General features: G+C 38.9%; 4 protein-coding genes across 6 annotated transcripts; 3 read left to right on the top strand and 1 right to left on the bottom strand.

Moving 5' to 3' along the window:
* Nucleotides 1-18,046: 18,046 nt before the first annotated feature.
* elfn1b (extracellular leucine-rich repeat and fibronectin type III domain containing 1b) lies at nucleotides 18,047-124,475 on the bottom strand. The gene is made up of 3 exons (XM_036557449.1): nucleotides 124,386-124,475; nucleotides 39,353-39,480; nucleotides 18,047-21,191 (listed from the first exon to the last, which is right to left on the bottom strand). The coding sequence occupies exon 3, from the start codon at nucleotides 20,856-20,858 to the stop codon at nucleotides 18,420-18,422; it is 2,439 nt and encodes an 812-aa protein (XP_036413342.1). The 5' UTR covers nucleotides 20,859-21,191; nucleotides 39,353-39,480; nucleotides 124,386-124,475; the 3' UTR covers nucleotides 18,047-18,419.
* LOC118798107 (UDP-glucuronosyltransferase 2C1-like) lies at nucleotides 86,364-90,516 on the top strand. 2 transcript variants are annotated; one of them, XM_036557452.1, is made up of 2 exons: nucleotides 86,364-86,447; nucleotides 88,300-90,516. In XM_036557452.1, exons 1-2 carry the CDS (start codon nucleotides 86,384-86,386, stop codon nucleotides 89,892-89,894), a joined length of 1,659 nt encoding a protein of 552 aa, XP_036413345.1. In that variant the 5' UTR covers nucleotides 86,364-86,383; the 3' UTR covers nucleotides 89,895-90,516. The 2 variants fall into 2 exon arrangements, with proteins under 2 accessions (XP_036413345.1, XP_036413346.1); XM_036557453.1 differs by having other exon boundaries at nucleotides 86,390-86,458.
* On the top strand, nucleotides 92,358-95,742 carry LOC118798106 (UDP-glucuronosyltransferase 2C1-like). Of its 2 annotated transcripts, none has more exons than XM_036557450.1 (2): nucleotides 92,358-92,484; nucleotides 93,498-95,742. In XM_036557450.1, the coding sequence occupies exons 1-2, from the start codon at nucleotides 92,421-92,423 to the stop codon at nucleotides 95,090-95,092; spliced, it is 1,659 nt and encodes a 552-aa protein (XP_036413343.1). In that variant the 5' UTR covers nucleotides 92,358-92,420; the 3' UTR covers nucleotides 95,093-95,742. The 2 variants fall into 2 exon arrangements, with proteins under 2 accessions (XP_036413343.1, XP_036413344.1); XM_036557451.1 differs by having other exon boundaries at nucleotides 92,367-92,495; nucleotides 93,498-95,714.
* Nucleotides 124,476-200,172: 75,697 nt separating the features above from the next.
* si:ch73-12o23.1 (lysosomal alpha-glucosidase) lies at nucleotides 200,173-227,563 on the top strand. The gene is made up of 20 exons (XM_036557216.1): nucleotides 200,173-200,302; nucleotides 204,214-204,858; nucleotides 205,651-205,796; nucleotides 206,526-206,691; nucleotides 207,233-207,329; nucleotides 209,958-210,077; nucleotides 210,182-210,300; nucleotides 211,370-211,501; nucleotides 212,521-212,631; nucleotides 214,086-214,199; nucleotides 214,315-214,399; nucleotides 217,951-218,068; nucleotides 220,115-220,248; nucleotides 220,794-220,945; nucleotides 221,277-221,425; nucleotides 223,370-223,511; nucleotides 223,645-223,743; nucleotides 224,349-224,513; nucleotides 225,694-225,840; nucleotides 225,946-227,563. Exons 2-20 carry the CDS (start codon nucleotides 204,223-204,225, stop codon nucleotides 226,006-226,008), a joined length of 2,895 nt encoding a protein of 964 aa, XP_036413109.1. The 5' UTR covers nucleotides 200,173-200,302; nucleotides 204,214-204,222; the 3' UTR covers nucleotides 226,009-227,563.
* The last annotated feature ends 5,778 nt before the right edge of the window (nucleotides 227,564-233,341 follow it).

Genomic DNA, 233,341 nt, shown 5'->3' with positions numbered 1-233,341 from the left:
GAGGTTAAGGATTATGGTTAGGGTTAGCCTCCCACCCCGCCTTGTATATTTTTAATTTGGTAAATTGCCCTATGTTTCCCCTATTACTCACAGGGGAAATATATGATATATGGTGTTTACCATATATTTTACCTATAGCTGATTGAAATAAGCAGAGAAATTCTGTCCAACACTTTCAATCAATACCAAATTTGTTTCCATAAGTAGAAGAGAAGATAGTCTTGTTTTGCAGAAAGAAAAAAACATTTTCTTTATATTTTGTTGTTTCATCTAGTCTCACACCTGTTACAGACTGTTAATCAAATGTAAAAGGAGTTCTTTATATACTAATTGTAATTATGCAGTTATCTAATTACATTTTAATAGTATAGCAAAACAACATAGAACTCGTGTAGCAGGTGTCACACAGATCAGTCATGCTCACTTACAACTACCTGCTATTAAGACAGTATAGGCCAGATTCATAAAACTCTGGTAACAACGCTACACAACGCAAAATGTGCAGCACTGTAAGTAAGGGCTATTCATAAAGTCACCGTGGTGGTGATTTGCTCACTGGTCTAAAGCTACTGTATTTTCATTGGTGTCTGAGCAAGAGCCAATCAAAATCAACATGTAAAGGAGGTCATACATATTAAAGACCTAAACCAAGTGGAGCTCTGTTTGGCAGCCAAAATGGATGAGGTGCATGAAAGTAAAACAATTTTTTCAGAAACAGAGCTATGAATTTGAAAGGAAAAAAATGCTGGCAAGTAATAGTAAATTGTTTGGTAAAGCTGCAGGTATAAACGCAGGTAGCAAACATAACGTGAAAGCGGGATGGAAAAAGGAATTGTGTAAGAAACAGCATTCAGATATTACTGGGAGTGCACATCATTATCATTCAGTACAATTGTAACAACAATTTACATTTAACATTTTTTTCACAAAATTAAAAATTCAATTGACGCTGAAATTTGAATTACTAAGACAAACTTTTAGTTTTAATTTCAGGAATTCTGTTCATGTAAAAATTTTCATAGACAAAACTGAATTTTTTACTAGTCAAAAATTAATATTCAATTTTACCTGAATTCCTGATATTAAGAATTAAATATTCACTAGTTGAAATTTTCGCAGGATTTTGCAAAGGAATTTGCAATTCCTTTTGCAAAATCTATTGTAGATTGAAAAATATGATTAAAAGCTAAAACTGCTGTGGTTCAAATCTCAACCAATTACTCTTCACTTATTTGGATTTACAGCAAGAGGGAATTTGCTTTGAGTGGGTTGAGAGACATTTTTGGTCATGCATTTATGGGGATGAGCTTGGTGACAATCCAGATCTAGTGTTTGTTAGCAATGGTAGCCTAGCATCTCCTGTTATAAACTAAATAAGCAAACTTCAGATAATGACAACTGCATCTGGGTGTTGTATCTATTGTTGTAATAAGACATGTTTTCAGTGGGAGACAAGTCTGGACTGCAGGAGGGCAAGTCTAGCTCCCATACACTCTGATGCACCTGCAGACTGTGGCTTAGAGTTGCCATGTTAAAGTAAGTATGGACGCCTCTGACAAAGACGTGCCTTAACAGATGTGCAGATTACACACCACTACCTCCATACCATGACAGATGCTGACTTTTGAACAATCTGGATGGCCCTTTCCTTCTTTGGTCCATTATGTGGTCCATTCTTGTCAAAAATAATCTGACAGGTTGACCACAATACACACTCCCACTGTGCATCAGGGCATTTCAGATGAGCTTTAGCCCAGAGAAGTCGGTGGTGTTTCTGGACATTGTTGGTATATAGTTTCTGCTGAGCATAGTACAGTCTTAACTTGCATTTGTGGATGCAGCAACAAACGTTGTTTAAGCCCATGTGCCGATATCTATCATATCTGAGGGGCCCATCTGAGAGGTTGGAGGTCACAGCCATTGGTTGTGGTTTTCAGCCTTGTCCTTTACACAGAAATTTATCCAGGTTTCCTGAATATTTTGATGATGTTATGCACTGTAGAGGGTGAAATATCTAAAATCTTTGCAATTCCTGACTAAGCAACATCATTTTTAAACAGTTTGATTTTTGCTGAGGCCTTTTTGACAAATTGGTGAGCCTTGACCCATTCTTGCTCATACGGAACACAAAGGGCCTTTCCTGGATGCTTCTTTTATACCCAAGCATGATTGCATCACTCATCAAAGATGTTTTTTGAACATTTCACAATGTTCCCAGTCTTAAATTTCCCTATCCTGACTTTTTTGGAATGTGTTGTAGGCATCAATTTCAGAATGAATGTATATTTACAAAAGAACAATGATGTTGATAAAACTTTGTCTTTTTTTAATTTTTTCTATTCAAATACAGGTCAAAGCAGATTTATAAATCACTGCTTTTTGTTTTTAAACACTGTAATTCAGCATGGTTTAATGTGAAACTTACAGAATCAGAATTGTTCACAGTGGTGGCGATGGGAACCAGATGTCTGAGGAGTTTAACGCCTCTAAAAACTACATCACAGAAAGCTATTCCTTGGTTATGAATACACTGCCTGATGTCTGGGACATTGCTTTGACCTAAAATGGATTTTTTTGAGTGCATTCATAGCAGAGAGGTACATCTAGGGTGTGGTAGGGTAATATAATACTTAAAGAAAACTTTCAGATTCACCACTATTTTACCATTATCAACATTATATATAAAAAAATAATCATGAAGTAAAAAAAGACAATATTTTGGTATTTAGACATTATGTAAAGAGTCTCTACAATGAGCCATTTCATGTTACACCACTCTACATAACATTGTTTGCATCTCAATTAATGGTTTACACATGAAATTATGAAAAAAGTGTAAAAATACCATTTAAATTATTATGTAAATCCATGTTCATTCAAAATGTAGTACCATGTACAACAAAGCTATTTGACAACCATATGAATAAATAAGTGTGGAGCTGTTTTATATAACTGACTTTGCTGAGTTCTGACAAGGCTGATGTAATAGATGCTGGCTCGAGAGTAACTTGAAACTGTTGACACATACACAAAACAAATGAGGGTGAGGACGGTTATACTTTTTTGAAATGCTAAATTTTTCAGCAAGCTGACTAACAGTATGCCTAAAAGCATCGCTGACTCCAGAAATATATACAAAGAAGTGTCATAATCACAGTGCCCCCCCGAACAAGTGCAGAAGGATGTCTAAACCACAACTCTACCCAATTAACCAGCCCTGCCTGACAGGTAACTGATAACTTCAAGCCATGAAAAGGAAGCGCAGCACCGCCAGATGTAGATTTAAAGAACATAAACTGTACTGCATCTGTACCATATGGGTAATTACCACAGACTCATCATTCGGACTTGTTTTCCTTTTTTAAGAAAACACTGAAAACACACTGACACAAAACCAGGGACGGGGACTCAACTCATACTCGAGACTTAGGACTTCAGCTTGAGAAACAACACAAACAAAACTGACTAAATCAGAACTGCTAATCTTAATATGGTTAATAAATTAAAGCTATTGAACCCTATGTTCGACCTGCCTGTCAGTTTAGCGATGGTCAGAAAAAAGCATATCAGCGTGACCACCAGCAAAACCAGCATATGTTGTGATTTGGATACTGGTATGCTGGTCAACCAGCATGATCATGTTGGGTGACTAGCTAAAGCAGCACCAGACAGCATGGAATTCATGTTCCCAGACAGCACAAATATGTTGTTGCTACATCGCTGCTCCATATTTAGAATGGTTGGCATTATGTAGCATTTAGGGCGTTTGCTCATTGGCACTATGTAGCTCCAATGAATAAGCACCGTCTAAAGGTTGTTCATCTGATGCTTCTCCGACGTGGTTTCCAACATACCGACTTTCATCCTCCCTTTCAGCGACGTAAATCCTATTCTTTTATTTCATGGTCATGTATGCATGGTGAACATTAACTGCAGTGCCATTCTCCCACAACTCTCAGTGGCATCAGGTTTGACATGGCTTATGTATAAAGGAAAGGGGCAAATCAACTAGAAACAGTAGGATAGCATTTATTTTGGATAGCAAGTTGCTAGCTAGCTCAGTAATTTAGCTGAACTTGGCAGAGGTTCCAGTAAGTTACAGATCACATAAAACTTCAGCTCCATTAGCTACGATCTAGCTAGCATACTAAATAAACTACAGACTAACCAATAGCTAGTTAATAGCTAATCCATCTGCAGTTGTAGTAAGTTACACATCGCATTTTTTTGAACTCATTAAAACTTCAGCTGGATTAGCTATAATGCTCCAACTAGCATATTAAACAAATGACCAACCACTAGCTAGCTAGTTAGCATAATAGCTCTTCCATCTGATGTTTTATTAAGTTACAGGTCACATAGAACTCACTAACTTCAGCTCGATTAGCTATGATCTAGCTAGCATACTAAATAAACTACAGACTAACCAATAGCTAGTTAATAGCTAATCCATCAGTTTTAGTAAATTACAGATCAAATTCCATTAAAACTCATTAAAACTTCGCCTGGACTAACTATTATGCTCTAGCTAGCATACTATACAAGCTACAGACTAACTGCTAGCTAGCGAGTTAGCATAATAGCTAATCCATCTGAAGTTTTAGTAAATTACAAATCACATTTTTTAAAACTCATTAAAATGTCAGCTCATTGAAATATTAGCTAGCTAGTTAGTATAATAGCTCATCTAGCTGACGTTTTAGTAAGTTGCAGATCAAATTCCATTAAAGCTCATTAAAACTTCAGCTGGATTAGCTACACATACTATACAAACTACAGACTAACCGCTAGCTAGCTAGTTAGCATAATAGCTAATCCATTTGCAGTTCTGCAGATCACATTTCTTTAAAACTCATTAAAACGTCAGCTAGATTAGCTTTTACACTCTAGCTAGAATACAAACTACAGACTAACTGCTAGCTAGTTAGTGTAATAGCTAATTTAGCTGAAGTTATCTAATAGTTCAAGCTAAATTAGCTATTGTGCTGGCTAGCATACTTCCAACTTGTTGACCATTTATTGGTGCTTATTATTAATTTATTTATTATTCTGACTGACTGAAGCTTTGTCTATAATGAAAAGCTTATGGGAAGCCATGTTAAACCTGACAGGTTTTTAGTTGCTGCTTATGCTTGTGTAATTCAGAGCCTCCAGCTGAAATTCTCCACCAAAGACTTGAGACTCTACTCGAGGTTTAACTTGCACTCAGATCAACTTGTAAACATCTCTGCTCAGAACACATTTATAATAGAAGCCAGTGGGCCATAAGCACCTGTTCAGTCTGTTTTAAGTCACTATGATAAAACATAAATATATCAGAAATAGGGGCTGTTAATACTTGAGGAGAAACAAACATCTATGGCAACGAGAGAGCACAAACTCCTGAGGCCCTGAAAGCCAGTCAACAATTCACATTCTAATTTTTCTTTCTTTTTAAGCTTGAATTGGATGAAAAGATTGTTTTGCGAAATTGGAGACCCGATTATCCTTAAATTGCCTTTGTAATTCAGCTGATATAAAGTAAATAAGAAAAGAGCAGCTTCAAGGGAAAGTAATTCAGCTGTGAAATAAGCCAAGAGCAACAGACATGGGCGTCTCAGTGGTTGCCAAATAAACAACAAAATGATGGGCATTGTTATCAGAATTTTTGTATCAGTACTGCTCAATAGCAATATAATATTGGCACTCTGCAATATTGTCATCCCTTCACTGGGTAAGGCAGGCCTCTGGCCTGCTCTGAGTCTGTTTAGTTCCATGAATATTTCAGCTCATCATGAAGCAAGAAGCATTAGTGCAGTACATGCCCTTATTTCGTTCTGGAGAAAAGCCAGTAGACAATCAGGTCCTGTTGCGGGGCAGGTTTTAGTAACAGGGCCAATCACACTACTTCTCCATAAGGCATCAGCATGTGCTGATCTTTTAGAATAGGTTGTTTACCTTTCAGTAGGTCTTGCATGTAGGCACTGCTGTAAATCTTGTATATCCCAAATGTCAACTTTATAGAAGATGTGATAAGATTTTATTTCAAGTCATTTTAGACTATTATTGGGCCATTCATCATGAAATGTTGACAGTTTAAAAATGCAGCTGATGTTTTCACATGGTATAAAAACACACAAATGAAACAAAAAAAGGTTATGACAGTGATATGTTATTTCATGTCTATTTAAAGATAAGAATTAGCAAGTAAGGTACACTAAATAGACAAAAATATTGGGACACCCACAGAAACCTTTATGACATCCCATTCTAAATCCATAGATATTAATATGGAGTTGGTCCCCCCCTTTGCAGCTATAACAGCTTCCACTCTTCTGGGAAGCTTTCTACAAGATTTCGGAGTGTCTGTGGGAATTTTAGTCCATTCATCCAGAAGAGCATTTATGAGGTCAGACACTGATGTTGGACGAGAGGGCCTGGCTCACAATCTCCGTTCTAGTTCACCCCAAAGGTGTTTGATGGGGTTGAGGTCAGGGTTCTGTGTGGGCCAGTCAAGTTCTTCCACACCAGACTCACCCAGCCACGACTTTATGGACCTCTGGACAAACAACGGCTGCTTACACAGTGAAGGTTTCTTGTGTTTAATGTTAGAAGGGAGCGAACAAATTACTAACTTGCCTCTCACTCTCCAGGCCTTCACTGCACTGTAACTTCACGCTCAGTGTGATGTCAGAGGGGCTTTCAGGGGAGGGGTCCTATGGGATCTTAGATTGTTGTGATGTCATTTATAAAGTGAGAGTGGTGGTTAAGAAAGCGCATTGTAGTAATAATTCCTGACTGGACAGCTTGTTTGGGGCGCCTCAATATTTAGGACTTAAGCTCTGAAGGTCCAGCCCCAACAATGCCTGTGGTAAAAAATCAATTATTGGACATGCCCTACTGTAAATAAACATAATTGTCTCACTTTACACTCTGCAAGCTGGGACTTCTTTGGCACGGACAGTGTAACATGTTATTAATACTACTTATGATGCATTATGTTAACAATTCATAATGCATAATAAACATGCCATAATAAACATGCCTAATTTTTGTAAATATTTATAGCCATGTTTATAATGCCTTATGAATGCATTATAACATAATTTGAATGTGTTTGGAGATGCTCATAGACATGATACTCATAGGAAGTGTTACCAAAAATCTTGTTGAAAGGAAATCTAAAATAAAATAAATAAATAAATAAAAATTATCTTTATAAATATTTGCCCACAGAAGAAGGAAATGGCTGTTGTGCTGTTGCACAGTCAGGGAATGGACAAGGACTCTGGCGGATGTTTCATGTTGAGCTTGGGTTTATGTTATTTGAACTGGACTCTTTCTGACCTGATATCTAGCCCTGTGGTCTGACCTGATATCTAGCCCTGTAGTCTCTGTTGAAATAAGCTGCTTCAGCTAAATCATTGATGTAAATGTATCTGATTGGCTAAACTCTACAACGAGACTGCTACAGAAGCTGCACTGGTTCATGTTCATGTATGACGCTGAAATGAGCTACATTATCCAGCCTTGCTACAGAATGTTTTTCCAAGCTTGAGTCAAACCACTGAAACACTTTGCTGGGTCAGCATCTGGACCGTGGTCTGTCAGTTGATAATGAGTGACCTCAGATAAACCGTTCCCAGAAGACTAGAGGCTGTTACTGCAGCAGAGGGGCCCAAACCTTATTACCACCCTTGATTTTAGAAAAAACATATGAACAGGTGTCTACAAACTTTTGGACATTTAGTATATTATTAATGCCAGTCAGAAAATTCTGTGTCCTTTACTGTTTATAAGATGCAACCAAATCGGAATTTCAAATAAAATAAAAGTGGTCTTCCAGCATAGAGAATTTGCATTATTCTTTAGGTAGAAGTTCTTATAATGCTTCTGTCAACTGCTGACACTGACCATTGATGTCATTATATATTTATGAAGTGCCATTGGTCCTTACATTAGTCCAACAGCTTCTTTGCCTGTATAGGCAACTGCTAAAATACCCAAACAATTCAACAAGAGCAACAGAAGTGCGGTTCCTAAATTAAATGTACATGGATAATCCAGCTTAAAAGCCTGTATTCAAATACTATAACACACTAAATAATACCTGCCCACTGGAAAAAAAGGAGGTGAGATATTTGACCCAGCACTTTTCAAAGCACTTGTGCCACCCCCACCACATTTTATTGAGCTTAGGCCACTTATTTTGAGAAAAGAAACCCTAACCACATGGACCACTGACCTACAGGCATGAACAGACAGACAGTGACAAATCAATAAAATCTCTGCTTTACCAGGGGAGCAGGGCATTTCCCAAAAAGTGAAACCAAGGCTACAGTTCACTAATCTGGTAAATGTTCTTTACTGCAATACACAAAATATTTAAACACTTTACCACATTTAATGTTCTTCATAGATGTTAGCTAGCATGTTAGTTCTAAGTTTGTTCAGAGTTGTAGTTAGATTGCTATCTCTTGTTGCCTCTCTTGCAGCTGTTTGGCTAACACGCTTTAGCCAAGTAGAACTTGTGGAAGTGTGATGCATTTTGGGGGCTGGAGCTCAAGGTAAAAGGGGCATTCAAATGTAGTGTTAAGGGTGTTTCCCAAGAAGCTAGCAAAATACTAGCACCATGCAGGGACCTGAACCCCTATCTCCAGCATGTAGGGCTGTAATGTCTTTGCTGTCTAATTTCTATGAAGTTTTGTATTAAAGATCCATAGAGTATGGCATGAACCCTTATTTAGCACATTAGCGGAAATGGAATGGAATAAAAGGCTGCAACACCGGCCCGTTGAGGATAGGATTGGACATCACTACTTCATAGTGTGTAGGAACCTACAACATAATGTTCTCACAACTTTTAAAGCTATTCAGAAAATAGGGACAGAACAGAAAGCTATTCTGAGAATGATGTCTTTAAATGATGTTAGCTGGGTTTCTGGTGACAGGCTACCAACCAGACACCACTATATATAACTCCTAAGTAAAATTTTCCAGACATTCTTGTGCAACTTTAAGTATACACTATGTAAGATTTGGAGACCTCTCTGATGGAAATGTGTAACTGCACAAAACATGTAGAGGAACATTTTGTAACATTCATTGTGCATCCCCTTCCCCAAGGGGATGAATATGACTGTTAGCATGTTAGAGGAGTATTCAAAGAGAACTCAGGTAAAACTTGGTGAAGGCCGTGCCTTCTGAGGATGTGAGCAAATGATCTACTATTTTCTACATATCTTCATCAGTATAATGTTGATTGATTTAGCATTTGAGACCAAAACATCAAGCTGGACCTTCTTTGTGAGCTTGTGTGTGTGACGTTAATATGTGTGGCATGGGCCGAAAAACTTTAGTGAAATACAACCAGACACCTCTGACTTTTAAATTATGTTCAGGCTTTACAGGGCGACTCACAGCAGTGCATGCACACCATATTTTAACGTCTTTTGACTCAGAAATGCTATTTCTTTCCATTTTAACAAAACAATCTTATATAATGCTGCTTTAAAGACATCATTAGTGTTTTCTCAGCAGGATTTCTAGTGCTGTGGTGGTCAGGTCGTACTTACTGAGGTGAAATCTCCATAGTTGCTGGTACTGCACCAAAAGGGGCGCCCAACAGCAGTGAAGCTTGTGGAGCCCAGGCTGACCCTCTTGTTCTATTCGTGTTGCGATGCTGAGCTCAGCCTCAATAAAAACAAATCTTGAAGAATGCCCATATAGCACAAATATTATAGCAGTTATTTTAACAATTATATATTCTGACAAGCAGGGCACATGTACAGTCTGGGGCAAAGCAACAGGGACTCCCCCTGGGGTCTGTCGGTACATGTGCCTCTGTGTCGCCATCCCTGAATATAACTTTATGTCATAGACTGACTAAGGCTCATACTAGTCACTACAAAATTGTCAGATTTTGGCATTTTTAGGGCAAAATTGTGTCAAAATGTACACAGTTGGGCGGAAAGAAAACATGGTCCCACTTTAAATTGATAGCCCCCAATTTATTATCTCTCTCTCTCTCTCTCTCTCTCTCTCTCTATATATATATATATATATATATATATATACATACATATACATGCTCTACTTATGAACAAACTATCTGATGAAACCCTAGTACCAAGGTTAGGTTTAGATTTTGGGGGTGAGGTTATTGTTAGAACCAGGGAAAAATTACAGTGAACTGAATAGATATTTAGTTAAATGTAAATTAATGCAAGATAAGTACAAAGTATCTACAGTGCGCTGTCCAAATAAAGTGTTACCAAAAATATATTTCAGACATCCATGGCAACTAGTTCAGTACCCATTAGGTACCTGGTCCTGTTCTTCATAGATGTTAGCTAGCAAGGTAGTTACTAGGTACTTCATTAGTTAGATAGCTATGCTATTTGGCTAGTACACTTTAACCAAGTCACCCTTCAGAGGTGTGATGCACAGACATTTTAGGGTCAGAGATTCAAGAGGAAAAAATGGCAACTAAAACATGGTGTCAAGACAGCTAAGAACATTAGCATTACTGCCCCAACAGGGATCTGAACCCAGATCTCTGTATAATAGACTATAATGTTATCCAGTGTGCTGTCGAATTTCTATGGAGAAGTGAGTTATAGCTTTGTTTAAGAGCTCATTTATATGGCCTCACCTGAACTTGAACTCACCCGAATCAACTCATCAGCTGATTATTAAGCTCTTCATGAGTTTTATATGTGCATGTTAGAGTAGAGAAGGCAGTAAGTTCTGCATTGTAGAGTTACTCCAGTACCAGGAATGGGAATTGAGTCTCTTAAGAACTACTATGACAGGATTAGTTTGCATGGGGAGGTACAGCAATGTACTCACAGGGTCTTTGTGATTTTAGTAGATCCAGTCAGGCTAGCTTTTCAGAGCAAAATTACATTCATGTGAGTGGATTTCCACCAATGAGCATTTTGCAGACTTACGAATAAAGTTCATGTGCCAAATTTTGCAGTGACCTGTGTTGACCTCCGAAAGGGCCCCTCATAGCACTGAACCACCAAAACAGATGCCATAGAAATGCCCAAAGGACCATGTTTGAAAAGCACTTTGTGAGTGTCAAGAACCTTTTAAAAGGTTTAAAGAAAATGTACATAATTTACATTTTATATTAATTTAAAAGTTCTTCTTAGAACAAAAATATTTTCCATGGATCTTGTGTGAATCGCTGATAAATATTACAGAAATCTAAAGGAAACATTACTTCATGGACAAACAGTACTATGCAAAAGTCAAAGACCACCCTCATTTATTTAATTTGTGGTCAAAACAGCCATTAATAAACAAGTTATTCATTTTTCAATGGACTGACCGCCCCAGAGTCCAGACCAGATTTCAGAAAATGCAACCAACTTCTAAGACTGAACTTTGGAGATGGGAAAATGTCCCTGCCAATTTGTCTGAAAAGAATGTAAGCTGTAATAAAGGTAAAGTGTGGCCACACTAAATACTGAAATATTCAGCTTTTGAAGCTTCTGAGTAATTTACTGTTGAATATGTTTTCTGCTTGTTTTCCCGACACTGAAAATGAATAACTTGTACTTAATGGCTCTTTTGACTAGAAATCAAAAAAATGAAGGGTGGTCTCTGACTTTTGTACAGTACTGTCTGTATAGTACATTCAACAGGAAAACAGAGGGGAAAAAAAGAGATTAATAACAACTTTATAACATTTTAGTTGAAAACACGGTCTATGTGGAACTACTAAATCTGATGCTTTTCTAATAGAAAATAACCTTTATTGACTAAGAAATAAACAGGTTTTTATTGTGCTCATTGAAATTTCCATCAGACCTCAAAGCCCTTTGGGATCCACCTATTGCACTTTACAAGCAATACATTACAACAAAGCCCAGGCTTTTTGAGATTCACGTCCAGCTCAAACATTTTCAACATCCTGTCAATGACCATGGAAAGTCAGTAGTGCTACAGTTTGCAAATTTTCGACTCCAAAGTTACAGAGCATGAAATTAACAACCACGTCTTAGAAATGTAAAGATGAGTGCATTAGAGGACATTGGTTTCCAGTTCAGAATGACCAAAGGTTTACATTGAGAAGCTACATCAACAGAAACACAAAAAAGGTTAAAATCTTTAAGGCTGTTTTAACAAAAGTCCATGATTTGAACCTTTTCACACGTCTCCATGCTGTAGTCTTTCCTGAAGACCTCTCTCAGAAGTACTCTACGGTACACTGGACACGTTGGAGAGTTTGAAATCAACCCCGACTGCAGCTGTAAAGCATAGAAATTTCCTTCGTATTCATAAGAAGGTCCGTAAAACAGAGGTCAGGGCCAGCGCGATATAGAAATAACTCTTGAATTCCAGAACTACAGATAAAAAAGCATCACAGTTATAAGGCCTGCCACCCACGGTATGATGACGACAATTATGTCTTCACAGAAAAGTTTTGAAGAGAAATGAACCTGATTAAACTGCAAGCTCTGGTCATCTTTCATAGTCAGCCTTGTAATAGAAGCGGCAATAACATTCCATCTCAGTCACAGATAAAGTATTATCAGGTTTCAGTGTCAAGGGGTTTACATAGATTAGAAAACAATGACATTCAGTTGAATCACCACTTGTATGCTCTAAACTAGTGACCATCAACCCTTCCTGGAGGTCCTGCAAGGCTCACGTTCAACTGCTGCCCAACATATATATCAGTTCACAAGATTGGTGGTCATGGTTTTACTGGTATTAGTGAAAATATCTTCAGTAATGCACTGAAAGTTTGACTTTTTGGCCTTTTTTACTATTTAACAACATGGGCTGCTTAAAGTGTCATGAAATGGTTCTTTAGACTAATGGAAAATGGGTTGTATATGGTTCTTTAAAGAACCTTTCTAAAAAGGATTCTGTATAGCATCAAAAAGAGTTCTGCTATTGTTATGATGTCAAGCTTAAAGCAACAGAAAAACCCTTTTTGATGCTATATAGAACCCTTTTTAAAAAGGTTCTGTGAAGAACCATGTACAACACTTTTTCCATCAGTCTGAAGTACCATCCTTGAAGAACCATCTTTTCTAAGAGTGTACCTAACAAGCTGGCCTACCCACAGTCTTAAAAAGATGGCTCTCCAAAGGTTGATTAGTAAAGAAAGGGGTTCTGTATAGAACCATGAATACTCAAAGGACTTTTTGCATTATTAAAAGGTTCTTTGTATCATGAAAGGGTTGTTCAGATTGACGGAGAATGTGCTATACATGGTTGTATGTAGAATCTTTTTTTGAAAAAGGGTTCTATACAGCTCCAAAGGGTTCCACTGTTGTTACAAGCCAAAGAACCCCTTTTTGATATTATATAGAACCATTTTTTTGCTAAGAGTGCACTTTTTCACAAGTCTCACAAGGTTCGAAATAACTAAGTAACTACTAAGGTTTACGTTCAACTGTGGCCCAACATATATATATATTGGTTGGCTGATATCAGCTGAAATTGGCGCCCATGGTTTTATTGGTGTTGGTGAAAATATCTCCACTAACGCACTGAAATTAGTGACTTTTTGACCTTTTTTCAGTATTTAACAACGTAATAGGCTGGACTGGTGATTCTTAATGCACATCACTGTCATGGTTAATAAAATAAAAATGTAAAATGTACCTAAACTCAACCTTTAGCATGAGAATAACATGATATAACACAAAACATATGAAGAGAACTATGAAAAACAGAAAAAATAGCAGGTAATAAGTAGAAACCAAATGGATTTTGAGTATCTCCGGTCAAATTGCTATAATGTGTATATTATTTAAGGGCTATTTGAGCCAAAATTTAGCAAGGTTTACTTTGTCATGCCTACTCACTTCTTACAGTGGTACCACAGTAATCTTTAGAGTGAGCTTTTCTGATTTAACTACTAGGAAAATCCTCCTATCATGATGTATCTGGAAGGTAGGAGGATTTTTTGAAATAGTACAAGGGTTTTGAAGCAGATACATGAGGGTGGGTATGGTATGCGCCCGTCCCCCGGGCCCTGATGGTGGCTGTGAGAGCCAACAGGACGTTTTTTGTTTACCCCGCTAGCTGGAAGCCAAATAGTTTACTTTACTGCTAGGAGGCCGAATGTGATATCTGTGTTTATTATACTCTAAATCATAGCTATGCTAGCAGTCAGGTTTGTTTTATCAGGTGGGTGGGAACCCCTTGGTTGCAAGATGTGCATAATGCATGCTGGATAATGTAGTGAGAAAATGCTGATGGATGAAAACATTAAAGGAAACAAAATTGTGAATTCTGCCAAAGTGAAGTGAAGCTGAGGGATGCAATGCTGTACAATGCACTGCAGGAGACTACATAATATTTTCAGGCTGGAAAGCCCCTTTAAGATTATTTAAGATTGTTTATTTGAGTTGAAGAATATCTATCAGTAAAGCAAGATTCAACTTCAACCGCTATAAAATGTGTAAAATGAAAATCTGAAGTAGAAATATATAGAACTATATTGGCCTATATTATTGGTAATGAGAATATTCAGCCATCAGAGTTTGGTGAAATCAGAATGGCCTTATTTTCAACCCAGATTTAACAGACCGTATCATCTAGGACTTCTGAAGACTATAATTAGATGGATCGGGGTGGTGGATAAGGGTTGGAGCTAAACTCTACAGGGTAGCAGATCTCCAGGAGCAGGTTGGTGACCACTTTTCTAAACCATTAGAAGACCTAAACACAAAGAGTTTCATGACCTACAGCTCTTTACTGCTGACTTGCACACATCAAACTTTAACTTCGCTTTACGAGGGCTCTGGTTTAATGATGGAAAACTTTATGAAAGCATTACCATTTTGGAAAAGCTTAGAGATAAACAATTTAGCTGTTATTAAAATGATAAAGTTTGCCAATTTATGTATGTAACATAATCTTTGTGAAGTAAGAAAGTACACATACTACTACATCGTACGCTACATCGGATCCCCACCTGGGTAAGCACCCTATACTATACCAATAAGAGTCCTTAAACAAGACTCCTCACTCTACCTTCGCCTACCTGTGTAAAAATGATTAAATTGTAAGTTGCTCTGGATAAGAGCGTCTGCCAAATGTCATAAATTGAATGTAAATGTACTACATACACAGAGTGTTGCCAGTTTATTAGGTACACCATAATTGGTGCACTCTCTAGAAGGAGCACAGGTAGGCTTGGTTATGACTGGGGCTACCCAGATAGATCAAAAGCCCACCCAATCAAATGAGGATAAAATGTTTAATTAGCTGCATTTTTAAAGATAATCTAATTTGGTTTGTTGTCTGTGAGTGCTGTCATTGCATTACAAAGTGCTCCTATGTTGAATATTGTAGGTCTGCCTGATAAACTGGCAACTCTTGAGTGTGTTGAGAAAACGTCCCAGATCTCCATCAGAAGGTCCATCTCCCATTTCTCCTGATCAACCACACAACACAAACTAGTCCTAACCACTGATATGCCTCACATTCTGTTGCTACCCCTATAAAACCCATCTGCATTTACACTAAACGTTACCCTGAACAACTGGGCCAAATCCACGACTGGGGTGCCATTCAACATTTTATCTAAGAAAAATACTGTAACTATTCAAAGATTATTAAATAAATTTCAATCAACAACTGCTTTAAAAGTAACAGGATTGAATTAATAGCAAGTACAATAAATGTGGTTACAGAGCATCCATAGTAGCGTCATTAAGGACTATAATTTAGGTAACAGGGTGGTACTTTCAAAGTGATCTCACTATGTCATTGAAAGAAAAGGAAGAAAAAAAGAGAAAACTCTCTTTTTGTTCTCCCATGATCTTCAGGAAATTTGTTTGATGCAAATTCCTGTTGAATTTGTGATGTAGAATATTCTGGACCCTTAATGGGATTGAATGTGTATGGGTAAGCCATAATGGATGACTCAGGAAGGAAAAGGAATGCTTCAAGCATGATATGTTAAATGGATTCACACATTAATTCAAAAATAAGGTTTTATTGTAACTTATTGCAATGTATGTATTGTAGGAATCATACGTTTTATTGTACTTACTGTGGCTGGGGCAGGCAAAAATACTGCTTTCTCAGAGCTGTAGATATGTAGGTATAATTAATGTTATTGGTTATTTATGTAAAAACATGCACATAGGTTGTTGTGAAGGAAACTGTACTTAAGTTTAAAATGTCCTTTAGCCTTACTTTAATGTGACATCAGTGGCACCCCAATCGTAGAATCAGCCAACTATGTTTTACTTGCTAGGTTACAATATTGCAAGAATTCAAGCTTCCAAAATGACATATAATTACTTCAACATACTGATTTTTAAAGCAACTAGATTAGCCAGCTTGTCACTTGGCTAGCTAACACTACAGTAAAAGTGACTGAGTGCATAAACAGACTTGACCTTTATTTGCTAGTTTTACACTAGCAAAAGAATATAACTTATAATAAGTATAAATTCCTGGAGTAATTATGCTGCGTTTGTCTGGGAAGTGGGTAGTTATGTCATTTTTGACCTATGCGTGTTACGTTAAAAACACATACAAAAAAATTAGCATTGTTAGCAACAAGCTAGCCAGCTAACGTTAGCGATCTGAATGATAAATCAAATTCATGGTGTATTTACCTTCTCGAAACAGCGAACTTAAAGGCCACTGTTTTAGATTTAACCAAGTAACATGTCTGTATGTTAGTTGATCAAAAGCAAATCTGTTTTAAAATGAAAGAAGTGGTTTTTATTACTACTGACAGTGTGAGCAGCCATGTTGAATTGCAACATAATCTGAACACCGTCTCAATTTTCCAAATATTTTCTGTGCTTTTCCCTAGCTGGAGTTTGCAAATTCCTAGGTACAAGCTTTAGTCAAACACAGTGTTAATGTCTGACGTACAAGCTAGCATGCTAACTAGCAGATCCTCACCATTACAACAGGTGAAATGATGCAATCATGCTGCGGCATTTTCCATCGCCAAACTAGAGCCCGTGGAGGCAAACCAAATCTAGTCCATAAACAAAGATTCCTCCGCCATGACAGAAGTGTGCAATGACAGTTGCCTCTTTGTAGTGAGCAGTTCTTCAGAATTTATAGCCCAGTTCCAGCAGTGGAGTCTAAATGGCCTATCAGCATTGCTGTCTGCGAGAAAAGATTTCTCAGGTCGAGAATCGCCAGGGTCAGCAGTTTAGAGCTGGCTCAATAGCCGAAGCAGAGGAGACGCATCTCCGTAAAACTTGTCGTTATACAGAGCTGATCTTGCATGAACTTGGTCTGAAGGTCAGTGGTTTAGAGCATTAGCGAGGAAGAGGTGGCCGGACATGACACTGGCACTTTCATCTCCATTACTCATAAAAATGAATCAGGGATTATAAAAACAAACATTTAACAACAGGGTTAGTCAAAGACACAAAAGAACGATGTGGTTACTGAGAAAGCTAGATTACTCTTTATACATTCATTCTCCTATGTATGATCTGTGTACACTGAGGTTGTGTGTGATCATATGTGTGTCTGAGAGAGAATGTGTGTGTGTGTTTCTGCTTGTGTAAAGTGAGCTTCCCCTGCGGCACTACTTGAAATTTCGAAATGACTTTTGAAACTTGACATGGGGAAGAAATCCAACAGCGTGCATGTGTCTTTGTTTCTGTATGTGTGGGGTTTTTTTTGTGTAATTGAACAGTGCAGATTTAATCCTTAAGGACTTGAGACATTCATTGCAGGTTTGAACATAAACTTTACAAAACGAGCCAAGAAAGCGCCAACTGAAGCTGTTTCCCAAAAGTCACTGTTTTAAAAGCCAACACAAATGTTTCTGTGGCAAATGTAGAACTTTTCTCTACTCAGGTCCCCTTTGAAGAGTTGGAGAACTCTGCAGTGGTCCTTTTGAACAGTCTTTAAAGGTGGGAAATAAAGTATTTAGAAAGTAGCACAGTTTGTTTTTGAAATCTTATATTGTGGCAAACAGTGTTCGGCAGACGTTTCGAGTTAAGTTCTTTGCTCCAAGTGCACAACAGTCAATATACTGTCACAGGACACGGCCATGCGATAACCAAAGATTAATTATAGAATCAATAAGAATAAGTTGATCTTAATAATAATAATACTTAGAAGGAACAATGATGATCATGGCAAGAATAATAATGATAATGATAGTAGTAATAATAATTAATACAATAATAGTCTATTGTTACTTTTCATATATAAAAAGTGTTCTGATTTGAGGTTAATATTGTTAAAAGTTATCTATAATCATTTGGCACATACACTCACTGCGAGATCTACCATATCTTATTTCTTTGTCAAATAGTAAAAATAGCTAGTTTAATGAAGTCAGAATTATAATCTAAGCTATACCTCTAAAAATGAGTGAGTTTTTTGAAATTTAATTATCAAGACTGGCTTCGTTTGGTCCAGAAAGCAAAGTGTAGTTGGTATGACCACACTTGAATCTACTATAAAATGAGTGATCATAATTTCTGTTGCGCAGACACACCCTTCCAGTAGTCAAGGATGTCATGTAGGTCCTCATCTTTGGCAAATTGTACTTTTCTCCTTAACGCGTGACCTGCAGCCATGTACTCCTCCTCATCCCTGTGGCGTTTACGGTGCAGTTTGAATCGTTCCCATAGGCTAAGGGATGGTCGGCAGCTGTACTCTGGGCTGGAGTAACCGCTGAGGTTGTGGTACTGGGGTGAAAGCTGTGAATATGAGAGTTCACGTGGTCGTGAGCGGGTTAGCGGCTCCAAGATGGAGGACTTCCTGCTTCCTGAAACCTCCAAAGATTCCTCTATATGGTGGGGGCCAGGGTACGAGTGCCTGTGCTCACTGTAGTGTCGTATCCTCTCTGCTTCTGCCCGAAGTATTGCTGCAGCAGGGGTGACCGTCAGGATTCCTGATTCATCCAAAGAAGACTTCTCGATGTACTTGGACTCAGATCGGTAAGCACCTTCAGAGCGAAAAGATCGGGGGCTGCGCATGGAGCCACTTGAAGATGTGCTGGCACGCTTCGGTTGAGCTTCCATACTGTGGTGCCTCTGTAAGGGGTGGTGGTAACCTCCTTTATACATTGGAGATAGAAGACCAGTCTTGCCTGGCGGGTGCTCAGAAATAAGAACCAGCTGAGGCTCAGCTGTGGACACAGCTCCAGACTTCACGGCCTGGAAGGACACTGACTCAGATTTGAGCGCATCAATGCAGTTGTTGATGATCTGATTCACTTTGTCGACTTCTTTCGCAATTGTTGATATCTCGGCAACTGATCCCTGGCTGTTGTCAGATGGGGGGACGTTGCATTCCATTCGATCGGATTGCTCCGACCTTACTTCCATGTAATTTCCTTTTGTCGTTTTTGGTGTGTCCGATATCTCCTGCACCTTATACTGGTCTGTTTCACTGGCAGCCGGTAGATACGGCATTCTCTGAACTGCCTCGCCAGTGGACATCATTTGTTTCTGTGACAGCTGTGAGATAGTCCCACCTTCCAGCTCAGCCCCATATTTCATCTCAATCAAATTCCTTTTCATCTTCTCAAGCTTCTTCATCTTTGCCTCATCTTGCTGCTTCCGTTTTCTCAGGCAGTGGTACACCATGCCCAATACTATGACCATTCCAAAGAAGCAGCCCAGTATTGTCATGATATAGTGAGTAGCAGTAGCGTCATTTGGCACACGCTCTCGCATTGTCCTTGGGCTGGTGGAGATGGTCAGGCAGGTATGGTTAAATCTCAAAGAGTTGCGTATGGATGCCACACAATATGTGTAGTCTGTGTGGGATTTAAGGTTCAGCAACTCTATGTCCTCCCTTTGGCTTCTGAGGTTCTGAATGTCTGTGAAGAAGCTGTTGTTGTAAAGGACAAGAATGTACATTTTGCGGAAAGGGTTTGGGATGTGGACTGTGATAACTGCACTTGTGTGTGTCATTTCTTTGAGCTTTATAGTTGGCCGGGCGTCTTGGTCGAAATATGTTGGGCTGATGCTGGTGGGTTCATCTGGAGGTGCTCCCGAAGGGCAGTCATCCAAACCGCAGGGACTCAAATCCGGCAGGATTGTGGGAGTGCCCCCGTCTGAAGATCCAAGGAGGTACGGAGTCACATTTTCATCTGTGCAGACAGTAGAGAGAGCATGGAAAGCATTCCGAAATGTTGGCATCCTGGGGTTCTGGCTTAAGAGGCTGTACCCAGAAAAGCCAGCTGGTGTATCGCATACCATCCTCTCACTTGTTCTGTTGGGGAATGCCGCTAACCAGCGCAAGAATCCCAGTAGCTCGCAGGAGCAACCAAATGGGTTTGAGTAGAGCTCGCATGTGGTTAGCTTTGTTAGACCTCGGAATGTACTTCCATCCAACTGCTGAATCCTGTTCATGGAGAGGTCAATGTTCTCAATGGCTGGACACTCCCAGAAGGCATTAGGTGAGACAGTCTCAATCAGGTTAGCCTGAAGGTACAGGTACTGCAGCCGTCCTAAGCCTCTCAGCATACCCTCAGTCAAGTTCCGTAGCTTGTTGAAACCAATCTGCAGCACCTGCAGATTAAACTGAGCAGAGAACGCCCCATCCTCTATATAGGAGATTTCGTTCTTAGTCAAGTTCAGGTACGTGAGGTTGCTGAAGCGGCTTAGAGCGGAAAAATGGATGCTTCGAATCTTGTTTTCGTTGAGTCGCAGGTCGACGATAGTGCTGTTAATATGTAATGGTATGGCTTCGTATGGTGGCTGGTTCTGGCTGCAGATTGCCAGCCATACAAAACCCTTCTCCCCTTCAATCAGCCAACAATCAGCCTGAGCAACCGGCACCCATGAAATGGAAAAAAATGCAACAGCCACAGCCCACCAGAGTAAGGCACTGGTCACCACCATACCTCCTCCCTTGCCACTTGACTGAGCAGAATGGGATTTCTGTGCTTCATTCATGGCTCACCTAGGTGGTAGCTCAGGTACAGAGGGTAATAACAAGGCTTTAACTGGTGTTGAATATAATGTGGAATTTACAGAGAGGCGTTCATTTGTCAAGCCTGTTGCAGATGGAATGTCCACTTGCAAACGCTATGTCTGATTGGTGCTTTTCAGTGACGACTTAATTTGGTGGAAGCTGGAAGTGACCGTTGGGCTGGACGTTTACACTTCAGGATTTGTTTGTGTGCAGCTTCTGTTGAGATTGAATGTCCCAGCCACTCCATGCAGTGCCCCATAAAGAGCTGGTGGTGAGTTTTCTGATCATTAGCCTCATTTCTGACCTTTTGGATCCTAAAAAGAAAGATGAGAATAATTATAAGACAAAATAAATTAGCATTATTTAATAAACATTATTAAAATAAGGCCATCATTTGTGTAATTTTCCATGCAAATGACCATTAGGTATAACATATTCATTTTTCAGCAGAAAAAAAGCAGAAAACAGAAAATTATATAGAAACCTCAACTAATAAATACAATATCACATTGTTAAGTATTTAGTGTCACTCCTTTATATGACCACATTTTAGGGCCACTGTTAAAAAAATTTAATAATACACTTTGAGAATAAAGTTGTATTTTCTAGAAAATATTATTTTCACAATAAAATCCTAGAATTACGACATTAAAGTGGGATATTACCAGGGAAAGTCTCAACATTTTGCAAAAGGAAGGTAGCACCTCCTTGTGTTAAAGTGAGGGACGTTGAGGAGTTGTTAAAGTTATGCTTTCGTGTCAGTTTCATCAATAAAGAAATACTCCCTGTCTCTCCTGCCACATCAGCAAAAGATTTTTATTAGTATAAGAAACGGTTGAAACGGCTGAGTAAGGAACTGTTTATTTAGAAGAAAGAACCAGACAGACTTGGAGGAAACTGTCTGTTTTGTTGAAGGAGAACTCAGGCAGGCAGTGGCTATCGGTGGTTACATTTCCGTGCAATCCGTGCATTCAAAAAGGGCATGTAGTTTCACGGGAGACAATGAGAACAATAATCAAAATGATCGATCGCGAAGGAGTCACCACTCCAGCAACCGAGGCCCCAACACGTTATGGTAGCCCCCCTATAATTAGCCCACTTTATCCTCCAAATTTTTGTAACTTCACAACTTTATTATCGAAATATATTTCAATTTTATTCTTGAAATTTCATGACTTCTTTCTCAAAATATTATGACTTTATTTCAAAAATATGATTTTATTCTTGAAATATTATGACTTTATTCACAAAGTCTATTTTTTTTAACAGTGTCCCTAAAACACCGTCATACATTTACCTTAATTACCATTATTTTCAAGAAGACTTGCTTTCAGTTTTTCAAGGAAATCAGCAGGGATATTCTTCCACACCATCAAAGGTCTTAGAAGTTGGTTGCATTTATCTGCAAGCCGAATTTCTGTCTAATCTACTTGGAAATTTTGACTGGAAATTAAAAAAATATTAAAATGGTCTCTAAATTTTGCACAGTACAGTAACTTTCCCTCATATTTTACCTGAAATATTGACAATCTCTACTTCGGGAATACATGGTTAACTTGCATGCATGCTTAACAACTTCCTATACAAAGGTGAAAAAGCTTTTTAAAGACAAATTTTGTTTAGCTGACTCTACGTTTCTTATGTACACAGTCATTATAGTTGCTTCCCTGCTCTGAACCAAAAATAGCCTAGATCAAGCACTACCACCCCCCCTTCCCAACACACACACAGGCCAATTACTGTCTGACAGCACACAGGAAACAGCTTAGCCACTCATCCTGATAACATGCACACACTTCACAGAAGACTCTGCACGTACATCTTGGCACCTTATTAGCTCTGAAGGCCTTTTTGAATCTGCTAATGAAGGCAAACGCTCAAATACTTTTATCTAATTAATTAATCGGTGACCCAAATCAAAACAGGGCTAGGAAAAAGCAGTCGTGAGTAGGTCCTCAACTAGCCATTTGGAACTGGGGCAGTGAACATAGTTTGACACTCTTTTTGTGTTTGTTTCATAGTATCCACCTTATTTGTATGCTCCATGATTTGGGTGACTTGTGGACAGAACTTCTGTCAAAGCTTAAACAAATAAAATGTGCTAATTTTTGCTGGAATACATAAATGCTTGTGTGCTGATGTTTGTATTTGATCTATCAACAGAGAAGCCTGAACCTGCATAAGAACACTAACTTCAGTTCTTGTATGCAGCTCAAACAAGGTCTAAGATCTAGCACAAACACATAAATTAAGCTCTGAAAAAAAAATATATATATTTATGGTTTGCTGTTTTTCTTGCCATTATTCTTCCCAGTAAAATGCAGAGGTCACATTAGCATATTAGCACATAAGCACCTTAGCACCTGTTTTTTTCATGTGAATTCTATATTATGACTGAAATATCTCTTTGGGTATAGATGTGCCGTTGTACTGTTTTCAGCAAAGTCAAAGAAACCTTGCTTATTTGTTCAAATTTAAAGAAGTAGCTTTACTGAGTCAAGAGAAAAAGAAACACTTTTAAATATGATGTCTTTGCCCTGCTGTAAGTCACTCTGTAAAGCCTGAAATAATACTTTGAAAGTCAGACGTGTCGGGTCGGTCCGGCTTGATGTTTAGGCCTCAAATGCACAATCAACGTTATATGAAGATATATCGGCAATTCATGTTCACTCAGGACTTGTCACCAACCAAGTTTTGAGTTCTTTTTGAATGCTCTTTCAACACGTGTGTCACCATCAGATTCATCCCCTGGGGGAAGGGGTCCAAAGCACAACTGACATTACAAAATGTTCTTCTGCAGTTGCGTGTGATTACACATTTCCACCAGAGAGGTCAGCAAATTTCCCAATTCTTATATAGTGTAGCTTTAAGTTATCACTTTATGTCTGAGGTGTTCTGGGACACTGCACAGTCACTACAGCCATGTAAAGCTGACAGTATGCAGTGAAAACCTCTCAAGAAAGCACACTGCTTTTAGAAGACATATGAATCTGGCATTGTAATCATGCCTAGAAAAAGCCTAGTTGTTATTGAAATCTGTAACCACATACAATGCAACCACATGAAAATGCTGCTAAAAGACTCTCTTTATCTGGTTATTGCTTTATATTCTTGGTAACAGGATATATTCTACTCTCACCAGAGAAAGCTGAGCAGGTTAGCACACAGCTAACCTGCAACTCCAGTAATAGAAGACTGAAAAGTTCAAGGCTTTTTAAAGGTAGGGACATTTTTAGTTGGTCTGACCTCTTATAAAGAGTGCATTTAACAAGGGCTTTGTAGACAGCATGGGGATACAGGGGGTGGGGGGTAAAGTATGTGAGGACTGTTTCTGTGTAAATCATTCATGATGTTCATCTGACAGTCTGTTTTCACTTCACAGCATGAATGAAGCACACACACATACACAAAGCACTGCCAAAGAGGGGTGTGTACACTCGTTCTACTTCCATGGCTGAACCTGGTAACCTATTAAAAGGCTTGTAACAGAAATACCTTATACTGTTGTGTTTTTGGTGATATTGACTGTAATCTGTAATTTTACTAAATGGCATATATGGCCTTTAAAATTACAGTGACATAACTACTGGGTGGGCGGGGGGGCAATCTCAATCCCAACTACTAAATCAACTAGTTTACCAAATTCAGTTGACTATTGGGTTCATTTTCACGAGCCACACCCAGAAGTGATTACTGCCAGACCTGTTGGATCTAAACATCCCTTAAATAGAACCTATCTGGCAATGTGAAGCAGCTAGATAATCTCAATAAGCAGCACATGATGCCACATTCTAAAGAGATTCAAATACAGATGCAAAACAAAGTCATTGAAATCCACCAGTGTGGAAAGGGTTACAAAGCCATTGCTAAGGCTCTGGGACTCCAGCCAACCACAGTGAGAGCCATTATCCACAAATGGAGAAAACCTGGAACAGTGGTGAACCTTCTCAGGGGTGGCCGGCCTACTAAAATTTCACCAAGAGCGCATCGATGATTTATTCAGGAGGTCACCAAAGAATCCAAACAAACATCTAAAGAACTGCAGGCCTCGCTTGCCTCAGTTAAGGTCAGTGTACTCGATTCCGCAATAAGAAAAACACTGGGCATCCATGGGACAGCTGTAAAGTGCAAATCCCCGCTGATCAAAAAGAGCACAAAGACTCGTCTCACATTTGCCAAAAACATCTAGATGATCCCTAAGACTTTTAGTGAGATGGTTCGGGGCTGCTTTGCCTCTGCAGGACCTGGATGACTTGTCATAATAGATGGAACCATTAATTCTGCTCTCTGTCAGAAAATCCTGAAGGAGAATATCTCTCCGTTGGTTTTTGACCTAAAGTTCAAGCGCGGTTGGGTTATGCAGCTGGACAATGATCCAAAGCTCACAAGCAAGTCCACCTCTGAATGGCCCAAAAGAAACAAAATTAAGGTTTTGGAATGTCCGAGTCAAAGTCTTGATTTGAATCCCACTGAGATACTGTGGAAAGAATTAAAACAATTCTGCAGAGAAAAGTGGGCCAAAGCGATGTAGACGACTCATCGCAAGTTATCGCAAACGTTTGATTGCAGTTATTACTGTTATTACCAGTTATTAGATTTAGGAACAGTTACTTTTTCACATGGGTGATGCAGGTTTTGAATAAATCTTTATTCTCAATAAATGGAATAAACATTTAAAATGCAATTTGTGTTTCCTCATGTCTTATACCAAATTAGTTGGATGATCTGAAACATTTAAATGTGGCAAATTAACAAAAACAGAAAAAATCTGTACTTTTTCACAGCACTGTACTCAGTCAATTGTATACCCATGACTGATCCAAATTATAAACAACATACCTCATCAGTTAGTAGTGATCAAAATTAAAATCTTTGACCAAAACTGAGAACAAAATTCAAGACACATTCAGCCAAAACCCAAAAGAAATTCCTAAAAGACATTGAGTTACGCAGTATTATTTTACCATTACCATTAAGTGTTAGATTTTGACAGTTTACTGTAGACCTATTTAATATTTTGCTTTTTTGGCCAGAGTTTTTGGCCTTCTTTTCTCTTTCAGTCAAAAACCTGAAAATTTACGGGGGCTAAAATTTCAGTGCATCCCTACCAGTTAGCTTTTATTAATCTCTCTCTTATTCATAATGCGTCTAATCTATGGTAACCAGTTTCAGACGGATCCTTCACAACCTGCAACACAATGTATTCATTATTTAAAATCTTGAACAGGTTGTCATTTAGTTTAATGTTATTTGCTAGTGGATGGAGTCGTACACCTTGAGAGCATTGGAGATATAACAATAGGAAGTAAGCAAGCAAATTACATTGCCAATTTTTTATTCATTGGAAGTCATTTTTGTGTAGGGGGCACATTAATTAATGTGGCCCACAAGGTCCTAGTTACACCACTGGAGGTGTAATTATTTGTGTAAAAGACAATACACAGTTTCCCTCTATGAATCACGACACACTCTTGCTGCCAACTTCTGCTTAGGACCCCTTTAAACATGAAACCCTTGTGCTGGCGCTAATATGAGACCATGTCTAAACCATGAAATCATTCATTAGTAAATCCTGAACTGAAGAAAGTGTGCACAGCCTGATGGCACTGTTACAAAAGCAAAGTCTAGGCTGGAAAAACGTTTATGTTTCCTGACATTTCAGAATGACACGCTTCATTTCTATGAATCACATAATAGTGGATTTGGCATGCATTAGTGAGGGACGACGCAACCCACTTGCAAAAGCTAGCAATTGCACTTGTTTCTAAGAATATTAAGTGTAACCTTGCTAGCAATGTGACGAAGCTTAGTGTGTCTTTGCTATGCTGGTACTTTTACAGTTCGTAGGAGTTTCAGAGTAGTTACTTGCCAGCTAGTAGTGTCATGGGGCCAGACGTGATCTTGTAATGAGAAGGTCTGGAGGCAACCATGAGAAATTTTGAGCTAAATGTGGCTGAGGATGTGGACTTATTGGGCTGAGAACAAACTGAGTCTGGAATTTCAAAGCTCATCTAATGCTTCTTGAAGACGAAGCTCACAGTAAGAGGCGGTGATGAGTGCAACAGACAACAATAGACTACCTGTTGTTAACCCGTGGATGTAGCATAAATTAGCATGGCTGAAAAGTCAAATCAAGCATGTTGTATGTGTGGTCAATGCTGGAGTGGGTAATCGAGAAAATTGGGCAATTTTCTTTTGGGTCCGTAGGTTTTGGGCTGGCTACTGTGAGCTAATGTATAAACTCAGGCTTAGAAACTTACTGTTACTTTCAAGTGTATGTCTGTAGTAATTAAGTCATTAAACCAGCTGCTAAAAACAAGGTAGTTAATTATATGATAACATTAGGTACAATATTAATGTATTTACAGTATTTATTAACCTTGACCGTTAACTAAAAATAGAATTACTGATGTAGCTCTTAGGTTAGTGAATAAACTAGCACAATGCTAACCAGCAAATTGAGATTATTTGTTTTGGCTTCCAATTTTATACCACTTTGTGATGGAAATTTGTTGGTCACTACCTTAATCTGGGTTAGTATGTGCTTCTCAGAAATGCTAATGTCAATAAACTGGACACATGGATATCAAGTGCACAATAGCCAGCTAGTTAACATCAGCTAACAACAGCTAGTTAGGAGTACAAAAGACGTTTGATGACTATTTATGTACCTGTTTTCTTGCTTATGTACTTTTGAAAGAATGATTAAAGCAGTTGCTTCATATTTACTCAATTTTCCACCATTTTAGTCATAGCCAGGCCTCATTCACAGACTAGGCCTCCCCCATCTAATGCTAACAAAGTGGGAGAGTGAATGCTAACATGTTTGCTCCAAAGCCCTTAAAGCTCCAATGCATGTTTTCAAATTGCTGCTAATGCAACACGCTTGGAGGAGAATGCTAACTGCCAGTTCTGTTATGTCAGCTAACAGATGCCCGTGTTAGCTAATTCATTCTCTTTTAATTTTATCTAAAAGATAATTAGTTTTGCTCACAATTTTGGCGAAACATTCAACCTTGCTGCCTAACTCCAGCTGCACCAAGGCCAAACATGATAACTGCCACTCAAGATTCAAGAATAACCTGAACAGTGAATGCTAAACCCCATATTTGGCAGTGTTTTCTTAGCTTTTTCTCTATAGTGTCTACTTGTGAGAGCAACTGGACAATTAGCGTGGCTGTGAAGGCAGCAGTAGCCACCGTGGGAGTTTCATACACACCCCATAAACAGTACACCCCCCCAAATGACTCAGTTAAACAGTCAAGTTCCATAATCCAACTCTATGTGGACTTAACCAGTTAGAAAACAAACCAAAGCGCTTTGAACGATGAAAAGGCTTTGAACAATAAGTCCCAAATAGTGTGTGTACAAGTTTGTGCGCAGAGATGATTGTGTAATTGCCATTGTGGAATGTGGGGGCGTTCAGTGACACATAATTGGACCAAGTTTGCCCAATCCAGCAAACTGAGACGCACATACACATAAACAGAGTAAATTTGTTCCTGGCAAGCATTAGAAACACCGAGGGGAAAATCTGTTTTAGTGCCAATCCATCTCACTCACTCCTCATCTGACTGAGGGAGACAGCAACAGAGGAATAATCACAATAATGTCTGTCACATGATGTTCTGCAGAAGCTAGAGAAGTGGCGAGATCTGTGCGAAGCACAAGCGGTTCAGAGGGACCTCCGAGTCCATAGAGACGGTCTCCATGGTGACTGTGGTGCCAACGATAGGCCGCGCTACCCAGAGCAGCCTTTCATTCACACACTTATGGTATTCAAGACCATCCACATTATAAGACACGCTGTTCTACCAGCAAGGCAAACAGCAGTTAGAAACTGGACCAGCAAATACTCTTAAACTAAAGGTACTTAGAATCTGAACCAGTCTTTCAATAATTAAATAATGTCTGATCACCCCTCATCCCTCGACTGGTCATCCCGGAATGGTACTATGCACTAGAACCTTTAGTCTATGTATCTCTCTATAATTAAACAATTTTAAATTCATCTTTAAGCACTCAAAAATTACAATTTTTCCAATATTTGTAGAAAAGGCTACTGAACTTTATTCATGGTGCACTACCCTGCCCACTCTTTCTTCAAAGCATTTCAGAATAAAAGTCCTTTGTTGTCGGTTGTGGCAGATGACATTTGAGGAAATCAGTATTTGTGGACAAATGTGTTTCAGTGATTTGAATACCTTTAAAGAGACCCCGTTTCTCAACGTTATTATTTTAGAGATTTCAAGTATAAAATCATCACAAACTGTTTTTTTTTTTTAATTTTATATGACTAAGTTATTGTTACCCTTGTTAAAAGTTGAATCTGGACCGTCACACCACCTGACATTTTTAGACTTTCACTTTTTTGGCGTATTTAGTCAAGTATTTAATAGACCCAAAAAATGCAGGTGATGTCATTGACCCATTTACATTTGTGTACGTAGTCATGCAGTCACCTGTGTTTGCTGTCATTATACACGTCATTATGTTTGTTGTTGTTTGTGTGTGGAAGAAAGTGTGTGTGTGTGAGAGAGAGAGAGAGAGAGAGAGAGAGAGAAAGAGTGAACATATTCTAGATGAGTTCTGAACACCGTCACAGAGAAAGTGTCAATTCTGTTTTCTTGCCAACGTTGCGAGAGCTGCATAAATTTGCACATCTTGCTTCTGCGTGGAGTTATTTTTGCACCTGGCAAGCAAAGTTGATCATGAAACGAGAGCAGGAGAAGATGCAAGCTTTACACTTTACTCAATGAGGAGATGATGTTTTAGAATGGCTCATAAAGACTTATGATATTTCTATGACATAGAATCGGGAAAGGTACAGCCGTACGTAAAAGTTTGAATGACGTTGAGTTTCTAAGTGGAAATAAGTTAACAAACCTTCTACAGAGAACAACTAAACTATGGCATTTTCCTGCAAATTTTAGAGCACAATTATTTATTTATTTGCTGATTTTACCATTCTGGAAAAATCAAGTATAAAATATGTTAGAATGTTTACATTTTGTTTTATTTTTTGCAAATATGTCAAATTCAGCAAATAAACAATAAGTCTGAATTAAAGTGCACTGTAGAGGATGTGTTATTTATTTTCAAGTAGAGAATTCATAAAACATTGAAGTTGACCAGGGTGCCAAAACTTTTGCACACAACTCTACATACTCTAATTTATCCTCTACAAAATTATTCTTGAGGAAGTATATCAATTCAGTGATATTGAGCCAAATATTTTTTCTGTTCTTTCAGCTTTGGCCATTAGGAATTGCTGACATTGTTAGAATTATATAATATGTTAATATTATATACTGATGCTATGAACATTCCTGCCCTACTGATGCTATAGTCTATAAACATTATATTACAGAGTTCTGTTAATCTGTGCTATGTCTCTATCAAGCTTGGGTTATGTTCATGAAAAATTCATAATGGCTAAAAATGCTTACAATGTTTTTTTCTTTTGGGTTGTTTTTTTGGTGCAAATAGGGTTTTTTCTTGTAATGTACAGATATACAGTTCACCACTAAGGTGGAATATGTAGGAAAATGCCATTTATTTTGTTATTCCTTTTCTCCCACAACACTAAAGAAGACTTCTACCATTTTTTATACAATATCTGCATAATTAAATGGTTAAATCTACAAACCCAATTCCAAAAATGTTGAGACAGTGTGTGAAAAACCAATAAAAAGCATTAAATAAATTCTGTTTGACCTGTATTCAACTGAAAACATAAAATAATTGGTGTTTTACTTTATGAACTGTGTTGTTTTTTGTTGAATATATGCACATCCAAATATGATGCCTGCAACACATTCTAAATAATTGGGATAGGAGCATGTTTACCACTGTGTTACATCACCTTTCCTTTTAAACAACACATAATTGTTTGGGCACTGAAGACACCAATTTACCCAGTTTGAAAGCAGAATATAAAGAATGGGGCCTTCGTTGGACGTCACTGAAAAAGACGGCGTCTAAAAGGCAGCATATCGCTGCTGTCGGACCAAAACCTTGTATCTCCATTTTTGTCAGTTTTTTTGTTTTTAACATAATTTGAAAATGCCTACTGTCCTTTATTTTGTGTGTAAGTTTCATGAAGAATAGATGAAAAGAAACAGCCCAAAATGACTTGGAAAAAAGTCTGGTTCCATTGACTTACAGTAAAAGTGAAGTCCTTTTTTTCTCCTGTAAAGTTACCATTTTGGAGATATGAGGTTTTCTTCTGACAGCAGCATATGTTGCTCCAAAATGTTTGTACATCTTTCAGCATCAATGGTGCTTTCACCATTTATTTATAGTGAGTTATAATACATCACTACACTACATTACTACACACTATTATCTCCACATGCCATGACAGACCCTGACAGAACTTTATGCTGGTAACACTTGGTCTTTTACTTATTTTGCCCAGATAACACAATGTTAATTGTTTTTCCATTAACAATCTGAAAGGTGGACTTATTATGATCACCCTTATCAAAAAGAATGAAGTTGATAAGACAAAGCATTAAATATATTGTTACTGCTTTTGGTTAAATACAGGTCAAAGTGGACAAATCATTGTGTTCTGATTTAATTTGCATGTTACATATTGTCCCAACTTTTTTGGAATGGGGTTTGTAAATAAAGTCACTCAGTGTGGTTTGATGTGACCCCTTCCTCAAGGGGATGAATCTGATTGCAAGTGCATTGTAAGAGTATTCAAAGAGAACTTAGTCAAGACTTGGTGAAGGACGTGCCTTCTGAGAAGTGAATTATCTGTTGCTATTGTCATCATATCTTCTTCAGTGTAATGTTGATTTTGCGTTTGAGGCCTAAACATCGAGCTGGGCCTTCGTTTTGAACCTGTGCACGTGATGTTAAAATAAAAGCGTATGATGTGGTCCTGCCAAATCTGACCCATCGCATGTGAATGCACACCATGTTTCAGCCTTAGTTTCGTTTTTTTCTCTCCTGATGCAACTTCTTTCAATTTGTGCTGCTCTTGATTACAAGAACTATTACGTTAAGAATTATAAACTTGACGTCTTGCAAAAGTCTAAAATGATGACAAGCAAAACAGCACAAATTGTCAGAAGGTATGTTTTCCGTTAATAAAATGGCAAAACTATTTATCATAATTTATTTTTCTTCCTTCTATGAACTGACAGTGTTGCAGTCTTCAGCAAGAGGATGCGTCCAAGCTCTAAATTCACAAAGGATTGCTTCATTACACAGTGAAATTGCAATGCTCCAGTAGTGTATGAATTTGCATTAATGTATGCTAAATAAATAAACAAATTAATAAGATTTATTATATCTCAGGTATGCATGAATGCCAGGAACATCCCACTGAAAATTCCCTTTTATACCCACACAGTTGCCTGCAGGTACTAGCAGAAAAGCAGTCAACTGGGCCCACATAGAGGTAGTTTCACATGTATTACTGGTCCAAAGGAAAAAGTGGATGGGGAATTAAAGAGTAATTCCGCCAATATTTCAAACCTTTCTGTATAATTCAATCTTTGAGATGGAAACAAAGTCATTCAGAGTGGTTTGATGTGAAATGGTTCATTGTAGTAAAACCTACTGAGTTCTTTACAGTGGTACTGATAGGAACCATATGTCACAATGTCTACAACACAAATGTAGCCATTTTATTTATTATCCAAAACCACCAGTGAACCTAGACGAGTCTTCTGAAATTTTCTATGATTTATATGATGGTAAAATAGTGGTATATCTGAAAAAATAAGTTTTATTTTGGGGACTATTTTGCCTCAGAACATCATACATGTACCATGAATAGTTTAAAAAATATATTTTAGGCCAAAACATGAATAAATAAAGTAAATACTCTGCAACATGTGATTACTGTGGTGTGCAAAAGTTACCATTTTTGTTAATTTTGTAATTTTGAGTGCAAATAAGTTAGTATATCCTCTATAAAGAACAAATTTAAATTTGCCATTTTTCTACACATTGTAATGTGTTTAACACACTGGAAAAAAACATAACACATAAAATGTGCCATAACTTTTGCTCAGGCCACATTTTACAAACAAAAAATTAGGTTCTTCAATGGTCCTTCTTTAAATATTCAGTGGTTCTATCTAGAACCATGAGTTTTATATAGAACCATTTTGTGCTTGAATGGTTCTTTGCAATGAAAATGTTCTTCTGATTGATGGAAAATGTGTTCTATATAGCACCAAAAATGGTTCTACTATTATAACAATGTCAAGCTTGTAACAATAGTTAATTTTCAAGGGGGGGTTTATATAGAACCATACCCAACACATTCTCCATCAATCTGAAGATCAATTTCACCATGAAAAGAACAGTTTAAGCATGCAAAGGGTTCTTTGAGTGTTCATGGTCTTATACAGAACCACTGTCTTTACTAAAGAACCTCTGAGGAACCACCCTTTTTTTAAGAGTTTATGTTTATTTTTTCCAGTATGCTAAAATCAGCATTTGACCAGGGGTGCCCAAACCTTTGCACACGGCTGTATATTACGTTTTGTGGTACAGTTGACTGTGGAGTTACAGTTGTTTTACTATTATTTCCTTCTAAGGTGGTACGGAAAAATTACCGTAAAACTAATGCACTTAGTAGCCAGTGATTTACTGCAGTTTCACAAATGTTTTCAAATATTTTGCTTCACTGTTTTGCAATGCAAGAGAACTCGCATGTTAGAAATGCCATCCATCCTCTTTAAGCTGCAGTGAAAGGCTCATGATTGCTTTGCAGCTTTGCAATAACATCTCCACTGACCCAAAAAAGGCACTGCAGACTCTATAGAGGTGGTCATGCTAAGACTTAAGTAAACTTTTAACTGGTATACTGCATACTACTGCTTATAGTCTTCTCTTCTTCTTCTTCTTCTTCTTTTTCTTCTTCTTCTTCTTCTTCTTCTTTTTCTTCTTCTTCTTCTTCTTTTTCTTCTTCTTCTTCTTCTTCTTATTATTATTATTATTAATAGTATTATTATTACTATTATTATTGTTATTATTAAAGCTTTCCTAAATATGTGCAGACACTTACAATCAGTTGCGAACCATTACTATAAGAGCTAGGCCTTCAGTTTGGGCTGTAAACATTGAAACTCCGTCAAAAAAGAGGAAAAACAACCACGGTAGTGCCACAACTCAGTAAGGTGTGGGAATGAGATAATCGAATCCAGACCACAGCTTAGTAAGCTGTGGGCATGGGATAAATAAGTTGTGGCCTCGACTTCATAACATGTGGGAACAACATAATTAAGCTGCGGTCAAAATTTAGTAAGATGTTGGAACAAAAAAATTAAATTGTGGCCATGACTTAGTAAGGTGTGGCAGCAAGATAGTTAAGTTGTGGTCATGACTTAGAAAGGTGTAGGAACAAGATAGTTAAGTTGCAATAATTAAGTCATAGCCACAAATTAGTAAGGCATGGGAACAAGCTAGCTAAGTTGTGATAATTAAGTCATGGCCACAAATTAGTAAGGCGTGGGATCAAGATGGTTAAGTTGTGATAGTTAAGTCATGGCCACAAAATAAAAGTAAGGCGTGGGAATGAGGTAGTTATGTTGTGACAGTTAAGTCATGGACATAACTTTAGTCAGACCCACAACTTAGTAAGGTGAGCGAATTAGATAATTAAATTGTGGCCACGACTTAGTAAGGTGTGGGCATGGTATAAATAAGTCGTGGCCTCCACTTTATAACATGCGTGAACAACATAATTAAGTCATGGCCAAAATTTTGTAAGGTGTTGGAACAAAATAATAAAGTACTGGCCATGACTTAGCAAGGTGTGGGAACAATATAATTGACTTGTGATATTTAAGTCATGACCATGACTTAGCAAGGCAAGGGAGCAAGATAATTAAGTTGCAGTAAAGTCATGGCCACAACTGAGTAAGGTGTGGGAACGAGACAGTTAAGTTGCAGTAAATAAGTCATGGACACAAATTAGTAAGTCATGGGAACAAGGTAGTTGTGATAAGTTGTGGCCACAAATTAGTAAGGTGTGGGAATGAGGTAGTTAGGTTGCAATGATTAAGTCATGGCCACAACTTTAGTCAGGGCCACAACTTAGCACAGTTTGGGAATGAGATCATTAAGTCATGGCCATGACTTAGTAAGGTGTGGGCATGGGATAAATAAGTTGTGGCCTCGACTTTATAATGTGGGAACAGCCTAATTAAGTCATGGCCAAAATTTAGTAAGGTGTTGGAACAAAATAATAAGAATTGGCCCTGACTTAGTAAAGTCAAAATCAAGAAAACACAACCTCCACGCTAAAGCTAATCTCTGCTACTGCCCCTAGTAGTAAGCGCTAAGCTAACAGTGATTCACATTAACATATTTTCCCTGTTCTCCATTAAACACAGACGTCTGAAGACATTTGCCAGGACGTTCCAGACGTTTATTTGAAGCTTGTAGAGACATATAAATAATAATCTATTACTTTGTAGTTGTACATTGGCGTCTTGAGGCCAAGAGCTCTGGCCTGCAGCTGCCACTGTTTTCCATTTCTAATAACTAACTAAAACCTGGTTCCCACTCATTCTCACGTATCTACAACTTCCAGATGGCCTACCATGATGTATAAATCTCAAAATTGATCTACCCATTAGAATTCAATACGTGATTGGTTGATTTCACTGTCCATTGGTTATTATGTTAGTGGTTATTCTGACTCATTAGGCCTTCTGTTCAGCTCCTGAAGTCCTAACCAGTGGTAAAACTAGCATTATCTTACTATCTTACCTAAGTATCAGTATTCTGATTGGATAACTGTTTGACACTTTTCCAACCAAAGGTTAACAATGAAATAAAAAAAATACTTGCAGAGATTACCTTAAACAATCATGCTGATTATATTAAATATAAAAACAAAAAATTAGAGACATGTTTTTAATGTTTTGCAGAAATCTCTAAAAGCCTAGAAGGCCCTAAGGGTTCACTCCTGCCTGGAATCTATTAATCCCGCTTGTGCACGTACTGTGGCTTTAGATTTCGTGCCGTAATAAACACGGTCTCGCGTGGTGACTGTCGTGATTTAATAACGCTGCGTAAAATGCAAAAGTTCCTTAGCAAGTGTTAATATTCTCCACTGATCCTTCCTCACTCTCTCTCACACCATTGCCATCTTTCCTCCAACCATGCTTTAATTAAAGCAGAATACATCAGTCCCACAAATGTGCGCGTGTGTGTGTGTGTGTTTGCCCGGGCCGATCCTCAGAGACTGCTGTTTTAGCACCAGAGATAAATAGAGCTTGTGTGTATGAGTCTGATTTAGGAAGGAAAATGATGATGTGATACAGTGAAATGATGTTTGTGTGGTAATGCTGAGGCACATTCTTGCTGAGATGTGAGAGCTTTAATTTTTGCATTTGAATAAGCTTAGACTGCGCTTAAAGGCTGAATGCTTCTTTCAGATACTGAGCCAGCTTCCTGTTTGGTTCGTCGTCAACACAAAATCGTTTTCCGCTCGTTAGTCAATATCACGCGGGCACGGTCTGCAGCCGTGATGTGCTGCTTGTGAACGAGTCGGCTCTTTATGTCTGAATATCTGATATCTGAAGACACATTTTTATTTGCTTATTTTTTTTGTACGGAGCCCCACTGCCGACGTCCATTAATAAAGAATAATGCATGGGAAAAGGACCCACAACTAACTGAGGTGTAAGTGACATGGTCAAATCAGGGGAACATGGTAGTTAAGTTGTGGTAATTAAGTCATGGCCACAACTTTAATCAGGGTCACAACTTAGTAAGGTGTGGGAATGAGATGATTAAGTCCTGGCCACAGCTTATTAAGGTGTGGGTATCGGATAAATATGTCAAGGCTTCAACATTGTAACATGTGGGAACAAAATAACTAAGTTGTGCCCAAAATTTAGTAAGGTGTTGGGAAAAAATAATTAAGTCGTGGCCATGAATTAGTGTAGAAACGAAGTAATTATGTTGTGATCGTTAAGTCATAGCCATGACTTAGCAATGTGTGGGAACAATATAGTTGAGTTGTGATATTTAAGTCATGGCCATGACTTAGTAAGGCAAGGGAACAAGGTAGTTAAGTTGCAATAATTAAGTCATGGCCACAAATTAGTAAGGCATGGGAACTGGGTAGTTAGGTTGCAATAATTAAGTCATGGCCACAATTTTAGTTGGAGCCACAGCTTAGTATAGTGTGGGAATGAGATAATTAAGTCATGGCCACAACTTAGTAAGGTGTTGGAACAAAATTAAGTTGTGGCCATGACTTAGTAAGGTGTTGAAATGAGATAAAGGTGTTGAGATGAGATAAAGATATGATATTTAAGTCATGACCATGACTTAGTAAGAAGTGGGGGTAAGATAGTTAAGTTGTGGTCATGACTTAGTTAAGTTGTGATAGTTAAGTTGAGGTCATGACTTAGTAAGGTGTGGGAATGGAATAATTAAGTTCTGGCCACGGCTTAGTAAGCTGTGGGCATGGGATAAATATGTTGTGGCCTCGACTTTATAACATGTGGGAACAAAATAATGAAGTTGTGGCCAAAATTTATTAAGATGTTGGAACAAAATAATTAAGATGTAGCCATGACTTAGTGTGGAAATGACATTAAGTTGTGATAGTTAAGCTGTGTTCACAACTTAGTAATGTGTGGGAATGAGATAGTTAAGTTGTGATAAAGACCCAGTAAGGTGTGGGAATGAGAAAGTTAAGTTGTGATAGTTAAGTTGTGGTCATGACATAGTAAGGTGTGGGAACATGAGTTAGTTGCAATATTTAAGTCATGACCACAATAGTAATGCGTGGGAACGAGATAGTTAAGTTGTGATGTCATGGCCACAACCTTAGTCGGGGCTGCAACTTAGTATGGTGTGGGAATGAGCTAATTAAGTTGTGGCCTCTACTGTATAACATGTGGGAACATTATAATTAAGTCATGGCCAACATTTTATAAGGTGTTGGAACGAAATAATAAAGTATTGGCCATGACTTAGTAATAGCAGGAACGAGATAGTTAAGTTATAATAGTTCAGTTGTGGTCACAACTTAGTAATGTGCGGGAACAAGATATTTAAGTTGTAATAGTTAAGTCATGACCACAATTTACTAATGCGTGGGAACAAGATAGATAAGTTGTGAAAGTTATTTCATTGCCACGACTTTGTAAGGTGTGTGAAAAAGATAATTAAGTAGCAATAGTTAAGTCATGGCCACAAATCAGTAAGCTGAGGGACTGAGGTAATTTAGTCGTGACAGAAGTCATGCCTACATGACTTCTCTCGCTCTTCTGTTTTACCATGCATTATTTTTACTGTTATTTATATATTTGTATAGTATTACTTTTTAATTAAGAAGGCATGTCATCAGAAACTCTGTAGTTTTGTGTTTTTTTGTAAACAAAGACTAAACCATAACATTCTCCATTCTTGCTGAAAATTCACTATTATTCTGTAGGTCTAAACAGGACTGCTTCTTGCTATAAGCCTTATAAATTGCTTAGGGCCTCTAAACCAGTGGTTGACCCTGAGAGCATGCAGGATCTGAAGAGTTCATCTGCAAAAACAGATCCATTTTAATGAATTTTCATAAATTATGTTTTTATTGTACATTCCAAATAATAGCATTCAAACTGCAGTTGTTTTGATTATGTGAAAATAACAAATTACAGGTAACTTACTAAATTAAACTTTATTGATTTTTTTTTTATTGAATTTTATTTGGCAGAAGCAGATAACTCCAGTGGTCATTTCTTGTTTCAGGGTTAAACAAAGCCATTTAATTGACACAAGTGCAATATTTAACATTGTTTACCATAAAACAAACAGGTAAAGTGCTGAAAATTGCAACTAAAACAGCCCATTAATGGTCAATATTAAACTTCTATGAGATCAGATCTCTGAAAATTCCTATTTTGGCTTTAACACCCAAATATTGACCGTTTCTGCTGTAAAATGTGAACTTGCAATGCCTTGAAAATGGACAACAACAGATTTCGTCACAAAACGTAACTAGGGTTCAGAATGTGTTACTGAAATAACAGTCAGCTGTTTTTTTTAAAGATGGCGTTTATCAGTTTTTGCAAATGAACTCTATTTATTTATTTATTAACCCCCATATACACTTTAATATGTTGTATTTCTCCTCTATATACACTACCGTTCAAAAAAGTTCAGAATCGCTGTATAAAATTAATATAGAAAATTATATTATTATAAAAATATATTTTATAATATATAAAATATATAAAAATGTATAACATTTGATTTTGTGGTCTCTACAGGTATAAAATAATTCTAATATGATGCTAATATTCTATAGAATGATCTATCGGAAATAAAAACGAGCAATAAATGACATGAAAAGTGGTGAGCAAATCTTGCTGATCAAATATTATAAATAATATTATCCATGGTTATTTTATGCCAAGAAATTGTTATTAACAAATAATTACGGTTTATAATTTAATAACATTTACTCTTTTCTGCTACATAGAAATACCTTGTGTAGAAGTCCACGAGTCATCACCATATACTGCTGCACTGCTGTTAGCATTAGCTCATAAGCTCATCTGAAGGGGCAGCCTCTGTTACTCAGCCTTATCCAGAATGAAAACCTCCCAGTTTAACCTGCAGTGAACAAAAGGCATGAAATATCAGGCATGAATGTTAACTGAACCTGTTTTATCTCAGTCTTTTTATCTCTGTGCCTAACAGAATCATTAAGATGTGAACAAAGTCATCAAGAGTGGTTTGATGTGAGTTCTACAGAAACCTACTGAAGAAATGTTCACAGTGGTAGTGATAGGAACCAGATGTCTGAGGCCTTGAATGCCTCTGAATGCTGTCTTAGAGAAAGCTATTACATGCAACGCTGCCTGATAATATACACTTACTTTCAATGCTTCTGCTCAAATTACCAGCCAAAAGTGGGTGTGGCTTATATCATAATTGAATGTGAGAACGAGATCCTAATGCGTGGCCATGACTTAGCAAGGCATTGGAACAGGATGATTAAGTCATGGCCGCGACTTATTAAGGCATAGGAACGAGATCCTAATGTGTGGCCATGACTTAGTAAGGCATGGGAATGAGATAATTAAGTAGTGGCCACGACTTAATAATGTGTAAGAACGGGATCCTAATGTGTGACCATGACTCAGTAAGGCATGGTAATGAGAAAATTAAGTCGTGGCCACAACTTAGTAAGGCATAGGAACAAGATCCAAATGCATGGCCATGACTTAGTAAGACATGGAAACGAGATAATTAATGGGAATGAGATAATTAAGTAATAGCCATAACTTAGTAAGGCATAGGAACGAGATCCTAATACATGGTCACAACTAAGTAAGGCGTGGGAACTAGATAATTAAGTTGTGGCCATGCCTTACTAAGTCATGGCCACGACTTAATTATCTCATTCCCATGCCTGACTAAGTCATGACCACGACTTAGTAAGGCATGGGAATGAGATAATTAAGTCATAGCCACGACTTAATAAGGTGTAGGAACGAGGTCCTAATGTGTGACCATGACTTAGTAAAGCATAGGAATGTGGCCACGACTTAGTAAGGCATAGGAACAAGATCCTAATGCGAAGCCATGATTTAGTAAGGCATGAAAATGAGATAATTAAGTCATGGTCATGATTTAGTAAGGCATGAGAATGAGATAATTAAGCTATAGCCATGACTTAGTAAGGCATAGGAACAAGATCCTAATGCGTGGCCATGACTTTGTAAGGCATTGGAACAGGATGATTAAGTCATGGCCACGACTTAGTAAGGCATTGGAATGAGATAATTAAGTCATGGCTGTGATTTACTAAGGCACGGGAACGAGATAATTAAGTCATGGCCATGACTTAGTAAGGTGTAGGAACGAGATCCTAATGTGTCACCATGACTTAGTAAGGCATTGGAATGGGATGATTAAGTTGTGGCCATGACTTAGTAAGTCATGGGAATGAGATAACTAAGTCGTGGCCGCGACTTAGTAAGGCATGGGAACGAGATAATCAAGTCATAGCCACGACTTAGTAAGGCGTAGGAACAAAATCCTAATGCGTGGCCATGACTTAGTAAGGTATGGGAACAAAATAATTAATCCTTGACCACAGCTTAATAAGGCATGATCTTGTTCTCAAGCCTTACTAAGTCGTGGCCACAACTTAATTATCTCATTCCCACATCTTACTAGCCACACCACACATGAGGATCTTGTTCCCATATGTTAATGTAGCCACACAATCTTTTTATTTATACGGGATGTCACCAGCAGGGCGAATTTTGACTTGTATTAAAACAGCTCTGAATTTCGCAAGTCAGTCTTAATTGCTGGTGGCACTCTTGATTTCCGAGCGATTACTTGACAGCACTATTCCCAACCACAGAACATCCTGCTTGCTTTTGCTGAATACAATATATTTCCCTCACACAAAACCAGTTTCACTCGCTTCCTCTGACATAAATACACCTTTTCATTCACCCCGACTCCGTCTCTCCGTCTCTCAGATGAGGCATGTGGGTGGGAGTGTGTAGGTGCATGAGACCGTTTCTTTTTATGAGCGAATGGATTTGTCTTTTGACGAAATTGTTATTCAGTTCTTCCCATTCTTTCAATGAAAAAAAAAGAACAAAGCTCAAGTCATTGCTTAACAGGCTCCTTCTCTTGAGTTACCATACATGCTCGAAAAACTCTAAAGCAAACAAAGCGAATAACAGACACCCACATAAACAGCTTGAATCATATTATATATAATCGTATATACAAAAGAACAGAGTCTGAAGTTGTCAGATCTATAAAGCTCAACTTAAACATAAGTAGGCTTGATAGAGACACAACTTAAGGTGTACTTTATAACTTTAGTGTATAATAGTGCCAGTATATCACTGCTGTCAGAGCAAAACCTCATATCTCCACTTTTGTTGTTTTTCAGTTTTTGACATAATTTGAAAATGCCTGTTGTCCTTTACGTTGTACGTAAATTTCACAACGAATGGACCAAAAGAAACGTCCCAAAATGACTTGGAAAAACGTCTGGTTCCATTGATTTACATTAAAAGTAGGGTAGGTTTTTTCCTTCTCCTGTAAAGTTACCATTTTGGAGATAGTTTGGTTGTATGTCGTTGCTTTTGGAACAAAACCTTATATCTCCAAATTTACAGGAGAAAGAAAAAATATTCGTAACTTGTTATGGAAGTTAATGTAATAAGACTTTCCAGGTAATGTTGGACCACTTCTGGCGGTCCCTTCATCATGATGTCTTAAAACAAGGCAAAGGGTAACTGGACTTTGCAAATTCTGCAAAACAAACCAAGAAAAATGACAAAAGTAGACATACATGTTTTTTGCAGTGGCGATATATTGTTTTGTTACACTTTCCTTCTTGTAATCTGCTTCGGTTTTGTGTACATTTTCATGTTTTCCCAGATGGAAATCTAATATATGGCCATATATGAATATATATGATAAGAGGCCAGGCTTATATCTCTGTTGTTGGAACAAAACCTTGTATCTCCATTTTTTGTCGTTTTTCAGTTTTTGACATAATTCGAAAATGCCTGTTGATCTTTACATTATGTGCAAATTTCATGATGAATGGACCAAAAGAAACGGCCCAAAATTACTAGTAAAAACATCTGGTTCCATTGACTTACATTAGAAGTAAAGCATGTTTTTTCCTTCTCCTGTGAAGTTACCATTTTGGAGGTTTTGTTCTAATGACAGCGATATATTAAGTATATGTGGTGTAGATCTATCAACAAATATTGAACATATATGCATCAGACATGGATCATACATCTATGCCTGATACAGTTGTTACTATATTATCTGTACTTTTACAATCAAATGGTTCTTTGAGTGTTAAATATATAACCAACTGCATAACTCAAAGATATGTTTTAAAGGGTGTAGCTTTATGTTGTAGTTTAATGTGAAAATATGTATCATGATGAATTATTTTCCTTTCTCTCAGAGCCCGTAATGCTGAAGTTGTCCTTCAGTGGGATGTATCCAGCTGCTAAATTCACCAAGCAGCGCTTCATTACACACATCTGAAGAACCGTTCACTCTTACTCTGCAGTACTTCACTCTTGAGGCTGCACATGCACAAAGACTTTGCCTTTCTTCCCTGATGCACTTTATATTTTTCCTGTGCGCTGGGTTCGTGACTGTGCTAGACCGTGAGATGACCCTGAAATTTATTTCAGTGCTTGGATAGTCTTAATGGTGGCCATGATTTAGCAAACAGTGGCCGCAAGTTAATTAACCAAACGGGTAAAATGTGTGTGCAACGTGGTGAAAGCAAAACAGATTCCATTTGGAAGTTTATAGAACACTGTTTCCCAAAAAAAAATCCAGCCAAGAGTGGTCAGAAACTGACCACTGATTAAAGATAGAGAGAATGGCCAATACTGGGCCTGACAACAGATGGGCTTCAGTCTCAAACTGTGCACTAGTAGGGTGAGCCTACAAAGTACATGGCCAAAAATATGTGGTCACCCATCCTACTTATTGAGTTCTAGGGTTTCAGCCACACTTATTGAAAACAGGTGTATGAAATCAAGTGCAAGATCACTAAGATGGCTATGTACAATGGCAAGTGTTGGCTGGAGTGGTGCAAAGCTTTCTGTAACTGCAGTGGAAATGTCTTCTTTGGAGTGATGAATCCCGCTAATCTGGCAGTCTGATGGATGAATCTGGTTTTGCTGAATGCAAGGAGAACTCTACCTACTACAATGCATAGTGGCAACAGTAAAGTTTGGTGGAGGAGGGATAATGGGCTGGGGCTGTTTAAGGGTGATATTAATGCCACACCATACAAAAACATTTGATATGCTTTCAACTTTGTGGCATCAGTTTGGGGAAGGGCTTTTCCTGTTCCAGGACTGTAACACTGAGCAAAGTCCTTAAAGACATGGTTTGGTTTGACCCCTGACCTCAACCCCACTAAATACCTTTGGGATGAACTGGAACATTGATTGTGAGCCAGGTCTTCTCGTCCAACGTTATTGCCTGAACTCACAAATGCTCTTTTAACTTATTAGGCACAAATTCCTACAGACACACTTCAGAATCTTGTAGAAAGCTTCCCAGAAAAGTTGAGGCTGTTATTAACCCAAAGGTGGGGCCAACTCCATATTAATGTCCATGGTTTTGGAATTGGGTGTCCAACCAGCTCTTATAAGTGCGATGGTCAAGTGCATACATACTTTTGGCCAAAAAGTGTACAATACGGCATGTGGTATTGTAGCATATTTTGATACAAAATCACTGTGAAGATGAGGAAGTGACTTCAGGAGAAATGGACGTGTTGTTTTTTGACTTATAGACTGTAGGTAGTTCTTTCCAGGTGAAAACAATGTCTTACCCTGCTAAATAAAGGCACTTCAAATGTGTAAACAATAGGAGTGCATGGTGTCAGAATCATGACAGTATCCACAGATAAATGCTTAAAAAACAGCATTCTCTATAATATTTTTTCTATAAGAGCAACAAAAAGAAGTGTATATATGTATTTTATAACTGGCTGTTTAGCTGAATGGTTAAGTCACTTGCTCTCCCAATAAGGGAGCATGGTTCAAGCACAAGAAGGCACTGGTGCTGCATCATTTTATCTGTTCTGGCATTGCAGCCCCTAATGATGTGTTTGTTGTGGAAACACATATGATGATAACAATAAAAAGATAATACTGCATATGCACCTGTACCACCATTGGCAGATTTATACATGAACAATATCAGATAACAGCCTCAGCCCACAATTCCCACAAGGGTGCATCCCAAATAAACAACTATTCCAAGCTTACTCATACTAATTTCAATGAGCTAAACATCCTGATAACCTATAGTCTTGCTGATAACATTCTATACGATCTTAAATTTTACAGAATCTCAGTTTGGCTAATCAATACTTAAACACCAACCGGATGGTGTACTACCCAGCTGAAGTTTTAGTAAGATTTAAAGCAAGGACAGAATCTTCAGACTGAAAAAAGTGCTACACAGTAAATGCGGTATTTAAAGGAAAGAAGGCAAAACAATTTGAAAGGATTGGTTAGGGTGTAGTTTATGTAGCTATTCTGTAGTCTGAGTTGGTCTATTCTGGTTTATGCTGGTCTAGTGCTGGTTAGCTAGTCACCCTGCATGGTTTCTAGTAGGGTAGCTAGCTAATCCAGCTGAAGTTTTAGCAAGTTCTTAAGGAATCTGTTCTGTTACTTACTAAAACTTCATCTAGATTAGCTGCCAACTTCAGATTAACTTTTGCACAGGCTAGAATTTTTGCTATCCAAACTACATGCCAATTTTTGGCCAATTTTTTCATGTTACAGAATCTCAGTAGGTTGCCTAAACAATACTTACACTGAAATGAAGAATGGAAACCATCTGGGAAAAGTCTTAAATAATGTAACTGTGGCCTAGTTGCAAATGGGCTTTTTTCTAATCAGCTTTCCTTTTTCTGATGTATCTTTGTGCTTGTGTGCAATGCAACATATCCTCTTTCTAAAGGTTAAGTCTGGATGCATTACATGCTTATAGCTCTGTAAGCTGGTACAGACATTAATATTTCTCATATCTTCTCTTGAGTCTCCTCAGATGCAAGCGTTCATTGTAACATAACAGCTTTTTATTACTGGTAGTGTGCTATCAGCAGGATGCTAATACTTCTGCAGAACCTTTGTACTGGTATAAATCATTCGGGCCTTAATAAACACACTTGATGTAGTGCCTAATGGTGCAACGTGGTTTGAATGGAAACGCATTTGTGCTTAAAACCAAACTGCAACCCCCCCCCCAGCAGAGGTGAATGAAGTCTGGCTAAGTTTCCATTAGCTGTGTTGAGGAGGGATTATGTTGTCTGAATGAATTCAAAACCTCCACAAATCCTATTAGCTGTATACAGGGGTGCGAGGGACCCACCAAGTCACAGCTTAACCTCAAGACTGACACACATACAATCGGATAGTTTTGCATCTCTCTCAGTCTCTCTCGTTCTTTCTGCCTCCCCGAGATATTTGTCGCTGTAGGCTGCCGCAGTGTGAGTTCTTGATAGATCTGTCCGTTGCTTCGTTTTCTGACAGAGTGACTATCTCTCTCTCTCTCTCTCTCGCGCTCACCCGTTTTACACATCTGCCTCTTCTGCGAGATTTATGAAAGTGCTCTTTCCCTGCAAGCATTAATGCGCTTTCATTTCTCCCTCTTGTCTCTCTGTCCAGTGAAACCCAGGGCGAAGCCTTAGACTTGATAGAAACATAGTAGTGTTATGGCTTAAGTGTGTTCCAGCCTTATTTGTTAGCCTCTTTCTTCTGGAGTGTGTGAACATGTGAGAAATTCTGAGAGAATGAGGTGGAGAAGAGAAGTAAGGCCATATCCACTATTAGGACTAACCACATATAAAGATTTGGGACTCGAGAAGTTGAGTCTTGAGTCTTTTGTAGCAAATTTGGTCTCACTTTATGTGGATAGTCCACTATAGCTCCCTATAGATTATCTACAGATGTTCAAACTGTTAACAAACTCGCTGTTAAAACGACATAGTTGATGCTAAACAGTGGTGGGGTTAGGGTTAGGATTTGGACCAGGGTTAGGGCGAAGACCAGGGTGAGGGTTGGGTTCAGGTTTTGGGCTGAGGTTAAGGGATGGGTTGGAGTTAAAGAAAAAGATGGTCAATTTAGTAGATATTTAGTAGAATGTAACTTAAAAGTAAATAATGTATCTGCAAAGCATCTCAAGTGGACTATCCAAGTAAAGTGTTACCACAAAGTTTAGTCTCATTATTAGCTGCAGGCTAATAATAAGTTTTTCCTTAATGAAAACCAGACAGGTTCGACAAATAACAAGCCTTTCATTTTAAAAAAAAACGTCAGGCTAAAGGACAGAACTAAAGCACTACATGCAAGAAATACTGTGTTTACACCAACCATTCCAAGTAAAACAACTTGGAATAGTTGGTGTACAAGTATGCTAGCTAGCTAAGCTAGCTGACGTTTTGGTAAGATTTAAAGCAATTTGATCTGTAAATTACTAAAACTTCAGCTAGATTAGCTGACAACCTTATCTTAATTAGCTATTGCGCTAACTACATGCTACTACAAGGACAGAATCTTCAGACTGAAGGAAGTGCTACACAGTAAATGCGGTATTTAAAGAAAAAAGACAAAACAATTTGAAAGGTTTGGTTAGTGTGTAGTTTATGTAGCTATTCTGTAGTTTAAATATGCTGAAAAAAAAAAACAGCACCAACCAGTCTAAACTGGCCTATGCCGTTCTAGTGCTGGTCTGGTGCTCGTTAGCTCATCCAGCATACCAGCATCCAAAACAGAACATATGCTGGTTTTGCTGATAACCAGCCATGGCTTTTCTAGCAGGGTAGCTAGCTAATCCATCTGAAGTTGTTAAGGAATCTGATCTGTAATTTACTAAAACTTTATTTAGATTAGCTGCCAATTTCAGATTAGCTATTGTGCAGGCTAGCGATCTTGCTATCCAAACTACATGCTAGCCTGCGCAATAGCTAATCTGAGGTGGGCAGCTAATCTAGATGAAGTTTTAGTAAGGTACAGATTAGATTAGCTATTGCACAGGGTAGCGTGTAGTTTGGATAATGAGAACACTAGCCTGTGCAACTTCAGATTAGCTATTGCGCCGGCTAGCGTTCTTGCTATCCAAACTACACGCCAGCCTGCACAATAGCTAATCTGAAGTTGCACAGGCTAACATTCTTGCTATCCAAACTACATGCTAGCCAATTTTATCAAGTTATTCGTCTGTTTTCTTTTAACACAGTTTGTACTGTTTGTAAGGTTGTATTCTGTCCAGCAGACTGAAGGTTTTTCACCAAAGAAAGGATTGTTATTGAAGCCATATTGAGCCTGACACCACTGTGAGTTGCTAGAGAACAGCATTTGTAGTAATAACTGCACATGACCAGCACATTCAACAAGCAAATTCACACATGTAAGGTTATAATTAATTAATTTAAATAATAATAATTAATTTTCCACCTTAAGGTTGTTGGTCCCTATTTAATTTTCAGGCTGAAATCTCACAAGTTGTAAGTTATTTAAGGGCGAGTGCAAGTGGAGTTGCAAGTTAGTCAGTCTACGCAGATGTATGCATGCCAGCCTAACAGGTGGCAGTAATACGTCATTTAGTGTCATGTTAAAGCTAATGTCGGAAGAAATCCAGTTTTTGACATAATTTGAAACCACCTGTTACCCTTTATATTGTATATAAAAATCACGAAGAAATGACCTAAAATGACTTGGAAAAAAAGTCTGGTTCCATTGACTTACATTAAAAGTAAAGTAGGTTTTGTCCTTCTCCTGTAAAGCTACCATTTTGGAGATACTAGGTGTTCTTCTGACAACAGTGATATATATATATATATATATATATATGTGTGTGTGTGTGTGTGTGTGTGTGTGTGTGTGTGTTTATATACAGTCACATGCAAAAATTTGGATGCCTTTGGTCAAAGTACTTTTTTGATTTTGATGTGATTTGTTGGAGTGTCCTCTACAGAGAACACATTCTAATGCACAATTACTGGTTATTTGCTGAATTTTACATATTGAAAACACAAATATAAAACATGAAATGTGGCCTCTTCTCAACACATAGCAAAAGTCATGACACATTTTATGTTTCAATTTTTTCCAAAATGTTAAACCTAGCAAATAATTGGTAATAAATACATTCTAATGAAACTTATTTTGTCCACTTATGTAGCTATTAACAAATGCACTGCTTTTGAATTGGAACATCTTTCTTTGGAATAAGCTTTGAGCAAATATGATTCATTGTGACTAGTTATTTTAATCATTAGACAGCCCAAAAAGCTAAACTAAGCAAACATGTAATTAAGCCGGTCATAAGCCAGGTCAGACACATAGAATCCTACCACCTGCTCAGTAGCAAAATAGAAATGACCATGTGCAGGTTGGTGCCTTGAAGTTGCTGTTTTCAATGTGATGCTCTATCAGTCAGAAAAAGTTTTGTTTTTATGGTAGACTAGAGGCCAAAACCTCCGTCTTTAAATGTAGCTGTAAATATGTGGTGTGGAAGAGGTCTAAGAGAGTAAATGCAGCATGTCTGCATCTGTGGTTCTAAATGCAATAGCTTTTTCATACACTCTGCACACTAAAATGTCAAAAGCATCAAGCGAAAGGACAACAGCACCTGCTCCACACAGCCTTGAATGCATTTGATTTTTTTTTTGACTCAATATTTTTTTTTCCCTCCAAATCTCAGGACAAATAATTCTGACAAGATGTCAAGGCACACTTTGTAGCACGCATAGTCCTTCCTGGCCTTGGGCCTTCGGTGACATTACCGGTTTCTCTAACCCCAGTGACCACATCTCCATCACGTTCAACTGAGTTATGCACACATATGACTACACACCTGTAATATGTGTGAAAAGACATTATGGTTGATAGGAATTCCAGCCCAAACCAGAGTTGAAGTCATTTGTGCAGTCAGAAAACCCAATACAGCATGTAGGTGTGAATAACTAGCATGAAGTTATGGTCCTGCTCTGATATGCGGTAAGAACCCATGAAAACAAATGGAGCTCATTTAGCAAGTTAATTAGCTGCAGCAATATCAGGCAGCCCACAGGCCGCCTAATGAAAACTACAACAATCACTGTATTATTCACTGTATTATTCGAAGACACAGTCCTGTTTTGGTCTTTCTAATGGAAGTGAGACGCAGTCAAAAGAAGATTCAGCTTTCACATGGACATTAGCACAAACTGAATGGACTATTGCTTCTTGTATTAATAGCTAGTCATGCTAATATTGGCTGGAATGAAAACCTGTGCAAAAACCGGAGACCATGCATTTTTATTTAATGTCCAGTCAAAACTGCCTTTAAGTACAAGTTTCAATAACTAAATATAAAACTATTTTTTAGTATATAGTGTGTCCACACTTGCCTTTATTATTGTTTCAATTCTTTTCAGGAGACTCTCTTTCAGTTTTCCAAAGAAATCTGTAGAGATATCTTCCACACCTCCAAAGTTCATAGAAGTTGATTGCATTTTCTGTGTTGAACAATCCAAGAGATTGTTGACAGTGACATTGAGGTCTGGACTCTGGGGTGGTCAGTCCATTGTTCTGAGATCAACAGCAGCTTCCCATTTTCTTCTGCATTTTAATAATCATAATCATTCTTAATGCCAGTTTTGAAAGTTTTTTCACTCATTTTAGTTCCATTTGTCCCTTTCTTAGGCAAATGGATTATTTTATATTCTAATCTCCTCAGAAATATCTCATGAAAAATGAATAACTTGTACAAAGCTAGTTTTGTAAAATTACTTAAAACACCTGTTTTGGAACTTTCCACAAGCAAATGGGCGACAGGTAACAAATGATGCTATCATTACTGGGTATAAATGGAGCATTCACGAAAGGCTGAGTCACCCCTTTGTGAAAAACTGCCTCAGTAAATAGTCCAACAGTTTAAGAGCTACATTTCTTGATGCATGATTGCATTTAGGGATTTCACCATCTACATTCTGTAACGTTATTAAAAGATTCAGAGAATCTAGAGAAAGCCCTGTGCATAAAGGAGAAGACCAAAAACTAATACTAAATGTCACTGACCTTTGATCCATCAGTTGGCACTGCATTAAAAACCAACATGCTTTTGTAATGCTTACAACCACATGGGCTTGGGAATACTTTGGAAAACATTTGCCAGTAAATAGTTCTATGCTGCATCTGAAAATGCAAGTTAAGACTCTACTATGCAAAGCGGAAGCCTCATGTCAGCAACATCCAGAAACGCTGCCTACTTCTCTGGGCTCATCTGAGATGGACTGATACATAGTGGGAAACATGCTGTGGTCTAACGAGTTCACCTTTCAAAATGTTTTAAAATAATAAAAATAACAGAACATTCTCTGGGCCAAAGAGGATTGAGTGCAGAAAGTGTAAGAGAGTGCAGGTGCTGGACTGACCTGCCTGCAGTCCACACCTGTCTCCCATTGACAAAATGTGCCACACTGTGAAGCACGATATACAGCAATGAAGTCTGTCAAGCAGCTGAAGTGCTGTATCAAGCAAGAATGGCAAAACAATTGGTGTCCTCAGTACCCAAACAATTACTAAACACTGTTAAAAGGAAAGGTGATGTAACACAGTGGTAAACATGCCCTGTCCCAGCTTTTTTTATTTTTAACATATTGTGGGCATCAATTAAGACAAGTGTATATATACAAAAAACAGCAATTTCAATTGAATACAGGTCAAAAGGGATTTGAGAGCTTGTTAACGTACAGGTTAGTCTTTTTCAACTGTCCAAACATTTTCTAATAAAGTTAGCCTTGACAAATGCTAGCAGAGTACCTGCTGTATCAGTTCTGATTACTATTTGTAGCTTTGCTAGCTGTAGAAGTAGCAGGCTGCAGACCCCTGGGGTAATTGCCATATTCAGAGCCGTAGCTTTTCAATCAAATGACGTTCCATCAAATTGTTCAACGACCTACATTCCAGCTCAAGTGGAGGCAAAATCATATACACATACATATGATGTGCTGCTGTATAGCGTATACGCATAAGTGAGTTGCACTGTTCTTATTTACCAGCAGAAGCCAATTCAGTCCTCTCAGTTTTTGGGCAGTTTAAAAGACAGAAATCTGATCTTTCTCCTCAAACTGCTCTCATATGTCACATCTACTGTTTTCACCCTGGCTTTGGAAAAAACAGAATCCGTTAAGCAAATTTTTGTGTTTGAATTGCATAAGGATAAACCAATTTTGGAGCAAAATGAAAGAAAATAACCCTTTCGAGCTTATAGGGTGAAACAGCTCTTTCTGTCTTCTTCCCCGCTTAAAACACTGCAGATTGAATGCGCCGGTTGGACAGGAAATCAGAGCAGCGGAGAAAAGGCTGCTTAGAGGGGTGGAGGAGAGAGGGGTGGATAAAGACATGCATTAGTCAGAGGATGAGAGTGAGAACGAGGACATGAATCTCAATCTAACTTTATTCAGCTGGGACCAGAAAAAGAGCAAGCCAGCAAGGTCGTTGGAACTACGGTGACGTAGCAGTTACGCCAAGCCCAGCTGTTCGCTTTTTATTGGTCATCTCTCTCCTTCAGCAGCTTCAAGGAGCCTTTTGTGTTCACATCCTGCACTCCGCAGTCTGTCTACTGTATTCATCCTCATCTGTCAAACCTCAACTGCGCCACACGCTCAAAGACAAATGGTTCTTGCTTTGGATGGTTGTAGGAAAAACCTTTAGTTGCTATAAAATCCTCACCTTTTTTTCTTTACATTCACAAATCACATTTACCAAAATGGTGCTTTCATGAACCACCCACTGGAAGGTTCTTTGGGGAACCAAAAGTGTTTTTTATGAGAACTCTTTTTGGTACCTTGGTGTAACCACTCCTTGTGACAACTAAAGCAGAGTGAGGGTTCAAAACACGGTAGCATTTACAGGAAAAATGCTCAAAACGTCTGTGGAAGTTAGACCAATTGCAGAAGGTGATCTTAACCATATGTTTTTATTGCTTTTAACTTAGGCAGGACTTTCCATCATACAGTACATCAAATTTAATCATCTAGTGTATTGCCAGAAAACACAGTAGTGGTGACTACCTTTGCCCAAATTTGCCTCATGACCACATATATGTATATTGGTATATACTGTATAAAATGTGGTGGTGGTCCTGTAGTGGTCCTGTAGTGGTCCTGTGAGGGTCCTGACCATTCAACAACAGGGAAAAAGGGGATAATATATAGTTCCCCGGACAAAATACATTAGTCACCTTGAGTGTTGAAGGTGGTAGTAACTTCAGGCTTCTGCAGATGCCGTTGCATGAGGATGAACGGGTTATAAATACCTGCAGGGTGTGCGACGGGATTCATAGATTGAGAAGAGGTGGTACAGTGCAGTGAATGTCTCAATGTTCAATGTGTGGAAAATGCACTGCAAAGCAGATGTTAATGATTGGCAGAAATGAGTAAATGCATTTTGTAGCTGAATTTGCCGGTTTATCAAAGCGTACGGTCGTATGGGTCAACCAAAAGTGGCAAAAATCCCAGTCTACCGGAAATTCTCATCAGAATTGTGGCCAAGAGATGAAACTTGTCAGTGGAATCTTGTTTCTGTCTGTATGTGAATGATGCTCGGCATCGTGTTCATCGTAGGCCTCAGGAAGCCTTCAATTAGGACTGCGTGAAGGGTGTGGTTCAAGCTGGAGGCTCTGTGATGTTCTGGGGGTGTTTTAATTACACAAAAATGGCTGAGTTGATAATAAATTTCAACCACAGTGCCTACATTGAGCTGCTGGACAACCAGGTTTTGCCTTTGCCTCAACAAAATGCTCTACTTTTTAAAAAAAAGAGCATATTTCTTTAGTGATGAATCACAATTAACTACACAAAACATAGTGATTCATTGAAATGATTTATTTTAATAATTTGGTACACTGCTTTTTAACTGGTATATTGCTTTACTGTTGTGGTATAATTACCGACTGTATGCAGAATTTATCAGCCACCCTCTACCTCATCCATCACGGAACCACCGCTGACCAGATATAGTTGTATGCAAAAGTTTGGGCACCCCTGATCAAATCATGTGTTTTGTTGAAGGTAAAATAAGTTTGCACATCCTCTACACAGTTGTGCACATTTTATTGCACAATTACTGTTTATTTGCTAAATTTAACATTGAAAACTGGAAAAATGATGCAACATTATGGCATACTTAATATTTTCTTTTCCAATATTTCCAACTCAGCACATAAATAGAAACTGCGGACTAAAATTTGCTGAACAATGTCACATTTAAGTGTGTTCCCTGTAGGGTGTGTTAACTTAGTTTCACGTAGAAAATCAACAAAACATGTTATTTGACCACTACCCAAAAATATCCAGCCAAGACCAGCTCTGTTGTCAGAAACTGACCATTGCTGAAGTGCTAGAGGATGGCTAACATGACTTATGCCTCAACAAATGAGCAACTGTTTCTAACTGTACTCCAGCAAGGTGAAGCCAAACAGTTGGTGAGTATAATAAAGTGGCCTGAAATTTACACAGCGTCCCATTGATGGATGGGGTTGAGGGGGGCTGACAAATGGTGCATAGCCACAGACGGGTGGATCTTCAGTCTTCATTTGCTCATTGAACATATTTAAATGCAGCTATCAGAAATAATTACTACAGGAGGGCTAATCAGTCTGCATTTGTTTTCTATCACTAGATTTACAGTTAGAAAATTTGGTTCCTTCCCGGGGGGGCTACTGCCTGTTGGAATGAGCCTTAAATAATTCAGTGATGAATTCTTAATACCTCCACTTGAACCACTTGTACTCTACTACAAAGGGCTGACCTAGTATCTGGCATCCAGAAGCTTATCTATGAAAGAGACAAGGCACGGGTTATTAGCATAGGTCCCCAAGCATTGCAGAGGCCTCAAACACTGATCACAAGTCTGTAGAAATGTGAGATGTCACAATAACTCCCTAAAACCTTTGATGGCAAATATACAACCCCATTGAAACACTGTGCAAAATCTAAATAAATCCAGAATTTAATTATATGAAAATCATGTAAACCCTATATTCAATTGAAAATAGTACAAAGACACTATATCAAATGTTGAAACTGAGAAATTTTATTGTTTATTGAAAAATATGTGCCCATTTTGAATTTGATGCCAGCAACACATTCCGAAAGAGTTGGGATGGGGGCATGTTTACCACTGTGTTGCATCACCTCGTCTTTTAACAGCACTGTAAGCGGAACTGAGGAGACCAACTGCTGTAGTTTTGAAAGTGAAATGTTTTCCCGTTCTTGCTCGATGTAGGATTTCAGCTGCTCAACAGTTCGGGGTGTCCTTTGTCGCATTTTTCATTTCCTGATGTGGCAAATGTTTTCAATGGGTGACAGGTCTGGACTGCAAGCAGGCCAGTTTAGGACCTGGACACTTTTACTATAGAACCATGCTGTTTTAATACATGCAGAATGTGGTTTGGCATTGTCTTGCTAAAATAAGCAAGACGTTCCCTGAAAAAGACGTCATCTGGATGGCAGCATATGGTGCCAAAACCTCTATATATTGTTCAGCACTTATGGTGCTTTCACAGATGTGGAAGTCACCCCTGCCATGTGCATTAATGCACCTCCATACCATCAACGGATGCTGGCTTTTGAACTGTGTGCTGATAACAAGCCGGATGGTCTTTAGCCTGTGGGACGCATGTCCATGATTTCCAAAAAGAATTTCAAATGTTTATTTTTTGGACCACAGGACACTTTTCCACTTTGCCTCTCAGTCCTTAAATGATCTTAAATGATCTCGGGCCCAGAGAAGGCAGCAGTGTTTCTGAATCCTGTTTATACGTTATATGGTTTCTTCTTTGCATGGTAGAGTTTTAACTTGCATTTGTTGATGCAGCAACGAACTGTGTTCATGGACAGGGTTTTCGGAAGTGTTCATGAGCCCAAGCAGTGATTTTCTCTGCAGAATGATGTATGTTTTTAATGCAGTGCTCACTGAGGACCCAAATATCACAGCCAGCTGATATTGGTTTTCAACTTTATCCCTTGCATACAGAGATTTCTCCAGATTCTCTAAATCTTTTAATGATATTATGTACCATTGACTATGTACCATTTACACTGAGAAATGTTATTCTTGATTTGTTGCACTATTTGATCATGCAGTCTTTCACAGAGTGGTGAACCCCTCCCCATCTTTCCTTCTAAAAGACTCAGCCTCTCTGAGATGCTCTTTTATACCCAAAAATGTTAGTGCCAATTAGTTGCCAATTAACCACCAGATGTTTTTTGAAATGTGTTGCTGGCATCAATTCAAAATTATATGTTTTTCAAAAAACAATAAAATTTGATTACAATTTGAAATTTGATTGAGTTTCAACATTTGATATGTTGTGTTTGTGCTATTTTCAATTAAATGTAGTGTTTAAATGATCTGCACATCACTGCATTCTGTTTTTATTTACATTTTCACAGCATCCAAACATTTTGGAAATGGGGTTGTACAGAAATATCTCAGGGACCCTCACTAAACAGGCCCTGCATGTCCGTGACTTGCAGGAGTTTGTTTAAATGAATGAGCAAACAAATGCAAGAGCAAAGGAAGATGCAGAACAGTGGGAAGTGGAGATAATGACGAATGAATTAAGGATGACAACTGCAAGCCATAACGTAATGCAGTGTTAACTTCATGTCTGGCAAGGAAGCAGTTTTAAACAAGTTTGGAACATTAATAATTAAGCTTTCTTGGTTTGTTCTTTGCCAGCAGGTTCCCAAATCTTCTCTGAAAGAGATTCAAATGAAAGTATTACCTTTTTTTTCCGTTCCACCTTAAATGGTGCAGCAGTTACATTCAAACTCCGCACAGAAAGGACCCTGGTCACCCGGCCGGGGAATCAAACCCAGACCCTTCTTGCTGTGAGTTAACACCGCCACCATGCTGCCCCTGTGTGATGCAGTTCTCGCTCATTCTAATTTGCTGTTTCACTATAAATGGTGCAGCTGTTACATTCTATTGCACTTACGATACGCCTAATGGCCAAATCGGTTGATCTTTGTTGGATCGTGTGAGTGCCTTTAATTTGATATGTGATTGGTCAGGATGCTCACAGCACGACATAAAACATCCAATTTCACTTCATTTGGATCCTCTCCACAGATACTCTATGTGTAAATAGTTCTGGTTAAGCTCAAGAGAATCAAGGTTAGCATTTGAACCAAGCTTAAGATTGCGATTGTATCCAGGGTTGGGTTGAGGTGAAGGTTAACAAACGATATATCATGCAGCCCTGCTGGTTAGCTAGCGAGAGCTGGAGAGATGAACAGTGCCTCCTGCTCTGCCAGCGGGGTTCTGTTTGGTGAAAGGCAGCTCCTGCAGCACTGTCAGTCTAGATTACACTACGTACGCGAGCGAATATTAAACCCATTCCCCCAGATATACTGGCGGGCTGCCAGGGGCGGACAAGGGACGGAGCCAAGGCATTTCCATGCCTAAATTGAGCTTTTCATTTAAAATGTAGCAAGTGATTTTGTTGATACCGGAGTGCTATTCAGCATGGAAATTACAGTGACTGGGCAGGACCTTTAAGAGAGAAATGGAAAAATCCCTCATTCTCACGCCGTGTTTATAATAGATGAGATATGATTTGAAAATGGCTAACCGTAACACAGCCAGGGGGGAATCTCAGGGAGAGATTTATTTATCCAAGGCTTACAGAGTCGTACTTCTGACTCCAGCATAACGCCTGAAACAGCTTCATGTTAGATTTTGTAGTGGGATCGCCTACAGTGCAGGAAAAGCACACTGTATGGATGGATTTCCAGAGGCCAGTCTCAAAGCATTGACAGCTGGGCGTCATTCAATTGACGTGTTTCACACAGACTAATGAGGTAGCAATACTACTGGTTGACACCTAGACTAGTCAATGTGGAGTGTCATTGAGCTGGAGGTAAAGGGCAGAAAAATAGCAAGCACTGCTTTGGACAGTCAATGTATTAACTGGTTATATACACTACTATTCAAAAGTTTCAGAGAATCACTTTTTATTAGTGGAGTCAAAGTTATAAACATGTCCTTAATGATAAATTATTTATGCCTGGTTTGACCCTTTGAGCCATCTATAGTTTAGCTAGTTTCCAAATTGTCAGCTTCTTGCTTGAATTGATTGTTCCAACTTAAATGGCCAATTCAGCATGACCAGTTGGCCTGACTACATGTCTATGGACTATGAGAGAAAACCCACACAGACCCAGGGAGAACATGCAAACTCCGCACAGAAAAGACCCTGGACGCCTACATTTAAGGTGGCACAGAATTTAAGGTGGAACTGAATTTAAGGTGGAACTACAATTAATATAGCACTAAATTTAAGGTGGCACAGAATTCAAGGTGGGACTACATTTCGGGTGGCAGAGAATTTAAGGTGGAACTCTATTTAAGGTGCCACAGAATTTAAGGAGGAATTTCATTTAAGGTGGCACAAAATTTAAGGTGGATTTATTTGTGGTTTTAAATACATTAATAACTTGATGTTAATAACAATGATGAGTTAAAAGTATTAGAATTTTTTTTCAGTAGCTCAAGGATTCAGAGCTATATACAGTCGTGTGCAAAAGGTTTAGCACGTCTGATCATTTGACAGGTAAGTGAAAATAAGTGCACATCCTCTATGGAGGACACACTGCACATATTAATTGTCAGTTAATCACTGTTTATATTCTGAATTCAACATATTGGGAAAAAATAAACATAACATAAAACGTGGCCTGTGCAAAAGTTATGGCACATTTTATATGTCATATTTTATTATTTTCTTCCAATATGTTCAACTCAAGAAAGGACTAAAATTTGCATACAAATACCATATTTAAGATTCTTCTCCCTAGAGGATGTGCTAACGTATTCTCACTTATAAACTCAACAAAAAAATGTAGTGTTTTAACTTTTGCAAATGCTGTAATGATGTGCTTACAAGTTGATCTGTTTACAAGACATTCTGATTATTACATTTATCTCTCTCTCTCTCTCTCTCTCTCTATATATATATATATATATATATATATATATATATATATATGTATATGTTATATACAGTTTTCTCTGCTATTCTCTACTTTATATCATTAAAACCACAACAGTGGTGTTTATATGCAGAGCTTGAAATTGATACCCAGACCTGACTATTCCAGTACAGATGGGTTTGGACATCATTTATCATTGGTCAAGATTGAGTCAGATTTCCAATTTAACAGACTTGGTCTGCATTAACTCCTGCTTTAGCTTTTAGCCCCACTGTATTCTTCTTCCCTGCATGGATTACCTTACCGTTTTTAATCAGGCACACTGAATCGATGCTAACAAGGTTAATGAGGTCAGCATGCGAACGATCCATTCTGCATTTCAAATTTGTTCAGACTAAATCCCATTGGAGGATTGTTTGAAGGCAGTGATTAAAGAATAAATTAGTTAAAGGCCAATGTAATTATGTATAGCTAATAATTAGCCTTCATTTTTTTAAGAAATTTGTTAAGGTTACTTGAAGTTGAATCCATTATTTTTCACAGCTTCTCCATGTCACTCATTGAGATGTAAACAAAGTCCTTCAGAGTGGTTTGATATCTAATAGTTCATTGTAGAGAAACGTACCAACTTTCTTTACAGTGGTGGTGATAGGAACCAGAGGTCGCAATGTCTACAACAAATATGGACATTTTATTTACTATTCAAAAAAACTCCAGCAGCACTGCTTTCTGATCCACTCGTACCAGTGCAACACACTATGCTATGTATGTAGAGAAACAGATGGACTACAGTCTGTGATTGTAGAACTACAAAGTGCACCTATATAGTAAGTGGAGCTGATGAAATGGACAATGAGTGTAGAAACAAGGAGGTGGTCTTAATGAAGTGACTGATTGATTGATTTTGACGTCATGCTGTCTGGGAAAAATAGATGCTCAAATACAATTTAAAAAAAGCTCATTGTCAATGGTCTGCCTCAGGGAGGCGCTGTAGCAGATTGGTTTACCTAATAGGTCCTTTATAGCCTAGCAACTATAACTATGCCTGGAGTACGTCTGAAGCACTTTACAGTACGCCATAGCATATTTGCAAATCTGCCACTGAAGCTGGCATCAGCACCGCTATGGAGAATGAGTTAGCAGCTGGGTGACACTGGAGTAGCCATAGACACCCCCCCCAATACTAATGGGTATTTTGACACATGAAACACTCAAAACCACAGATTTTAACTCACAACCAAAGAATTCTTCCATGATTTTCAGTGATTTCACAGTGTGGACAATTATTGTGACAATTATCGCAAAGTGTAAACCTGCCTTCAGACACATTAAATGCTTCACAACACTACATCTGAGTCTAATCACAACTGCTGTGAACAACTCTGACTCTAAGTTCCTCTAGAAAGGTGGATTCCACTCTGAATGACTTTGTTTACATCTTATCAATTTAATAGTGAATAAACTTCTGCAAATTTTCCTTTCAACAACGCTTTAATTACAAATGTGAAGTTTCATTTAGTCTCTGGTTGGTGGAATTTTATCAGACTACAGTCAGTCTTGGTACTGTGGCTCAGGACAGGTTTGGGCAGAATGGTTTCAGCCGTATTCAGCTTCAAATCAAAATCTCAGGGCCGATTAAAGCTCCATAGCCTGCCTTCGGCCTTGTAATTGTTTGGACCAGCGCTCGTCTTTCCTTTGATCTGTTTTGATCTTTTTTTCCAGCGTTCTGCAAGCGCACACAGATATGTTTAAAAAAAACGAGACACTTATTCCACACATCATGAATAATTTTTTAACTTTTCCAGTCCCTTGACAGCCGTCCTGATCTGTTTTATGTTGCTTGAACATTGCATGTCTTGAGGCTTTATGAATACTTCAGAAGCTGAACCATAATGCATATATACTGGATTAGAGGCTCTACATGACAGCACAGTTACACTGAAGCATGTAGCAATGAAGTAAACATGTTCATGTTCTAAATGCTCATTATAAAATGGATCGTTCCAGTTCTAAAATTTCAATGGACACTGTAAAAAAATGCTCATTATTAAACTGATAGTTCAGGTCCTGAAACCTGATTGGCTGTTTGAAACTGTGGTAGAATACCCAACATATGCACACCTATTACTGCTTTTGTATTATGTTGCCTGCATGGATATGGGAGCGTACTGACAGATGGTACCAGAAGTCAGGTATATAAATGTTCCCTACATAAGACCTTTTAAGATGTTTTATTTAAACATTTTCTTAACAACTAGAACTAAGCTGATTGGCACAGTAGATTGCTAACAGGCTAGCAGGCTCCTCTGGTAATATTCAACTGTTTACGTAATGATTCACTGTAAAATTGCGACATGCAATGTAAAGAATAAAGTACTAGGATATTTTACAAGCTTCAAAGGTGTGTATCATCCAGGCAACCTGCAAGGCCTCCTCTGGCTGCTAGGAGGGGACGAAGAGCCAGGACCAAGTAATTAGGACTGAGCAGTTGCAGCTGTTGGCATCCTATTTAAGGAATGCTCACACTCTGCTAGCTGCTCAGTCTTGAGTTCTCTCTGCCATGTGCAGGATGCTCTGACTCAGCTGGTAAATTCGGTATTTCTCTTGAGTTTCGAGCCCTTTGCCTTCACTAGTTGATCCCAGTGTAAGTATTTAACAAAAAATCTCTCGAGTGCTCTCTCACCCTCGCTGTTCAGGAAGAAGTAAAGAAGGGAGTTTTAAGTTCAGTTTTGGGGAGTCCTCAGTTTACTTTTTTCTTGTAAGCTTTTTGAGTTAGTGCAGCCATCTCCCCTTTGGTGGCACGGTGCATAGTGCATTAGTCTGGGATCATAGCGAGGGTTCAATCCCTGGTTTATCTCGTTTTCCCTCTTTCAGTTTCTTTACTTGTTCAACTCATTCCCCCGCCCTTAGCTTTTTTGTTCCTGGACCTCTAGCTGCTCTGTTCTTGAACCTGTCCATTGTCCACCAGGTGGTTCGTCCATTAATCCTCCCAACTACGAACATAAGGGTTGTGAGTTCAAGTCTCACTTAGGGTGAACCCTCTGGCATCTGAAAATGTGTTTTTTGCAGAGTTGACGCAAGTAATGTTAAAGCTAGTGTAGGAAAACAAAAGACAGTGTTAGCTTGTTGCACGCCACCACTAGGCTCTGAAGCAGTGGAAACATATTCTGTGGAGTGATGAATCACACTTTTCTATCTGGCAGTCTGATGGATGAGTCTGGGTTTGGTGAATGCCAGGAGAACATTACCTGCCTGACTGCATTGTGCCAGCTGTAAAGTTTGGTGGAGGAGGGATAATGTTATGGAGTTGTTTTAGAGAGGTTGGCCTAGAACCCTTAGTTCCAGTGAAGGGAAATCTTAATGCTTCAGCATAACAAGACATTTTGGACAGTTGTATACTTCCAACTTCTTGGAACAGTTTGGGGAAGAACCTTTTTCTGTTCCAGCAGCCCCAGTGCACAAAGCAAGCTCCATTAAGGCCTGGCTGGGTGAGTTTGGTGTGGAAGAACTTGACTGGCCCACACAGAGTCCTGACCTCAACCCCATCGAACAACTTTGGGATGAACTAGAACAAAGATTGTGAGCCAGACCCTCTCGTCCAACATCAGTGTCTGACCTCACAAATGCTCTTCCGGATAAATGGGCAAAAATTCCCACAGACGCTCTCCAAAATCTTGTAGAAAGCTTCCCAGAAGAGTGGAAGCTGGTACAGCTGCAAAGGGCGACCAACTCCATATTAATGCCTATGGATTTAGAGTGGGATTCATAAAAACTCCTGTGAGTGTAATGTGTAGGTGTCCCAATACTTTTGTCCATATAGTGTACAGCGCATGAGCAAGCTGGGTTTCAGGCTGGAACTGTGGATGGTCTCAAACTAGAAAAATGCATTAATGGTGTTCATTTTTATGCACCAACCAAACAGTCGATTTCCTGATCTTTATTTAGTTTAGTTTTTTACTGTGTCCTTCAGGAAGAATGCAAGTAAGCACTGTTCTGATTGGCTGCCCTGTACTTTGCCTTATTCAAAAGGCAGTCCAGGCTGAAACACTCCTTATAACTTTACACATTTTCATGTTTTCCTGAATCTGGGGACATTAGGTCCTCACAAATAGCCAAGGCTTCGCCTAAAGAGATTTGTTATTTATTCCTTATTGTTTATTTTTTTTGACAGTGCACATTAATCAATATAAAGTCAGTATGCCAGTGTTAGTTGACAGGCTAATTTTCAAATATTGTCCATGAGGCCTCATGTCATTAGCTTCAGCACAGTGAACTATATGAATGATTGGGGCTAAACTGTTGTAGGTTGAAAAAGCAGGTATTTTTAAACACACTGATTTTCATGACATTATTACAAAGAGTTTTCCATGATATGGGCCCTTTAATTAGAAAGCAGAGACTAGTTAAAATGCAGAGAAAAAAAAAAAAAAGAAAAAACCTGATGTCGGTTTACAGTATGTGTCACCTGGCCTACATACAGAGCCTACTGTTCCACTCATCTGCTACTGAAGTCACACTGACCCGTGTTTGAGAGCCCTCCAAGGAAAAAATCCCTTGCCAATCCTCATCCTCTTCTCTCCCTCGCTCTGTCTCTCCCACAAACACACACACAAACACAAATGTGTATTTCCGTCTCTGTGGGGTAATTCTGTACTGTTGCAGCTAAATACCGCTGTGCTCCACCTAACAAACCATAATCTCATACCAGCAACAAAAAAGAAAATGCAAAAAAATGAAATGAAAATGAAAAGGTGCAATCCATATATCCTGTCACACATTTTCATGTTTTCCATCATTCACAAACAGCTAAATATATGGTCACACACACACATAATAAAAGAAAAAAATATTTTCCTAAATGAGGACCAGCCAAATGTCCCCATAATGTCACACATTTGCATGTTTTCCATCGTTCTGGGGCTATTAGGTCCCCACAGGGAGCTAAATACATAGTCACACACATACACAATAAAAGCAAAAAAAATATTTTTCCACATGAGGACCAACCGAATGTCTGCACAATGTCACACATTTGTATGTTTTGTAAATGTTCACTATTTAATAATAAGCAACCACCTGGGATAACATAGCACTGGCCAAGCAGCACCTTAGCAACCACATGGGATACTATAGTAATGGCCCACACCTGGGATACTACAGCAATGCCTTAGCAGCAACTTAGCAACGTGGGACACCAAGGCATGGCCCAAAGGCACATTAGTAACCACCTGGAATAACATAGCAATGGCCTAGCAGCACATTACAGCTCCCTGGATGCCATAGCAGCAGCCAAGCAATACCTTAGCAACCAGTGGGATTACTCAGCAACAGCCTAGTAATTCCTAAGCAATCACCTAGGATTCTATAGCAATGGCCTAGCAGCATTCTAGCTACCTTATGGAGTAGCAATGGCCTAGCGATACTACGGAAGTCCGGAGAGGCCATGAGGTAGTTATAGTTTTCCTGGTTGTTATCTTGAGATAAAGAGTTAATTATCTTGTGATCTCAAGATAACTGGTTATCTCAAGGTAACAAATTTGTTAATTATCTTGTTATTTTGAGTTAACAAGTTTGTTATCTTGAAATAACAAGTTAATTATCTTATCTCAAAACAACAAAAGTTGTCTTGAGATAACGAGTTAATTGTGTTGTAGGCTGTGAGACAGAAATTCTGCAGTGTTTTATAAAACTATGATGATGAATTACGTCTCTAAACCAAGCTTACAACGTACAAGCAGCTACAGTTGCAACAGCAACAAAAATCCACTACACGGGGCAAGAAAAATAGGAGGGAGCCCTTTTTTCTTCTTTCTTTTTTTCTTTTATTAGATGAAGGCTCCAAATGACAGCTTGTTGAAATGTCAGATGTAGCTCAATCACTGTAAAATTTGATGTCAGGCTGTCAGGAAAGGATCACTCTGCCTCTCTCTCTCTCTCTCTCTCTCTCTCTCTCTCTCTCTCTCTCTCTCTCTCTCTCTCTCTTATCCCCATTTCTTTCCCCCCTATTCGGACCAAAATTCCATTTTGTTGTTGCTCTCTCCTCTTTATTTTCCTTTCACTCTTTCTGTCCTTTGTTAATTTTTTGCTTTGTTGAGTGTTTTTTGGATTTTGAAATGAGTTGTAACTCATTTGTTTGTAATTCAGTGGGTTTTTTTCAGTACAGTAATAGAAAATAGACCCATTCCTATTCAGTCAATCCATTCAATTTACATTTTCCCTCGGGGGGGAGACGGCAATCCTTGGTCTAAAAAGAGCAGCGGACGCAAGCAGAGACTACAGGCTCTGAGTTGAAGAATGGGAGTAAATGGAGGAAATGAAGGAAATACAAAGTACACTGGACAAACTGCTTTTTAGTGGACGTAGATCTTAATATAACAAACTGACCGTTCTGTCGTTTTTCATCACTATACTTTAAAACCATGGCTGAGTGTAATGCCATGTTACAACTAACCTTGCTTTACAGAGGCTGTACTTAGGCCTAACTAGCGCTTGCTGTGAGCTTCTCACCTGCTTGAAAATGGTGCTACATCATCGGCAACAAGACGGTGATTAAAGTAATATAAGGTTGGATTTGGTGATTAACACAAACAGCTCAGCAACCAAAATAAATTTGTGTTCAAAAAATGTACTTACACGCCTTGAAAACACTCTTTGGCACAGATCTCTTTAAAACGCTGACGAATCGCTCTGAATTTTGGTGGGAGACCGCAGCTAGGAAATGTGCTAATGTGGCCAGAAGCTCACGCTGCTTGACCTTCTTTAACAACGTAAAACGTCTGTGTTAATTTGTGCCCCACGGTTGTTCCCTGCGCTTGCCTATTAGATATAAAATCTTAAATACAGGGGGTCTTGGGGGGTCCAGGACTAGCTTAGACCAGCATGGAATTCATCAGTGCTGTTCTTTTCAGCTATTCACTTTGGATTTTCGCAATGCAAAATTGCTCATCACAGAGAATTCCACTGAAATGAAAAGCTAACAAGTCTTACAAAACTGAGTCCTTGTGAATTCAGGTTAGCCTGTTTTGAGTAGCCGTGTAGGTAAATACATGTGCGGCACAATGAATGTTAATAAAAACATATGTAAAGTTACAATAGTAGTAAATGAAACATCCAAGATTATATTTTAAGAGGAACTATATGATTGTAGTGTTAATAGCATGTGTTGTGCTGATTTATTTAGCTAGCTAAGTGTTTTATTTATGTTGCTGTGTGCTGGCTAGGCTAGTCTTGCTAACAGGTAGTCACAGTTTATGCGCTACCTCAGACCAGACTGCTTTCTGACAAAATGGCCAATGAATGTACCTTATAAACTGGCATATCTGTGCATAACATGTTGGTACTTCTTTCAAATGTGCTCTCAGGTGATGAATACTCGATTGGTTTTGCTCTACCAGGACAAAACACATTTTATGTGTGAAGAAATATGTTGGTATTAGCTTCAGTTCTATTAGCTTGAACTGTCGTTGATTAAAAGTCCAAATCTAATAACATGGTAAGGTGAAAGTGTCCGATCCTGTAAGAATGATAAACTACATCGGAGCTCCATTACACTGCAGATGTGTGGAAGCTGGTGTTGGTGTTGATAGTTTACACTCCTGAGAAAATGGCTTTAATGTATCTGTGTTGAACTGCTTGGGGGGATGACCTGAAGATAAGGAGTTAGCTGAAGCTCATGCTGCCTCAAGGACACGCGTGATAAGACAAAGTGACCACTGAACAGGTGTGCGAGCACGTGAACAGAGCTAAGCGGGCAAAATGTCACAATTAGCAAAAAAACAGATTCTCAGCGCAGCATGTAGCCTCTGAATAGCTGAGAGCCTCAGATTTGAGCTTTTAACTGTAATTACCCACAACGGGTCCGTGTGTGTGTGTGTGTGTGTGTGTGTGTGTGTGTGTGTGTCTGTGTGTGAGATCTGTGTGTTAACTGTTGAGATAATCTGTATATGCACAGTTTCACATTCTCCCTCTCTCTGTCTCTCTATCACTCTCTCACTCTGTCGTTCTCCCTGGCTCTGTCTCTCTTCCTCTGTTTTTCTCTTTCTGTCTGTCTGGTTCTTTCTCTCTTGCTCTCTGTCTCTCTCCCTTTCTCTCTCTCTCTCTCTCTCTGTCTCCTCCCTCTCTCACTCACTCACTTTGTATGTCTCTCTCACATGCTCTCTCTGTCTCTCTCCTTTTCTCTCTCTCTCTCTCTCTCTCTGTCATTCTCTCTTTCTGTGTCTCTCTCTTTGTCTCCTCCCCCTCTCTCACTCACTAACCCACTTTATGTCTCTCTCTCACATGCTCTGTCTCTTCTTTTCTCTCTCTCTCTCACGCTGTTGTTTTCTCTCTCACTCTCTCTCTATCACTCTCTCGCTCTCTCTCATTCTGTCGTTCTCTCTTGCTCTCTGTCTCTCTCCTTTTCTCTCTCTCTCTGTCTCCTGCATATCTCACTCAGCTCGCTCACTTTGTGTCTGTGTCTCTCTCTCACATGCTCTCCCTATCTTTCTTTCTTGTTCTTCATTCTCTCTCTCTCTCTCTCTCTATATATATATATATATATATATAGAGAGAGAGAGAGAGCGAGAGAGAGAGAGAGAGAGAGAGAGGTGTGTGTGTATGTCTTTCTCTCTCTCTCTCTCTCTATATATATATATATAATGTTTCTCTTTTTATCTTTGTATCTCTGTCTAATATGTATCTCTGTTTCTGTCTGTTTCTCTCTCTCTCTCTCTCTCTCTCTCTCTCTCTCTCTCTCTCTCTCTCTCTCTCTCGCTTGGATGTATTTCCCTCTCGGCCATAGTGCTGCCTGTGACCCAGAAAAGCAGAAAATTGCATCGTAAACCGTAAAAAACACAACAAAACAAACAGTGATTTTCAGTGACCGCTGCTGATGTGTGCAGTCAAGACAGACATGAGCAGACAAGCATGAACAAAGTCAGACATTACAGTAATAAGGCTGGATTTCCCTGTAATTACCCTGCACTTTTAAACAGACCAGCAATGCTTACTCCTTTCTCTGGTTTTCTCAGCCGTGTGTTCTGCATTAGCCTTGAACTGCAGGTCATACGATTTTCTACAAGGCTCATACATTGACTTGCTGGTTTATTAGAATCACCTACCTTATACCTTCCCACCACATACACTCTTAAAAAGATGGTTCTTCAATGGTACTTTAGAGAAGAAAATGGTGCTATATAGAACCTTTAGTATTCAAAGAACCCTTTGCATCATTAAAGGGTTCTCTGCATCATGAAAGCGTTCTTCAGAGTGATGGATAATGTGCTGTAGATGGTTCTATATAGCACCTTTTAGAAAAGGGTTCTACATAGCACCAAAAAGTGTTCAGCTTGTAAAGTCTGCTTTAATGTCAATATTATTTTACTTTAAAATTTTAAAAAAGCTAATTATTTTTCCCATAATACCTCCACTTTTAATTAACATTTTAACACAGTACTTTCACTTAAGTATAGTTTCTCTGTGTTTTTCCACATCAAGTGGTCAGCTTTGTATTTTTCCACCTCAAGTGGTCAGCTCATTATATATATAGACCTATATGGCCAAAAGTATGTGGACACCCCTCCTAACTACTGACTTCAGGTGTTTCAGCCACACTCATAGCTAACAGGGGTATGAAATCAAGCACATAGCCGTACAGTCTCTACAGATAAACTTTGGCAGTAGAATGGGCCATACTGATGAGCTTGGTGACTAAACGTACCACTGTCACAGGATGCCACAGGTCCGTTTGTGAAATTTCTGCCCTGCTAGATCTGCCCCAGTCAACTGTAAGTGCAATTATTGTATCTCAGCCATAAAGAGGTAGACCACGCAAACTCAGAGTTGTTGGCCGTCTCGTCCAACAACAGCTCTTGACCTGATTAAATAGGCACAAATTCCCACAGACACACTCCAAAATCTTGTGGAAAACCTTCCCAATAGAGTGGAGGCTATTATAATTGCAAAGAAGGGGTCACTTCCATTGTAATGCCCATGGTTTTGGAATAGGCAATCCAACAAGACCTATATACATCAGTATATCTGTATATCCCATATATCCCAGAGGTACTTTATTTATTTCTCTTGTGATATTCACCACTGCCTGTTTATATCATTTTTGAGTACAACTTGACTTGTAGAGGCCTGTTTTCCTGTCAGGATTGACCAGCCATTGGGACCACCAGAAGAATTCCCAGCAGGCCACACTATTTGTTGGCTAAGCTGTCAGTCCACGGACAGAGAGAAAGAGAGTGCACTGCATCCTAGAATGCACCTGTGCAACTTCTCTGTGCGTCTATAACTGTGGTTCATTTGTTGATTTATTTCATGCAAACCATAGCAAGACACTAGTATTCCCAAATACTGGTGTATGCAGAAAAGGATTATATTAGTGAGATTTTCAGGTGTCCGCATACTTATGGCCAGATAGTGTAACTAGTTGTTCATTATACAGCTAAACCACAGCAAAAATACAGGGGATCAAGGATGCTGTTCAGAAGCACAGGGCCAAAATCCCAGTCTGTCCTCAGTCACTCATATTTCTTGCGCTCGCCATTAATACAAGCATCTTCTACAGCTTCTCTGGATCAAACATCACAAGACTAGAGAAGTTTCAGCAAAGTACATTCCTGTCCAATCTTCGGCTTTATCTATATCTGGACAACCAGCCCACTTGTTTAGGGTTCAAGTCCAATGTTAAGAATCCAATGGTTGGGGTCAGGATTGCAGGATGGTCACTGAATGACCTTGCTTTGAGTTTTGAGTTCTGACTTCAAGATTGGAAATAAGATTAACAGCTCGTTCCTTGCTCCTGTTTTTAAATCTGTGTCTTTTTGCTCTCTCTTTTCTAGATGCATCACTCGGTTGAGTGTTAAATGGCTGAAAAACGGAAAGCTTATGAATGTTTATGAATTTGAATTCCATTCACTGTAGCATGAAGCAGATGTCGGCTCAGCAAACATAAACTGTGGAGATTAAGAATTAAACAGGAAAAAACAGAAAAGCAAGGCAGTGCAATGATAGACAGTTCAGCACTGTTGGCCTTATGCTTGTGTAGTTGTAGGATCAGGTCCCATTTCTTATTTTCACCCCTACCCCTTGTTTTTGTGTGTCACCTTGCCCCTGAGTTACTGAGTTACAAGGGGTAGAGGTTGAAATCTTCCTCTATGAAATGGGACCCTCAAATAAAAAGAACATTACTTCATTAACAGCTACTAGCAGTGCTCTATAGGCGACCCTCCCGGTCTGCGGTGATAGCAGAGGTGGGTAAAGTTCAGCTCCTCACTGCTGGACTTTAGTTACATTTAGGGAATCATATGCCTTCAAAGAGGGGGCAATAATGTATAATCACCCACCCCTAATTCTATCATGATATTTTCCTGTTCCACCTTTTAAGGTGGAGTGGCACATTTAGCCAGATAGCTACAGAGATGTCAGCATACAACTAGCAATTTTTAATACTTGTTATGAAGAAAAGGACCATAATACATTGAAAGGACATTAAACTAAGATAATACAATGATTATCGGAATTTGTAACCGAGAGAATTCTCACATTTGTGGGTTTCTTTGGTCTCTTGTTCAGCCATCTTGACTTTTTTTTTCTTCTTATAACACTCTGTTTGGAGTGAATCTCTGAAAAACCTCTGTTTGGAGGGCCATGTAGCCCTAACACTTCGCCCTACCCCTCTATCTCAACAAAATTGGGACACCCTACCCCTAGACATGAACACGCAAAACTGAGGGGGTAAGGTCTAAGTGGTAGGGGCAAGGGGTGAAATGGGATTGGGCCTTAGACTCCACAGAACACACACAACTCACCAAACAAGCATCAAGCATCTCTCTACATACAGTATGTAGTGGTTGAGAAGCTGTTACAGAGAAACAGAAAATTTGCACAGCAAAACTGGACTGATCTGAGATAGAATAACGTTTTATGGACGGATGAGTCTAAATTTGAGAACTGTGCAAGTAAGAAACACCATCAAACATGGTGGAATTTGTCTTTGATTGAAAGCATCATGAAAGCTAATAACCACAGACAAACCTTAACATATCATGCATTCCCTTGTGTTGGACTGGAAAGAAATTCACTCTACAGCAAGATAACAACTCTAAGCACACTGCTGAGATGATCAAGAGGTACTTATTAAACAAAGGTGTTCTCAGAACAATGTAATGACCACCCCAGAGTCCAGACCTCCAGCATAATTGAATGTGGTTGGGATTAATTGGATCAAGATAAGCAGAAAATGCAGAAAAAGCACATTGCAGGTATAGAAAAACATCCCCCGCTCATGTTTAATCCATATCAGTGTCCATGCAAAGTCAATTACTTTGTTTAAAGCAGCCAAGAAAAGTACAGATGAATAAACTTCATCACAAAATAAAGAATATATGCTGTGTGAATTATTCTTTTTTCATTCAGACAACCTTCAGCAGAGAAATGTACTCTTATAGACTGTCAGAAAAATGAAATAAGGAATGAAACTGTAAACACTGTTTTTCTTGCGCTAACATTAGATTATACATTAATCGTACTTTTATTATTGCCGTCTGTGTTTTGATTAAGATTTAACTACTACAGATGTGAGACAGAGTCTTCAGAGTGAGGCAGAGTGAGAGTGGGATATGGCTTTTATTCATTTTTCATTAAAATGCTCTCTGTATGATTATGATATTAGAATATTTTAAGTGTCTGCATTTTTGCTTATTTTCAAGCAGCCAGACAGGAGAGACTAATTATTACAGCTTTAAACTTTAAAGGAGACTTGAGTTATATACACTTTAACTATATACATTTACACTCAATCAATTACTCAGTCAACCAACCAATCAATCAACCAAGCAATTGACCGATCGATAGATCAACAAACCAACCGACCAACCAACTGACCAATCAATTGATAAACCAACCAACCAACCAAACAACTAACTGACCAATCAATCCATCAATCAACCAACCAGCCAACCAACTAACTGACCAAGCAATCAATCAATCAATCAACAATCAACCTATCAGCAGTCTTGACATGACTACATTTTTGTTTTTCCAAGCAACCAGACTAAATATACAATTTCTTATAATCAATCAACCAATTACTCAATTGATCAGTATTCTAGCACTTGCCATCAAGATTCTATGCAAGCACTATGATTATGATCTGCCATTCTTTCTGTTAGCCATTATTATCTTGAGGTACACTGTCCAAAACGATCCAGACAGCCCTTCCAATGAATGAAATTAGCTACTTTAATGTTCACCCATTGCCAACACAGCATCACACAGCCTGTATAATCCCCATAGAAAAGCTGACCAACAGCACGATATGCTCTGGAGAAGCCACACATGAGCCTAAGGTCACCATGCCCAGCGCTAAGCCTCAGCTAGAGGGGTATAAAGCCCCACAGCATTGGGCTGTGGAGCAGTGGAACTGTGTTCTCTGGAATGATGGAGCTCCATCAAGTACTTCTAGAATGAGTTGTCCAGAACTGATCACCCGACATCAGTATCTGACCTCACTAATGCTGAATCCTCACAGCAATGTTTCAGCATTTAGTCCAAAGCTTTTCCAGAAGAGTAGTGGCTGTGACTGCAGCAAAGCAGGACAGACACATTATTAATACCCTTGATTTCAGAAGAAATGCTGGGTGAGCAGGTGTCTACAAACTTTTGAACATATGTATCAACACCTAGGCTTCTTAGAACTTTCCAAAAATACGCAGGGCCATTGCATTCTTTTGGTAAACTGTTGGCAAACAAAAATCTTGTAAATTCCTTTTGGAAGAGGGTCTAGCCTGCATTAAATTAAACTGTGTCTATGGGAGATAATGAACAGCGAGTTCAGAAGGTTCATTGTATGTCTGAGTCTTGCTCAGAGTTGTAAGAGAAACTCGGTTAATATTTTATAGCAGATTTTATGAGGAACATGTTGTTCAAAGCCTAATAAGTTGTATTTGGGCTTACAGAGTGCACTCAGTGGGGGATTTGAGAACAATAAAATGATATTGAATTACATAAACACCAAAGGAAAAAGCCAGGAGCGCGTTCCCACTAAAACGCTGGCTGAAGAAAGGCCGGTGGCATAAGAAAGGTTCTAACTGACTTTACTGTAATCACTGGAGAGAAACTCCTACACAAGATAAATGTGATGCTCTTTTTATGAGTTTGTAAAAGTTTGCAACCATCCAGGTGATTGAATTGTCTAGGAGTAGTAAATCAAGTGGACTGGACTTGTAGTTTAAACGTGAAGGTGCAGTCATATCTTATGATTTAACTTAATCCAGAACCTCAAATGATATGAGTTTTATAGGAGAGGGTGGGTGATTGCTAGCTTACTATAGTTAGTGGTCATGACATCATGACATTCTTCATTACAATTATGAGTAATGGTAAAGTACTATGACAGCATATGTTCATAATAGCATATGATATCTGCCATGGCATGTTATTGTCAATGTTATGTAGCAGGATTCATGTAGTGTTGCCAAATGTTCTTTATTGTAATGAACAAACTAATATTTGTATAATTGGCCACCGTTGACTTATTTAGTACATGATAGTATTTGATGTTCTTCATGTTCTTGATGTTAGCTAGCAAGTTACTAGTTACTCCTCTATTTGGCTAGCAAGCTTTAGAGAAGTCGTTAGCAAAGTCGTCAGCCAAGTTATAGAACTGCTACATTTTGCCCCACCAAACTTTTGAGGTGTGGTGCCACCCATAGTTTCAAATGCATCAACTGGAACGTGTCTTTTTGCTCATGACGCTAATTCACCACCATTCGTGGTTCAAGAGTCACATACAATTAACCCTATCATCTTGCCAACGATCACTTCTGAGAATTTGGAGATGGCAACTTGTTTGAATCTGCCTCCAGAGGAGTTACAGTGCATGCATGTGCACATTGGCCATTGAAATGTGTCAGCATGTAGAATCTGAGCTTTCTAAGTCACGTTTTGGCTTACGGCAGGGGGAGGTTGATGTTGACTAATCGCTAATGAAGAATAAAATCACAGGAGATGGGAATGCTTGGCCGCAAGTAACTTTAAAGATCCGTGATGAAGCCACAGTCCACAGGTAAGTAGATTGTGGCGTACCCTTTTCAATGAGCCCTGGATTGCCTTGCTAGCCTTCAGAGAACCAGAGATTATGGACCCCAGAATCTCACAAATTTGTATCCAACTTAGGCGCACCTTAGGCAGCCTTGCCGAGAAGCTTGCTCACTGCAGAGGTCTGGAGAGCCAGAGAAATTCGGAGCACCATAACTTTTCAAACTTATTCAAACTCTTTAACAGGATTATAGTGTTACGCTCCTCTCCAACCACACATGACTTTTTATTGTAGTCTCCAAGAAACTATAGATAACAGCGTTCAATATCCTTGGAACACTGTAGATCGGTGGAGAAAATGTTAGAATGAATCCAACACAAGTCAGTAGAGTGTGACATGCCATTCCCAACAAGCCCTGGATCGCACGGTTGTTCTTTAGGAACCCAGAGATGTGGACCCCTGAATCCCCAGGCTCCTCACCAGTTGCCTTCTCTGAGGCGTCCATGTTGTTAGTATCATAATCACATGATCAGTGACTAGTCAACATCAACCCCTAATTCCAAGGAAACACTGGTGTGTTTGAAAAATCTCCAACATTTGCAGGAATCCTGGCCTCCAGGACCAGAGATCCCCACCATTGGCTTATGGGGTGCACTCAGTGTGGGACTTGAGAAGAATAAAGTGATTCTATGTTTTCTATCACTATATAAAAGATGCACAAGACTTCCTTTATTGTTGAATGCGATGGCTTTTTTATGAGCGCGTAAACTCATTCAGAGTGCTGTTCCGATTGGTAAGAGATTATTATTGTTTTTGTTTAATCGGAGTAACAATAAGCCTATCGTTCTTCCTTGCGGGGGGAGCTGGAGCCTATACCAGCAGTCATTGGGTAGAAGGTAGGATACACCCTGGACAGGTCACCAGTCCATCACAGGGCAGACAGAGAGACTCATACATTCACACCTACACTCACACCTAGGGGCAATTTAGCATGTCCAACCACCTGGCTGCATGTCTTTGGACTGTGGGAGGAAACCCACGCAGACACGGGGAGAACATGCAAACTCCACACAGAAAGGACCCTGGTCGTCAGGCCGGGGAATCGAACCCAGGACCTTCCTGCTGTGAGGCGACAGCGCCACCAAAGCATCACATATCGCTACTGTCGGAACAAAACCTTGTATCTCCATTTTTGTTTTTCAGTTTTTGGCCCAATTTGAAAATGCCTGTTGCCCTTTACATTGTGTGTAAATGTCATGATGAATGGACCAAAAGAAACGACCCAAAATTACTTGGAAAAATGTCTGGTTCCATTGACTTACACTAAAGGTGAAGTACGTTTCTTCCTTTTCCTGTAAAGATCATTTTGGAGATATAAGGTTTTGTTCAGACAACAGTGATATACTGGCATACATTGCACATATAAGGATGTAAAGAAACATAAGTACATATATTTTTGTTCCATCTGGGTGTAGTCCACCCTTCACCCTTGGAACCAGGAGGTTCTTAGTGTTCTACGTAATTAATATTAGCAAAATCAGAGGCGACTGAGTTCCCACTGTGCTTTGTTTAACTGAAAGAAAGTCAGGCAATTCTCTTTGCCTTAGTCATACAGAGAGAGATAGAGAGAGAGAGAGAGGGGTGGGGGGGGGGTAGGCTGTATCAGTCACCAAACAGCAGCCTCATTTTGAGAGCCCCTTTAATAATTGATACGATTTGAATAAAGAGCAGCGGAATGAATTATGAATTTAAATAATCTATAATAATAAGTTTCGGCTTCTGGTCTTCGCCTTTTTCTGTAGCGTGGACAGAGAGAATAGATGAGTGTGTGGGGGCGTATGTGTGCGTATGTGTGGATGTGTGTGGTCTGCTCCGCTGGGACTGAAAATGAGGCAGATTCTGAAGAAGAAAGGCTGTTTTGGTCAAAATCTGAAAGTTTAAACACTTTTCTTTCATTGAAACACTGTTTTTAGAAGAGCTAGGTTTCATTTTAGTCTGGCTAACGTGAAAATAGATCCAAACTGCATGCTTGAACTGAAGCTCAAAGGCATGGAGAGGCAGTGAAGTGATGGGAGATTCATTTCTTTAGCCGAACACACCAGATCACAGATCAAACAGATCTATGTGAAAGCCCCCTATTATGACTCTACATATAAACTAGCTAGCTCTGAGTCTTCAAAGGCAAACGCGGAGTGAATGAAGTTCAAGTTGACACGAAAATTTCAACAACTGCTGTGTGGATAATGCACTAAAGCCTGATTGAGAGACATCTGCGTGCGCTTGAAAGCTATTTTGCATGAACTCGCTCCAAGTGAACAGCTGAACTCAACAACATGACAATGACGAGTCGAGTCAGAATTTCAGGAGATGTTTGATGTTAACGAAATCCCAGCAACCCGAATTAAGACGGCTCTTTGTCGCTTGAGTTTAAGGCTGCTTTTGGGGATGAAATTAGGAAGCTGTGACCTACAGTAATTGTAATTGTCACACAGATGGTAACAAACAAAAGTCCAAAGAAAAACAAGTATTTCCCAAACGGTATCTTTACAGGAGAGGCTAAAAACGCCCTTAATTTTTAATGTAAGGTAATGTAAAGAGATTTTGTTCTATTTGATTTTGGGGCAGTTCTCTTGGTCATCATGAAATTTTCACACAATGTAAAGGAGAACTGTGTTCATATGACATAGAAAAATAAGTAAGGGGTAAAAAATAACATATTTTTCTATATCCCAAGCTTTATTCATAAGTTTCAAAGATGCCACATTGTTTACACAGGCCTTCTAGTTACGTACATTCTTATACCAAAGTTACAGTTGTATGAAAAGTATGGGCACCCCTGGTCAAATGACATGTTTTATTGGTTTTCTAAGTTAAAGTAAGTTAACACATCTTTTACAGGGAACAAACTTAAACATCTGCAAGTTTTAGTGCATGATTTCTATTTATTTGCTATGTTTAACATATTGGAAAAAAAATAAATATTCAATATGCCATAACTTTTGCTCAGGCCACATTTTATGTTTTATTGTTTTCCCAATATGTTAAATTCAATTAAAAAAAATGTTCCAAGGACCCAAAAATGCCACAGCGGCAGTGAAAACAATGGAAATGAATTGGTGGGCCAAGATGAGGGTACCCTAGACCCTCTTCTTCCTCCCTTTTGCAAAAGCAAGCAGTTTATTCATTAATGTCCTTCAGGTTTATGGGACCAAGAAGATAAAATATATCCACACTGGCATCTGTGTCCCCTAAAAAGTACAATTTTACCACTCTGAAAGTTGGCATGTTTGTTCAGGGGCATCTAGAGGACTGTTCTCATTCAAAAGCTTTTATCTGCCAATTTTGAAGCTTGGTAAAATAGGTTAGACAAGTTGTAAAAGCCTTTTAAGGTGATCTATTTAATTGCAAGTTGAAAGGGTTTTCACATATTTATAGGACAAAGGCTGTAAAACCATTTGGAGTTAAAATTATTTCACAATAACATTTTACTAAAAAGAGAAAGAGGTTGTGAACAGAGAGAGAGATAAAGCAGAAGGCCAAGAAAGTATCCCACTGGATTTACCTGCCTAAGAACCTCTACGCTTGAGTGAAAATGGTTCCTTCAAGCTTATTGTCACTGCTTAAATGTCCACTGCCCACTCACAAATGACCAAATGCCAGAAGCATCTCCCAACATGAAACCCCAATCTCATCTCCCTGGCACCCTAAGTACACATCAAAGCAGCAACTGCACTTGGAAGAGGCCTATGGGAAATTCTCCATGGTGCTGTTTGACCTGTCACAAGGCCAGCCTTCAAAAGACTCATGGAGAGAGTGCTGAATGAAGTGCCGCAGTCTGCCTGTCCTGACGACATCTTAATGCCGGATCCTGAGAGGAATACAGGGTGAAAACATCACGTTATGGCACCCCGTGAGACTCGGCATCTCTGGATGACGTCCAGGGACAGAATGCAGAGATCAGATCAGTCCTGCAGTGGCTTCCAGTGATTATAGATTGGGCATGCTTTGTAATAGAAGACTGCAAATCACTGAAGGTCCTCATCCTCAGAATGCAGAATGCATACCAAGCACATGCAGTTTTGAAAAAACGGGAAAAAAAAAAGAACTGAACTGTCACTGGCACTGTACTCCTCTTTAGTACCTTTAGTTAAGGAACATAATTGTACCATGTTTCACTGCAATTTTATGTTTTTAAGTTGACTCTACATGCCTTGCTTTGTCTCCAGGCCTTTTATTATTATATTAGGTTAAGAAAAGGTACAAATAAGGTACACATATTTAGCATACACATATATAACTTAAGCTACACAGTTGGACCTTGAACCATTGTTGTACCTTTGAGGGTACATTTGCATTGTTTGTGCCTCAATGAATGAAAAATGTACCTGCACAAAACCTTTTTTCTGACAGTGCAGGGTGCCATAAAGAGTTCTGGCCTGATACCATAGAAGAACCACTTTTAGTTTCCCTAAAGAATCTTGCAATGGATGGTTCCATATAGAAATGTATGCTGAAGCCAAGAACTTTATTTTTGGTGAGGCCAAATGACCTATCCATGCACTATTAATGTCAAAAGTCAGACTGTGATCAGGTATAGTTTTTCTGCTGTATAATATCACCCTTTATTGATAGTGACTTTGGGGTACAGAAGATAAATATACCAAATTGAGCCAAAGTGCAGTTCCTTCTTACTGTAGACATCTCGATGCTTCACTATCTGGCAGTCTGATGGACAAATCTGGGTTTGATGGAAGCCGAGAGAACGTAACCTACTGGAATGCATAATGCCAACAGTAAAGTTTGGTGGAGGAGGGATAATTGGCTGGGCCTCCATATTAACTCTTTAAAATCTCAGGCTTTTACATACTAAGCCTTATTATTTAGTAACTACAGGGACTCCAATGCAAACTGGTTGAGCTATTCTTAGGTTATAGAAGTGTATAATCAAACTTTGGTCATTTAAGGGGTTAAGGCCGATGCTTTTGGAGTGTGATGCCCAAAAAGTTAATATAAGTGTTATGGTCAGGAGTCCACATACTTTTGTCCATATAACGTACATTGTATACTCTACAAGTGGGCGAGTGCAAGGGAATGGTGCAGGCTTGACTGGTCTGGTAGACCTGTTACACTGTGGGGGGCATTTTGATGGCATGGTGTGGGTTCTCTTGTCTCTTTACAGGGGAGGATCACTGCAAATCAACACAAAATTATTCTGACTGACACCCTTTATGCTATAATGAAATATTTCTGTCTTGATTGGAGTGCTCTGCATTTGATTGGTGTTTCATGCCAATACAAACTAAATATAATTTGAAATTAACGCTGCAGTCTTAATTTACGTATTTCCACAAAACCGAATTGTGCAACAGTTTATCGCAGTTTATCTATAGAGTTTGTTAACTTGTCCAGAAATACACTCTATGGTCAAAAGTATTGGGACACACCTCTTAATCATTTAATTCAGGTGTTTCATTCAGTCCTATTGCCACAGGTGTATTGAGGTACAGGAGTATCAAGCACCTATCCATGCAGTCTGCCTTTACAAACATTTGTGAAAGAATGGGTCATTCTTAAGAGGTCACAAAATTTGAGCGTGGTACTGTAATAGGATGCCACCACTGCAACGTCAGTTTGCAAAATGTCTTCCCTCCTAGATATTCCACGATCAACTGTGCGTGGAAAAGAGGAAGCGTTTAGGAACTAAGTGCACAGTGCATAAAAGTCACCTCTTTGCTGACTCAATAACTGTAGAGTTCCAAACCTCCTCTAGCTTTAACATCAGCACAACACTGTGCGCCAAGAGCTTCATGGCATGAGTTTCCATGGCCAAACAGCTGCATGCAAGCTTCACGTCACCAAGAATAATGCTAAGTGTTGGATGGAGTGATGTCGCTACTGAACTCTGGAGTAGTGGAAACGTATTCTGTGGAGTGATGAATCACGCTTCTCTATCTGTCAGTCTGATGGACGAGTCTGGGTTTGGCGAATGCCAGGAGAACATTACCTGCCTGACTGCATTGTGCCAGCTGTAAAGTTTGGTGGAGGAGGGATAATGATATAGGGTTGTTTTTCAGGGGTTGGTCTAGAACCCTTAATTCCAGTGAAGGGATATCTTAATGCTTCAGCACCAAGACATGTTAGACAATTTTATGCTTCCAACTTTGTGGGAACAGTTTGGGAAAGAACCTTATCTGTTCCAGCATGTCTGTGCCCCAGTGCCCATAGCAAGGTCTATAAAGGCATGGTTGAGTGAGTCTGGTGTTGAAGAACTTGACTGGCCCCACAGAGTCCTGACCTCAACCCCATCAAACACCTTTGGGATGAACTAGAATGGAGATTGCGAGCCAGACCCTCTCATCCAACATCAGTGTCTGACCTCACACATGCTCTTCTGGATGAATGGGCAAAAATTCCCACAGACACTCCAAAATCTTGTAGAAAGCTTCCCAGAAGAGTGGAAGTGGTTATAGCTGCAAAGGGGGGGACCGACTCCATGTTAATGCCTATGGATTTAGAGTGGGATGTCATAAAAGCTCCTGTGAGTGTGATGTGTAGGTGTCCCAATACTTTCATCCATATAGCGTAGCTACAAAATAACATACGTTTGTGAGTGGAGCATGAATAGGTCTATTTAAGGAGAACGAGACACTTCAATGCTTCAGAAAATGGTTCTATGTACCAATGATGATGTGATGAAATGGAGCTCTTCTGCTTATGCTATGATGCACAGCTGCATAGACACAATTAGCAAAGACACAGGAAAGCACTACTTCATTACTTCCGACCCCTTTCACCGAAGAGCTCCTCTCTGATCCCCCTCCACCACAACCCCTGAAAACACCTCATCCTTTTAATAAATACATTTTAAGTGTACTAGTAAGAGTTGCTACACATTTCTTGGCTCAGACATATTGTTTTAGGTACACCTTTTAATTGGTATAGAAGCCATGCAATCATCCTGTGCACTGTTCTTTAGAGAACCACAAGTCTATCTTCGATGACAGCACACCAGAGAACCTTATTAGGGTGTATGCAGCAGATAGATTATCTCCAAGATTTAGTACAGAACATTTCTACCCTTCTACATGAAGCAAAGGTCAATAACGTTTTATTAAAATAATTCCAAAAGCATTTATATATGCTTCTTTTTTTCCTAGATCTATGAGACTCTCTGTCACTCACTGACTGACTGACTGACTAACTGATATCCATTCTTGAAATGCACATGTGAATATAGAAGGAAGCATTTCATGGGTCTGTCAAAAACTGAATAACAAGTGAAAACACAGCAGTGAGTGTACTGTAGCGTCCACCCACTGGCTAGAGGTGACCTGCCTGCTATCCCGGCCACCTGAGTAGCACTGGGTATCGGTTCTCCCTTGCTGCCTCTTCAATAAAAGAGAGTTTGCCTTTAAAGTGTAATGTTTCCCATGTCTTATTCTATACCGTTGCCACAATATGTCTTTGAGCTTGAGTCTCTTACTTCAGTTGCCCCTTTCATCTTGCTGTATCAGCAGCCTTGTTTAGCTACTTCTTACTGTTCCAGTTGAGGATAAAGTCGCCAAGCACTGCTACCTGACCATTAAGTGGAATAGTATTTTGATGTCAATCACTATTTTTAGCATTTTCATTTTGTCGTGTTAGCCAAGCTAATGTTAGCTACCTCAAAAGTTTCAATGACAGCGCTATTAGCATTATGCTAGCAGCTAAAGAACAGGTGTTTTTTGCTCGTATTCTTACGCTCTGAACAGGAAATGTACATTTTGCGTGACTCTACACATGATTCTGAGTAACTATGGACATTTGTGTGAGTGTATGTGGGAGTACAAGTCATCTTAAAGTCTGACTGATATGTTGCTACGCTAATAACAGTCTGTTATGCTGATTTAGACCTGGAGGGCGGTGCTAGCTATATTTGTATTCATTGATATAGCAGAAGACACATCATGTTAGAATTATGACATGAATGATCAAAGGAATAAATAGAGAATAGATTTATTCATAACTGCTCTTTTTTATTATGTATTTGCCTCCAGAGGATGACAATTGTGTAATAAAGTGCCTTGTTCGGGCAAGGACGCCATTGCTTTCAGAATAAAAGTCCCAAGTCAGTGTATTGTTTAAATAAGGTAACTTGATTTACATAAACAAGTACTGGACATTCTATTGTTGTTGGTACTGTTATTATTATTATTAGCAGTAGGAGTAGTAGCAGTAGAATGTATTGGCATACAAAGTTTTTTTATATGTATTTATATATATTGTGTGACCAACGGCAGTCCAGTGAAACTAGGCTAGCCTATTATTTATATGTATTTTAATCCAATGTAAATATTAATGTGGGTCTCAAGAAGCCTACAGTAAAAATAAATAAACCTTGCATTTCAATATTGGATGACTTTTTCATTTGAGCATTCAAATTACAAAGTAATATGAAGGCTTTTCATATGTGATTTACTGTGCGTGCAATGATGCCAAATGTTCTACAAATAACATTTATGAATTCATGAATATTCTAGTCTTATTGACTTTATTATACATTCGTTATATATTGGCTGTGGCATGTTTTTATGGAGCAGAGAAAAAGAAGCTCAGCACGTTTATGGAAATGTTATACGCTCTGCTGCCAAACACAGCAAGAATCCTCCATGACAGCTCCCACCCTTTTGAAATGCCTCCTGCAGCAAGATTAGTACGAATCATCCGAAGACTCTTTTATTCCCGTAGTCATGTAAGTCTATGCGATGATGTGTCAAGTTTAGTGACTGACAAGTCTTTGTCTTTCATGCGAAGACGTTAATATGTAATTTGGGTGCCGTTTCTCTCACTCTCTTTCATGTTTTTTATGTTTTTGTGTAATTGTTCAGTGCTCTTTGTTGTAGATGATGTTGTGGATGGGAACAATCAAATTTCCCCATGTGTAATAATAGACTTCCGTGTACTACTAGCTGTCAAGTGCAGCTTGCCTTCTTTTCACGTCAGTAGCAGTGTCTGGATGTTCAGCTTTGCTATGAAGTTGAAGCACATAAATATCCCTTTTGGAAGCTGTATGTTCTTGCAGATCCCTTTTAAAAGCCCTAAAAGCCTGAAAAGTCTTGAATTTCCCTTTTAGAGGATGAAGATTCTTGAATATCACTTTTGGAAGATGAAGATTTTTATAGATCATTTTGGAAGATCAAGATTCTTGAAAAATATTTTGGAAAGTGAATTTTTTTGAAGTTCCATTTTGGAAGATGAAGATTCTTCGAAATATCTTTTGGAAGCTGAAGATTTTTGGAGATCGCTTTTGGAAGATAAAGATTCTTGAAGATCCTTTTTGGAAGCCGAAGATTCTTGGAGATTCTTTTTGGAAGCTGAAGATTCTTGAAGATCCTTTTTGGAAGCCGAAGATTCTTGAAGATCCTTTTTGGAAGCCGAAGATTCTTGGAGATTCTTTTTGGAAGCTGAAGATTCTTGGAGATCCCTTTTGGAAGCTGAAGATTTTTGGAGATCCCTTTTGGAAGCTAAAGTTTCTTGGAGATCCTTTTTGGAAGCCGAAGATTCATGGAGATCCCTTTTGGAAGCTAAAGATTCTTGGAGATCCTTTTTGAAAGCCAAAGATTCTTGGAGATCCCTTTTGGAAGATAAAGATTCTTGGAGATCCCTTTTGGAAGCCGAAGATTCTTGGAGATCCCTTTTGGAAGCCGAAGATTCTTGGAGATCCCTTTTGGAAGCCGAAGATTCTTGGAGATCCCTTTTGGAAGCTGAAGATTCTTGATATTCATTTTGGAAAATGAATATTCTTGAAGTTTCCTTTTGGAAGCTGAAGATTCTCAAAGTTTTGTTTTCAATATAAGGATGTTTTTAGAGAAAATTTGGATTTTACGGCACTCTACACAATTACTAATCACCCCACTTTAATAAAAAATTCAAATATTTTTGAAACACAAACTTTTTAGCATGCTTAAGTAATAATTACAGAAATAGAGCGTTAACTGTTAGCTCTGTCAGTAAAATTCTCATGTTTTGGAGTACATTCACTGTATCAATGTGTGCTTTCATTCAAGTTTGTTATGAGCACCGGTACTTCTAAATTCTTATTACATTTGTTGAGATGTCAAATGTTTAAGAAATGATTATGACTCATGGTTTCATATTTCTGGAGTATAAATATGAATTAACACAGACTTGAGTGCTAAGCACTTTGCTAACCCCTTTACTTCAATTTACACATCCATGCAAAAATGCCTGAAGTTAAAGTAGATGATAAAAAAGCTAAGAGCATACAAAACAGAACCAATTCTATTCACAAGCTATTAATAGGCATTCTTGAAATGATGCACTCAGCTGATGAAGAAATTCATTAGGCCACAAATATTAGCATCTGGAGTTTAAATGTCATTGGAAATTTTATTTGGACTGTGAGCACCAATACAGACGTATTTTGCCACACAAAAGTGTTTGTCAGAAAAAGAGGGAACGTCATACAGAAGAGAACCACAATGTGAAGTATGGTGGGAGATCTGTGCTCCAACATGATGGTCATGCTACTAAAATTTCAATGAATCCTTATTAGAACACACCTTCATGGACTTTTTTTGGAGAGTTCCAGGACTTTCACACCGAACTCTGCCTCTGTTTAGTTCGGTGCTTCTTAGATATTTACTGAACAGGGGTGCTCAAAGCTGGTCCTGGAGATCTACCACCCTGCAGACCAATCTCGCACACCTGATCCAGGTAATTAAGGTCTTCAGGGGCATCTGAATATTAGAGCCAGGTGTTTTGGATCAGAACTTTCCAGGGTGATAGATCTCCAGTAGAAGGATTGACCACCCCTGTTCTAGCAGGACCATGGTCCAGAGAAGCCTTCCAGATATCCCTCACAGAGTGCAATATCATTTGATATTACCACCACTGTACTCTTACCAGCGTTCTTTTGAAAGCCAGAACTGAGCTAATAAGGAGAGTTTTCTGAGATATCTGGGAACTGCGCATGGAGGAATGGTCTTAGAATGTTTGCTAGGTATTCTCCTGCCTAGCCATCTCAACAGAAGAGTAAACTTGAGGAAGGAAGAAAGTATAAAGTATGAAATTTAATTATGTCAGTGTCAGCGGTATTTCAACCATTACGGAGCTGGGGCCCAGATATAAACATATTGAAATATATATCTACTTTCTATCAAATACTCTAAGATACAAGCATGTTTTATTTGATATTTGTCAGCAAGATTTGCTGGAGAATCCAAAAAATAATTCCAGTTTCTGAATCATATCATCACAACAACTAGAAGCTGCGGTCGTGAGGTTGTTGCCAGGCAAAATAAACACACTGATCTAAAAAAAACAATAGGCCACATATATTCTCCAATTCAAAGCTTCTGGTGACAGGTTTACTAAACATGGCTAACACAACGTAGCCTGCTTATTTAGTTGGGGTGCTATTTTTTAAATCCATTTGAGAGAACTCAAGTTAAAAAATAGCTGCAAGCGGCGATTTGCGGGGTCCAAGCTTGCTTTGCAATTTCACCCAATATTGCTATTTTGGCCACGACCCCCCTCGGGTACATGTCAGTACGACCCCCCTTGGGTACATGTCACATTCGTACATATATATGAACTTTGATCATCATTGAAAAATTTTAAGGCTTTCAAATCCCTGTGGAACTCCAATTAGACTTATTTTAGCAGGCATAATTCATGTTTGAACTGGACCAGTTTTTGTGAGTAATGACAAAGAGGTTTTGTAATTGGAAGCTGAAGTTTTTTTGGTCTTTGTAGTCTTTTGGTTTTACCAGTCTGGTTTGTTACTGCTGTGTGTATGTTGACTATTCTGGTCTTATTCTACATATTTTTTTTCAATTTAGTGAGTCAGTATTAAAATTATAATTAATATTGCTACTAGTGCTACTCTAAAATCATAACTATATTTATCTATAATTAAAATAATTTTCCTAAAAATGTTAAAAAGTAACTGCCTTTACAAAATGTAACTTGGACTGAATACAGATACTTGATTTTTGTATTCTTAAAACATGTATTTATCTCAACCTTGCTTATGACACACTCAGCTTTAGCAGGATTAAGGGTCTCCACAACAGGGAGCTATTAGCACTCACATAGTTTTTGTGTGCATCATTAGAATGGAGGAATTTGCATGTTATGGAAATTATCATTATGGTAATGATGTGTTTCATTTAATCAGCTAGGCTGTGTATGACCACAGGCAAAAAAAAAAAATAAAAGCAGAAGATGCTATTGAAGAACCACTTTGGTTCCCTAAAGAACACCTCAATGGATGTAAATGTGGTGTGCGAATGTCAAGAACCTTTTTTCAAAGTTTAAAGAATGAAAGATTGTATACCAACTATTTTTTCCCCAAAAACTGTACGTCCAAGCCAAGAACGATTTATTAAAGTACCAAGTACCGTGCGTGGAAGATTTCATAAACAATGTGAATAATAAGAATTTTTTTCAGCATTTTCATCATGAGGGCACTGAAAATTGTTTGGAATCCATTTGACCTGCCCGGTTTCACTGTCCTTGTATGAAATGACATAAGACAGATTGTTATTTAACCTTCACCGTTCCCTTCGGCACAGTTGAATCAACTGATTACAAACTTAACAATTAACTGATGAAGTTCAAGGTTCCAAAACATTAAGTATCTGAGTATCTGCAGAACTTTGGCTTGTTAATGGTTTCACATCAGGGCTGTTTATTAATTAAGGATTAAAAGTGCTGCATAACTACCAACATCAATAAATCTATAGAAAATTCAGATTCAGGTTTCCCCTGTATTAGCCATTTGACCTGCTTTCTGAAATGATAACGTCATTCTACCTGTGGCCTACAGGTTGAGAACTGCTGTTTTATGCCAAAGCAGTGCCAATAAATAGTAAATCATTAACGTGGGGCAAGCATTTCTTGCTCTTTCACATAGAGCTGAATGAACTCTCCCTCAAATCTCCTGAAGTATTTATGCCAGTATGCATAGAAAGACAGCTGAAAGACCAGTCAGCATTTCTGGAGGGACAACATCTAGACTTGAAGGTGGCATTCTGATAATGATTTCACTTGTGCTTGTGCTCGTGTGCTTTGAATTGAATGAATGATCTGTTTGGGGGAACAGCTCAGTGGGTGGATTCTGTCATTGTAGTAAAGATTTGATCCGTTACAAAGTGGCACATGTCTAAATCGACTAGCTTCAAACTGTTGCCTATGTATTAGATTCTTTGCCATCAGTTTTAATCTCATGTTCAGTTACTGGTTTTATGGTCATTCACTGCCAGAAACTGGCTGGCATGTTAGTCCAGTCATTCATATTAGCTGTAGTTTACTTTTAGCTGATATGCTAATTTTAGCTGATTTTCTTTTCTGTTTTCACGCTTCGTGTTGGAGCAACATACTTTGAGGTTTCTTAAAAGAAACTAGAATGTATAACACAGGAGTCACATGAACATGAAAATCCTGGAAATCTTTTACAGGATTATACTGTAAAAGATTGGGCACTTAGAATGGTGCATTGGTTTGCAGTAACATACTGGACAATGCAATTTACAGTAACTTACTGGCAGCAGAGTGGCCAGTAAAGTACTGTACATTTACAGCAAATAATTGCAAATTTCATATGCAGTAAAATACTGCAAAACATTTACCATGAATATACAGTATTTTTCTAGCAACTCTACTGACAGCAAATTACTTTAAACTTTAGGTTACTTTTTTTTTACAGTTTGAGTGAATATATCATTTATAGTACTGTGCCAAAGTCAGAAACCTCCCTTCATTTATTTAATTTCTAGACAAAATGGCCATTAAGTACATGTTACTCATTTTTCAGGAGATGAAATGTGAAAAGTGAAAAAACAGAAGTTTCCGTAATTGGAATTCAAAAAATGATTAAAAGGTACAGAGAAAATGGGTCTGGTCAAAAGCCTGGTAAACCACCACAACTGTCACCATGAAATGCACAAATACCATGTACTGCCTGTGTCCTGTTTTGTATTTATTGTAAGTCTTTCATATTTATTTATTGTACTGTATTGTCTGCACTGTGTTTATTGTATTGTCTCGTGTTCTTGTGTTGGTCCTGGAGGAATGTTGTTTCATTTTAGTGTGTACTTGTATATGGCTGAAATGACAAATAAAACCTGACTTGACTTGACTTGACACAGCAAACAAGCTGCTGGTGTTCTCAGAACAATAGACTGACCACCACAAAGTCCAGACCTCAACAACACTGAATGGGTTCGATTACTTGGATCGTGAGAAGCAGAAAATGCTAAACCAACTTCTAAGACTGAATTTTGGAGATGTGGAAAAATATCCCTGCAAATTTCTTAAAGAAACTGAAAAGTTTCCAGAAGAAAATACAAGCTAATGCTAAAAACTGGCATTGTGTTTAGTTGTTGAGGCTGTGTTGTTTTTCTGTTAAATGCTTTCAGTTTTCTTCCTGACACGAAAAAATGAAATAATGTTTTGCCTGAAAATTAAATAAAGAAAAAGGTGTCCCTGACTTTTGCACAGTATTAAAAATGATGGTCCTCCAAGGGTTCTTTAGTAAAGAAAATAGTTCTATATAGAGCCATGAACACTTAATGAACCCGTTGCATGACTGAATGGTTCTTTGCATCATGAAGGAGTCCTTTAGTTTGATAGATAGATTTAAATGTGTTAAAGATTATTCTATTTAAAACCTTCTTGAAAAGGGTTCTATGTAGCACCAGAAAGGGTTCTTCTATTGTAACAAGCTTGACATTATGACAATAGAAGAAACCTTTTGGGTTAGAAGCTAGGTCCATATTCATATTAGGGTCCATATTCATATTTAACTCTGTTCTTAATTTCTATATTAAGTTGACCTGCATTGAATGAATTCCACTCTGTCCTTTCTTTACTAAAGGTGCTACCATGAATGGACCAAAAGTGCTAGCATGTGCCCTGGTCTTAGCCAGTCTGCTGGTAGCCTCTGTCCAAGGTGGGAACATTCTGGTCTTCCCTATGGATGGCGGCAATTGGGTCAACATGAAAGTCTTGATCCAGGCACTTCATGCCAGAGGTCACAATATTACAGTCATACGGGCGGCCGGTAGTTGGTACATTGAAGAAACTTCCCCTTTATACATTTCCATCACTATACAAAGCACAGGGATGTTTGATGAGGTGTTCCTAAAGAGTTGTACAATCAGGTTCTTGGAGATCTTGAGACAGGGTTCCACCTTTGCTCATCTAAAACTGGAGAAGGAGATGTGGGACAAAGCAGTGGAGATGTTTGAGATGGAGAAGGAAATGATGATAAGTATAATTGAAGACCAGCAGTTAGTGAAATCTTTAAAAGATGCCAAATATGATTTGTATCTTACCGACCCTGCGTTCATTAATGGCATTCTTCTAGGTCATTATCTGAAACTGCCTCTCGTCTTCAACGTTCGGTGGACGGTCCAGAGTGAGGGCCACTTTACAATAGCTCCTTCACCGATTTCTTACATCCCTACACCAATGTTAGAGTTATCCGACCACATGAGCTTTTTCCAGAGAGTTTATAATGTAATCATGTACTATGTTATGGAATTACAGGTCAGCTATTTTCTCGCTCCAAATTACAATGCACTGTGTCATCGAGTTTGTGGTCCAGAAGTGAACTACTTTGAAATCGTCCAAGGAGCAGATTTATGGCTCTTCAGAGGCGACTTTGTCTTTGAATTTCCACGACCTACCATGCCAAACATTGTCTACATGGGTGGGTTCCAGTGCAAGCCGTCAAAGCCTCTTCCACAAGATCTTGAGGACTTTGTTCAGAGCTCTGGTGAGCACGGTATCATCGTCATGTCTCTGGGCACCTTCATTGACCATCTTCCCCACGATGTAGCCAATGCAGTCGCTGAAGCTTTCGCCGAACTTCCACAGAAGGTTATTTGGAGATACAAAGGAGAAAGACCATCTACCTTGGGCAACAATACCTTACTGTTGGACTGGATACCTCAGAATGATCTCCTCGGTCACCCCAAGACCAGGGCTTTTGTGGCACACGGTGGAAGTAATGGAGTCCAAGAGGCTATCTATCACGGTGTTCCCCTCGTTGGGTTTGGCCTCATCTGGGACCAGCCTGACAATCTTTCAAAAATGAGGGTGAGGGGAGCAGCTAAGACTGTTGATTTTGCAACCATGGACAAAAACTCCTTCCTACAAACTTTAAAAGAAGTTCTTTATGATCCTTCCTACCGAGAAAACATGCAGAGACTCTCCAGACTCCATAGAGATACACCAATAAAGCCACTGGACAATGCTGTCTTCTGGACTGAGTTTGTTATGAGGCATGGTGGTGCACCTCATCTACGAACAGAATCCTACAAAATGCCCTGGTATGCTTACCACTCTGTGGATGTCATGCTGTTCCTGCTGGCTGTTCTTTTGTTAATTGTTTTCATGACATATGCAGTTATCAGATATTTCTGTTGTAGGCTGTGTATGAGGAGAAAAACAACCAAACGAGAATGATTGTTGAACGATCTAATGAACGCAACTCCTTCACTGGCATTTGTTTTCTACTTTTTGTCTTACCATCTGTCTTGCTTAGTTTTTGTTTACTAACACAATCTAGAGCAATCTAGATCACTCCACTATACATACTATGATGTGATAATGAATAAACATCTGGAAAAAGCCATTTTTTACCCATGGTGCTACTTGGTACTGAGCATAGTGGACAACACAAAATGTGTGGAGCATTCTTTTAAGTTCTGTTATAGTTTGAGAAAAACTTGAGATTCATTGACTGATCTATGATTATATACATTCATTGAATGAACGCACTGATGAATGATAAGACGTTGATTAGTTGACAAATTCATGTATGATTAGACACACTGATGTATGCATTTGTATGCATGTATTACATGCATTGCTTGATGTATTGTTAGACGCATTGATTGATGTATGGTTAGATATATTGATTTAGGATTAGTAACACTGATTTATGATTAGATATACTGATGTATGATTTGACGCTTATAAACTTGCATTGTTTTTAAACTGAAATTCGAGTGTGCTAGGAGCATTTAACAAAATGTTAAGGTTAATCCTTTCAAAGAATGCAATAAAGAAGTCTGAGAGGTTTGAATATGGTTATGGTAACACACTAAGTCATACAAACAGAATGCATGGTTTATTTTTTTTAATACAGTTAACAATTTGCAATTATACATATTGTATTGTAATATAAATATTTACAGCCCAACAACTAAGTATAATATCAAATGTTTCAGTATTTAGTGTGTCCAATGTTGAAAGCCAGAAATGAGCTAAAAAAGGAGAGGTTTCCGAGAAATCTGGGAACTATGCGTTAAGGAATTGTTATGTATTCTTCTGCTGATAAATCTCAAAAGAAGAGAAAACCCAGTACTTTTATTTTGAGGAAGGAAGTATAAAGTATGAAATTTAGTTGTACCAGTGTCCAGGGCATTTCAATCATTATGGGAGCTGGGGCCCAGATAGAAACATATTGCAAAATATATCTACTTTCTACCAAATACTAACAGATACTTAAAAACAAAAATGTTTTCATTTATTATTGATCACAGAAATTAGCTGGAGGATCCAAAAAAATAATTCCAGTTTCTAATTTACAACTAGAAGCTGTGGCCAATTGTGAGGTTGTTGCCGGGCAAAATGAATACACTAATCTAAAACAAACAATAGGCCACATATATTCTCCAATTCAAAGCTTCTGGTGACAGGTTTAGTAAACATGCCTAACACACCGTAGCCTGCTTATACAGATGGGATGCTCATTTTAAATGTTTTCGAGAGAACTCAGCAGTTTTAGTGAGTAACCCCCAAATGGGTTTTATAATTGGCAGCTTTATTTTAATGTGACATCATTTGGTTTTACCTGTCTGGTGTATTAGTGCTGTGTGTATGTTGATTATTCTGGTTGTTGATTATTGTGGTTGTTGCTTGACTTCCTTTATCTTATGTTCCCCATAAGAATTTCATCTCTCTTATATGTATGTAGGAGTCTAGTCCCTCGGGTTTCTCCCTACAGTTGGAAGACAGAACTGCACATGTAACCGTGTGTACAGTCTGCTGGATGATTTTTACGGGATCTTTCCATTTCTTGGCCAACTTATATAGCAGTATACCCCGTCTCGGCCCGTGACAATGGATGGGCCCTCACCCATACCCTGTCTCCGCCTTCATAGGTGACTGTGTCCCTCCATCGATTGTAATACTTGGCCTGTTATTCATGGGCCTTTTTTACATTCTCTCGGACCTGTTAGATGAGGTCTTGCTGCTGCTGGATTACTCGGTAGGCATTGTGGTTGACTGAGGAATCTCTCAAGCGGACCCATAAGATTTCTGCCAAGTGCCACCTCTACAGGAGTAAAACTTGAACTATCATGCCAGGCTGTATTGATGACAAAATGAAAGTTCGGCAACCGCTGATCCCACATGCGTTGATGGTCTCGTACATAAGACGACATTATGGTTTTGATTAGCATTACATCTTCTACACAGTACTGCCACCTGCATGAAAACTCTTTGGAATCCATTTGAACTGCCCAGTTTCACTGTCCTTATATAAAATGAGATGGATTGCTATTTAACATTTGCCATCGGAACAACTGAACCAACTGATTACAAACTTAACAATTAACTGATGAAGTTCAAGATTCCAAAATATTAACCTTATTCTTTCAGTATCTGCAGAACTTTGGCTTGTTAATGGTTTCACATCAGGGCTGTTTATTAATTAAGGACTAAAAGTGCTGCGTAACTACCAACATCAACAAATCGATAGAAAATTCAGAGGAATTTCCACAGTTGTACTCTGTATTAGCCATTTGACCTGCTTTCTGAAATGATAATGTCATTCTACCTGTGGCCTACAGGTTGAGAACTGCTGTTTTATGCCAAAGCAGTGCCAATATATAGTAAATCATTAACATGGGGCAAGCATTTCTTGCTCTTTCACATAGAGCTGAATGAACTCTCCCTCAAATCTCCTGAAGTATTTATGCCAGTATGCACAGAAAGACAGCTGAAAGACCAGTCAGCATTTCTGGAGGGACAACATCTAGACTTGAAGGTGGCATTCTGGTAATGATTTTACTTGTGCTTGTGCTCGTGTGCTTTGAATTGAATGAATGATCTGTTTGGGGGAACAGCTCAGTGGGTGGGTTCTGTCATTGTAGTAAAGATTTGATCCTTTACAAAGTGGCACATGTCTAAATCGACTAGCTTCAAACTGTTGACTATGCTTTAGTTTCTTTGCCATCAGGTTTAATCTCATGTTCAGTTACTGGTTTAGTGGTCATTCAGAATGGCACAAACTGGCTGGCATGTTAGTTCTTTCATTTATGTCAGCTGTAGTTAACTTTTAGCTGATAAGATACTTTTCTTATCTGTTTCCACACTTCATGCTGGTGCACCATATTTTGAGATTTCTTATAATTTAATGTTGTTCTCACATCTTTCATATTTTCTTATTATATTGTCTATATGTTGTACTGCTTGTGTAAATATTATATAGCTTAAAATATCTTCTGTCACGTACTGTTTTCTAATAATCGTCCTGTTTTCTTAAAAGAAGCTAGAATCTATAACACAGTGTGACAGTTTGACTAGGGCTGTCAAACGATTAAAACAGTTAATTGCAATAAATCACATTACTTTGTGTGATTTATCCCAATTCTCTTTGCTCAAATTTGACCCTAAAGAAGGAAAGTAGTGCATTTTGTTACAGCTATACGAGTATAAACAAGTACCTTAGAGCATCAGTGGCGTGTTCCAACCAATGAGTGAATACATCATGTACAGTACTGAGCAAAAGTCATAGACACAGTTCATGGCAGTGTTGTGTCACCTGACCCAAGTACCGCACGCTGATTTGTCCAACGAGAATGTGAACTTGCAAAGACACAAAACATATTTAGAGTTCAGATTGCAATATGTGTTAAGAATAACTCATGACAGTCAGCTTGTTTATTTAAAAGATGGCATTCATCTTTTTTTGCAAATGAATTCTTCGTATTTAACTCTGTTCTTCAGAGTTGACTTGTATTCCTGAACTTATTCCACTCTTTCCTTTCTTTTCTAAAGGTGCTACCATGAATGGACCAAAAGTGCTAGCATGTGCCCTGGTCTTAGCCAGTCTGCTGGTAGCCTCTGTCCAAGGTGGGAACATTCTGGTCTTCCCTGTGGATGGCAGCCATTGGGTCAACATGAAAGTCTTGATCCAGGCACTTCATGCTAGAGGTCACAATATTACAGTCATACGGGCGGCTGGTAGTTGGTACATTGAAGAAACTTCCCATCTTTACACTTCTATCACTATACAAAGCACAGGGATGTTTGATGAGGTGTACATGAAGACCTATATAAACAGGCTCTTGGAGATCTTGAGACAGGGTTCCACCTTTGCTCGTCTAAAACTGGAGAAGGAGATGTGGGACAAAGCAGTGGAGATGTTTGAGATGGAGAAGGAAATGATGATAAGTATAATTGAAGACCAGCAGTTAGTGAAATCTTTAAAAGATGCCAAATATGATTTGTATCTTACCGACCCTGTGTTGATTAGTGGCATCCTTCTAGGTCATTATCTGAAACTGCCTCTCGTCTTCAACGTTCGGTGGACGGTCCATGGTGAGGGCCACTTTGCAATAGCTCCTTCACCGATTTCTTACATCCCTATACCAATATTAGAGTTATCCGACCACATGAGCTTTTTCCAGAGAGTTTATAATGTAATCATGTACTATGTTACGGAATTACAGGTCAGCTATTTTCTCGCTCCAAATTACAATGCACTGTGTCATCGAGTTTGTGGTCCAGAAGTAAACTACTTTGAAATCGTCCAAGGAGCAGATTTATGGCTCTTCAGAGGCGACTTTGTCTTTGAATTTCCACGACCTACCATGCCAAACATTGTCTATATGGGTGGGTTCCAGTGCAAGCCGTCAAAGCCTCTTCCACAAGATCTTGAGGACTTTGTTCAGAGCTCTGGTGAGCACGGTATCATCGTCATGTCTCTGGGCACCTTCATTGACCATCTTCCCCACGATGTAGCCAATGCAGTCGCTGAAGCTTTCGCAGAACTTCCACAGAAGGTTATTTGGCGATACCAAGGAGAAAGACCATCTACCTTGGGCAACAATACCTTACTGTTGGACTGGATACCTCAGAATGATCTCCTCGGTCACCCCAAGACCAGGGCTTTTGTGGCACACGGTGGAACTAATGGAGTCCAAGAGGCTATCTATCACGGTGTTCCCCTCGTTGGGTTTGGCCTCATCTGGGACCAGCCTGACAATCTTTCAAAAATGAGGGCGAGGGGAGCAGCTAAGACTGTTGATTTTGCAACCATGGACAAAAACTCCTTCCTACAAACTTTAAAAGAAGTTCTTTATGATCCTTCCTACCGAGGAAACATGCAGAGACTCTCCAGACTCCATAGAGATACACCAATAAAGCCACTGGACAATGCTGTCTTCTGGACTGAGTTTGTTATGAGGCATGGTGGTGCGCCTCATCTACGAACAGAATCCTACAAAATGCCCTGGTATGCTTACCACTCTGTGGATGTCATGCTGTTCCTGCTGGCTGTTCTTTTGTTAATTGTTTTCATGACATATGCAGTTATCAGATATTTCTGTTGTAGGCTGTGTATGAGGAGAAAAACAACCAAACGAGAATGATTGTTGAACGATCTAATGAACGCAACTCCTTCACTGGCATTTGTTTTCTACTTTTTGTCTTACCATCTGTCTTGCTTAGTTTTTGTTTACTAACACAATCTAGAGCAATCTAGATCACTCCACTATACATAATATGATGTGATAATGAATAAACATCTGGAAAAAGCCATTTTTTACCCATGGTGCTACTTGGTACTGAGCATAGTGGACAACACAAAATGTGTGGAGCATTCTTTTAAGTTCTGTTATAGTTTGAGAAAAACTTGAGATTCATTGACTGATCTATGATTATATACATTCATTGAATGAACGCACTGATGAATGATAAGACGTTGATTAGTTGACAAATTCATGTATGATTAAACACACTGATGTATGCATTTGTATGCATGTATTACATGCATTGCTTGATGTATTGTTAGACGCATTGATTGATGTATGGTTAGATATATTGATTTAGGATTAGTAACACTGATTTATGATTAGATATACTGATGTATGATTTGACGCTTATAAACTTGCATTGTTTTTAAACTGAAATTCGAGTGTGCTAGGAGCATTTAACAAAATGTTAAGGTTAATCCTTTCAAAGAATGCAATAAAGAAGTCTGAGAGGTTTGAATATGGTTATGGTAACACACCAAGTCATACAAACAGAATGCATGGTTTATTTTTTTTAATACAGTTAACAATTTGCAATTATACATATTGTATTGTAATATAAATATTTACAGCCCAACAACTAAGTATAATATCAAATGTTTCAGTATTTAGTGTGTCCAATGTTGAAAGCCAGAAATGAGCTAAAAAAGGAAAGGTTTCCGAGAAATCTGGGAACTATGCGTTAAGGAATTGTTATGTATTCTTCTGCTGATAAATCTCAAAAGAAGAGAAAACCCAGTACTTTTATTTTGAGGAAGGAAGTATAAAGTATGAAATTTAGTTATACCAGTGTCCAGGGCATTTCAATCATTATGGGAGCTGGGGCCCAGATAGAAACATATTGCAAAATATATCTACTTTCTACCAAATACTAACAGATACTTAAAAACAAAAATGTTTTCATTTATTATTGATCACAGAAATTAGCTGGAGGATCCAAAAAAATAATTCCAGTTTCTAATTTACAACTAGAAGCTGTGGCCAATTGTGAGGTTGTTGCCGGGCAAAATGAACACACTAATCTAAAACAAACAATAGGCCACATATATTCTCCAATTCAAAGCTTCTGGTGACAGGTTTAGTAAACATGCCTAACACACCGTAGCCTGCTTATACAGATGGGATGCTCATTTTAAATGTATTCGAGAGAACTCAGCAGTTTTAGTGAGTAACCCCCAAATGGGTTTTATAATTGGCAGCTTTATTTTAATGTGACATCATTTGGTTTTACCTGTCTGGTGTATTAGTGCTGTGTGTATGTTGATTATTCTGGTTGTTGATTATTGTGGTTGTTGCTTGACTTCCTTTATCTTATGTTCCCCATAAGAATTTCATCTCTCTTATATGTATGTAGGAGTCTAGTCCCTCGGGTTTCTCCCTACAGTTGGAAGACAGAACTGCACATGTAACCGTGTGTACAGTCTGCTGGATGATTTTTACAGGATCTTTCCATTTCTCGGCCAACTTAGCAGTATACCCCGTCTCGGCCCGTGACAATGGATGGACCCTCACCCATATCCTGTCTCCGCCTTCATAGGTGTCTGTGTCCCTCCATCGATTGTAATACTTGGCCTGTTATTCATGGGCCTTTTTTACATTCTCTCAAACCTGTTAGATGAGGTCTTGCTGCTGCTGGATTACTCGGTAGGCATTGTGGTTGACTGAGGAATCTCTCAAGCGGACCCATAAGATTTCTGCCAAGTGCCACCTCTACAGGAGTAAAACTTGAACTATCATGCCAGGCTGTATTGATGACAAAATGAAAGTTTGGCGACCACTGATCCCACATGCGTTGATGGTCTCGTACATAAGACGACATTATGGTTTTGATTAGCATTACAGCTTCTACACAGTACTGCCACCTGCATGAAAACTATTTAGAATCCATTTGAACTGAAAAGTGCTGCATAACTACCAACATCAATAAATCTATAGAAAATTCAGAGGAATTTCCACAGTTGTACTCTGTATAAACCATATGACCTGCTTTCTGAAATGATAACGTCATTCTACCTGTGGTCTACAGGTTGAGAACTGCTGTTTTATGCCATAGCAGTGTCAATAAATGGTAAATCATTAACATGGGGCAAGCATTTCTTGCTCTTTCACATAGCGCTGAATGAACCCTCCCTCAAATCTCCTGAAGTATTTATGCCAGTATGCACAGAAAGACAGCTGAAAGACCAGTCAGCATTTCTGGAGGGATGACATCTCGGCTCGAAAGGCAGCATTCTGGTAATGATTTTACTTGTGCTTGTGCTCGTGTGCTTTGAATTGAATGAATGATCTGTTTGGGGAACAGCTCAGTGGGTGGGTTCTGTCATTGTAGTAAAGATTTGATCCATTACAAAGTGGCACATGTCTAAATCGACTAGCTTCAAACTGTTGACTATGCTTTAGTTTCTTTGCCATCAGCTTTAATCTCATGTTCAGTTACTGGTTCAATGATCATCCACTACCAGGAACTGGCTGGCATGTTAGTTCTTTCATTTATATCAGCTGTAGTTTACCTTTAGTTGATATACTTTTCTTATGTTTCCACGCTTCATGCTGGTGCACCATATTTTGAGATTTCTTATAATTTAATGCTGTTTTCACATCTTTAATATTTTCTAATTGTATTGTCTATATGTTGTTGTGTATCTATTATATTGCTTGAAATGTCTGTCACAAACTGTTTTCTTAAAAGAAGCTAGAATCTATAACACAGTGTGACAGTTTGACTAGGGCTGTCAAACGATTAAAACAATTAATCGCAATAAATCACATTACTTTGTGTGATTTATCCCAATTCTCTTTGCTCAAATTTGAACCTAAAGAAAGAAAAGTAGTGCCTTTTGTTACAGCTATACAAGTATAAATAAGCCTCATATGAATGTACTTCTTACTTTCAATAATTCAGTAGTATTCATCTTAGTCACATGAACATGAAAATCATATCATGAAAATCAAAATAAACAGGAGAAAAGCACTGTCAAAAAATCAGAGCAGCGTCTAAATATGCAATGGAATCAAAGAAAAAGTGAAAAACTGGCAGCTTTAATGCTCCAACTCTAAACTGAATGGAGTGAAGCAGAGAAGCCCTGACAGCCATATCCGATCCTGTAAACAGCACGTCTCCTGCATGTTTCTTGTATTTTCCTGAAGTCTCCTTATGACATTTCTGTGGGTTTATGGACCAAAAACAGTCATAATTCATAATTCTGTTTCCGTTTATAGGCTGTATGGACTGGGAATCGAATATGTTCTGAAACTTCATAGAAAACAGAATTATAAATAATAAAAAATAAAAAAGTTTGTTGTTTACTTTTAACAATGTTAACATACATTAAACTCATTTTTTAAAAAAAAAAAAGCAATAAAATTGTTTAAGGAGCCAGAGAATTCTGGTAATCAAGTACAAAGAGGGAGTGACATTAATTAATTAATTAATTAATTAATCTGTTCAAAACTGTAAAAGTCCAGCAGTAGGGGTACCAGATAGATCTGTTAATCAACAGTAAAAGCATGTTTTCTCACTGATGGTAAAGATCTGTATAAGTATGGTCTTGTAATTCCTTATAAATACAGTCTTTTACTGTAATTCATTTAATTCTGTTAATTCCTTATAAATACAGTATCAAGTTTTAACAATTCAAATATATTTTTATAAAATATATTTTTATAAATATAGTATTTTCAACAATTTCACTAGCTCACAAGTTATTCTGACCTAAATAACAAACACAAATGTCTGTGAAATAAAAGTGGTCATTTATTTTTTTTTTTATTGACATTGCAAATTAACAACAGCAGTGTTAAAATACAGTATGTGTCTGGTTTATTTACATGCATTGATCCTTTTTTCTAAACACGGAAATTGACCGTTACATCTTACAGTACTCTGACAGTGAAATTACTTTTTCATTTTTTACAGTGAATATAGTGGATTCATGGGGCATTGCTTGTGGCATATTTGCTGATAATGATAAATACTTGTAAGCTTGGTGTCGCCTGATTTTATTGGTCGAACAGTAAACTGATCAGCCTCTAGTTTTCAGTTATCTGTATTTTTGAAGGGGAATTCCACCATTATTAAAGTAAATTTCTGATTTCTTAATACTTCTAAAAGCCACTTAGCAGAGGTTATTACATAAAATGGTCACCCGATGTGTGAGGCATTGTTTTATGACAGTTTCTGGAAAAGTTTTAGCTTAAAACATATTTTAATAATAACAAATAATGGCGGAGAGGTACATGCAGGTAGTTATAGGGCGAAAAGGCTCCAAATAAAACTTCAATGTTATTTTTTCTCATCTCATCAGTGTCAACATCATATATAAAACTCAGAAGACACGTGTAGGTTTACTGGTCATTTTGGATAGCAAATAAAATGGCTTTTGCACTGTAGACATTGTGACCCCTGGTTCCTACCAGCACCACTGTAGTGATTGGTGACCTTACATCTCAACAAAAAATATGTGGAATTCTCTTTAAATTATCCATTCATACAAAGCAGTAGGCCTTGACTACCACTAGACAATACAAACTGTACTTACAATACATTCAATACAGGATTAATAGAACAAATGGAACTAACTACACTACACAAGCAAATAAGCCAGATAAAAAACTAGGCCAGATTAAAAACAGTAAATATATCAAAGTTACAAACTTTTTTAAAAGGATTTTACACAGGCTCTTAGGCCAGAGATGGAAACTCTTCCTTTAGGCTTATAAAACAACAGGCCACATCTCATGAAGTAAACAAACTCACTCAGATTCAACACAAAAAAAGTGTATTTCCCCACCAAAACGCTAATTAGTGGGTGCTGTTGGTCTGAAGGGAATAGTGTCAGATCTCCCTTTGGGACAATGTAAACACAGCAGTGCATTCAAAGTTTCGCTTCAGCCATAGGGGACAGTGTTAATGAGAACATGCATTGAGCTTCTGCTTGTAACACTTTCCTCTACATCCTGATGCTGTTAATGAAAGGAAAACTGTGGTGTTTTCAAATTTAATCTCTATGTGTTGCATCTGGAGCGTATGGTCGATTACCATGGACAATTGCTTTGATACGTTCTTCAAAAAGAACAAAAGAAGTTGACTTGAAACTCACTTGTAACAGAAGCCAGTGGGCACTTGCTGAAATATGTCTGTGAAACATATTTTTGTCAAAGAATTCATGAACATGTTCTACAAAAAAGCTGTAAATCTGTGGAATTTGTTCTTTCAGACACTTTTCCAAGCGGAAAGAATTTGTGGTAAAATGTTACCAGCATAAAGTTTTCATAGGCGTCTGCCTGATCACCACAGAATACCTTAGGGAAAGCGAAAGTAAGCCCAACTGCCTCTTTCTGGAAATACTCCAGTATTTGAAAGCTCAAGCTGGCGATATGGAATGACAATTTAATATAAAAACAATTCTATGTAACTACATAATTAATGATGTAGTTATAGTATTATGTAAATAGTATAGCAAAACGACTGTAATTCAGCAACCTGTTGGAAACTGAGGCACATTACAAACATAGTGGTGTGTATATGATACGTTTAAATAAGAAATGTCTGAGGATTATTGCAAAACAAATTTGGTGAAAATCGCTTGAAAAATAAACAAATTATGGCCAATTTACCCATCTATTGCATGATGTTACCATATGGCAACAATTACTTAATCTCAATTTTACTAAAAAGTAGCAATATAAAATATGTGTTTTCCTATTTAATTGTGGAAAAAGGCTCTTTTACTTTGAAGGGACAAATACTTTATGACATCACATGACCAGGAATTCTTATTATGATGTTGTTATTTCCATACCTTCCAAATACCAATTAAACACTACAGCAACAAATCAAATAAAATCAAGGTGATATACTCAAATATATCAGTTATTACTCTTTAAAAATAAAAAAAAAAATGTGTTCCAAAAATTAATGTGTTGTTCTGCCTTTGCTGATTTGTTTATGGCTTTATCTCATTACAAACCACCACAGCACTGCTGAATAAACTTGATGTTGCCTGCCAAAATGGTGGCAGCACGTTTGTGATGTCATCGGAATACTGTCAATAGAGTAGAATTGCAAGGAAACACTGTGAGCCTTGATGTTAGGGTGGTAGCTAATGCAACACTAAGCTGATGTATGATTTTATTTCTATGGTTTAGGTGGACTTTCGTGCTCTCGTAAATGAAGTTAACCACTTATAGTAGGATTCTGCAGCAGGGGGCTACGCAAGTAGGAAGCAGCATCTGGCTATGCTACAAACAGTAGTGTGATAAACCTTTATAACAAGCACTGTTGACGGTTTTTTCAGATTTTTTCCTGGCCACTGGGAGACCGAGGAATGTTTTCACAGTGCCTCTCACCCAAGAGGGGCTTATCTAAGAGCTGTGGCTGACCATAGTGCCATCTTATTGGCCTGGATCAGTGGTCCTAGACACTGGATGTGCCACCTACTTGCGTAGGAAGCAGCGTCTAGCTACACTACAAACAGCAGTGTAATAAACCTTCCTAACACGCACTGTTGACCAATTTAGAAAAGCTTAAATAACTTGCTGGGAGTTTTGTCTGGGACAGCAACAGGACATCAGCCACTTTATGTGAGGGAGAACAACGCGAGTAGCTGAAGTAGCCTTATCGCTTACTCTGATTGGTGCTTTGGCAGACCTGATGTCACCAACTCAAATCAAACTGGAGTCAATGGCAGAGAAAAGTAACTTTAACAATTTCTCAACAGAAAAGACCAGCAGTCTTCTTACACTGTCAGTTCATTTTAAAAACATCACAAAAACTACGGATAATAGTTTGAGGAAAATGGTGAAAATGAGTAGACAGGGGCTTTAAAGTGTTTGAGCTTTCAGAACTGAGGTTCTGAAAATCCCCAGCGGCGTGAGCTTGTTTCGTGAGTCTCCTGTTAGCACACACATACACACGCACAAGCAGATTGCTTCAGGAAAGACTCTTAACGAGGTTAAAAAACAGGTGTGAAAACAAACAAACAGGGGATTTACATTTTTCTTTCTGACTTAAGTGTGATAGAGCTTATGTAAGCGAGCGCAGAGAGAGAGTGGGCTTCTGCAGTGAAAACCTCACTCTCTAAGACTCAACACAGGCACTACTGCACTGCTCTAACAGCAGGCTGCTAGCACGCTTACAGACGCCAGTTGCAGCAGTACATTACACTGATACCATGACCTAGCTTTACACCTGATGATGTCATCATCGCACTGGGGTTAGTGCGGACAAAAGGGGCAAAAGGTCCAGCAATGTTGCAACAGTTTGTGGATGCAGGTCAACCACTCAGAGGGAATGCTTAAGTGAGATGTGAATTAAAGAGAATATAAAACAAAAGCTGACATAAAATATATAAAAGTACTACGGAAAAGTCAGAGACTAGCCTTTCATTTATTTCATGTCCAGTCAAATTGGCCGTTTCAAAGGGAAAAGAATGGAAAAAAAGGAGTTTCCAACGTTAGAGATTAAAAATTGATTGAAAGATAGGCTACAGAGAAAATGGGCCTCCTAACAACCACCTGAAATACCTGGTTGACCACCAACATTGTCAGATAAACAGTACTTAAAGGTTTCATCTTGGAAAAACTGAAAGTAAGTCTCTTAGAAAGAATGGAAGCTGTAATAAAGGTACTGAAAAACATGATATTAAATGTAGTTCTTGGGGCCTCTGTGTAATTTTCTGAAAAAAAAGTACTTAACGGCCATTTTGAATGGAAATGAAATAAATGGTGGTTGCACAATAATGTTGAAGTGCATTTTTTTATATACAGAGTGAGATTAACAGCAGGAATCAACCAAATATTTGTAAGTTGTTTATGTTAGATTGATCAAATTATTAACACTATGTATTAGATCAGTGGGTAACATACATCATAGGGTCATAGGTACTACAAGTCTCTGGACTGTGGGAAGAAACAAGAGCACCCAGGAAACCAAAACAGACATGGGGAGAACATGTAAACTCCACACAGGAAGGGCCCTAGTTGCCCGGCCGGGGAATCGAACCCTGGCCCTTCTTACTGTGAGGCAACAGCGCCACCCATATATTATACACACACACAAATACATTGCATTATAAATACTATGTAATACCATTTATCTGGACTGTATGCATTTATTTGTTTAAAAATACTAACATTAGAATAAATACAAATAAACAATACATTCTGTATGTGATTGTAAGACTTGGTGTGTTACCATAACCATATCTAAACCACTCAGAGACCTCTTTGTTGCATTCTTTAAAGGATGAACCTTAGCATTTCATCCTCATGCTCATGTTTGAATTTCAAGCTATATCCAGTCAAAAAAGAATGCAAATCTACAAGCGTCTAATCATACATCAATCAGTTCATCTAATCTTACACCAATCAGTGCATCTAACCATACATCAAGCAATACATGTAACCATACATCAATGTGACTACTCATAAATCAGTATGTCTAATCATACATGAATCTATCTATCTAATCAATTAGTATCTTATCATTCGTCAGTGTGTCCAATCAATCAATGTATGTAATCATAGATGAATCTAATGAGTTTTTTCTCAGACTATAACAGAACTTAAAAGAATGCTCCACACATTTTGTGTTGTCCACTATGCTCAGTACAAAGTAGCACCATGGGTGAAAATGACTTTTTCCAGACGTTTGTGCATTATGAGATCCTATCATGTATAGTGGTGGGATCTAGACTGCTCTGGATTGTGTCATTCTCTTTTGGTTGTTTTTCTCCTCATACACAGCCTACAACAGAAATATCTGATAACTGCATATGTCGTGAAAACAATTAACAAAAGAACAGCCAGCAGGAACAGCATGACATCCACAGAGTGGTAAGCATACCAGGGCATTTTGTAGGATTCTGTTCGTAGATGAGGTGCACCACCATGCCTCATAACAAACTCAGTCCAGAAGACAGCATTGTCCAGTGGCTTTATTGGTGCATCTCTATGGAGCCTAGAGAGTCTCTGCATGTTTTCTCGGTAGGAAGGATCATGAAGAACCTCTTTTAAAGTTTGTAGGAAGGAGTTTTTGTCCATGGTTGCAAAATCAACAGTCTTAGCTGCTCCCCTCGCCCTCATTTTTGAAAGATTGTCAGGCTGGTCCCAGATGAGGCCAAACCCAACGAGGGGAACGCCGTGATAGATAGCCTCTTGGACTCCATTAGTTCCACCATGTGCAACAAAAGCCCTGGTCTTGGGGTGACCGAGGAGATCATTCTGAGGTATCCAGTCCAACAGTAAGGTATTGTACACGCTTTTCAGGTGAATTGAAACTGATCCGCCGGGGAGCTGCAGGCGCTGGAGTAAACAAAATAAATTGAATGTAATAACACACCCATAACAAAGTGTGTGTGTGTGTGTGTGTGTGGTTGTGTGTATGGTGTGTATGTATGGTGTGTGTGTGTGTGTGTGTGTGTGTGTGTGTGTGTGTGTGCATGTGGTTGTGTGTATGGTGCGTGTGTGTGTGTGTGTGTGTGTGTGTGTGTGTGTGCGTGTGTGTGTGTGGTTGTGTGTATGGTGTGTGTGTGTGTGTGTGTGTGTGTGTGTGTGCGTGTGCGTGTGTGTGTGTGTGGTTGTGTGTATGGTGTGTGTGTGTGTGTGTGTGTGTATGGTGTGTGTGGTTGTGTGTGTGTGTGTGTGGTTGTGTGTATGGTGTGTGTGTGTGTGTGTGGTTGTGTGTATGGTGTGTGTGTGTGTGTGTGTGTGTGTGTGTGTGTGCGTGTGTGACGGCTGAAGTGATTTCAGGGTTATTACAATTAAAGTGATGATTTTGAAAACAGGTTTAGACGATTGTTGTATATTAAAACACTGATTCTTATTTAAGCTAATAAAGAAGCCATTTATCATCAGTGCATCTCCATAAACACATTAACAGTAATACGACAGCTTTCAAAGACAAAGTGCACAAAGATCAAAGGATAATTCCACTAATTTTCCAAAATATCTGCATAATGAAATGATTGAGATGTAAACAAAGTCATTCAGAGTGATTTGATGTGAAAAGCTCAGTTCGAGAGAGTCAGTGCTGGTCACAGTGGCGGTGATGGGAACCAGATGTCTGAAGCATACATGTATATGTGTATTTCACATCAAAACCCTCTGAATGACTTCGTCTACACCTCCATGACTGAATTACCCATAATTTTTGAAAAGTTTGTGAAATCTATTTAAAAAAGAAAAGAAAAGTAAATCAGAATGTATAAAATTCAAAGGAAAAAAGAAAGAAAAGACTGATAAATAAAAGATTTTTTTGACTTCGTAAGGTGTGGGAATTGTGGAAATGAGATAGTTAAGTTGTGATAATAAGTTTTGATAATAAGCCTACAACTAAGTAAAGTGTGGGAACAATTTAAGTTATTACCACATCTTCATAAGATGTGGGAATGAGATAATTAAGTTTTGAAAATACCTTGTGATTATGACTTAGTAAGGCGTGGGAACGAGTTAGTTAAGTCATGGCTATGACTTCATAAGATGTGGGAATGAGATAATTAAGTTGTAATAAATTTTGAAAACAGCTTAGTAAATTGTGGGAACAAGTTAGTAAAATCATGGCCATGACTTGGTAAGGTGTAGGAATGAGATCATTAAGTTGTGGTAAAAAATTGTTGTTACATCAAATTACTACACTGCAAAACTCACTGCACATCTTAATGAAAGAATTAAGTTAACACCACTTAAAGACTACAGAAATCTGGAGTAACTTAAGCTGAAAAAATCTAATTAACTCAAAAATGAAATGTTGAGATAGTAACTCAGTCATTTTAAGTTAGATTGTTATCAGCATATTTTGAGCTAAAGTAACTTTATTTAAATGTTTTATGTTCACTATTTTTACTTAACTTGACTTTACATGCAAATACAAACTGGCCAATAATAAGTTGTTTTTAAAGACTGTTGTTTTTAAATTTAGTGTGGCTTAATGTGATAGACGGCATGTTTACATTGAAATGATTTGGACTTTCATGCTTTTTTCATAATTTTTTTTGGATAATTTCAGACCCAAAGATTCCATCAAACGGGATTTTTGACTTGCATAAACTTACTGCAGTTTAGTTTAGACTCTCAGCTTTACTTGATAAATGTTTGGTCATTGCAACCTTCTTGAGTAAAACTCACATCATTCCTATTGGCTCTTAGTACCATATATGTACATATTGGGCGTGTCTGTTCACTGTCTGTGTGTTGTCATTCTCCCCAGCCTATCTTCCTTGTGTCAACTAGATTTATAAGCTTTTGTGATTCATGTCAATCAGCATTGATCAAAATTCAGTATTGAGAGAGCTGAGTTACTCAGTTCTTCTTGGCTGAGAACTACTCAGTTCTACTGGGGTTTAATGCTGCGGAGACTACATCTGTACTCTGGACTGTACTATCAGCGTTTGGAGAGGTGGTCTGTATTGACATTAAGGTGGACAGGACCTTGTTAGAAATGTCTGTGACCACATCTCTGCAATACAATATAAACTTAATTTACAATTAGTTCATTATTTTGAGATTGAACAGCTTAAACTTAATTTTTTAATTATCATTATTTAAATTATTTTAATATCAACAAAACAAATGGAATTAGTACAATTTACTCAATTTACTTGAGTGTAAATGAGCTTGAACTTAAGTGTAAATGACTTATTGAACTTAAAACATTTGAGGTGATCAGTTTCCTCGAATCATTTGAGGTCGACTTAACTCATCAGGTTTTACAGTGTAAGGTGTAGGAATGAGTTAATTAAGTGATGACCAAATCTTAGTAAGGTGAGGGAATGAAATAATTAAGTCATGGTAAAAAGTTGTGGCCACAACTTAGTAAGCTATGGGAACAAGGGAGTTAAGTTACAGCCATGAGTTCACTAACTCATTCCCACACCTTAAATCATGGCCAGGCGTTTGAAGTCAGTTCCTATGCCTGATTAAGTTGTGGCCAAGTCAGGTAAGTCATGCGCATGACTTAGTAAGTTGTAGGAATGAGATAATTAAGTTGTGATAAATTTTGACCACAGCTTAGTAAGATGTGGGAACAAGTTAGTTAAGTCGTGGCCTTGACTTGGTAAGCTGTAGGAATGAGATACGTTGTGATAATACCTTGTGGTTATGACTTAGTAAGGCATGGGACAGAGTTAGTTAAGTCATGGCCACAACTTTGTAAGGTGTGGGAATGAGATACTTGAATTGTGATGAATTCTGACCACAGCTTAGTAAGATGTGGGGACAAGTTAGTTAAGTAATGGCCTTGACTTGGTAAGGTGTAGGAATGGGATAATTAAGTTGTGATATTACCTTGTGGTTATGACTTAGTAAGGCATGGGAACAAGTTAGTTAAGTCATGGCCACAACTTTGTAAGGTGTGGGAATGAGATAATTAAATTGTGGCCACAGCTTAGTAAGGAGTGGGAACAAGTTGGTTAAGTCTTGTGCATAATTTAGTAAGGCATGGGAACGAGTTAAGTGGTGGCCATGAGTTAACTTATTTTCACACCTTACTAGGTCCTGTTTCCACACCTTAGTAATGTGTAGCAGTGCATTAGTTTTATAAGGGATGTCACCAGTGAGGCTCCACAGAGGTGCACCAGCAGTGGGAAAGTGTATGTGTGTGTGTGTGTGTGTGTGTGTGTGTGTGTGTGTGTGTGTGTGTGCGTGTGTGTGTGTGTGCGTGTGTGTGTGTGTGCGTGTGTGTGAGTATGTAGACCTTTCAACACTCTCTTGATCTTTTCGTTTGTTGTTCATAAACTCAAGGGGATAGAAAAAAGCTTGATGGCTTGTAACATGCACATATAGCATGCAACACATACACACACACACTATCCCACTGGCCTCGGCCTGCACTTCAGTTCCATTTCCATCTCATTAATTATTCAGATATGCCTCATAAATATGCAAACTCAATTCTCACTCTAACTCATTTGCTTTACGCCATCTGGCCATTAAGCAAGTTCCACAGCACAATGTAGTTAGAGTGAAGTGTGCGCACACACACACACACACACACAGTCTATAAGAGTAAAGATTGGCATGTACTGTAACACATGACACACCGCCGCAGATACTCGAGCACATATGGGGAATTATGCACACACACACACAAACAGATTCAGAGAGAAAAGCTTGCCAAGGTCAAGAAGCCTCCTCATCCCTCCCAGGATGTCTTTTTTCGTCTTTCACATTCACCTTTGATTCTTTCGCTGCCATACCGAGCACGTTTCCTTTTCTAAACTCGGGCTGGGTTTCAACTGTACACTGAACACTGATGGTGTTTCTGCAGCTGGGCTGTTTACTGTGGTGGTGTTCATATGTAAGTAAACTGTAAAATGTAGTCGTTATATTGAACAAAATCGGTTAAGTTATAACACCACTGATGGTAGCACCGCTGGCGGTAGCACTGCTGACGGTAACACCACTGATGGTGACACTATTGATGATAACACCCCTGACGGTAGCACCACTGACGGTAACACTGCTGACGGTAGCACCGCTGACGATAACACTGCTGACAGTTACACCACTGACGGTGACACTGTTGATGATAACACTGTTGACGATAACACTGCTGACGGAAGCACCACTGATGGTAACACTGCTGATTGTAGCACCGCTGACAGTAGCACCGCTGACAGTAGCACCGCTGACGGTAACACAGCTGACAATAACACCGCTGATGGTTATACTGCTGACGATAACACCACTGACAGTAACACCACTGATGGTAACACCACTGACAGTAACACCACTGATGGTAACACCACTGAAGGTCACACTGCTGACGGTAACACCACTGACTGAATGACTACAATCTGAGCTTTTCCAAATTTTAGTCTACTTCTAATTTAGTCTCAAACTCACACTGTATGCAGCAAATTATGAATACTGCATTCATGTTGCTATTTTAGTTCAATTTTAAAATCACTTAATGTTTCTTGAGTTGCACCGCTGACATCTTTTCGAAGCTGCCAGTATTTTAGATATTTTTCTCAGAAATATAAAGGTGGACTTTTCAGAGTTACTCTTTCTTCTTTTGAGATATCCATACAAGTAAAAAGACCTTCCTGTCCACTCTGTTAGACACTCCTACCTTGTTGGTCCACCTTGTAGATGTAAAGTCAGAGACAGTAGCTCATCTGTTGCGGCACAGTTTGTGCTGGTCACCCTCTAGTCCTTAATCAGTGCCTACAAGACGCTGTCGGCTGGATGTTTTTTGGTTCTCAGTCCAGCAGTGACGCTGAGGTGTTTAAAACTCCAGCAGGGCTTCTGTGTCTGATCCACTCAGACCAGCACAACACACACTAACACACCACCACCACTTTAGTGTCACTGCAGTGCTGAGAATGATGTACCACCCAAATAATACCTGCTCTGTGGTGGTCCTGTGGGGTCCTGACCATTGAAGAACAGAGTCAAATGGGGCTAATAAGGTATGCAGAGAAATAGATGGACTATATGCACCTATATGGTAAGTGGAGCTGATAAAATGGACAGTGAGTGTAGATACAAGGAGGTGGTTTTAATAAAGTGGCCGGTCAGTGTATTTTCACCACGATCAGTCCAAACAGCAATGACCTGTCATGTTTCATGATTACCACATCAGCGAAAAGAGGGGATTAAAGATGCACAAGCTCTCTCAGCCTCTCCAAAGCCTGCCGTTCAACACAGTGTCTGACATGACCTCCGTCCACCTCAACACCTGTCCCTGCATCTGCCCGCATTATCACTCTCTCACTCTCTATCTCTGCTGTATCCTCTGCTGAACTGCACTCACTCCCAAATCAATCACAGCCCTACCCAGTCCATCCATTCTTCATGCTTTACAAGAAAAACACACACAGGCTGCACCTGTCATGCATCTGTTTCTTCCGCGCAGAGTGGAAGGCGCTCCATCAGAGGTAGAGGAGCGGCAGAAGGTTAAAAAATGATAGCAGTCTGATAAAAGCGCGTTTAATTACGCTCTAATTATGAACAGGCCAGCACGTTTGCATGTAGATGCACGTTTGCCCACGTGCAGAACATCTATTAAATGCGCCTTTAGCTGTAATATTGCTCATTCTCAACCACCGTGTGTGGATGTGTGCATATGTTTGGCCACCTCTGGTCAAATGATCTGTTCTTGTTGACTTTCAAAGTGAAAATAATTACGAAGAACATATTTCTGCGCATTTTTATCCATAATTGCTGTGTACTTGCTGAATGTAACATATTGGAAAGAACATAAACAGAATAAAACAGAAAATGTGGCCTGTGCTAAAGTTTTGGCACATTTAACGAAATGTTAAATAAATATAAATTGTGCACTAAAAACACTGAAAATGCCATATTTAAAGGAGAATTTCACCAATCAATATTTCTGTGCCATGCAATCTTTAAGATGTAAACAAGTGTGGTTGGATGTGAAATGCCAGATTCAGAAAACCCAGCGGTAACAGCGCTACACCATGTCTCTCCTTACCGCTAAGGTATTTCTAATTGACTCCATGTGCCACACTGCATTTGGCTGCAGAGGTGTTTACTGTAGTTATTATTAATAAAACATTATCCCCTTCAAATCCCAGCCTTATTACTTACTAAGGCTTATTAATCAGTAACTACAGGGATTTCAATGCAAACTCCATGAGCTATTCCTAGGTTATAGAAGTGTGTAATACAACTGGGCCCACTGGTGAGCCCTGGCCATTTTAGGGGTTAAATTATTTGCTGTACATCAGCGTATTTATATTGTTCTTTAAAGCCATTTTTATTCATTCGCATAGGACAACAACCTTAATTGTGAGAAAACCACTGTAATGTGTGGCCTCCCATGCCTTAACTGCTTTAACAGTGTGCTTCTATATACAGCAAAAAAGTCTGAAATCCTTCTCAAACAAGTCACCTTCCTCTTCATATACCCCAACATTTGCAGTTTCAATATTTGCCTTGATGCTTAATCCAAACAGATCAGAATGTGCCTTGTTTAAGCAAGTGTGGGTATACATGCATTATTTGTCGACGAGTTGAACGTGTCACCAAAGATGTTTGAAAACATTATGAAAAATTAGAAAAGATAATTCAGTCCAGAACAGCTTCTTATTTGGGAAATTTACCATCGGTGTTATTTTTTGTGAGGCAGGGTTCTGAATCACTAATATTCAACTGGAAGATAAATATTAATTCACTGGCATACATATCTTCTTGTACACTGTCATCACTGAGGTTTAAAAAACCTTAAAAAACTAAGTATATGTACCTCTCATCAACACAGTTTGGTACAGAAATACAGTGTTGTGTTACTTACACTATATGGCCAAACACTTATTGCTAACAGGTGTATAAAATCAAGCACATAGCCTTGCAGTCTCTATAGACAAAAAAATAGGTTGTACTGAAGAGCTCAATAACTTTAAATATGGCATCTGTTATTGGATGTCACCTTTGCCACAAGTGTGGTTGTGAAATTTCTGCCCCGCTGGATCTGCCCCAGCCAACTGTAAGTGCTATTATTGTGAAATGGAAGCGTCTAGGGACAACAACAGGTAAGCCATAAAGCAGTAGACCATGCAAACTCAGAGAGTGGGGTTGCCGAATGCTGAAGAGCGTAGCGCATCACTCACTACAAACTACAAACTACATCTAGAAGCAACATCAGCACAAAAACTGTGTGTTGGGATCTTCCTGAAATGAGTTGATGAAAGCCTGTTTAAACATATGTACATCTATCTGCCTATTCAGCCCATGCAATCCAATTCAAGTGCATCAGTGAAATTTCTGCCCTGCTAGATCTGCCCCAGCCAACCGTAAGTGCTATTATTGTGAAATGGAAGCATCTAAGAGCAACAACACCTCAGCCATGAAACGGTAGACCACGCAAACTCAGAGTGGGGCTGACAAGTGCTGAAGAGCATAGCACGAATAAATCCTCTGTTGTATGTCCATATATGGAAACTAAGCTGCAGATTCATTTAGCCCATTCAGATGACCTTGACATGGAGTGTTTCAGCCTAGAATGCTTTTTGAATGAAGCACAATAGAGTGCGACCAATCAGAACGGAGCTCATATACATATCAGTCTTAAAGACAAGCTAGCAAAACCTGTTTAATTCTATGAGATGAAGAGAGGTCAATTACAAATGAATTACGACTGCATACAACCTCACAAAAGGCCTTTAAGAGCATCCTCCAATGTCTTTAATCTAATATCTATATTATTCATGTGCAATATACAGTAAAATAGCACATACAGTGTTTCATAGTCTTCTTGTCCTTCGATATGTTCCTGTTCTGAATGTCCTGTACCTTTCTATGCCTTATGATCACTAACCTTGACTAGTTTTATTGAGTTAAAACCAGTTAGGCTTTGCCCTCAAACGTGCACGAGACGGCCTAGTTTATTCTCGATGACTCCCGAGCTTCATTCAGCCGGCTTATCTAGATTTAAGCACCCTTGACTTGAAGCACACTTGAATGTCAGAGCACATAATTCTTAATAACACCACGTTATTCTCGGTGCTCATGTTTTGCTGCTATTTTAATGCGGAACAGCCTCCTCTTCTTCCGTTCACCTTTGCTCACTACCGTTCTTCCCTTACTTTGCACTCATTTCTCAAGTTAACGCCATCTGCCAGAGATCAGGCTGAAAAAGAAACGAACCCTTCCCCTGTGAGGAAGCACATGCCTCACCAGATTTCGGCCTATAGTGTCGCTGAGCCCTGCCAGCAAGCAGCTTTCATGGAATAATCGAATCAATGACAAAGTCAAACAAAGGAGCGGAGAGAGCTGAAGCACTAAGTCAACCGACGGTCATGTCACAATTATAGGGGACTAATCCTTGTTTGGCCTGACCGGGACATCTCCCATCAATGTCGTCCCTTTAGTCCGAACAGCTTTAGCATGGCTTGTACTTGAGGAGCGCCGGCCAGGTGAGGTGAAAGGAATGGTGAATGGTGATCAAAAAGCAGGAAGTGAACTTTACTCTATGTAAAATAGAGATTTGGGTTCAATCATAGACCAAAATATACCAAGGTCTTATGTAGTAACATGCTAATGTGGCCAACAATGAGGGGAACTCAACTGCAGATTAGCGTCACGCACATGACATCATGCTAACTGGTGGCTGCTAGCTTCCGTTCATTACTAGCCACATTAGCATGCTTGATCAAGCTATTCCTCCATGACACAGACGTATGCTAATGGTTGGGGCCCCCTGGTCAAATGATGTCCTCTAACTGAATTTAATGTATTGGACATTTGAAATGTGGCCTGTGCAAAAGTTATGGCACACTTTAGATTGTATGTTTTCATCTTTTCCAGTATGTTAATCTCAGCAAATAAATATAAATTGTGTACTAGAATTTCAGTAAAATGCCATATTTTGTTCTCCATAGAGAATATTTTAACTTCGTTTCACTTAAAAAATCAACATTTATTTGACCAGGTGCTCAAACACTTAAATAATCTTAAATATGGTCTAAATAGTTCTCATTGTGAGATTGTTGTAAGAAAATGATATGATTTTTATTTCACTTGCTTATTAGTTTGCCTATTATACTTGTTAGCATTTTTCAACATATAATCAAGATAATTTAGCTTTTTTCAAGAAATAACGCTTATCAATGACACGAAAACAAGCTAAATCGTCTGTCAGCTGTCATGTGTCATGTCTCCCCCCATCTCTAGGGAGACTCCACTTGGACTCTCCCTGGCTCTGCCCACTTGCACACCTGCATCTGATCTTGGTCTCATTAAGACTCCTATATATACCCTTGTGTTTGGTTCAGTTGTTGTGAAGTCTCTATGTTTCTGAGCCTGGTTCTGTTGTAGTGGTCCTTTTTTTTTGACCCTTGCTTTGTTTCCTTTTTCTCTTAATTTTGCCTCCCTGTGTTTTGACCCCTGCCTGCTATGACTGTTGGCCTGGCCCAACTAAAGTTACTTCACGTTTACAACCTACATCAAATGATATGTTACAATATAAGGCACTTTCACCAGATAAATTTACCTAAATTATGTAAAACATCTTGAAATAAGTTCTTTTAAATTCCTTTACAACAATCACAAAATATTAGACATAAGAGAAATATTAGACATCTAGACTTGCAATTTGAAATGATTTCACTTGACAGGATATGATGAAGGAATAGCTTAACCAAACATGCTAATGTGGCTAACAACGCATGGAAGCTAGCCACCAGCTAGCCACCTGTTAGCATTATATCATGAGCAATGCTAGTCAGTGGTTGCCTTTCATTCATTGTTAGCCATTGTTAGTGTTGCACTGATACTGATACTGTATTGGTATTGGCACCGATACACTTTAACACAGCAGCCATGTCACAATGGAATTCTTACCAGTTGGAGTTCTTCTTTAGGTATTCGTTTCACTGGAACACCACAAACAGGCCAGCTAATACTAACAGTAGCCCCTTACCGGAATGACTGAACAAGGCCTCTTTCAGTAATCGCTAATCTACCACTGAATAGTCAGGTTTTACCAAAATAAAATAGTCAGAAAGTATAATTGTGGAAATAGCACGACTTACAAGTTAGGTACTTGACATTGGGCAATGCTTAAAGATCAGGTATCATTATTGGAAGGGGAAAAGTAGTATCAGTCCATCCCTATTAGCCATCTTAGCATGTTTGGCTAAGCTACATCTTCATGATATTCTGCCAAGTGAAATAATCCTAAATCTAGGATAAATATCTAATATAACATTTGGATATTGCTGCCGTACATCGTGTGAATATTTAATGTTGAATCATCAACAAAGTTACCATGAAAAGCTGTTTAGCTTCATGAAAATGGACTTATTTTTGTTACAGTTGCAATAGGTTCCCATTGTATCACTGAATTACAAATGTCCACATCTAATACTGAGTAAACCAGCTGAGAAAACCTTCTGAACCACTCAGGATTGGTGTCTGACATAGTTTAATTCCATGATTCAATGGTAATTCCATGGTATGCCGAGAGCAGAGTTCCAATCTCAGCCATGGCCATGCTCTTCATTGGGTGTCAACACAAAGTCATGCTGGCTAATTGAACGTGTCTATGAGGTCAAGCCGCAGCTTATACATCGATTGGCTGTTTTGTCATGGGTGAAGCAGTCAGCCCCCCAGACTAATACAAAACATGTGAATTGGAGACCTCCATAAACGACTGGACCTGGAGTACCGGCTTACATATACACACATCTCACCACTTTATTAGAAACACCTACCTTATAGGTCCACTGTATAGGTGCACAATTACAGACCCGTCTGTTGGACAATTTGTCAGCCATTCTTCACCTCATTCATCATTAGTCAGTTTCTGTCCACTGTTGACCAGGTATTTGGTGGTGCAGTGCGGTGACATGGCAGTGACGTGGTAGCGTGTGTGGTACTGTGGTACTGGTCTATCAGGTACAGTGCTGTTACTAGGTTGAGAGTGGTCCACCACCCAAAATATCCACCCAAACTGACCACTGATCAAGGGCTTATGTAGCTAATGTAGCTAATAGAAGCTAATAGCCACCAATTAGCATTGTGCAAACTACACCTACCTCTCTGGCTGAAAAAAATGGCTAAGACCAGCATGGATCCCATGTTACTCTAAGCTGGTTCATGCTGGTTTTTGCTGGTCAGGTCCTGCTCTAGTTGGTTACCCAGCATAGTCATACCAGCATCCAAAACACATGGCTGGTTTTGCTAGTTTTTCTAAGCAGGGTAACGTGCCCCAACTGTGTTAAGTAATGTTAATGTTAATTGCTTAATAATGTCTTAGAGACTTGCTTATACGGTTTCTTACACTCTATGACACACAGCTATCCATGAAAATGAACAAATGTGTGCCATATGCTAAAAACATAAGCAGAAGCCAGAATCTTAACTAGGGATGCACAACGATATTGGAATCTTATCAGTGTCGGCAGAAAATTTTCACCACTAGACGAACGTATAGATTTGACTGATAATTCAAACTGACACTTAATGTATCAAGAAGAGGATTTGCTATGACTGACCATATATCTTAGTTACGTCCTAGGACAGCACTTTTTGTATACATTTTTTTCATGATAAATCTAAACCTTTCAACTTCACTTTAGAAGAAATCAGAAAGATCTTAAAAACAACACTGGAAAAAATTGTAAATTTAACTTAATTTAATTTAATTACTACAATCTCAGTTAATGCATTGGATTTAAATAGATCATAACACAATAGCTGCCCTGTGATGGACTGGCGACCTGTCCAGGGTGTATCCTGCCTTCCGCCCAATGACAGCTGGGATAGGCTCCAGCACCCCACCGCGACCCTAGTATTTTGTTTTATTGTGGGACTGCAGCATGAAGCAATTCCATAAAATGGCCCTTATGTTGGTATCAACATCAGCATTGACACATAAGTCAATGGAAAACATCGGATATTAGCATTGGTCCAGAATTCCCATGTCGGTGCACCTCTAGCTTTGATATATTTCATTCACATTGAAATGATGCCCACATTTAAACCATGTAAATTCAATATATTCCATTTTTCAGTACACACACAGACACAAAGACGTCTGAACAGGAAATGTGTGTGAGGCCCAGGTTTTCACACCTAACGCTGTTTCCGCAGCAATATTATTTGGAACAACCAGCCGCCCCCTTTTTCATTCTTCTCCATCTTTTCCTCAGAAATATTACCTCAAGCAAGGATGAACCAATTCACACCCCTGCTCCACGCGAAGGAAAGATTGACTACTCTCCCTCTCTCTCTATTTCTCTTCCTCACTGTGTTTTCTCTCTCTCTCTGAAAGAGGACACCTTGCAGGAATAAAACCCACCTCGGAGAGTTCTCAGTCTCTGGAGGATTCTGGGTTCTGGCACAGTACGGCAGGCAGAAACTGAAAGTGCAGCCTACAGCTATTCGGAATGCAGCGTTGGTCTGGTGATGCTCATGCTAGCCTAGCACCCTTCAGCTAGTGCTTGGGTGTTATAGCAAAGAATTAAGGTCACCAGTTTCAGAGAAGTGATGGCTCTCATCTGTAGTACTGTGGTTTTCTATAGTTAAAGAGGCTTTCGGGCCTAAAACTAGTGCTTACTATGTTATTAGTTATGTTTTGTAGTATTCCATAGTGCAGTATTGCACTATCGTCCATTCTCTCACTACATTACCCAGCATGCAACAAACCTTGGGAATCCCTACAGTGCTCAACAAATCTTAATAGCTATTAATATATTAATAAATACATCTGTGTTGTTAGCTTTCAACAGTGAAAGTTAAAACATCACAGTCTTTCACAATTTACTTCCACCTTCAAGACACATCACCAGAAGGAAAAAAATATGTTGTCTGGACGGCAGCATATGGTGCCAAAATATCATTCAGCATTAATGGTGCCTTCACAGATGTACACGTCGCCCACGCCATGTGCACTAATGCACCCCTACACTATCATGAATACTGGCTTTTGAACAGTGCACTGATAAGCTAAGTGGTCTTTAGCCCGGAGGACAGTGTCCATGATTTCCAAAAAGAATTTCAAATGTTAATTTGTTGGACCACAGGACACTTTTCCACTTCCCCTCAGTCCATTTTAAATGAGCTCGGGCCCAAAGAAGGTGGCAGCATTTCTGGATCCTGTTTATATTTGGTTTCTTCTTTGCGTTTTAGAGTTTTAATTAGCATTTGTGGATGACTATTTTCATAGACAGTGTTTTTCAGAAGTGTTTCTGAGCCCCTGCAGTAATTTCCTCTACAGAATCATGTTTGTTTTTAATGCAGTGCTGCCTGAGGGCCCAAAGATCATGACCAGCAAATACTGTTTTTTGGCCTTGTCCCTTGCATACAGAGATTTCTCCAGATTCTCTGAATCTTTTAATGATATTATGTTCCGTAGATGATGAAAAAAAATGAATGATGAAAAATTTTACATTGAGAAACATTATTCTTGAATTGTTTTACTATTTGATTGTGCAGTCTTTCACAGAGTGGTGAACCTCTCCTCATTTTTACTTCTGAAAGACTCTCTGGGATGCTTTTTTCTACCTAGTGATTACTGACCTGTTGCCAATTACCCGTCAGTTGTTTTTTATAGCATTACACAACTTTACAGTCTTTTGTTGCCCCCATCCCAACTTTTTTGGAACGTGTTGTTGGCATCAAATTCAAAATAGGCATATATTTAAAAAAAAAAACAATACAAAATTTTTGTTTCAACATTTGATATGTTGTCTTTAAAGCATTGTCAGTGGAATATTAAATGATTTACATATCATTGCATTTTGTTTTTATTTACATTTTTCACAGCATCACAACTTTTTTGGAAATGGGGTTGTACAATAGGACCAGAATAAGAGGTGAGCAGGCACGTATACAACAGATCTAGTGATGGTTAAATGTTTTGTTTTGGCCAGAGTGTCTTTTTAAAGTGTTGTTCACCTGAATATCTACCTGCTTCATTCTATAATCTGTAGGTCAAAGGTATTAAATTCCGATTACAATTTTTAAAATTATGTGCAATTCTGTATAATGTGTTATTTGTATTACAGACACTCGTATTTACAATTTTGCTGAGGTACAACTTGAACAACCAAAAGTGACTGTAGTTGCTGAAACATCCTACTATGCCATTTTTCTCTGAATATCTTAATTGTTACCAATACCATCAATTAAAGACATCTGAGGCATTGCAGCTGCTAGGCTAACTATGATAGCTGATGTTAGCTAAAACCAGAAACAATGAAAAGATGTTTCTCTGTTCTAAAATGACCTTGATAAACTGACATGTTGGCAAAAAAAACATGTAGAGATCTGTTCATTATTTAAGGCTGCACTTGTTAGTGCTAGATTTAGCTTGTGTCAGCTCCACTGAGAGCTCTAGAGTCAGTAAGTATTAGCTTTAGGGTCAGCTCTAGCTCTAGTGTCAACTCTGCTAGCTAGTATTAGCTCTAGTGTCAGGTCATGCCAGCTCTACTCTTATATAGTGTTAACTCTAGTGTCAGCTGTAGCGTTAGTGTCAGTTCTTGTGTCAGCTCTACTGTTATTTATTGTTAACTCTAGTCACAGCTCTAGTGTCAGCTCTACTGTTATCTAGTGTTAACTCTAGTGTCAAATCTAGTGTTAGCTCTGCTGTTCTCTCTAGTGACAGCTCTAGTGTTAGCTCTGCTGTTCTCTCCAGTGACAGCTCTAGTGTTAGCTTTAGTGTCAGCTCTACTGTTATCTAATTTTAACTCTAGTCTCAGCTCTAGTGTCAGCACTACTGTTAGCTTGAGTGTTAGGTTTACTGTTAGCTCTATTGTTAGCTAGTTTTGGCATCTAGTGTTAGCTCTAGGGTTTGCTCTAGTGTCAGTTCTAGCATTATTGTGAGTGTCAGCTTTAGTGTTAGCTTATGTGTCAGCTCTAGGGTTAGCTTTAGTGTAAGCAGCTGTAGCATTTAATCTAGTGTTTGCTTTAATGTTAGCTTGTGTCAGCTCTAATGTTAACTAGAGTTAGTGTTAGCTCTAGTGTTAGCTCATGTCAGCTCTAGTGTTAGCTCTAGAGCTAACTTTAGTGTTGACTCTATATCAGCTCTAGTGTCAGCTCATGTGTGGAACACATGAAGATTGAGACTTGTCCAGGCTCATCTTCCCCTGACAATGGAAATATCAACACACTCACAAAAGACACTGTTTTGCTTTACAACGCCCACAATGAGCTTTCAGTTTGGCAGAGGGGAAAGAGTTGAGAAAAAAAGAAAGGCAGGCACAGATGGGAAAAAAATGTTCCCTTTTGCATTAATGCCTTTCTCTGTATGTCCTTTATAACAAGCAAAGGCCACAGGACTAATCTTCAGATCGATCAGCATATTAACCTTCTCATACGGTCACTTAAATGTTATTAGGTTCCAGCTACAAGCAATAACTTGCTTAAATGCACAGTGAAACTCCTTGACAGAAAGATCAGCGTAGATCAGCGTGGCCTTTCACCAGTAAAACTAGCACATCGCTGTTGTCTGAAGAAAACCTTGTATCTCCAAAATGGTAGCTTTACAGGAGGAGGAAAAAACACACTTTACTTTTAATGTAAGTCAATGGAACCAGACTTTTTTTCAAGTCATTTTGGGCCATTTCTTGTGGTCCATTCTTCATGAAATTTACACACAATGTAAAGACAGGCATTTTCAAAGTATGTCAAAAAAACGACAAAAATGGAAATACGAGGTTTTCTTCCAACAGCAGCGATATGCTGTGTTTTGGATGCTGCTATGCTAGTCAGCAGCAAAACTAGTCTATGTGATTTGCATGCTAGCCCATTAGCATGACCATGCTGGGTGACCAGCTATACCAGCTCCACAACAGCACCAGACCAGCATAAACCTGTTTTTTTTTCAGCAGCGTTAGCCAACAAGTAATGCAAGTAGCCATTAAATCAGCTTTATACAAATTGTGTCCCTAAATCAAGTAGTCATAAACAGCTTGTTCATGTGGTGTGACATAACGTTGTCTATAAAATGGACAAAAGATGTTGTGTAGCTAACCAAAAAGGTGTAGGAACCATCTTAAAGACTGATTCTTGTCACTACTTTTGTTATTATCTGTGAGTATATTGTATAGAGAAACATGAAATACATTGTATGTGCTTTATTTTTAGTGGATATTGTGTTTTAGGCTGTTGTTTTTATTTGTAAAGTGGTGCTAGTTGCTCCGTGCTAGCTTCAGTACAGTACTCTGTGTAAAGGGCTCAATGGACATGTGATAGAGTAAGATAATTATAAAGTCTTCTACATTTTTAGCCTATCCAAACCTGCTAAAATCCCCCTACATCAGCACAAACAGAGTAATAGTGTAGATTATAAAGTAATGCTTGCATTCCCCAATGTGTTCATCCAAACAATAGCTCAGCAGTACAAGGAAGTGCACCACTAGGGGTCACCAGAGCTACTTCTAAACACAGGTCAGAAAACCCACCCTCAGATTTTCTACTGTTTCACACTTCCACGGTTAGTAAATTTGGGAGATCAAAAGTGAAGTTAACCACTAACGAACATTCCTGCATTCTTTGACATTGAAATCAATGAGCGTTTTTTTGCCAGATAACTTTTACTCACGTTTGGTTTGATAGCAGATTTAAACAGACAGTTTGCACAATGCTAATTGATGGGCACAAGCTTTTATTACTCGCTAGCCTCGTAGCTCCAGTGAAAAAGTAAGATGCGAACTTCAGACATCAACTACATCTTGGCTGATTTGCTTCATTTGAGGTACAGGCAGGGAGGGAAAATTTGACAAATGGGGGTCCAATAGCCAACAAACAGCAATGTAAATGTAAAACTAGGTTAACAAAGTACACTAATAAGAGTGGATATTGTCAATGTTTAAGTCTAATACTTTACATGCCAATAGTACACAAGCAAATACCTATTACATTGGCAATTTCTTTTATTTTCATTGTGCCACTAAAAAAATCCTAAGAAAATACTTATATAACACACAAAAAGGATAATAACTGTTGTCACCAAATTACCACAGCACAGCAAATGCATGTTAAAAATGATCAGATTTGTAAGCAATGGAGGGTTAGTGCTTTCTTCTTTTTGACAATATAGGAATAATTGCAAATACCTGGCAGCTCTTTCACGATTCAAAGTTTTATGTCTACAACTGAATATTGGTAATAGAAAAATATGGCTTGTGAGGTAACTAAAGGGCCTGGTTCAGATGACAGACTTTTGCAATTGTGAGTGCTTTTTTTTACCATAGACAAACAACAATTACATCATGTTGATTTAAATGAAAGGTAGTGAAGTTAGCTGTTAGGCTACTTGCATAGCTAAGGGCTGATTCACACTGCCGGAGACTTAGCCAACAGTGTGCATAGAGTGTGTATCCACTCCTCCAGCCAGTCTAAGCTATGCACTTTTTTCAACAACCGCCCTGTGACCAGCCACAGTGATTTCACATCGTTTCAAAAAGCGGGCATGACTTCAATCCCTGGCAATGCTACAGTCGTCCGAGTCCGGGAGTCCAAGAGAGCACAATTGGCCCCGTTCTCTCTGGGTGGGTAGGATGGCGAGTTCTAACAAGTAGGTGGAATTGGATATGACTAAATTGGGTAGAAAACTGGGAAAAATCAGAAACAAAGTGGGCATGTCATGCGCTCCCCGCTCCCTGCTCCCCCCCTACTTTTGTGCCATTAGGTACTCTGGAGCCACCTCCATCACCAAGCTCAAGGTATGCAGTCCTCTCAATTCCACTTTGCTCTCAGCACACCATTTTTCACTCCATTTGTTTGTGTTTGCGCTCATGTGCGGGTGTGCATGCATGCGATGCACAGATATATCCATTGAACTTTCATTAGTACATCTTGAAAGTACTCTGGAAGCTTTTAGAGGGTCATGTGAGGAACATAGCATCCGCACATCCCCGACAGAAAGAGCCTGAGAGAGAGAGTGAGGGTTCTTGTCTGGACCTATTAGTCTCATTCATGCAGACACATCAAAGACACCCGCAGCTATTTATACATCTGTTTGATACGCTGCCATTTGCATTTCTTTTCTCTAAACCTTGCTAGTTTCCAAACATTATCCTCCATAAGGAAAAAAAAAGGTGGCAAAAACAAACAGGGCCTACATATTTCTCAATTTTGTTTCCTGTCAATGGCGGTGATAGTTTCTACATTATTAGGCACATCTACCTCACAGTCAGGCCATTTTATCAGAAACATCTACCATGTAGGTGCACGTTGTGGGTTCACAGTTGCTGACGGTAGTCCTTATGCACAATTTATCAGTCCACTCTACTCCATCCAGTAATGGAAAGGTGAACCATAGGACCACAGCTGACCAGATATCATTTGAGTGGTGGACCATTCTCAACACAGCATTGACACTGACTGGTAGTGGCATCCCAGAGTGTGTGGCGCTGGTACAAGTCGTTGCTGAGTTTTTACCCACGTCAGTGTCACTGCTAGTCTGGGAACAGTCTGTCTACCAAAATGTTCCAGCCAAGAACAGTCCGGTGGTCAAAAACTGACTGCTGATAAAGTCAAGTGAAGTCAAGTGGACTTTGTCACTCCTCAGTATAACTTGTTTACATTGGAACGAGATATTGTTCTTCAGACATAAGAGTGCAACACAACAACAGCAGCACATTACACAAAGTGCAGAATATGCAATACATACACCACACAATAGGAAAGAAGAAGATGAGCTATAGTTTCAACAAGGTGGACCAACAGTAGATGTTTCTAATAAAGTGAGCAGTAAGTGTATTTTCATCTTTAAAGCTAATTATATCTGTCAGATCTACCCTCACTCTACATGGACACAAATGAGTCTTTGGACTAAAATGTATTTTTTTTAATCTGTTTATGGCGGTAGTACATAGTGCCTAAAGAACTTCAGATTTACCACTATTTACACATTCATAATATGTTATAATGCATTCATAAGGCATTATAAACATGGCTATAAATATTTATAAAAATGCATTACATGTTATAGCCATGCTTATTATGCATTATGTATTGTTAACATAATACATTATAAGTACTGTTCATAACAAATTATAAGAGCTCATAAGTGGTATTTGTCTGCTCTAAGTAAAGTGAAGCGTACTGTACTAAAGCCTCCTCCAGTGTTAAGAGTGAGGCTTCAAGTTGAAGTATTTACTGAAGGATTTACTGAAACACTAAAACATACACAATAAAGCACATTACAGGCTTCAAATGTCAGAGTTTAAACTAGTGCTGCCATCAGTGTTTTACCCAATGTGGGAAAGTCAATGTACACCACCGTTAGCTTGGTATTTGTCTTTACTTTACATGGGACTGCAAAGTAAAGACAAATACCAAGCTAACGGTGAAGTCAGTCTCAGCATGTCTCCAAGCTGGGACTGACTTCTTTGGCTCTGACAGTATAACATGTTATCAACACTACTTATAATGCATTATATTAACAATTCATAATGTATAATAAACGTGGCTATAAAGTGTAATTCATTTTTATAATTGTTTATAATCATGTTTATAATGCCGTATGAGGGCATTATAACATGTTATAAATGTGTTTGTAGATGCTTACAAACGTGACATTCATAGAAAGTGTTACCACTTTGTTTATATCTCAACATTTGAATTGAGCACAAATTGTGTGTTAGTGTGGTGATCGATCAGGGTAGTATTTAGTTAAGCATGTAAAATAACAGACAACCCAAGCTGTACCTACCAGTTAGCTAAATTCCTGATAACGTCGCCCCAGTTAGCCGTTTTCCTGTATCACCTTCAAACCCCTGGCATGGCTATGGAATCAGTCGTCCTATTGAGAAGAGGAGAGCATGTCAGTCATTTTCTCATGGCACAGTGAAATGATGATAGAATGTAAGTGAAATTGAGCCGATACCACCAGAAAATAGTGGATTGGATATCAGAAAACAAATTTGGTTTGATTCTATAACCAAACATCACAGACCTGCTTGTAGCACAAAATAACATAAAGTAAAGTAGATTGATGAAAAGAAGAGCATCCACACATTGCTTACAATAGGACAAGGATTAGCTAACAAAGAATTATACTCTCATTTACAAACTTTCATTTATATGGGCTATTTTTCTCATTTTTGCCCCTTTGGTATCAGGTGATACTCAAGGTTTCATTGTCTAAAAATAAGTGGTATCATTTCATCAGTATTGGTGATACTAGTATCTTGATATCAGTATCAAATGAGAAAAGAAAAGGTGGAATTATGCCATCAGTATCATAATTGTATCAGAAAAAGAACAGTGCTATCATGACATTAGCATTGCTATTGTATGAGAAAAGAATCAGTAGCATCACGCCATCAGTATCTGTATCGTATCAGAAAAGGAAATGTAGTATCGTGCCACCAGTATTGGTATCAGTATTGATTGTAACTGAATGATGCCTCATTCAAACTTGAGAAGTCTTATAAGAACATGTTGTTCATTTTCTTTTTCTCTCTCTTCTTTTATCACCCCCAGCTCTATAAATCCATCCTCCTCATCTCTTCATTTATCCATTCTCTCACTTTTTTGGTTGAAAAAAAAAGAACCTCTCCCCTTGAAATGAGATCAAAGCGTTTAAGGCAAAATTATCTGCCTTAAGAATCGGATTAAGGGAGCACAAAAAAGGAGAGGAGCCATCGCCTCAAAGTAAAATCTCCCTCTGTAATCACAAAATTCATCACTTCAAAGCAGGGCACAGCTACTGCCACCACAAGCAGAGTGCAGCTACAGTAGCTGTGCGTCTGTGTAAACTCTTAGGCACTACTTTAATATGAGGCAAATTAGTTTTTCACACACAGAAGACAGCACCTTTTACAAGGTAGAACGTCTATGTTTAGCGTAAATATAAAAAAATATGAGAAACTGCTCTTTGTTTAATATATAATAAATTACATAAGGTGTGAGCTAATTGCTTAGAAAGCACCCTTCAGTTAAAACTAATGTTTTAATAGAACCTCGTCCTCAAATAGGGTTTCAAAAGAATAGAAGAATCTTTTAATTAAGTCTCTGAAATTTACCTTTAAAGGTTAAACCACAGCTAATATGAAGGTGAGAAAACACAAGCATTTGCAATGGTGCATAATGTTATCAAAAGATTCAGGGAATCTGGAGAAATCTCTGTGCATAAAGGACAAGGCCTCAAACCACAACTAAACGCCCATGACCTTCGTTCCTTTAGACAGTACTGCATCAAAAAACTGCATGCTTCCGTGATGGATATCATCATCTGGGCTCGGGAATACTTTGACAAACCATTGTCAATAAACACTGTTCGTTGCTGCATCCACAAATGCGAGTTAAGACTGTACTATGCACAATGGAAGTCCAGAAACGCCGCCGACTTCTCTGGGCTTGGGTTCATTTGAAATGGACTGATGTATAGTGGAAACGTGCATTGTGGTTTGCCCAAGAAGTAAAGGACCATCCAGATTGTTACCAGCGTAAAGTTCAAAAGCAAGGATCTGTCAGGGTATGGGGGTGGTGTTAGTACCCATGGCATGGGTAATTTGCACATCTTTGAAAGCACCATTAACACTAAAAGATATGTATTTTATTATAACAACATATTCTACACTTTTACACAGTTCACACTTTCAAATGATACCACATTTGTGTTGGTGAGTAGAAGATATTTTGTTATGATTTGGGTTTGATGGAAAGTTATATAAGTTTTGTTTCGTGGAAAGAAAAAAACATCTTTTACATTTCTTCCATGTTGACATTGAAACAAAAAAATTGGAGTATAACCAAGAATGTTTTTACTTCTATGAATTAGTCATATACTTTCATTTAAAACTTTTAAAACAACACAATTATCACCACACCTATGAAAGTCAAAGCTACCGTTAAAATCTATGACCTGATCTGAAAACAAAGTGCGTACATAGATAAAATTAAATAAAACTACCTACAGCCAAAAATAGCTTCTGTGATGAGAATAAATGCAAACGTTGACAAAACGTTTTGACAACACAGGGTTCATTACCATAACACTACCTCCAGAGGAAATATGCAAATTACATTTCATAAAGAGGAGACAGTTATAAAACCTACCGTAAGCAAAATATTGAGAGCACACGCTGCATTCACTCTCTCTCACACACGGACTGTCGCTCGCCCTCCTTTTCTCTTCCTCGCTGTGTCAGAAGCAAACACAAACATTCATAACTCACGTCTTTTGGTTGTGCTTACTAGCATCTTTTATAGCTCGCTCATTAACGGCACAGTAGACGTCTGGGTCCTGTGTGTTTTGCCTTCACCTGCATGTCAGACTCATTAAAGATCATGTTATATAATGTTTATGTTTGAAGATTGCGCTTAAGTTTGTTTTGCAGAGAAAGTATACGTTTCAACAACCATAGACATTGGAACCACTATAAAACAGACAGTGCCAGTACAAAAATCTGATTGGCTGAGCAATGATTGAAGGTAACACTGTATTTGAATAGCCCACTGTTGATGCTTATGCTAGTTAATAATGTGAACATCTACAGATTATCTACTAGGTCATATTGCTGCTGTCGGAAGAAAACCTTGTATCTACGTTTTTGTTTGTCATTTTTCAGTTTTTGACATAATTTGAAAAGACCTGTTACCTTTTACATTGTGTGTAAATTTCATGATGAATGGACCAAAAGAAACAGCCCAAAATGACTTGGAAAAAAGTCTGGTTCCATTGAACTACATTAAAAGTAAAGTAGGTTTTTTTCTTTTTCCTGTAAAGTTGCCATTTTGGAGATACAAGGTAACAGCAATATGCAAATAAAGTGCGACCTAAACCTCCCATACATGTGAAAGCATGAAAACTGTTCTGTTAATAATCTTTGACCGTTATGTTGCATGGCAACCATAGCATATTGAAAACCAAAGTCATTTAGACCAAATCAGAATGTTTGTAAACATCCCAGTTAGAAAAATTTGTCGGGCTCACTTGTGGGCCGCATCGTTGGTTTGTTCTGGCCCAGTATACGGCTGGGTCCTCAGCCCAGATCTGGCCCACACGCTGTAAAGTGAGTAGAACTAAAGGATATGGCCTAAATCTGGTCCCAATCTGGCCCAACTACATTGTTGGTCCACAATATTCATGCCAGAATCCCATAAATGTAGACACAATGCAAAATGGCATGAGCAGTCCAGGATATGGCCCTATTCTGGCCTGCATGCGTAACATCTACCCTGTAGTCAACGAACGCTCACATGGGAAAGCCAGAATTGGCACAAAACTGTCTGATATGTGGCATCCAGTTAGCATGGAAGCAGCTCATTCTACAATAAATAGAAAACAAACAGACATTGATAGAAACAGTAAAATACTGTTGTGTTTGAGGCAGTAATGTCAAATGTACTTAAGTATGTAATGCTTTTACTTTAATATACATACTGTTAGCATTTGTCTGCTTACATTTTCCCATTTTCCTGCTTTCAAAAGCAGCTAGAGCTGCTATAAGTAGCACTGTTAGCTTTTATGCTAGCACCCACAAAGTGTTTTTGCTCACATTTTCATGCTCAAAATAAAAAAAACTAAAAGCTTTGTTTGATTCTTCACATGATTCAGTGTAAATGTAGGCATTTGAGTGAGTGGGGCAATATATTGTTATTTTTTAGCCAATAAGCTAACTGACTTTGTAGCTAATTAGCCTTGTTAGATGATTTAGAGTGACATAAAATGACCAAAAATACTATTAAATTGTTAATCAGCGTTAACAATTCTAGTTCTAGCTGTTTCTTGAGCCAAACTAAAACTCCCTTTATAGCCTTATAAAGGGAATATTTTTATTAAACCCTGCAATTACATATGTGGCTGGTGCAAGTTCATGATTATATGACACGTATTAACCACACAAAGTTGTGAAGTCATCAACTTGGGAAGATTAGGTTTTAAAAAAAGCTGGTAAGGCTGATTTGTCTTATAGTGGCAGATAAACCCTTTGAAATGACCTAGTTTTCTGCACTAATTGGTCATAAAATGTGTCTTAGTCACAAATATAGACAAACACAATGTGTGAAAGCTAATAACAATTATAATCTTTCATGTCTTTATTGTGCACACCAAGTAAACATGCTGGTGGACAAAATAAGTGAACCCTTGGATTAAATGACTTTAAAAAGACTGCATATGTTCTTTGTTTTAACTTAGATGAGGACCAGACCATATTTTAAGACGAATTTATACATAAGAGCAGGTAATTTCAAAGAGTTCACATACTTTTTCTTGCCTCTGTAGCTTTGGGGGGGTTGGCCTGCGGGGCCTAAGCCACCTCATTTGGAAGCAAAGCAGGCCCCCCTCAGATTTCTCAATGCACATTAAACAAGTAAACGAAAATGTTAAATTTAATTTGTCTTGCTCTCTTAAAAGCTGTTACACACTGAGCATGACACGAATAAATGACATGAAAATATTCAGACACGATGTGAAACATCTCTACAAACTGGAATTTTGCCGCATTGTTCACGTCACGACAAACAGGCAGAATGTCTCCTCATAAAATGGACACATGGTGACAGTAGATATTTTGTATTCCCCATTTTGGAAGAAAAATGAGCACGATCATCACCCCCTCATTCAGCAGCTGGAGCGTTATGCTTACAGCCTGGATGCCTGTAACTCTGTGCGAGCTGTTTCGGAGATATTAACAGTCTGTAACCTGGCTGCACCACTGCTGTATAAGGAGAACTGTTTATTGCAATTACTATTAATGATAAATGAAATGATTAAGCGCATCTATCATATGGTAAAAAGCCCCATGTTACAGTTTCGCCATGGTCGCCGCCACTCGCGGCTCTATTTTGACACAGCCCTGCTGCAGAGGCCTACACTGCATTGAAAGTCAGCTGGAGTTTTGTTTATCTTTATGGCTTTGACATTGAGTTGCTGGGTGAGGCATCATTAGTATTGCACCCACTCGTGTGCTGATTGTAAAAGCCTGATGGATGACACATACGCTGCTGACACTATCTATTTCCAGACAACCTGATTGGTGGACCCACACACAGTACAGTAATCTACCCTGCGTGCGTCTGCTACATGACCGTAACGTCTTTAATCCTCTTTACCACTGCCCCATACGTATTCTCTTTGAAAACGTTCTGTTGTGTTTGTCATTTAACTAAGACGAGATCTACAGTCACTGGCCGCTTTATTAGAAACCCCTACCTTCTAGACCCACCTTGCTGGTGTACAGGTCTTTTGATGCAAAAACTACTGGAATCTTGTCCACTGTATTCCCTAAATACAGCAGATAGCTGTAAAATATGGTGTAGTCTGGAAGATACAGCATACGGGGAAGTGACTTCCCATAGCTTTATCTTTATCTATACTATTTTCCCTAATATTGTGATTTCTGAATGCTGGTGTTGGGTTTATTTGTACAAACATGATGTAATAAAGCCAAAAATTCAAAGATTTGGAACAGAAATTTTGACTCATCGAATATATTACATTATCAGACGTGCTTTATCATTATTGTGACCACTTAAATGGCCAGGGCTCACCGACAGGCCCTGCTCACAGGTCTAATTTGCATCGGAGTCTGTGTAGATACTGAATAATAAGCCTTATTATGTAATAAGCCTGGGATTTTAATGGGTTAACCTAATCAATAATAAGTGCATATTGATCTGCCTTGTGCTCTGAATAAATTCACATGCTTGCTGTGTATCCAACAATTAAGGAAGCCTCATGCATGTTTTATACAGTGATAGAAAACACAAAAGCACACAGAAAGCTCTGGAAACTGATCAATTGATATTGTTAGTGTTGTACTAAGCTTCTACAGTTCAGGAAGGTTTGTATTGGTCCTATTATTCAATCAATCAGTCAACCTTTATTTAAACTCAGACTAAACTGAGGGAGACCCTCTTTTACAATGTAGCCGAGCCAATACAGACATGAGAGATTGAGAAGTTGGAATAGTAAAAAATAGTAAATCAAATGCTAAAAAAGTAATAATAATTATAGTAGTAAATTTAATAGTAAAAAAGTAAAAAGAAAATCAATAGACCATAAAATTACAAAAATATAGTAAAAAAAAAAACATTTTTTTAAAAAATAACAAATAATAAAATAAATAAAGAAATGGTGTAAAACAATAATCTTGGCAATAAAAAAAATAAATCAAAACATGCAAAAATCACATTAAAAGTAAAAAACTCAACTAAAACCGTTGCAGGCTGAGTGGGGTTGGTTTGAGACTAAAAGTTTAATATGTTAATGTGACACCAGTGAGCGAAGCTTTAGAGTTACCTGTAGTGAATTCCAGCTCACTGTATACTCACTGTAGCTCTTGCCTCATATCGTCACAGTCCAAAAAAAAAACCTCAATTTTTTGAGAATTTTCTTTTGACATCATTTTGAGTTCAGCAGCTGTCTGTAAAAGGTAAGTGGACAGTGAGTGGAAAGCAGGGGTTTCTAATAAAGTGTCAGCTCAGAAAATGGGCCTCTACTTGCTGGAATAACAAATCAAACTGATTACATTTCTGCATAATTCAGTGGTAGAGATGCAAACAAAGTTGTGCAGAGTTGTTTGTTGTGAAATGGTATTGTGGAGAGACTTACCAACCACGGGTTGCAGCGACTTCAGCACAAATATAGCCTTTTTATTTGCTATCAAAAGCACCAGTGAACCTACACGGGTCGTCTGAATTTTGTATGGAATGTTGAAAATGGGTAAATAGTGGTAAATCTGGCAAAATTAGCTTTCTTTGAGGACTATTTTGCCTCATAAAACAATGTCTTCATGTCTTGATAAGTCTTAAATGGAGTATTTCACATTAAACCACTCTGAATGACTTTGTTTAAAAATTAGCAGGATTGACGACTGAACTATTTAGCCTCAGAAACCAACTTAAAAGTGGTGTTAGCCACCTAAACGCGAGAAAGAAATGCGCACAAGCAGACGATTCCTTTTCCAAGCAACACTAAAGGGATCTTTTTTTTTCACAGTGATGGCTTTCATGCCTTCGTGAGGTCCTTCATCAGCTACCTGAGGAGAAGGCCTCAATATCCGCTTCCTTTAAGCAGCTCTCTGGATGAAATTCAGATTCCATTCAGGCCTCGGTGCATGCCTGTCACATTAAAGGTACGATTCGGAGCCGCGGCCTTCTCTCTTTCTTCCTTCAAAAATCAGTATACCCGCTCCCAGGGGTTTGGCATAAATGCTAGCGTGCTCTTTCTCTGAAGTTTTCCGATGCGCTTTGTTTCCATGGCAACCCCAGCCCTTGTTCCCCTGCAGTCGTCTACTTGGGGTTTTTATGTGTTTAATTATGAATGAAGGGGGCTGATAATGAGCGAGAGAGAGAGAGAGGGAGAGAGATGCAGAGAGAGATTCACATCTTTTGCTTCTCCACGCTAAACAACTGAGAGTTAACATCTCGGTAAAAGAGTCTTCCTACGGAATCAGCATAACCTTGGCACATGCACTCATATTCACACAGAAACAAAAGTAGCCCAGTTTCAGTGCACACGTCCAACACTTGGACGAGCTGCTTTGCTGGAGAACAGATCAAAATAAGAGCTCTCTCGATGGACCGTATTCATCAAAGTTGCATCAAATCTGATCATAAAATAAGTTTTGTTATTCGCCCGTTTCGTCTTTAGCATATCTGTACAATCAAACTCACGTCTGGTGGGTGGTAGGGTTTGGCTGTTTCCGCCTTTAATACCTTCAAACCATCTCCAAATGTTACTGCAGTATACAGTATTACCGAGGAGGTGTTATAAGTGACGTAAAAGCATTTTTGACACTTTTTTGCCGTCTCTTCCTGCATCAGTTTGAAATCTACACAAAACAAGAAGCCTATAGTTGACATGGTTACCGAATAAGTGAACACAGTGCTTGATTTGTAAGCCACCATTCAATAAATTTCAAACTGTCTATCTAACTATTGCCTAATGTTAAACAGTGCTGCCAAACTGGAGAGAGCTGGAGCAGGTTAGCAACTGGCCCTGAAGGGACGGAAAGACGAAACTAAACCTGTGCTGTGGTGTTTGGATCTACTTAGCGTTAGCTTACAGTGCTACACATGGGATGGGATCGTTCCACCATATTGGCAGGGTTAGTTCTTTGTTTACATGAGAAGAGAATGTATCTTAACCAACTCCAGAGAGATGCTTAACAACATTATATGGATAAAATTAGCTTTACTGGCAGTGTGGATCCATACAGACTCCCAAACGACGAGTGAGGTAATGATCTGGATCTGCTAATGTTACAACCTTTTACCACCACATACTTTTTTTACTAGCTGGTGTGTAGCTTAGGTGCCTATTCCTTTAAGTAATATGGATAAATGGATTTTCCACTCAGCCACTGGCATATCTAACATTGGCATATTCCACTGTAAGTAAGCTTTTACCCAATACTGTTAGCCTTGCTAGTTAGCATACTTATGACTGTATTGCTGCATTGTACTATATTATAACCAGCCAGAATCCTTAGTAGATCACATGTGGCTTTCGGTCAATCTTAAGTTTTAATATGACCAGACAAACGCTGATCATCTGTTACACAAGCTAACGTTAGCCTAGAGTCACATCATCAACTTCATCATATTTATCGGCATGTGCTATTTAACAAGGGCTGAGTTAAAACGTCCTTTCCTGTCTCCTATTTTGTAAGTCCAAGGGCTACAGATCAGGTAAAATCAAGGAAAGCAGGTAGGATAGAAAGACTCAATTCAATTATTCAGAACCTGCCTAGACTGGCTAACCCTGCAACAATGGTGGAACATAAGACACTGGAGGTTCTTTAAAGATTCTTCTATCCACCTTGATCTCTGTTTTTCGAGGTTATGACTGAAATATCCAGTTGGGAATAGTAGAGCTATCCATTACTGTTTTTAGCAAAGTCAAAAAACTTTATAGCTTTAAAACCCATTAAACATGAGCAGTTTGTGGTTATGGCTGAGTAAAGCCTAAAAGCATAGCAAGGACAGGATGTTACAATGACATCTGAATCTGGCTTTGCAATCATTGCGTTAAAAGGCCTAGTTATAACTGCTGAAATCACTGCCCATAAAATACAACCAGACGACGAGCTGCCAGAGCATCACCGATGTTCAGAACCATATCCACCATTTCAAGACCAAAACTATCCACTATTTCATCAAACTGTTGGATATTGGCTTCTGCCAGAATGGCCTCAAACCTAGAATGAAAGAGAAACCAGAAGGAGATAGAAAGTTGGCTTGAGTGCAATGTGCAAAGTTGGCTCGAGTGCAAAGCGAGTGCATGCACTGTATGCATGCCGCTGGTGGAGTGCTTTGAAGTCTGCAACTGCTAAACCCAGCAATGTGAAACTGGGCCATATGGAAGATGATGAAGAGGATTTAGTATATACAGTATGCAGAGAGTAAAAACTCCAACAACTCTGCTCTCATACCAATACCACACACACGCAACCAAGCTACTACTGTGTTAGAGCCTGAGAATGATCCACCAGCCAAATAATATCCACTCAGCGGTGGTCCTTTGGGGGTCTCTTTCCCTTGAAGGATGGGGTAGGGGGTTGCCAATAAATTATGTAGTAACAGATGGGCCAAGGCCAGTAACTGTAAACCTACACAGTGCACCTATACACATCGGTGCACTGTGTGTATAGGTATGTCTATAATACCTAAACACATAGATGTTCATTTTACACAGGCAGATGAAAGGTAGTGTTAGGAGTCGTGCTCTCAGAGTATGAAAAAGCATAGGGGGGCTGGCCAAGGGGGGGGGGATCCAACTCCAGTGTGCAGCATGAAGGGAAGAGGTGATACCCACTACACTATGCCAACCACACATATCTAAAGTTTCAATGGCATAAGCGTCAAATTGAAAGGGTGTATCTGCATCCAGTGCAATTTAGAGATACTGAGGGTCAGAGATTTCACTTTCAAAACAGCAAAGCTTTTATGTAGAGCAGTTAACTTCTATATCCTATCAAAGTCATTGTCTTAAGACTCTTTATATTGCTGAACGTCAGAATCGTAGAACATTTGGAATGTCCTTCCTTTGGGTGTCTACTTGTTTATATATAGTGAGATTTCCGCCTTGCTAGATCTGCCCCAGTCAACTGTAAGTGTGATTATTGTGAAATGGAAGCGTAAAATTAACCAAAATAAGTGTTAATTGAGACTAGATCATTATCAGAAAAAAACCTGTATCTACAAAATGGCAACTTTACAGGAGAAGGAAAACGTACTGTACTTTTAATGTAAGTCAATGGCACCAGACTTTGGTCCGTTCATCATGAAATTTACATACAATGTAAAGAGCAACAGGCATTTTCAAATTACATCAAAAACTGACAAATGGAGATATGAGGTTCCGACAGCAGCAATATATATATATATTTTTCACAATAATCACACTGTACACTGGGGCAGATCTAGTAGGGTAGAAATCTCACTTCTGGCAAAGTTTTTATCCTATTACAGTGCCACGTTTCAAGATATTGAGTTCTTCAGTATGACCCATTGCATTGGAGACTGCAGGACTATCTGCTTGATTTTACACATCTGTTAGAAACGAGTATAGCTGAAACACCTGAACTCAATAATTAGGAGGAGTGTGTTTAACTCCTTAAGATCCCAGGCTTGTTACATACTAAGGCTTATTATTCAGTATCTGCTGGGACTCCAATGCAAACTGGCTGAGCTATTCTTAGGTTATAAAATGGGTAGTAAACTTTTGGCCCTGGCCTTTTAAGGGGTTAAGTTTAGAATTTGTTTAGAATTATAAGGTTTTATATGCCCGTAAACCCCAAGTGGAGTGTAAGCTTCACCACACCGTTCAAGATTCCAACTCCATTATTGTAAATGCTTAAAATACATGAAATTTAAGTGAATATAAAGGCAGCTGTTTCAGTGTAATACAGTGTTGTACACTGTTTTACATGGACTTTATTTTCAGATATTTGTAATATCAAGAAATAAGCACCAGTATATGTTAATTTCATAGTAAAATCTATTGTACTACATCAGCATTTGGAACTGTTTCGAGACTTGTGGAAATGTACTATGCCATCTGTAATAAATTCTATGTTTATTTTACTGTGCTTTTTCTATGTATATGAGAAAGTAGTATGAAAATAGGATAAATATATTGTGCTACATCAAAATATGAGGGGAAAAAGAAGCATGAAAGCACAAGAAGCTAACTAACACCAGCTAGCTTATTTAGCTGGATATTAATTAGCTATCTGGCTAGCTAGAGAGATGGATAAGGAAGGTAAGGTTACCTAACTTTAGCATTTAATATTCAAGCAACTATAACTTCAAAAGATGTCCATATTAGATAGTCAATGACTAATCCTTGACCATTTAGTTAGTTAGTTCTCTGTGGAGATGATAATGTAGCTAATTGGCTATCAAGCTGACTGTAACAGTAGCAATCGCTAGCTAAATAACTGCTTCTAACTTGAATAAACCTATATTTTGAATTAGTTGGTCAGTTGGCACTATTTCAACTGACTTTTTTACTGGTTTGGTTTCTTTCTAAATCCTTTAAAAAAGTCCAAAAGCTCTAACTAGGCTACTAGGCTTCATAGCCAAGCTGCTAAGCCCTGTAAACAGCTTGTTGCTGAGCCTGGGGACATTGGAAAAACATTCATTTTGATGGGTTATCCCACATTTATCTGCCATATTGATTGGATGATGTAGATAGAACTTTATACCAGCAACTTAGTACATTTTCAAGATGGGATCTTTTACTTTTTTCGGTTGGTTGGTTTTTATATGCACTATATGCAATTTACTATATGTTAAAATGTCCGATAGAACCTGAACCTAATGTTGGTCAAACTCAAGGCATTTGGTTTTGTTTACTGCTTTGAATAAGACTGTACTGGAAATTGGAATAAATTGTTTCCACTATGTTTCAAACCCATATCCAGTTCACTGATATGAGATAATCAAGGCGATACATTGCCAGGACATTTTAACTAGATTGGCAAAGAATTCTCTGCCACAATGTTGCCAGGACACTTCAGCCTTAACGGCTGAACATTTCTACTACATCACTAGGGTTTTGTGGGCTATTTCAGCTTTATTGCCTGAGTTCAGCCAGAACATTTAGACCCCATTGGCCAGACATTTTCATAATGTTTCCATTGTACTGGCTAGTTGCTGTGATATTTCAACTACATTGGTAAAGTGCTGTCTGCCACTGATTACCAGAGCAATGCAAAAATCTCAAAAAGCTCAAACTGTTTGAACACATCTGCATTAACCAGAGAGTAGGGCTAGGAGTTATTCCCAAAAAGAAGCAATGCCTTGATTCCAAGCATTTGGGAATCAAGACTCAACTCCAAAGCTTTGGACTTGATTTCCACAGTGATGTTGAAGTTTGTCTGTGCAAACACACACATGAAGAGAGAGGTATTCAGCTATCAGTGTCTAGATGGCCTGTCTGAACAATGGATCCTTCCACACCTCACACACTGATAGTCCAGCTGTTTTGTATAGATAAAGTAGAAAACAAAGTAAAATTTAGTATTTGTGATGGAAAATTGGTGATCAAACCAATCAGATAATTACCTACCCCCGGTTAGTCTGCTAGGTTATATATATATATATATATTATTTTCACTGTCCAAATTTTTGCCGCATCCCCAGTTAAGTTTTTCTCAAGGTAGCCAAAAGCACTAGCATTACTACCCAAGCAAGGATTTGAACCCTGCTCTCCAGCAGCATGTAGGCCTGCAACTACTTAATTGTTATGAATCTGTTAATGAGTTAAAATCCCTGTTTTATTGCCATAACTAGGTCTAGCTGGTTATTAGCATCTCTTCCTGCCAATATTACTGATTGTTATTCAAAAGCACAACATTATGCAATATGTTGCTTTCCTAAAGAGATTGTCAGTGTTTTATAGGCTAGATTTCCATTGCTATGCAGGTTTGATGGGATTTGACCAGGGTAAAATATCCCCAGCTGGCCAATACTGCACCAGAGGGGGTGCTCAAGAGCTCTTAAGAGCGATGAAGCTCTTGGAACCCACACCAGCTTTATTTCCCTGCTAAAACAGATCTTGAAGAATGAATGGGCATATAAAACTCAATTATACATGCTGACCAAGAGGGCACTTTTACAGTCTGAGGGCATGTGGTCAAGGGCTCAACCCCCCCCAGGGTCTATTTGTGCTCATACTTGGTGGGCTGCATCCAAAGCTTTTACTGTACCTGCAATAAAAAGATGGAGGCGTGAAAGGGAGCACTAAGTTGTGGAACATCATTTATTTTGAGGATCAATATTTTGCTATGCATAGTCAATCAAGTAGATTATCAGCTCCCCAGGTATAATTGAATCTTTAAGAGGAGTGCAGAAGTTTGCCTCTGTAAGTCTTCTGTTCAGAGTAATATGCCTTTGCTTTTGTATACAAATGGCTTGTATTGAATATACGCCATAGAGATACAGAGCAAATATTAATTTCTCATTGATATACAGTATAAAGGAAAGTAAAGCTGTTTTGACAATTATTTGGCAATAATATCAGTTGGGGCTGCACAATATGGACAAAGTAGTAGTATCATGATGATATTGCTACATATTATGATTGTGATATAACATTGAATGCATTAAAAATGCACTGGTGAATCAATAACATGGTTATAACAAGGTTGGCCTGCATTATTTTGAACAAAATACATAGGCGCATTGGATTATTTCAATATCTTGATTCCTAACACACCCATAGAACTCATTTAAAACATTGTGATTGGTTAGTGGGCTCATATTGCAGCCTTCTATGATATCAGTGTTGTTAAGGCCAGTTTGACAATATTGATTAATAAATGCTAAACTGTGCAGCTCTAGTATTTTCTGATGGTGCAAAGAACTGGCACTCACGACGGGGTGCGTGAACGTGGCACAATGCCTGTTCACTCGAGTGTTGGTAAAACAGTGAAAACACTTGTCGGCTCATTGTTTTGCAAGCAAAATAACTTCACATGCAGACTAATGCGAAACGCAGTAATGGCATGCAAATTAATGCCATGTTGAAGGGGCTGCTTTTATCCCTGGTCTTTAAAAAACACTTGTTGAAGATGGTTAGAAATGCAAATTCCATGGAATTTAAACAGAGTTGCCATTTCATCCAAAACAACTACCATGTAAGTGCACTTTGTAGGCTCAGAGTTATTGACTGCAGCTACACAATGTATTAGCCCCCTCAGCCCCATTCATCAAAGGAAAGGGACCACCATAGTACCAGTTTCTGACCACAGGAGCACTTTTGCTTGAATATTTATGGTTGGTGGACTGTTGTTAACCCAGCAGTGACAATCACCATAAGCCTCATTGCATTAAAGTATGCATTACCCTACAGATGCCCAGGTTTCTGACGGTGTCCAGTAGTCACTGATGGTGTTTTGTGTTGTTCTAATGGGTTGATATCACAGTGTAAAGGACTCTAATGGTTTAACAGATGTTCTGGGACTGATTTCAGCTGCATTTGATGGGTTCATAATGGGATCTAAAGATGTCCTACAGAAACCTTGTGGTCTCTAATAGTAAAGGCAGTTCCCATTAGAAAGGAAAACCATCAGATTTCAATCCTAATGGTCTTTTTTTCGCAGGGATGTCCTTATCAGTACAAATACATCTGCAGAGTCTATGGTTCCAACAGAACTTACAGTTCTAGTTCTAGTTCATTTTCCTTTTGCTTGAGAGTCTCCTGGAACCATCATAATAACTGCTAACAGTACTACTTTCCTGACTAGCTCACCTTAGCACACTCTTTGCAAAGTAATTATGCCAGAAATAGGAATGAACACGTCAACATACCATCCTAGTTTATCTTCTAGTGCACTTTTTTGGCCACATAATAGTTCTTTGTGACTTGTGAGCTGGTAAGAGTGAAGAATTCACTAATTTGTAATTAGCTTCGACTGTTATTGCTAGGTTACCACAGGTACCAAAAAACATAAAACTGGTGGAAAATGGTTCCAGTTTTCTGGTACCAAGGTTTCCAGAGCAACACCCTAACAAACTAAATCTGCTGATTATGTTAGGCTTACAAACAGCCTGTAAAAGAACAACTCTGCTGAAAAAGACCACTAGAAAAATGAGGAAATTTTGAAACATTTCAAACTTTTTGTTAATCTGCTATTAGCTACACTCTTAAAAAAATGGTTCTTCAAGGGTTCTTTAGTCAAGAAAACGGTTCTACATAGAACCGTGAACGCTCAAAGAACTCTTTGCACGATTGACGCGGTGAAAAGGTTCTTCAGATTGATGGAGAATGTTCTGTAGATGGTTGTGTATAGAATGTTTTTGAAAAGGGTTCTGTATAGAACCAGAAAGGGTTCTTCTATTATTACAACATCAAGCCTGTAACAGTAGAAGAACCCTTTTTGGTGCTAAATAGAATCTGAAGAACCCTTTCACCATGCAAAGAACCCTTTAATCATGCAAAGGGTTCTTAGAGTGTTTATGGTTCTATGTAGAACCATTTTCTTTACTAAAATACCCTTTAAAAAAAAAAACTTCTCTTCTAAGTATTGGGTTCTTCATAAAGGTGCTACTGTTGACCAAATGAGACATAACATTGGTCAAATCAGAGATTCTGGCAGTTTACCTGGTTGGATTTAAATTGGATGGAACTGTATTGGAGGAAGTTGGCGTCAAGTGATCCCTCGAGCCAATCAGAATTACGGCCAGTGTTTTGACTTGACTTACTAAGTACTTTATTCAGAAGACATTTAAAAATGCTGATATTTGCTTGTGGTGTCCACACCATGATGACCCTGGTCTAAACTGTGTTTTCCAGCGGGGCTCTTGGTCAACACTCCTCAGAAAACCCCTCCTGCCATACAAACTCTCTCACATTAGTTCAAAGTTGGCTGGCTAAAATTGCATCTTCCTGCATTGTAGCTGCTTAAAGTTTATTTATTGCCATTCTCTCTCTCTCTCTCTCTCTCTCTCTCTCTCTCTCTCTCTCTCTCTCTCTCTCTCTTTTGTTACCGTACCTCTCTCTACCTGTCTACAGTGAAAGAGTAAACACACCTCCTCTATCTCCCATGAGAGCTCATTACTCTGATTGGCTTAAGGACCTTCAGCTAATGATGACACCCTCCACATGTTTTATTAGCATCCATGTAGTGTGTGCATGTGGATGGGAGAGAGAGGGAGAGAGAGAAAGAGAGAGAGAGAGAGAGAGAGAGAGAGAGAGAATGGACTAGGCCCACACTTGGGAGTTGACTTTCTTTAATAAATTTTAAATGAGGAGTTGTATGGAGACTCATTATATAGGGCTGTCTTTGCTTAAACTCGACTACTTGATTAAAAAAATTGCCTTCTCAACGACTCAGCAGTGATTCTTTGTCAATTCTTTGTCAATTTAAATGATAAAGCTGCACTACGTAAGATTTGGGGATTTGGAGACCTCTCTGGTGAATGCATGCAATGTGTGAAGGAACATTTTGTAATGTGGGTTGTGCTTCATTGCAAAATTCAAAGAGAACTCAGTCAAAACTTGGGGAAGGATGTGTCTTCAGTAGATGTGAGTGAATCATCTACTACTGTCATCATATCTTCATCAGTATTATGTTGATTTTTCAGGCCTAAAAATTGAGCCGGACCTTCTTTTTAAGCCTGTGCGTGACGGTAATCCATAAAGATGTATGACGTGGTCCGAAAAACTCAGACTCAACATCTCTGCCTCTTCAGTTATTGTAGCGTTCCCTCTATTAAAGGAGACACAGCTTTCGCTGAAGTCATGGTGCTTTATTAACCAGCTGTTGTTTGCCACAGCCACGCCAAACAGAGAGAGAGTTTTCTCTGACAGTTCTAGCCTCACTACGTCTCCTCTCTCAGCTCAGCGCTAGACTGATACTCAGTTCTCAGATCTACACATAGACAGAGCTATCAGGCTGGCCCTATCTTCACAATAAGAGTCCTTATAGAATAACCCAGTAAATCAATGCTGTACACAGAATAAACGTGTCGAAAACATTTCCTGAAACACGCTACATTATTTTTTCAGGCTTTACAGGGCAACTCACGTCAGTGCACACATACCATGTTTTACTTTTGTCCTTTCTTTCTTTCTTTTGTCTTTTCTTTCTTTCTTTTTCATTTGTCCCTTCATCTTTTCTTTCTTTTTCACATTTTTCCTTTCTTCCAATCTTTCTTTCTTTCTTTCTTTTTTCTTTCTTTCTTTCTCTCTTCATTTTGTCATTTTCTTTTTTTCTTTCTTTTTCCTTTTCCTTCCTTCTTTCCTTCCAATCTTTCTTTCTTTCTTTCTTTTTCCTTCCTTCTTTCCTTCCAATCTTTTTCTTTCTTTCTTTCTTTCTTTCTTTCTTTCTTTCCTTCCAATCTTTCTTTCTTTCTTTCTTTTTCCTTCCTTCTTTCCTTCCAATCTTTCTTTCTTTCTTTCTTTCTTTCTTTCTTTCTTTCTTTCTTTCTTTCTGTCTTTTGTCCATTCATCCTTTCTTTCCTTTCCTTTTTTTCCTTTCTTCCAGTCTTTATTTCTTTCTTTCTTTCTGTCTTTTTCCTTCCTTCTTTCCTTCCAATCTTTCTTTCTTTCTTTCTCTTTCATTTCTTTCTTTCTTTCTTTCTTTCTTTCTTTCTTTCTTTCTTCTCTATCTCTATCTCTTTCACACACAGAGCCTCTGAGTCAGCAGGCAGTAAATGTATCTGACAGTCACTGTAGTGGCGGCTTCATTAACAGCAATGATGAGCTCAGAGTCTCCGGCCGATATTAAAAGCGTCCAGTGTGACTTTGATTGCTGGTTCAGATCGTTAGGAAAGTCATGACGCAGCACATGCATAACACTGTGACATCACCGAGCCAAAGGTTGCCATGACAAATGGCAAATGTTTAGCTCCATTTCCTTGATGATAGCAAAACGCATTTGTTCCACATGGCTGGTGGCCTCGCCACGTCCCCCGGCTGCTCTATTCACTGGAAAGAAAAGCCTGAAGCACTTTGTCTTTCCACCAATGTGGCGTTGTTTCTCAAAGGGGCTCTCATCATCAAGAAAACTGAATTGCGAGCCAGCTAGCTGAACGGTATTAGTAAAGCTGTGTTGTTGACTGGCTAAAGCTTAGCAATTGTGACTGACCTCTCCATGCTCTGCCCATAAATGCCTTCTTTCAGAGCAACTTTTTTCTTTCATCTACCTGTGCAATGTTTCGTGTGCTACTGACTACCACACAACCCTGAAGCATAACCGATCCACTCCTGATTAACACTGAGCAAGGTGTTCTTTTCATCAAATACTGCTCCTTTACTCTCTCAACATACCTTTGGTGATTGTGGCCAAAGAGTTCATTTTTATTTCGTCAGTCAACAACACTTGTCCAAAATGCTTGCTTAACTTGCCTTAATCAGTCAATTAAGGCCTAACAAGTTAAGTAAGTTCTTTACAGCTGGCGATGTGTTCAAATATTTTTCCATAAATGCTATTGCTATTTATTTTATTAGTTAATCAAGTATAAAGGAACTGTGCATTACCAAACCTTAAAAAAAAAAAAACCTGTTAAAATGGTAAATATCCATCAGCAATAGTGGCAAGCAAAACATGTTAGTTTACAGTAAAGTGTGTTTTTCATTGATGGTAAAAATCTGTAAAATTACAGTTATTTAATTACTGTAATTAAACAGTTTCATTAGTTCAACTAATTATTGTGACATATAGTATTTAATCATAATTATAACAGTAACAACCATTAAAATACGTGGAAATGTTTATGAAATAAAGGTGATCATATGTTTTTGTGAATTTATTTATGGAAGTGTTAAAATACAGTATATATATATATATATATATATATATATATATATATATATATATATATATATCTGTAGCTATTAACACCCCTACAGAACGAGTTATTTGTTTCGCTCGATCAGAAACATTAAATTGGGATTGGAATTAACTACTTCTATCTGTGAGGAGACGTGGCTGTTGAGCTGGTTTTCTACACAAGGCTAAAGTAAGCTTCCTTTTTAAATTTCCGTTCCACCTTAAATGCAACAAGTGATGTTTAACTGGTGCTCTGTTTAAGGTGGAATGGAAAATTCGAGAAGCTGGCTAAAATTTGCTTTACATTTTGTCCACACTCTGGTATGTGACATCTTCAGAAATCAGTTAGCATGTCTAAGGTATTAGCATGGGTATCTGATCCTCACATTAAGCCGTGTCGGTACTCTACCACTCTTTGCCCATCGTTATTGTACTCGATGTCCAAGGTAGGCTAACCAAACCATTTTTTTTCCAGCTCCAAGAGTATTTTATAATTGTGGATATCACTTTTTGGAATAACATGGATTGTGTAACATTGATTCTAGCCAGAGCGCATTTATAGCATGAAATCTATTCATACTGTGACTAGCATATGGTGATAGAAAACACAGATTGAAGATAATCGCAGGGCCTTCCGTTGAGGGTAACTGTAGGGCCCACAAGATCTTGGTAATGCCACTGCTAAGTTCTCCAGAATGTAATTTAAATATGATTTTGTGAAGCTCACTGGATTTCTGTCAAGCAAAACTTTATACGTGACAGTGACGACTGTGACATTTTATGTAACAAATTCCTCTGGCACTTGTGCATATTCTTGTCCACTGCATAAACGCCCAAGGATGTGCTGCAGGCTATGAATGATGGAGGGAGTGTGTAGAAGGAGGTAAGTGAGTATGTGTGTTTTCATGAGCGGGAAAAAGCATAAAAGCTACATACAACAATATTTCATAGCTATGGCCTTGTATAATCTTGAGTCCCTCCAAAAGGCCTTTCTAACAGCAAAGCTTCTCTCTCTCTCGCCCTGTCACAAATACAAATGCTCTCATATTTCTCTCTCTCTCTCTCGCTTTCTCTCTCACTCTCTGGCTCTTGCCACAGGGGAAATACATTTTAATTACATTTATCTGCTCTAATAGCACGGAAATGTTCGTATTTCCTTTGATATCTCATATGTGTCCATAGCAGAAGCTTTGGTCTGCGTTTAAAATTATATATATCTGTTTATGTTTGGACGTTGTAATAATAGCATCTAAATATCTTTTGTGATGGCTTTTAAAAGCTCGTTTTTATCGTCTGACTTGCGTCTGGAAATAAACCGCTCTGTTAAAGTTGTAAAATGTGGTATATAGGAGCTCTTACAGTGACCTAGGGCTGGTTCTAAAGTATATATATATATATGTTGGTGTAGGTTGTGTTGAGGAAATGTACAGAGAAATAAAGCATAGGCACAGATAAACTGAAAACCCTGCCTAAATTTCTCAGTCAGTGTGGTTTCCTCCGTCAATAAGTCTAGGATTTCATCCAGGTCTGAAAACCTAGTGTGTAATGAGCTGTGCTATGACACATAGCACCTTTTCATATTATTGGACATTATAAAGTTATTAAACACAGAGGCCTGATATTGAATAGTGTAAAGTTGTATTGGATATTTCAGAGGAAGTCATTACAGAGGCCCAAGTTATTCAATATTTTAGAGTTGTTTTGGATATTACAGAGGTATTTAGCATAAGGGTCCAAGTTATTATAAGGCTGCATTGGATATTATAGAGTTTTTCAGCGTACAGGCTGAAGTTGTTTGGATATTATAGAGCTGCACTTGATGTTGTAGTGTTATTAGACATACAGGCCAAAGATATTGGACATTATACTGTTGTATTGGATATTATAGAGTTATTTAACGTGGAGGCCAATGGTATTGGATATTACAGTTGTATTGTATGTAATAGGCTTATGCAGTATAGAGACCTGAATTATTGGACATTGTAGAATTGTATGGAATAGAGATATAATTGAAAGTATAAAGTTATTCATTGTAGAGGCCTAAGTTATTGGATACTAAATTGTGTTGGAAATTATAGAGTAAATAGGCATAGATGCCCAATTTATTGGATATTATTGAGATATTTTATTGCGTTTACTATAAAATTAATTGGCATGGAGGCCTGAGTTATTGGATATTGTAGAGTTGTATTGGAAATAATAGAGTTATGCAGTGCACAGGCCTAATTTATGGGATATTGTAGAGTTCCATGGAGTTGTGGCCCAAGTTACAAGATATTACTGGTGTTTATTCAGTGTATAGGCCTGAGTTATTGAATATTCTAGAGTTACATTTGATAATATGGAGTTTAAATATAGAATTTAACATAAAGGCCCAAGTTATCAGATTTTACTCAGTTGTATGGGAAATTATAGTATTATTAGACATAGTTACATCATTTATTGGATATAACAGAGCTGTATTGGTTATTTAACATAAAGGCCCAAGTTATTGAATGTTACAGAACCGTATTAAACCTTACAGAGTTATTCAGCATGGAGGCTGGAGTTGGCTTGTAGATGATGCCATAATTACATTTCAATAGTGTATGTATTTTGTGTTCTGCACGGACACATTTAATTTGACTTTTTAGACCTATTGGATATGCTTGGACACATTTAATTAGATGTTAGGCTTTCATTCCAACAGCATACATACTGTATGTTTTGCTTGAATGAGTTTAATTTGGCTTTAAGTTCTACTTTGTCATATAAAGCTCCTCTTAGTCTTTTTGCTGATCCATTATAGCATTACCTCACCTGTTTGCCAATAAGTCATTAATATTCAAGTTGAATCCCGTTGTCACTGCCCTGAATAAGACGTCGGAGAGAAATGACACTCAAGGGAGTACACTCTCCCAGCATAATGAGTCATTATCAAACGTATTTTTTAATTAGCCTGCACTGGAGGCTAATTCGCTCCTTTGTGACCTCATGCTGTGAAATTTGGAAAAAAAAGGAGGGAGTGTGGGGGGTAAAAGTAGGAGAAATAAAGAATCTTAGGTTTTAATTTGATGAATTTTAACGTAATGTCTGAGTGGATGTTTGTTCGGCTTAAGATTTATTCAAAAGGGTGATGAAAATGTGCCAGAATGTGCGCAGGTGGGCTTTATGAACCTTCTTTCTTGTTTAGGATCAGTAACTATCAGTGTGAAACATACTGGCTACTGTTTGCATTGCTTTTACTGTAATTTACCGTTTTACAGTAATGTACTGTATCAGTAACAGAAAATAACTGTAAAACAGGAAACATTTAGTGTGCTTTTACAGTCAACTGATCTACAAAAATCAGCTGGCTGTATAACGCTGTAGACATACACTAATCTGCTCTAAAATATAAACACAGCATAAGTGCATTCCATTTGTTAAAATTTTTGAATTTCATTTTTCTGTACTGTAAATGCTGGCGGTATTTGTATGTATGTAATGTTTAACCTGTTGTTTAGATAAACTGGTGGCTTCTGTTATTCAAGACAGATTTTATTTATGTTCCCTTCATGTTTTATGTCCGTAATTTGAAGTAAGGCCTCATAAAACCGCTAATTAACAGAGCAAACACGTAACGCTACAGCCCGTCAAAGCTCTGAGGCGTGTAGGACTTCTTATGAAGAACCTCGTCCCCTTGGAAGACAAGGTCAGCACTGGTCTCTTGTAACGAGCCGTTTGGAAATTGCTCTTTGTCCAGTTTATGTGCTCTCCTCGTGATAAGATCATGGCAGTTAGCCGCATCTTTACTTTACCAAATTGAAGTGTGTGGGGGAAACAAAAATCAGCGAGGGCAAAAGTGCTTTCCGAGCTTATCAGCGCTTTACAGGCCGCTCTGTTTATGTTTGGCGGGCTGCTTGACTTTGCCCCATGCCATGGCTGCCGTCACCTTTGCCTGAACCCTCTTTAATGTTGTGTGTACACTTTGACCTTGGTTAAAACTCAAAACTTTCTTTAGCAACAAATTTGTCAGTTAAATTCGTTGAAATGTCATATGTATTGTCGCCGTCACATCAAAACCTATTAAAATCTGAAATAAAAGCTGCCTTTTTTTAGTTTGTTAGTTCATGTCCTTCGTCAAACAAGCATGATTCATCATGTCCTTTAAAAGACAAAATTCCTTCATCAAAATATAATGACTTTTGCGCACCTCTGAAACGTGTTCTCATCTCTGACATCACTGTGCACTAGCAGGTGGGCAGAAAGCATATGCTAACACCTTCTATGAAGCCTGTATGCATAAGCCATTATAAATGCACTTGTAACTTGGTAGCAATGGTTTGTAAGTATATTTAAAAACTCCAATAACACAGTAAACATGAACTTTAATTAACTTGTGACTTATAAACATGGAATAACACAAGTGCCACTACTCATTATAATACAATTTACTATTAATAAATTTACCATAACTATAAATGGCCTGTGTGCCATCACTATGCCTGAGTGCTTTAATCACTGAGTGCTTTAAGTAAAAATCATGATATTTTATGTTATTCTTTGTTGTAAATAAATTACAAGGTACCTATAAATTTTGCTTTGTAAACATTTAATGCCAAACTAATTACAAAAGCACAGATGCAGCATCTGGGATTACACAACAATGGCCTAGCAACACCTTAGCAACCACCTGGGATACCATAGTAATAACCTAGCAACACCTTAATATAATTACAAACCATGCATAATACATATTATGCATGGTTTGTAATTATTTGTAGACAGATAAAATGCCATCGATTCTCAAGTGATTAATATTTTTTGTTCTTCTTATTACCAATAAAGTATAAGGTACTACAAACTTTAAATTAAATTCTTAAATTCTTAAAATTCTAAAACGTATTACAGTAAACACACTTGTTGTGTATGAAGAAAACAAGAACAACTGTTTTGAATTAAAGTGTATAGAATAGTACAATAATGCAGCCGCATAAGGTATTATAGTTTATAAGTATGATTCCAAAGCATTATTACAAAGTTACAAAGTGTTATCAGCATGTTTTGTAACTATTTATGAATACAGACTAGAAAGTGTTATTAATAATGTGAATCACCCTCACCTATCATCTAACAAAGGATATATGTATATATATATATATATATATATATATATATATATATATATATATATATATATATATATATCATTAACAACAACCTGGGTGCCATAGCAACAGCCTAGCAACCACCTGGAATACCATAGCATTCACTTTGTCAAGCCAACTTAACATTCTTTCATGAACTTTCCGCTTCTGGTCTGCGATTGTTATCATACCTTATTTTGTATTAGAGCCTAAAACATTGAGCTGGACCTTCGTTTTGAACCTGCGCGTGTGATGTTAATACGTGAAGATGTGTGACAGGATCTGAAAAACCCCCACGAAATCCTACTGGACGCCTCTGACTTTCAAACTACTCAGATTACCCATGGCAGCGCACGCGCACCATACATTCACCATATTCGATCCTCCTGATTCAGCAACGCTGCTTCTTTCAAAATCTTCAAAATGACATGGAAACAAAACGTGTCTGTTGTTTTTTCCCCCCGAGATGTCAGAGATATGAGGTTTTGTTGCGATAGCAACGACATGTACTGCGTAAACAATATACATGTTTAAATCCCTGCTATGGTAATGAACGACTCTCTACCTGCTAATTGCGAGCTTGGATCTCGTAACCTCTTTAAGCAGGTCAAGCTGCCGTGAGCGTTTCTCCTCATTACAGCGGCGTAATACCATATGTTTTTGTCGCTCATTGATGGAGGTGTTTTATCGCTTTAAGGCTATTTCCCTGTCCGAGGTTTCTATATTAGCGGGCCTGAGGCATGGAGTGGCTCTTTGCTAATGACAGGATTAAGAGTTGGAGCCATTCATCCTCCGCAGATCCCCCACCTGCAGTCGCCGCGCAAGGTGCTAACCGCACCAGCGCTAATTGGCAAAAGCTCAGGCGGGGAGAGACACAATTAGAGGGCTCAGTGGCGGATCTCCCCGGGTTAGAGAACCGGCGCGGAACAAAAAACAGGCTTAAGAAGTGGGAAAGGACAAACTTAGGGGAGGGGAGGGGAGGGGAGTGGGGCAGCAAGAAAACTTTAAATCTGACCCCAACATGCACTTTTTTTTTCTCATCAAAGAAAACGGTCTCCAATGTTCTTAACAACAGCTCTTTCAGTGACCACAGTGTGTCTCATTAGTCATGGGGATTTGTACCTCTCTCTCTCTCTCTCTCTCTCTCTCTCTCTCTCTCTCTCTGTACTCATTACATTTTTGACTACAAAAAAAGGACAAGGAGTAGCGTGTAAGTGTCTGTGCGGTATTTTTTACAAACCCAGTTCCAAAAAAAAGCAAAAAAAAAAATAGTCAATTTAATTTTCGATTTTTTTTCCCATTGAAATGAATGGGGTAAAAAATGTAATGTCCATCTACTGTATCTACTGTAATTCTGCTTGGCTGAAAAACTTTGTTTTGCATATACTATCTCAGGGCAGACCCCCAAGCATAAATTAAATATTGGTCTGACCCACGCGTATCTGTTCATCTGTCATTTTTTTCCTCATCCCTTGTTTTTTTTCCCATAGACTCCCATTCATTTTCGCCCCCATCCAAGCCCAAATATGTCTTTGCCCAACAGCCACCAAACTGCATGTACACACTCAGGGCAGATCCCCAAGCTCTGATCCACAGCCACACTGACCCTCTATGTGTTGTTTTTTTTTTGTCCCTCGCTCCTCCCATAGACTCCCATTCATTTCTACAACAACTAGCAACCACTTGACAACCCCCTAACAGCAACTCAGTACACACCCTCTCATACTATAGCAACTGCCTAAAAACACCTTAGAAACCGCCTAGCAACCAGCTTCAGCTGCGCAAACACTGCTTATTATTCAGTAACTACAGAGACTTCACTGCAAAGTGGTTGAGATACTCTTTATTATAGAAGTGTGCAAAGAAACTTTGGGCCATGTAAAAGGTTCAAAATTGTTCTTTATAAAACGAGTATTTCTGGTCCTAAAATCTGATTGGCTGAGCTGTTGTAAAATCCACAATATACGCACACCTATGAACCCTTGTGCTGTTAATGGAATAATCTTTGCCTCTCATGCTGCTCGCATGGACCACCGAATATATTGATGAAGTAAGAACCCATTATTTGTTTAAACTGAGGAGCTAACAGGCTAAAAGAGCCAACAGCTAAAACAACTCCATCATTAATATCACAGACTTGAATTAAAGTACTGACAGTATGATTAACTGTAAAACGGCAGTATAAAAGTCTTAAAAATCACTTGAATAGATTTCATGCTTCAAATGTTTGTGTTTCAGTCAGTTGTACCGTCAAAACCTGGCTAAATCCCATATGGCTCTGTTTAGGCTCTCAGTTCAGAAATCCTAGCCTCTACAGATACAAATAGTGCCTCATTTATCAGGTATGGATGTGTCTGAGTCTTAAATAACTATTTCTTAGCCAGCATTTAAGTTCCTACATAGTGCACTATGTAGGGAGCAGGGAGCCATATACAATAAAACACAATAAAACACTTTTAAATGTCTACTGAAGTTTCATTTTCTATATTTCTAGTGTCATCTGTACAATTTCCACCGAGAAAAAACACACAAAAAAAATCTCCCTCACATTTTTTTTCACTACTGAAGTGCGTCAGACAGTTAATGTGGAGGGAGCATCTGTTTCTTTTCCCCTATACCAATTGTGTAGCTAAGTGGCTAATAATAAGCAGCTTCAAGCACAATTCAATTCAATAGACTTCCAATTCAGAGGCAACTAGAGAGCTGGAAGAAGAATATATAAGAAGAATGAATATATATATATATATATATATATATATATATATATATATATATATATATATATATATATATATATATATATATTATCCTCATTTTTCATTTTGAAAAACTATTATTTTTATTGAAACCTCTCATTTCTGGACAGGCAAAATGTAAATGAACTTGTTTTACACTTGCTTTCACACTTAGGCACTTTTTGTCTGTACTTTCTACTTCTGTTTAATTATTGTTTTCTTCTTAAGCATTTGTATTTTGCACTTTATTATTCTTTCTCCTCTTCACTCTTTGTCTTCTTTGAAATTGTGTTGTGCCAATGGGTTAATTCAACAGTTTATACAATGTTGAGGAAAACCTTATTTATCCTAAGTTTAACCCTCTTTAAGTTAAGTGCTAGCACTGTTGGTGATGTTCTTCCTTGCTCATGGTATTGGAGAAGTCACAAGTATAATTTTGTATTGGTTATCCTATTTAATTGACACTTTGGGGGCTAAATATTGCCTCAAAAAGTGTTATGTGGATCTTTATTGCAATGTAAAGTAGTCTACTTACATTCATGTGGGTATCCAGACAGTATTATGGCCGTGTAAAATTATTTCGACTCAAAAGCTTGTTCTTAGCATATTTCTGAGTAATTTACTGTCCACAGAGTAAAGTGACATGTAAAGCAACAAGTAACTAAAACCAAATAATAAAAAAAAAATATGCCTCAGTGTCAAATGACAAAATGGACAAAGCATTTTATTTTGGCTGTCCAGAAATTAGGCGTTTTTTTTACTGAGATAATATACTTTTTTTTTTTTTGAGGACTTTTATTTTGAAAAATATATAGTCCATATTATTATAATGTATAATAAGTACATTGGTTTAAACATTCACTAACATGTTTTGAAGTGTTTATGTAAGACGTTCTGAATGTGTTATGTAGACACTCTTCAAGTGTTACCATCAATCTATCTATCTATCTATCTATCTATTGACATACATAGTGATCTAGATAGATTTAGAACCATCATAGTACTGTGAAAGTTGAATTTTGATAGTTCAATATATGGCATGGTATGACTGAAGGACCTCCAAAAGATTGCATTATGGGGGTTACATAAGCACATTGGAAGGATCTTTGGGGAACCAAAAGTGCTTTTCTACAACATTTTTGGGTACTTTTATTTAAAAGAGTGCCTTGAAGGTCCTTGATTTGACTGAAGAACCATGCCTTGGACACCAACACCTCCAGCAGCCTCTCATCCAGGTGGAAGAAGAAGGCCACGCACTCAGAGTTGGGGCCCTTTGAATGGCAAGAATGGCACTTTGATTTGTGTTATCAGTGGGGCTATGATTAGCCGGCCTGTGGCGACGCCAAGCAATAACTCCTTGATTACATGGCGCGTCTGTCATGGCAATCTTAAAGTGACGCTAACAAGCGGAAAGCTCGAGCTGGGGAATAAGCCCTTTTTATGAGCTCTGAGCCTCGCCAGCCGCCACGCACCGCTTGATGCAGCGCATCACTAATGAGCACAACGCCCGCATCGCGCGCAGCAACGTCGATCAAAGCCACACATCTTATGAGTTCACCTGACAGTCTAAGTCTCTGGAGGGTGAGCTTTCTGGTAACGCGAGCGGCAGCATTGAGATTAGGCCAAATCAAGAATCACGATGTGGCCTACAGCAGTGGGCCACACCACACAGTCATTGCCATGCAATTAGGATTCCACACATGTTCAGTCCATTAAATAAAGTCAGCGTATATTATTACATCAAATAGGGTCAACACATACTATTCTATCAAACAGTCATCCTCAATCAGTCACATAGTTAGCATATCGTGCTGGAGCAAAACCTCATATCTCCAAAATGGCAACTTATAATGGAAGTCAATGGAATTTTTTTATTTTTATTTTGAACCATTTCTGTTGATCCACTCATTATGAAATTTGAACACAATTCAAAGGGTATTTGGTGTTTTCAAATCATGCAAAGAAGTGAAAAATGCCAAGGTTTACATATTATTCAGTTAATGCCAAGCACATATTATTTAATTATTATCATAAATGAACATAAATGTCGACATATTTTTAGTTCACACATGCTTCTGAAAGCGCCCTCACAGAAAGTAAGTGCACTAAATGGTTACAAATACACTGCTGGATGCCTGAGACATCGAGCGTGTTTGCATGCACTTAATAATCCGATAACTGCAGAACATCAGATTGTGTCAGTAATCCGATCAACGCATTTACATGCACTTGAGTAATCAGATAATGGGGAAACTCCTGGTCTACATGAGTCAGACAGTAATCAGATTTCTGCTTTGCAACCAGCCAATAAACTCACAGAAGAAGACGTGACGTAAACATACTGTAAAACTCAGCTTCAGCTTCAGCTTCAACTTTGGCTTTTTTTAAACATCACATCCCTTTATCTGAAAATATGAACATACATCATCTAGAAGATGAAGGGAATTTAAATCCTTTATTTCGTGTTTGGATTCAGCATCTGTCCAAAGGTGTTTTGCCAGTTATTTCCGGTACTGCCGTCTGTTTCGCACATGCTCAGACTGAGAAATCCGAAAGAAATCAGAGTAAGAGTTCACATGCACTCAGAAATCTGATTACTGAGCTAAAATCCAGCTCTCTTTATTGGATTTCTTAATCGGATTTCTAGATCAGAGCATGGTGTTTACATGACCATTTGAATAATCGGATAACTGCAGAAGTCCGAATATGATTATTGAGTGCATGTAAACACACTCATAGTTTTAGAACAGTTTTGCGAGAAGCTTTTGGACTAAACTGTGTTTTTAAAGTGTATTCACAGCAGAAAGGTCCATGCAGAGTGTTGTGAGGCAAAATAGTCCCTGATAAAAACTCATTTTTTCAGATTTACCACTACTTTACACAGAAAAACCCAAAACAATCATATCGGTTCAATGGCCATTTTGGATAGTAAATAAAATGGCTAAATTTGGGTTGAAGGCAGATCGCGACCCCTGGTTCCCATCACCACCACTGTAAAGAAGTCAATATGTTTCTCTACAATGAACCATTTCCCATCAAACCACTGAATGACTTTGTTTCCGTCTCAACCACAGAATCATGCAGAAACATGACTAGCATGTGGCGTGAACACCAAAACACTCAAAAGCACGTATGTGTGGATATCATAGATGTAGATCTATCCAAATTAGAACATGGCAATCCAGTATCAATAAGAAAGGACATTTTAGAGGACATTCTCAACTGGAATTGGCTATATAGTGATGTATGATAATAATAGAAGGTATTGGCAGTTAATTAACTCACATACTCCCCATTGGTGGAATATTAGAATTGGACAGAGATTTATTGCCAACGTGGTGATTCATACGTTCGGCTGTGTTCCAGACGAGCAGACACCTGAGACTCAGCACAGAATTCCTTTTTAAAGCTGGCAAAAGCTGAGGTGAAATGCAGAGAGAGGACATTCAGCAGATCATATCAAACCTATTAGTATCCCTTTTTTCACTGGAATTCAATTGCTGAGTATATATATACAGTCCTTAGATATATATGTATATCTATTATATATATACATATATATATATATATATATATATATATATATATATATATATATATAATGTATGTATGTGTAATGTCAAAAATATAGAGGTCCCGTCACAAAAATGCATGAAAAGGTAGTCTCTGACTTTTACACAGTACTGTGCTTATGCCAGACTACCTATTTAAGATTTCAACGTTATAAATAATGAATATATCTTGTTGCAGGTTGTGAAGGATCCATTTGGAAATGGTTACCATGGATGAGATGCGTTACCAGTAAGAGGGAGATCAATAGATGTCAGGGCTGTCTGTGTAGTGTTGATGGAAGCTAACTAGTGAGGTGTGCTGTTAAAATATTGAGTCACGGGCGGATCAGTATCTCTAAGGGGGATGCAATGAAGACTTCAGGTTGGTGCGTTTCAGTATGAACGCTTCCCTGGTTACACCACTGGTTACTATTGCCTATTTTGTACTGCAGTACTAAAACCTGGAGTAGGGGTTCCCCAGGGATCGGTAATGGGGCCTCACAAAGACATTCAAACTAAGCCTGTGGACATTGTGCTGTCATTAAGGTGAAATTAGCTTTGATTAAAGCTTTACATAACGCTGCCAATCAGACGCTGTGAAAGTGCTGAGAATAGACGATGTTTATTAAGCGGCAGAATGTCTTTTTTCAAGGTGGCCTACGGACCATGACATGGGCTCATCAGGAGAATTAGTCTCTCGGCCAATGAAACCGCTCTGCTGCTTTTTCTCCTTTTCTCCCGGAAGGAAAGAAAGATCGTTCTCCCTTCTAATGTGAGAAGCAATTGTTTCTGAATTCCAACGGGAGTGGACAAGGGTGTGAGAGAGTGCAAATAAGGAAAAAACAAGGAGAGAGAAATCGTGAGAAAGCATACTGTACATCTATACTGCGAGCCAGCAGCTCAAAAATGCATGCACGACCGGAGAGAGTGCAAACCTCATGTGTTTTAAAGAGATCACGCAATTCATCACCAAGCTGTGAAAAATACCTTAAAGCCCTGCGAATCACCTCTCTGAAATTTCACACTCACACAACAGCACTAGGCTCAAGGCTAGGCTGTAGGGTAGAACCTGTACTGCTAATACTGTGAATGAAAAGCTTTCATCGATTCGCACCATCAGTTCATCTACAATTAATGCTACTAAAGCGAATCTCCCGTATACAAAAATAACTCCAGCTATCAACAAATCGACCCATGCGGGCTGAATAGGGTTCATCTAACCGTCCCGCTGGAAGGGTCCCTCGGGTCACTTTACAAGCTTCCACTGTCAAAGCTGATCATACCTTACATAGACCTGAAGTTTTTTTTTTTTTTTTCTTCGGGAAACCAAAGGGGATCCATTGTATTTCATCACTTGCATAACCTGCATGGTCTGAAAGGCCGCTGACAAAGCCAGTCAGAAGATTAGAACTTAAATAAAAGGCCTTTGGATTATAGCAAGACTGTTGAGTTTGCATTCATATATACTGTTCTTACCTCAAGGTCACGTTCATGTTGTTCATGTTATGCCTTGAGGGGCCAAACACATTCTACTCTTTTATTTATGAACCTACTACCGGTGCTTGTAACCCAACAAGCTTGCGCATAACAGGCCTATGTGGTTGAAATGAGGCCAAAGCTCAAGGTTCATAGTCAGAATTGGGAGTGTAGCGCTTATGAGTGGTGCAACCGTCGAAGCGTTGGCTTTATTATCAGGCGATCCCGAGTTTGATCCCTGGAGATGCTACAGCCATCTGTGACCGAGTCCAAGAGAGCGCTACTGGCCTCCCAGGGTGGGTAGCGCGGCCCCTGCCATCACTCAGCACGATGCTAGCCAGTGCAGGTGTCTGTTAGCTGTCTTAACAGTACTGGCAGTTAGAATTCTCCTCCAAATGGGTTCAGCTGTTCAATGACGTTGTGTTAGTGACAGTTCAAAAAGATGCAATGGTGCTTAACATGACTCGAAAGAAGCTTGTGTTTGAGTCCTAGCTAGTGGGTGGAACTGGATATGACTAAAATGGAGAGAAATAGGAAAAAATCCCAAAAAAGAATGGGGAGGACAAGAGAGAATTGGAATATTTGAAAATGCCTACTGTCCTTTACATTGTGTGTAAATTTCAAGATGAATGGACCTAAAAGAAACAGCCCAGAATTACTTGGAAAAATGCCTGGTTCCATTGACTTGCATTGAAAGTAAAGTGTGTTTTTTCCTGCTCCTATAAAGTTACCATTTTGGAGGTGTGAAGTTTTGGTCCAACAGCAGTGAGATGAACACCCAAACTGGACATCTGAGATGTGGAGCGAGGTGTAAAATTGTATTTGGGATTACTTGGATCACGAGAACTAGAAAATGTAACCAACTTCTAAGACTGAGCTTTGTAGTTACGGAAAAATATCCCTGCAGATTTCTTTGGAAAACTGAAAAACAGCCCATCAAAAAGGATGGAGGCTGTGATAAGGGCAAAGGGTGGACAGACTTAATGCTGAAAAATGTGATATATAGGGTGGTCCCTGATTTTTGCCCAGTACTGTAAAACATGTACTTAATGGCAATTTTGGTACCACGCTCAAATACATGTGTTCCGACTACACACTGCAACAAATGGCCAAATTGCATTGGTAACTGTGGGAGGTTGTATATATGAGGAGCAGTCCAAGGTGCTGACTCTATTCACCTTAAACAGGGTTTGTCCATTTAACAGCACTGGTAATCTTTCCTTTGGAGCAGTTTTTTAAACTTTTTTGGGTTCTTCTAGATTTGTCCCTGTCCTGAATGTTGTGATACCGCTTATGTAGACCTTGCTGGTTCTAAAAGGGGTTCATTCAACCTTTGGAAGAACTATTGGGATCCATTGCTGATCAGGTGCCAAGGATGAGGACATGTTGCAATCGCAGTGCAAGAAAAGCATCAGAAAGCCAAACAGGCTTCATTCGAGATGCCTAATGTTACCAACTCTGCACGAAACCCCTCAGAATCTCTGAGATGGGGGTCGGTAGGGTCTTCTACGTGCTAGGTAATGAAGGTTTGGAGAGGCTGAAATAACTTTGAGCACTGATTTCCTTCATGTCCTTCTGTCCAGCTTCCCAGTGTAAGCATGGAGACCAATATTCCCATCCAGCATGCATTTACAGAAAAGGCTAATCCATCAATGCCATTGATATGCTCAGTACCAGAAGATGGGGATTAGACAGAAGAGCGCAGAAGCTGACCACCTTACCTTGATCGATCTGCTGTCAGGAGCTCTGTCCAGATCACATGTTCACATGGAGAGCAGGAGATGCGTGTTGGTGTGGTGCTTGCCGGAGAGGCGTCTGGATGAGGAGCAGAACTGCAAAATCCAGCACTGCGTACGGTCCGGCTGCAGTCTATAAAAGCCTGGAGCTGAGGGACCGGCCACTGCGGCAGCCACAAATCTCCCCGAGCCCGCGCAGCAGCGGCGCGCTGATTAATTGAGGGCTAAACGGTGATTGAGAGCTTGGATTGTTTTTTTTTTCTCCTCCTCTCACTGTTTATTCCGCGCCACACGCCAGAGAGAGCGCCTGCTTCTCATCGCCAGCGCCGAGACTGAGGCAGCCAGTCAGATCACGCGGGGAGAGACAGAGAGAGAGAGAGAGAGAGAGAGAGAGAGAAAGGGAGAGAGGGGGGAGAGAGAGCCAGACAGAAGACAGAGAGAGACACAGAGAGAGAGGGGGAGAGTGAGAGAGAGAGAGAGAGAAAGAAAGAGAGATAAGGAGAGAGAGAAAGAGAGAGAGAGAGAGAGGCTGAGAGAGACCATGAAAACTAGAGAGAGAGAAATAGAGAGACAGAAAGAGAAAAGGAGGGACAGAGACAGGCAGAGAGACAGAGAAAGATAGATAAGGAGAAAGAGAGAGAGAGAGAAATAGAAAGGGAGAGAAAGAGATAGACAGAGAGAGAGAGAGAGAGAGGGAAGGAGAGAGATGGGGGAGAGAAAGAGAGAGAGAAGCAAGGAGAAGGAGGGACAGAAAGAGTGAGAGAGACAGAGATAAAGGAGGGAGAGAAATTGAGAGAGAGAGAAGGAGAGAGAGACAGAGAGAGAGAGAGAGAGAGAGAGGAAAGGAGAGATAGCGAGAGAGAGAGAAGCAGGAAGAAGGAGGGAGAGAGAGTGTGAGAGAGACGGAGATAGAGAAGAAGGGAGAGAGAGAAGGAGAGATAGAGAGAGAGAGAGAGAGAGATAGAGAGAGAGAGAGAGATAGAGAGAGAGAGGAAGAGAGAGATAGCAAGAGAGAGAGGAAGAGAGAGATAGAAAAGGAGGGAGAGAGAGACTAAGTGAGAGAGTGAGAGAGAGAGAGAGATAGAGAAGGAAGGAGAGAGAGAGAGGCAGAGATAGAGAAGGAAGGAGAGAGAGACAGAGAGAGAGAGAGAGAGAGAGAGAGAGAGAGAGAGAGAGAAAGACAATACAATAGAAGATCCCTTTTGGATGCTATATAGAACCCTTTTCAGAAAGGTTGTACATAGAACCATCTACAGCACATTCTCCATCAATCTGAGGAACGATTTCACAATGCAAAGAACCATTAATCATGCAAAGAGTTCTTTGAGTGTTCAGGGTTCTATATAGAACTATTTTCTTTAAGAACCCTTGAAGAACCATCGTTTTTAAGAGTGTAGTACTCTGGAGCGTGTACCTGGTTCATACCTAGAACTTAGGAGACTGTAAAAGAAGTCATTACCCATTTTGTAAATGAGATGTGTGGGTGTGAAGAACCTTGTAAAGGTTTGAAACACCTTCAAATAGTGTAAAGGTTCTATATCAATTGAAAGGTTCTTCCTAGAACCTTTACATTATGTGGACATACTTTAACCCCTAAAATCCCAGACATTTTGCACTAAGCCTAATTATTCAGTACAAACAGGGACTCCAATGCAAATTCATTGAGCCATTCTTAGGTTATAGAAGTGGGTGATAAAACTTTAAGCTTTGAAAAGTTCACTCTCATTCATCTCACAAAATCGGTTCTCTAAAGCAAGAACGGGTTCCCATCTCAGTTCTGACAAACCCACACCTGATTCTACTTATTAATTAATTAACAATCTCATCATGTTCTGGATCAGGTGTGTGGAGCAGAGAAAACACAAAGATGTGCAGAGCAAGGGGTCATCAGGACCAGGATTGGGAACCCCTGCTCTAAAGAACCATCCACTGAAAGGTCTTCTACACTTCTAGCAGAAAGGGTCCTGTGAGGTGCCACAGAAAAGGATCTGTGACCCTTTTTGATGCAATATAGAAACTATTTTGTAAAGAACCATATACAACAGGTTTTCCAGGTTCTTCAAGCTTGACATTGTAATAATAGAAGAACCCTTTTGAGTTCTATATAGAACCACGAACACTCAAAGAATTCTTTGCATGATGAAAGGCTTCTTCAGATTGATGGAGAATGTGCATGAATGTGCTATAGATGGTTCAGTATATATAGCACCTATTTGAAAAAAGGTTCTATAGAGTACCAGAAAGGGTTCTTCTATGGTTCTTCAAAGAACCATGAACACTTAAAGAACACTTTACACGATTAAAGGATTGTTTGCATTATGAAAGCGTTCTTTAGATTGATGGAGAATGTGCATGAATTTGCTATAGATGGTTCTACATAGAATCTTTTTAAAAACAACTCTATAGAGCATCCAAAAGGGTTCTTCTACTGCTACAAGCTTGACATCATAACAATAGAAGAACCTTTTGGGTTCTATACAGAACCATGGACACCCAAAGAACCCTTTGCATGATTAAAAGATTCTTTGCATTACAAAAGCATTTTTCAGGTTGATGGAAAAAATGCATGAATGTGATATAGTCAGTTCTAGACAGAACCTTTTTCTATGTAGTACCCAAAAGGGTTCTTCTATTGTTACAAGCTTGACATCATAACAATAGAAGAACCCATTTGGGTGCTATATAGAACCATTTTCAGAAAGGTTGTACACAGAACCATCTACAGCACATTCTCTATCAGTCTGAATAACCCTTTTATGATGCAAAGAACCCTTTAATCATGCAAAGGGTTCTTTGAGCATTCATGGTTCTATATAGAACCATTGTCTTAACTAAAGAACCCTTGAAGCACCGTCTTTTTAAAGAGTGCAGAAAAGAAGTATTAACCATGCTAATGGTTGTTGCAGGTCTAAAGAGCCCATGAAGAACCATTTATAAGGACGTGTGGCGTCACATGAAGAACCCTTCATTTTTAGAGTGGTCACTCTCAACTCCTACATCTGAAGACCTCCCTGCTGTCTAGCCTGAGGATAGTTTAAAGAAAACAGTGAATAATTAAATAGCACAACTCCTCAAGACACACTAGCCATCAGGTTTTAATTTTTAATCAACTCAGTCAATACATTGAACCATAACTAGGAGTTCATACAGCCTGTGATCATTTTGTAGTTCTGTTAACTTTCCACATCGTGATAGAGCTGCGTTTGTCCACTTCTCCTGCCAAGTTTGCTCAAAGTCCCTCTGAAAAGTACAGGTGCCAATAAGAGCTCTTTGGAGCGATGCCATAGGACAGTGGTTCTCTAACCAGGCCACAAGGATCTTCAGACGGTTTACATTTTTGCCCCAGCCTAACATAGGATTTGAGCAAAAATGTGGGCCACCTGGGGGTCTCTGAAGACCAATTTGCCATAGAGGACCATTAACCTTTCAATATATATTTTTTTTTAAAGAAGCATTTTTTGTAAACGAGATGTACGTCTGAAGAACCTTGTCCTTGAACTCTACATCCAAGCCAAGACCCATTCAGGAACCTATATTTGTATGTCGAATCAGTTATGAATGGCTGGTACACAGTGGTTTGAGAACATTCATACAGTCATTATCCTGTCAAAATACAGTACATTACCCGTTTTTATCATTGCATTCATGTAACAACAAACAGTTCTTCAGTGTGTAATAATAGTGGAACCCTTTTCGGTGTTACACAGAACCCTTTTGAAAATGTTCTTGGGCTCCTGAGTGGCGCAACCATCTAAGAGTTGGCCCTATCATCAGGAGATCGCGAGTTCGATCCCTGGTAATGCTACAGTCATCCATGGCTGGGAGTCCAAGAGAACACAATTGGTCTCTCTGGGTGGGTAGGAAGGCCCTCCCATCTCCCCCATCACTCAGCACGATACTAGTCAATGTAGGCGTCTGTTAGCTGACGTAACAGAACTGGCAGTTGGCGCTTTCCTCCGAGCGCGTTCAGCTGTCCAAAGATGTTGCATAAGCGGTAGTTCAAAAAGATACGGTGGTGCTACACAGGTCTCAGAGGAAGCCTGTGCTAGCCTTTGCCCTCCTGGCACTGGTGGTATCGTCTAACTGGGGGGAGTCCTAACTAGTGGGTGGAATTGGATATGACTAAATTGAGGAGAGAATTGGGAAAAAATAAAAAAAAAGTTCTTTGAAGTGTTTTCTCATGGTAAAGAACCATTTAACCATACAAAGAATCATTTACATTCAGTTCTTTGAATGATCAAAGTTTGATCTATAACTGTTGCCTTTTCTGAAGAACCCATGGAGAGCCATTTTTAGGGGTGTATCGAAGGTAATCTGTCTGACTTGCATTGTTCCATTTATGAAAGTACTAGGCACTGTCTTGAAGGTCTGAACTGCCTTGTCATGGACTCTACAAGACCTCTGAAGGTGGCCTGTGGTATCAGGCACCAAGACGTTAGCAGCAGATCCTTTAAGTCCTGTAAGTTGCGAAGTGGAGCCACTGCAGACTGGACTTGTTCTTCCTGTACATCTCACAAATGGATTGAAACCTATGAAATTTGGAGGCCAGTGCAACACCTTAAACTTTTTCGTCATGTTCCTCAAACCATTCCAGAACAATGTGTGGCAGGGTACATTATCCTGCTAAAAGAGGCCCCTGCCATCAGGGAATACTTGTCATGAAGGGGTGCACCTGGTGTGGAGCGATGTTTAGGTGGGTGGTACGTGTCAAACTGATGTCCACATGAATGCCTGGACTCAGGGTTTCCCAGCAGAACATTGCCAGAGTATCACACTCCCTCCAACAGCTTCTCACAGTGCATCCTCGTGCCATCATTTTCCCAGATAAGTGTTGCACTCATACTACAGCCATCCTTGTGACAAAAGAAAACGGGACTCATTGGAACAGGTCTTCCATTGTTCCAAGGTCCAGTTCCGATGCTTACATGCTGGTTGTAGATGCTTTTGATGGTGGACAGGGGTCATATGTTACATTCATGTCTTACAAGCTACAAAGGTAAGTGTTTAAGCTAGAGCTGTATAGTTTTAAACTCAATATGGAAAAGTGAATGTACACCATTAGTTTGACACTAACATAACACTGCATGACCATGCGGGGTGACCAGCTAAACAACCACCAGACCAGCACTAGACCAGCGTAAACCAGTATAGACCACCTTAGACCAGCATGGAATGTGTACTGTAATGATGCAATTATTCTATATAATGCATTTATTTGTTTATTATGAGGATCATAGGCCGGGTTATGGTGCCCCCCACTGTTATGTGCTTTGCCTTGTTACATTCTTGTGATTTTATAGTTATTGAGGATTAGAGAATGTTTGTTTTGAAATACAGTCTACAGTCAAAACTACTATTGAAGTAGATTTTACTCACCCTGTTTTCTTTGAAATATCATAGTCCCATGTCAATTTCTTGCATTTAAACCATTAAAATCAAGGCTTAATAAATACTAAGGTTTATTACTCAGTAACTACAGGGACTTGACTGCAAACTGGCTGAGCTATTCTTAGGTTATAAAAGTGTGTAATAAAACTTTGGGCCTTTGGCGTTGCGCCCTGGCCTTTTAAAAGGGTTAACCTAAGAACAAGCAGAAAGAACCTGTGGAAACCATGAACAGCAACTGATAAGACCTATATGTATAAATAGAACTTAGACCCAAGTTTGGGCATAAAGTCTAATTAGTTTCAAACTATCCTTTTACTAAATTTGGTTGCACCACAAATCCGTAAGTCTGTAAGAACTGACTCATGCATACGTCGCTTTAACATGACGACAACATGTTCAGAACCAAACCTGCTGCCAAGGAAACGTGACTGCAGCCTGCACGGACTTTTACAATGGAAAAAATATCCAGCATAGAAGAGAACGATGTGTACAAGTTAAACTGAAAACGCATTGTCTACAGCCACTGCCTGTTTATTCCTTAATATTTCCCTGAGAAAAACAAATATGCAGCTTTTTAAAGGACAGCTTCTGGCTACAAGACACAACAGCAGCCTAAGTTTAGCCATATGGACAGCTGAGCTGGAGCTACGGGTGTTTAGCTTCATGCTCAGAGGTTAAACCAGGGCGATAATTATAGCTGTACATAAAGTCACAGCATATAGTGTTTCAAATTTTTAGTGTAGTTAACCAAAAAAGTCATAGTTGCGGTGTTTTCTATGTGGTTTCTAATTGTTTTCCCACAACTTATACAGTGGTGCTTGAAAGTTTGTGAACCGTTTAGAATTTTCTGTAGATCAAATATTTTGAAGATCAAAATAGATCTTTTTGGTTTACTTGAGAAGCATTATGCTTGAAAAAAAGGAAAACACTGCATTCCAGCATTAAAAACCTTATCCCATCTGCGAAACATGATGGTGGTAGTATCATGGTTTGGGCCTCTTTTGTTGTATCTGGGCCAGGATGGCTTGCCATCATTGATGGAACAATGAACTCTGAATTATACCAACAAATTCTAAAGGAAAATGTCAGGACATCTGTCCGTGAGCTGAACGACCCTAAACACACATGTCGTTCTACCAAAGAATGGTTAAACAAGAATTAAGTTAATGTTTTGGAATGGCCAAGTCAAAGTCTTGACCTTCGTCCAATAGAAATGTTGTGGAAGAATCTGAAGCAAGCAGTTCACAAACATAACAGAGTTGAAGCTGTTTTGTATGGAGGAACGGGCAAAAATTCCACCAAGCCGATGTGCAGAACTAATCAACGTTTACCGGAAATGTTTAGTTGCAGCTATTGCTGCACAAGGCGGTCAGACCAGATACTGAAAGCAAAGGTGCACATACTATTTTCCACTCACAGAATTGTAATATTGGATCGTTTTCCTCAATAAATGAATGACCAGGTCTAATATTTTTGTCTCATTTGTTTAATTTGGTCCTCTTTTCTATTATTAGGACTTCTAATTAAGATTTAGGTCACATATATGCAGAGATATAGAAAGTTCTAAAGGGTTTGTAAACTCTCAAGCACCGCTGTACCTGCTCAGGGGGCGTAAATATTAGCTCAGAGTTCAAACTAGTTTGTGGTGCAACTCATTTTGACTTAGTAATGCATTCAACTAGCCTGCATTTGAACTTATGCACAGCTAGTGCAACCGGCCAATGGACCTGATTCATAGCCCCAGTTTGTCTGATAATAGATTTTCCTATTATAGGTAGCTTTATTTGCACTTCTGTACTTAAAATGGCCTTGTTTTCATTGTGCCCCTTCTCAAAGTTACTGTTTTACCACAGCACAGAAAGTTCTACTCGGAAAACACAGCAAACAAACAAACCGGTTTAGAAAACTGATGGCTAATTTACATTACTGAATGCCAAATTTCATCAATATTTAATTAAGGACAGCCTGATTAAAACATCAGCGCATCAGAAAAGCAAAAGAACATGTCAGCGTGGACTGTTTACAAAAGTCTGGCATTGTTTTGGGAGTATTGTTGTGACAGGTGGCCCTCTGCCTATTTTCATTTACAGCTCAAAGCAGGAGACCCATTCATTTTCCACACAAGTGGAGCAGACCTAGACCAGCAAATGGTGTCAGGTGTTGTGGTGTTGGATGCTAGATGCCCAAAAGTACCCAGACACACTTTTTAATTAGTGAATTCAGCCACTTTAACTCGCACCCATTGCTGACACAGGTGTTCAGCTTGTATAATCGCCATAGAAAAGCACTGACCATAGAATGTGATTCTCTGGATGAGCCACACATGAGCTTAAGGTCACCATGCCCAATGCCAGGCCTCATAGAGCCCTCCAGCACTGGCCTAAACTCAGTTCTCTGGAGTGATGGGGCTCCATCCAATACCTTTGGGATGAGTTGGATTGGAGTTTGTGATCATCCGACGTCAGTACCTGACCTGACTAATGCTCCTGTGGCTGAATACAAACAAATCCACACAGCAATGTTCCAAGATCTAAAGTAAAGCCTTACCAGGAGAGTAGAGGCTGTTGCTGCAGCAATGACGAGCCAATCTCCCCTTGATTTCAGAAGATAAAAACATTTGGACATTTGGGTGTAGGCCTTCATGCCAGTGGTTCATTTTTACCCATGTGATATGATGAATAGCGCTTAGTGCTCATTTGTTTTGTTCACTGTTAATTTCCATTAAAAGATCTGTCAATTCACAGAATTCCTTTGACTGTGTTTATCACGACAAGCGATGAAATAAAGCTGGAACTATGTTTTTATATACTCTGAGCCCTCAAGGGCATCAATCTGTCAGAAGTGTTTGGCAGATAGGACAGAGTTTGCCTGACTGCAGGTTCCATTTAAAGGACAACAAACAACCACTATCACATAATTACTTTTGTCCTACAGGTCATGTTTGGTAAAGGACTTTAGACATTTCTGCTTGCTCATATAAGACTGATTTATGGACTTTTTAAAAAGAAAGTGAAGGCTTAAGAACATTTAAGGCTGGATTTACGCTGTGAAACCTGCAAGTTGCAGGTTACAAGTTGCACAAAACAAAAGTTGTGTACTTGACAGTTGCATGAAGCAATTAAAAAGTAATCGATGCATTCTGTTATTCCATAAGTTAACATGATTACAACCATAGCTAGTTTTTAATTTATGGTGTTGTCTTGGCTTTGTGTTATTTAGCCTACATTTACATATTTGTATCAATTTTATTTCAAGAAAATAGTTGTGTAAATCACAATGCAGAAGGCTAACAATGCAGAGCAATCACGGCAATTGAAATCAATTGCTTAAAATTATATTGTTTGACACAATCACATGGTACATTATCTGTTTTGATTGGTTGTTGGCATGAAACTATTTGGCTTAGTTCCAAACAAGCTGAAACTTTAGTTGCTAGCAGCTGGCATGAAACTAAATTGCATATTGAGTTGAGTTTCATAATGTGAAGCATCCTGCAGCTCATTTGCAACTCAGCAAATGATTGGCTGTTTCATGAAACTGTTTTGCTAAGTTTCAAACATGTTGAAACTGTAGTTGCTTGCAACTTACATGAAACTAAACTGCATATTTAGTTGAGTTGCATAGTGTGAAGCATCCTGCAACTCGCTTGAAAATCAGCAAATGATTGGCTGTTTCTTGAAACTGTTTGGCTGAGTTTCAACCAAGTTCAAACTTTAGTTGCTTGCAACTTACATAAAAGTTAAATTGCATATTGAGTTGAGTTTCATAATGTGAAGCATGCTGCAGCTTATTTGCAAATCAGCAAAACATTGGCTGTTTCATGAAACTGTTTAAGTTTCAAACATGTTGAAACTGTAGTTGCTTGCAACTTACATGAAACTAAATTGCATATTGAGTTGCATAATGTAAAACATCCTGCAACTCATTTGCAACTCAGCAAATGATTGGCTGTTTCATGAAAATGCAGTGCAACACTAGTCACTCTAAATTTACTTTATTGCTGCCAAAGCCACTTAACCACCACTTTTGACAAAGTTTGCTGGTTTGAGTGGGGTATTTTGGTGAGGTTGCCAGTCTTATGATGTCAATTCAGTGCGTAGCAGTGAACATGTAGCAGTATTCTTATTTCAACTCGTCAACAACCTCATAACTCAGAGGATCCAGTGACATTTAGAAAGAAAATGTGCAAAATGTATTGGGTTTGGAACCCTTTGGGTGTTCACTCTCATTCAGTAATTTCCATAAAGGACACAAGCTCAAACCCGGAGTTCCTAATGTGGGCATGACGCCAACTACAGAGTGACTAGACGACTTCAGTGGGCTACGGAACTTCAAAAGCAAACCTAATCTTGCCCTACGAAATGAAATGACAATCAAATCAAACTATTACAAAGATATAGAGAGTACAGAAGACAGATGAAAGGTAGCGTGAAGGACATGGAGCAACAGGGAAACAAACAGGTAGGAAGAAGAAAAAGAAAGACATTCTCTGTCTCTTCTAGGATCACTTTGTACCTGATGAATGATTTACATAATCTGCTTATTCGTTCACCTAGTTGGCACCAGCTTGAGAGAGACTGGGTGGGATAGAGATAGAGACACATGTGAAATTTGATATATTCAGTGTTTAAGCTCTTTTCTCTGAGAGAATTTTGCCTCAGCTATAAGACATAAGGTGTGCATGAAGACAGATTACAAAAAAAGAAAAAAACATTTAAAAAATCCTTGAAATATAGTCTACATTGAAATATACACTACATGGCCAAAAGTATGTGGACACCTGACCATTACAATATGAGCTTGTTGCACACCCCACTCCAATGTCTTGGGCATTAACATCGAGCTGACCCCCCTTTGCAGCTATCATAGCCTCCACTCTTCTAGGAAGGCTTTCCACAGTGGAGTGTGTTTGTGGTAATTTGTGCCCATTCAGTCAAAAGAGCATTTGTGAAGTCAGGCACTAACATTAGACGAGAAGGCCTGACTCATAATCAGTGTTCCAGTTCATCCCGGAGGTGTTCGGTGGGTTTGAGGTCAAGGCTCATATAATTGTCTAAATGTCTTTGTATGCCGTAGCATTAACAGTACCCTGGAACAGGGCCCAAACCCTGAAAACAGCCCCAGCCCATTATCCCTCCTCCACCAAACATTTGGCACTATGCATTAGGATTAGTGTGCAGCTGCTTGGCCGTGGAAACCCTCTTGATGAAGTTCCTGATGCTTCTAGAGGCAGTTTGGAACCTTGTACTGAGTGATCAACAGAGGATTTTTATGCACTAGGTGCTTAGCGGCCCCACTTTGTGAGTTTGCGTGGCCTACCACTTCGTGGCTAAGCTGCTGTTGCTTCTAGACACTTCCATTTCACAATGTTAGAACATACAGCTGAACTGACTTGTGGCAAAGGTTGCATCACTGAGCTCTTCAGTACAACCCTTTCGCCTGCCAGTGTTTGTCTATAGAGACTGCATGGCTATGTGATTGATTTTATACACCTGTTAGCAATGGGTGTGGCTGAAACACTTGAACTCAATCATTCGAAGTGGTGTCCACATACTTTTGGCCATAAAAAAAACTACTTGAGGTTGGTTAGCATGTATTATGGGGGTGCTTGGCACAATAACTGTAGAGTGGATCACAGTAGGGCTGCTAAAGTTTTTAGACAGTGTGTTCACTCACTGTCCACTCTATTAGACACTCCTACTTTGGTGGTCCACCTTGTAGATGTAAAGTCAGAGACCATCCAAATATGACCTGCTCTGTGGTGGTCATATGGGGGTCCTGACCAGTGAAGAACAGGGTAAAAGGGGGCTAACAAAGTATGCAGAGAAACAGGTGGACTACAGTCTGTAATTGTAGAACTACGAGCTGATAAAATGGACAATGAATGTAGAAAAAAGGAGGTGTACTTAATAAAGTAACCAATCACTGTATATTGATTATGGTTACTCAGCTATTCTCATTCAGAGAAAATGTCCAATCTGTACAGATGTTAATTTATTACGTCTGACATAATGAATAAAAACCTGAGTGCAGAATATTCTCATTATAGTCGCTCTGCGGTAAAGCAGATTGATTGATAGCTGATAGGATGAGACAGCTGACATTAAAAAGATTGAGCAGATATTCCTTCAGGCTTTGATTTTGCTTCCTAAAATGATTTTAAAGCTAACACATGCTAAAATTACACAAACGATACCCTGCACAGTGTTGTTTTTCAGATCTGTAACAAACGATCAATGCACCACCCTCCCTTTTCAAGAAACACCTGATGAAATGACTAAAATACGAAAGCTCTTGGGTATAGAATTCTCTATTAGGCTTTGGGATGTGGCTGCAGTTGAAGACTGTTTAGCTCTCTTGTCATTATGATGTGCCACCTGGGCTGAGACCAGCTATTTGCTATTGATTCGTTATATGAGGTAAATGTGAAATCAACTCTATCATCACATTGATTCACAGAGTAGGGGGTGTGGCTTGAACACTGAGATGGGTCCGAAAGTTTGAAGTGCTTGAACTTTTGATAGAGCATGGGCAAATGTCACCTAGTAGATCAATCGATCATGTTTGTGCTGGGGTGGGCACTGCTGAAAGCCGTCTTTGATCAAACATGGAGCAAATTCGGCTCTAAATACGTATCAATTGTTATCATCCTTACCATTTTTGTCCTTGTTTCAATCCACACAGGCCTCGCTAGGCATGCGTCTTGAGTGTGAACTCCATAGAGATCCATTCATATCGCACACTGACTTTCTTTAGCTTTGTGAACTGCCTTTAAAGGAGTGGCTGGATTAAATTTCCCACTTATCCAAGATGTAGTCGATCAGCCAAGACAGTTAATGTCCAAATTTTGCTATTTTTTTGTTTAGCACTGGAGCTACGATGCAAATGTTGCTAACAAACAATAGAAGTCAATAGTCACCCAAAACCTTCTAACTCTTTCACACCATGAACTATATTTAAAGGAATGGTTCCATCAGATTTACCACTAATCTAAGATATAGTCAATCAGTCAAGACGTTTAGTGTCCAAATTTTGCTATTCTTCTTTAGCACTGGAGTTACGAGGCGAATGTTGCTAACAAACAATAGAAGTCAATAGTCACCTAAATCTCTTCTGTAAATATATCATCCAAAAACTTCTCTTAACTCACTCCAGGTCTTCTTTAAGGCCATGCAGGTTTGTCAGTGTGGTTTAGAGGACAGTGTGACTTACTCTGAACTAGAGAAACTACCCAAGCTTTAACGTGTAGCAGTAAGGTTTTGCTCATTTTCTTAGTCCCCAGTAAGATATACTCTCCTGCATGAGTCTGCATGACCTTGATGAAGACCTGGATGCAGTTGACAGAAAATATGTACAGAAAAGGTTTGAGTGTCTGTTGACTTTCAGTGTTTGTTGGTAATACAGGGCAGCCAATCAGAACAAAGCTCATTTACACTGGTGTAATACCATAGGAGAACCACTGTTGGTTAGAAAAGAACATTCCAATGGAGAGTTCTTTAAAGAACCCATTTTGTGATCAGATATGTGAGTATAAAGAACCTTTTTTGCGTTTATAAAGCATGTACATAATGAAAAGGGTGAACACCAGTTCAAGCGTTTCCTAGAACTGTGTGTCCAATCCAAGATCTTTATTTTCTGGAGTGTAAGCCGGCTTTACAGTCTAAAGGGGCATTCAGATTATGCCTTTTTAAACCTAAAGTGCTTTGTGCTTAAAAAGAAGCAGCATGCGCTACTTAAGGGTGGTTCTGCCTGTCAAGCATTTTGAAACTTACATATATAATAATAAACATAAAAATCTTTTTCACGTTTATACTGAGGTAGTCTTTGCATTGAGGGTTGCACAGCTCTGGTTGTTTAAGCACAGCCAAAACTAGCTTTTCCTCCTTGGTGGGTAAGCGACTACAGAGAAGGCATCCTCGAAACTGATTGGCTAGCTGTGGATGATGTATGGCGCTCTTTCATCGGTGCTCAGACAGCTTTTTACCTTAAAAGTACAGTTTAAAAATGCATGGTACATTGTGCACGCTGGAGGGGCACTTGTCAGTTGTGAGGTGCGCAACAATGAATGAGGTCTGAATGAGGAAACTGTCATGCGATGACGAAACAAATGGTGATCTGGGCGCAATTGATGAATCAGGTTCAGTGTGTGGAAACACGACTACCTTATTTGCATATCATTTGCAAACTGACAAGCCCCAATTTGGCCTCATTTGCATATAATTTACATGAAGCACACCCTAATTTGTGTAGATATTTCACTAGTGAGCCAATAAAAGAACAGTATTCAGCAGCTCATGAGCCAGTGGTTTGGAATCCAGTAGGAGGTGCGCTGCTCTCTCTACTGGCCGGAGGTTAATTCGCTTTATCTTATAGTGTTAAAATTATAACATTTGAAAAGAATAAAGTGTGAAATGAACAAAATGTAGCTTTTTTTTAAATATTAGAGTAATGTGATTGTGTAGTGTGATTATTTTCATAAAACACTGGCTGATTGGGTGACAATATCGGAGTATATGAAGTGACTTCTTATGCTTTGTATTTAAAGGAGGTAGGCATTTACTGTATCATTAGTGTAAAGTAAAAGGCTTTAAGTGTTTAAGCACATTTCCTTTAGCACAAGGACTGCTGTATGCAAAATAACTAGCATTATAATTGTTATTTTTTTAATTTTGACTGTTACTGCTGATATTATAGATGTTACTGACAATAATTTAGATTTTTCTCACCGCAAATCAGGCATTTTTCAGCTTGTTACACTATTACACTCAAACTTACATGCACTTCTACCACAGTTACATTTAACCCGTACACAACTTTGATGAATAAGGGTCAGCGTCTCAACTAGTAGCTGTTTTCTAAGCTGGCCTTAGTTCTGCATCTCAGCAAGACTTGTGTTTTTTTTTCCTGCAAGAACAAGCCTGTTATCATTGATGAGCAGGTACAATCAGCCTAAAGCTCTAGTGGCCCATGCTGGCATCTCATCAGCAAATACGCCTCAGAGCATGCAGATCTCTCCACCCTAGAGCTTCTTCACAGGAACAGTCCACTGCACATGTGCTCTTTTCTCGACCTGGTCGTTACTGATAAGCTAATAAAATCCCATTGTTGGCACTGATAGCACCCAGTTTCTGTGCTGTATTTATATTTTCAGCTATTTCCTTTAAGCAGGTTGCTGTGCATTTGAAGAACAACCTAAAGAAGCCACAGCATGACTGACAGGTAATTTCTAAGACGGTCAAGTCGATGTACAGCAAGGTCATCCTCTTTAATACTGATGCACCTGAAGGAAAGAGATTATCTCCATTTGTGTTCTACACATTCAGTAGGAAGCTAAAACTCTCCATGATACTTCACGTTTATTTCTCAACCTCAGATTAGATTGCATGGCACACTCTAGGCAAGATTTAATACAGGGGGCCAAGATGCAGCTATAACATGATTTATTATGCAACTTGATTTTTGATTTAGCATATAGTTTGTCTGCATTTGTCCATCTTCACAAGAGGGATGCTATGTTACATGGACATACATGATATTTTTCTGAAAGCAGGTGAAATGATGCTGAGATTGTACAAGAAGAGTCTCTGATTTGATATATTACAGGGTAGTGAAGGGCAACCAGGACTGTTAATACAAACCCAGATACTGGTAATACAAACGGATGCCTGCAACATTTTAAAAGAAGTGATGTAATTATGCTTGGGTATAAAAGGAGCATCCAGGAAAGGCTGCTGTGGTGAATAATATTATCAAAAGATCAAAATATTTTGGAGACATTTCTGTGCTTACAAAAGCAAGGCTTCAAATCACAACTGGATGCCTGTGACCTCCAACCTCTCAGACAGCACTGCATTAAAACCAGAATGCTTCTGCGAAGGTTATCACCACATGGGCTTGGGAATACTTTGACAAACCGTTGTCAGTAAACACTGTTAATCGCTGCATTCACAAGTGCAAGGCTGTACTATGCACAGCAGAAGTCATATGTCAACAACATCCAGAAATGCCGCCGACTTCTCTGGGCTGGAGCTCATCTGAAATGGACTTATGCACAGAGGAAATGTGTATTGTGGTGTGACAAGTCGATCTTTCAGAGTGTCTAAAGACATAAAGGTCACTGTGTTTGGGCCAAAGAAGTGAAGGACCATCCAGATTGTTACCAGCATAAAGTTCAAAAGCCAGCATCTGTCAAGGTATGGGGGTGTATTATTAGGTAATTACCCCTGAAAGATATAAACACCTTAACACTGAAAGAAATAACCAAATTTTGGAACAACATATGCTGCCTTTTATGCTGATTTTTTTCCATGTTTATTTCAACATGACAACACATTCACATCATGCATGTATTACAACAGCATGGCTGCATAATGAGAGTTTGGGTGCTAGTCAGGCCTTTGTATCTCTTCTTGAAAATGTGTGGCAAATTATGAAGTTAATAATACAACAAAAAAGGCCCCATACAGTTGTGCAGGTGAAGACATGCAATTTGGCTTTGTACAATTTAGTGGAGCAATTGTGATGATTTGAAAATATTCAGCTAAGTTAGCCAGCTTGGTAGGTATTAATTCACTAGTTAAAATACTCTAACACTGAGTATATCCTTGATTAAAACTTCAGATATTTCTCATTATTTCACCCTCAGTGGTACTAACTTCAACCATCAGCTGCCTACTACTGCACATAGCGATACCTAGTCTATTTAATTATAGAACATGTAGGCTTTCAGAAAGACAACAGTGATTCATGTTGTCCCTGTTTCGCTTCAAGGTTATGCTTTCTTGGTGTGAGGTACTTTGCTGCAAAAAGACATGGAGTCTTCATTTTTGTCTTAAATCGCCTGAAAATAAATGCATATATGAATAGATAGATAAATAAATGAAATCTCCTCAAACAATACAGACCCCCGTATAGAAGAGTTCAGGGCTAAGCTGTTTAGGCCCCTGGTTGAATCTGACTGTAGCCTTCGCATGGGGCTCTTGTGAAATCTACAGGCAAATGTCTTTTTGTTTCACCATCTGATATCACAGTCATTCAGAGTGGCTTGATGCAAAACATGTCATTCTAGAGAAGCTTAACAAGTCGGAATTGGTCATAATGGTGGTGATAAAAATGAGAACCGTTTAATGCCCATGTGTCAAACAGAAGGGCCGCTGGCCGAGTCAGGCCCGTGGCACAATCCTATTCGGCCTGCAAAATTATTAAAATTTTCTTTTATTATTAGCCTGTTTCATCCTGAGCTGCACTACAGTCCCCAGCATGCACTGCAACATCATGTGTGCTCAAACACCCTTCCCCCACCAACAAACCATGGGCCAAAAAGGAAAGAAGCAGGGTGTCTAGTTCAAGTAAATAGGCAGTTTTAAAAACCCTACCTAAAACAATTTCATTTTATTTTTTAGAATTATTTTTGAATAAGTGTTCAATGCCTATTTTGGCATATTTTGAATATTACATAAGATGTTTAATATGTTGTCTAATGCCTGAGACATGATTTTACTATAGTTTTTAAAGAATTTTCACTATTATTAATGTGAATAGTAAAAAATGTTATTATTATCAACGTCACATTAAAAACGGCTACATCTGTGTTGTAGACATCGCAACCTCTGATTCCTGTCACCACCATTGTAAAGAAATCGGTCAGTAAGAGTCGGTACATTTCTCTACAGTAAACCATTTCACATCATTCTGAAAGAATTCTAGAGATTCCCTCCCCCCTTCCTACATTTGAAGGCTTTGGCATTGGAGTCACATTGCTTTCCTGCAAGTTCACAAAGGGCTCAGAAGGCACAGCCATTCCCTTGAGGGTGGTGGGTCTTGGAATCATCAATTGCTGTAGCCCACTGACCACACAGGTGCAGCAGTGATAGTATTTTTGCTCCCAAAAGCTCCCCTTCATAATCAATTATGAGAAGAGTTTATTGACTCCGGTGAAGCAGCCTGGGGTTGAGACTGAACTCTCTGATATTAAGGACTCACATTATGGGGGTTGACACTGCATGTCTTACTATTCAGAGGGGGATAGTTCAGTTGCGGACAGGATTAGTTTTACATGGGAAAATGAGGTTGCTGTGAGGTGCTTCAGGCATTGTGCACACTACAGAATGGTGATATATTCTATATATACTGCAAAAGTATGTGGACACCTGACCTCCACACCTATATGAGCTTATGGTACATCCTAATCCAAAACCATCGGCACTGCTACACAACTTGTGGCTATAACCGCTTCCACTCTTCTGGGAAGGCCTTCCAAAGATTTTGGAGTGTGTCTGTGGGAATTTGTGCCCAACCCTGTTCCAACCCGCCATGAAGCTTTAAGTTGGCTTATGGACTGAACTTCTTGCGAAGTGTAAACAGTCTATATTAGTTAAATGGTTTCAGCATCCTAACACAATAGAAATGTAGGAATAAATAAAAAAATGTAAATAATCTTTATCATTGGGAAGTTTCAATGTTTTTATAATCAATCTGTCAAGAAACTCAAACGCTTGCTAATAAATTTCCACTTCAACTTTTTCATTTTGTTCACACTCTCAAGTACAGGCATAAAACCACAAAGCAATGCAATTCCATAGCAATGTTTCATTTAAACATTTGTGAATTCACTTATTTCTTTTAAAAAAAAACAGTGTTATATGGTCCTCCTATGGAAGGCTAGTGCCAAGCTAGCAAGGTTAGCTCAGCATTATGTTGTTGTGTTGGATTTTGATGTGAGCTCTAGTTTAGATAAAGATATTTTAAGCTCATAACAAGCAGTTAAGAAATACATTCTTTACTTTTTATGTCCCTTTTTTGTGAGTCTTTCTGTGAAGGCTTGAATGCAAAGTTTGTCTTTTTTTTTTGGAGCATTACCTGGTTAGCTTTCTGCTAACTAGCTTAGCTTACTCTAGTGAGGGCAGAATATATCCAATTACAGAGAATGGTAACACTTTCTATGAATGTCACGTTTGTAGGCATCTATAAACACATTTATAACATGTTAAAATGGATTCATACGGCATTATAAACATGATTATAAACATTAATAAAAAATTAATTCCACTTTATAGCCATGTTTATTATACATTATGAATTGTTAATATAATGCATTATAAGTAGTGTTGATAACATGTTATACTGTCAGTGCCAAAGAAGTCAGTCCCAGCTTGGAGAGCGTAAAGTAAAGACAAATACCAAGCTAACGGTGGTGTACATTACCTTTTCCATGTTGGGTAAAACACTGATGGCAGCACTAGTTTAAACTCTGACTTTTGAAGCCTGTAAGGTGCTGTACTCTGTATGTTGAAGTGTTTCAGTAAATACTTCAACTTGTAGCCTCACCCTTAACACTGGAGGAGGCTTTAGTACAGTACGCTTCACTTTACTTACAGCGGACAAATACGACTTATGAGCTCTTATAATTTGTTATGATCAGTACTTGTTAACAATTCATAATGCATAATAAGCATGGCTATAACGTGTAATGCATTTTTATAAATATTTATAGCCATGTTTATAATGCCTTATGAATGCATTATAACATGTTATGAATGTGTTTATAGATGCTTACAAAGGTGACATTCATAAAAAGTGTTACCAGAATATAAAGCATAAACCGGTTAAAGAAAGTCTGTTAACAGCAACCAGTGATGTTCAACTGGCACTTCTTCATCTGGTTGGACTTCAACAGTAACAACGTTTTCGAGCAGTGACTATGAAAACACAATCAAATCATTTAAACCACTGCACTTTCTTGAGAGGTTCATGCTTGTTACTTTCCTGTTGCTGTAGTTTCAGCTTCCCTTAGCCATAACTGTAAATGGCACAATCTCCCAGAAATTCCTCAGAGATTTTTAATGGGACATCTTCATTCGCCAACTCGATATTCCAGCCATAAATACAGTGGTCATGTGAAAAACACTTTCAGCTCTCTAAAAGACTTTTTCAATGGAGCATTTCTAAAGAACCATCGACTGAAAGGTTCTCTAGGCCACCAGAACTGTTCTTCTATCGCATCGCTTCTAAGAACCCTTTTATACATCTCTTTTTTGAGAGCGTGCTAATGCTCAAGGCCAAGTTATGCAAACACGAGCTCACGTTTTTTAGCCATCAGCCATACACATTACAGACGTCCTGTTTTAGCATTACTTCACGGATATATGTCTGGAAAACTTATCCTGTCTAAATAGTGCTTATGTTTTCTTCTTCTAATGGCCTCTACAGCAGCAGAATAAGACAGCCTGCTCAGAGATTATGGCCATGGGTAAACTCCTGCACTGACACAGTGTATGCTGGGTAGGCAGTTTTCAAGAGTGTGAATTATTCTTAGAAAAAAGCTGACACAAATTGTTAATCCATTAATTCTGGATGTAGAGATGATTCTTCTATAAACCTTTCAGGAAGGAACAGCATAATGCTGTATGTCGCTCCATTGACACAATTATTGGAAACATCTGCAAACGTCCAAGTGTGGTTTGAATGTTGCATTAAGTGCAGCACATATTCACCAAAGAGACAACTTAGTTAGACCAACTGCACTTAGAGGCCATAACATGGTGCGATTTCATAAATCAGCAATAAAATAAATAAAATAGCATTGAGGAGCTCACATGAAAGAAGTTCCTGGACAAGCAGAGGACATATCTATTTGTTTTCTTTCTCTTTAACAGTTCGCCTGCCATCTTGTTAACATTCTGTCTGTCATCTTCATGTCTAAAAACTTGCCTTCCAAAGCCTTTCTTCAAGTGGATTGTAATGTACTAAGTCACTGAGCAGAATTCAGCTGGATTTAAGCCAGTCCACTTCAAGTTTCTCATTGTGAGAGTGAAATGATGGGGAACCCATTGCTGCTATTTTGCTGGGCTTCTCTGAGGCAGGGATTACAAAAACAGTCCACTACTACTACTACTACTGTTCCTATCACAACAACTACTACTATTACCACCACTACTACTGCTACTTTTCCTACTACAACTACCACCACCATGACTACTACTCATTCTACTACTGCTACTACAACTACCACTACTTTTACTTCTTCTACTACTACTTCCACCACTACGACTACTACTTCTACTACTACTTCTACTACTACTACCACCACCACCACTACTACTTCTACTACTACTACCACTACTAATACTACTTCTACTACCACCACCACTACTACTACTAGTTCTACTACTACTAGTTCTACTCCTACTACTACCACCACCACCACCACTACTACTACTTCTACTACTACCACCACCACCACCACCACTACTCCTACTACTACCACCACTACTACTACTACTTCTACTACTACCACCACCACCACTACTACTTCTTCTACTACTACTACCACCACCAATACTACTACTAGTTCTACTACTACTAGTTCTACTACTACCACCACCACTACCACTACTACTACCTCTACTACTACCACCACCACCACCGCAACTACTACTTCTACTTCTACTACCACCACCACCACTACTACTATTACTTCTACTACTACTAATACGACCACCACCACAACTACTTCTACTACTACCACCACCACCACTACTACTACTTCTACTACTACTAATATGACCACCACCACAACTACTTCTACTACCACCACCACCACTACTACTAATTCTACTATTACTACCACCACTACTACTACTTCTACTACTATTAGCACTATTTCTACTTCTTTTACTACTATTACTACTGCCACTACTACCTCTACTTCTACTGCTACTACAACCACCACTACTTCTACTTGTACTACTACTACTATGTCTACTACTAGTATTACTACAAGTGCCATTGCTACTTACTACTACTATTGCTACTATTACTAATACTGATACTACAACTGCTGCTACTACTACCATAACTAGGACATACTAGGACAACTGCTACTACTTTTACTACTGTTGCTACTATTAATACTACTGCTTGTACTACTGCCACTACTATTCTACTATTACTACAATTTCTACTTGTCCTACTACTTTATCTACTACTACTACTACTCTGCTATTGCTGCTACTACTGCTGCTACTTTTGTTTTTATTTCTTCCACTACTACTCCTACTACCACCACTTCTACTTTTTCTACAACTACTACAATAATGCTGGGGACTTTATACTCGCTCAGCTGATGCTTGGCATTGGGCATGGTGACCTAAGGCTCATGTGTAGCCGCTCCAGATCATCTTACTCTCTTGGTAATGGTTTTCTATAGACATTATACCAGCTGTGCCCAATTGAACACATGTGCCAGCAATTGGTGCACCTTAAAGTAGTTAATTAGATGGGGGTGTCTGGATACTTCTGGACATACAGTGCAGAAAGCCAACAGTGTGGGAAGCTGCACTAAGGAATTCTTTTTTCACATTACATGTAATAATATTGGCAAATAACACAATACAGTTGTGACATTTGCATAAGATTATCCTGCTATATGTTAATGTAATGCGGCGTCTGTCCGGCCACCTGTTTGCTCTTTACTGCCAATTTGCTTTGCATGAAGGTAAATCAAAGGGTCTGCATCAATGACAGTGGATACTGGAGGGTCACAACACTGCATAAGTTGGTATTTTCCCTCCTCTAAATCAGCTCATTTACCTCAGAGGCTTCTCATTATCAAGCCCATCATGTCTACAGTAGCTGAAAAGTAAAATCTCATTTCCATTGCTTTCCAGAACCAGACATGAATGGCAGGAACCTACAGTAAGATTGAAAGGTTTATATTATAATATCTCTGGTGTGCTGTCAGAGACATTCACCTGCCTGACACTCCTCTCTGCATACGGTCACTGCTTTACAGGCAAAAGCCGATAATGACTTCCCTGGAGAACGACTAGAGCAGTCGTCTTTTATTACGTGCACTTCCAAGTCTTTTTGGTCTTTTTAATTCTATGTATGGAAGGAGAGTATGTTCATGGAGCTGACATTGGGTGTGTTAATTTAAAAAATATCCATGTCCAAAAAAGACTTGTTAGTTCTGGTTATAATTAAGAATCAGGATTTATTATTAAGAACAGTCAGCTGATGACATTTCCACAGCATTATAAATTCTCTGACTCTTCAAACCTTGCGCTAGCCTTGTGCTAATTAAAACTAATCCAGCATTTATTGAAATGTGTTGAATTGCATTTATGGCATTGTCTCAGCTCAAGAGTACTTTGGACTCTAACCTGTTTGTACTAGCTGGGGTGGATTCTCTGAGTGGGCAACAAAGCACTTTTGCAAGTGCTGGATAAGAACGTCTGATAAATGCAATAAATGTAAATGTCCTCACATTCAACAACTATACCAAATATCTATAAAACTATATAAATAATATATAAAAACTATAAAAAATATCTATAAAAAATATCAAAGCACTTCCAGCTTTACTGGAATTTCCCCTGTCCATCATGAAGAAATGGCAGTTAAGGGGAACTGTGGAAATCAAGGCAAGATCTGTAAGTCCAACAAAACTCTCAGACAGAACTGCTTTGTATGCTGTCCAGAAAGGCAAAGCAAAACCCCCATATGACAGCAAGAGAACTGCACAGGGAGGTTTAACTGACACAAGAGTGGTGGAGTGGCATTGCCTGCACAAATATAACCTGCTTCAAAAAGTCATCAGAAGGAAACTTTACCTGTGACCTCATCACAAAAGTCAACATCTAAAGTATGCAGAACAAGACCTAGATAAGCCAACTCCTTGGCCACAATCACCAAAGGTATGTTTGGAGAAAAAAGGAGCAGCATTTGATGAAAAGAACACCTTGCCAACTGTTAAGAATGGGGTTTTGTGGCAGACAATGGCACAGTAAATATTATAAAAGCACATGGACGAATGAATTAAACATCAGCGACTTCTATAACATGATTTCAAAAATGATTAAAACATTTAGAGGAAAGAAGACATTTAGAGAAAAGAGACGAGCTCCGCTCTTGTATGAGATCTAAAAAATCCACAGGTGTTTCTATCCATCCTTCAAGAAGCTTAAATACATTTCATTCTAATTCATTCAAAAATGGTATTAGGAGGTTTTAATATGATTACTATCATATGTGTATATACAGAGAGATGAAAAATTAAAGCTTAATAAATAAGTAAAGAATCATAATGAGTACAGAAGCTTCCAGACAGTTGTACTACAAGATACATTTAAGCAGTTAACATCCTACTGTGCTCTGCAGCATGTATAAAAATGCTGAGTAGGCCCCGTTGACCTCAAGATGGCCAAAGGAAAAGATCTAAATGACTCAGAAAGAGGGTTCATTGTTGGGGCACGAATGGCAGAAGCTTTAGTCAACTGGCTAGAGCTTCAATAGGCACAGCGACTAAAGTGGCATCTGCCTTTAGATCTATGGCAAAGAGAGCAGTAAATAAGGTTGAGAGTTGTGGTCAAAAGTGCAAGTTCATTGACCCTGATGCTTGTTCATCAAGGGATATGTAATGAAAAAAAGAAGTACAGCTGTTCCTCAGGTGACCAAAGGATGTGACCAGACTATGTCAGCAAGAACAGTCCGTCCACAACTAAGAAAGGCATATTGGAGTAGAGTTGGACTGTATAAAGCCTTCATTACAAAAACAAGTGCACTTATTAGTGTCCAGTGGTGTGAAAACAATAGACATTGGCCTACAGAGATGTGGAAAAAGTGATATGGTTATATTCTCCACAAGTTAGCGAGTGCATGTGCAGCATACATTAGGGCCTGAATGCTTGACCCCTACACTGATGGCTCTAATATGCCATGGGGGCATTTTGTCGACATGGTTTAGGTGTACTTGTCTTTTTAGAGGGAAGGTTCATGACAATCCTATGATGACACTTTTCTATCCTCTTCCTGGATGATAGTGGTCCCATTCACAGGGCATGAAGGGTCACTGATTGGTTTGATGAGTGTGAATATCATGTATATCAAGGGTTGTCAACCTTTTCCACCTCAAGGCCCACCGGTTTAGCAGGCCCACAAGAAAACAAAGCTCAACGTTTTTGCTGAAAAAGGAAATTGTTTGGGTGCACATTGCACCTAACTCCACATTGCACTAAGCATAAAGTACCCACAGTTTACACAAATATAGGCTTGTTTTTCAACCAGAAATCAGGCGGTTGCAATGGTTGCAAGGTAAGCAAAATGTTTCTGGATGAGTGGACATTTGAAATATTGCGGGAGTGTATTTTATTTCCAAAAGAAAGGGGCAAAAAATACATAAAGCTGCTTTGCTCGCTGCTAAATCATTTGCGTTGGCCTTTGCAGTCATCAGATCTCAAATCATTTTGAATGGAATGCGGTTCCATCCATCCAGAACGGTTCCAGGAACTTGTTCAAGCGATTTGAAGCTTTATACAAGATGTGGAAGTGAAATGGGAGCTCAACAACTTATTATTGCAGTTAGTTGGAGGGAATTGGGGCAATTTTAGGCACAGAGAAATACTAATACTAAATGCATAATGCACGCCTAGCTCTCACAGACGGAGCAAAAAACATTTTAGGACGAGCTTTTGTAAGGAAGCACAGCTGATTGTTCACCCACTGCGGTTAATTAATTCGTCCCTCTTTGTTCCTTGCTCAATTCATGTGTGTGGGGGTGTGTTTAATACTAAGAAAATAATTTCAGCAGAAGAGAGACGATTTTAATAAATAAATGTCTGATTTCGCTCTAGGGAAAACAAAAGGGCCACACGACTGGGACCCATGTTAAAATGCTGGTAATCTCTCCCTCTGCCTCTCATTCTCTCTCACTCTCTCTCTCTCTCACACACACAAAAACAGTGTGAACTGAGCTCCACCCACAAATGTTTTCACGCCCAAATCTACCAGGAGTGTCACGATACACATGTTAATGTTCTTTTTTTTGGTTGTAAAGCGATAAGCGTTATGAATCAAACTACCTTGGATAAAACTGAAGTTAGCTTCTTATTCACCGGCTTCTTATTCTCATTCAAGTACCATTTGAGGTGGAATGGAAAATTCTAATAAGAAGCTAACTTTGGCTTTTTCTACCTTAGATGGTTGATTAGCCAAGCTGTTGGAAATGGCAGGCAGAGACAGCAAGCTTGACCTGGAACAAGCAAAGTCATCCTTGCATTCATCTTCTGTTGGTTTCCCAGTCAAATAATGATGGACAAAGAGTGGTAGATGAAACGATAAGTGTGCTGACACTGCTCAACACGAGTATCAAGTGCTCCTACAACAATTATGCTAACTCATTTGTGAAGACATCACCTCAGGATTCAAGCAGTCGCAGGGATGTTTATATCTTTCGATATGCACCACTACTTGGTTGTAGGGAATCCTGGGTTACTCAGTTTGCTTGATTGAGCCACAATAGAAAATCCCTGCTGTCACTCATTTCAGCCAGAAGGCAAGAGCCACACTTTATATAGAAACACAGGATCTGACTGTAAATGAGCTTGTGATGCTCACTTCATTTAACTTTGATCATAAATTACACAGGCACAAGAACATACGTGTTTGGCAAACACACATGTGCACCATGCAATATACATCTTCCATTTTTGTTTGTATTATTTTTATTTATTTATTTATTTATTTATTTATTTATTTATTACTGTATGTCTTCTAAGAAAATAACTTGAGCCAGATATCCTTTCAAAAAGCACTGATGTCTTTTTGGGACAACAATGGGAATGACAAAAAAATGTTTTGGGAATTACCAATAAAAAAGTAATTCATGCTAAAGTTGTCTTAGAATTTCTTTTTTTGAATCTGTATTAAAAATGCATCATATTGTAATGCAAAAATATGTATCTTATCTCTATCTCTATCTATCTATCTCTACCAATGCCTTGTCAAATATACTTCTAATTTTCAGCTTTCATACTGGATATATGAGTGGATGCTTTTAAAGCTGCACTGTGTAAGCTTGGGAGATTTGGAGACCTCTCTGGTGGAAACGTGTCATTGCATGCAATGTGCGGAAGAACTTTGTAACATCGTTTGTGCTTAGGATCCCTGCCCCAAGTGGATGAATCTGACCTTTGAGAGTGCGTTGAAAGATCTTGATGATCATATCTTCATCAGTTTAATGTTGATTTTGCATTTGAGGCCTAAACATTGAACTGGATCACCCAGATTTAGATCCTTTAGTTGTAGTGCAAAAGGGGAGCATACTCTCAGTGTGTGGATGGATGCACACGCGTTGGGTGGTGGTTGTAATGTATGCCCATCTATCCAGACACCACTACACCAATGTAACGCATCTGTAGGCTGAGCTCAGGTAGTCACTCTTTGCCAAAAGAAGGTCTAAAAAGCAGAATTGAGTGTATCTTTAACAGACTGTACCCATTCAGTATTATATTCTCTGTCTGTCTCTCTCAGTTTATCTTCTGTGGCTTATCACTCCCTTTTTATAGACACATTTTCAGCTTATTATAGCATATTTTTCAGCTCATTGCTTACAGCACTGAGTATCTACGTCCTCACACCATTCTGCAACACCATCAGCCACTGCAGTTAACCAGTAGCTCAAGGTCATCCTGTTCACCCTGGAAAGTGGGTGACCCATTTGACAGGACATTTTTTGTGTTCGAGCGGGCATTTAGGGTCTATGAAGCCAGAATAAACGACATCAGCCAGTGAAGCAATGTAAAACAGTATAACAAGGACTATGAGAACCTATTTTTCACAGAACCATCCTCTTCAGAACCAGTGTGCATTGTAATGGGCATTAGAAATAACCTGTAAATAGTAATTATAATCAATTATTAAAGTTTATTTACCATGATTTATTAAGAATAGAGTAAGATCATATTTTTGTGCCCTGGAGTATAATTAGACTCGAATGTTGTTGGCTAATCAGTGAACAAGCACTGGACTATTGTCTTTGAATAATGCTACTGTATTTGACCAGATTTCAGAGACTGTAAATGAAAATGCTACTTAAGTGTCTGTTACAAGCATTAATCGTCCATGTTTAGGGTAGATCATGCTAAAAAAACATTAGCAGACACAATTATTAGCTTGATGCTAATATTGCATATGAATTCTCATTGACAGGCTAATGAAAATTAGCATAAGTGGCAGAAATGAAAAAAAAAAGCCATATAAAAAAAGCCATATAAAAAATTGTTTCCATATTCAACTCTGCTATATTCCCTGAATTCCATGATGGTCTAAGCTGATTTATTCTGGTCTAGTGCTGATCTGGTGCTCGTTTAACTGGCCACCCAGCATGGTCATGCTGGATGACCAGCAAACCAGCATCCAAAACACAACATATGCTGCTTTGCTGGTGATCAGCATATTAACTTTCATCGCTGCTAACCAGCATATTAGCATCCAAAACACAACATATATGCTGGTTTTGCTGGACCAGCAATGCTAGTAGTCTACGGTGTTTTTTCTAGCAAGGTTTACAGATATTAAGTGTTAAATTTATGCACACAAGTTAACCTATAAATGGATTAAACATTGCCCCAAACACTATTTTTATCCTCCACGAGATGACGGGGGAGCCAGAGCCAGTTTAAGGGGAGCCTGACCCAAAACATGACTGCAAAATGCAAGAGGGCACCTGCACGCAAGTCCTCAATAAATACTAATGAGTTGAGCTAAGTGGCTAAAAACGGAAATTTAAGCTTGTTTCTAACCATTGGTGAAAGATGTAATAGAATTGGTATCTTGGGTTCTCCTCCAAGCATGTTAAGCCCTTCCAAAGACGTTGCGTTAGCTGCAGTTCTAAAAGGTGTGGTGGCTAAATGTGTCTTGTAGGATGTATGAGCTGGCCTTCGCCCTCCCAGATTGTTAGCATTGTGTGATGGGGAGACCTAGCTAGTGGGTGGGAATTGCCCACAACTAAAACTGTGGACAAACCTAACAACAATTTGGTATCACTATTATGTCCTCATTTTCAAATGCTACTTGAAACATTAGTAAAGTCTCCGTATTCTGTCCTGTTTCAGCTGTGAGCAGCAGGAGGTAGCTTTGGAGTTTATATGTGGGATTTGATGCCCAAAGGGGTTTCTTTGAAAAGTCTAAGCTGATTAGTGCATAAATGCACAGGCAATGTGCATAAAAACTGTGTGCAGCTCCTACATACAGCCATCTCAGTAGGCATGCACATTAACATATGACAAAGGCCGCAGAACCCATTTTTAGTTCACCGTTATATAACCAATATGTTGTTGCGATCAAACCAAACTCTTTGCTTTGCATTATATGAGAATTTTATTATGAATGGACCAGTAGAAACAGTTTAAAATGACTTGTACTTACTGTAAGTTATTGTGAATGTTACATTATCCTGCCATTTTGGAGGTATGAGGTTTTGTCCCATTCATTGAAAATGAATTAACTGCCATTTTAAACACAGTAAACACTCAAGACATACCCAGCTTCAGCCTTCCTGTTTGTACATACTCTTGTTCTTCAGCCTTCGACACCACTGAGTATTCTACAACAGCTGTGACCCCTAATGAGTGTAATTAACCTTTACGTAGCATGCTAGCTCTGTGTGTGTTGACCTAGCCAGAAGACTCAATGAGAGCCTTTATAGACAAAACATGGGGTTTGGAACATTTTTATCTACCATGGGTGCGACAGCAGCAATTTCTGAAAATGTCACAGGGTTCAAACGGGGCTAAGCTGGGATATCAGCACTCAGAATCACTTGCCTGGTCAAGCAAGCTGACATTTTGATGTTTTGGGGAACCGATTTAGTGAACAACATAGATGATATTGCCTATGTTGCCATCCAAACACCCCCTCGCTGCGGAAAAAGTAATCCAAGGTAAATGTAGCTAATCGCATTGTTTGTTGGTAATGATTTGTAGCGCAAGGCAGCAAAAGCGTGCAGAGTGGTGAGTAAAGCCCAGTCCCAAATGGTGCACTCACGCAGACTGCAGTCCATGATTGGCATAAACGAACGAGGACGAACGAGATGCAGGTGAGGACCAATCGAGTCAAGTCAAGTCAAAGTTTATTTATAAAGTGCTTTTTACAACAGGTGTTGTCACAAAGCAGCTATACAGAAGCCCCCATGAGCGTCGCTAAAGGCGACAGTGGCAAGGACAAACTCCCTAAGAGCAAGAGGAAGAAGCCTTGAGAGGAACCAAGACTCAGAAGGGGAGCCCATCCTGCTCTGGTTGACACCGGATAGCAAACAGCATTAGTATAAAATATTAGAATACAAAACGGGGAAAACAGGCGGAGCAATGGTTAATTAGATTAGGTTTAGTTTATGCAGCAGTAGCAGCAGCATCATCAGGAGGGTCAGTTCATGAAGGTGAATTAGTTCTGTAAAGAGTGACTGATCACAGATTTCAGTATTAACAGTATTAACAGAGCAGCAGAGACTCCGGCAGGTCTAGTTACTGCAGCCCTTTATTAAACGGGAGAAACCAGAAAGGTAACAGAGACATGAGGGCTCCCTGAGATGCCAGCGCCCCTCCACTCCACCGTCAGCAAACCTGAGTAAATGCGTGAGAGCAGCGGGACGACAGCACTCCCAGTTTACCATAATACTCTATGACCATGAACCCCCAGATCTGCACCTATATCTAACAGGGAAAACTAATTACTAAAGGCTTGGCTAAACAAGTAAGTTTTGAGCCTAGACTTAAAGACTGAGGCTGTGTCTGTGTCCCGAACTGGAAGATTATTCCAAAGTTGGGGGGCTTTGCATGAGAAAGCTCTCCCCCCTGATGTAACTTATTAATTCTCAGTACTAATAGTAAGCCAGCACCTTGGGATCTAAGTAGGCGCGATGGTGGAAAAGAGGATATTCAGATTCACAAGTTTAAACCTAGCACCCTTGAGGTCTTTTGCCTTATAGAGCTGCATGTTGTTAACATCACCAAAGTGTGGCCTTTGGAGGACCACAGGGCTTAAGGCGCCATTTGGAACTGGGCTTAAGACATAACATTAACAAACACAAAACTGAAAAAATAATTTCCTTGGGTTGATTTTGACTCATCCATAGGAGAGATGTCTTGTAGTTTTACACTCAAGAATGTATTTTTTTATATGCTTATCTCTTCTTGGATGGCTTATTATGGTATATCGAGTGATATTTCTACTAAATGCGTCACTATAGTGTTCTAGACATACTATAAAGTTCACATCTTTCCATTGAAAACAAAAGCATTCTCAGTACATCTGAACAAAGTGATGTGAGGGGGCTACGTAGCAGCGTAGTTGTGTACGCCTCCAATACTGCCTAAGCTGTACACACAACCACGCAGGTTCGTTCCTGCTTGCTGAAGCCTCACTGACAGAAGTTTGGAGAATGAAGACTCGAATCTGAGCGAGTAAACCTGTTTTTGCATGTGAAACTGTTAGCTTAAGTTACTTTACCCCGAGGCTGATATTAGTTTAGCAAGAAGGCTTGGAGAAGAAGTGTTTAGAGAATAAAGACTCAAATCTGAGCGAGTGAAACCAAGTCAGTGAGTGCTGGAGTTAAGATCATTCCGCTTACCAAGATCCCAATTTTTGCAGTGAAACTACTATTGTTTACTGAGCTATTGTGCTAATCAAGCAATCCCACAGCCTGGAAGCTGTAGGCTGTTGAAGACTGTTTAGTTTCGAGGGTTTGCTTTTGTTAATGTTAGGGAGTTGGGGTAGTCTTTGGTGCTATTCTTTTCCCTTTTGTCTTCGGGAAAGCAAGTTAAATTGCTCGAGGTAGAGATGTGATCATCCCCAAAACATCTGCTTCCCATATCCATTTTTAGTTCTGGCGGGTTGAACGTGGGGAAGTTGGGGGAGACACTTTTTGTGTGCAGGCCGTAACAGTGAAGTATTTATCTGACAAATGCGCCAGTGCATTAGCAAATACGTTCATTGATTAGCATTAGCGCTGATCCTGACAGTTACTTATTTATTATGGATGGTTTATGTTTATCGGTTAGGAGAGCAAGTCATGGTTGTTTAAATTCACTGAATAAATATGGCTCTTTTTTATGGTCTGCCTGTGGCCAAGTCTGTTTTCTGGTCACAGATTAAGTCTCCCCTGGCAGTGAATTACTGGCCCCATTAGGTTATATATTTGAAGCATTTATTTTACTTTGTGCCTTGCATTAAAAAAGAGCTTGGTTGTGAAAACACATTAAAGAAGACACAGCGTTGTGAGGACAATTGGTCCCCGGCAATTCAAAGGGACAGGTCATAATCAGAGTCAGATTGCATGATCAAATGAATCCTGGTTTGCTAGTGTGCTTATAAACATAGCTGTTATTTGGAATCAGCTCATTTTACAAGAATGTGCCATGTTTATGTAATTCTCAAACCTGCCTGTAAGACTGAATATATACACAGATGAGCCAAAACATTATGAGACTGTGATGCCTAATATGCTATTGGCCCTCCACGTGCCTCCAAAACGAAGCATAGACTCTACAAGTCCTCTGAAGGTGCCTTGTGGTGTCTGGCACCAAAACATGAGCAGCAGATCCTTTAAGTCCTTTAAGTTGCAAGAACAAGGTGGAGACTTGTTGCTCCAGCACATCCCACAGATACTCGAATGGATTGAGATCTGGGGACTTTGGAGGTCAGGGCAACACCTTTAGCTCTTCCTCATGTTCCTCAAACCATTCCCGAACAATGTGTGCAGTTGACAGGATGCATTATCCTGCAAAAAGAGGCCACTGCCATCAGGGAATATCACTGCCATGAAGCGATGTACCTGCTCCGCAACAATGTTTGGTAGGTGGTACATGTCAAGTTGACGTCCACATGAATGCCCGGACCCAGAGATTCCCTGCAGAACACTGCCCAGAGCATCCCACTCCCTCCACTGGCTTGTCTTCTTCCTACAGTGCACCCTGGTGCCATCACCTCCCCAGATAAATGGCGTATGCATACCTAGCCCGCCAACAGTTGGACAGGCATCTTTCAGTGAATCTTTCAGGAAATATTTCAATTTATGGCCTAATTCTGAGTATCACTGGATGAGCCTGTTAGCCTGGTACCTATCTGTAGAACCGGTTGTTAAATAAAATCAGGTTTATACAGGGTGTTTTACTTCATATACTCATGTATGTGCAATTTGCAACTACAAACATACAATGTCATGAAAACGTATTTGCTAGCTAATTTTAATATAAGATAAAGACAACATGAGTAAAGACAAAATGTAGCTTTTAAATGAACATTATATTTATTGAAGATAAAGATTTATTCAAAACCTATATCACCTATATGAAAAAGTAACTCCCCCCCCTAAATCTAATAACTAGTTGTGCCACCCTTGGCAGTAACGACTGCAATTAAATGATTGCAATAACTTGCAGTGAGTCTCTTACATTATTGTGGAGGCATTTTGGCCCACTCTTCTTTACAGAAGTGTTTTAATTTGGCCACATTTGAGGGTTTTCGAGCATGAACTGACTGTTTAAGGTCTTGCGATATTCAAGTCAGGTCTTTGTCTCAGCCCCTCCAAAACTTTAATTTTGTCCCTTTTGAGTCATTCAGGGAGACTTGCTTGTGTGCTCCAGATTATTTTCCTGCTGCACAACCCAAATGCGCTTGAGCTTAAGGTCACAAACTGATGGGTGGACACTCTCCTTCAGGAGAGAGCAGAATTCATGTGTCCGTCAGTTATAATAAGTCATCCAGGTCCTGCAGAAGCAAAGCAGCCCCAGACCATCACACTGCCACCACCATGTTTTACTGTTGGTATGATGTTCTTATGGTGGAATGTGGTGTTAGCTTTACGCCAGGTGTAATGGGACTCATGTTCCACCTTTGACTCATCAATTTTGGCAAATGCGAGACATGTTCTTTTTTGGTCAGCAGTGATTTGTGCCTTGCTACTCTTTCATAGATGCCATTTTCACCCAGTGTCTTTGTTATTGTGGAATCATGTACATCGACCTTAGCTTAGACAAATGAGGCCTGTAGTTCTTTAGATGATGTTCTGGGTTCTTTGGTGACCTCCTGGATGAGTCGTCTTTGTGCTCTTGGTGAAATTTTGGTAGATCGGCCGCTCCTGTGAAGGTTCACCACTGTTCCAGGTCTTCTCAGTTTGTGGATAATGGCTCTCACTGTGGTTTGCTGAAGTCCCAGAGACTTAGCAATGGCTTTGTAACCTTTTCCAGACTGGTAGATTCCAATGACTTTGCTTCCCATCTGTATTTGAATCTCTTTAGAACATGGCATCATGTGCTGCTTTTGAGACCTTCTAGCCTGCTTCACATTGCCAGACAGGTTCTATTTATGTGATGTTTAGATTTAACGACCTCACCCGGACCCTCAGAACTACCTGCCTAGCCAAGAAAGCAGCAACTTCCCTTCCTGCAGAGGATAAAGAGAGCAAACCTCCCCCTTTCCTTTTTCACTACTTTCCACACGAGCACAATAGAGAGCATCCTGACCTGCTGTCTCACTGTCTGATATGGGAACTGCACCGTCTCAGACCACAGTGCCCTACAGCAGATCGTGAGGACAACTGAGAAGATCATGGGGGTGTGTTTACCCACCATCGACACCTCCTACCATAAATGCTGCATCCGCAAGGCCAACAGCATTGTGGACGACCCCTGCTGCCCCTCTCAAGGTCTCTTCCCCAGGGCAACCATCTCACCACCACCAGACTCTGCAACAGCTTCTTCCCTGAGGCGGTCTGACTGCTGAATTCACTGATGTAGACTGATCACACAACCCTTTACCATCACTGAGTATATTGTTTTGCTGGCCTGTCTAGTTGCGTAATGGGTGTTTGTTGTATTTTTTTTTTGTTCTGTTCATTTATTGTCTTGTGTATTTATTGTTCTGTGTGGTTATTATCTGGTTTATTTATTGTACATTCTGTGTGTTGCACTATGGGTGTCATGTATAGAATGAGAAAGGAGGCTGGATATAAGTGCAAGCAGACTTTAATAACCAAAACAAACTAGTAAAATACAAAGTACAAAGTAGCTAACTAAAAGGCTTAAACAAAGAAACACAAAGAGTAACCAAAACACAAGGTAGGGAAAGAATCAGTACATCAGACAAAGTCTGTGTCCAAGACTCTGGATATTAATTTATAATAACTTCATTCTTTATATCATACAAATTTATTAGCCTACAGAGAAAAGCTGTGAAGGTGCTCAGGATTAGCATATTAGAAACATTTTATACTTTTATCTGCAATCAAATGGCTTTTATTTTATTGAAAACTTTGATTCCAAACTTTGGAATGTTAATATAATGTCTAGTGTAGAAGTCAGCAACATGCAGCTCTTTTACTCCCCTTTTACGGCTCCACAGCAGAATTAGATTTGTAGGTAAAAATAAAATAATCCTCCTTTGCAGCAATAAGGCTCTGCTGATCGTTCACCACAGTTTTAACAGTAAATCTTAAATGCTGTAGTTAATGTATAACTGCTAATTCACCCTTTAACCCTGAAGATTGGCGTGCAGACTGCTGGTCACACAGCAACACAGACAGAAAGATTTAAGACAAACATTGATAATTTAGAGATGGATTGACAGAGTTATTTGCATTTATAAGCACTCAGCTGGTTTCCTGACACGTTTAATCAGTAACCAGAAACTGTCAAACACTAAAAAGTAAAAAAGCTGAAGTCAGTTTCTCATTCGCCAGCTTCTCATTTGAATTTTGCCGTTCCACCTTAAATGGTGCAGCAGTTACATTCTGGCGCCTCAGGCACCATTTAAGGTTAAACAGGAAAACGTGAACAGGAGGCTGGTGAATAAAAAGCTGACTTCAGCTCCGTAAAAAAAGTCTAATGTTGAGAGACATTTTACAAGAAACTATCCTTCTTTTGAGGAAAAACTTCCTGCCAGAGATGCGAGAAAAGCAGCTGTAGCTGAGCTAAAGCTTAAAGCAGAGCAAAGTAAGTCTGCGTTTCGTTTACATTTTTTAGCCTTTACTAGCACATCAGCACATACTGAGACATATTTACAGCCAAGATGGTAAAATGGACATTAACTGTTGTGGCTCCCAAGGTGGTTTGATTTTTATTGAAAGGACAAAATTGTTCTTCTTAACATTTGGGTTGCTGAATGAGTGAATAAGGCTGATGCAACTAAATGCCTAACGCTACTAAATGCCTGATTTAACAGCTAACAGCTCAGAACTCTATGTTTACAATTTAATCACAATATTTTCCAGACGGCGATTGAAAAAGACCATAAACACCTGCCTGTGTCATCAACCCAACGCCACCGTTGCTAAATTCCCAATGACTCCTCTGTAGCACGGTGCACATATTAAATGGCGGACTATTTTAGTTTAAGTCAATGTCAGTCAGGCACTTTACAGTGTCTGTACTTGCGGTTTGTTTTTGAGATCCCACCCCTTTGAGAGCTCCACCAATCATCACATACTGAAGCTGAGCTTCCAGCCCCCATTGGATTTTAAGGAAAATCGTGGATATTATCAGATGCATGTCATGTCAAAGCAGCACTATGTAAGATTTGGGGGTTTGGAGACCTCTCTGGTGGAAATGTGTAATTGCACGCAACTGTATCTTCAGTTGTACTTCACAGAGTAGAAGATGTTTTAGGAGTGGCCATGCTTCCTTATGCAGTCTTAATGGAACTGCCAGTCTTGTGCCACATTCTGAGTTTGTAGACACGGTTTATCTAATGCTACATATTGCACTTGGCTGCTTTTGTGCTTAAAACAAGTCATGTTAACGCACTACCAATCCTTAAATATATATATCAGTTCTCCTCTCATTTATCACCAATCTCACTTCTAATGCAGGGCTGTATAAACGCAGCATTTTTGTACTTACATGATGAGATGCACATATAAATTCAGCAATGTAAACTGTAGTTGTAAACTGTAGTGTTAGCATGTGTTGGAGGCTTAGGAGGGGGTGATGCTTAGCAGGGTTATTGGTTAAACTGTTATTTTGATTGATTCAAAAATAGAATTTCAAGTATGTCTTTCCCCAATTTTTTAAATATGAAAAACTCATTTTGGCATAAGATTTTAATATTAAAAATAAATCTGAGTTCATTTTGGATAGGCCATTGATAAAATTGGGTGGGCCTAGGCCCACTAGATCCTATCATAGTGCCACCACTGTATGTGAATCCACCTAAATCTGCCTCAGATGCACCTTCGGTGATGTTGTTCAGGAACCTGGCCTGGCTAAATAATACTAAATTAACAATTTCTGTTGAGTCACTGCTTGAAAAGAATGCTGTTTGTCCCAGTGATGACCAGAATTTAAGGCCCACCAATGTAAGGACCGCCAGAGACTCTTCAGTATCTCCCATTACACTACACAGCCTGAGTACAGAGAGCTATATTCACTCCGACACAGATGGCATGGCCTATAATAGAGTGGGTAGGCATATGAGATGCTTGGAGCACCTAATTTCAAAGATGTTTGTCACTTGACAAGAGTAAAAAAACTGTCCCCAACTTTAACTGGTACAATGGGCCTATTAAACCTCAGGGCAAGACAGCAGCTGGTTCAAATGCTTCCAGAGAGCAGATGGGGTTCTCTGTGCTATTCTTTTCATATTTGGTCTTTCATCTCTCCATCTTATGATGCGACAGCTTTCCTGATTTACAGTGCTGACAGTGGAAGCTGTTGTTGTTATTTCATTTAAGTTCTTTGATTTCCGTCAAGTCTTTGAGTTCATCCTGGTTGGAATCTTAAGAAGATGGAAGATTAGGACGATTCCAAGGGTCACAAAAATTGTGTGTGTGATTTTAGGCTTGCTGAAAGGTTCTTCATTAAAACACTTTCATTCAATAACAATTAGAGGCCAGTGTTATAGCAGTTCCATCTATCACTGCTCCAGTGGGCTCCAAGAGTCACCCTCTAAAAATCAACACACACTCGGCTTCTTTGTTAAAATGTCACATTCTCTTGACCACTGAAATGTAAAGATTTAACTTGAAAGTAAAGTGGACGGTGAAAGTGAAACCCCCTCTGACATCACACTGATTGTAAAGTTACTGTGGAGTGAAGGTATGGAGAGTGAGAGGAAAGTTAGTAGAGTGCTACCACTATAATTTGCTCCCTCACTGGTTCTAGCATTCTATTGGATATGCAGTGTTAAGTTAGTGTCAAGCTAACGGTGGTGTACATTACCTTTCCCATGCTGGGTAAAATACTACCAATGGAGTTTAAACTCTGACATTTGAAGCTTGTAATGTGCTTTACTTTATATTTTGAAGCTTTACTCATAATATTAGAGGAGCCTTTAGTACAGTATGCCTCACTTTACTTGTTATTAGCTGACAAATACAACTTTATTAACACTACTTTTAATGCATAATGTTAAAAATTCATAATGCATAATAAGCATGGCTATACAGTGTAATGCATTTTTATAAATATTCTTATCCATGTTTAGGATGCCTTATGATTGCATTATAATGTGTTAAGAATGCATTCATAGGTCCTTATAGACATGGTATTCATAGAAAGTGCCCAACATTTTTACTTTTTATTTTTGTTGCATTAATATGTTAAACTTGTGTGCATGAATGTAAAGTGGATATATGCACTGGAAGTATAATAATATGCAACTGTATACAGTATATTGATGTGCATTCATTTTACCTATTACAGCTGGCTGTGTGCTAAGTAAGTAAGAATTAGAATTATGGAGCTATGACAAAATAAAGAGTAGGGTTGTGAAAATGTATCATGTTCTAGTGGGGTTGTACCTCACTTCTTCCTTCAGATAGGCTGTGTAGACCTGCTGATGGTGTGCTGCCATATTACATTCATCTTACTGCTCCACGCTCTTCTTCATGTATCTCACTGAGCTTTAGAAATGCAGGAGGATGATTCTTTTTCTCCCTCAGTCTGAGATGTATTAGCTTGAGGTCAAGTTCAATGGCATTTCCAACTAAGTGCTACAGCCATCTAAAGACATTCACCAGGCTGCTGGGATGATGTTCTGAAAGCAAAATAAAGGACCATATAAGAGTCTGCTATTTATCCAATGGGGCTAGCTTCAGCTTGGCTCTTACTGCTTAAATGATCTAACCTGGGGCCTTTTAGGCTTTCAGCTATTCTCTTTTGCCGTTCTCTGTTTGACTACTCATACTCTCGTATCACAACTTTGGCTTGTTGTAACCAGTTCTCTAAAATCTCTTTCTGTGCTGGAGTCGGGTTACTCCAGAGAAGCTTCTCAAGCCTCTGCACACATTACTCTTACTGTGTGGTTTTGATATATTTGTACCAGATTAGTTACTCTTGGTATAGTGGCTTCCAAACAAGTACCTTAAGGAAAATCAGGAAAAAACATGTGTTTTTGACCATCAAAGCCATTTCAGGCCAAAAAGCAATCAATACCGTCACTGGGTTTGTATCAAACAGAGGGAAGACTTAGCAGTCCCAGGCTGTGCAGTGGACTCACAGATAGGGGTGGGCAATATGACACTATTTTATCGTTACTGTGATAAATTAAGTGACAATATGCTTTTCTGAGCATATCATAGTTATCGTCAGTATTTAAAGAAAACTGACTACCTGCATGCTTCATTGCAAAGGAAGTACAATTAGGCCTGTATATATAGTGCAATGCGCTGGGTTCGATTCTCCGGCCGGGCGACTGGGGTCCTTTCTTTGTGGAGGCTGTATGTTCCCCCCATGTCTGCATCAGCTTCCTTCCACATTCCAAAGACATGCAATCAGGCCAGTTGGAAATACTAAATTGCTCTGTATGAGTGTGTATGTCTGAGTGTCTGCCCTGTGATGGACTGGCGACCTGTCCAGGGTGTTTCATGCCTTTTGCCCAGTAAGTGCTGAGCACCCCCTGTAACCCAGGACGATAAGCGCCTTAGATGGTGAGTGATAGTGAATTTGTAAAACATTGGATAAAGATCATTGTAGTTGTTGTTGGCTTATTCTTATTACAATAGTATTGTATATGTGGCACTCCAGGTTATATTTTGTCTGTTTCAACTTATTAAGTCTTATAAAAATTAAATGTCATGATCCATATTGTGTCTCATGAAAATGCCTTGAATATCATGCTATAACATTTTTTGCCATATCGCCCACCTGCTTACAGAACCAGAGCATGTCTGGGGACAACCATGAGAATTTTTAGTTACATGTTGGTGGGAACGTAGATTTATTTGGGTTGGAACAAATGGAGGGGCTCAAAGCAGGAGGTGAAGTTGCGCTCATCAGCAATTCCCGAAAACAAGTCTGTCGTTAGCTCCCATGATTGTAACGTAAGCTAACGTGGCTGAAAGGTCCACCCATAAACTTCAATTAAGCATGTAAATGTGTGTCATCTGTGCAGGGAATGCATTACATCCAGCAAACCTAAACATTACCTCTTGCTCCTCAAAAAAACGTCCCATTAAACTAGACTATGCATTAGCTGTAAAGTATAAAAGCTGACGATGGTTTACCAGCGGCTGTATGTATCCTCTGTTGTTCACACTTGTGACGGTACAGCCAGAGTAAAAGTGACGTAGAAAGAATCGGCAGCTATGTTCGAGAAAAGACCAGCTCTCGGATTTGCATTCGAGCGAAACAATGTGCCATCACGCTCACTAAAAAGTGTGCGAAAAGCACACCCATTATCCACGGTACGCAACAGTAACGTTACAAATACATGAATACACTCAGCACTGATCAACAGTGTGATCTTTGCCCACAGCTATTCCAACAGGCCACCATTCCTATTCCAGTAAGTCTGAATTTGAATTTGTAGCTATATTCTCACCCATTTCTGTGCGTAAACAGCCAACAAAAAACAACCTTTCTCCTTTATTATGCACAGTACTGGACATAGGACTAAGACCACTGATTTTGTGTTCTGATTTTGCTGGTCAGGCTCATTAAACTAAACTTTGACCACATCTTGCTGGCAAACAAGCCAAATCTTCAATCTAAAGAATGAACATGAGCTTATGATAGCATTTTGCTAGCTAGCTCGCTTCACTTGTGTTATTGATTGTACTCCATATGTTAAAGAGAGCATGGACTTGAGGGATTTGGGGTGGGTTTTACCCTTTTTAGCAGCGAAACCAGCACCAAAAGTTTAACAGGTTGTCCCCAAACAACACTCTTATTATGAGATTACATTTGGCCTGGCAAGACAAGCTGCACAAAAGACCCTTGAAGCTGTGTCGCTAATTGCTGTCCTCGACGTTGCTGCTGTTGCACCTAAACAAAAATGGTGTAAAATAAATAATATCTCTTGTACGTACATTTCCCACACGTGTCAATGTGTCCTCTGCATTGTGAAGCTGCTAAGGAGCTGAAATATGAATATTGCTACATGCTACAAGCAAGCTAACAAGCTAGCAATTGACGTTGCATGAAAGTAAGGCTACTACTAAGCTTAAATGTTTTTATGTAATAACACCAGCATCTCAAACTGTAGGCTACTATGGCCAAAACAACTTAAAGTCCCAGAGAACAGAGCGTGAAACATTAAAAATGTGGGAATATGCTCTACGTATGCAGGTGCTCTTGCTCCACTGTGTCCAAGGCTCAACATTTAGCTTTTATATGGAGACATCTTAAAGAAGGTAAGGCTCTCATTCACCTAATTTAACCACATTAATCTACTTCATGTGGATCCGGGGAATGCTGGTGTGGCGTTTGACCGAAGGACTGGCCGAATGGACGTTCTTGCTAGCTTAGTTATGTTTGCTAGCTTAGCATTTGTTCGTGGCTTTCTCCAGTGCAAAACTAAAGAAGCACACTTCAGACACTGTCTTGGCTGACTGACTACATTTGGGGTAAGGAGGAAACTTTTTAATTAGTGTATATTTGATTTAAATGAACTATGGGATAAACCACTGCTTTAAATGATAATAAAGGAAAGGCTGTTATGGTGCGTAATGTGATTACTGAGCTTTGTTGTCCTGGTGGCCGAGTGGAAGGAGGGTTTTCTTTTTTAACCACATTCTTAACAATCAGTCCTTCGCTTTAGCTGATCAATGTGTTGGATGATAGCGCCATCTGCTGGAATCTGTGGATTATTACAGTATTTTAGGTCAGTTTCTGTGTTAGCTTGGGTCCAAAGCATTGTTTTCCAATTCCAAATAGCATACTGTGTACTGTATACCACATACTGTACCACTATATACAGCATACTGCACTAGTACATATTGTACACTACATACTGCACTACTATATACAACAGCATACAGTACAAGTACGTATTGTATACTACATGCTGCACCTCTATATGCTGCAAAATGAACCACTAAACACTGCATAATACACCAATATGCTGTATAGTGCACCACTATGTTTTAGACTAAAAGCTTTACAATAACCATAACTATCTCCTGCAGTAACTTTCTGTGAGGGAGATTTTAGAGGCGTTAGACTCTTCAGACGTCTGGTTCCCATCACCACCAGTGAGAACAAAACTAAAGTTTCTCTAGAACGGAGCATTTCGCACCAAACCACTCTGAATGATTTTGTTTACATCTTAAAAGTTGCATTATGCAGAATTTTGAAAGATCGGTGGAGTTCCCCTTTAATAACGTAGTAACAGTAGCAGCCTGTTTCACTGTAAGGGATAAAGATAGTTTTAAGTGATCGTGCACAAATGAATTACGACTGCTTTTGGCACATAAACTCTCACAAACGTTACAAATGGACCTCGGGGGTGGGGAATGAAAGAAAACTCTAAAATTCGGGCCCTTTAAACGATCTCCAGGCCACTAGATGGAAGAGTGCTTCTTCGCGTAAAGCCGTCCTGCGCTGATTCGCTTTAACTCGCTTTTGGGACCGGCTGAGTCCCAAACTGCTACCTAGTGGACATGCAGTGCACTAGATGTGCGTTGAAACCAGTATATCGTAACCGGTGTAGTGCACTACCTAGGGAGTAGGGAGACATTTGAGACACGGTCAGCGTTTACGTCGGAACACGCCCATCAATAACATAAAAGAAGTAGGCTGTGTTTGTCGGAGAGGTCAGACTTTTCCCTGGCTATAAAGACTATTGTTGCTCGGCCCGGCATGTAAGGTTTACTGACCATATTGTCTTCAGTCGGAAGATACTCTCAGGTAGGTTTATGCTGCAATTTAAATAATCTGAATCGGATTAAAAGCTTGTTTTCCGACTGGCCAGTATACAAGGTTGCTTAGCTATCTTAACTAACCTAGATTGATTGTTATTATACGTGATATGAGGCACCTTTAGTGTGGCGTAACTTCGAAAGACTGGTTTTAGGGTTTGACCTGAATATTATCGACACTTTATTTTTCAAAGTCTACAATTAGACGCTGAACAGTATGAGAACTGAGAGAATTAGACACCCTTGATATCGTTTTGTGTTAGTTAAGCTAACCTAGCTAGGTTACGTTATTTGACACTGCGAGTTTCTTCCACTTACGTTAACTTAGCGAACCTGACGCTTAAAAAATTAACGTAGCTGGATAACAGTTTACTTAAATTACTGAGTGGTTGCGTTTATAAAACCACAATGTATTACATTTTGGTTTTACTGTAAAGCTTTAAACTGTTTACCTCACGCAGCACCGACTTCAATTTGTGGCTTTTCAAACAACGTTAAAGCTAATAACGCCAATAACGCCAACCTGCCGTTAACAGTAAACGTTACTTCACGTAAAACCAACGGAATTAGCGTTAGCCTCGCCTAACTTGTCATTTTTCTCTGCTTTGACGGACCTTTTTTTACCCTATTTTTGACTTAAAATAAGGTCCGAAATATTGGTACATGCGTATGTTGCTGTTGTTTGCAGAAAAAAATGACGTTTTTAGTTGTAATGTCGTCAAAAAACATAAAAATAACGTCAACCCAGCTAGCTAGTTAGATTAGCTAACCTCGAAAGCTAAAAGTTACGAAGCCCCTAAAGTGACATGGTGATTATTTTTTAATAAGGTGTGGCTTCAAATTAATATATTGAGGCCACAAATATCTATATTGGAGCCACGAGTTAATTTTCTCATACCTTGTGGCCTCAATATAGTAATTTCGGGCCATACCTTATTGATAAATAATCACTGTCGCTGAAGGGGATACATACAATGTAACCTTCACTGACTCCTCTGTCTGCCTGCTAGCTTGACGATAAAGACTGCTGTATTTTAAGGCAGTAATAAACGGGGGGTTTCCAGTGGAAATAGGATTTCCAGTACACATTATACACGTTATAAGATTGTTTTGCATGATGATCAGGTGGTAGAATAAATATGAAAGCCTTATTTCACTAAATGAACTGACCAGCATATTGAACTACATAGATTTACTCAACAGATAAGCTTTATGTTGTCTCCGTGTTTGTGCAACACCTCTGTCACACTCGTGACTGACCTCTCAGTTTGCATTGTCAGCGGTTTATCTAAGACGTATTGGTCAGGACATCAAATGCATGATTTAGGCTGATCTATGAGGAGAAGAACTGACCACGAGTGATACTCAGTTGTCTTTCATGTCTGACCAAAATATCTCCAGGCTTATCAGAGGATGAAGGACAGTTATTACAGAGGCACTCATTGTCCATTTTATCAGCTCCACTGACCATATAGGAGCACTTTGTAGATCTACAATTACAGACTGTAGTCCATTTGTTTATCTGCCAATTTTGACAATGTTTTTAATGTTCTGGACCCCCACAGCTCCACCACAGAGCAGGTATTATTTAGGTGGTGGATCAGCTGGAGTTTGTAAACACTGTGTCCACTCACTGTCCACTCTATTAGACACTCCTACCTTGTCAGTTCACCTTGTAGATGTAAAGTCAGAGACGATAGCTCATCTGCTGCTGCACAGTTTGTGTTGGTCATCCTCTAGTCCTTCATCAGTGCCCACAGGACGCTGCCCACAGGACGATGTTGGCTGGATATTTTTGGTTGACTGCTGTGTCTGATCCACTCGCACCAGTGCAACACACACTAACACACCACCGCCATGTCAGTGTCACTGCATTCCTGAGAATGATCCACCCAAATAATAACTGCTCTGGGATGGTCCTGACCACTGAAGAACAGGGTAAAAGGGGGCTAACAAAGTATGCAGAGAAACATATGGACTACAGTCTGTAATTGTAGAACTGCAAAGTGCTTCTATATGATAAATGGAGCTGATAAAATGGACAATGAGGGTGGAGTCAAGGAGGTGGTGTCAATGTTGTAGCTGATCACTGTACATTCATAGCTGGGTTAAACCTAGACATTTGCTTTGTATGTAGCAAAGTTTACATCAAATTTATTGTTGATATGGTCCCTACCTGAAGAACGCTCAACTGCATGTTCCATGAAAAGAGCACAGTTCGTCCTGTTTAATTAGTTTAATGCAAGACAGCATGTGAAACATTGAATAAGAAGCATTGTATGCAGAGTTTTGATGGCAGTTTTTAAATGTGACACTACTGGTGTGTTGTGTTTGTGTATGAGCATATCGTAATATGCTTCATATATCGTAAAAACACCTTTAAGTATCGTGATTAGGGGTGCAGGAAAAAAAAGATTCTTAGATGCATCACGATGCGGACGTGAACGATTCTGAATCGATTCGCAAATGTTAAAAATCGATTTTCTAAATATTTGATTTATAGCGTAACGTTGACGGAATGCAAAAGGCGGAACTTGGAAGTGCGGAAGTTCAGCGCCCGGACAGTCTGTGGCGGCACAGAACAAAAACACACATGGATGATCAAGAAATCCGACCGGCTCCGTCTGCATTAAAAGCCAGGTTAGATCAGGGGTCGACAACACAAATGATAAGAAGAGCCATTTTGTCCTTTCAACAAAAATCAAACCACCTTGGGAGCCACAACGTGTTATGTCCAGTATGTCTCAGTATGTGATAATGTCCTAGAATAGGCTAAACAATATAAACGAAAATGCAGATTTACTTTGCTCTGCTTTAAACTTTAGCTTTAGCCGCTTTCCTCCCATCTCCACCAGAAAACATTTCCTCAAAACTAGAGCAGTTTCTTGTAAAATGTCTCTTAACGTTTGGCTGTCTACGAGGCTGAAGTTGCTTCTTATTCTCCAGCTTCTTGTTCGAATTTTCCCGTTCCACCTTAAATTCTGACTGAGGCGCCGAATATAAATGCGGCACAATTTAAGGTGGAACGAGAAAATTCGGAGGAGAAGCGACTTCATCTTTGTGACTTTTTACTGTTTGACAGACTCTCGTTGCAGATTTAACTTGCCAGGAAACCAACTGCGCTGCTTATAAATGCAAATAATGCATCGTTGCTATGTGACCTGCAGTCTGCATGGCAGTTCTCAGTCGTTGCGAAACAGGGCTTTCGCGCAATGTTGCCCACGTCCCGTCTCGAAGATATTTTACTGACACAGCGATTTCCTTTTCCTGTCAAAATGTTTCAACTATAGTTTTTATGCAACGTTTCAAGTATTGTCAAGCAATTTCTCTGCAAAAGTCTGGAAAAAAAGTTGTCAGTCTTTAAAAATACTACCACTAATTGCCAGTTCCATCATCAAATATCCTGAAGTCTTGAAACTATCCAAGTGGGAGTTGTCGTGTGCGTATCTGCTGATGCCGATATCGATGCATAAACATTTATAAAATGTGGAAATTCCACTTCATCACAGAGAAATGTAGCACTTGAGGGTTACTAAAGGGTTACAAATGCTATAAAATGAATAAAATGCAGACATTTTAGTGTCTCAGCTTTCAGCTCTTAACGTAGTACAATAAATACAGTATCAAATATCAGGTTGAAGTATCAGTCAAGTCAAAACAAACATTTGCAGATGCTGATTTAATTCCAATATCATAGTACATCCCTGGTTAAAACATCTTCCCCAAGATTCCCTCATAAACAAATCTGCTAAGTGGATATTAAAGATGTTCACAGGCGAACAGTAATTAAGAAATGTAATTCAGTGTGATTCAGTCAGTACTGTGTTGTTGGATGACCGTTCAGGACATTATCTGCTGGCACAGGTTTAACACTGTTATTCCATCTCCTTCTATCCTCAGCCACCAGCCATGGTATCCTACAAGAGGCTGAACCCTGAGGAGGTTCGGTTTTCCGGCGCTGCTTTGTTGGAGCCCCCGCCTGACGATTCAGGGGATGCTGAGACGAAGGCAGAAGACCCAGAGCGTCCGCTGCTGGATCAAACACCCCAGTGCACTGTCACTGTTGCTCTGTTGACCCTTGGAGGGCTTATTGTGGTGGTCTTTGGTGTCTGGCTGCTGGGCACTGTATTTTGGCTGCGTGGTCCGCCTTCCACGGGAACCCACAAACCTCCACCACCTGTGTCTCCTTCAGGCCAGAGCAAGGGGTGGCAGGGTGGGCCTCAGCCAGAATCCTGCTCCCTTATTCCAGAAGCCTGGAGGTTTGACTGCTACCCAGAGCGAAGTGTTGTCGTAACCGAGGAGTTGTGCCATAAGAGGAACTGTTGCTTCATACAAGTATCGAAGGCAGATTCACCAGAGCAGAACGGAGTGCCGTGGTGCTTTTATCCACCCGACTTTCCGTCTTATGAGCTGGCGGCTATTAACGAGACGGAAATGGGCTACAGTGGGAAGCTGATCCGTCTGCAGAAGGCCTACTACCCTAACGACATAGAGACGCTGCAGTTGGATGTGCTGTATGAGTCCAACAGCAGGCTGCGTGTGAAGGTGGGGAACTGGGTTTTGTTTAGTATTGTTTGCTTTTCATTAGTGTGCTGTCTTTACAACTAATCGAGTGGACGTTAAATATGCAAGTAATAGGTTGGTGCAGAATCAGATGTAACCTCCTAACCAGCCTAGACATGTTTGGTTTGCTTCTTCAGTTGAAGCTATGATGCTAATCTACCAGTTAGCCTCTTGTGCTGCTGGAGTTTTAAACACTGTGTCCACTCACTGTCCACTCACTGTCCACTCTGTTAAACACTCCTACCTTGTCGCACTACAAAGTGCACCTATACAGTAAGTGGAGCTGATAAAATGGATAAGGAGGTGTTTTTAATGTTGTGGCTGATGTGTATACTTGCCTCAAAGTCCAGTTGCTAAGTAACCAAATAGACTTTATGTGGTTTTTGACAGTTTATTACATACAATCATCTAAAACTACACTGAACTCAGGCATTAAGTTGTTTTTGCTGTTTTAGCTATTCTTTAACTATTCTGGAGCTATTCTTTATAAAGATAACAGTATGTTGTACAGCGTCAAAAACACGTAAGCAAGTCCATTTCAGATTACTGAACTGCTTAAGGTGGGTTGAGGGAACTGTATATGCAGTTTGCATGATGCTAACTGATAAACATAGGCATTCATGCTAGTTACATTAGCCTCATAGCTTCAGTGCAAAATGAAAGAAGCAGACTTCAGATACCAAGAATGTCCTAGCTGTTCTGGGCTAAGGAGAACATTGGTATAGATTATATATTTTGGGTGAGATGTTTTTTACTTTCTTTCTTGTTTTTCAGGTAACGGACCCGGCAAAGCAGAGGTATGAGGTTCCCATAGATGTGCCTGTGGTCAAAGAAAAGGCTCCAGATCCCTTGTATACTGTGGAGTTCTCCAAGCAACCGTTCGGGATCGTTGTCAAGAGAAAACAAAACGGCGCGGTGCTGTAAGTGCTGTGTACGAATTTGATTATGATTATTTCTCTTATTATGGTATTTTTTGTTTTTCATTTTGTAGATTTATGTGCAAAAAGTTATGGCACATTTTATATTGAGACATATACTTCGTATTATTTTATGTTTTTCTCCAATATGTAAAACTAAATAAAGGTTTGCAGGAAAATGCCATATTTAAGTCCTGTTTTAAATGCTTTGTAGTGGATGTGTTAACTTATGGTCACTTAGAACATCAACAAAACATGTCATTTGACTGGAGGTGTTTGAACTTTTCCATACAGCTGGGCCCTTTAATACTTTTTTAATAGTGACTTCCAAGTGTGACTGTTTGTCTTTTTTCATTTTCAACTTTTTTCCAATATTTAAGATTTTGACCTGAGCAACTATATGTATGAAAACCATGTAGATGTAATGCTCCCCCGACCATCCGATCTCACTAGCCCCTCTATGGTTTTTGAATGATGCACCCGTGATGCACCCCTGCTCACTGCTGCAAGTTGTGGATCAAGTCTGTTTATGGTGTAAATGTTATGCTGTTAACAAAGGTTCAGAATTGGGTCAGGGTTAATATAGCCATGAGTGATCCAATAAAACTGTCCTTGACTGGCTCCAATAACAACCTTTCAGATCTGATCTGATGTTCCTAAAGGATAACACAGTGTCTGGATGTGTGCATTGTACTCTGTCTAATATCTATCTGTTCTGTAATTTGTCTAAAGGTTGAACACAACAGTGGCTCCACTCTTCTACGCGGATCAGTTTCTGCAGATGTCCTCATCTTTGCCATCGAATTTTGTTTACGGGCTGGGGGAACATCGTTCCAACTTCCTGCATGATGTGCAGTGGAACACGCTGACCATGTGGGCTCGAGATGCAGCACCTGTGGTAAAAACCCTGTTGTAATTTTAAATTTGATATCATGTACATACAGTTGTGTGCAAAAGTTTGCTTGATTTACATGTTTAGTTGATTTTCCAAGTGAAAATAAGTGAACACATCCTCTCCAGAGATCACACTTCTGCACATTGTAATGCACAATTACTGTTTTTTGGCAGAATTTAGCATATTCGGAAAAAAAAACCCTAAAATGTAGCCTGTGCAAAAGTTATAGCACATTATGTTTCATCATTTTTTTCCCCCTATGCTAAACTTGTGCACTGAAATTTACAGAACAATGCGATATTTACGTTTGTTCTCTGTAGAGGAGGTGTTTTCTTATTTTTAACTACTTGACTGAGATTGTTCAAACTTAGCAAGCAACTGCATGTTTTCAATGAATGGCTGTTTTTGAGACATCCCAGTTATTTAAGTTTGTAAATCATACTTGTTTTGGTTTTGGAAAATTGATGATTCAGAATAACAATATTGGTGAAATTTATCTGCATTCATTTTTTCTGTCTGTCTCGCTCTCACTGTCATCCTGTAGGAGCTCACAAACCTTTATGGCGTTCATCCATTTTATCTCCTTATGGAGCCTGATGGGCTGGCACATGGATCTTTCTTACTCAACAGCAATGCTATGGGTGAGTTGCGAATGCACAAAAGCTAACAGGAAATTATGCTATTGCGTGCATATTTATATGTAATAAGTTTAGGGACAGTTGTCAATTTACAATAACTTAACATGCATATATGTGTTGAAAACTGAAGGAACAACTGACAGTACAGGTGCCTTGTGAATAATACCAGAGCCCACACTTTTGATCTCCTTCTTGTATGAGCGCTCAAACAGGTATTTAAACCACCTTTAGCCCAAAATAGCTTCAGTATTAGTTATCAATAGATTGGAAAAGTAAACTGTTACATCAGTATTTGGGTAAAATCGTCATACCATTCCAAGGAAAACACCAGGGTTGTCACAGTTCTAGGACACCGAGTGTAGCATCAGTGCTCCATATTAGAAGATACAAAGGCAAAAAGTAAAACACCCACCATTGTCTGAACATGAATGTTTATTGGATTTTTTTTTATCAAGAAAAAACACTTTAAATGCAACCAAAGTATAACGTCAATGTAGTGCTAGCTTATTTTAATAAGAAACATGGTAAGTATTGAATTGATTGTAGTATTGAACAAGTATTTAACTGTTGATGCTTTGAGCAACTTGATGAACATGAAGCTGTTTTTTCAGGTACTCTTCCTTACTTCACTCAAAAGTAACATTAGACCTAACTTTGCAAAGTATGAAAGAAGGCAAGTTGTCTCCAAACTTCAGCTTTCACAGTGTATTTACACTGATGTGGGATTGGTTATTTGGGATATTTATTTAAGAATATTTAGTTAAGAATAATTGGACAGTCTAGTATGCAGTTATGCTGTCAAAAATACAGTGGTTTGCACTCACAATAGGATCTAAAGAAAAGTGGTGCCCTCTGGACTTTTACTATCATCAGCAGTTTTACTGCTCGTCAGTCTACAGGAGGAAAACATGCAAAGGCTGTAAATGGCACTCTGTAAACAGTAGAACAGGGCAGAAGGTGATTTGAGGTGTCGTTAAAGTTTGAATTAATGTAAAACATTGCATTTGTTTATCCACACTAAAGTTTTGCTTTGCATTTTTTCAATTCAAAGTATTTGAGTCGAATAAAACTGGTTCAGTTACTTGTTACCATATTAAGTATGTTTTTACAAATCTCAATTCCCAAAACATGGAACAGTGTGTGAAATGATAAAGTTTGCCTGTGATCCTTTCCAAAAACAGGAGCATGTTTACCACTGTTTACCAGTGTTACATCACCTTACCTTTTAACAGCACTTAATAATCATTTAGAGACTGAAGACACAAACTGATCCAGTTTTGAAAGTGGAATTTTTGCCAAGTCATTAGCTGCGCAAACACAGAGAGTGTTTCATCCTTAATAATGCGCTACACATATTCAATTGGAGACATGTCTGGACTACAGACAGGCCAGTCTAGCACCTGCAACAGCTACACTGTTGTAACACCTGCACAGTGTGGCTTGGTACAGCCACAGTCTTGCATGCTTTAATATAGCTTCTAAAATTAAAAGTTGAATTTCAAGATTTTAAATTTAAATTTTTTCACTTGGCATGGGTCTTTAATATGTATGGCCTCATTTGCATGCTGATGTTGTTTGGCTCTTGCCCAGGACACCGCTGAAAATACCACCATGTTAAAAAGACATGCTAATCACTGCCCTTGTGACTTTATTTACTGTTCTCTGGATTTTTGGAATCTTTTGATGACAGTGTTCAGTGTATAATCTGTGTATAGTCTTCTAATGCAAAGGCTAAGTGTGTCAACAGTAAAACAAGCATGCCTGCACCATTTGCCCGTCTGCAACATTATCACTCATGGACTTTATACCATAATACCATAAAATTTACAGTAAAATACAGTGACATATATTTGCACTTCATGAAGAAGGAAAGGAACTAAAGGAATGCAGCATTGGCTACATTAGACTGCAAAACATCCCACAACATCTGCAATGCATGTGAACCATTTCATGTGCTTCTGACAGTCACTGTGAGTGAATATTCCAACCCCAAATAGGAGAAGTGAGAAACTTGTTTCTGGTTCCCTTTGAGTGTAATGACTTCTGTGTCATCTCTTTAGACTGGATTTTCAAGATACCTCTACTACACAGCAGATTTCCTAGGTGTTTGCACAGACTGGGGATTTGTTTCATAGAGAACATCAGTTTTGTGATCACTTGGCTGTTCTGTGGTGCAAGACTTTGCTTTGTGACTGGAGCTAGCTTTCTTGTCCCAGAAGCTAGGCTCCTTCCATTAATAGTGAAAATGGTGAATGTTCCTACGACTTCTGTTGTTCCTCTTTTGATAGTTTTTTTTGTTCTTCCTGTTACTTCAGTGAGAAAGCATTTCTGCAGTCTTACCTTTTTAGCTTACCTCTCATTATGCTCTGTCCTAAAGTTAACTTATCCTTGGCTATCAAAGTTTGATGTGGCTAGTCATCATTTAGCTCATTATCGTTGTCGTCTTGTCGCCCAGCCCTAGGAGTAGCAAGCTGTTCAGCAAAACTCGTGGAAGTTGAATTATATTGGCTTTATGGAAAAATAAGTAATTTTCCACTGTAAGTCTGGTTCCTTTGTTGTTAGGCTAACTCTAGCTAGTGTTAAGAGCAGTTACCATTTTTTACATTTCATTCATGTAAATGTTTTTTTCAGATGTCGTTCTTCAGCCGGCTCCTGCGCTCACATGGCGCACGATTGGAGGAATACTGGACTTGTATATCTTTCTTGGTCCTGATCCCGGTTCTGTGATTGGAGAGTATCTGGAGGTTGTAGGTGTGTTTTTATTTTATTAGTAAGTGTAGTGCATGAAATCCCAGTCAGTGTCTTAGTAACCAGTCTGTGTTTGTCCGTCTGTTCTTGTCTTCATCTCCAATTAGGAAAGCCTGCTATGCCTCCATACTGGGCTTTGGGTTATCATCTTTGTCGGTGGGGCTACGACTCCAGCAATAGCACCTGGGATGTCGTGAGAGCAATGAGGAACTATGGGATCCCTCAGGTACACTAGTTGTTCAGTTTTTTGCAATTGTAAATTCTGTGTGAGAAAGATTGACTGAAAAGGAAGATAAATTTATTATAAAATACTGATACTTTAAGTGCAAGTACTTGATTTCTAAAGTGGTGCTAAACTCTCATTTCAGAATCACTGCTGGAAATCATAGTAAGAGAGTGTGGGAGCTAGAAGTTCTCTTTTAGAGTGGGCGCTAGAGGCCTCTTATAGGGCTCTATGTTGTGCTAGGCGGCTTTCATCAACACCAGTACTGATGTAACATAATAATATTGACTTTTAGTTTTAGGAATGTTTTGAATCAACCTGTTTTCTGTTCATTTCTAAGTACAGGGAAAGTATTGATCATAGTAATGGATTATATGCTGTATTTCATTAAGGGATTTGTTTATTCTCTGGGTCACACTGCGGCGTAAGTAGGTTACTGTATCTCACGTGTCATTTTATAAGGCAGTGTTTATTGCACTGACTGTCATCAAGATACATTTGTTCATCCATAAACAGGCACAAAAGATAAGGGAGCGTTGGTGGCCTCGTATAATTAAATCTTATCTAGTTAAAATCATCTCATGCATTCAGTATTGTCCTGTTTAATATTCTTATTGGCAACAGATTTCCTTCTGAACTGCTAACCTCTGAGACTGTTGTCATTCACAAGGAAGTTCTGAATCGCTAATGCTTCCTCATGACTGCTTAAGAGTGACTTTCACTGATAAATCTCAAACTCTTTTACTCTGAATAACCATTAACCTGAAAGGCATTTAAAGAGGCCTAAGTTTAGCAGTAAATCCAGGGCATTAAAATCAGTACACCACTAAATACACAGCACTTTTTGTGTTTATATTTTATGTCTTACTTCACCATTGCTTTATGTCTGTATCATGTGTTTACTATGTTGTCCATTCTGTTACTTCATATTTTGTAAAACAATCTCAGCTCAGGGAAAATAAATGAAGGTGATCCAGTGCTTGTGACATTAGCCTCACATGAGCACATGTATTATGATTAAGGAAATCATAAGATTCTGTTAGTTTCAGCCTGTGGTTTGTTTGTATTTTAGGACGTACAGTGGAATGACATTGACTACATGGACCGTGCCCTGGACTTCACTTATGACTCTGTAAAATTTTCAACCCTGCCTGACCTCGTGAAAGACCTTCACATACACAACCAGCGCTATGTCATGATTCTGGTAAACACACTTTGCTTGACCATCCATTTTGTGCCTGTGGCTTTCTGGTAGTCAAATATTTGTCCACACATAGGCAGGATTTGCTTTATTTTTTACTTTGTTTTGCCGTATTTTAGAAGAGATTATCAATCCAGAACTTGTTGAGAATCAAAACATATGTTTACTTTAGATTTCTTAAGGTTTAGATTTAATTTAAAATGTTTCAGAAGTAAATTCTAGTAGATGCTTTTCTCACCTTTTAATTTTCAAATGTGGGTAGGGAGGTAGTTTTCTCGGTGGGGGAATTTGTTCACCCAACATGCATGTCCATGTGTTTTATATGAAATATAATATGAAATAACATTTTTTTTCCTCCTTCCCAAATTATCTGATGGCTCATACGTTGAGAATGACTGTGGATATATAATTTTAACCAGGTAATATTTGTAGACAAAAATTATTTTTCCATCCTCTCTCTTTAGCGTGTAGAAGAAAATAGAACTGTTTTTAATTCTCAAAGATAACAGCCAATGAATCTTGAATCAAATTGATTCACTGTCAGCTCAAAGATTCACACCTTTAGCAGCGCTGTGTCTCTCAGCCTCATCATCCACTATCAGTGTTCTTTCACTACCCAGCATGCGTTATGCTTCATACAACTGTTGTGATGATAGCCACTGATTTAGAGACTAATAAATACAGATGTGATATTAGGCTTCTGCGTCAACCAGCTAATGAAAAAAACAGCTCACCCCCAAAAATCCATCTGGAAGCAGTTTTTTCAGATGTTTCTCTGACCTTCGAGATTTGTGTCATCAGAAGGGTGTTTCAGGTCTTAAACCCAAGAAGTCCTGCTCTAGAGACTACTCTACTCTAGACTGTGCTGTAGGATTTGGAAAACCATGTTTAGATCAAAATGTGTGTAATATACATTGTTGTGTAACATTGTGCAAACTTTTGTCTGGCACTGTAAGTGTCTGCTTGCATTAATATATATTTTTAATAGATTTTTTTTTTGTTGCTCTGTCTCTTATGTTCAGGATCCTGGCATTAGCAGTACTCAGCCAGCAGGTTCCTACTTGCCTTTTGAGGAGGGAATAAAGCAGGGCATCTTCATCAACACCTCCAGTGGAGACACCCTCATCGGCAAGGTGTGCAGCAGACGTGGTTTATGTGCATGACTCACAAATCCATAATTTTCATCAGCACTGAATCATACTCGATTTAACTAGATTTCTTCCTTAGCCAGAATTGCACATTTTAGACTATCTGAGCTGGCTATCTCAAGATGCAGAGCTACTAGTTATTCTTAAACTATTGGAAATTGACATTGACATTGTAGAATAATAAAAATAATAATTAAAAAAACAGTATTTTATTTTTCTGAAATATTTCAAGTATTTTTGGGGAAAAAACAAGAACAGAAAACAGTTATTTAATGATAAACAATTTGCTGTAATTACTTTACATATAGTAATATTTGAAAGTTATCTGCCTTGAGATTTGATCACCAAATATATGGTATTCTGAATATTCTCTTTATTGTAACTTCATTCTGAGTACTGTACAGCTCTCTGTTATAGAATCTTCTACAGCTCTGTTCATCTTTCTGGATCTTTGTAGTTTCCTGCTAATTGTGTGAAACCTGTAAAGTTATATAGGACTTGCATATTACAGTCATTTTGTCTGCAAAATGTTTTGTTGAAAAAAAAAAATGTTCTAAATATTTTCGCTCTGTATGTATGATATAGTCCTGTTCAACAGCAGTTAAGTAGCAGTTATTTATTTTTCAGGGTCAGGAAAACGAGCAGAAAACCTATTTAATAGAAAATCACACAGAGGCCTAATCATTTTGTGTGTCCACCCTTTGCCTTTATTACAGGCTTTATTACATTGCTTTCAGTTGTTTTTTTTTTTTTTTAATCTGCAGGCATGCTTTTCTATACCTCCAAAGTTCTGTCTTATAAGTTGGTTTCATTTTCTGCTTCTCACAATCCAAATAATTCCAAACACATTAGTGATGTTGAGTTCTGGACTCCGGGGCGGCTGGTTTATTGTTCTGAGAACATCAGCAGCTTCTTTGTTTGATAAGTACGCCTTGATCTTCTCAGCAATGAGTTTGGGCTCGTTATATCGCTGTAGAATGAATCTCTTCCCAGTCCGACATTTTCCAGAGGGTATTGCATGATTTATTGAGATTTGTTTGATGATGCCTTCAACTAAAAGCAAATCACCAACTCCAGATGCCCCCCCAGGTTTGACTGATGGTTGTAGGCCTGGTTCAGAGAGTCTTTCATTGGTTTAGTATTTCCAAAGATTTCAAATTTAGATTCATCAGTGTATGAAACCTCCATCTTAGAGGTCTAACCCATGTGTGCAAGCTAATAAACAATGGCAAATACACAATTTTGCTCCAAAAAAATTTGCTCTTTGTACTACATGAGGCCCTTGATCACGAGGCTGTAAACTATCCCAAATCCATCCTTTTGATGAAAGGCTCATGTAACATCGTTCCAGAACGTTTGAGGACGCATTTGCATTCATGTTCTTTAATAGGTGCTGTCTGATAGGACTTTAATTTACTGACTGATTGATTCTTCTCCAGGTTTGGCCTGGACTTACAGCTTTCCCAGACTTTTCCAACCCAGACACACACGAGTGGTGGTACCAAAACTTGAAGAACTTTCATGATAAAGTCCCTTTTGATGGGCTGTGGATTGTAAGTGCAGACCATTTCTTTTTAATGATCAAATCAATGTCTGAACATTTACTCTGTCTGTACTCTGTATAACTGCTGCCTTCTTTCTCTGTCCAAATGTCGTCTCTCTTTTTAGGACATGAATGAACCATCTAATTTCTTCGATGGGTCTATCAATGGCTGCCCCAGCAATGACTTGGAGAACCCTCCTTATACACCAGGTCAAATCCTTTTAGTCCATAGTTTTTCAGTTGTATGCATTGTTCAGTTGTTTTTCTGTGATGTGAGAGTGCTTCAAAAACACAGTCCAAATGTCCTGGGGGCCCCTAGACAAGTTGTCTTCTCCAAGGGGGTCTGGTTTAAAAACTACAGGGGAAAAAATGTCTCGTTTTTGTTCGTCCGCAAAAATTTTAACCACATGAAGCCACAGTCACACCGAACATTTGCAGTTCACACCTTGAGAAATTGTGACTGAGGCTGGTCCAAAAGATTAGCAATGATAAATATAATCCTTGTTGGTGCAGTTAGCAGGCTAGCTAACGAGCCAACCACAAACAGTAACAACACAAAAGTGAACATAATCATATTAGATAAATTTATGCTCACGGGACTTTAATGGTGCCTATGGAGTCGTGTCAAAAAAGATAACTGGTGTAGTTGGTGGCAGTGGGGTGACGTCTGTGCAGCTGCAGTTAGCCAGGAAGCTAACAGTCTAAAACAAACAGTAAAACCACAATAATAAAGATATTAATAGTTTTCCGACTGTGTATTACGCAGTCTTTAATCTTTAATCTTTTTAATTATAGCCAGAGGGGAAGAAAAAGCACAGAGAGGTTTGTTCTTAGACACCAATTGAATGTGTTTGGCCTTTTTTAGAGGTGAACAGAGCTAAAGCAGTAGCTTTTGTGTGTCGAACTTCAGCTACACCAAAATTTTGTATGTGAAATTTATTCGCGCTGGAAGTCTTCGGCACGAAATCGCACATTGTGGCAAATTCCATTGGAAAAAAGTGTCATTTTGCTCTGTGTGATTGAATCTTGATAGATGTATTGATTTAAGGTTTTAGGACATGAACGAAGCATCTAATTTCTTGATGGGTCATTGTATCGATGGCTGCCCCAACAGTGTTTTAGAGAACCACCAGGTGCTCATTAGTAAATCTTCTACTACTTCTGCTTCTATGATTACTACTATGACTGTGACTGCTATTTAAAATGCATGTTTTACTAATACTGTACTAATGCTGAGCAGCTTCTCGTTGCTGTTTTGCTTCATTGTGTGGCTCTATTTTACATTTCATTCATTAGCACACTGGAATCTGCTGCTTTCTGTTACGTTTTGTTCTTACAGGCTAGCAAAAACAGAAGCACATAGTCATATGACTTTATTCTACTTTTAATTCTGCTTTTATTCCGCAGATGCGTTTCCATCATAATTACTTTCTTTTGGCTTTTGCTGGGAAAAAAATATCATGTAAACCACTAAACGTCTCAAAGAACGGCCTTGGGTAAATTTTAAATGTTTTGAACTTAACTTTTCAGTCCATACAACTATATGTCTGTCTGAAAGATTCAGTTATAGTGCCACTTAAGGGTGCGGGAAAAAATTGACTCTTAGATGCATCACGATGCGGACGTGAACGATTCTGAATCGATTCACAAATGTCAAAAATTGATTTTCTAAATATTTAATTTATAACGTAATGTTGACGGAACGCAAAAGGCGGAACTTGGAAGTGGGTAAGTGCTGCGCCCGGACAGTCTGTGGCGGCACATAACAAAAACACAACTGGATGAGTGAGAAATCCGACCGGCTCTGTCTGCATTAAAGCCAGGTTAGATCAGGAGTCACAACACAAATGTTAACATTTTGTCCTTTCAACAAAAATCAAACCACCTTGGGAGCCACAACATGTTATGTTCTGTATGTCTCAGTATGTGTTAATGTCCTAATGTAGACTAAACAATATAAACGAGAGCGCAGATTTACTTAGATTTAAGCTTCGCCTACAGCCGCTTTCCTCCCATCTCCACCAGAAAACTTTTCCTCAAAACTAGAGCAGTTTCTTGTAAAATGTCTCTTGACATTCGGCTGTCTTACGAGGCTGAAGTCACTTCTCATTCTCCAGCTTCTTGTTCGAATTTACCCGTTCCACCTTAAATTCTAACTGAGGCGCCAAATGTAAATGCGGCACCATTTAAGGTGGAACGAGAAAATTTGGAAGAGAAGCGACTTCATCTTTGCGACTTTTTACTGTTTGACAGTCTCTCATTGCAGATTTAACATATCAGGAAACCAACTGCGCTGCTTATAAATGCGAATAACGCATCATTGCTATCGAATCGTGAGGTTCCTAGAGATTCCCACCCGTAGTGCCACTACTTGCAAAGTTTGGCACCAGTAGTAGTGGTAGTCGCTGTAGTGGTAGTAGCAGCAGTAGTAGTATGTTTTAAAAATTCTGTATTTATTGAAAAAAAGAAGTGTGTGGTAATATTTGGGCACCCACCTAACACTAGAAATGGTAGCATGGTAGAAACTTGTGTGACACATATCATGCAGCTGATGCAGTCCAACAAAAAGGCCTCTTGTCATTAGTATGAACATTTTTGTGATTTAGTGTCAGAAAAGTTTTTGTTTGGTTCATCTTGCGTAATTCGCTCCATTTCTGCTTTTAATAATGTTCTGATCGGCCTGTTGATTTTTTTTGTATATGTATGTATTCAGCCACAGTGTCTGGTGAGGTTGAGGCAAATCTGCCAAACAGATGAAAATATTTAGCTGCAGAAAAATGAAAACAAAATGATTCACAGGCCAGATTTAACCCTGAAGATCAGGATTTAAAACACAAAAAATAATCTATGTTGAATTCTAAACTGCTAAATATATTCATGTATTATTGTTATGCCCAGGAAACTAAAATAGCATCTCTAAACCTCAACACTCATTAAGAATGCAAAGATCTAATAAAGTGCAAATTGTGAACACCCCTTTGACGCCCCACTTCTGAACCCATGGCTTCCCCCCGCTATGCTGCACACGAGGCAGAGCAGAAACAGCTGCCCCCACTGTAATGTCAATCAGAAAGATTCTGTCTTTCACTCAGTCACTCAGTTTCTCTCACTCAGATTTCAGTCTTTGTTCTCTAAACAGGCCTCAATGCAGTGTCAGCTGGTGGTTTAGGTTTCAGGTCCCAGAATGAACCTGCGTGGTGGTGTGTAAAGCTGTTTAGGCCTTCTTCGCTAAGCTAACTTCTAGTGCTAATAACTATATTGAGGCAAAAGTAGCTTAAGCTAACAGCTTCACACACAAATACACAGTTTTACCTGCTCAGATTTGAGTGTTTTTTCCCTCAGAACGTGCTTCAGTGATCTGGAATGAACCTGTGCCGTAGTGTGGTGAAGCTGCAACGTGCTAAGCTACTACAGTAGAACACTACTTGCTGTTACACAGCTCTACACACCCACATATGACAGTTTATCTGATAAAAAATATCATTTATTTATTTTCGTTAACACATTAACAAACATTTCAAAGAAGTAAGCTACATTAGGGCAAGTGTGTCCTGTAGCTGTAAGCAAGGTTTGTCACCACCTGTAATCCTCAGCATATTAGCATATTTTAGTTTATTGGACCCTGATAGGTTCAAGTTAACCATTAAAAACCAAATCCGAGTGAACGTTGTCTTTAAGGATAAACTATAGACCTTTGATGACTCTGTGTATTCATTCAGCCGGTGTTGTCTTATGATTTAGTTGTCTGTTGTTTTCTGTAGGTGTTCTAGGCGGCAGTCTGCGGGCTAAGACAGTATGTGCATCTGCACGCCAGAAAATCACCTCTCACTACAACCTGCACAGCTTGTTTGGACTCATGGAGGCCAAGGCTTCAGCAAGGTAGCGCATACGTGCAAGTCACACATTCCTACACATTCACCTACATCATTGACAGGGGCTGCACAATTCTAGAAGGCCAGAAACCAGAAATTCCCCAAACTAAGTTGATTCTTACTTATGTACTTTTGTTTGTTTTACCATAATATACATACTGGCTTACGATATATGCAAGATTTAGCCAAATTGCCCATTTTCATTGCTGCCCCTCAGCAAGTCTGTTCTTAAAATATGAGCAATGCTTCATGCAAAGGCAAAAGGTTGTGAATAAACCAATGGTTGTCAGATCTCTAAAAGGGAATTCTGTCCTTTTTAAAAAAATTCTCTATAATTCGTCTGTGAGATGTAACCAAATTCACTGTTTTTATGTGGAACAGTTTATTGTAAAGGAACTTGCAGGCTCACATTTTCTTTACAGAGGTGGTGATGTGAAACAGGGGTCATGATATCTACAAATATACTACACATGGCCAACACACATCTGAGTTGTTATGTTGATGGTAAAATAGTGGTTCTTTGGTTCTCAACTATTTTGTCTTACAATGCCCTGCAAGTACCTCTCCACCACACATGCCTTTAAAAATGTGTTTAAGCCAAAGTTTTATCTAAAAACAGGCACAAAAAATGTATTAGAAGACATTTTCATAACAATCTTGTGTAATAACGTCCTGTGAGGTAGCTTTTAGAGGCGTTTAAGACTCCAGACATCTGGCTCTAAACAATTAAGTAACAATTCCACAACGTAGTAATAAAAACAAAAAGGAGTTTTTGTTAAAATCAGCAGGAAGTGCGTTCAGATTATTATTATGATACATATTCTGAACATACGGAAATTGTCACTACTTAAAGAACACTGACTAACTACATGTTCTGCCTGTTTAATTGGATTTTGTGCAGCAGTTAGTAAAAGATTTAATAAAAATCATCGTAGTTGTGCATTTATTATAAGTATTATAGTGTTTTTTCTTATGTAGCACTACAGGTTCCATTTTGAAAAACAAAAATTGTGATGCATATTGTGTGTTGTGAAATGTTTTGATATATAATGTCTTGAAATCCCAAAAATGGTGTAATATAGTATTTTTGCCATATTGCCCACCCCTATATGTATGAGTAGTGGGCCGGTTAATTCGCTAAGTCGATTACTGTTTTACCAGTACGCACATAAAAGCAGATAACATGACATACAAACAGTCTAAAACACACTGATTCCCTCACCTCTCCTGTATTGAGTTGCTGCCTGAGGTCAGTTTGTCCAGTTTGTTCTCAAAGGAGCAACATCAGATTGCAATGAGTTAATGAGGTAGCGGAGAAAGGGGGATGGACGGAAAATCCACTATGTTGGAGAATAGCTGTTAGACTTTAGCTTAGCATGGACGCTAGCTAGGTTCAGCAGCGCTCCTTGGTTCAGACGATGAGGTGGTCTCAGCCTACAAGCCAAGAGGCTCCTCAGCTTCTCAGCTAAAACTGATGGTGTGAATGGCTTGTAATATTTACCAAATTCCTGCAACGCTTGTAGATGGAAGCTCGAGTGTAGGAGACGCATATATGAAACCTTCGTACAAAAAACAACATTCAGCTGCATTTTTGCCAGGCACAGAGCTGTGGGCTTTACATGCGCTCGCCTTTATCTTATTAGAGTTAATAAGCAATATTGACATCTGTTTATATAATGTTAATTTCTGTTTTTACTATTTTGGCCAGTAAAATATTTTAGATGTACTTCAGTTGTTAAATAGGGTTCTTGTTAAAAGTAAAAGTGAATAATATGCCAATTGTTAATCTACAAAATAAGGTTTACTTAAGCATGCAAAATGGTTTTATTTGGAAAAAAATATACACAAATACATTATACTGTGTTTATATACTGAAACGGTTAGTAATCTTAATTATACCGTGATATAAATTTTTGCCCATACACGCATTTATATAAGAAACTTCGAAACCTTCAAATCTTTTTGTTTTGTTTAGAAATGTTAAGAATGTAGAATTTAGGCTAAAGTGAAGTGTAAGCTAACAGGTATGTTGTGTAACTGTGTTTGGTTTCAGTGCTTTAAAGAAGATCCTGGGGAAGCGTCCGTTTGTGATCTCCCGCTCCACATTTCCGAGTCAGGGAGTGTACTCGGGCCACTGGTTAGGGGACAACAGGAGCCAATGGAAAGATTTATACATGTCCATTCCAGGTACCTAAACAATGACTAATTAAACATAAACTCTAGGAGTGGAAACACTCCAAGCCCCATGATATGAATTTATTGGGATTTTTAAAGATGTGTTATATGTATATGTTTATGTATATGTATATGTATATGTGTGTGTGTGTGTGTGTGTGTGTGTGTGTGTTTCTGATTCTGTGTGCGGGGAGAGCTCCTAGTTATGTTAGTATTATAAGTAAGTAAAGTTTGTTTATAGAAGAAGTTACCGGCCAAATCCTTGGAAAGAAAAAAGGAATCTTTTGCATTAAGACAGAAATGCATGTTGGTAATTTATTGATCTAGTAGTTGACTTACTACACATTAAACATATTTAAATAATAATTCAGTAATAAGACGTTGATACTTGGGCGTCAGTCTTACTACCATTTATACACCCAGAATATTATGTCACTGTACTGTGGTGATTGTTTTTCTCCATCCTCAAATAAACTCTCACTCCAGCACAAATATTGCACAAATAAAGTTTACTGCTACTGTCTGTTTATTCTGAATTTGTTTTTGGCTCCATCCAGGCATGCTGACTTTTAACCTTCTGGGCATTCCACTGGTGGGAGCAGACATCTGTGGCTTTTCAGACACCACCACTGAAGAACTGTGTGTGCGCTGGACTCAGCTTGGGGCTTTCTATCCCTTCACCAGGAACCATAACACTAAAGAAAGCAAGGTATGTGTGTATTTGAGGAAATTTCTCAGCCTGGGTAGTTATACAAACATTATCTAATCTACTGTGCAGTGTTTCACAGTAAGATCACCCCTTTTTAGCCTGTATGAGAAGCTATATTGCAAAACACAAACACTGAAAAGTGCATTAAGTTTATTTGATTGAAATGCAGACATGATCCTTTCTACATGAATGAATAGTGTAAAAGTCAGTAAACTGAAAAACAGAATTGTGTCAGTAAAATGAATCAGTATATGCAGAGATGCTACATTGAATAGTGAGCTTTGTATGTTCTAATCTAATACTTTTGTAACTGTTTTTGTGTTTTCTGCAGGCACAGGATCCGACTGTATTCAGTACAGCTGCTCGAACAGCAATGAAGGAAGCTCTCCTGCTCCGTTATTCCCTCTTTCCTTTCCTCTATACGCTCTTTCATCATGCACACCTCAGCGGACAAACTGTTGCCAGACCCTTGTTTTTCGAGTAAGACACACATTCACCCTGTTACCCCAAACACACACACACATACATATGCAATACCTGACTTTCTTGTAAGCATAGATGCACATCAGAGATGTGAAGTCGTATCATGTGAGAGATCTTCTGAATTACGAGGTCGTTAAATATTGCTACATGTAAGCTAAAGCTAATGCGCACTGAACTCACGTCATTAGACTGGCAGCCTCGTTAAAAAAGGCTTTGTCAGTGTACATTTCCACATACAGACTGAGGGCAGATGAAAAGAAGTCAGAACAAAAGAAGCAGGCTTCCCTGCAGTTCTCTGTTCTTCATCTGATGTTCACTGAAACACGATAGATCTTTTCGTTCTGTTCATAGCTTGATTGGAAAAGCTCTACAAACGTACCTGCACTCAGGCTAATCCAGTACAGACTCATGCTTAAGGCTTAATATCACTGCTGATTATTGTTTTATTGGTGGTAACATTTTTTCTGAGGACATTTTCTCAGGACATTCGACAGCTTTTTATTCGACTTTTTCTGTTCCACCAAAATGGTGCAGCAGGCACATTCTGAACTTCTGCACCATTTAAGATGGAATGGGTAAATTCAAACAAGCAGCCAGCGAAAAAGAAGCTGACTTCAGCTTCATGGAGGGTTGAAAGGCCTGATATGAGGAGGTTTATCTATTTCTGCCTAAGTGCTGAGTAACATTAACTTATTTTTGCTGTTTCACAGAACCGACAGGTCAGTATTTTGTCTTGTTTGCTAATGTTTGTGATAGCTAGTCACAGCTGCTGCACCATTTAAGGTGGAACGGGAACATTCAAACAAGAAGCTGGTGAAAATGAAGCTAAATTTAGCCTCATAGTTTTAACATGGGCAGTATTTTTGATCAGGAGTTTTAGCCTATCAAAATATCCTACCTAGAGGTTTTATTTATGGGTATATATGTAATTAAGCGCTACTGTAGAACAGTTTCATAAGGCAGCACAGCTCTTCAGAGCACCGCCACAGCCCGCCTTAGTTTCATGTAGCTTAGTGATATCAAATTGATGCACAGTAGCTTTAGCTCGCATGTAGCAATATTAGCATTAAGGCTCTTTAACTACCTCATAAGTCCAGTTAGAGTTTCAGGTGTCTAAGGTTCAAGTCCAAGTCGAGTCTCTGGATTGCGCGTCCAAGTGGAGTCTCAAGTCTGTGAGGTGTGAGTCTGAGTTGAGACTCCTAAGTCAGACTTGTATATGTTGTATGTTGTGTGTATGTGACATTTCATGAAAATGCACCCAGACTTTTGATTGTTAATCGTTATCATAGTGTTGGTCTTTGCAATACCTGTTGGTGATGACTGCAATTGCAACTGACCCCTCAAACCACTCATTTTTTACTGTCATCATGACCGGTCACAGTTCCAGATGAGTGTTTCTGTGGGTGCTTTGATAAGGATATTCATGCTATCCAGTAAAGTTAAATTGTTTGTCATAGTAATGCTGGCCCACCTTTAAAAATGCAATGCTATTAAATGACTTCTGCATTTTTAAAATAATGCAAGATACATTGTATTCACAATGTGTAACAGTGGAAATGGCATAATACCACTTTTTCTTTTCCTGTGCTAGTAATGAAAATCTGAGATTTGGCTGAAAAGAATTGATTTTTTTTTTCTCTAAAAGCTACTAAAGTGTGCCAAAATGAAAAGTAAAAGATTAATTACATTGATTTAATATCGTTTGAAGCACTGCACAGTGGAAAGCAGTATAGCTGTCCATTGAATACATTTCAAGGTGGAGTATTCATTCAGATTTATTATTTCCCTAGAATAACCAATCCAACATTTTCTGCTGAAATTAGCCTGATACTGATACCTGGCATCTGATTTGGTGCCATCTCTAAGCGATAGCAGTATTGGTACGTAAAGATCATTTTTATTCAGGTTCTCTAATCTTGTTTTGCTCATGTTATATTGCAGGTTCCCTACAGATCAGAAGACCTATGGCATAGACAAACAGTTCCTGTGGGGGAAGAGTTTGTTGGTGACACCAGTTTTGGACCCTGGTGTGGATTACGTCGTGGGCTATTTGCCTCAGGGCCTCTGGTATGATTTCTACACGGTATGTCCTTTAACCATAAACCATACAGCTGTGCTTTAACAGTTAAATGTGACTTGAATCTGCAGGTCTGATCTAAAACTGCAAAGAGTTTTTAGATTTGCTAATTATGTGTGGATGTCACTGTGTGTCACAGGGTGACTCATTAGTCAGCAAGGGCGAAGAGGTCAAGCTTCATGCTCCTCTAGACAAAATCAACGTGCATCTCAGAGAAGGATCCATCATACCTACACAGGTAGGAGATGTAGCTCTTTGCACATTTTTGTAAGTGATATTTTGCTAAGAGCAGCAAGATTTCATCAAATTTACTCATTGCAATAGCGGTCTTAATAACGTTATTTCCAGCAAAGTGCTCACTTTAATGGTGGGCTAATCAGAAGGAGAAGGTACCTTTTGCAGGGCAGAGCAACTTTTGTAGTGCTTAAACTGAAAGAGTTCACTTCATTAGCCTAATCCTATTCTATCTGGTTTTTGTTGGTTCGTTTAATTCTAATCATAACACTGGAGTGAATGTCCAGACTGTTATGTTTTGAACCAGGCTATCTGGGGTAATATGAGTAAACACAGATGCTTAAGGTCATACGAATTGGCCAGTTGAATCCCTTACAAACTACATTAGAGGATCTTCTCTGGTAAAACTAAGTCGGCTCGAATAGGATAGAATAAAAAAAAAAGTTTCTGATGCACGCGATGTGACTTCTGGTGGTAGATATAAGTTAAAGGGGTCAAAGCTGAAGTCTCTGGACATTAGGTTTGATAGGGTTAAATGGTTCGCATGTTGAAGTTTGCAGAGGCTACCAGGAGTACATTGTGTTATTGTTGTGCATGTGTGTGTTTCAGAGACCCAACACGACTCTGTGGGTGAGCAGTGGTCAGCCTTTGCGCTTGATAGTGTGTCTGACTGAGGAGGGCCTGGCAGAGGGCGATCTTTTCTGGGATGACGGGGAGACGCTGGACACCTATGAGACTGACCAGTATGCCTACATCACCTTCAGACTGAAACAGGTATGAAAAGTCACATGCAGAGTTAAAACAGAATGCAACTGATGTGTGCGGACATATGTATATCTGGGTTTTTACACTGGCTTTAAACATAGTGCAGCCATTAAAATTTCAGAACCACTTTATAAAAGATCATACGCTGTTGTATCTCACATCAGTACATTATTCTGAATATCCTAGTTAAACATACATGTACAAGACGGCGCATTTGATATTTTATAAAAACAACATTCTCTGCCCAATCAGAGACTGTTGATTCTATCAAACTGGCTACGGAAGATCATGGATTAAAATAACTATATTGATACTCAGTACAAAACTTCTTAAACTGTTGATCTTCTTTGTTGTATCTTGTACATTTATTACAATTGTATTGCAGTTTATTTTTTATATTTATTTAGAAACCATGATGACAAAAATGATAAATTACAACACAGTGAGCACAGTGTGTGTGTGTGTGTTTGAGCACAGTAGTTTAACAGCCTGAGAAAACGCTTGTTTGGTCTTTATCATCTAATAAGAAAAAAAAAACAAAATAATAGTAATACTAATAGTATGTGCACATGGCAGTCCAGTACGAATATGGATGTACTTACTTTACATGCCCATTAACACAATCAAATGCTGTCATTATTCCATGGTCCGTGCTTTTGTTTTATACTACCGACACGGGCCAAAAAATAAACAATACAAAACACAGCTAGTGCGAAAGCATCTCATACACTGGCATAAAAAAGGGTTTAAATGTGTTATTTTAGGAAGACAATCACACTACACAATCACATCATTCTGCTGTCTTAAAAAAAGTCTTTAAAAAAACGTTTTGTTTAATTCACATTTTATTAATTTCAGTTGTCATAATGTTAACATTATGAGGTTTGGCCAGTAGGGGGAGCAGTGCACTCACTGCTCTACCTCAGACTCCACCTATGAGCACAGCCATTGCTGCTGAATGTCGTTTTATTGGCTCCCTCCTGAAACATCTGCATGAATTAGAGCATGCTTCATGTAAATGATACGTAGATGAGGTGCTCATAGGGGCATATCGTATTTTATCCAAATCTCCGCTCGATTTCATGTCTTTTCAGCCAATCGGATTGCAAGGTCAGAACTAACTGTGGTATAATTGCACCTTTTATGTATAGTCGATATTTATGATCTACACTCACCTTTTTCCCTCCAGAACACAATGACCTCAGAGGTGGTGCACAGTCACTTGGAGGCAAGTTACATCACAGTCGAGACCGTTTCTTTTTACGGAGTGAAGAGCGCGCCGACCTCAGTTACCGTGAACTCCCAAGAAGCTGCGTTCAGCTACGCAGCCAATCAGGTTAGAGGTCCTAACAGATTTTGGTTTAAATGGGTGGGATTACAAGGCTGAACAGCTTCTCATCAATATTAAATGTAACATTCGTGTCTCTTTCTGTTCCTCCAGGTGTTGACAGTAAGCGACCTTGGTTTGAACCTTAATCAGAACTTCGTGATCAGCTGGACGTAGTCCCACATTAATTAGCATCGACAAGAAAATGCAAGTTGCTGTGTGACAATTCACTTTTAAGGATGAAGGGTAACCTGTGAATACAAAATCTACCTACTGATTGTAATATATTCTCCGTCATCGCTGAGATGCCAGTCCAGTGCATTCTACTGACCGACTGCTGGTTAAGCGCCAGAAAAGAGAATGGAATTCAGTGGGACAGCTGACATTTTAACACAACTTCATAACTTTAAATTAGCAAGTCTGATCTTTTTGAGCTTCTTTTGTGCAAAATAACTGAAACTGCTTGTTAGTTTCATGGATTTTAGTTGGAAATACAGATAAACGCTAGTTTTCTTGACCTAACATTAGGTTTAGGTGAAGGATTCAGGGGAAGGGTATTGTGCAATAAGTTTGAGGGAAAGTGAGTGAGCCTTCTGGATGTGCTGGGACTACAACCTCAGAGTTTATAACACTTTCTAAGAATGCCATGTCTATAAGAACCTGTGAACATTCATTACACATTATAATGCATTCAAAAGGTGTTTTAAACACTGATAAACATGCATTATATTTCATTATGAATTGTTGACAAGCTTTAAAAGTATTGTAGTGTTCTATATTGTCAAGTCCCAGCTTGCATAGTGCATTATAACAACCTGCCTAGTCATAAATATGTGCTAACAGTTTATGAATTATTTTTATCTGCAGTAGAATAATAGCTTATTGTCACTTTCAGTGTTGTAACATATCTTAAAATGAAGTGACAATGCAAACACTTGCCATCATGTATATAGATTATTATTTCTAGACATATATAACCTAATTCTGAGAACTTGTAGTTGAATTTTAGACTAAAGGAAAGTTTTCCAACACAGTCTAGTACCAAAACTGAAGTTTCCAACCCCCTACTGAGAAAGAGAGGTAACTTAAGTGCTAATATTTTAGAAATCATGGCAAGACTAAGCATGTCTTTATGACTAGACAGGTGTGAACATTCATAGCATGTTATAATGCGTTATTTCAGCTCATTCTGAGTTTCTTTGGCATTGATATAACATGTTATGAATGCAGCTTATAACAATTCATTATAGTAAACCTGGCTACAAATGTAATGCATAGCCATGTTTATAATGTCTCAAGAATGCATTATAAGCTGAACACATACTTGAACCCTGCTACTTATCGCAGACATAACCATGCTGTGAACATGTCATGGCAGATGTCATATGCTGTTATGAGATGTTATGACAGTGTCATGTTACCATCACCGGTAACTGTCATGACTGATGGCATAATGTTTGATGGTGACACTTCCTATGAATCCTGTATTCAGAATGCTTTATAAATGCATTAAAGAGGCATTTTATGGCATACATAACACCTAATAATACCGGGCATATTATCATCATGAATAACTTTTTATATGATTTCATAAATCATGTTCCATAATATTTGTTCAGAAGATCATTGTAGGCACTAATGTTCTAACACTTGGTCGCTTTATGCCGGGCCATTTCGGGCTTTTTAAACATAGTAAGTATTATTTATTGAAATAATATTTGCTTAATATTTACCTAAGTGCTCTTTACAGGCTTTAAGTGGGTTTATCTAACTGGTACATACAGAACAGACAACTTGGTAATATTTTTATCCAAATTAAAAAAACAAGTAATGTTTCTTAGTTTCAAGTTTCAACAAGCCCAACATCCTAGTTTCACCATCAGGTTGACAGATTCTTGCCTCATTTGCAACTGCAGGATTTGTTCAAGGCCTGATGTAGCAAATCTAGCTTAAATCTGTTGCTTAACAAGGCGTCTGTCATTTACTGTTTATCTACTGGCTAACAAAAAGCAGCTGTCTGTGCTGCTAATGATTTAGCCTTGGTTGCTAACTGCTAACACACTAGCCTGCTAGCCTCTAACTATAAATGAAAAAACGATCAAATTCTTTTTAGAACACCTTATACATGCACTTCTAAAGCATCTTGAGTACAGGATCCATAGCTAGTGTTACTTGTTTGACGCCATGACGGCTCATGTGATGATGACCACTCCTGACAGCATGTGACGTCTGCCGTGACATGTTTATGGCGCAACTATATCAATGATATATAGCAGAGTTCAAGTAAAGTGTTACTGAAAGTTTCTAGAATGGCATTCATAGGAAGTTAAACAAGCCCCTTCCTGCCAGTGTTCCTTTTTACTGAGCTTGTAGCCTTTCTGATACAGGGTTTCCAAAAGAAGGAAGAATATAAGATCATTTTAACTACAGGCTGCGTTCACAGCTCTAATTACTCATCGTCTTACACTGACATTCGTGCTGTTGTGCTTTTAGGAAACTCGCTGCAGATCTTTCTAATTACATGCTGTTGGATAGAATCAAAGAAATGTGTTTGTATATTTGGTTTGGTTGCTGTTTATTAAGCTTAATTGCACTAGTTATGCGTACAGTGATGGTACAGTGTACCACTGTTGCATGTTTAATCTTTGTAAATACAGGAGATACAGTTTGTCTGTTGGTCCAGAGAGCAATTCAGAAATCAGTCTGCGGAGCCGGACTTTATGTTAAAATCAAATGTGATATTTTTGCAGTCATTTCTTTCGTGATGGAACACTGTGCAGTGAACATAAACGCCCACTGAGGCTATATTTGGGTTATAATGTTGAAAGACATTGTCGCTGTGGTGTTGATGTCTTTCATGACACATTGTGCCTTACAGTGCATTAAAACTGTGATTTACTGCGTAGGCGCTTTACAATGAATGTACTGAATCTTCTATCGGATAAGAGTGAGATGCTTTAAGCCACAGTTAGGCTGCCCTGGTACACCTAGTGCCAGTTTAGTGCTAGTGCCCAGACCCAGATTAAGCCCAAGCCTAGATGATTAAACTCCATTGGCTTTGTAGTTTAAGTCTAGGCTTAGTCCATATCTGAGAAAACGACCCTTAAAGTATGATCATTGTTCTTTCTGATTGATGTAGAAGAGTTTCAAGAATTAAAAATGCGTAATTCTCATTTACATAATGCTTGAAAGTTTCGCTTATCTGAGGCATAATTCTTTTATTTTTTTAGTAATAAAAACAGTATATATGCATCAAAGTAACCAAATAGCTTTTACATCCCATATTGTGGCTAATTCCTTTACTTTCATACTGATTGAGTTCAAAGTTTACATTTAATGAATTTTCTCACTGGTAATGTTATGGAAGCCCTTTGCTGCCATCGCCTTAATCTTTTTATTTTTCATTTTTTATTTTTCCTCCTTTCTCTTTTTATTTTATTTTATTTTATTTTTTATTTCTCCTCCTTGTCTGCTTCTGGCAGCAGTATGACTTAGTATCTCAAAATAATTAATTACTTATTTTCTTGAAATATTGCCTTACTATCTCAAAATAATGACTTGTTTTCTCAAAATAGACTTAATATCTCTAAACAGTATTGCGGTTATATCTCACAACAATGGCTTATTTTCTCAAAATATCAACTTGGTATCTGAAAATAATAACTTAATGTTCTCTAAATGTTGACTCGTTCTTCAAATATTGACTACATTTTGAAATAATTCCTTTTTTTTTTTCAAAATAATATCGCAAAATAATGACTTGTTTTCACAAAACATTGACCTGGTATCTTTACTGACTTTTCTCAAAATATTGACTTGTGAAATTATTTATATTCTCAAGATTTATAGATACTATGTTGAAATAGTTATTCAATTTCAAGAGGGTACATAATTATTTCAGGATAATAAGTCACTATAAAGAGATACTAAATCAGTATTTTAAGTAAGTCACTCTTTCGAGATACTACGTCAACTTTTTGACCTACTGGTGCCAGAAACGTGGAGAAAAATGGGTAATTTTTTCTTTTTGCTTTCTGTTTCTCCTCCTCTACCTGGTAGGAATGGGCTTCCATATAATATCCTACACTGGGCTTCTGCAAACTTGATTACTGCTTGTGTACTTTTCTTAGAGGTATTATTTTAGCTTTGAACAAGCCGACTTTTAAAGTATTAAAAGCTGAAAAGCTGAAAAGTGTTTCCCAAAGATGCCACTGAAGTTTTCTTTCCTGTGAGTTTTTATTGTTCAAATATACTTGAACGTGGTCCTTTATGGCTTCAGGCAAAATGCTCACGACGATCATGCTCATTATGCACCTTTTGTATGTTTTAATTTCACTAGATTAATGCTGCATGTGGCAGTAGTAGGTATATGAAGCAACTGAACACCGATGACTGCTGTCATTCGGTCAGTCAGTTTTAACATTCATATTTTGAAAGAATAATAAAATGTGTTCTGACAGTCAAAGTGTGTATTGGTCAGTAAAATATTGGCTTCATCTGTTGTAATTCTCAAGCACTGGTGTGTGCTTTTTCTTTTCTTTCATGGTAAAACTTGGACTAAAGTTTTACCATGGAGCATGACCATATAATTGTGAATAAACATTACTTTCTATAGCCTACAGGATTTGCAGCTACAGTGTGGGCTAATAGTCTTGCAAGAGGACTTGTGAAGGCCTTGAGTTATAATTTAATTGAATATGATTCTCTCCTGAGCAGCTCTTGTACAGGTAAGAACCATGAAACTAAAGATAACTCACACTTACAAAGCAAGAAAAGACTGTAACAATACATCTCAAGAAATGGAAGTTCTCTGATTGAACTACTGAAAAACTGGTCAGGTGTGCAAAGCAAAACGCCCACATCACTGCCAAGAGCCCACAGCAAGATGTGACTGGCACAGGAATAATGATACACTGGCCCACTGTGCTGTGTTGACATCAGGGATGTCCAGTCTTCTAAAGGCCAGTGTGTCTTCAGGTTTTTATTCCAAACAAGTAGGAGGGCAAACAATGGAAAATGTTCTTCTGCTCTGTTGAAAGGAAAACTTGCAACCACAGCATCTCTTTGCAGATAAGAAAGGGATCTAGTTGGAAAAGTCGTCAGAAGGAAACGGTGATCTCATTACAAAAGTCAATGTGACTGCTGCACCATTTAAGGTGGAACGGGAAAACTTGAACAAGATGCTGGCAAATAAGAAGCTAACTTTAGCTTCGTCCTTCTGTGTAGAAAGATTAGAAGTGATTCACACACTGGATTTGCTGAGGTGCAGACTGAATACTCTCCCGCTGGTCCGGACGGCTAATTATCACGATCAGTTATTAAAGAAGTAAAAGCTACCGAGAGCAGCCAGTGCAACCTAGATTACTCTATGTCTGAGGATTATAACAAAACAGACTCGGTGAAAATCGGTTGAGCAATAAGGAAGTTGTGGCTGATTTAATCCTGAGATTCATCACCTCTCAGTACAAGTGAATTTGTTCACAAGCGGATCTTGACCGCTCCAACATGGTGGACGCGCCTCACATAGAAAATAACAGGCAACGCGGCATCTGGGTATGTATATCTATGCCTGTTGCATTTTCCCTGGGTTAATAAATAATAGCGTAGCTCAGTTAGCTGTAACCTTTCAATACTGGAAAGTGCTTTTAATGCCTAGTTTTACATTAAAGCTGGTGAAACTGGTTTTAGTCCCAGTAATTTTGCAGTAGCCAGTGAACAATGTTTTCCAGAACTCAACACAGGGTCCTGTATGAAACAGTTTTTTAAGGAAAAGACTTTTGAACGCAGTATATTTGTGTAGAAAGTACAGAAAAACTTTAAAGTGCAGATTGCTTGAAGAGGTCTTCGGTCCACGGTGGAAGGAACCGAGTGACTGCATTGCGGAGTTCAGGGGGATGTTCTCCACCACTGAGGGGCAAAGAGGATAAAGCAATGAGGCCTAGCCTTACAAGCATGTTTAGATTAAAGAAGAACAGATGCTGAAGACCAAAGCTGGCATACAGGTGTGTAGATCTGGACCAAGATAATGCGGAGCTGAGCCTTTTGAAGCCTGGAATGTGGGAACCAGAGCTTTGATTCATGCTTCCACGAAGTCAGTGGAATGATCTCAGCATGGGGAAACTTCAGGAGGTCATGGACTGGACCAGATGAGCTGTGCCATTCTGAAAGCTCTGTACAGGAGAAATGGCATAAGATGGCCGGCAGTTGCTAGTCTCATTGTATCTGTGTCCCACAGAAAAGCCCTGTATCCTGAAAAGACCCTGAGAAGAGTCTGCACAGAATTCCTTATCACGTAAAAGGAAGTCCCACACTTCAGTAAAATTGCTGATAAAGTCATAAGCAGGATCCCACTTATATGTGTAGGCATAGTAGCTGGGACAACCTAAAAATACATTTGAGCCAAAGACTGCAGCTTTTTATGGAATTTTCCCCTCATGTTTCCTGTGCTTTAAAGTATGTTGGTGAAACATCAGCACAGCTTTCAGTTTCAAGTTCATAGGCCTCTCCCCATTCAAATTGACAGGAGCCTGGTCTTGTATGACTGGAAATAACTGCCAAGGGGCATCGCCTTGCCTTGCCTGCAATTTCTTTGGTTTAACTACCTAACAGTACATTGCTGATGATCCCATGCCCACCAGAGATGCACTTTCTAGTAGTTCACTGACCGCATCAGCACCTGGCATGATCTTGAGTTGTAGCCCATTACCGGCATGGATCATTCTCCATGTAAATCAGCTCATCACAAATATCATTAACGTTATACTACATTTAAAAATATGTATTTTATTTTTGGTCACTGGTGTTATCAGGACTCTCTTATGATACTTTTAACATAGTATTTTTAACACTAATTTGAATAGTATTATTAAACTGCTTCTTTGGGTCGAGGCTCATCACAGAGGAAGCATCCCAAGGCATGAGAAGGTCCACACTTGCTCACTATATTTCATGAATTTATTCATAATTTTGTTGATCAGGCAGCACATAATGTCTATGTGTCACTGGTGTTATGTGCTTTAATGGCTGGCTAATTAAAATTTTGTCAAAATAATGCACTCTGGTCTAATCTGTGACCTGAAACACTGGAGCTTTGGCTGTGAAGTTTGAATTTTTTGTCTTTTAACCAGTGCAACTCAAAGACACTAACAGCCCATTCTGCTAAATAAGTTCATGCCTAACTCACATGAGTAGAAGCTCTGCTGCAGGGGTGGGTTATGGCTCTGCTTCAGCTCAGAGCTCCAAGCATCTTATGCCTTTGCTGCAGTCTGGCAGTGAATGTGAATCTCAAGTCTTGTTTATAAAGCTGGTTTCACAAAATTCTGGTGCTCTACCAAGGATCACCGCCTTAACTGTATTTGGATTACACTGCCCAGTGTTACTGACCGATAGACATTGACCTCACCATAGTACTAATATAATCCACTTACATTTAAAAAGCTTACCTAAATAGATGTAGCTAACAGTTAAACAAATTCACCCACCTCTGTACCTCTGATAGGTAAGGTTGACA

The sequence above is a fragment of the Colossoma macropomum genome, unplaced genomic scaffold, assembly GCF_904425465.1.
Source record: "Colossoma macropomum unplaced genomic scaffold, Colossoma_macropomum, whole genome shotgun sequence".
In the NCBI taxonomy this organism is placed as follows: Eukaryota; Metazoa; Chordata; class Actinopteri; order Characiformes; family Serrasalmidae; genus Colossoma; species Colossoma macropomum.
The sequence above is the reverse complement of the archived record's forward strand: the minus strand, read 5'-3'. Positions and strand labels throughout refer to the sequence as shown.

Bases quoted from the DNA above. Each gene is read 5' to 3' on its own strand.
- elfn1b (XM_036557449.1), bottom strand. From the start codon at position 20,858: ATGAATGAAGCACAGAAATCCCATTCTGCTCAGTCAAGTGGCAAGGGA.
- LOC118798107 (XM_036557452.1), top strand. From the start codon at position 86,384: ATGCATAGAAAGACAGCTGAAAGACCAGTCAGCATTTCTGGAGGGACA. The intron at 86,448-88,299 runs GTGGCATTCTGA...TCTTTACTAAAG, and splicing joins GACAACATCTAGACTTGAAG to GTGCTACCATGAATGGACCA.
- LOC118798106 (XM_036557450.1), top strand. From the start codon at position 92,421: ATGCACAGAAAGACAGCTGAAAGACCAGTCAGCATTTCTGGAGGGACA. The intron at 92,485-93,497 runs GTGGCATTCTGG...TCTTTTCTAAAG, and splicing joins GACAACATCTAGACTTGAAG to GTGCTACCATGAATGGACCA.
- si:ch73-12o23.1 (XM_036557216.1), top strand. From the start codon at position 204,223: ATGGTATCCTACAAGAGGCTGAACCCTGAGGAGGTTCGGTTTTCCGGC. The intron at 204,859-205,650 runs GTGGGGAACTGG...CTTGTTTTTCAG, and splicing joins ACAGCAGGCTGCGTGTGAAG to GTAACGGACCCGGCAAAGCA. The intron at 220,946-221,276 runs GTATGTGTGTAT...TGTTTTCTGCAG, and splicing joins ATAACACTAAAGAAAGCAAG to GCACAGGATCCGACTGTATT.